Raw genomic sequence first — 272,753 nt, 5'->3', positions numbered from 1 at the left:
AATAATCTCCGTAAAGCATGTGGCCTTGTGACACAAAATGAGCTCCGTCCTCCCTGCGTCTGTTTTGTATGGCATTCTACGACAGCGAGATTCGGCGATGGATATTTAAACGCCCTTGCTGGTTACTGCTCGTCTACCCAACGATACCCCCCCCCCCTCCACTTGCTCGTTCAAGGATTTTCAGAAATTAGAATAGTTTTCAAAAAGAAATGTCTCTCATTCTGTGCTGTCTTGGCCGAAAGCTCTTGATCAAAGACAGGCTTAATAAAGTTTAGCTGCTGTCACACTTCTTTAATAAGAGACTTGTAACAATAAAAAACAAAAAAACAAAAACAGCCTGTGTATTTCTGAAAATGGTGTAGCCTCTGCGGAATGACACTCTTACAAACAAACACTTAGAAACTACTGATTTTCGTTACTTTCCTTCTGTTCGTTGTATCCACTTTATTTTGTACCGAAAAGACCAAACGAATTTCTACTAACTGTACGTTACACATGGGTGGAATTACATGAGTCTATTTCTCAATACAGAACAGCCCCAATATCAGTGTGCTTGCGTACACCGAAGCCTTGTGAAAAAAGTCTTCGGACATCTGCGTGACCAGTCGTGCATCACATCTTGACTTCCTGTTTGACACCTGGGACGAAATGGGGAAATGTGAAGGTTCTACAACGGGAGAAATGAGGTGTCGGGGACATTTAATTTGGAGATCCTGAATAGTTGTGACCATCCTACGAGAGGAGCGAGGGCGTGCGTTGTCGTGCTGAAGCACAACGCCATCAGTGAGCAACCCTGTGCGTTTCTGGCAAATTGCAGTAATGGTGAATGCAGCTCTCATCCACAGCCGTTATACAAGTAGAAAATTCCTCTCCTTCGGTCTTATATAAAGCTATAGCAACCCCTGAAAAGTGTTTACTCGCAGTTCTGCTGTCAGTTGGCGGGGTGTCCCTCTTGAAGCACCACCTTCCGGAACTTAACTCCTCATGGGTGATGGTGGGAGGCAGAGCCATGCTAATGTGCTGCATGTTGGCCATTCTCCCACAGTGACGTGCCGGTTTGCACCAACAAGCACCTCAGCAGATGCACTGACCTGGACAGTGAGTGTCTTCTCTGCTACCTGCACCATTCTTGAGCTTGTTAGTCCACTTGAAGAGCTGATTTCTAAGATGAGCCAAGTCTTTTTTGCCGATGTTGAGACAGGTGCAACCATCCTGCTCAGAAGTGGCTCTTTATGCACCAAGAGGATGACTAAACGAACGAAGGGAGGCATGTGGTGGTCAGGAGAGGGGAGGAGTGTGATTCCTCTTGCTCTAGGATTCGGGTATAGTTTCGCAGGAGGAGGGGGACATCGGAAAGGTGCCTGCCTGCTCAGAAGTGGCGCTTCGGTGCACCAATGGGATGAGTGAAGGAACAAAGGTATGCATGTGGTGGTCAAGAAAGGGGAGGAGTATGATTACTTTTGTTCTGGGATTTGGGTATAGTCTTGCAGGAGGAGGGGGACATCGAAAGGGTACAGCCAGCCTGCTCAGAAGTGGCGCCTTGGTTCCCCCAAGGGGATTAGTGTAAGAAAGAAGGGAGGCATGTGGTGGTCAGGAGAGGGGAGTGTGATTCCTCTCTTTCTAGGATTTTTCGTATAGTCTCACAGAAGGAGGACATCGGGAAGGTGCAGCCAGGCTGGCCAGAAGTGGTGCTTCGGTGCACCAAAAGGATGAGTGAAATAACGACGGAAAATATGTGGTGGCACAGATGAGGGGAGGAGTGCGAACAGTCTTGGTCTGGGATTCAGATAGTCTCACAGAGGCTGGGCGGACATCGGGAAGGTGCATGCAGCAGCCTGCTGCTCAGAAGTGGCGCGTCAGTGCATCAAGTGGGCGAGTGAAAGAAGGAAGGGAGGCTTGCTGTGATACAAGAGAGGCGAGGAGTGCGATCCCTCTTGCTCTGGGATTTCTTTAGTCTCACAGTGGGAGGGGGCGTCAAAGATGGTCGTGCAGCCAACCTGCTCAGAAGGGGCACTTCGGTGCACCAAGATGACGAATGACAGAACGAATGAAGGTATGTGGTGGTAAGGAGAGGGGAGGAGTGCGATTCCTCTAGGATTCGGGTATAATCCCACAGGAAGAGGGGGGCATCGGGAAGGTGCAGCCAGCCCGCTCAGAAGTGGCGCTTCGGTACACCAAGAGGATGAGTGAAAGAAAGAAGGGAGGCATGTGGTGGCCAGGAGAGCAGAGGGGTATGATTCCTGCTGCTCTAGGATTGGGTAATAGTCTCACAGGAGGAGGTACACATCGGGAAGGTAGAGCCAGCCTGCTCAGAAGTGGCGCTTCGGTGCACCAAGAGGATGAGTGAAAGAAGGGAGGCATGTGGTGGCCAGGAGAGCAGAGGGGTATGATTCCTGCTGCTCTAGGATTCGGTAATAGCCTCACAGGAGGAGGTACACATCGGGAAGGTGGAGCCAGCCTGCTCAGAAGTGGCGCTTCGGTGCACCAAGAGGATGAGTGAAAGAAAGAAGGGAGGCACGTGGTGGCCAGGAGAGCAGAGGGGTATGATTCCTGCTGCTCTAGGATTCGGTAATAGCCTCACAGGAGGAGGTACACATCGGGAAGGTGGAGCGAGCCTGCTCAGAAGTGGCGCTTCGGTGCACCAAGAGGATGAGTGAAAGAAGGGAGGCATGTGGTGGCCAGGAGAGCAGAGGGGTATGATTCCTGCTGCTCTAGGATTCGGTAATAGCCTCACAGGAAGAGGTACACATCGGGAAGGTGGAGCCAGCCTGCTCAGAAGTGGCCCTTCAGTGCACCAAGAGGATGAGTGAAAGAAAGAAGGGAGGCATGTGGTGGCCAGGAGAGCAGAGGGGTATGATTCCTGCTGCTCTAGGATTCGGTAATAGCCTCACAGGAGGAGGTACACATCGGGAAGGTGGAGCCAGCCTGCTCAGAAGTGGCCCTTCAGTGCACCAAGAGGATGAGTGAAAGAAAGAAGGGAGGCACGTGGTGGCCAGGAGAGCAGAGGGGTATGATTCCTGCTGCTCTAGGATTCGGTAATAGCCTCACAGGAGGAGGTACACATCGGGAAGGTGGAGCCAGCCTGCTCAGAAGTGGCGCTTCGGTGCACCAAGAGGATGAGTGAAAGAAAGAAGGGAGGCATGTGGTGGCCAGGAGAGCAGAGGGGTATGATTCCTGCTGCTCTAGGATTCGGTAATAGTCTCACAGGAGGAGGTACACATCGGGAAGGTGGAGCCAGCCTGCTCAGAAGTGGCGCTTCGGTGCACCAAGAGGATGAGTGAAAGAAAGAAGGGAGGCATGTGGTGGCCAGGAGAGCAGAGGGGTATGATTCCTGCTGCTCTAGGATTCGGTAATAGTCTCACAGGAGGAGGTACACATCGGGAAGGTGGAGCCAGCCTGCTCAGAAGTGGCGCTTCGGTGCACCAAGAGGATGAGTGAAAGAAAGAAGGGAGGCATGTGGTGGTCAGGAGAGCAGAGGGGTATGATTCCTGCTGCTCCAGGATTCGGTAATAGTCTCACAGGAGGAGGTACACATCGGGAAGATGGAGCCAGCCTTCTCAGAAATGGCGCTTCGGTGCACCAAGAGGATGAGTGAAAGAAAGAAGGGAGGCATGTGGTGGCCAGGAGAGCAGAGGGGTATGATTCCTTCTGCTCTAGGATTCGGGAATAGTCTCACAGGAGGAGGTACACATCGGGAAGGTGGAGCCAGCCTGCTCAGAAGTGGCGCTTCGGTGCGCGTCGGTGCACCGAGTGGATGAGTGAAAGAGAGAGAGATATTTTAAATCTCAACGCTGTCTGCCGTTACAGGTTTGATAACGGAACCGCGAGGCAAGCCTGTGGTGCGGTCCCTTTCAAAGCAGGAGATACGGACTTAAGGTTACAATCCAAGCATACAAAAGAGAGACAAATAACGATGGCAAGAATAGATAATCACGACATATCAGAAACCATACTCTTGAATATGCGAAAACTGGGTGCACTTTTCACGTCTGATGGTAGCGCGTCCCAATGTTTTGCCGCATAGTACTGGAACAAGTGTAATTCAAAACTTGTTCGGGGTTGGGGGAGTTTAACGTTGAACTCTGTGTTCCTAAAACTGTATGGGCTAACAGAGTAAGGAACAGATATTTTACAGAGCTTACAATATTGTGAAGGCAATACGTGGCATTTATACAAAAGGACGAAGGGAGACATGTGGCGGTCACAAAGGGGAGGAGTGCGATTTCTTTTGCTCTACTATTCGGGTATAGACTAACAGGAGGAGGGGGCATCGGGAAGGTGCAGCCAGCCTGCTCAGGGGTGGCTCGTCGGTGCACCAAGAGGATGTTTGAAAGAACGAAGGGAGGCTGTGGTGGTCAGGAGAGGGGAGGAGCGTGATTCCTCTCGCTCTAGGGTTCGGGTATAATCTCACAGGAGAAGGGACACAACAGGAAGGTACAGCCAGCCAGCTCAGAAGTGGCTCGTCGGTGCGCCAAGAGAATGAGTGGAAGAACGAGGGGAGGAGTGTGATTCATCTTGCTCTAGGATTGGGGTATAGTGTCACAGGAGGAGGTAGACATCGGGAAGGTGCAGCCAGCCTGCTCAGAAGTGGCGTGTCGGTGCACCAAGGGGATGAGTGAAAGAAAGGAGGGAGATATGTGGTGGCCAGGAGAAGGGAGGAGTGCGATTCGTTTTGGTCTGGGATTCCGGTAGTCTCACGGAGGGAGGGGGCAAGGTCATGCAGCCTGCTCAGAAGTGGCTCTTCAGTGCACCAAGTGCATGAGTGAAAGAACGAAAGGAGGCATGTGGTGGTCAGGGGAGGGGAGGAGTGTGATTCATCTTGCTCTAGGATTGGGGTATAGTGTCACAGGAGGAGGTACACATCGGGAACGTGCAGCCAGCCTGCTCAGAAGTGGCGCGTCGGTGCACCAAGTTCATGAATGAAAGAACGAAGGAAGGCATGTGGTGGTCAGGAGAGTGGAAGAGTGTGATTTTTCTTGCTGTAGTATTCGGGTAGAGTCTCACAGCAGGAGGGCGACATCGGGAAGGTGCAGCAAGCCTGCTCAGAAGTGGCGCGTTGGTGCACCAATTGGATGAGTGAAAAATGAAGGGAGGCATGTGCTGGTCAGGAGAGGGGAGGATTGTGTTTCCTATCGCTCAAGCTTCGGGTATAGTCTCGCAGCAGGAGGGGAACATTGGGAAGGTACATGCAGCAGCCTCCTCAGAAGTGGCACTTAGGTGCACCAGGAGATGAGTGAAAGAATGAAGGGAGGCATGTGGCGGTTAGGAGCGGGGTGGAGTGTGATTTCTCTTGCTCCAGGATTCCGGTATAATCTCACAGGAAGAGGGGTACACCGGGAAGATGCAGGCGGCCTGCTCAGAAGTGGCTCGTCGGTGCACCAAGCGGATGAGTGGAAGAACGAACGGAGGAGTGTGATTCCTCTTGCGCTAAGATTCGGGTATAATCTCACAGAAGGAGGGGTACATCAGAGAGGGGCAGCCAGCCTGATCAGAAGTGGCGCTTCGGTGCACCAAGGGGATGGGTGAAAGAATGAAAATAGGCATGTGGCGGTCAGGGGAAGGGAGGAGCATGATTCCTCTTGCTCTAGGATTCGGGTATAGTGTCACAAGAGGAGGTACACATCAGGAAGGTGCAGCCAGCCTGCTCAGAAGTGGCGCGTCGGTCCACCAAGTTCATGAGGGGAAGAACGAAGGGAGGCATGTGGTGGTCAGGAAAGTGGAGGAGTGTGATTCCCCTTGCTCAAGGGTGAGGGTATAGTCTCTCAGAAGGAGGTGGGCATCGGGAAGGTGCAGCCAGCCTGCTCAGAAGTGGCGCTTCTGGGCACCAATTGGGTGGGTGAAAAATGAAGGGAGGCATGTGGTGGTCAGGAGAGGGGAGGAGTGTGATTCGTCTTGCTCTAGGAGTCGGGCATAGTCTCACAGGAGCAGGGACACATAGGGAAGGTGCAGTCAGCCTGCTCACAAGTGGCGCGTGTGTGCACCAAGGGGATGAGTGGAAGAACGAAGGGAGGCATGTGGTGGTGAGGAGAGTGGAGGAGTGTGATTCCACTTGCTCAAGGGTACGGGTATAGTATTACGGAGGTGGCATCGGGAAGGTGCAGCGAGCCTACTGAGAAGTGGCGCTTCGGTGCACCCAGGGGATAAATGAAAGAAAGAAGGGAGGCATGTGGTGGTGAGGAGAGGGGAGGAGTGTGACTCTCCTTGCTCTAGGATTCGGGTATACGCTCATAGGAGCAGGGAGCATCAAGGAGGTGCAGCCAGGCTGCTCAGAAGTGGCACTTGAGTGCAACAAGGCGATGAGTGAAAGAACGAAGGGAGGCATATGGTGGTACAGGAGAGGGGAGGGGTGCGATCTCTCTTGCTCTGGGATTCCGGTAATCTCACAGGGGGAGGGTAGCCTCGAGCAAGGTGTGCAGCCTGCTCAGAAGTGGCACTTCGGTGCCATAAGGGGATGAGTGAAAGAAAGAAGGGAGGCACGTGGTGGTCAGGAGAGGGGACGAGTGTGATTCCTCTTGCTCTAGGATTCGGGTATAGGCTCACACGACGAGGGGGACATCGGGAAGCTGCAGCCACCCTGCTCGGAAGTGTCGCTTCGGTCCATCAAGGAGATGAGTGAAAGAACGAAGGGAGGCGTGTGGTGGTCAGGAAAGGGGAGGACTGTGATTCCTGTTGCTTTCGTGTATAGACTCAGAGGAGAATGGGGACCTCGGGAAGATGGAGCCACCCTGGTCAGAAGTGGCGCGTCGGTGCACCAAGTGGACGAGTGAAAGAACGAAGGGAGGCATGTAGTTTTGCAGGAGAGGGTAGGAGTGCGATCCCTCTTGCTCTGGGATTTCGGTAGTCTCAAGGGGAGAGGGAGTCATCAAGCAAGGTCGTGCAGTCAGCCTGCTTAGAAGTGGCACTTCAGGGCACCAAGGGGGTGGGTGACAGAATGAAGGGAGGCATGTGGTGGTCAGGTGAGGGGAGGAGTGTTATTCCTCTTGCTCTAGGATTCAGGTATAGTCTGACAGGAGGAGGGGGACATCGGGAAGGTGCAGTTAGTCTGGTCAGAAGTGGCGTTTTGGTGCACCCAGGGGCTAAATGAAAGAAAGAAGGGAGGCATCCCTATTGGAAAAATGTCTAATGGTCCATCAGAAATTTTTGATGGTACCTGATGGCCACTTGATGGCCATTAGGGCTTGATGGTCCCATCAAGACACCTTGGTGGGTCCTGATGGAACGATATTTCTCCTTCAGGGCGTCCCGATTGAGTCTTGATGGGCACCACACCGGCCGTGAAGCGCCATCAGGAAAGTCCTGATGGAAGTCGAAGGCGGACGGGAGAATCTGATGGGAGCACGCCGTGTATGTTTTTGCATGCTCTATCGTTCATTAAGAGACGTAAGTTGTACAAGCTTTCATTATGTACAGTCCACAGCCCCATATGGCACACGTACATATATGCAGGACAGGGATGGGCAGTATTTAAATACATTGTATTTAAAATGGTATTTAAAATATAAATACATGTATTTAAAATACATATTTAAATACAGACAAGAAAAATTTATTTATATTTGTATTTAAATACCATTTTAGGCATATTTATATTTAAAATACACATCTCTCATCCCCCCGTATTTGTGGGCTTCTCTGGAGTTCCACATTGTTAGCCTCCAGCGATGAAGAATATCTTGGTTAGAGGCTACAGGTCACTGATCCCGTGTGTTCGGGGAATTCCGTCCTTCTAGAAAACAGCACAATGTGCGAATGATGGCATCGCCACCCTCGTTGCGCCCCTAATGCGCAACTATATTATTTCGTGAATATTTTGAGATTTGGGGTTTTCAACTTGTGCACCAACCTCGTAATTTAGAACATCACCTAATTTATTCTCTTACGACAGCAGCTCTGTCCGTTACTTGTGAACATATCAAATCATAAAACAGCGCAATTTGACAGACTCTCACGAAAACAAACAAACAAAAACATTCCGGGGATACGCCACGAAATATCTATTACGGAGTGGCTGATTAGTTAGGACACGACGTATCCTGAAGCCGCTTATCCAACGAGCAGTTACGTCCAAAACGCCACCAAGTCCACCGTCCAGTTACATCCAACGTGTCGGTAAGTAGTAATCATTGAACCCAAGTTTTACACAGAAAATCCACGGCAAATATTGCACTTTTTACTTTAAATTATTTGAAAACTACTTTAATTTTTTTTAAATTAAAATTTTTAAATTGGGCAAAATCTAACTCAGTGCAATACTTGTCGTGGATTTTCTATGTAAAACTCAGGTTGCAGAAAAAAAAAAACAGATAGAAAGGAAGCAGAGAGTGGGAAACAATTTATTTGAAAATCAACGACGCCATCTTGAAGAAATCACGCCGGTGCAGGCGACTGGGGGGGCACGACGATTGCAGGCCATTCTCATTGGTCGTGACGTCATCCTAGTGTCTCAGGGCTACACTTTTTTTTCCACTAATGCTCCTCTAGACCAGGTCAACCTGAAACAATAGTATCGCGGTATGACGTCATCATGCAGGTGCGTGGCTCAAGGACGCTTACGCTCTAGACAGGGGACCCGTTACTTATTGAATCACTATCCCAAGATTATTTCCTTTATTCTACTATAATGATTGCATAGGGAACTATTGCAGAAGAGCACCATACATGAGAGGAGATTGTAGGAATTAAGCATTTCATTCCCAAAGTCTTATTAAATTAGACTTTCAAAAGAACAAAATATCTTAACACCTTCAATGCCTACATGCAACGAGCTAATCGAGACATGTCCCTTTCGACACACATCCCTTCCGAGAGCCAGGCAGCTAACTGAATAACGTAGGGAGGATCCCCCGTTCTGCACACAGTGTGGCGTATACAGTTCCGTCCTCCACTTTCTCATCGCATGTCCATTGTATGAAACCCACCGACACCGTCATTTCCATGAGTTTTACACATACCATTTACCTCTCCATCCTTCCCTTTTACTAGGGGATGAAGCTTTCGTACCGTTTGAACGGGTTTTTAACTTCTTCCAAAACATTGGTCTTTTAAATGCACTCTAGCTTTACAGCTTTCTTTTATGCCTTTCGATTGGTAATGCGTTAGTTTTAATGAAATCCTTATACTCTTTAATGAATCACTGGATCATTTTCTCTTAAATTGTTAATGCTTTTATCATGGTCTTGGCGCATTATGGTCGTAGTTACTGCTGCGCCATTAAAACACGAATCATCATCATCATCAGCTAACTGAATAATGTCGCTTTGTTCCTCGACTGGATAAAGCCATGCACCTGTCCCCCTTGCGGTTACTCTCTGAACTAAATGAATCGCAAAATTATTAAGAATAGCACTACTCCCCTTCAAGGCAGCACTATCGTCAAGAATGTTCCTTGTCAAATGAAAAAAAAAACTACATGTAGAAGGAAAACATGACAGAACAGGCCAGGGCATGTCAGCGCATGTTTGTCAGACAACAAGGGGGAAAAAAGCAAAGAGAAACACTTGAACAAAGCAAAAAACCAACATCAAACTATTTCTAAGCACACGCACTCCTCTTATTCAAAAACAGTGCTCATCATAAATCTGTCCAGGACAATACATACAATTTTTCTATTGCTACACTTTTTTCCAGTAATGGTCAATGCATTGCTACAGACTGCGTGACGTCATCACATCCTGCCTGAAGAAGACAGCGGCAAAGACAAAGACTCCTATTATTTATTGAATCGCAAGATTATTTCCTTTGTCCTACTCTTAATGATATTCATTCTTACATTAAAATTCAACAAAAAAGCACACCAGTAAACTACCACTGCTCTTTTAAAATAATAAGTGAGTCCACTCAACATCATCACCAGGCTTATGTAATACACGACCCTTTCTATCCTCGTATACTCATTGTTGTTGTTGTTTATTCAAATTCAAATTCAAAATACAAAGAGGTCAAATTGTCTGAGGCTACACCTGCGAGCAAAAAGCCGCGAAAGCCGGGGGGCAAAGTTCCATTCGCGCTCGACAGAGGACTAGACAGAACGCCTTTACGGGAACATGATGGCATTCCCACCATATTAATGATTATTGCATTGCAGTTTAGAAAAACTACTACAAAACTATAATTTTAGGAGCCTATTAAAATTCTACTTTCTATGGAAACTATAATTGCCCTATTACTTGGATCGCTATTAATGAAGCGCTCCAATATTTTCTCTTTTCCCATTTCAGCCTTGTCATGCAGTGAAGCAGACTCACATCCAAAATAATTAATTTACACTGAGGGTGCCGTGCTTCAGGAATTCCTATCCTGCGCTCAGATGCAAGCATTTCTGCACGAATACCTATAACAGCTTACTTCTTCAACATACCGAGCTCCTAACAACATCTAACAAACAAGCAGAGAAACCACTTCTCAGCTTTACCGTGCAACTTTCTTCTGCACAAAAGTAGAGAAAATCAGAAAGGAGCAGCGAAAAATTACACGCACTTGTGCTTGACTTTAACTGAAGCATATGCTAATAAACTAAGAAAAAGACACTCATGTCTGGTATCAGATAATGCTACATACACAGCCGCATTGTCCCTTCGTAAAGAAAGCACAGGACGAGGGCACACAAATTCCTTTAAGCGAGCAGGGATAAGGCTTAAGACATCAGGAATAATAGCACAGTCACCGGACATCGCCACGCGGCTAACACAAGATAACAACAAGGTACTAGCGGTAGGTAAAATTGCAACACTGCTAAACAAGTTCAGACATGCCATGATGACGTCACAAATCAAGAAAACAAGCACGCACACTCAGACAGCAGCTCAGGAATGCAGCTCAGGAATTTATCGTTAGGGTACTACAATGTCAGCTCTGTTGCTGTTTAAGTGATAAAACAGTGCGCCCGAACCGCGCCCCACGCGAGACGCGTGACGCGTGACGTTTGGACGCGTGACGCGTCCAAACCGCGATTTAGTGAAGGCCTATGAACACACGTTAAGTGGTTTGGTTTAAAAATGATGAGAGCTACAGTGTGTAGCTAATGATGTTCACATTTACCCATTCTGCTCTATAATATTCTTGCAAAATATATGGGTGCAAGGACATAAAAAGAAAACGAAGTTAATTCACTCCTGTATAATGATCGCTGCGCAGAGGCACGGCACCGTTTTCTTGGTGGATGTATAGCGAACATGCATTCCTGCGATGCTGTGTTTCTTTTTTGCTTTGCGACGGTCGACTGGTGATATTCTATTACATCCGGAACGAAGACCTATTGTTTTGTGTAGGCATATGTGCGTTCTCCCGGTTTTGACGCTGGTTGGATAATTATTGACCTGGGGAATAATATGGATTTATGTGGTTGTGAAAATAGACTTTGTGTTTGTGAGTGTGAAAATATGAGTGTGTGTCTGTGTGTGTGCGCGCGCGCGCGCTTTTCTGAACCAGGGACCCCACTTGACAAGTAAGTGTTTGCCTTTTCGTGTGACACCAGTGATACATTTATGTACTGTTGCGTGAAATAGTGGTTTAAAAAATAAGGTTATTAGTCGCGTTTGCATTGCTATCTGTAGGATAGGACGAGCGTTTTTAATGGAATTGCCTCGCGAACCTGGTGAAGTCTTTGTTTTGGGCAGGGTATTTTATGAGCGCCCGACGCCGGCAACAAAATTTGTGCGTCGTTTTCCAAGCAGACCGCGTTTAGTTTACGCGAAATAGAAAAATGAAGTTGTGTATGCTCTATGATTTTCTGTTGCAGGCTTAGACCTTTTCCCCGATGAGCAGTATTTTGTATGCGATGTCGCATGTCTGGACTTGTTCAGTAGTGTCTTGCAAATTTTACCCTTCGCTAATATCTTGTTGCTGTCATGTTGTGCTAGCCGCGTACAGGGATAAGCGGTGATTCTCCGATTATTCCTGAGCGGTTCGACTTAAGCCTTTTCCCTGCTCGCTTAAGGAAATTTGTGTATCCCTGTCCTGTGCTTTCTTTACGCAAGGGCAATGCGACTGTGTATGTGGCATTATGCAAGAATTATCTGGTGGCAGAAATGGGTGTCTTTTTGTCAGTTTATTAGCGTGCGCTATACGGTTTCTTGCAGTTACAGCTATTGGAGCACAAATGCGTATAATTTTTCGCGGTTCTTTTTTCCTTTCACTGCTTTTACTCAGAATGTAGGTGAGGGGGAAAAGTCAGCATCCAGGTAGAGCAGAAGAATGCTGCTTGGCAAAGGAGAGTTCATAAGAATTGAATTTGTTTGTTTTTTGTTATATGATGTTGAGTGCCAGTATTCACTATGCTCGATATGTTGATGGAGTAAGCTGTTTGCATTTATAGGTATTTGTGCAGAAATGCTGGTATCTGAGTGTGGAGTAGAAATTCCTATAAAGCACGTCTCCTTGTGCATTCCTGAGCTGCTGTCTGAGTGTGCGTGCTTGTTTTCTTGATTTGTGACGTCATCATGGCATGTCTGAACTTGTTTAGCAGTGTTGCAATTTTACCTACCGCTAGTACCTTGTTGTTATCTTGTGTTAGCCGCGTGGCGATGTCCGGTGACTGTGCTATTATTCCTGAGGTCTTAAGCCTTTTCCCTGCTCGCTTAAAGGAATTTGTGTGCCCTCGTCCTGTGCTTTCGTTACGAAGGGACAATGCGGCTGTGTATGTAGCATTATCTGATACCAGACATGAGTGTCTTTTTCTTAGTTTATTAGCATATGCTACAGTTTTTTTAAGTCAAGCACAAGTGCGTGTAATTTTTCGCTGCTCTTTTCTTATTTTCTCTACGTTTGTGCAGAAGAAAGTCGCATGGTAAACCTGAGAAGTGGGTTTCTCTGCTTCTTTGTTAGATGTTGTTAGGAGCTCGGTATGTTGAAGAAGTAAGCTGTTATAGGTATTCGTGCAGAAATGCTTGCATCTGAGCGCAGGATAGGAATTCCTGAAGCACGACACCCTCAGTGTAAATTAATTATTTTGGATGTGAGTCTGCTTCACGGCATGACAAGGCTGAACTGGGAAGAGAGAAAAAATTGGAGCGCTTCATTAATAGCGATCCAAGTAATAGGGCAATTATAGTTTCCATAGAAAGTAGAATTTTAATAGGCTCCTAAAATTATAGTTTTGTAGTAGTTTTTCTAAACTGCAATGCAATAATCATTAATATGGTGGGAATGCCATCATGTTCCCGTAAAGGCGTTCTGTCTAGTCCTCTGTCGAGCGCGAATGGAACTTTGCCCCCCGGCTTTCGCGCCTTTTTGCTCGCAGGTGTAGCCTCAGACAATGAGTATACGAGCATAGAAAGGGTCGTGTATTACATAAGCCTGGTGATGATGTTGAGTGGACTCACTTATTATTTTAAAAGAGCAGTGGTAGTTTCCTGGTGTGCTTTATTGTTGAATTTTAATGTAAGAATGAATATCATTAAAGGGACCGAAAAGTGAAAACTAACCCCCATATTTTTTGCCCACTGTCGTGCACAACATCGTTGTTTGATAAGACACAGATAGCGTTACTTCTCAATTCGGCATATTTTTTACGTATAAATATTTTGAAGATTGCCGGAACATGGACGGTGCTGCCAGCGAACGGCGAGAAAGAGCAATTTGGGTTTCGGGTCAGGGCTCCCAGGGATTGGTCAACCCTTACCACGTGAGAGTTGATTTTGTAGAGAACAAAGTTCACGCACATTATCTTACAGCTAAACAACATTTTAAAAATGACGCTCACTTCCATAGCTTTTACGTTAAAGGTCAGCTCCGGAGATACCTTGACTTCTTGAAACTGTAACAATATTCTGGAAGCCCATATCGAACTGTGTCTGAAAGCACCCTTCATTTCCACAAAACAGCCCCACATTTTAAATAATCGTAAATTAACCATTTCGAAACAGACATGGGGGCCGCCATTTTTATGACGGCAGCTGTTCACGCGGTCTATATCGCCGACGTAAGTGATATCAGTGTTCTTCAAGACTTCCCTCCCTCTCTACGGAGCATACGGGAATGTAAACAGGCGATGGTGGCAGGGAGCGTCTGCTCGATCGACGTAGGTTTCTTGATCGCATCGCTTTCTTAATATTTGGGATGATCTGCCAATGCTAAAACACGCTGTTGATACCACTTGTGCAGTTAGGATTCGTGCAACTATGCTGTCGCGTTCCGGCCAGCGGCAGACTGGCTAAGAACGCAATGAACGTCACGTATATTGTCAACGGAACTGTGCTACGCCTACATACGAAAGATATTTTTATTCGCATTGTAGGTGTCTTTGATAAAGTAAGTCAATTCATCGCTTAATTGAAGACTTCACTCTCTTATAGTTACGGCTCACCACTGCTGCATCACTTGCGCATATCTTTCTCACTCTCGAATACGTTCCAGGCGTTTGACGTTACAGGAGCAGTAATCGCATTTCTTGGCATTATGACCGGGTGAACGAGTTGTGTTTGGCAACGCCATGTTATCGTATACACACTGCAGGTACTACGTACGTAAGAATTAGGCTTGAATGACAACCTTAGTGTAGATTCGCCATGAACGTATTTGCCGAAATTTTACACTGTCCAGAGAGCAAGCACCAGATACAAGAACAAGATACTTACATGAGGGCATACGTGGCTTATGAGAGCTGAACAGAAAAAGGAAGGAAGGAAAAAATAAACGAACACAAAAATACACTGCACAGTACAAGGACACCATGCAAGTGTAATTATCAGGGATATCTTGCACAATATTTCGGCTGGTTTACTAGTGCAGGGCAGCCATGAGTCATCACATTAATCAACCACAAAAAAGAAAAAAAGAAAAGAGAAAAGAAATGAAGATGAGTTGCTTCCATATGTGAAAGACACCAGTATTACATCTGGATCTGCATGCTGGTTTCAGGAGCCGATTTACTTCTTGAATCAATGCACACCTCCACACATTCCACAGATACTGTAATTTTACACGTAACACTGAATATACCATAATTTTATTGAATACACAGAGATCATAAAACTATCTGACTCCCCCCATAATCCCTCGCAACAGGTAAACAAGCACACTGCAAGATGGACAGAACACAGGTGTCAGTTCAGGTGTTCTGTGGTAAGTCTTAGGTGCAGAATCAGGTCATTCCCCACAAACCAGTGAAAGGGGTTGCAACACCACCATCCCACATGAACATAAAAGCTTCTTCGTACCAATGTGTGTTTTACAAACCAAGGTTGGAATAGAGTGTAGAAAATGGGCACCTTGAATAGCAAAGCTCAAGCAGCTCTGACGTCACAGACCTCAGGGCTATCAGTGGAATTGGCTGTATTTCTGAGGTCCTTGACATTCGTGCGTTAGTCAGGCATCTGTTCGAGAGCTTTTATCTCACGAAATATGACACATGAAAAAAAAAAAAAAACAGATTGATCAGCATTATGGAGCGCAATGCATGACGCACCCATGATGTAACAAACCACGTCTATGAAAGCGTCCCAACCCCTTTGATTTTTCCCTGGCACTTCATGTAGTAAAAATGGCTAAGGAACATGGAGTACCATTTACTGTGTGCTCCAAAATCTTGTGTTGGTTTCCCCATCCCCTACGCTTCTACAGAAGCCACCGATTAATGGCGAATGAAATGCCAAAAACTAAAAATCCTAGGTATGAGACTGTTTGTACATGTTCGCCGAAGCCCTTCTGCTGTCGACTTGCATTTAATGCCTTGCAGAGTTGTTAGCGTTTACTCATTCACTGTAACTCTTGCGGTGAGCCCCCCTTGTGTAGTCTCTTCCTTCTGTTCGGGGGCTCATGAACAGCTATCGTCCACAGAGATCGAGCAGAGCACCAGAAAGCCCCTGGACATAACCTGACATGAAAATTAGCATTATTAGAATTCCTAAAACAGACAGAACAGGCTTGTGCAGTAAAGAAGCGATGCAATTCTCTGTTTCAGTAGTTTTCTCACACACATTCCTTTTGTGTAGATACAATATGTGGCACACATATAAGGTGGAAGTGATACATGACCTACTTACCATGACATACTTTGATACATGACCGAGTAACAGCACTGAGACAAGGAAACTTTTAGTGCACACAATGGCGGGATGTCCTTCAGAAGGGGAAGTACACCCACTATCCCCTACAACACTTCGAATGTTCCAGTTCCTGTAAGTGAGGAATGCAGGACAGTTGCTTAGTAATCGCTGCTAGCTTGAAATACTGTAAATCACCTTCGTGGGGCCAAAGCAGCTTCCCAATGTCTTGATCTGCAAATCTTGCATGGTGACTTTGATGCTCATGAATATGTGAAGCAACGTTATGGTCCAAATATCCATGACATGCCAGAGTATCATGAGCCATTTTACCGGAAACAGGTTGCCATTATCATTGGTTGTCCATGTGTGCACACATGTACATGTTCACGATACTGTGGCACCATTATGGTAGCACCAGACGTTGCTTCACCAGTGCTGCTGTATGTACCTCTTTCCTGGGGCCTGAGAAAGGAGAAGCAGAAATTATAATGATACCTATTAAGGCTAATATTGTTAGGAAAAGTGCAAAAAAGCATCTACATATTTAAGAGCTACAAAATGTGATCAACAATGTTGACAGCATAGCTTGCCCCCAGCTATACCCCTTCTCATAGGAAATATGTTGTCAACCAATGGACAGCATACATATGTGTTATAACTGTGTGCTACAAAGCAAATGTGGCCCTCTTGCAATGTGCCATGTGTCAAAACGATGATTCACAGGTAGATGAGCCTTTCTCATGACTTCACCTATTTCTGCTAATCTGTGACGAGCATGCTGATCGTCATCCCTTACTGGTCAAGGTACTCAGTTGCTGGAGTCAACTTCATTAGTATAGAAGGACAGAATGGAATTTCTGGCACGTAATAACTTTACATTACAACTTGAATACACGGCACTCACAGACACAGCCCGGCTTTTAAAGAGGAACAACAATATGCTACCATGTATGCAGGATATGGTGTGGTTCCATGGTTGGGAAATGGCTGAATGTGATCACACAGAAGTCCAGACAGACACAGAGTGTCTCAAAACAGGAACTCCTAAGTTGTTGCTGATTTCAGCTGCTGTGACTGTTTTGTCTTCCCTGTGCCCAAGCTCAGACTTCTCCAAACTCATGTAATTTCTCAACCAGCTTCTCTGAGAAACTGCGTAGTTTTACATACAACCGCGGATTATAGGGTTTAGCAGTCCCATATTTGTCATTCACATGTTTACATTGTGTGCAAGCCATAGTGCAAGTTCGTGCGGACACTTACCCGCAACTTTGGTCCTTTGTTGCTATCCTCTCCTCTTTGTTGTCGTCGAACGAGGCAGGTGCCGCATCCCTTTCCAGCGACTTTTACAGTCCAAATCGGCCGTCAAGTGAACGACCTCGTAACATTCTGATGCAAAATGCTTCGTGCACACACGACAGTTGCCTTGATAAGTTCAGAGCACTCAACTACTGGTTTCGTACCACTCAATCACGCACAATATCAACTGGGAACCTGGCACGAAACATCTTTCTTAGTAGCGTACCTGCTCGTACTGCGAGAAGCACGGCATTCTCACAATTCACTCACGCTGCATCTCTCACAAAGTGACAACTTAGATGAGGTTGTGTGTACTGACTAGCCGGAGTAAAAAGATGATCAAATTAAGACGCGGAGAAAGGTGCCCACACGTGCACGACTCTCGATTTCGCTTTCAGCCTGACGAGTTGTGATTGCTGGCGATTGCGAAACTGCGAGCCAGCAAACAAGCCAAGAGGAGCCAAAGCGAAAGCTGAGCGTGACGTCAGCTGTTCAAGCGGACGATCGGACGGCAAACCAAAAAACAGATTTCGCAGTAAATACAGGGTATTCGCCGAAACTATTTTGGAAGTACATTCAGTAGGCATCAACCTTTGTGCCTGCGAGTTTTTGTTATAATCCGTGGCAGTAAGTTTCCTCCGGAGCTGACCTTTAATAAAGCATTCAGCTACTTCGCCGCTACGAGCTACGATCCGCCGCGCCATCTGCAAGGCCTTCTGTGTTATCGCGTTTATTGTTTACGTCGTGGGTGGTCATGTTGGTCGAGCGAGGCACAAAGTATAAGTGAATGACATGTTCGTGGCTGTTGTGTCAATTATTCGAGAGACCTACATATGCCTGGTGTAGTTTTGGTGTTGGGGGATGCAAAAATCATGTTCGTTCACCATCGGCGGCGGGCGTTTTCTACCACAAGATTCAACAGGAGAGTGCGCGAAAACGAATGTGGTTCGAAACACTCGGTTATTAGATGTAGCAGTCGTGTCGTGTGTGCTGAGCTCATTTTGCTGCGATGAGTACGAATATGCCGTAGAAGGCGAATTGCGAAGATGTAACGATTGCACTGATGCTCAGTACCCAGTGATTTTGGTTCACCAAGGTGGAGAGTTCAACACAACGTCTTAGGTACGTACAGGCGTCACAATTGAGACATGAGTATAACCTAGAAATACATCTACGCCCACAGGTTACTTAACCCTCCAGGAACAAACTAGTAATTATAATATGCTGTGACAGCAAAGAAAAAGGAATGAGAAAAACTTGCAGCAAACACGAAATGAAAATATGCTGACATCAACATTTCTACAAGTCTGCTAACTGATGGGAAAGCATCCCTATAATTGCATGCATGACGCAGATCGAGAACCAGTGGAGTACTTTCTATTGTATTTTCTCGGAGCACCCCATATCCTTCTTGTGAATGGAAGACCTCCTCCAACCAGGTGGTATAACGGAATTTCCTGCAGAAATAAGGGTTTTCCGTCCAGTTTGTTGTTCAAGTAGCGCGTAAAGACCACACGGCGCTGCCGTGTATATTGCCATGCTCTTCGGTTTCTCGGATGTATGTAAAAGACACTTGCAGTACTTCGGTGTCAAGGCACAGTATTTCGAAATATTCGTTAGTTCTGATACAATTGTCTGTCTGCCTTCCACACGCATTCTCTACCTCTCAGCAGCAAAAACCGTAGTATCCATCCGTAGTATCCGTCGGTTTGCATTTCACACATGAACACCTGCACGACGAAAAAACAGCGCTTGTTTCGGCTTACACAAGTGCTTCTCCCTGATACATGGAAATTTCACAAATCAGTCCATGTTCACGGCACGGTGAGCTACTAGGTGCATTCTTTTCGCTTGCACCTCCTGCACCAGATCTGAACTGGGTTATTTACGTGCTGCACTTTCCTGATGAAAAGAAAGGCATTACTAATAAAGTTCCATTCAGCTGGAAAGTGCAGCTCCCGAAAACCCGTCTTGCGTGGAGTCCAAGGTAGTGCAGTCCAGTGCAAGTGAAAAGAATGCGCTTACTGCTGAGGACGAGTGTGACTCCGACTAATCTCTGGACGAGGAATCTTCTGCTGCGAATAACACACTTTCCACCACCCTAACGCATGAACAACAGTTCTGTGTGAGCGACAGTTCTCGAATGCGGAATTCCAGCGCACTCATGTTCAAGAGGCTCGACATTCTCGACGTAGAAAGTGGTCACAAATGCCCACTGCCATTTTCGTTTTCGCCGGATTAGCGCCCGGAAGTGCGCGTGTTACATGCGTCCTCGACAGATGGCGCGGGGTCATGCAATTGTTGACAGACTGCTCGGTTTCCTACTAGGTCCCTGGACATGCAATTATGGAAAATTCGATTACAGAAAAACTACAGCCATTTCAGCGGAGTTCTTTGATATTTGAACTTTTCAAAGTTCAAGCTTTTCGCTGAACATAAAGTTTCGATAGGTTTATATTCACTTTTCGGTCCCTTTAAGAGTAGGACAAAGGAAATAATCTTGCGATTCAATAAATAATAGGAGTCTTTGTCTTTGCAGCTGTCTTCTTCATGCAGGATGTGATGACGTCACGCAGTCTGTAGCAATACATTGACTGTTACTAGAAAAAAGTGTAGCAATAGAAAAATGGTATGTATTGTCCTGGACGGATTTATGATGAGCACTGTTTTTGAATAAGAGGAGTGCGTGTGCTTAGAAATAGTTGATTTGGTTTTTTGCCTTGTTCAAGTGTTTCTCTTTGCTTTTTTCCCCCTTGTTGTCTGACAAACATGCGCTGACATGCTCTGGCCTGTTCTGTTATGTTTTCCTTCTACATGTAGTTTTTTTTTCTTTTTGACAAGGAATATTCTTGATGATAGTGCTGCCTTGAAGGGGAGTAGTGCTATTCTTAATATTTTTTGCGATTCATTTAGTTCAGAGAGTAATTGCAAGGGGGACAGGTGCATGGCTTTATCCAGTCGAGGAACAAAGCGACATTATTCAGTTAGCTGCCTGGCTCTCGGAAGGGATGGACATGTCTCGATTAGCTCGTTGCATGTAGGCATTGAAGGTGTTAGGATATTTTGTTCTTTTGAAAGTCTAATTTAGTAAGGCTTTGGGAATGAAATGCTTAATTCCTACAATCTCCTCTCATGTATGGTGCTCTTCTGCAATAGTTCCCTATGCAATCATTATAGTAGAATAAAGGAAATAATCTTGGGATAGTGATTCAATAAGTAACAGGTCCCCTGTCTAGAGCGTAAGCGTCCTTGAGCCACGCACCTGCATGATGACGTCATACCGCGATACTATTGTTTCAGGTTGACCTGGTCTAGAGGAGCATTAGTGGAAAAAAACAGTGTAGCCCTGAGACAATAGGATGACGTCACGACCAATGAGAATGGCCTGCAGGAGGAGCAAGGATTCACTTCTCTCTTGGACACTGGCGGGTGTAGACACGATAATTCTGCTCCTAGCAATTGCGTTGATCGTCAGTGGAAGAGCGTAGCTTAGGTGGGGTTCTGTCTGCCTCTGATGGGTGCGGATGTGTGGTTCGTCACTGGTGAATGGTGTTCGACGATGCAGGTGGATTTTGTGACGAGCGGATTTACAATGAGGGAATGTAGTGTACGTGTCCGATGATAGTGAGTGTCTTTTCACTCTGTTCAAGTGTTTGTTTTCCTCTGTTGCCCAACAGTCGTGCGATTTGTCCTGACGTGTCCTGACATGCCCCGATATGCATGCTTTCCTTTGTTGACGCTTTGTATTTTTTCTTTTTTGACAAGGAACATTCTTGTCTTGACGATGTCGATAGTGCTGCCCTGAATGGGAATAGTGCTATTCTTAATAATTTCGCGATTAAATTAGTTCAGAAATCAACCGCAAGAGGGACAGATGCATGACTTTATAGAGGAGAAAAAGCATTACGACTCAGTTCTGTGCCTGGCTGTCGGATGGAGTAGACGCATCGTTCTGCGCTCCTTGTTACCCGTACTCTGTGTTGATTTGTTGAGTGCCTAGTCCTCTTATTAGCCGTTGATGGGGTTACGTGTTAGGATATTTTGTTCTTTTGCAAGTCTCATTTAGTAAGACTTCGGAATTCCTATGATCAGCTTTCATACATGGTGCTCTCCTGCAATAGCTTCCTATGCAATCGTTATAGAAGAATAAAGGAAATACTCTTGGGATAGTGATTCAATAAATAATAGGTCCCCTGTCTAGAGCGCAAGCGTCCTTGAGCCACGCAGGTACATGATGACGTCATACCGTGGCACTATTGTTTCAGGTGGACCTTGTCCAAAGGAGCATTAGTGGAAAAAAAACAGGGTAGCCCTGAGACAATAGGGTGAGGTCTCGACCAATGAGAACGGCCTGCAGGGGGCGCAGGAATGCTCTTCTCGCTTAGCCTCTCGCAGGTGGTCGCCATAGAGGGCGCTAAGAGCGCGCGCGCATGCGTAGCGGGCGCGGAGCGGCGTCCCAGTCAGTTGCTCGCTGGCTGTCGCGGAGAGCAGATGTGCGCTCGGTTGCTCCGCAGTCCCCGCGCTCGCTCAGTTTCTGGCTGGCTGTCGCGGAGAGCAGACGTGCGCTCGGTTGCTCCGCAGTCCCCGCGCCCGCTCAGTTTCTGCCTGGCTGATGAGCAGTCGCAGGGGAAAAAGGTGAGTGATTTACCGGTGTTTGCGCGTTGTTTTACCATGCTCGTGTTAAGCCTTTTCTCGCCGTACGCGCATGTATAGACTTGTTTAGCAGTGTCCCATACCAAGCCTGTTGACGCACGTTTACCGTCGTGTGGCTAGTGGTTCCAGCCTTGTGTTAGCCGCGTAGTGTTGTGACGCTGTGGTTAGGCCTTTAATCTCGCATGCCTAGACTTGAGCAGTGCTGCCATTTTTACGTGCCGCTAGTACTTTGTTGTTCTCTGTCTTTCTCGCATAGAGCTACGATGCTGGCGCCATCTGGCGTGATGCCTTGGAACTAGGTGACCACCTGCCTCTGCAACCGTCGTGCCTCCCCAGTCGCCTACACCGGCGTGATTTCTTCAAGATGGCGTCGTTAATTTTCAAATAAATTGTTTCCCACTCTCTGCTTCCTTTCTATCTAGTTTTTTTTTCTGCAACCTGAGTTTTACATAGAAAATCCACTACAAGTATTGCACTTTGCCGTTAGATTTTACCGAATTAAAAATTTTAAAAATTTAAATTTAAAAAATTTTAAAGTAATTTTAAAATAATTTAAAGTAAAAAGTGCAATACTTGCCGTGGATTTTCTGTGTAAAACTTGGGTTGAATGATTACTACTTCGGTACATCCAATGCGCCGATACGTCCACCGATGGATGTAACGGCGCGTTGGATGTAACGTCTCGTTGGACGTAGCGACCCCAGACCGTCTTGGAAGCGGGGAGAGAAATGAGAACACCAATTTGGGAAATATGTGATTCGTAACCCTCTTACGTCACTTGACAAAGCCTGGTGTCTAAAGGGAACCCTTAAAATGCAACCCTTAGCGGCAATTCTACTCAGTCATTCACTGGGAACTCAGGACAATGACTGCAGCGCACCAGACAGTTTTTACGGGGAGTGTTTCACTGTCGTCGCTGAAGATGGAAAGTCGATGAACATAAGTAGAGGAGGCAAGCAAGCTCCTGTATACGACTGAACGGTAACATCTCCTAGAGTCCGAGGAGCGGGGGGGGGGGGCGGACTGCACAGGACAGAGAGGGGACAAGAAGCGACAACGACGACTCAAAACCAGCAAATGAACAAATGAACACTTTATTCAACATAGAGAAAGTGGAAGAAGCGATAACGAGTCTATTAGCTGGTTTTGAGTCGTCGTCGGTTCTTGTCCCGTGTCCGTCCTGTCTACTACCCACCTCGCTGCTTCTGAGACTCAAGGAGACGTTCCCGTTCAATGGAAGGTCGGTCCACGCAAGATGCTGAAATCATCACACTGCATCACGGGAAAATAAAGAAATATGCGGGCATTGTGTGCAGTAGACATGCATCCACAGGTGGCTCCATTTATACACTAATTTAAAAGAATAATGTGCCTGGACGGCTCAAAGTATTTACGGAAGTAGTTACAGTATTTAAATACTGTCTAAATGTATTTATATTTTGTATTTAATTACTTTCCTAATAAAGTATTTATAGGCTGTACTTAGATATATGAAAACATGTGGTATCTTGTATTTATATTTAAATACCCGAAAAGTGTATTTATGCCCATCCCTGATGCAGGATGATTCACGAATGGCTGACCGGAGCGCGCTTCATAATGAGAGCATTAAACGGAAACCGGAGGGCTCCTCTGTGGTACTTCATTAATAAACGGGTGCTACATCAAAAGCAGCACCTGTTTGTTACTCAACTAACACAAAGCTTGCCCCCAGTTGTGCTACAGAGAGGTTAGACCTGGTCTGTTTTTAGCATCACAAAATATTCACAAACGCTTGACTTCGCTGACATTCTGGAGCAGTTTGCTTGGACCAGAGCTTAACAAAAAGAGCGTCAAAAGAAAACACAGCGTGCTGAGCGAGAAGCTGTGTGAAGCTTTGCAGTTAATTCGTGTATGTGCAGATTCAAGGTATAACCAATAACGTTTCGGACATTCCTTCCTATCTAATATTGTGTTAATTCAAGCTATTGTCTATAGTGTGATTACCTGCTGAGTGGAGCTGTAAACGTGACCGAATTCTGTTGCTCGACTAGTGTCACGCACAGACAAATACGCTGCGTGGCCAGCAGCACGCGAACGATAGAGATATATAACGGTTTTACTTGTTCCCCCATATCTAGTTAAGATTCACAGAAGTTTTTGCTTGCTCTCAACGCAAGAAAAATGTTGCTGTCCAAATAACATGTCGAACATCACATTTATCCACATATCTCCAGACGACGTCCTGGCGACATCCCACTGATGTCCAATGGTTCAATCAGTGCCCAAAATCTGGTATATACTAGATCTTGCATGGATACCTCGGGGATGCAGGCTGCTTCTTTTCAAACATCCAAAGAGCGGTATCCTACAGACGTCCCTGGGACATCAGTTATTTACTATAGGTGAAACAAACGCGAATGTTGTTCTGCGATATCCCACAGATATCGCTTGGATATCCAGATATTCAGGACGTTCACGACCTTGTAGGGATATCTTAGGGATATTAGTGGTTTACTGGGCTGTGCTACTGAAAGGTGACATCGCCAGGAATGGAAGTCTTTCAAACAACGCTTCAAACCACAGGGGTGGCATCCAATATATTGCTCCGTAGACGAAAGCGTGCTGGGCGAACGCAATGCATCCTGGACAGGTCCTGGTCGCACGTCACAGCAAACGTCCCCTGCTGGAAATAGGTCCAATTCAAAATAGACCAGAATTCTCATTCGATTTAAGTGGATATCACATTCACAATTCTCATTGAAAGTGACCAAAATTTCTCATTCCGAATCGACAATTTTGGACAAATACCATATTGAAAACAACAGGAATTTAGTGGGTACCAATGAGAAATCATTGTAAATGTCCATGTGAACGAAGTGGAACCGCGCTCAGTCGTACCCATTGGAGGTCAGCCTAGCTTCCCATTGGCCAAATGTACTCCCCCAGGATGGCTAACATTCCCTACCCCTTAATCAAGAAGAACAGCACCAAGGACTTTCCCATTGAAGTCACATTGAAAGTCTCGTTGCTGATGCACTTTTTGAATGTGCAGTGACTATTCTGTTGCATCAGAAAGCAAGTAGTGGGCTGAAAAATTGATTTACAGAAAATACCGTTCATGCTTGAACATTTATCCTTACATATATAAAAATACAGTACATGTGAAAATATTGCAAGTGGCTGATACAAAGGTAAAAGTTATTTGTGATGTTTTTTTACCACAGCGAATATTCACCAAGCGGTTGAAAATCGCTAGAAAGACACAGTAAGCACCAATAATGGAAACCTAAATGGGCACTTACATGTTGTGAAAGCATTATGTCCATCATCAACACACGACATAAATCTACAATGAGTAAGTTCATGGAGATGTATCCATATGTCCAAACAGTGCCGACACACAAAAACGATGACATAATGCTCTTCTGCGCTTCGTAGGAGGTTTCTAATTCTGTTCAGCTTGACATTCTTGCGTGAAAATTAAGGCCATCCAGCTTCGTTGAGATTCCCTTTTGACAACCTGCTGACAAATGCCAACGCCCCTATGCCAGCCGCGTCGTACGAGGGTAACCTTCGAGTAATAATATTTCGAAAGATAAAGCAAAAAGTGCTGTAACAGCAGCATGTCAACGTAAGTGATCATCAAAATATATTACATACCGATGCACACAGCGCGGGTGGCAACACATTGACTGCATTATCCTCCTATCAACGGCCGTAGTGCCTGCGAGCAGGGGTAAAAACGTGCAAAGCGGCGTTGAAAAAAACGGCAATGCTTGACAAATCGACTACTGACCTTAGACACGGATAAGATCCTCGAAATCAAGCACGAATGACGCCGAATGCTTGTGAGCGAACGCACGCATCCTAAAGGTTGGTCCTCACTGGTGCGTTTTGACGCACAGGCATCCGTTCCGTTGGCACGCATCCTCAGTCCTCAACGCAGCGCAATGCGTTGACATGTTCTCACTGCCACGGACCTACGTCCGTCGGTTGACGGTGGTTGACACATGTGGTCGACGAAGCGCACCAACGTGGGTTCAGTGCATGCCCATACAGCACGGACGAAGGCACTACGATTGAACATCGTATTTTAAAAGCATTTTGTTTGCGTGCTGTTGTGTCTCGATATGAAAGATACCGAAACGATGACGCTCAGCGATGCTTTCGCGGGATTTCTTGTGGCCCACTATTCCTCGGCGGCGCTACTCTTTCAGCAGTAATTGAAGGAGACAAGAACACACGTTCTCACGCTACACTGCCTTTTTATAATCTTGCCTCGTCTTGTTACCTCCATTTCGCTGCATTTATTGCACTGCAATGCCAGCATGGCAGCACCACATACACAAAACCACACAGCGTTGCTCCGTTGGCCGCCATTGCGGTTTACCGGTTTACCTACCAAGTGCAAACTGCGCATGAGTCAGGTTCGCCACTCTGATTGGTCTCCTTGCTGCGTCGAACGCACTGCTGTGCGGAAAAGTTGAGCCGTTGCGAACTCTTCTACGTCCGTGCGTGGGAGCTCTCCGTTAGCTCGTTGTCATGGTAACTGACGGATACAGGCCAACGGAACGGATGCCTGTGCGTCAAAACGCTTCAGTGAGGACCAACCTACGCTCCAACATTTTGTGAGAGACTGATTAATGCGTGACCGTTGACGGAGAACGCGACCACATACATCCACTGAATCTTGTACGGAATGCATTAAAAATAGCTTACAGTAAAGCCCGAATCCCATAACAAGCGACACGCGGCAGATACACGCGAGAAGCGACAAAATAGACGTCACTGCCGCCACACGAGCGTCCAAAAAGCTTTGTCGCGGCTGAATATTTCTGCATCTACTCCCAGTAGATATTTGTAAATGTCGCTGCTCAGTTCGTTGCCTGTTGTTTGACAAAACCAGCTAGATTTGGCGGCGTGAAACAAGAACTGAACGCGTGGGCAAGGGAAAGGGTGGAGAGGGCAACCAACAAAAGTAGCAGACGAAGAAGTGGGCGGGGCGTTGGGAACTTCAACCGCAGCGCCACTACGTTACGGCGAATATTACATAGCACCTTCGTTACAAGTTCTCCTCGTTTTGACGAATGAAATACTTTTTTTGGTATATTTATGGCAATTTACAACTTAGCTCGAATAAAATAAGCATTGCTTCCCCAAAAACATCATTTCTCGGCGACGAAATGTCGCTGCTCAAATGGGCCGGGGGAAGTCGCGCGGCGCGACAGCGACAAATTCTGCAGCGCGTCGCGTGTCGCTTGTTAAGCGCGGACCCCATAACAAGCGACACGCGACGCGCTGCAGAATTTGTCGCTGTCGCGTCTGGTCGTGGCGCGACTTCCTGGTCCATTTGAGCAGCGACATTTCGTCACCGAGAAATGATGTTTTTGGAGAAGCAATGCTTATTTTATTCGAGCTAAGTTGTAAATTGCCATAAATACACCAAAAATAGTATTTCATTCGTCAAAACGAGGACAAATTGTAATGAAGGTGCTATGTAATATTCGTCGTAACGCAGTGGCGCTGCGGTTGAAGTACCCAACGCCCCGCCCACTTCTTCGTCTGCTAGTTTCGTTGGTTGCCCTCTCCACCCTCTCCCTTTCCCACGCGTTCAGTTCTTGTTTCACGCCGCCAAATTTAGCTGGTTTTGTCAAACAATAGGCAACGAACTCAGCGACATGCTACAAATATCTACTGGGAGTAGATGCAGAAATATTGAGCCGCGGCAAAGCTTTTTTGACGCTCGTGTGGCGGCAGTGACGTCGATTTTGTCGCTTCTCGCGTGTATCTGCCGCGTGTCGCTTGTTATGGGATTCGGGCTTTATGGGGTCCGCGCTTTAGAGGTGTAATACCAAGGTACCACGGCACATGTACTTCTGAGCATAATATGTTCACAAACATTTGAAATAACGCGAACTATTTCCAGCTCGCACGAGCCACTATGTGGTGCGGCAGGGAAATGTATTACGACGCGCCCTCATGGCGACATCGCGGCCGACGGTTCGTTCGCCTCCTCAGTCGATTTGTTCAGAATAGATTTTAATTTCAAATTTTTATTCAAATTTCACTTGTAATATTTTTGATGCGGTTCGTGTCCTGGAATTTCATTTGAATTTGTTCGAATTAGTTCATCCTCAACCGGAATGTACAGCGTTCTTCCCAATCAAATCTTATTACTTAATTTGAGAATGATGATGTACCGTTGGTCACCTTTACGCTCGTTCCATTAGCAACTGACTTCATTATTATAGTGGCGGTAACACAACATTTTGGATCCCATTAATTTAATTGGGAGGCATTTTCTCATTGATACACACTAGGCCAGTTCCTCATTCCTTCTATTGGCGCAGTCTGTAATACACAACACGTCGGATCTCATTAAATCAATTGGAAATCGATATTTCTCATTGACGCCCACTAAACCAATTCGTTGTATTGGTTCCTTGCTTCGTTGATGTGGTCTTCGCCAAACAACACGGTGGAGCCGGGTTCCGCGAAGGCAGCTTCCCTGCTGAACTTCCAATTCAGTCAATGAGAAAGAGTCGGCTTCCACACGTTGAACGAATTGTCAGTCTGATTTCTCATTGAATCTCATTAAAATTTCGTGAAGAAATGAATGAGATCGGGCCTACTATTTCCAGCAGAGGTCAAGGCACACGTGACTTTAAAGATGGCGGCACCCGTGATCGGCGGGCGGCGGCCAAACCGTTTGGGCATTGTTTTGGTAAGCGTCACCATTCCCCAAGTCGGCTTCACCTAGCGCACGGGTGCATTAGGTGAAGCCCACCTTACAAAACTACCATTGTGGCAAGACTGTACACAAGTTTCTGCCATGAATGGCGAAATGTAGTAATTTGGTGTCAGGTGAAGCTCACTTTACGGAGCCGCTTGTGTTGCTTCGTGCCGTTTCCTCCCCTTCTTATTCCCCTTTGTAACATTATGTGCATTTTTATTTCGCACGATTTCTTTCTCTTTTTTTGTCTTTGTTTTGGACCCTCCTTTTTTGTCTTTTTTCTCTTGCCTTTTTTTTGTACTACCACAAAGAATTCCCTGGAGGGTGGAGGAACTTACAACTAATAGGCAAAAGACTAGCATGAGGGCAACCGAAAGCTCGGACATGCAGACGGTCCGCTGATGAGGTTTAAATCTTGATGATAACTGGGGGGTGGGGGATATATTTATTAAGGAAAAAAAAAGACTGAAAGGTTAGCTTAACCGGGAAAAAGAAGGAAAGGTTAACCGGGTATAGTTCTTGACTACCTCGCTGCGAGTGAAGAGCCGGAACTCCCCCCGCCTGGCCCCGTTCCCCCGTACTCCCATGGTCTGTACTACCTCTCCTTTGCTTTTCCTTGTTTGTGTTGTTGGGTCGTGTACCCCATAACGGAGTGGCACGTTCAACTTGACAGTATTTAATTTATATCGTGTAATGTGGTGGAACTTGCGCATATTGTGTGGGTTATCAAACAAAGTATTTATTTACCTCGTGAACGCGACCTCGTCTCCGTGGGGTCAACGTCCACCAGCTATAGCCCACCGGTGTCATCACGCTGTGAAGGTCGTCAAGGGAAGGAGCATGTTAGCGCTGGGTTCGGCTCCATGAAAGGTCACAGCGATTAACAACAACAATAAAAAAGAAAAGAAAAAAGGAAAGCAAACAACAGTGGGATATGCGCCTGTACGTCATGATTGCCAGTCAGGTGCGATACTGGATCACGCGGGGCTGGTCGTTCTGTTTGTTCGTCTGTATGTTCCAGCCTCATGACACACCTTACGGAGCAGCTTGTGTTGCTTCGTATCGTTGCCTCCCCTTCGTATTCTTTGTAAAATTATGTGCATTTTGGCACGATTTCTCCGTCTGTACCATGGGCGTCCCTGTGACTTTTTTTTCAGCGTAGGGCAAAGAATTCCCGAAGGGAAGGGGGAGGGACAAAAACGTCCAACCAGTAGACCCAAGACAATAGCATGAGGACAATCGAATGCTCTGACATGCAGACGGTCCTCTGATAATGTCCAAATTATTAGACGATATCCGAGTATAATTCTTGACCACCTGCGAGTCTGTGATATAAGTCTGTTGTCACCAGCATCAAGGTCAACACGGTGCAAAGAAAGGTAAAACAAGAGGCCTGAACACTTCCTCCTCTCCCCGCAAATACCGGGCGCTTTTCTTTTCGACAATCATGTGAGCGGGGCTAAAGCCGAATTTTTACAAATTTTTTAGACTATTTCTGTTGCTATACAGTGCATAGTTTCGGTTGGGTGTGTGGTTATCAGTGGAGGACTTCACATTTCTGTGAAAACAAAGTGAGGTTCGCTTGGCAGTTTTCAAAGTTGAATTGAACAAATAAATTTCCCGCAATTAAAAATTATACAAAGCCTTCCTCAATCGTCGCAAAAGTTTCGAGAAGGTAATTGCCGAAAGTCCGACAATCCTCCGGCGAGTACATAGCCATTTAGAATATTTTATTACCTTCGGTGAAACACCCTGTATAGAGGTCTTGGATGGTACGTTTGATGACTCGTGAGGCATACCTAGCTGCTTTTCCCGAGTCATTGCTAGAACAATCGACAAAGCCTGTAAAGTGGAGTTGTAATGATAATTTGCATATCATTGTACTTTTGACAAATCACGAAATCATTGTACTTTCGACAAGAACAAAAATGAAGAAACACGCTACCGCTCACTTACTTCTATAAATTTCTGTTACTGCATTTATTGAAAGCATCAACAAGTATTTCAGTTTCAGTTCAAGTGTCAATTTCTTTTTCGCCTCAAGCTAATCAAGAACGCGAGATTGCCTTCCCTATCCGTGCTACAACCTCCACCGTTCATCGGAGTACTTGGACGACTCATTTTAATGAGCAACATCAATGGCTTCCATTTTTATATTTGTCGCACTGCTCACTCTAGAACTCCCCATACACGGCACTGCTCTCCTCTATTAGCTCTTTCTAGCTAATAAATAAGCTCTCCTCTCCTCTAGGCTAGGCTAGGCTAGGCTAGGCTAGGCTAGGTTAGGTCAGGTCAGGTCAGGTCAGGTCAGGTCAGGTCAGGTCAGGTCAGGTCAGGTCAGGGTAGGTTAGGGTAGGGTAGGGTAGGGTAGGGTAGGGTAGGGTAGGGTAGGGTAGGTTAGGTTAGGGTAGGGTAGGGTAGGGTAGGGTAGGTTAGGTTAGGTTAGGTTGGGTTGGGTTGGGTTGGGTTGGGTTGGGTTAGGTTGGGTTCGGTTAGGTTAGGTTAGGTTAGGTTAGACGTTGGGGTACGTTAGTTATACGCTGGGTGCTGGTGCCCGTCATGGGACACACAAACTTCATATTGTGGTTAACCGTTGCGTCCTGCATATTCATGTGTGTCCCGTTGACCTCGCGCAGGTAGCTTATGCACCTGTAGTCCTCTCATTCGTCTGTCTCTACTTTCGTGCCCGGTGCAACGCTCTGCCGAATGAGTGGGCCAGGTGTAAAGAAATCAAGAGCTATACAATGATATCGTCAAGATGGTTTGAACATTATCAGAGCATTCGATTGTCCTCATGCTTGTCTTGTGCATGCATGTCCTGTGTTTATCTGTTGTACGTTCTAACCCACCTCCCCGTGAATGAATTGCTTTGCTCTTCGCTGAAAAAAAGTCACACGATGCCCATGGTACAGACTGAAAAGAAGGAAAGTGGCGGTCACTGTCCCGTCATGTTCCTTTTTTTTTCTCGCGCGCTCTCACTTGCATAGTAGAAAAAATGCAAGATAAATATGCACAAGTAAAGTTACCAAGGAAAGAGCAAAATAAAAATAAAGAAGAAAAGAAAGCGTGCCAAAAAATGCAAATTTTTTACAAAGAATACCTGTGGGAGAAAATGACACGGAGCAACATTAACTGTTCCGTAAAGTGGGCTTCACCTGACATCAAAATGTTATATTTCGCCATTTCTGGCGGTAACGTACGTACAGTCTAGCCATACTGGTAGTTTTGTAAAGGGGGCTTTGCCTAATGCACCCGTGTGCTAGGTGAAGCCGACTTGAGGAATGGTGACGCCTACCAAAACAATGCCACCGTTGGCAAACAATGCGGTTGTTGTTTCTGGACGACGTTTGTCGTTCGATCACGGTAACTATTTTTATCCGATAATCTCGCAGTGAAACACGCAGTTTTACACATAAAGCCTCGTACTGTTGACAACTTCCAAAGATACGATGACGATCGCGCGTTGAGACTCACTGAGCCGATGCGATGCACTTAAACGAAGGAGAAATGGGCTACCATGTTGCGGAAGAAGCACCGCATAGTTTACGCTGCCAAAATACGTCCATCTCTTGGCGTTATGACGACGGATATACGTCGGTAAGCGGCAAAATGACATGTAAACAAAGTCACATGACCTCAAAATGACGTTTTCTATATGACGTGCGACCAGGACAAGATGGCAGTTTTGCCAAAAGCCAAAAATATGGGGTAAACAACTTTCTTCTGGACATTTAGTTTGTCACCAAATACAAATAGTTTCATCAATTTGCCATTGAAATACATTTTCGAAATTGAACTCATTAAATTGCTTAGTCAATGTAACGTTCTTTTGTTTTTTTTTTCTTCTTGCTGGAGGATTTGGCCTTGTCAATCACAGAAAACGCTTCGTGGAACGATTGTTATACCCATAAAAGTTGCGCGGAAATTGAGGTTCAGTTGCGGGTATGCGAATGGCGCGCAAAGTTGGGCGTCAGATCAGCGGCGAGAGAGGAGGGCAGTCCCCGCCCAGATGAGAGACAAAAGCTGCGGAAAGAAGGAAAGATATCCCGTGTACACGCGGGAAAAGTTTTCGTAAAGTGTGTTAATAAATTTTTACTCGCCTCACCTAAAAAAATTTTCCCATAGTTTTCCTCACCTCACCTAAAAAAATTGAAAATTTCCTCACCTCACCTCGTAATTTAAAAAAGTTTTTCCTCACCTCACCTCAAAACATTTTTTGAAGATTTTCCTCACCTCACCTCACCTAAATATTTTTTGAAATTTTTCCTCACCTCATCTTGCCTCAAACATCACCAGAAAAATTGGCCCTCACCTCACCTCACCTCAAATATTGTGAGGTGAGGGTGAAGAAAACCTCACCAGAGGGTGCCCACCTCGGCGGCTGAGACATATATGGGCAGTGTGTTCCACTGACACGCAGTTGACAAATTGTGATCACGGGAAGGGCTCGCAAGTTTATACATAACCTCATTGATGAAAACAGAACTGCATGCGATCGATCATCGCCCATTTACCATAGGCAAGGTGCTGGGCCCATGGTCCAGTCCAGCTCATACACGCCAAGGTCTGCGTCACCTTTGGGACTTCTTGTCATCAACAGGCCTCTCCACCCTGCTTTGATTACCGGACCCCTTATCATATCCATCATCATCTCTCATCACGTACAAGTGGCACTGGGGCAGCGCCCAGCCTGCTGGCCGGCATCAGCCCCATCTCATCATCGTACCTCTAGTTGTGTGTGTGTGTGTGTTAAAACAGAGACGTTTTTATTGATGGTGAACGACGAAAGAGCCATTGTAAGTGCGCCCTGCGGATGGAGAGCGGGAATTTGTAGCAAGTGCATGCTTGCGGTGGCAGTTGCCGTCTACATTCAGAAAGGCACTGCTGAAACAAAGACGAGTTACCAGGGAACGTGGGACACACCGGCAGAGCGCAAAACGTAACTCAAAGCTTGTGCTTGTCCTGTGTTCCAGCCAGGGGCGGATCCAGACCCTGGGTTTGGGGGGGGGCGGTTTCTTTGTCGGAGCGCGTTATGAGGGAGGGGGAGAGGGGAATCCAATGTATAAACTGACGTTTTTTAGGAAGGGGGCGCCCCCCCCCCCCCTAGGATCCGCCACTGGTTCCAGCGGTTCAGCTAATACAAATCAATTGTTCCAAGAGCAGAGAACAAAAAAGGCGTGGGATCTCCCATTTCAGTTTCAGGGTTACTCATGCACTGATGAAACTGGGCTGTATGTTGCAAGGACTTTCGTTTCTTTTTTTTTTTTTTCAGTACAGCAGTACTAAGGCCCAGGAGCTTTTATTTTGCACATCTCAGATGTCAGAAAGAGGAACAACATATGTTCTTGTACACCACTGTGTGTGGAATGCAACTATGAATAAAAAGAACAAGTACTTTGAGATTACACACGGAATGGAATTCATAACATCGGGTCTAGGAGAACTCGTCACAAGCCCGGTCGTCACAGGCCAACTAGTCATAGGTGAACTCGTCAAGGAAGCCAACTCGTCACAGGGCATCTCGTACCAAGAACTGTCGTCACGCCGGAATAATCGTCACAATGAACACTCGTGTCACGGCGTGGATTTTGACTGTAGAACTACAAATTTACTTTTGTTTATTCCTATGAATTATTCAATGCACCGTATGCCACGACACGGGTTAAAGATAACAAATGACAACTGCGGTTTTATTGAGCTTGCACGGGCCTATACAACATGAGACTTTATGTAGGTTGGTCTCAATTGGATCTCCAGCATGAGTGTGAGCCCCAGTTAGGGCCAGTAGAACACTAAGACTCGTCAATAGTTGTCTTTTCCACCACTGATCTCTATGTATAAAGGCTGGATCGCGTATGGGAGAGGGGCTCGTGGGAGAGAGGCACGCATTCGGGCCGCCATGTTGGTGGGCCCTAAAACGCTGCGTGTGCCCATTGGAAACAATGGGAGGCAACAGAGATCGTGAGTATTTATTGCGCTACAGGCGTTGATCATTGTTTGTCGTCACGCGATTTTGTAAGGTGCCAGTATACTGATGTATCCTAACAGTGTTTCGCAGGTGCCCTGCATTTCGATTCTTGATAACGTTATGTTTTGCATTCCGAAACTAGACCGTCACTGCAGTGTAGCGCTGGGAATTGTACTACAGCGCGTTTCCCAGCCAATATTTCAATAAGAAACGATGTGAGGTTAACAACAACCATGTATATAATATCCCGTGCTGCGTTCTGGACAAAAATTGTTCCACAAAGAACGGTCCCAGAAGGGATACCCGCATGGTAGAAAGAAATCGCCCCGTAGAATCACAGCCGTTGTTTCAAACAGGCGTATGCGTTTAATTTGATTGATATCAAGCAAGAAAGGGTCTTTTAGTGAACGACAGTGGTGTCTTCGATGTAATGCCTCGCAAATATGAACACACCGAAGCATCCCAAACAATTACTGCACGCAATTAGATTACGCTTAGGCCAGTTAATCTAGGTGTTGATGTAAACTTAATAAAGTTATTTAGTACGTGGTAACACCTCCTTGAGACACAAGACTTATCTCCTTTTGAAGTACAGCGCTTCTTTTTTCTTCTTCCTTCATTTGCTCTGGTTATTTGCAGGTGAAATTGAATGTCCTTCTCGCGTACTCACATGCTTTTGCTGAATAGAACTGCAGCGTGAACAAAGTTGCGTAAGGATGGGGGCCTGCCATCCACTGCTGACTTTGTCATGCTAGTTATGTGGAGCACGTTGCAAAAAATGCAGCTGCACATCTGAAACTCCAATCATTATCATCGTCATCTAAAAGGGAATGTGGTAGCACTGCTGTGAAACCAGGCACGATTTCTGAAAACCCTCTATGGCACTTTCCGCAGTTTGCACACTTTTTCAGCGTCTGTCTCTCTCATAGGAGTCACTTTGCATTAACAGTGACTCCCATCTTACATTTTCATGTGCGAGGGCTCTCTTGCACTACACATGTACGGTTTCCCAACTGCAACATGACGATTTGGAGCTTGAAACTGGAGCCCTGGTGTTCCCTGTGTATGAAATGATACCAACTGAATCTTGTCAAACGTGATGTTTAGTGGAAGATGGCTTTCTTGGTTGTGCATTCTGAGTGACAAAGATTAACACGATATGCTTTTATAAAGATAAGTGATGTTATGCTCTATGAATAAAGAAAATATACATTTTTCAAGTTCAACATTTATTCTGGCATATACGCATTTCAAGATACAATGAATGCGCAGGGAAGTGACAAAACAATACATTTATTGTTTTGTGACCTCCCTGCAATGACAATATATATCACAGAAATGACAACGTACAGGTACACTATGTAAATTTGTTGCACCCAATTTTCATACATGCTGAATTTTAATTTTTGTTTTGCTGCCTATGTGTTCAGTGTATTACAAATTGCGTAATGCAAACAACACTTTGTTAATTTCAAGCTTTTTGCTCCCATCCAAGATATTCCTGTCCTGAAGGAACCGCCCCTTCGACACCATAAATATTCAGTAGGTTTCACTCTGGCAGGCCCTGCCACTGCAAATTTCCTGAATTGAAACCCTTCAAACTGTGTCATAACCTTAAATACGTCAATATTTTTGCAAGTAGTTTACATGCTGGAGGACACTCGTCCTGCAGCTAAGGCAACTACAGAGAGTTCCAAGAGGCCGAAGGTAAACCTACAGCTGCATGAGTTTGATCAACAGTAGTGCATTCTCAAGAAATAATTTTCTTCTTATAGCATATATGTGCATGCCTAGTAACTGAAACAATGACCACAGTTCCGCAACGAGTTTTAATTCCTGAGGGTGTACACTGTAGAGGTGGGTTAGATCTACAACAGTTAATACAAGGTATTATATACTATGAATCAGTGATGGCCACTAAGTACTTCTACTATAACTACTAACTACTTTGCAATGGAGTAGTTTAACTAGTAGTTCAACTACTTTTCAGGCAGGGTACTTAAAACTACTTCTTTAACTACTGCAGTGTAGTTTAACTACATCTATAACTACTTAATGTTGTCCATCAACACCAATCCCATTCGATAGCGTTCTAAGACCCCTAAATATGAATCACAAGCAGTGATAAAAGTGAAAATTTAGTACACATGCACGGCACAATTGCTCTGCACCTCCGTTCTCATCAAACAAGTAGCTCAAGGTAAAAATCGGAAGCACAGCCATGCCGTAAAGCTTGCGGCAAAATCGGAAGTAGTTGGCGCCTGCAGTAACCTAACTACTGTAGCCAACTACTCGAAATAGTAGTTTAACTAGTAGTTGCACACTACATTTCTGCAAGTAGTTGATAACTACTTTTTAACTACAATCAGGTAGTTTAACTACATGTAGTTAACTACTGGCCATCACTGCTATGAATAACTTTAAAAATCTCATGTGACACATATGCTTTTACTTTTTGGAGGTGCTGCGGTGATCGAAGTTTGTGGGCACTGCTCAGGTTTTGCACCCATTTCTTGCGTATGTCGAGGCAGCTGTGAAGGAGAGAACATTTGTTAGGTTGCAACTAGTTAAAAATAAATATGTTGTTTAGTAAAAGCATCGCATAAATGTTTAAAACATCAGTTTAAAACAGGGTTTACAATCTTGATATCTTTTTAAAATTTCAACGTTTAAACGCTGTTGTAAAAGAAATTATAGCTTCATCACTAAGACACAATGCTGGGTGAAGGGGTCTAAGGTGTATAAAGCTCTTTGAAGTGATGTGTTCCATTATGTGAACATGTAAAGAGAATGTACAAAATTGAGAGAGGCTCACCACAGTGCGTGCACTGGGGTGGTTCCTCCTCGTACAGTAGGGACCCGTGAATGAGGAACATGATACTTATCTGTAAGCTCGATCGCATCAGACGATGACACAGGTGATGCTCGATGACACAGACGATCCTCTGGGTAGCCCCCGTGAGGAAACCTGTATTGAGGGACCACACTGCTGCAAATAACACGACAAGATACAAATTATTATTATCGCAACAAGCTGACAACATAGCGCAGACACAAAGGCGGTATCCAAGTCACACCACACCACCGTTACGTAGGATTCTTTGTCACAAATCAAACCAAGGCACAAAATAATACCAATACAAGAAAAAGGGTGACTATCTTGGTCTTGTTATGACGTTAATACTGAACTTATACGCGAAGGTGGTTCAAAGAAATGACTGTGCACTTGCTTCCATAGAGAACACTTGGTACAGTGCTAGCAATGCATGCAGAAAAGCGCTCGAGTGCTCGCACATATTGATGACACCACTATCAGTGTAGTGTAACATGTTCTCTCCAGCATGTTATGCACTCAAACTGTATTTGCCGGCGGGTAAAATGCAAGTGGGTTCGATTGAACCTCGGAAGAGCGATCAAACAACTTGCACCCAGTGCTGGTTTTGGACAAAAAAACACTTCATAATTGTCAAATAAATGTACAGAATGGACGCCTATTTATTCCTTGATAAAGAATGACTCACCTGTAGAAATTTCGGCCCGGTATCATTGCCGGTACGGTTGGTACGACCGTAATTGCAAGAAGTTGCCATGATCGCTGCGGCGACTGTTTTGGGTACAGTAAGATGGCGGCCGGTTGCCGCACGATCGCGCTCCCTATCCGCGATCCAGCCTTTTACAATCGAGATCAGTGTTTTCCACTATCCTTGACTTTGCTGACCAAGAGCGAGGGAGGCTCCACCCCCAAATGGCGCGCCAATAGGAGGACTCGGGAGGCGGAGCGCTGCGGCCTCTGCTCTTGCCTAATAGATGGCGCATCGGTAGCGCTCGGCTCGGGATATGTGAGCCGCTGTCGTCTGCTTCTTCCGGTACAGCTACGACCTTGAAGCCTCTCCTCTTGCGTAAGAGATGGCGCAACATTGGCGCTCGGTAAGGGCACGTGTGGTCACCATAACTTTGAGCCTCGACCTTGAGACTGGCCGGTAACCTAAATTCCGATGACGCGGCGATAGCAAACCATAGTGCGTAGTTTTGACGATTATGCTTCATGGATATGTCATTACATTACCAAATTTGTGGCCAGTTCGACGCTTCGCTCCGCTCTTTTGCGTAAACATTGTCTCAGCTCATGAAAAATGAAAGAAATATTTGTTCTACTCCTCGCACTGAAATAAATCATTTAAAATAATTGTACTGTGTGTTTCTTTTTTCTTTTTGTAAGTAGTTACGCAAGTATGCAAAAAGGACAGAAATATTGCTGCTTGTTCTACTCCTCGCACTGAAATAAATCATTTAAAATAATTGTACTGTGTGTTTCTTTTTTTCTTTTTGTAAGTAGTTACGCAAGTATGCAAAAAGGACAGAAATATTGCTGCTTGTTCTACTCCTCGTACTGAAATAAATAATTTAAAATAATTGAACCTCTGTACGCAATAAGGGGATAAGTCGAAAAATCCCAAAATGAGAAAAAGGGCCTGATATGATTGTCCGTCCCATTGACACACATGCATTTCCCGTTTTTTTACCATGCTGTAGCGGGCCAACAAATCGCAATAAGGTCCTAAGATTTCATTGGCAGGTGCATACTGGTATGTAGATGTCATTGCAACAAAAATAGTAAAAAGAGGATAAGGCGACTTATCCCCTTATTGCATGCAGAGGTTCAATTGTACTGTGCATTTCTTTTCACGTTTTTTTACTTTTTGTAAGTAGTTACGCAAGTATACTGCGTAGTTTTGACGATTATGCTTCATGAATGTGTCATTATTACATTACTAATTTTTTTGGCCAGTTCGACGTTTCGCTCCGCTCTTATGCGTGAACATTGCCTCAGCTCATGGAAAAGAAAAGAAATGTTGCTGCTTTTGTTCTACTCCTCGCACTGAAATAAATCATTTACAATTGTACTGTTTGTGTGTCTTTTTTTTTGTAAGTAGTTACGCAAGTATACTGCGTAGTTTTGACGATTATGCTTCATGGATATGTCATTACATTACCAAATTTTTTGGCCAGTTCGACGTTTCGCTCCGCTCTTATGCGTGAACATTGCCTCAGCTCATGAAAAAGGAAAGAAATGTTGCTGCTTTTGTTCTACTCCTCGCATTGAAATAAATCATTTAAAATAATTGTACTGTGTGTTTCTTTTTTTTTCTTCTTTTTGTAAGTAGTTACGCAAGTATGTAAAAAGGAAAGAAATGTCGCTGCTTGTTCTACTCCTCGCACTGAAATGAATCATTTACAATTGTACTGTTTGTGTGTCTTTTTCTTTCTTTTTGTAAGTAGTTACGGAACTATGTAAAAAGGAAAGAAATGTTGCTGCTTGTTCTACTCCTCACACTGAACTAAATCCTTTGAAATAATTATACTCTGTTTCTTTTTTCCCCTTTTTGTAAGTAGTTACGGAAGAAAATAATTGTACTGTGTGTGTGTGTGTTTCCTTTTTGTAAGGGTTCCGGGACATTTGATCGAACGTCGTTTGGTCGAAAGCTGTTTGATCGAACGCGGGACATTTGGTCGAAAGGCATTTGATCAAACACCGTTTGATCGAGACGGCAGCAGTCGTTCGGTCGATTCTTTTATTCGTTCGCTTGGAGCGTTGATGAAACAAAAAAGAAGAAAACAACAAAAGAAATCTTCAGTTCTAAATGCTGTTATCCCAAGGAATATTTCACTCTGTGTCATCCGCTCGCCCATAGACACATTCCTCATCCTAATCCACTTTTTCGCATCCAGAAGGCGATCCGATGATGTGCCTTTTTTTTTTTCGCTATTTATTTGCATTTGCTGAAACTGCGTTTGCAGGAGCTTTGAAAGTAAAATTAGACGTTTAGCTCCACTCTCATGTCCTCGTGGCTGATACTGTCTCAGCGTATTGCTAAAAGTACGCCCAAGCATTTCATTTGGTAAAATGCTCCGCAAACTGGGACAATTTTTACCTACGCCCGCGCTAACGTGAGACATGTGGTTCGCTGCGTTTTTTCAACATATCTGCAGGAAATATGCAGAAGGTATCAGGGCCTTGGGGAATTGCTTCTTAATCTGGTCACGTTGTCTGTGTGTTCTGTTTCATGGCCGCTGCCGTTTCGGTCAACCATTGTTCGATTAAATGGCTTTCGTCCAAATGTCCCGCGACAGCTTTCGACCAAACGACGTTCGATCCCGGAATCCCTTACAAAAACGAAACAGTTTCTTCCGTAACTACTTACAAAACGAAAAAGACACACACAGTACAATTATTTCAAATGATTTATTTCAGTGCAAAAAGTAGAGCAATCAGCAACATTTCTTTCCTTTTTACGTACTTCTGTACTTACATAAACGAAACACACACACACACAGTACAATTATTTTCTTCGGTAACTACTTACAAAAAGGGAAAAAAGAAACAGCGCATAATTATTTCAAAGGATTTAGTTCAGTGTGAGGAGTAGAACAAGCAGCAACATTTTTTTCCCTTTTACATACTTGCGTAACTACTTACAAAAAAAAAAGAGACACACAGTACAATTATTTTAAATGATTTATTTCAGTGCGAGGAGTAGAACAAAAGCAGCAACATTTCTTTCCTTTTCCATGAGCTGAGGCAATGTTCACGCATAAGAGCGGAGCGAAACGTCGAACTGGCCAAAAAATTTAGTAATGTAATAATGACACATTCATGAAGCATAATCGTCAAAACTACACAGTATACTTGCGTACCTACTTACAAAAAGAAAAAAAAAAACGTGAAAAGAAACACACAGTACAATTGAACCTCTGTATGCAGTAAGGGGATAAGTCGCCTTATCCTCTTTTTACTATTTTTGTTGCAATGACATCTACATACCAGGGGGCGCGGACAATTGCTCACCGGACAATTGCTCACCAAAAACTGCTGAGGCCGGACAATTGCTCACCGCCTCTTTCACCACACTTATATTGTGATTTTATTTCGCGTTTCTGGCGCTTGACTTTTTTATGTTAGGTGAACTTCTTTTTTAGCTGTGTAAGTTGCTTCAAATAGATCTAGGAATCCACAAGTGAAGAGGGTGAAGCGAGAGGTCGTCCACTTGAAGGCACACCTGAATCATCTTTGTCAGGACCTGCGTCCATGGTGCGTTCCTAGATGATTATTTCCCAAGGGGGGGGGGGGGGCAGCAAAGTGCTTCCAGGGGGTCAAAGCGTGCAACCACGTCACCTCCTTCCCTGGAGACGGACGCTGCGGACTGTGCGGGTGTTCACAGGTTCATATTATGATGACTCTGAGAAAATAATCATGACCTATGAATAAAGAGTGCGCAATTTTACAAAGGACCTTGCCCCCTCTCGGTACGCTCATGCCTGCGTCACCAAGATCTTCCAAGGCACGAGACGGGGAAGATTAAAATCACATCATCATTTAACCACTAAAATTAACGAATTTTCTATATCTGTCCAAGTCGGTTTAGCGAACGAAAGCCACATTTTAGCTCCCGTTAGGCTTAGTAGAGCGGAGAGGACTGAACAGTACGGTGGTCAGTTTATTATTAGGTTTGTCCAAGTTCAGTGTTTGCACCGCTATGTCCAGGTTAGTCTAAGTTCGCTGTTGGCAGTTTCCCGCGCGCAACTGTGCATTGTATAGCCAGATAACATTTATTTACAGTAGTTTGTTTTGAAATGAGGATTTCGATCACTTTATTTCGAGGTACACCCAAGTTCAACTAACAAATATAAAGTCAAGTCTATGAGCACCACAAACGATAAATAAAATCACATCACATAAAACCGCGAAATAAAGTTACATATAAGTGCGGTGAAAGAGGCGGTGAGCAATTGTCCGGCTTCAGCGGTTCTGTGGTGAGCAATTGTCCAGTGAGCAATTGTCCGGTGAGCAATTGTCCTGGATCCACATACGGATCAGTATGCACCTGCCAATGAAAACTTAGGACCTTATTGCGATTTGTTGGCCCGCTACAGCATGGTAAAAAAACGGGAAATGCATGTGTGTCAATGGGACGGACAATCATATCAGGCCCCTTTTCTCATTTTGGGATTTTTCGACTTATCCCCTTATTGCGTACAGAGGTTCAATTATTTTAAATTATTTATTTCAGTGCGAGGGGTAGAACAAGCAGCAACATTTCTGTCCTTTTTACATACTTGCGTAACTACTTACAAAAAGAAAAAAAGAAACACACAGTACAATTATTTTAAATGCTTTATTTCAGTGCGAGGAGTAGAACAAATATTTCTTTCATTTTTCATGAGCTGAGACAATGTTTACGCAAAAGAGCGGAGCGAAGCGTCGAACTGGCCACAAATTTGGTAATGTAATGACATATCCATAAAGCATAATCGTCAAAACTACGCACTATGGTTTGCTATCGCCGCGTCATCGGAATTTAGGTTACCGGCCAATCTCAAGGTCGAGGCTCAAAGTTATGGTGACCACACTGCCCTTACCGAGCGCCAATGTTGCGCCATCTCTTACGCAAGAGGAGAGGCTTCAAGGTCGTAGCTGTACCGGAAGAAGCAGACGACAGCGGCTCACATATCCCGAGCCGAGCGCTACCGATGCGCCATCTATTAGGCAAGAGCAGAGGCCGCAGCGCTCCGCCTCCCGAGTCCTCCTATTGGCGCGCCATTTGGGGGCGGAGCCTCCCTCGCTTTTGGTCAGCAAAGTCAAGGATAGTCCAGATATTCAACATTGGACACGCTCAGATCGAGCACTACGAACGAGGCTTAGACGGAAGTGCAGCTGGTGCTCCGACGGTCGTCTCGCCTGCCGCAAGGCTTCTGCCATGACGCACCAATCTAACCAACGGCTTCGCTGTCCGTTAGCCTAACCAACCTAACCTCACTTGGAAATTTACGAATAACAGCGTAACTCATTACTAGCGTACGCACGACTTCCGGTTTGCCTCATTCCCAGGGTCAAGATGGCGGCCTGTGACGACCGGGCTTGTGACGAGTTCTCCTAAACCCCCGGTCGTCACAGGCCAACTGGTCATAGGTAAACCCGTCAAGGAGGCCAACTCGTCACAGGGCATCTCTACGAGGAACTGCCGTCACGCCGGAATATTCGTCACAGTGAACCTGCCACCTGCTCACCGCACCGTACTCCCCAACGTGTGAAATACGTATAAGGCTCTCCTGACCTAACCTTGGTCAGTCTCGACGGGTGCATATTCTACATGAACTGACCCACTCCCCAACGTGTGAAATATGTAAAAGGGTCTTCTGACCTAACCTTCGTCAGTCTCGACGGGTGCATATTCTACATGAACTGACCCACTCCCCAACGTGTGAAATACGTAAAAGGCTCTCCTGACCTAACCTTGGTCAGTCTCTCAACTTTTGTCCGCGCCCCAGCAAGGGAGCCCCACGCTGAGTTTTCGTCACTTCCATGCTCTCCGTGCCCTTAGCAAAGACGTGAAATTTGTACAGTCAGCGGTCTTCGGAATCCGGGTTCGCGGAAGTGCGGGTCGGGCACTGGAATAATCCCTTTGGTAAAACACGGTGAAACGCATTCCCTTTGGAACGGGGTGAACCTTGCAACCAGTGTTCCGGTGACGAACCGCCCCCCTTGACAAGTGTTCCGATGACAAAAGGACCTCGTACCAGAGGGCCGGTGTGACCAATTATCCTGTGACGAGTCTTTCGGTGACGAGTGGGATTGTGACGAGTGGACCGGTTCTGTGATTTCCCCGTGCCCCTAGCAAAGACGTGGAATTTGTACTGGGTGTAGTCTTTTTAAATCCGCGTTCACCGGTCAGTCCTCCTAACTGGTTGAAATCTGGGTTCGCGGAAACGCTGGTCGGGCACTGGACTAATCCGTTTGTGTAAAACAAGCTCATGGGCATTCCCTCTGAAACGGGGTCAACCTTGCAACCAGTGTTCCGGTGACGCCGCCTTGACGCCGCCCCCCTTGACGAGTGTTCTGGGGACGAAAGGACCTTGTACGAGAGGGCCGCTGTGACCAGTTTAATTTCCTGTGACGAGTAGGATTGTGACGAGAGGGCTGGTTCCCGAAGACTAGGCGGTATGACTCTCTCGATGTGAATCCTCGATATGTTAAAACTAATGATGCAGCGGGTAACGGTAAAATATATCTCTGTTGCTGTGTAGGAAGCACACGACAAAAACGCCGACAAGGAACGTCCTGAAAGTGTTGTCTCTCGTGGCGACGCATGTTACACTCAGGGAATATCGTTGGGTTGTAGTTGGGGCTGTCGGTTCGTCAGAGTTTTTGTTGACGATGAAGTACTTACTGCATATCGTGGAATCGACAGAATTTCCATAGTTGCTGTTGCATTTCACGATGCAACATCCGTTCATCATCCCTTCATCCTCCCCCAACGCGAAATAAGGCAGTGTACCGCCTCAGCGGCGGTGAATCGCCCACCCCATCACCATCCAATGTATGTGTGTGTGTGTCACGATGCAACAATTTACTTTACTTCATTTAACGGACGTCATCTCGCATGCCGAGCGAATCATCCATTTGAACGCGGAACGCTGCGGCGCATGGCCACACAAGGGACGACGCCACCGCCGACGGGGCGGCGCTGGTGCCTCAAAGTCAGCTCCACTCGCGGCCAATACTTGCTAGCAACAGGAAATCCAAGAACGAAATTGAAAACGAAATCCAAGCACGGTACGCCTTTCGCTGCCGAGTACAAGGCACTGATGAGACTCTTGATACGTTCCTAACAGACTTGAACAACAACAACAATAACATAGATGAATGGATGATGATGTGGGATGTTTCTCTGCGTTGAGTGCAGGACCCTACCCCATTCCAAAAAGGTTCATATGAAAGGATGACGAGGGAAGGAAATTCCTACTTCCTACAGTTCGTGAAGGAGGCCGGTGGCCCTCAGAAAGGAAAGAAAAGCGCCAAGTGCACGGCACTGATGTCCAGGGTTACTCCATGGGCCGAGAACTTTGCAGATGTTGAATGGCCTCTGATCCAGCATTTCAAGTTGACATTTAAAGGCCCGTCGCTCGCGTACGTACTGGCTGCAGTCTTCGAGAATGTGTCGGATTGTTGCCGGGAAACCACAAGTTGTACACAGCGCCGTGTTGCTGTGGCCCAGCCTATATCGGAGTGCAGGGGTGAATGCGACGCTAAGTCGTAAACGACGCACGAGAGACTTAAAGAGGCGAGGGAAACCACCTGGCATTTCAAATAAAAGCGTTGGGTCAACAGCATACAGAAGCGACCACCAGGTGATGTCATGACACCATTCCTGATGGGCCCAAGGCGACGTCAACGCGGACAAGGAAGAGCACCTATCCCCATTCGAAAGTATGATGGGGACTGCTGAGCGGCGATGGTGAGCCGCAACCGAAATTGCAAAATTCCCATATCGGACCCCCCTCCTGGGAACAAGGCTAACCGGAAGTCGCGCGTCGCTAGTAATAAATTGCGCTGTAATGTGCATATTCTGTAGTGAGGTTAGGTTAGGTTAGGTCAGTACATTTTACACGCGCGGGGGGGGGGGGGGGTCCGGGGGGGGTCCCCCCCCCCGCAGTTGTTCGAGACTGTGCTCACTTCCGTCTAAGCCTCGTTCCCAGGGTTAGATCGGAGGGGGTCCCATGTGGGATTTCTGGCTCACTCGAGCCGCAACAGCTGCCCGATCCGCTACTTCCTATTGCCTCTTATTCCAATGTGGCTAGGGACCCATTGGAGGGTGAGCCGGTGGCCCCTGTCTTCTAAAACCTTGAGCGTCGTCAGGATGTTCACTACCACCGGAGCCAAGGAGCCACGGATGCCCATGTTGTCTATGCACTGCAGCGCTGCCCGCGAATCTGTGTAAACCACCCAGAGGCGGGGGTGGTGATCCAAAATAGACGAGGAGTAGCAGGATGGCATATACAACTCCGCAGAGGTGGCCGAGGTGCGGTGCGATAGGCGGAAAGTAGTACTGTGTCTGGCCGTAGGAGGCCGCATGAGAAACTCAGACATTGCCACCAGGGCAGCGACACCGTCGTTCGCGTATTTTTCCCCGCGCGCGACAGGCGGCGCTCGGGTGGGGGCTCTTACCGGTGTGCGGAGCGTGGCCGGAGGGCTGCGTGCGCGCTTTCCCGCTCACATTTTTCAGCCTGGGCCGACTTCTTTCATCATTTTTCAATCTGCGTCGGCATCAATCGCAATTTTTTTCCCGCTACAACAGGTGTACAGTAGGCAGTTTACATGCAAAGGATAGCCATACACAAAAGTACAAGTGAAAATATATTTATTAAAGTCATTAGTGTCAGGAATTACCAAGTAAACCACAAACATCTTTTCGACGTACCAGAAAAATCCAAATCTCCAAGTCCAAAAGTAATGTCCAGTCGATATCCATCATACGTACACTGAGTACGTTAGAACAGGTAGAGGTCCATAGAACGTGCAGTATACTAAAGTTGTAGATATCTAATGTACATCCATTCTTAAGTGCGATCAACGTCTAATATATCTGACAAAATTTGGAGTCTGCAAACTGAAAACAAAAGAAACGTAATTATTGGCCATGGGCACTTATGTAAACGGATTCGTAGTTTCATAGATTCTTCTGGCCCTTTACATATCTATCTCGCTTTCTTTTGCGTGATGTATCCGTACGATATCCTCCATATTACTTCCCAGTGGTTTCGGTTTCGTACTCATGCTATTTTGTGTCCCTCCACAGCAAATAACCGCCGGCTGAAGTATTTAGAGCCGCACGGGAATAAAAACGCGGATGCTTCAAACCATATGGTAAAGTCATAAACCTAAAGCTGGGCATATTGAATATCTTTACGTCTCGTAGTGTATTCATTTGCTTTGCATAAGCGTAGTCAAGTCACTAAGCATACACGCTTGCATCCACCACGAGGGAAATTCAGGGCTCAAATGAAGAAGTGGACTGCAATACGAAGGTGTACCTGCGTGACAGTGTTCCGTGCCAAATATTTTAATGCACTTAATGTATTAAGCAAGTACAAAGTCATGTACTACACATTTGTAGGTATCTGATATAACGAATGGTACCAGATATGTACTTACTAATATGTTCAATTTCTATGCAGTTCAAACCATATTCGAATTGTACAACTGCAAGTTTATGACAGAGTGTTCTCACAGTGTTGTCATCTTTATATAGACTGGTAATGCCTTCTAAGGGCATGCTAAATTGCCAACATTTCTACATCTGCAACAATAAATATACTATCTCTGCATTAAATATACTTAGCCAGGTGCATTCATTAATAAAAGGTACAATGTCATATACTACGCATTTCAATGATGTGCCAAGATACTTGGTTTCGCCCAGCTTTTGTGTAAATCCACCTCGATATAATCTTAATTAGAACCGAATGAAGCCATCAAAAATTTGTTTCAGCTATCTCTCAGTTCCTCCTCGAAGCATCATGCAAGAACTGACTAATAGGTTGGGCATTAGCTGTTTCATCGTTCGTATGCCAGTTTTTATACCTACACCATAGCATATGCCGATGAGCAACCCAACCGTGTTCTCTCTTCTTGGATTTTCACATTTATGTGTTATGTCGCAGCTCTCTGTTCCGCGGTGCATTAAATAAAATGCCTGCAGTTTTGATCTCATTCCCACTGTTTGGTGCTGGTTATAAGCGAAAAATCACCAGAAGTGCATGATACACGAAAAGGTACATCGGACATCCGATGGAGATTCCTTTGGTTCAGAGGTACATCCTTTAGATGGTACAAAATCCATCCTGGACATCCATACAACATACCAGCAACATGATTTGGTCAAGCATTCGATGATCTATAATACGTCCTTTCAACGCAGTTTGGATATATCTGGATATCTACTAGACATACCAAATATCCAGGCCTATGCATACTCTGGACGTCTAAAGGACATTTATGGTTTACTGGGTATGGTATGACTCTGCGTGAAGGGGAAAAACCCAGCCAAAAAACCTGAAGCAGAAGAAACACAACACACGTAATAAAGAATATACTTATTACAAGTATGATGCAATAGCATTGAACGGATATCACAATTTTTTATTAGTGATAATCACACAAGTTTTCAATTAAGCAGAAGGAGTAGCACATTTTAATCAAAGAAGATATTTTTAATCAATACGTTTACAATCAAAATTAAAAGTTTATTATAAAAAGTCTAACATTCCATTCCCCAAAGTCTCCCCATTTTTTTCTTTATTCACATCACATCACATCACATCACATTATAAAAAGTCTAACGTGACCACCTTAGCGGAGTTTTAATTACAAAGTTCTGACAGGTGTACGTAACTTCATGCACAACAGCTAATATTCCATTATGACACATTTAATCAAAGAAGATATTTTTAATCAATATGATTACAATCAAAATTAAAAGTTTTATTATAAAAAGTCTAACATTATTATACGTGACCACCACAGCGGAGCTTTAATTACAAGTGCCGATAGATGTAGTTAATTGTGGACAGCAGAGAACCTGGAAGACCATGGGACAAGAATGACACGAACACAAGACGAAATAAAATCTATAACACTACATTTAACCAAAGAAGATATTCTTAATCAAAACAACAGAGGAGGAGAATAATCTATCATTTTAACTATCATAAAATCACCCTCGTGACTTAATCTACTCGAACCCCATACAATTTTCATTCTAAGAGACACTACAAATCTTACTTTGTTTTATGAATCCAACACAGAACATATATTAAAAACTGAACTTCACCGCATAGCACGCTCCTAGCCAACAACCAGCTCTAATAATATCTGCCCCAATTTGTTGAAGACGGGAGGCGTACACCTGTTTTGTGACAGTTATGAACATTTTCGAGCACAATAGGGAAGATAAGTTGATTATTCGAACATTACACAATTAATCAATTTCTTATTAAGTAAACAGCATAGACATACGGAAATAATGAGAAACAAAACGATCAACAGCTAATAGAGAATCAAAAACCATCACGTAAACAAGAGGTACACAAAGGATTAATAATTGAAAAAGAATCTATCAAAATGAGAAACATGCACGGATGAATAGCAGAAAAACACTTTGATGCACATGATGAATTTAATACAGCACAGAGCTAACGCTGAATAGCAGAGAAGCACTCTAAACGGCGCATCTGCCAACGTGTAAACAACAGACAGGAAAATGTTATTGAAACAAGATCAACAGCTAATAGAGAGCCAAAATCCAACACGTAAACAAGAGGTACACAAAGGATAAATAGTTGAAAAACAATCTATCAAAACGAGAAACATGCACGCACTTAACACTGAATAGCAGAGAAACACTTTAAACGGCGCATCTGCCAACGTGTAAACAACAGACACATGCAGGAAAATAATTGAAAAACAATCTATCAAAACGAGAAACATGCACGGATGAATAGCAGAGAAACACTCTAAACGGCGCATCTAGCCAACGTGTAAACAACAGACACATGCAGGAAAATAATTGAAAAAAGAATCTAACAAAATGAGAAACATGCACGAATGAATAGCAGAGAAACACTTTGAACGGCACACCATCCACACGTAAACAATAGGTACATGCAATGAAATAATGAGAAATACAATCAACAGCTAATAGAGAACCAAACAAATGCACCAAAGCAAACAAGAGGTGCACAAAAGAAAATAATTGAAAAAAAAAAACAATCTATCAAAACGATAAACATGCACGGATGAATAGCAGAGAAACGCTTTGAACGATGCATCTGCCAACATGTAAACAACACACAGGAAAATAATAGCGAAAGAAACTATCAAACATTACAAATTGAAATGGAAATATTACATCGTTTGAACTATCATAAAATCAATCTGGCGACCTAACAATATAGAATTTTCATCCTACTCAGGCACTATAAACATTACCTTGACAGAGGTATCCAAACACGCAGCACATTGCACAGCTGTGCTTTACACAATACAACCAGACTAGAGCCCGGTGGGGTCACTCTCTCCCTCTATACACCTCAATAGCAAAGAAACTGCACATCCTTTGTCAATCTATGGGGTGGGGAAACCCTCTCTCTCTTTCGCATTCTTTCCTCCAAAAGGAAATATTCTTAGGACTGGTGTACAGAGACGAAATTTTTTATTGATCGCAAATAGACATTGCAATTATTCGATTCTCAAGAACACAATAAGAATTCTATCAACAAACAATAGCACGCAAAAAATATAGGAATAGACTTTATGTCAGTGCAAACTGGTTTTAGAGAAACATTATCTAAGCAAATGAGAAATATTATCGGCGCAAACAATACTCAACCAAAACGAGAAACGATGCATTTAATGTATTTCAGATCTGACACATCTATTATGCATACAGTATTCTCAACTCACAAAATATAAATCGAGTGAATATCTGCAGCAAAAAGAGAAAGTCAAATTTATTCAATGATAGAAACAATACTCATTCGAAAACCAGAATCAAATTTAATTACATCGTTTTATGATAACTTTGCAATAGTAATTTCTACACGCAGAAGCCGCAAACAACTCGTCTGAAATGCAAATTAATGTAAAAGTTTGCTACAGCGAAAATCAACGCACACAACTTAAAAATACTTTCCCCACTAGTAGAATATTTTTATTAATATCAATCGAGCGATCATCTGAAGCAAACTCAAAGCAGTAATTAATTTAGGGAAACACTTTCTGACCAAGCAGGGCGATACATCACAGGAACACATCTTTTTCATTCAGAGCCCACTAAAAAAGAAAAAAAAGAGAACGCGTGAGAGAGGGAAGCTGAGCTGGATTCCGTGTCACCTCATCCACCGTGCCAGGTCATCCACCATGCCAACTCATCCACTGGTGGATGAGATGGCACGTTGGATGAAACAACTCGGTGGATGAGATGGCACGGCATGGATGTTCCAGCTCCGTGGATGTCTCAGCCTGATGGATGACCCAGCTCGGTGGATGAGATGGCACAGTGGATGAGGATACTATCGCGACCCACTTTAGCTCCCGAACTGGTAGGCGACCGCTCCCAAGGCATTCTGTCGAGTATGATGCACGCACGTCTCCCCACTTTCCACAGTTCGGAGCCAGAACCGGGGCTCCGTTATCGGTGGCCGTTATCGATAGAGCCCGATAAGTAGAGATTTGAAATGTTTTTTTTTTTTTCAATTTACAATATATTCCTGTGTCTCGACCACATCACTGTCTCGTCTGTGAAAGGAACTTGATTTACATATAGATGGGTAGAAATCCAGCGAACCGGTAGAATGTAGGAAGGGAGTTGCCTCAGGACAGAAGCCGCCGATATTTCGAACAGAGACTGTTCTTCTTCTGGCGCCCAGAAGAAGAACAGTCTCTGTTCGAAATATCGGCGGCTTCTGTCCTGAGGCAACTCCCTTCCTTGATTTACATATGTTTTCGTGTGGGATGGTGTGGGACAAAGCACTAAAAGCATAACCACCGCGCTTATCTACAACGCGTTCTAGCTCTTCAAGAACAAAGGGCTGTGACACGAACTACGAGACTTTCGTTAAGTACTCAAATGCGCATGTGTTGTGAGTTAGTGTTGTCCGTGCCTGTTCAACACTACACTGAATTTGTCCAACCAGGCTCTTTTTACAATTATGTTAGGGAGCTTTTTTTACCAGAGCGAAAATATGTGGCAAATTTTCTTAACTAACAGAACAAACTCAACACTGGAACTGCGATGTTTGCGATAGAAATGTTTCAACATGTGGCCGCTGATTGAACAATTGAACATAAAAGCTGCTCTGCCGCGGTAGGGTCAGGTAAATTTGAACGGAAGCCAGCAAAAGTTGTATTGTAGCTGAAATGGGTAAATTGAAATTGGGTGAAAAGTAAAATTGTCATCAGTGTTTGGATAGCTAAGGATGATAGGGCGCACAGTGTTGAACCAGACATTTATGGGGACGTAGATCAAACACCCTGCTCCACCTTCGCCAACACCACTTCAACTGCTTCCGTTCGTTGGCACTGGGTCCTCAGGACGTCATCACCAGACCGCGGATTTATATGCAGTAATTGTTTATATATATATATATATATATATATATGTTTGTAACTCAAACGTCGCCATGCCAGTACTGGACAGCTGTTTCGGCCTTGTTGGGCCTCATCAACAGTACGCAGGCAGGCAACGTTTGAGTGGATGGCGTCAGAAAGTCACGTAACACGTGATTCCTCCCGTCAGGGTGAGAGAACTCACTCACTGAAAGCCCAGTGCAAAGCCAGTGAAGTATAAAATGAAAAAAAATAGCCTGAGCTCTTTGGCTGCACGTATAACATATGTTTGTAACTCAAACGTCGCCATGCCAGTACTGGACAGCTGTTTCGGCCTTGTTGGGCCTCATCAACAGTACGCAGGCAGGCAACGTTTGAGTGGATGGCGTCAGAAAGTCACGTAATTTTATACTTCACTGACTTTGCACTGGGCTTTCAGTGAGTGAGTTCTCTCACCCTGACGGGAGGAATCACGTGTTACGTGACTTTCTGACGCCATCCACTCAAACGTTGCCTGCCTGCGTACTGTTGATGAGGCCCAACAAGGCCGAAACAGCTGTCCAGTACTGGCATGGCGACGTTTGAGTTACAAACATATGTTATACGTGCAGCCAAAGAGCTCAGGCTATTTTTTTTTCATTTTATACTTCACTGGCTTTGCACTGGGCTTTCAGTGAGTGAGTTCTCTCATCCTGACGGGAGGAATCACGTGTTACGTGACTTTCTGACGCCATCCACTCAAACGTTGCCTGCCTGCGTACTGTTGATGAGGCCCAACAAGGCCGAAACAGCTGTCCAGTACTGGCATGGCGACGTTTGAGTTACAAACATATGTTATACGTGCAGCCAAAGAGCTCAGGCTATTTTTTTTTCATTTTATACTTCACTGGCTTTGCACTGGGCTTTCAGTGAGTGAGTTCTCTCACCCTGACGGGAGGAATCACGTGTTACGTGACTTTCTGACGCCATCCACTCAAACGTTGCCTGCCTGCGTACTGTTGATGAGGCCCAACAAGGCCGAAACAGCTGTCCAGTACTGGCATGGCGACGTTTGAGTTACAAACATATGTTATACGTGCAGCCAAAGAGCTCAGGCTATTTTTTTTTCATTTTATACTTCACTGGCTTTGCATTGGGCTTTCAGTGAGTGAGTTCTCTCACCCTGACGGGAGGAATCACGTGTTACGTGACTTTCTGACGCCATCCACTCAAACGTTGCCTGCCTGGGTACTGTTGATGAGGCCCAACAAGGCCGAAACAGCTGTCCAGTACTGGCATGGCGACGTTTGAGTTACAAACATATGTTATACGTGCAGCCAAAGAGCTCAGGCTATTTTTTTTTTCATTTTATATATATATATATATTTGCAGTTTTTATGTTAATGTCCAGATCGCGGATTTCCATGTTTTGCATACTTCGATCCTGGATACGCAACGGTCATCCACTAACACTAACATACGAAATATGCATTTTCACACACTATAAAGTTCAGGTTCAGGCATATTGGTTCGGTTCGGGTTCAGCTCAGCAGCAGCGCAAAATATCGGTTCGAACCGGTTCAGGAAAGTTAATCTTGAGCAGATTACCATGGGTTAAATGTAAGCACACCCTTACGATTCTCAAATAACAAATGTAATTTTGTTGGTGTTGTTGTTGCCGACACAGCAGTGGTTCGCAGCAACACTGGGTGGTACAGATCTGCATTCCCCGTACAACGTTGCATAGTTGCTACGTTGCAACGCCATGTGCATGCTGTACTCGTTCACTCATCGTATACACTCTTTAATATCCTGGTCAGGGACTGGCCGTTATTTTCGCAGCCCAAAATATTATTTACAGAATAAGAGAATTATGACAATGTTTTAGCGCTGTCCTTCACGGCAAGGGTTCGTCAGCGGAGCTAACGGAGCTAAAGGTCACTGACCTCACAAGAACAAGAAACAAAAGCAACTTCGTAATCGCAACTGTGCCACCTAACATCACCTAGCGTGCACGCTCAGTGTTGGCTCAGGCCCGTTGAACCAAACGGCGCCTTCCCGAACGCGCAGTCAAACGCTATTTTTTCTCCTTTGGGAGCAAGGAATTTGACTCGCCATAGCACGATCCCCAACACAATTGTGTTTATGATGTCATTTAGGATGTCATATCTCGCGCACTTGGGTTGCAGTTTTGTTTTGTTCAATTTCGATTTCGAATATGTTTGGCAACGCGGCTCAGTCCGCTGTGTAAATTGTAGTTCCGATCTCTCACAACGCACATTACGTCTGAACCGTTTCGCGAACCGGTAATCGAGGTAATTTTTTTTTGTTCAGTTCCTGTTCGGTTCAACACGAGAAAAAATATTTTGGTTCGGTTCAGTTCCGGCTCAGCGAAAAATATGGGTTTTTAGGGGTTTTCGGTTCGGGTTCTGTTTCGGCTCCGATCCCTGTTTGAGGCCGTGCATATCCAGGAACGAAATATGCAAAAGATGCAAATCCGCGATCTGGTCATCGCCTTTTGGAAATACACAGGAAGAGGCACACGTCCCCCAAGCAGTAACATACACAGAAATTCGGCGTCTATTGTTGACAACAAAAATCATTTATTGCTCAGTGGAACGCGAAAATCATGAGCTGCCACATATGTGCATGAATACGCAAACAGCGAACCAATTTAAGATGAAGGCAGGGCTCCGACCATTTGAACCCTATCGATATCATTTGTGATGTCTTGAAAATTAACAACATTGCACGTATAATGGGCCCTTAACAGCTCCATTTTACGTCCGAGCTCAAAGTTCCGTCGTACCACCTGCTGGTTGGAAGGTCTTGCAACAGCCATGGGGTCGCGTTGGAGTGAGGTTCTATGAGTACCCCGAGCTGTGGATGCCTGTTGGGGAGTTGTTCCCGAAGTCCATTATGCCATCCTTAAACGACATTTGTCGTTGGAGGACCAACTTCCACGAACTGACTCCACAATCCATTGATGCTCTCATTAGCTATACAGAAGTTGTGGAAGTATGCAGAGAAGCATTGGAGCTGACCATCAGCCACGGCCTTCCAGTTCTGTGATGTGCACTGATTAGGTCACGAGCGTAGTGCGGCCTGAATTCATCTGGCACGAACAAAAGGTTCCGTACCCGTGAGAACCACAACAATCATGTCTCCTCTATGCGGTGGTTTATTAGATAAAATTTCAGATGGATTAAAAAAAATGATGAAGCGCCGTGTTCAATTTCGATGTGGTGCTAAGCGCTATGCTGTTTGTAATGCAAAGTGCTTGTTTATTAGATAAGACGATTTATTGCTCTTTTTTTCCTTACAAACAAACAAACAAACGATTTATTGCCTATACATATGTCTTATATCCTCTCACTACAAGCGCGAGCCCGGATATTTAAAATTTCGGATGGATTAAAAAATGATGAAGACAGCATAGTGAATAAACACCGGTTTGTGGATGATGGTGAATGACCAAGCCGGATGGATGACACGGCACGGTGGATGATGCATCCCGATGGGTGGATGCCCTTGCAGCCGCATGGATGACCTTGCACGGTGGATGAGGTGGCACGGTGGATGACCTGGCATGTCGTCTAATCAGCTCAGAATGGATGAGGCACCTCGATGGACAAAACGACACGATGGATGATATGGCACGGTGGATGAGGTGGCATGAAATTGGATGAGGCGGCACGGTGGATGAGATGGCACGTTGGATGAGGCGGCCACAAGCGAGCTGAGCTCCCATGCACCTTCGCCTTCGCACCTTCGAGGCTGGAACAACATAGAAGGGACAAATACATACAAAGCCTCAATTTGCCTAAGAAATTAACGATGAAAGATGAAAGTCACTGAAAAGGTTAGCCAGCTGTAGGACTCGAACCCACAGTGAGTGAGAGAGAGTGGCTGGTTTGTCCCTTCAGATGACGCACCCTGGAAGTCGCTGAGAAGGCGTGTTAGTTTAGCTCAATTGGTAGACCCCTGGACCGGCAATCCAGAAGATGTGGGTTCGAGTCCTACAGCTGGCTAACCTTTTCAGTGACTTTCATCTTTCATCGTTAATTGCTATACATTGAACAGATGGACGGATTTTGTACTCGTTACCATAGTTCATGGGAGGACCTGATAAAAAGCTGCTTCGAAAAGGAGGAGCCTCGAAACGATTCAATTATCCCTGCATTTCAATACGTTCTAGACATGGTCGTATTCGGAGATATGGTGCAAATTATGGAATTCAAGATGTGAGAACTTGTATGCCGAATCTACAATAGTTATACAAATATTTGCACGTCAACATCGGAAGGACCCCTGGGATTGATGGTGGAGTTTTTGAGGTTTGTTAACGAAGAATTGAAATACACTAGACCAAACGTAATTGTAATCATGGCAATGGGCATTGCATTAATCAAGAAAGCAATCAGATCAAATTATCATATACAAGCAGTCTATATCGCACGATTCATTACGGATTTGTTGAAATTACACCTAACGGTTGAAATGGAAAGTACATAAAAATCTTATCACGTGATATATTCCACCCTAGAGCCTCTACACATTTATTTTATTCTACCAGTCAATGATGTCGAATGAACAGAAGTTCAATATTGTCGTACAAAGTCTGATGTATCATCACTTATTGAAACTCAACAAACATATCAATTGCGGTGGACCACCGGACGATTTTCATCTAATACTCTCTTGTACGCCATTCAAGAATCTTCATACAAAGAAAGGAAACATCAATAACAGACTGTGCAAGTTCATCGCAACAAAGTGCAAGTTGTTGAAGCAATACAAACACGGCGACAACATATCACCTGTGTTAATCAACGCTGGATTCAAGCGCCCAATAATCAGAATAAACTACTTGATGTCTTCGGAATTCGTCAATCAAGACAACAAACGGAAACTTCAGAGTTTGGAATAGAATTGTAATTTATCGAAATAAACAAGTGTATAACTGAAATAATAAATGCATTCTTTGTCATCAATGTAACGTATTCTACACATCGCAACGAAAACAGCTTATGATTAGATTGAAGATTGCTAAGGAGACGTTTATTCCACACTATGTACAAGGATCTTCGCATGGAATCAGCGCTAGCAATCAAAGAGATTTTACACGACCACACTATATACAACACCAACACCCGAAGGGAAGAATTGTAGAAGAATCGCTAATTGAAATTTAGAGGTATGTTACATCAATCTTTGTTTACAAAGAGGATCACTAATATTTTGCGAAAGCTTATTTTATGAATTAAATTGCGCAGTGTATATATTTTCTCAGACGATTGGACAGTTGACAATACTATATTGAAAGAAATCTATTATCAAATGACGCTCAGACGGAGTCTACAATTCTAATCACCATAACATGCGGCACACAGTTCCAATAAGATTTTGGGAGAATCGAATCACACAACTGTCATCAGAAATGTTTAACCAATGAAGATGAGCACTATGCATAAGATATGTAATTAGAATAAGTAAATATTCCTTTTGCAAACTTAACCAAAGCAGCACACATAAACGTAGCTCCAATTCACAGAATGTACCCGAGGTTTTTCATTAGCCATACTGAAAAACTGTGAGTCTATTCATTATCTCACGGCATATGAGGCACTACAAATGGGAAGGGCATACTTTAATTTTAGAAGATTTTAGCTCCATAATGAAACAAAACGCAAACTCCAACACCAAAGGTTCTTGTTTACATTTTCAAAGTCAAAACTGTACACTCTTTCTTACAATTTTGTAATATATAGATTAAAAAGCTGTCTATATAGTCACACATTGTATATAAGATATTTGTTGGTACATTAATTGCTAAAATTTATCAGATCACATTCCGGAGCAGTGGTGACCATCACACATCAGTAAGTGTTTAATTAAAATTTGAACTGCTGCCGCAATTTACGAACTGAGTTGTAGAAAGTGTAATTTCACAGCTTTAGCTGGCTCACTTTGATACGCGAAGGTTTTAAGAACTCTTTCACGATGACAAAGAATTTAATCGAGTGTATTGATATTTTCTATATACTCTATAACGTAATGTGAATTCTCCATGACGCGGTTAGTAAAAGTTACGAATATTTTTCTAATTAAATTTACTTAAAACTCGAAGAAATGATCATCCGCTTCGTCGAACCCGTTTCCGGAAGAAAGCAACACGTTCGGTTTCGGAAGGGTGTCCGGAAAACGCTGCCCGGCGTGTTGCCGAAACGCATTCGACGACGCGGATGACCATTTCTTCGAACCCTCAATTCCCGGCTTGAGTTGTTGGAGTTAGTTTATGACTTTGACCACGACCATCGTGGGACTCCCCTCTCCCTGCGGGGCGTAACCTTGGCGAAGGTGCATGGGAGCTCAGCTTCCCTCTCTCACTCGTTCTTTTTTTTTTTTTTTTGTTAGTGGGCTCTGAATGAAAAAGATGTGTTCCTGTGATGTATCGCCCTGCTTGGTCAGAAAGTGTTTCCCTAAATTAATTACTGCTTTGAGTTTGCTTCAGATGATCGCTCGATTGATATTAATAAAAATATTCTACTAGTGGGGAAAGTATTTTTAAGTTGTGTGCGTTGATTTTCGCTGTAGCAAACTTTTACATTAATTTGCATTTCAGACGAGTTGTTTGCGGCTTCTGCGTGTAGAAATTACTATTGCAAAGTTATCATAAAACGATGTAATTAAATTTGATTCTGGTTTTCGAATGAGTATTGTTTCTATCATTGAATAAATTTGACTTTCTCTATTTGCTTCAGATATTCACTCGATTTATATTTTGTGAGTTGAGAATACTGTATGCATAATAGTTGTGTCAGATCTGAAATACATTAAAATGCATCGTTTCTCGTTTTGGTTGAGTATTGTTTGCGCCGATAATATTTCTCATTTGCTTAGATAATTGTAAAGTGGAAACTTCCTTTGCGACCGAATGGCTCATTATTTTTGTGTTTACTTCCCCCGCTCTTCGCGGAAAACGACCGGCCACCGTGAGGTTTTACCGTTGTTCCTCCCACACACGTGGTCTGGAAGCAGTCACAAGATTCTGACTCCAAGACACGCAGGATCGGGTTTGTGTGAGCCGCGCCTCGCACACGTCCGTAGCCGACGAGAAGAGGTAATAAATTTTGAGTTCGAAGACGTTGGGTCAGTCGAGCTAACGGTTGTGTGAGGGGTGTTGTCTTGTTATATTTTTGCTGAGTGTTTCGTTTGAATAGCGCGAAAGGAGGACATCTGGGGGACGAAAAACAACCCAGAGAGCGGGGGAGTTTGGGAAGTTAGAGAAACTTAGCCTGCGGACTCCGTAGCAAACGGACCTGCTCGGAGGCTCGGAGTGACTTGCCATATCATGTAAATTTTGTCCACTTAAAATCTATTGCTGTAAATAAACCTGTTACCAACTACTGAAGATCGTCTGATGTCGAGTACCTGCTACTCAACCGTCATTTTCACCGACAACTGGCCAGCCTCGGGGATTACTTATAGAGAGGAAGGAAAGAACCACCTTTACTGGCGCAGTCGACAGGATCCCCATCTTGGCCAGAGGAGCAGCAGCGATTATCAACATGAAACGGACAGGCAAGTCACTCATAGCCGCATCCAGGGACAGCAGTATTGGCTGCTGGTGACGACGAGCCGTGACAGCTGAGTCGGAAGAAGCACCGCGACGGACAGCGGAATCGGAAGCACATCTGTGACGGACTGCAGTAAGTGCGATTCACCCGACAACGTTCAGCAGAACGGCGACGTCCCAAATCACCGCGACGGACAGCGGAATCGGAAGCACATCTGCGACGGACTGCAGTACTGCCATTCATCCGATAACGTTCAGCAATATGGCGAGGTCCCGAACCTCCGCGACGGACAGCGGAATCAGAAGCACAGCTGCGACGGACTGCAGTAAGTGAGATTTCTCCGCGACAACCAGCGTAGACAACGACGCACGGGACCGCCGCAACGGTCAGCGGCATCCAAAACAACTGCGACGGACTGCAGTGAGCAAGACGCTACCGGCAACGGCCGAAGACGAGGTACGGCATCATCGCGACGGACACAGCGAGACGCCACAGCTGCGCGTCTGCACAAGGCACAGCTGCGACGGACTGCAGCGAGAGTCGCCGTACAAGCAACGGGCAGCAACAGGAACTTCGGACAGCCAACTGGAAGTGGACAGCGTTGGAGCGCAGCTAACAGGTAGGAGATTACTTGCACTCCTCAGGGCCCAGTCTAGTCAGTGACAAGAATTGAGTTGGCTGGCGCATGCCCACGCGCAGTGGTACGGTTTACACTGTTAACGACGGGGGGTTGGTAGCGGCCTACATGGCATCGGGTCAGGGTGACACACCAACAGAGAGTCAGGATGGTATCACGCCGGCGGGGAGTGATCTTTCGGACGTATCACTCGAGCGGCTGAGACTTGAAATTGAACTTGAAAAGCAACGGGCGCGGCGCATTGAGTTAGAAATATCACGTGCGAACAGCGAAATGTCGTCGAGAAGCTCGTCACCCCCACCAGTATCGCAAGAGGATACACTTGAGCGCTACGCTAAAAAACTAAAAAGCGTGCTTCTGCCGTTGCCATCCGACCTAGAAGTGCCGGTGTGGTTTGATGGGATAGACGGGATTTTTCGATCCTATAAAGTACCGGACGAAATCTAGAGCCATCTAGTGCTTCCTTTGGTCACTAAGCAAGTAAAGCACATCTATTCCAAGCTTTCTACGGGCGAGCTAGACAGCTACAAGGCGGTAAAGGACGCCGTACTAAAAGAACTGAGGTTAGCACCGGCAGAGTACCGGAAACAGTTTCTGACGTCGACGAAATTGAGGGATGAGGGGTGGACACACTTCGCGTCTAGGCTCAAGAGTTATTTCATGTACTACGCTAAGTCGCGTGACGTCGACAGCTACGATGACCTAATCGAGCTGGTATAGTAGCCGATCAGTTGAAAACCGTGATCTCTCCAGCGGCGTACGAATACGTCAAGATTCAGGAGGGGAGCGAATGGGTCAACGCGGCAGAAATTGCAGAAATGGTGGACGCCTTCGAAGAGGCGAGGGGTTTTGGAACGGCGAGTAGGGACCGTATGTTACAGGATGCGGGACGACCACCGCAACGCGCACAGAAAACGGATGGCAATCGAGGCCAAAATGCCGTACGATGCTTTATTTGTGGAGGGCCACATTTTGCGCGAGACTGCCCTCAGAGACAGTCAGAGGACAGGCACGTACAGGCTGCCGTGAATGTGGCTACCGTGTCGGCCGCGCCGGATCACGCTGGGGTTAACGTAGCTGGCGATACGTTGAACCATGGAATGAATGAATACAGGGCTAACTACTCAACCGCGAAAGGGGCGGCACAGATATCTGCATTGCAGACTGTCGAACTGCGTAGTGGGAGCACAATAGTACAAGCTGTGGTGGATACAGGTACCGAGCTAACAGTAATGAGGTCCAGTTTGTTTCCAAATGAAAGCGCGGAAGCCACGGAAACTGTAACGCTTGTGTCGGCATTCGGTCAAAAGGTCAAAGCGAAATCAGGAACATTGTCGCTTAGCATACCAAGAAAGGAAAACAGCCACCGCGGCGCCGAGGGATCGGGGTCCATACTCTGCGCTTTTACAGATGAACTAGCCGCAGGTATGGACTGCCTTCTTTCGGGAGGAGCATGGGAACTCCTGATCTCGGATACGATGACTAACGCAGGAAGCAGGGCGACAATAGACGGTAAAACCGCTAACGTCCAAGGGGACAAAACATGCTTCCAAGGTGGGCTAAGGGTCACAGAGTCGGATGTGGCCACCCAGGAGATGACAGAAGCAAAACCGCGCACAACCGAAAATGGGTTGTTCGGTCAAACAAAGGGAAACGACTCAAAAACCACAGCTATGAGGGGGCACGCGAGACACGAAAGTCACAACTCGGAAGTGACAGACAACGCGTTGTGCAGGGAGAATAGGCGTGGGCTCGTACTGCTGTAGGCAGTCATAAAAGGGCGGGAGGAGAAACAAAGCACCGATGCCTGGGCAGCGGGTGCCCTACTCGGACAGTCCAAGATGGGAATGTCGAGAGTGCAGCGAAGCCCACACTGTAGTACCGAAGTACTGTTGAGGTCCCAACACCGCCGTAGGAAACGGTGGAAAACAAAAAGTGACAACCCTACCGTTATGAACCAGAGGGGAGACAAACACGCGAGTGCAGATGCGCTCTCTGGGTCAGTGTGAGGCGGTCTTTTGTATTGTGCATATTTGTGGAACCCTGAGTTTATGCAAGTGGTCTTCTCTGCATAGGCTGATTCTCTTCGCGCGTTTCGTGTATTATGTATGTCGTCATTGTCACTAGAGAGGGTCGCACAGGAAGTAGTTTTGATTGTGTCAGAACAAAAATGCCCTGTCACACTCTTGTGGTGGGAGGTGTAAAGTGGAAACTTCCTCTGCGACCGAATGGCTCGTTATTTTTGTGTTTACTTCCCCCGCACTTCGCGGAAAACGACCGGCCACCGTGAGGTTTTACCGTTGTTCCTCCCACACACGTGGTCTGGAAGCAGTCACCAGATTCTGAATCCAAGACACGCAGGATCGGGTTTCTGTGAGCCGCGCCTCGCACACGTCCGTAGCCGACGAGAAGAGGTAATAAATTCTGAGTTCGAAGACGTTGGGTCAGTCGAGCTAACGGTTGTGTGAGGGGTGTTGTCTTGTTATATTTTTGCTGAGTGTTTCGTTTGAATAGCGCGAAAGGAGGACATCTGGGGGACGAAAAACAACCCAGAGAGCGGGGGAGTCTGGGAAGTTAGAGGAACTTGGCCTGCGGACTCCGTAGCAAACGGACCTGCTCGGAGGCTCGGAGTGACTTTGCCATATCATGTAAATTTTGTCCACTTAAAATCTATTGCTGTAAATAAACCTGTTACCAACTATTGAAGATCGTCTGATGTCGAGTACCTGCAACTCAACCGTCATTTTCACCGACAACTGGCCAGCCTCGGGGATTACTTATAGAGAGGAAGGAAAGAACCACCTTTACTATAATGTTTCTCTAAAACCAGTTTGCACTGACATAAAAGTCTATTCTTAGATTTTTTGCGTGCTATTGTTTGTTGATAGACAACAACAACAACAATAAATCAAGAGGTGATGATGACATGGGATGTTTCCCCATGGTAGCCACAGGACACTACCCCACTTCACAGTGGTTAATATGAGAGGATGAATTATGGTGAGATTGAAGTGACGACAGGTCGGAGTTCTGTTTAGAGCTCTTCGAGGAGCCCAGTGGCCTGCAGGAAAGCAAAAAGGGAGCGAAGAGCCCGGCACTGATGCACAGGAGAGCTCCATGGGCCAAGTACTTTGGACAGGCTGAATGGTCTATGGTCGAGGGGTTCAAGTTGGCGTCGAAGTACCCGGCGTTCACACGTGTACCGCTCACAGTAGAAATCTTATTGTGTTCTTGAGAATCGAATAATTCCAATGTCTATTTGCGATCAATAAAAAATTTCGTCTCTGTACACCAGTCCTAAGAATATTCACTTTTGGAGGAAAAAATGTGAAAAAGAGAGAGGGTTTCTCCACCCCATAGATTGACAAAGGATGTGCGGTTTCTTTGCTTTTGAGGTGTATAGAGGGAGAGAGTGACCCCACCGGGCTCTAGTCTGGTTGTATTGTGTAAAGCATAGCTGTGCAATGTGCTGCGTGTTTGGATACCTCTGTCAAGGTAATGTTTATAGTACCTGAGTAGGATGAAACTTCTATATTGTTAGGTCGAAAGGATGATTTTATGATAGTTCAAAAGATATATTATTTCCATTTCAATTTGTAATGTTTGATAGTTTGTTTCGCTATTATTTTCCTGTGTGTTGTTTACATGTTGGCAGATGCATCGTTCAAAGCGTTTCTCTGCTATTCATCCGTGCATGTTTATCGTTTTGATAGATTGTTTTTTTTATAGTTATTTTCTTTTGTGTACCTCTTGTTTGCTTTGGTGCATTTGTTTGGTTCTCTATTAGCTATTGATTGTATTTCTCATTATTTCATTGCATGTACCCATTGTTTACGTGTGGATGGTGTGCCGTTCAAAGTGTTTCTCTGCTATTCATTCGTGCATGTTTCTCGTTTTGTTAGATTCTTTTTTCAATTATTTTCCTGCACGTGTCTGTCGTTTACACGTTGGCTAGATGCGCCGTTTAGAGTGTTTCTCTGCTATTCATCCGTGCATGTTTCTGATTTTGATAGATTCTTTTTCAATTATTAATCCTTTGTGTACCTCTTGTTTACGTGATGGTTTTTGGTTCTCTATTAGCTGTTGATCGTTTTGTTTCTCATTATTTCCGTATGTCTATGCTGTTTACTTAATAAGAAATTGATTAATTGTGTAATGTTCGAATAATCAACTTATCTTCCCTATTGTGCTCGAAAATGTTCATAACTGTCACAAAACAGGTGTACGCCTCCCGTCTTCAACAAATTACAGACATCTGCAACAAAGGGCAGATATTATTAGAGCTGGTTGTTGGCTAGGAGCGTGCTATGCGGTGAAGTTAAATTTTTAATATATATTCTGTGTTGGATTCATAAAACAAAGTAAGATTTGTAGTGTCTCTTAGAATGAAAATTGTATTAGGTTCGAGTAGATTAAGTCACGAGGGTGATTTTATGATAGTTAAAATGATAGATTATTCTCCTCCTCTGTTGTTTTGATTAAGAATATCTTCTTTGGTTAAATGTAGTGTTATAGATTTTATTTCGTCTTGTGTTCGTGTCATTCTTGTCCCATGGTCTTCCAGGTTCTCTGCTGTCCACAATTAACTACATCTATCGGCACTTGTAATTAAAGCTCCACGCTGGTGGTCACGTATAATAATGTTAGACTTTTTATAATAAAACTTTTGATTTTGATTGTAATCATATTGATTAAAAATATCTTCTTTGATTGAATGTGTCATAATGGAATATTAGCTGTTGTGCATGAAGTTACGTACATCTGTCAGAACTTTGTAATTAAAACTCCGCTAAGGTGGTCATGTTAGACATTTTATTATAAAACTTTTAATTTTGATTGTAAACATATTGATTAAAAATATCTTATTTGATTAAATGTGCTACTCCTTCTGCTTAGTTGAAAACTTGTGTGATTATCACTAATAAAAAATTGCGATATCCCTTCAATGCTATTGCATCATACCTGTAATAAGTATATTTTTATTACGTGTATTGTGTTTCTTCTGCTTCATGTTTTTTGGCTGGGTTTTTCCCCTTCACGCAGAGTCATAACATAATTCCTGACCTAATGACTTCAATAAATATATTTTCACTTGTACTTTTGTGTATGGCTATCCTTTGCATGTAAACTGCCTACTGTACACCTGTTGTAGCGGGAAAAAAATTGCGGTTGAAGTCGACACAGATTGGAAAATGATGAAAGAAGTCGGCCCAGGCTGAAAAATGTGAGCGGGTAAGCGCGCGCCGGCAGCCCTCCGGCCACGCTCCGCCCACTGGTAAGAGCCCCCACCCGAGCGCCGCCTGCCGCGCGCGGGGAAAAATACGCGAACGACGGTGTCGCTGCCCTGGTGGCAATGTCTGAGTTTCTCATGCGGCCTCCTACGGCCAGACACAGTACTACTGCGGAACCCACGTGAAATTGACTCCTCTGGAATTAGAAATGCCGCAGATGAGCCGCCAGTAGTGGAGGAATCGTCCGTATACGGCGGTTTGGTTTCCGTATGTAGCGTCCATCCACTCCAGAGTAGCCTGCTTGAGGACTGGAGCAGGGGTTTGGCTCTTCGGCCCCTTGGTCCCCGGGATGTGAGACGAGATGGATGGTTTCGGCAGTGTCCATGGTGCTACTGAAGAAGCGGTTGGGGCAACAGTGAAGGCAGGTATATGGTCCGTTAGTTCTTGCGCACACTGCGCGATTTTGCAGACAGACAGACTTGAAGCTGCCTGCCAAAGCGTGTAATTTTCAAGCGCAAACTGACAAAATGATACCGAGACCAAGTTGTCTTCGGGGTCGAAAGTAAGAGTTTAGGAGAACTCGTCACAAGCCCGGTCGACACAGGCCAACTGGTCATAGGTGAACTCGTCAAGGAGGCCAACTCGTCACAGGGCATCTCGTACGAGGAACTGCCGTCACGCCGGAATAATCGTCACAGTGAACCTGCTCACCGCACTGTACTCCCCAACGTGTCAAACACGTAAAAGGCTCTTCTGACCTAACCTTGGTCAGTCTCGACGGGTGCATATTCTACATGAACTGACCCACTCCCCAACGTGTGAAATAGTAAAAGGCTCTTTTGACCTAACCTTGGTCAGTCTCGACGGGTGCATATTCTACATGAACTGACCCACTCCCCAACGTGTGAAATACGTAAAAGGCTCTCCTGACCTAACCTTGGCCAGTCTCTCAACTTTTGTCCACGCCCCAGCAACGGAGCCCCACGCTGAGTTTTCGTCACTTCCATGCTCTCCGTGCCCTTAGCAAAGACGTGAAATTTGTACGGTCAGCGGTCTTCGGAATCCGGTTCGCGGAAGTGCGGGTCGGGCACTGGAATAATCCCTTTGGTAAAACACGGTGAAACGCATTCCCTTTGGAACGGGGTAAACCTTGCAACCAGTGTTCCGGTGACGAACCGCCCCCCTTGACAAGTGTTCCGGTGACAAAAGGACCTCGTACCAGAAGGCCGGTGTGACCAATTATCCTGTGACGAGTCTTCCGGTGACGAGTGGGATTGTGACGTGTGGACCGGTTCCCGAAAGTAACGCTCTACGAACAGACATTTTGAAGCACGTGGATCCATCCCTTGACAACAATGCTAAAATATGTCTAATGTCAATGATGTCTAATGTAGCTAAAATATGTATTGCACATGAGTCAGCGGCAACGCAATTGAAGGCGTTTTGAACAGCGTTCCACAATGAAGCCGATTGCCGAAATAAATTCGCTGAAATTCCGTGGAAATGAGCCCTTGGGTCCGCCTCTTTTTTGACGGCTCGTAGTTTGAGCGCAAAGCTGCCAAGAAAGGACACGCCACACGAGGGCGGAAAGGGTTACAAGCCTTACCCACGGAACAAACGCGCGCGGTGAGGGGGGGAATCAGAGCTATGTTATCAAAAATGAGGTCACCCGACGGCTTGTAACCCTTTCCCCCCTCGTGTGGCGTGTCAATGCAACCTCCTTTCTCCGCAGCTTTGCCCTCAAACTACGAGCCGTCAAAAAAGAGGCGGAGCCAAGGGCTCATGTCACGTTGTGATGTATTTTATTTTATTTTATGTGATATTCGAGACATTCATACGACTTGATATGCATTTAATTACTTCGTTTTCATAGGTCCTTTTGAACGTGTTGCGTAATTGCCATTCCCACAAAATGTTCGAACCACTAGAGGGCGCTACCAGCGACGCTTCACCACTGGGGGCCGCTTCTGTCGCATTCCGCGGATGACGTCATTGCTCCTTCGGGGAGCATGGTGAGAGATAGCGGGAGGCATGGAATGGCGATGCGAAATAGAGCGCCCTTGTGCAAGGCTGTGGGGGCGCTGCGAGCGATAGGACAGCTAGGGAGCCTCCATGTGCGTCCCCCATGCGGAGAAGCCTGCGGAGAAGCCGCAGCAACCCATGGAGGCTCCCTATAGGACAGCCACTCTCGGTGGCGGCTCTCCACAGCGTTGTTATGGCCTCGTGACCGCGATACACGGCGTCGGCGGCAAAGGGTTTTGGGTCCAGCGTTGTGTACCAGTCTTTGAGCGAGTTTATATTATAGCGTCCTCGATGAACTTGCTCCGGAATTGCCCCGAAACCACCGTGGTGCGTGGCGCTCTACGCTGGCGGTGCCCTGGGCGGAGGCATTATCGAACATGAAACTGCACCGCACTGGTGGATACTAGCGTGCGCCACCTAGAGATCTGTGCTCGCTGTGGCTCGTAGGCTGCGCGACCAGTAGCGAGCGGCACCGATCGAATGCCATGCTGACGATGGCTGTCTGCTGCTACTTGCCCGGCTACACCTGGCTACTTGCCGCTTCCGCCTTCCTCCGTGCTTCCGGCAATCACGATGCTTCTTGGGATTGCACTCTGGCGCTCGGCCGATTTTCTCATAGCGTCCTCGATAAACTGCACCGGTGCGCCCCAGTGCGACCTGGTGCGGCTTGCCATACTCGATAAACTGCACTGGTGCGCACTGAACATCCTCGATTAAAGGAGTGCACCCGTTCAGTGCAGCACTGAGTTGCCCCGAAAGCACACCAAGAAAATCGGCCGAGCGCCAGAGTGCAATCCCAAGAAGCATCGCGATTGCCGGAAGCACGGAGGAAGGCGGAAGCGGCAAATAGCCAGGTGTAGCCGGGCAAGTAGCAGCAGACAGTCATCGTCAGCATGGCATTCGATCGGTGCCGCTCGCCAGGTGCCTCTCGCTACGGGTCGCGCAGCCTACGAGCCACAACGAGCACAGATCTCTAGGTGGCGCATGCTAGTATCCGTTAGATCCACCAATGCAGTGCAGTTTCATGTTCGATAATGCCTCCGCCCAGGGCACCGCCAGTGTAGAGCGCCACGCACCACTGTGGTTTCGGGACAATTCCGGAGCAAGTTTATCGAGGACGCTATCAGTGTGGGTTCGGGGCAACTCAGTGCTGCACTGAACGGGTGCATTCCTTTAATCGAGGACGTTCAGTGCGCGCCAGTGCAGTTTATCGAGGATGGCAAGCCGCACCAGGTTGCACCGGGGTGCACCGGTGCGTTTTGTCGAGGACGCTATTAAAGGGACGGTCTCGTATCCCCTGCCCCTTTCATAAAGTGTACCGCTCTATTGCCCTTTGTTGAAAATGGAATACTGCTAATTTACACGACAAAACACGCACCAGTTATTAAATAACCGAATTAAATTGATAAAGATTGAAGAGCATGCCGCGATCTGTGTTGGCAACAATAAGAACAGCCACGTCGCCATGCGGGTAAGTCCGTGATAGGATACAGAAATCGTCTGCTTTTGCGCGCGCTAGTGCATCGGCGTGAGCAGACGACTTTGAGAAGTTACTGGGCACCGCGGCAACTCTCGTACATTTTCTTTCAGTTCTCAAGTGAAAAACGCACATTCTAAGAAGTGGCAAGCATGGTGGTTTAGAACAACTATGTTAATCCTCAGAGACAAATTAAAGGTCGCAGGACAACCCCATCTACAATCACAAATCTCTGCTGCGTTCGAATACCTCGCGCCCGCGAAGCCGCCTGACTAGGCAGCTGAGTAGACCCCTTTGCTTGTCACTATTGGAACAGGCTTGCCTAGCCGAGGCGCCTGTGGCGCCATCTCGTTGCTCACGCAAGAAATGCGTGCTGCGCAAGCGCTGCAGGACTCTAATGCGCTAAGTTTGTAGGACATCGTGCATAAACTGTCACCTTCACAACTAAACATGTGTTGCAACTCTCTACGCAGTTTTAAAAAACATACCACTACGTGCAACTTTACATTTAAAGCCAGCAGAAACAGCGGGCACGCTGGTACCGTGAACGCGTCTCCATCCCGGCTGTCAGATGGCCAGGCGTATAACTAGACTGCATTGATGCGCACTAGGCGGTGGCCGACTGAATAGCGGACTTGGCGAGATTTGGAACGAGACTTAACATGGCGGCACTTCCGGTTAGACCGCTAGGCAGTCGACTAACCGCCCCAAGAACACATGCGGTCCTCAGGATGTCCTCAAAGTGTCATCACGTCCTCGTCCGTGATGGGATAAACGGAGGAGGTCCACAGGCTGTCATCATAGGAGCTTCCAGTGATTGTCATTTGCGTACATCCTGCGGTCGTCAACCGGAGGACAAGCACAGGAGAAGTAAATTATTTTAATACTGCGTTGTGCATTTTAATACCTGCTAGCCAGTAATCAACTTCCTGATTTATTTCTCATTACCCAATACAATCAAAGGAGGAGTGCTCATGCAAAAATAAAAAAAACCGAACAAAAATATAAAATAAAAAGAGATATAGGGGCGCAAATACTGATCGTCGGATTTTAAAGGAATCTGTCTATGTGCAGCGTCTGACGTGCACTAAAATACAGTTTGTTAGACCTTTCACTGCGGTCTTGTTGCATGAGTGTCCGCAAAGGGTCACTGGCAGGTGGTTGCGTGGAGCATTTTATTTCCGAAGAGACAAAAAATAATAGCGTTTCACTCCTCAAGCTTCACTTACGATGCACGCATCAAACCAAAGCAGTAAGAAACACGGACACTACCTTGATAGCGATTTAATACTCCAAGGAATTTCTCACTTCATTGTTGGTTATGTGCGAAATCAAGTTAAACTTAGATACCTCACCCTTTGTTTTGACTGAGATGCGAAGAGGACTCCCGAATCTGCTGAAGTTCGGAAGACAAGCAATAACTTGTATCTGTTCTGTCTTGGAAAGGAAATGCTGCTGCATCGTATACCTTTCTAAGTGGTTTCGCAGGTTTTAGTGACCTAGGGGCCTTTTATATATATGTTTTTTTTTTGCCTTTTGAACTGTGACACTCATTGTTTGTGATAAGAAATACGCTGAACGAAATACAAATGAGAAACCACGAATGGTAGCTGGTGACCGAGGTTGAAAATATATAAAAAACACACACACGCTGACTGGGTGCTGCAAATGTGCCCTCACTTCCCAAAATAAATAATTCACTAAGGTATCTGCTTGCTCCCAGAACTGTACTAGCCGCGTCATTTGGTAGCTCCCATAGGAGGTCCTGAGGATATGACGGGGAGTCTCACTTTGTCACATTTCTAACAAATTGAGGACCTGGTAGGGAAGTCCTGGGGATGTTATCCCTGTCCGCTGATGACTTTCCTCGGACGTACCCAGGAGGTCATTGTGTTCTTGGGGCGGGGTATTGGAACGCACCCATAGGGTGCGTTCCACAACTAACCCTCGAGTAGGAGTTGGTCACGTGACAGAGTTGTACCACGTGACCCTGGGGGTAGGGTAACCCTCGGGTAGGTTGTGGAACGGGCGCGAGTACGATTCTCGACATGGCGACAGCAGACGACATTGACATTTGGGCCCCGCGACATAAGAACCGCTGTCCGCTGCTTCGCTTTAGTGTGACGCTGGGTGCGTTCCACAACTAACCCTCGAGTAGGAGTTGGTCACGCGACAGAGTTGTACCACGTGACCATGGGGGTAGGGTAACCCTCGGGTAGGTTGTGGAACGGGCGCGAGTACGATTCTCAACATGGCGACAGCTGACGACATTGACATTTGGGCCCCGCGACATAAGAACCGCTGTCCGCAGCTTCGCTTTAGTGTGACGCTGGGTGCGTTCCACAACTAACCCTCGAGTAGGAGTTGGTCACGCGACAGAGTTGTACCACGTGACCATGGGGGTAGGGTAACCCTCGGGTAGGTTGTGGAACGGGCGCGAGTACGATTCTCAACATGGCGACAGCAGACGACATTGACATTTGGGCCCCGCGACATAAGAACCGCTGTCCGCAGCTTCGCTTTAGTGTGACGCTGGGTGCGTTCCACAACTAACCCTCGAGTAGGAGTTGGTCACGCGACAGAGTTGTACCACGTGACCATGGGGGTAGGGTAACCCTCGGGTAGGTTGTGGAACGGGCGCGAGTACGATTCTCAACATGGCGACAGCAGACGACATTGACATTTGGGCCCCGCGACATAAGAACCGCTGTCCGCTGCTTCGCTTTAGTGTGACGCTGGGTGCGTTCCACAACTAACCCTCGAGTAGGAGTTGGTCACGCGACAGAGTTGTACCACGTGACCATGGGGGTAGGGTAACCCTCGGGTAGGTTGTGGAACGGGCGCGAGTACGATTCTCAACATGGCGACAGCAGACGACATTGACATTTGGGCCCCGCGACATAAGAACCGCTGTCCGCTGCCTCGCTTTAGTGTGACGCTGGGTGCGTTCCACAACTAGCCCTCGAGTAGGAGTTGGTCACGTCACCATGGGAGTAGGGTAACCGTCGGGTAGGTTGTGGAACGGGCGTGAGTACGATTCTCAACATGGCGACAGCAGACGACATTGACATTTGGGCCCCGCGACATAAGAACCGCTGTCCGCTGCTTCGCTTTAGTGTGACGCTGGGTGCGTTCCACAACTAACCCTCGAGTAGGAGTTGGTCACGTGACAGAGTTGTACCACGTGACCATCGGAGTAGGGTAACCGTCGGGTAGGTTGTGGAACGGGCGCGAGTACGATTCTCAACATGGCGACAGCAGACGACATTGACATTTGGGCCCCGCGACATAAGAACCGCTGTCCGCTGCTTCGCTTTAGTGTGACGCTGGGTGCGTTCCACAACTAACCCTCGAGTAGGAGTTGGTCACGTGACAGAGTTGTACCACGTGACCATCGGAGTAGGGTAACCGTCGGGTAGGTTGTGGAACGGGCGCGAGTACGATTCTCAACATGGCGACAGCAGACGACATTGACATTTGGGCCCCGCGACATAAGAACCGCTGTCCGCTGCTTCGCTTTAGTGTGACGCTGGGTGCGTTCCACAACTAACCCTCGAGTAGGAGTTGGTCACGTGACCATGGGAGTAGGGTAACCCTCGGGTAGGTTGTGGAACGGGCGTGAGTACGACTCTCAACATGGCGACAGCAGACGACATTGACATTTGGGCCCCGCGACATAAGAACCGCTGTCCGCTGCTTCGCTTTAGTGTGACGCTGGGTGCGTTCCACAACTAACCCTCGAGTAGGAGTTGGTCACGTGACAGAGTTGTACCACGTGACCATGGGGGTAGGGTAACCCTCGGGTAGGTTGTGGAACGGGCGTTAGTACGATTCTCAACATGGCGACAGCAGACGACATTGACATTTGGGCCCCGCGACATAAGAACCGCTGTCCGCTGCTTCGCTTTAGTGTGACGCTGGGTGCGTTCCACAACTAACCCTCGAGTAGGAGTTGGTCACGTGACAGAGTTGTACCACGTGACCATCGGAGTAGGGTAACCGTCGGGTAGGTTGTGGAACGGGCGCGAGTACGATTCTCAACATGGCGACAGCAGACGACATTGACATTTGGGCCCCGCGACATAAGAACCGCTGTCCGCTGCTTCGCTTTAGTGTGACGCTGGGTGCGTTCCACAACTAACCCTCGAGTAGGAGTTGGTCACGTGACCATGGGAGTAGGGTAACCCTCGGGTAGGTTGTGGAACGGGCGTGAGTACGACTCTCAACATGGCGACAGCAGACGACATTGACATTTGGGCCCCGCGACATAAGAACCGCTGTCCGCTGCTTCGCTTTAGTGTGACGCTGGGTGCGTTCCACAACTAACCCTCGAGTAGGAGTTGGTCACGTGACAGAGTTGTACCACGTGACCATGGGGGTAGGGTAACCCTCGGGTAGGTTGTGGAACGGGCGTTAGTACGATTCTCAACATGGCGACAGCAGACGACATTGACATTTGGGCCCCGCGACATAAGAACCGCTGTCCGCTGCTTCGCTTTAGTGTGACGCTGGGTGCGTTCCACAACTAACCCTCGAGTAGGAGGTGGTCACGTCACCATGGGAGTAGGGTAACCCTCGGGTAGGTTGTGGAACGGGCGCGAGTACGATTCTCGACATGGCGACAGCAGACGACATTGACATTTGGGCCCCGCGACATAAGAACCGCTGTCCGCTGCTTCGCTTTAGTGTGACGCTGGGTGCGTTCCACAACTAACCCTCGAGTAGGAGTTGGTCACGCGACAGAGTTGTACCACGTGACCATGGGGGTAGGGTAACCCTCGGGTAGGTTGTGGAACGGGCGCGAGTACGATTCTCAACATGGCGACAGCTGACGACATTGACATTTGGGCCCCGCGACATAAGAACCGCTGTCCGCAGCTTCGCTTTAGTGTGACGCTGGGTGCGTTCCACAACTAACCCTCGAGTAGGAGTTGGTCACGCGACAGAGTTGTACCACGTGACCATGGGGGTAGGGTAACCCTCGGGTAGGTTGTGGAACGGGCGCGAGTACGATTCTCAACATGGCGACAGCAGACGACATTGACATTTGGGCCCCGCGACATAAGAACCGCTGTCCGCAGCTTCGCTTTAGTGTGACGCTGGGTGCGTTCCACAACTAACCCTCGAGTAGGAGTTGGTCACGCGACAGAGTTGTACCACGTGACCATGGGGGTAGGGTAACCCTCGGGTAGGTTGTGGAACGGGCGCGAGTACGATTCTCAACATGGCGACAGCAGACGACATTGACATTTGGGCCCCGCGACATAAGAACCGCTGTCCGCTGCTTCGCTTTAGTGTGACGCTGGGTGCGTTCCACAACTAACCCTCGAGTAGGAGTTGGTCACGCGACAGAGTTGTACCACGTGACCATGGGGGTAGGGTAACCCTCGGGTAGGTTGTGGAACGGGCGCGAGTACGATTCTCAACATGGCGACAGCAGACGACATTGACATTTGGGCCCCGCGACATAAGAACCGCTGTCCGCTGCCTCGCTTTAGTGTGACGCTGGGTGCGTTCCACAACTAGCCCTCGAGTAGGAGTTGGTCACGTCACCATGGGAGTAGGGTAACCGTCGGGTAGGTTGTGGAACGGGCGTGAGTACGATTCTCAACATGGCGACAGCAGACGACATTGACATTTGGGCCCCGCGACATAAGAACCGCTGTCCGCTGCTTCGCTTTAGTGTGACGCTGGGTGCGTTCCACAACTAACCCTCGAGTAGGAGTTGGTCACGTGACAGAGTTGTACCACGTGACCATCGGAGTAGGGTAACCGTCGGGTAGGTTGTGGAACGGGCGCGAGTACGATTCTCAACATGGCGACAGCAGACGACATTGACATTTGGGCCCCGCGACATAAGAACCGCTGTCCGCTGCTTCGCTTTAGTGTGACGCTGGGTGCGTTCCACAACTAACCCTCGAGTAGGAGTTGGTCACGTGACAGAGTTGTACCACGTGACCATCGGAGTAGGGTAACCGTCGGGTAGGTTGTGGAACGGGCGCGAGTACGATTCTCAACATGGCGACAGCAGACGACATTGACATTTGGGCCCCGCGACATAAGAACCGCTGTCCGCTGCTTCGCTTTAGTGTGACGCTGGGTGCGTTCCACAACTAACCCTCGAGTAGGAGTTGGTCACGTGACCATGGGAGTAGGGTAACCCTCGGGTAGGTTGTGGAACGGGCGTGAGTACGACTCTCAACATGGCGACAGCAGACGACATTGACATTTGGGCCCCGCGACATAAGAACCGCTGTCCGCTGCTTCGCTTTAGTGTGACGCTGGGTGCGTTCCACAACTAACCCTCGAGTAGGAGTTGGTCACGTGACAGAGTTGTACCACGTGACCATGGGGGTAGGGTAACCCTCGGGTAGGTTGTGGAACGGGCGTTAGTACGATTCTCAACATGGCGACAGCAGACGACATTGACATTTGGGCCCCGCGACATAAGAACCGCTGTCCGCTGCTTCGCTTTAGTGTGACGCTGGGTGCGTTCCACAACTAACCCTCGAGTAGGAGTTGGTCACGTGACAGAGTTGTACCACGTGACCATCGGAGTAGGGTAACCGTCGGGTAGGTTGTGGAACGGGCGCGAGTACGATTCTCAACATGGCGACAGCAGACGACATTGACATTTGGGCCCCGCGACATAAGAACCGCTGTCCGCTGCTTCGCTTTAGTGTGACGCTGGGTGCGTTCCACAACTAACCCTCGAGTAGGAGTTGGTCACGTGACCATGGGAGTAGGGTAACCCTCGGGTAGGTTGTGGAACGGGCGTGAGTACGACTCTCAACATGGCGACAGCAGACGACATTGACATTTGGGCCCCGCGACATAAGAACCGCTGTCCGCTGCTTCGCTTTAGTGTGACGCTGGGTGCGTTCCACAACTAACCCTCGAGTAGGAGTTGGTCACGTGACAGAGTTGTACCACGTGACCATGGGGGTAGGGTAACCCTCGGGTAGGTTGTGGAACGGGCGTTAGTACGATTCTCAACATGGCGACAGCAGACGACATTGACATTTGGGCCCCGCGACATAAGAACCGCTGTCCGCTGCTTCGCTTTAGTGTGACGCTGGGTGCGTTCCACAACTAACCCTCGAGTAGGAGGTGGTCACGTCACCATGGGAGTAGGGTAACCCTCGGGTAGGTTGTCTGCTTTTGCTGCTATTTGTCTCGGTAACATCATAAAGGATGCAGGAAAGTTCCAGTGCCGATTTTGCGACCTGATGTTTTCTTCAGTGCAACATGCACGGAATCGTACTCGCGCCCGTTCCACAACCTACCCGAGGGTTACCCTGCCCCCATGGTCACGTGGTACAACTCTGTCACGTGACCAACTCCTACTCGATGGTTAGTTGTGGAACGCACCCAGCGTCACACTAAAGCGAAGCAATGGACAGCGGTTCTTATGTCGCGGGGCCCAAATGTCAATGTCGTCTGCTGTCGCCATGTTGAGAATCGTACTCGCGCCCGTTCCACAACCTACCCGAGGGTTACCCTACCCCCATGGTCACGTGGTACAACTCTGTCACGTGACCAACTCCTACTCGAGGGTTAGTTGTGGAACGCACCCAGCGTCACACCAAAGCGAAGCAGCGGACAGCGGTTCTTATGTCGCGGGGCCCAAATGTCAATGTCGTCTGCTGTCGCAATGTTGAGAATCGTACTCGCGCCCGTTCCACAACCTACCCGACGGTTACCCTACTCCCATGGTCACGTGGTACAACTCTGTCACGTGACCAACTCCTACTCGAGGGTTAGTTGTGGAACGCACCCAGCGTCACACTAAAGCGAAGCAGCGGACAGCGGTTCTTATGTCGCGGGGCCCAAATGTCAATCTCGTCTGGTGTCACCATGTTGAAATCGTACTCACGCCCGTTCCACATCCTACCCGAGGGTTACCCTACTCCCATGGTGACGTGACCAACTCCTACTCGAGGGTTAGTTGTGGAACGCACCCAGCGTCACACTAAAGCGAAGCAGCGGACAGCGGTTCTTATGTCGCGGGGCCCAAATGTCAATGGCGTCTGCTGTCGCCATGTTGAGAGTCGTACTCACGCCCGTTCCACAACCTACCCGAGGGTTACCCTACTCCCATGGTGACGTGACCAACTCCTACTCGAGGGTTAGTTGTGGAACGCACCCAGCGTCACACTAAAGCGAAACAGCGGACAGCGGTTCTTATGTCGCGGGGCCCAAATGTCAATGTCGTCGGTCTGTCGCCATGTTGAGAATCGTACTCACGCCCGTTCCACAACCTACCCGAGGGTTACGCTACCCCCATCGTCACGTGGTACAACTCTGTCACGTGACCAACTCCTACTCGAGGGTTAGTTGTGGAACGCACCCAGCGTCACACTAAAGCGAAGCAGCGGACAGCGGTTCTTATATGTCGCGGGGCCCAAATGTCAATGTCGTCTGCTGTCGCCATGTTGAGAATCGTACTCACGCCCGTTCCACAACCTACCCGAGGGTTACCCTACTCCCATGGTGACGTGACCACCTCCTACTCGAGGGTTAGTTGTGGAACGCACCCAGCGTCACACTAAAGCGAAGCAGCGGACAGCGGTTCTTATGTCGCGGGGCCCAAATGTCAATGTCGTCTGCTGTCGCCATGTTGAGAGTCGTACTCACGCCCGTTCCACAACCTACCCGAGGGTTACCCTACTCCCATGGTGACGTGACCAACTCCTACTCGAGGGTTAGTTGTGGAACGCACCCAGCGTCACACTAAAGCGAAGCAGCGGACAGCGGTTCTTATGTCGCGGGGCCCAAATGTCAATGTCGTCTGCTGTCGCCATGTTGAGAGTCGTACTCACGCCCGTTCCACAACCTACCCGAGGGTTACCCTACTCCCATGGTGACGTGACCAACTCCTACTCGAGGGTTAGTTGTGGAACGCACCCAGCGTCACACTAAAGCGAAGCAGCGGACAGCGGTTCTTATGTCGCGGGGCCCAAATGTCAATGTCGTCTGCTGTCGCCATGTTGAGAGTCGTACTCACGCCCGTTCCACAACCTACCCGAGGGTTACCCTACTCCCATGGTGACGTGCCCAACTCCTACTCGAGGGTTAGTTGTGGAACGCACCCAGCGTCACACTAAAGCGAAGCAGCGGACAGCGGTTCTTATGTCGCGGGGCCCAAATGTCAATGTCGTCTGCTGTCGCCATGTTGAGAGTCGTACTCACGCCCGTTCCACAACCTACCCGAGGGTTACCCTACTCCCATTGTGACGTGACCAACTCCTACTCGAGGGTTAGTTGTGGAACGCACCCAGGGTCACACAAAAGCGAAGCAGCTGACAGCGGTTCTTATGTCGCGGGGCCCAAATGTCAATGTCGTCTGCTGTCGCCATGTTGAGAGTCGTACTCACGCCCGTTCCACAACCTACCCGAGGGTTACCCTGCTCCCATGGTGACGTGACCAACTCCTACTCGAGGGATAGTTGTGGAATGCACCCAGCGTCACACTAAAGCGAAGCAGCGGACAGCGGTTCTTATGTCGCGGGGTCCAAATGTCAATGTCGTCTGCTGTCGCCATGTTGAGAATCGTACTCACGCCCGTTCCACAACCTACCCGAGGGTTACCCTACTCCCATGGTGACGTGACCAACTCCTACTCGAGGGTTAGTTGTGGAACGCACCCAGGGTCACACAAAAGCGAAGCAGCGGACAGCGGTTCTTATGTCGCGGGGGCCAAATGTCAATGTCGTCTGCTGTCGCCATGTTGAGAATCGTACTCACGCCCGTTCCACAACCTACCCGAGGGTTACCCTACTCCCATGGTGACGTGACCAACTCCTACTCGAGGGTTAGTTGTGGAACGCACATAGGGTCACACAAAAGCGAAGCAGCGGACAGCGGTTCTTATGTCGCGGGGCCCAAATGTCAATGTCGTCTGCTGTCGCCATGTTGAGAATCGTACTCACGCCCGTTCCACAACCTACCCGAGGGTTACCCTACCCCCATGGTCACGTGGTACAACTCTGTCACGTGGCCAACTCCTACTCGAGGGTTAGTTGTGGAACGCACCCAGCGTCACACTAAAGCGAAGCAGCGGACAGCGGTTCTTATGTCGCGGGGCCCAAATGTCAATGTCGTCTGCTGTCGCCATGTTGAGAATCGTACTCAGGCCCGTTCCACAACCTACCCGAGGGTTACCCTACTCCCATGGTGACGTGACCAACTCCTACTCGAGGGTTAGTTGTGGAACGCACCCAGCGTCACACTAAAGCGAAGCAGCGGACAGCGGTTCTTATGTCGCGGGGCCCAAATGTCAATGTCGTCTGCACGGTCGTCTGCTGTCGCCATGTTGGGAATCGTACTAACGCCCGTTCCACAACCTACCCGAGGGTTACCCTACCCCCATGGTCACGTGGTACAACTCTGTCACGTGACCAACTCCTACTCGAGGGTTAGTTGTGGAACGCACCCAGCGTCACACTAAAGCGAAGCAGCGGACAGCGGTTCTTATGTCGCGGGGCCCAAATGTCAATGTCGTCTGCTGTCGCCATGTTGAGAATCGTACTCACGCCCGTTCCACAACCTACCCGAGGGTTACCCTACTCCCATGGTGACGTGACCAACTCCTACTCGAGGGTTAATTGTGGAACGCACCCAGCGTCACACTAAAGCGAAGCAGCGGACAGCGGTTCTTATGTCGCGGGGCCCAAATGTGAATGTCGTCTGCTGTCGCCATGTTGAGAATCGTACTAACGCCCGTTCCACAACCTACCCGAGGGTTACCCTACCCCCATGGTCACGTGGTACAACTCTGTCACGTGACCAACTCCTACTCGAGGGTTAGTTGTGGAACGCACCCAGCGTCACACTAAAGCGAAGCAGCGGACAGCGGTTCTTATGTCGCGGGGCCCAAATGTCAATGTCGTCTGCTGTCGCCATGTTGAAATCGTACTCACGCCCGTTCCACATCCTACCCGAGGGTTACCCTACTCCCATGGTGACGTGACCAACTCCTACTCAAGGGTTAGTTGTGGAACGCTTCCAGCGTCACACTAAAGCGAAGCAGCGGACAGCGGTTCTTATATCGCGGGGCCCAAATGTCAATGTCGTCTGCTGTCGCCATGTTGAGAGTCGTACTCACGCCCGTTCCACAACCTACCCGAGGGTTACCCTACTCCCATGGTGACGTGACCAACTCCTACTCGAGGGTTAGTTGTGGAACGCAGCTAGCGTCACACTAAAGCGAAGCAGCGGACAGCGGTTCTTATGTCGCGGGGCCCAAATGTCAATGTTGTCTGCTGGCGCCATGTTGAGAGTCGTACTCACGCCCGTTCCACAACCTACCCGAGGGTTACCCTACTCCCATGGTGACGTGACCAACTCCTACTCGAGGGTTAGTTGTGGAATGCACCCAGCGTCACACTAAAGCGAAGCAGCGGACAGCGGTTCTGATGTCGCGGGGCCCAAATGTCAATGTCGTCTGCTGTCGCCATGTTGAGAGTCGTACTCACGCCCGTTCCACAACCTACCCGAGGGTTACCCTACTCCCATGGTGACGTGACGAACTCCTACTCGAAGGTTAGTTGTGGAACGCACCCAGCGTCACACTAAAGCGAAGCAGCGGACAGCGGTTCTTATGTCGCGGGGCCCAAATGTCAATGTCGTCTGCTGTCGCCATGTTGAGAGTCGTACTCACGCCCGTTCCACAACCTAGCCGAGGGTTACCCTACTCCCATGGTGACGTGACCAACTCCTACTCGAGGGTTAGTTGTGGAACGCACCCAGCGTCACACTAAAGCGAAGCAGCGAACAGCGGTTCTTATGTCGCGGGGCCCAAATGTTAATGTCGTCTGCTGTCGCCATGTTGAGTATCGTACTCACGCCCGTTCCACAACCTACCCGAGGGTTACCCTACTCCCATGGTGACGTGACCAACTCCTACTCGAGGGTTAGTTGTGGAACGCACCCAGCGTCACACTAAAGCGAAGCAGCGGACAGCGGTTCTTATGTCGCGGGGCCCAAATGTCAAGTGTAGAGGACGGTGGTCTTCCTCTACATGAGCCCCGACCGGCGATGATGGTATGCCACGGAGAGGCGATGACGGTGGCCTATCTCCATGGCCGCGCCGGTGGAACTGAAGCCGGTGCTCCACGCGCGTGGCCATCGTTGTCGTCGTCGTCGTCGCCCGCTACAGGGGTCCCCCGGCCGTCAGATGCGTTGCGGACGCATCGCAAGAACAGGGAACAGCGGGAACAGCGGGAACAGGGCACGGCACACGTTGGCGGCGTTTCAGAGGGGATGAAGACGGGAACAGCATCCGTGTGTAGGTGTGGACGGGAACAGCGATCCGTCGCAGAGAGAGTGAGGCGCTCGGTGTCGTGGTCCTGGGGTGCCGCGACCGGCACGGGAGCCGAAGCTCTATAGTCCCAGGTGGAGAGAGTGAGGTGCCGAGACGGGCTTACGTGTGCCGAGGCGTCGGCTGCCGCGACTGCCGCAACCGGCAGGTGAGCGCAAGGCTCGAGTGTCGCGGCCGGCAGTGAGAAGCGTGAGAAGACTTGAGCGAAGAGAGAAGCGTAGGTGAGAGAGCGAAGAGTGCGGTAGGAGTGAAGGTGGGCCGTGTGTGCCGGAGGTAGTGCTGCTCGATGGCGTGGTCAGAAATTTGGGATGGTGAAGGGCCGAATTGCTCCGGACGTGATGTTCTTTGTCCGGGTCACCAAATGTAGAGGACGGTGGTCTTCCTCTACATGAGCCCCGACCGGCGATGATGGTATGCCACGGAGAGGCGATGACGGTGGCCTATCTCCATGGCCGCGCCGGTGGAACTGAAGCCGGTGCTCCACGCGCGTGGCCATCGTTGTCGTCGTCGTCGTCGCCCGCTACATCAAGGTCGTCTGCTGTCGCCATGTTGAGAATCGTACTCGCGCCCGTTCCACAACCTACCCGAGGGTTACCCTACTCCCATGGTCACGTGGTACAACTCTGTCACGTGACCAACTCCTACTCGAGGGTTAGTTGTGGAACGCACCCTTCAATGCAGACGACAGCTCTGACGTCACTACCCTTACCTACTCCCGTCTGACAAGGGGTAGAGCGAGTCGACCTCGAGTAGCTACTCTCGAGTAAGCACCCCGCCTTTGGAACGGAGGTCGCGACGTCATCGAGTAGGTTTTGGAACGTGGAGCGCGGAGAGTAGCTGCTCCCTACTCTCGGGTCGATCCGGGTGAGTTTTGGAACGCAGCCTATATGTATAAAGGCTGGATAGCGGATGGGTGAGGGTATCGCGGGAAAGGGTACGCCAACCGGCCGCCATATTGCGGTGCTCAAAAGAGCCATTACAGCCCATTGGAATGCATGTAAGCTGTGACAAGTTTTGCTGTTTGTGAGCGCTTCCCTTGCTGCTTCGCTAAAATTTTGCCACGGATCACTGCAGAAATCCCTCGTGATTGGGTTCCTTAGGTTTTTTGTGTGAAATCCCGTCACATACATGTTATTTCCCGTCTATTTCGTACTCGTGTGAGGTCGTGTCGTTCCAATTTTGTACTTTGAACTTCGATTATGTGATTTCTGGTTTTGTGTGGTGTTGTATTTGTTGTGTTACGTTTCCTTTGTCGTCTATCAGCGTGTTTCTTCTTGTGTTTCTCCCATTTCCTTTCTGCTCGGGGGTATGGAGTGCCAGGGAGCAGTATTCTCAGCATTCAGCAATGTTTGGCACATTTGTTTATGTAACCACCTTAATATGCCTGGGTATAAACATTATGCTTTGCACAGGAAGTTTCGATATGACTTGTTATGATACGAAATGCTGAACGGCACTAAAGCCCTTCCAAAGGACTAGAATGATATTAAGTATGTGATATAAAGGCTATATGACGGTAAAAACATATCGACTAGAAATATGTGCACTGGGGAGGTAAATGGCGGTAAAGACAGTTCAAAATGACTATAGAGGTAGAGTGAATAAGTCATAAAAAGGCTAAGTAGCAAGGTCTTGTGGTGAAAGCTCCAACATCAAAGTACGTATCACAAGTCCAGTTGCAACAGCAAGTTTGAAGCAGTCAACTAGGTAAGTGGGCAGAGTGCATTACTGGTTGTTGAATATGATCAACCTTGACAATTTCTTTTGCAGATGAGGCCTGGCTGTCACCTTCTCTGTATATTCCTTGGCAAGGTGGTACAGTCCGATACTGCTGTAGCACTGGGAAACTTCATTGATCAGACGGATCACGTTGTTTTCATTTGGGCTGCATTCAAACATATATTGTCGCAAACTTAAGCAGGGAGAATAAAGAGTAGACATTCGAGGTTGAAAAATTATTTATTGTCTCTAAGTAAAGTAAACATGCTGGAACGCACCAAAGAGACATGTGGCTGGTGTGTTTGTATGCCCCACTAATACGAGTTTGTACGTTAGGCAAAATTTTCATGCAATACTTTTTTCTTTATATGCTTTTGCCCATCTTGGTACTGTCCTACCCAATATGGAGTGGCTTTTAAATGCATATGAATGCATAATTCAGGAGTGTTTTCATATATTGGACTAGCTGCAGCTTTAAGGTGCCCTTCATGCAGTACTGATTCCAATCAGCAACCATGCATCGCTTGAAACTCTTAATTAGAGAACATGATTGATAGAGGCGAGACTTTCATGCAAATGATGAGTGGGAAATTATGAGTGGGAACTGTGGCAGCAGCTGGAGTATGTTGTCTCACGGTTGTGTTGCTATCTTGCAGTTGCTGCTTTGTTCGCAAGCCAGCGTTATCAACGATGTTCCTTGGATCTACAGGTCTTCACAATCTTGCTCCGATTCCACGTGCGAGTGCCCTGTCTCTTTCGGAGACAGTCCCGGTTTCTCGCCCTATGTTCCCGACGAGTCAGCCATCAATCTTCTAGCGTCTGCATATCATGTCACATGTGACGTCTCACCGACATCAGCGACACCCCCTTTTAAAAGCCTTCTCCAGAACTTTTTCGCCAGTGGGAACTGTGGCAGCAGCTGGAGTATGTTGTCTCACGGTTGTGTTGCTATCTTGCAGTTGCTGCTTTGTTCGCAAGCCAGCGTTATCAACGATGTTCCTTGGATCTACAGGTCTTCACAATCTTGCTCCGATTCCACGTGCGAGTGCCCTGTCTCTTTCGGAGACAGTCCCGGTTTCTCGCCCTATGTTCCCGACGAGTCAGCCATCAATCTTCTAGCGTCTGCATATCATGTCACATGTGACGTCTCACCGACATCAGCGACACCCCCTTTTAAAAGCCTTCTCCAGAACTTTTTCGCCAGTGGGAACTGTGGCAGCAGCTGGAGTATGTTGTCTCACGGTTGTGTTGCTATCTTGCAGGTAAGCACCAATCTCGGCCCGTATTGTTACCGTAGCAATGATGTTTGTCTGCTGCTGCTGCCCTTCCCACACAGTGTCTTTGATAACGGATGTGTTCAGTGTATTCTCCATCTCTTTGACCTACTATTTCTAAGCGGTGACGTAGAGCTAAACCCCGGGCCCATGACGAAAGCGCAAGAGGATCAGCTGGCGCGAGTCTTAGACATAGTAACTTCGCTTGACACCAAGGTCACCACGCTCGTATTGGACGTTAAGGCACTCCAAGCCAACCAACTCAAAACTGATGCTGCCGTGGCCTCGTTATCGAACAAAATGAGTATTGTAGAAAACGATCTGACCTCCATCAAAGGTGCCCAGTCTAGCTTACAGGAGAGTATCCAGTCGGAAATCTCTAATGTTCAATCCCTTTGCCATGCCTCCTCCGACCAAATCACTTCTTTCAATCATCGCCTAAACGACCTTGAGAACAGATCGCGGAGATCTAACCTTGTTATACATGGTATTATAGATTCTCCTACCGAGACATGGAGTGAGAGCGAGTCCAAAGTCATTGACCTCTGTCTCAACAAACTAGGTATACAATGTTCGCCTGCTGATTTTGAAAGAGTGCATAGAATAGGCAAATACATGAGTGGAAAAACCAGGCCGATTGTTGCTAAGTTTTGTTCATACAAGTTAAAGGAGAGCGTCCTATCGTCAGGTTTCAAGCTTAAAGGTTGTGACCAAAGCATATCAGGGGACTTTTGCGCTGCCACCCGTTTAGCCCGCCGCCGCCTTGTCGAATTTGGGAAATCACTAAACGAAGCCTTTAAGTTACGCCATGATAAACTGATAGTGGGACGCAAATCCTTCTACTTCGACACTGCAACGAATTCCGTAAAGGAATCTATACCATAGCTAATGCCTGTACGTAACAGCAAACCCGTCACAACTGTATCATCTGCCTCATGTCTATCTGTAATGTTCACTAACATTCGCAGCTTACTACCCAAGCTGGATCAGGTTGAATCCATTATTCGTTCCAGCTCTTCCGATATTCTTGCCCTTACCGAAACTTGGCTATCTGACTCAGTCTCCAATGAAGAACTATCAAAGTTTCTTCCTGGCTTCACCATTTTTAGGAAAGATCGTCGGGATAGAAGGGGTGGAGGCGTTCTTCTTGCCACCAAATGTTATTTGTATCCTTCACTTCTACCCACACCTAACAATTTCGAAATCATTTGGGTTAAATTGTTACACGTCTTTCCCCCTTGCGTTCTCGGCGTTTGTTATCGACCACCTGACATGAATGACCCATCATTTCTTTCAAATCTCCGCGACGACTTATCTCTCATAACGCAGGAGCATACTTCATGTCGTATCTTCCTCGTGGGGGACTTCAACTATCCTACGATTAAATGGGATCTTCAGCAGTGTATTCCTTCCGGGCGTTCTCAAGAGGCTCAATTTGTCGATTTATGCTCCACATTTAACTTGTCCCAGGTTGTCACAAACCCTACCAGGGTATGTTCTGTCTCCCAGGCAACACTCGACTTGGTCTTGACTTCCCATCCCGAGCACGTTGCTTCCTTGCATGTCACCAATGGTCTCAGTGACCACAAGAACATATTCTTCGATATATCCTCAAGACGTTCGAATATCCGCAAATTCGTTGCTAAAACCATTTACGACTACAGTCGTGCAAACTTCCAAGCAATTAACGAGGGTCTCGTTACTCTGTATGATAATTTCTTCCACGACGCTTCACCACGCTCCGTCGAAGAAAACTGGTGCCTCTTTCGCGACAACATAAATCACCTTACTGAGCGTTACATTCCAAAAATAAAGATAAAATCCTACGACCACAATCCCTGGTTTACGAAAAATCTCAAAACACTGTTAAACAAGAAAAAGAGATTTTTCAGGATCGCAAAGCGCCGTGGCGATGATGTATCATGGGCCAAATTTCATGAATGTGCACGTGCGTACATGCGCGCGATAAAACAAGCGAAACATAAGTTCTTCAACCTTGACCTCCCTTCACTCCTGGTGAACAAACCTAAACAATTTTGGAAAGTTCTGTCCCCGCCTAAATTTCACTCCCTTAGCCTAACCTACCCCAACGGGGAGGTCATCCCAGACAATCTATGTGCCAACGAGTTTGCTTCATTTTTTTCGTCTGTCTTTAACACGGACGACGGTTGCTCACAAGTTTTATTACCAGTGATCCCTTCTTCCATGAACCTTTCTTGTCCCATGATGCCCATCGATATCAGCCCCCACGGAATTTGTAAGATCATTGAGTCACTCAAGCTGTCCTCAAGTTCTGGTCCTGACTCAATTAACTCTAAAGTACTATACAACACGAAAGTGATTTCAAGTGAACTGCTATGTTGCATATTTAGACAGTCACTTCAAGAATCCGTGTTGCCGCGGGACTGGAAGACAGCGATTGTCGTCCCCATTCTCAAATCCGGTAACAGTCAGTACGTTAATAACTACCGCCCCATTTCTCTAACTTGTATCGCATGCAAAATTCTTGAACACATAATCTTCTCAAACTTAGTCAAATTCCTTGAGGAAAAAGTGTTTTTCTACCCGCTGCAGCATGGTTTCCGTAAATACTATTCTTGTGAAACTCAACTAGCTTGTTTCGTTCATGACATATTTTTAAACGCTGACAACAACCATCAGACCGACGCCGTCTTCTTAGATTTCCGCAAAGCCTTTGATATGGTGCCTCACCCGAAGCTTATGTACAAAATCTCTCTCCTGAATCTCGACCCGCTTGTCGTCCGTTGGCTAACTCAATTTCTTTATAAGCGCTCGTTCGCAGTCTCATGTAATAACCGCATATCTCCATCTGTCCCTGTCCTTTCGGGAGTTCCTCAGGGTTCAGTTCTTGGTCCCCTCCTATTCCTCATATATATTAATGACCTTCCTTCAGGCATATCTTCCACTATCAGACTATTCGCCGATGATTGCGTTGTATACAGGCAGATCAACTCTCCTACTGACCAACAATCCTTACAAACCGACCTTGCCCTAATTCAGTGCTGGTGTGATGAGTGGCAAATGCCCCTGAATATATCTAAGTGCTGCATCGTGACATTTTCTCGCCGACGTGTTTCTTATCTCCCTCCCTTCTGCTACACAATTAGCGATTTAGTATTAACCAGAGCAGATTCCTACAAATATCTTGGCGTTCATCTCTCTTCCAACTTAACTTGGAATGAACACATTAATCACATCGTGGCCAATGCTTCTCGCTCCTTGGGCTTTGTCAGACGCACCCTAAGATCGGCACCTGTCCATCTCAAGCTTCTAACTTTCACCACTCTGGTACGAAGCAAGCTTGAATACGCATCCGCAATATGGGACCCTCCTCAAAACTATCTCTGTGATGCAATCGAAGCCATTCAAAATCGAGCTGCCCGCTTCATTGTCAACGATTACTCTTTCACTACCTCTGTTTCCGCGTTAAAACTAAGTCTCAACCTCGAGCCGCTCGAACATCGTCGTCGCTTCGCCAAGTTAACCCTCTACCATAGATTTTTTTTCACCTTGCCTGCCCGACAATCACCCATCACACGCTCGAGTGTAATTTTTCCTCGCTTTGATCACACTAACAAGGTTACTCGGTTCCTCTGTATTACTAACGCGTTCTCCAAATCGTTTTTTTGCACAACTACCATTGAGTGGAACAACCTCCCATCATCAATCGCTACCATTGACGACCATACAGTTTTCCGTAGCTCCCTCTCTCACTTTCTTCATCTTCAATACTAGTGTTCGTTCTGTTGTATTGCTGACTTTATCGCTTTGTATACTTACTTGTATTGTTCTTATCCTGTTATTCCAAGATGTTGTTGTTATTTTGTTTCCTTATTTCTGTTTTCTGTTTATTTCTGTTATTACTGTTTCCATTCTCAATGTTCCATGATGTGTTCCAATATAATGTTCCCACCCCCCATGTAATGTCCTCCGGACCCTTGGGGTTTTTTGAAATAAATAAATAAATAAATAAATACACACTTTCAACCAGAGTTCGAGGCAACTCGTTACTGTAACTAAGTTCCTTTTTTTTTGTAACTTATAACTTAATCCGTTTCTTTTGCGCCGTGGTAACTTTCAGAGGACCTCGTTTCTTTTTCAGGTAGCTTTGCCAAAATAACTTAAGCGAAGTTCCAAGTTATTTTTAATTTGCTTTTCACTCACGTCCACTTGTTTTCTTGCTTTCTCTCCGGTTCTTCCATGGCATTTTATGTCATAAAACGTGATGTTCAGTCAATGGCAGTATTCTGTTCAGGAAGTAAGAACCGCTGCTATTGAAATGAAGCTGAACCATTTTGTGCCCACAGGGAATAAGATGCAAAGCGTTCGAATTATTGGACATAAACAAAACTCAACGCAGGCAACTCAGGGTCGAGCTCAACTGCTCACACGCGCTGCACCTGTGTAGTGCTATTTTGTGTTCGAAGTAACTCGGGAGTAATTCGTTCTTTTTTTTAAGTAACTCTGTAACTGCGAGTTACGTTTCAGCCTGAATCACTTTGTTATTAACTTAGTTACATTTTCCACACGGTAACTTCGTATAAGGAGTTCGTTTTGCCGGGTAGCTTCTCGATCTATGCTTTCAACTCTGCATGCTTTTTGTACACTGCATAAAGTAAGATACTTTTGCCCCAGTGAATTTGTTGCGTGTTTTAAATGCATGCAAGTGAATTTCTAGAGGTGCATATTTTGAGCAAGATTAATGAATTTTTCATGCATGTGCGTTCAACCAGCTTTTAGTGCATATAAATCCGGCCTCTACATATGACGTATGCATTATTACTTTCTGGAGGTATTCTGGGAAGACGAACTTGTTGGGCACAGCGTCAGGCCTCAGTCGAACGGTTTCCCCCTTCTGTCGAAGCACCTGTCTTTAAAAGGTTTGCTGCAGACCAGTGATGTCCTCGACGGCGTCCAGTCCTTTCGCCTGACCTGACATTCACCACACACCTTTTTAAATGTTGTGGGCGGCTGTGAGGGAACCTGCACTGAACAATTCATGCCATCAATTACGGCAGGGATGCCAAGGCTGATCCAAGCAAGCAATCGTCGATACCGTGACCAACAAACTGAGCCGTAGATACCACACCTGACAAGCGCACTTCAACGCCTGCTGCGTGCCAAGACCATACCCGTCAACACCATTTCAAAATGATATGTTCCGTGTTTGCACTAGAAACAATAGAAGTGTGGTATTGCATCAATATACGCTATTTCGTCCAAGTAATGTATACGGAACGAGATTAATTGCGTCCTTTGGTCCTAGGATTTGGAACCAACTGCCAACTGAGCTCAAAAATAGTAGATTTTTTGTTAAAGGCTTGAGACGTTATATTGTTTCCACATCGTTGTATCTCGGTTGATATCAGGGCACCTGAATCCTCTATGTTTCGTTATTTAATTGCCGTTTCCTAGTACACCACATATAATGGGTGTTCTTAACTAGCTATGCTATGGTACCCCTATTGTGGTGTCTGTTTTTTACTTGCATTTGTATTTTGAATTTGAATAAAGAATCTACGATCTAAAAAAAAACTGCAGGAAGTCGGGACTATCACAATGACTCTATCCAGATAACGTACTGCTTAAAGTGTAACGTTTAGGTCTTGAGATACGAGTCACAAAGTGCCGCGCACATGCTTCAACAGCAACGTTTTGTCGCCCTGCTCGTGGACTAATAAATCACATTTATTTGTAAAACTAAGTCATATACTTGTGAAATGTCGTCCCCGGTGCCTTGCCACTACGGGCAGGACACTCATAAACACAGCAGGCGGGCATGACACCCAACAAATGCTACGCAAAGGCGCATGCAGAATATGCAGCTGAGTCGCGGACGGCAATGTTTTGAGCTTCGCAAGATGGCGGCCGGTGACCGTACGGTTACAGTGCCCTAGAAGAGAATCTTCTAGGGCACTGTAGTACGGTTGCACCCTCAATCCGCTATCCAGCCTATTACTATAGAGATCAGTGGGCTGTCCTATCGCGGGCAGCGCCCCCACAGCCTTACTTGCACCAGCTCCGGTGGCGCAGCGGTAACGCGTGCGCTTGGAAACTGGGAGGTCCGCGGTTCGAATCCGCGGGCCGGCTGTGCCGTCTGGGGTTTTTCCTGGGTTTCCCTCAGATGTGTAATAGGCGTATGCCGGCACAGTTCCCCTGAAGTCGGCCCATGGACGCAGCTATCCTCCGAGCTATCCTCCGAGCTATCCTCAGCTATCCACCAAGCGGAATCCGCTCGGTCTTCCACTTCACCCTTTCCTCTCCTCCTCTCCACCACCTTTCCCTTCCCGAGAAACATGCCGCCTAATCAGGCAGGCAGACCTCTCGGGTTCCCTCCCAACGACACTCCTCCTCCTCCTCCTCCCTCAGCCTTACTTGCACAAGGGTGCTCTATTTCGCATCGCCATCCCATGCCTCCCGCTATCTCTCACCATGCTCCCCGAAGGAGCAATGACGTCATCCGCGGCATGCGACAGCAGCGGCCCCCAGTGGTGAAGCGTCGCTGGTAGCGCCCTCTAGTGGTGTACCCTACACAATGGCTAATCCTTCTATTCATCGGAGATAATCCGTCGATTGGGGGAAGTCGGGTCTCTACGAGACGCCATGTAGATACTGTAAATAAACTGCTGTCTTCATCGATCATCGGCTGACTCTTCGTTGACCGCGTCCACCACCGAATCATCATTGGATGAGCACCACTGATCCACACCTTTCACTGCTCATTTCCGCGGATTTTCGGCGAATTTATTTCGGCAGTTGCCATTGCATTATGAGTGGGATTATGGTTGTACTGAGTAAGATGACCACGGGGAACCCATTTCCGCAAAGAAAACGTTAGGTTGCCTTGAAAAATTTCGGAGTTCAATTCAAGCAATTAACTTTCCGTCAATTGAAGTCAAATAAAAAGGTTACCAATATGTGGCAAAAGTTATTGGCAGAAAAAAATCCCTTGACCGCATGTCTCTCCAGGGCCTACGTTTTTTACTATCAATTTCTATCATGGTTGGCGGACCATCCTGTATAGTGTGCACGCAAGTGTACCTCTCTCTCTCTGTGTACGCAGCCATGTCATCAACCAGTTATACAGTTCAATAAACGTCCCTAAGGACACGAAACAGGGGGGGGCAGAGTGCTTCAAGAGGGGGCAAGCGTGCAACCCCCCGCTTTTTTTGTGGAGGCGGACGTTGCGGATGGTGCGGTGTTTCCTATTATGATATCTGAGAATAATCATGGCGACCTATAACTAAAGAGCGCACTTTTTCACAAGCGACCTTAGGCTCCAGGGGAGGCATGGCCCCCCTTGCCCCCGTCTGGGTACGCAATTGCTACCCAGCCCCCGATCACGGCCGGTCATCCGGCCCCAGCGTGGCTGTCGGCGTTTGGTGAGGTCATCCGTCATTTTGTCCTCAATTCCCTATTCCCCTCTTTCTGTCTTCCCTCGCACCGTCTACATGTTCATGAAGTTCGTTGTTATCAATTAAACGTCTTGCTGGTTTTGAGCCTTCGTGTTTGTGTTTGTTTACGTGTTCTTGCCCATCGCTCAGGCTTGCCTATCATAGAATTTATCCACCAGCTAGCCTGCTTACGCCATTCAGTCATCCGGCTCTTGCCCGGAAACAGTAACGATATCCATGAAATCAGGAAGAATCGTGATTTTACTGTCACATTTCGGTGGACGACAAGCTCTTGCGAAGAATAATCGCCCCACCTTTCGCCTGCCGTAACTGCTCAGGGCCAATCACCTCTCAGAGAGAGCACCAGCGTGCTCCCTGCAGCGTGCAGTTCGTTGCTGCTCTTCGCAGCCCTAGTTTCTTGGGGCTGTTTCCAGTTTGCCCCTTTTCTTGCGCACCGCGTAGACTAGACGCAAACGCTTTCCAAAATGCCTCCTAAGATCAGCATAAGTACTGCAAGAGCTGGGTGATGCTGCTAGTACTCAAGGGATCTATTGCAAGTGTTGGATATATGCGACGTTGTCACTCAGACACATAGAAGCATTTTAAGTCGCAAAAACACGAGAAGGCATCGGAACCATGCAGGGCCGGCGATAGGGGGGGGGGGGGGGCGAGTAAGGCGACCGCCTCAGGTCCCGCGCATGAAGCCCTCAACCAGGGATTACTTTTTTTTAAAATATCAAGTATGCACTTAATCGTGTGAAACAGGCCCCGCGATGTGCCTTTGCCTCAGGCCCCGCAGCGTAATTCCAAAACACTACCCAGTGCACCAGATCGTGCTTTCTCTATTGTTAGCGGATGATAGGTGATGCGGCAACCTACGTTGGCATGGCGGCGCCGAGACGCCACTGCCTTACGACTGGTTTCAAATATCGTTGGAGGGAAGAATGCAGGGATCTTTCGTCAGCGTACCCTTCTACTTCTGCGGCCGAACTTTCTGTAAGCTGTGTTAGACTGCAGATGTTGGCTGCGTGATGCTTTCCAAGTGGACTGATTGTGTTAAACCAGGACCTGTGATTCACGAAGAAAAGAGCCAGCTAATGGCTTGGTACTCCTAAGGTAGGATACACGCCATGCATAGGCCGTCGACGAAGGCAACCTTTTCATGTTCATCATTATTTGAATTGAACTGTGAGAAAAATGTGTCGTACGTTTGGCACGCAAACAGAGCCAGCAGAGCTGCGAAGACTCGTGGTGCTTGTAGTATGATGATTTCCATCGAACTGAGATGATAGTAACATTTCGGGAATCGTGAATGCCTTTCTCTCAATGTTATAGGCGTGAAGTGCATACAAGACTGTGATATCATTCGGGCACACTGCTAGCGTAAATGGGAGGTACGTGCATGGGCAGAAAAACAGAATCAGAACGCAAAGTGGATGCTTTCTTTAGTTATGAAAATAATTTCATATCATACAAAGGGCACATATATGTGGCAGTTTTAATTTCCAGTTGAGAGTGGCGCACCATATAAAGGTGTCACCTCTGGTCTGTCCGTGAAAAGCGCCGACGTATGTTTCAGTATTGCTCTATATAGCAACTAATTGCTGAGTATGTCTCAGGTATAATTATGTCTACGACGCGCCCATTGCTCTCACACTGCTCGTCGCATATTTATAAGTATATCGCAAGCTGGAATTCAGTCAGCGAACACGTTCAGTTTCCTACACATAGCACCCAATCTATTTGTATTTAAATGGAACAGAAAAAAAAAAAAAAAACAATCAGCTAAGCTTTCTTGTTTTCGGTGTTTATATTTTCCGAGGTATTACGAGATAGAGCGAAGATAAGTGACAAACAGAAGTTATCTTGTTATTTTATTATGTTGTAAGTAAAATTCATTCTTGTGCTACCGTAATTTGGTTTGGTGTTCATTTTTACCGTGCTTCGAGAGATCTCAAAAATAGTAAACACCGGAAGCCGGCTGTTCGTGCTGACGTAACAGCAAAAATATAGTAAATAGAAAGACCATAACAGTTCCCAAGCTCTGAGCCAGAAGTTGTGGACCATTGTTCGTCATTATGTCACGCTACCACTACGTCTCTTGATACGATGTCTCAGCTGATATTTTGCATGGTTCACAGTTGAACATATCGTACGGACAGGAAATCGAGCCATGAAATTACAAATTACTACATGAAATTTTTCCCACTGGGTGCTCCGCTTTATGTTTCTGACGTTGTTGTCGTTGAGCTGGATCCTGTTTGTACTGGGGTATCCTCATTGCTGCGCTCCTGTTTCTGTCGTTCCTCTCTGTTCAGTGTCATCCACCGTTTCAAACGGCGTTTCGTTGCCATGGGCGTGGCCATGGTAACGCAGGTTGCCAGACGAGCAGGTATCGCAGCTAAAGCTAGCACACCCCTCCCTGGTGGAAATGGTCTGCAATCCCAAGTGGTTTATGAAACCTTTTCCACTTTAAACCACTTACGTACAAAGTGGTTTCAAGTGGAAAAGGTTTCATAAACCACTTGGCATTGCAGACCATTCCCACCTGGGCTTGCACCGGCCCTGATCGGAACCTTTTGCAAGCAATAAACAAACCACGTTCGGTGCATCCAATGAGAAAACGATATAAAGTTCCGCAGCAGACGTTCAAGGTTCCGAATTTCATTTACTTTCTCTCATTTTTATCAACCTCTCATTTTACCATGTACTCTCTTGGCCGTCTAGCACGCACATTCACTGAAACATCCTGGTAGGTCTGTCATCACATTGTTTCATAATGTGTAATGACCAAAAAGGGCACAGTAGCGGCAGCGACTTTTTTAGCGACTTTCAGTTTCAATTTTAGCGACTTTTCGCGGGACACCACTAGGAGATTCCTGTAAAACGACGATAAAACCTGAGACACGGAACAAAAAAGACAAAAAAAAAAAAAAGACAACACGACACGTTCTCAAAACTGGTTTGAGAATTTGAGAACGTGTCGTGTTGTCTTTTTTGTTCCGTGTCTCAGGTTTTATCGTCGTTTTACAATGTACCAGCCACTGATCTCTATAGTATATGGCTGGATCGCGCATAGGGTGCTCCACAGCGTGGAACCGGCCGCCATATTGGTGGGCCCAACACGTACTGTCGTCTGCATTTTGTTAAGCGCGGCTGCCCGCAATTTTTTTGCTTCCTTTAAATTAGAGGGCATGCCATGCAAGCTTGTTGCAGTTTTCAGTGCACTTCACGCACGAGCAGACGAAAGGGGTTAACTTTTCACAGGTAAGCTATTTATTTTGAGGAAAAACAGTGTTTATTCGTATCGCATGTATGTGACACTCGCGCTTGTTCGCACTGCTACTCCGCTGGTGCCGTTAGGTACTAAGAAATTATGTTTGGCTGCTCTATTTATGTATTTTCTACACAATGTGCTTGTGCTATACAGGTTCCCTCACAGTCGCCCAGCCGTGCTGAAGAAGTGGGTGCAGAAGATGCATCGCAAAAATTGTGCCCCATCTAAATCTTCGGTGCTCTGCAGCAGACACTTTGAGGAGGCCTGTTTCGATCGTACAGGGCAAACTGCGCGACTCAAGAGTGATGCTGTGCCTACAAAGTTTGACTTTTCACAGCACCTCCTGAAAGTAAACACAATAGCAAGTAGTAAAGGGGCTGGTCCAGGCTACATGGGTGAGAAACTACGGCACCCCTACCCCTGAGCCCTGCGCGTATTTTACCCTGCGCGGCGCGTGTGCGGAGGGTTGTCCACGTGATTATCGGCGGGAGGAGGGCTGCGTGCACGCTTACCCTCTCACATTTTTCAGCCTGGGACGACTTCTTTCGACATTTTTGAGCCTTGGCCAATTTGGTTCGCGTATTTTTTCCCGCACCCGGCGCTCGGGTGGAGGCGCTTATAGAGTCACTGTACCGAGGGAACTGTAGAGTCACGGTTCCCCCGGTACAGTGACTCTAGGCGCTTACCGGTGGGCGGCGCGTGGCCGGAGGGCTGCGTGCGCGTTTACCCTCTCACATTTTTGAACTTGGGCCGCCGACTTTCGTCATTTTTCAGCCTGAGCCGACTTGAATCGTATTTTTTTTTTCAGCTACAACAGGTGTGCAGTAGGCTGTTTACATGCAAAGGATAGCCATACACAAAAGTACAAGTGAAAATATATTTAATAAAATCAATAGTGCAAGGAATTATGCTGTGACTCTGTGTGAATGGGAAAAACCCAGCCAAAAAACCTGAAGCAGAAGGAACACAATATATGTAACAAAGAATATACATATTAAAGGTATGATACAATAGCACTGAATAGGTATCACAGATCAAACACAATATGTTTTATTAACTGTAATCACTTAAGTTTTCAATGAATCAGAAGGGATAGCACAGTTAATCAAAGAAGATATTCTTGATCAATACAATTACAATCAAAATTACAAGTTTTATTATAAAAAGTCTGAGATGTGAGAACCTGATAGATGTAAGTAATTTGGAGCACGATATGGAAGCTAACTTTAATATTCCAACGTGACACAAATTTAATTAATCAGTTTCTTACGAAGTGAATAGCGCAGACATAAGGAAATAATTCGAATCAACACATAGCATTAATATAGAACCTTTTATTAACAGTAATCACAAGTTTTCAATGAATCAGAAGTGATAACACATTTGATCAAAGAAGATATTATTAATCAATACGATTACAATCAAAATTACAAATTTTATTATAAAAGCCTGAGACGTGAGGACCTGATAGATGTCAGTAATTTCGACCACAATATGCTAAGTTTAATATTCCAACATGACACAAATTTAATTTCTTATGAAGTGAATAGCGCAGACATAAGGCAATAATTCGAATCAACACATAGCATTAATATAGAACCAATCATCCAACATGTACGGAAATAATAGCTACACCATATCAAAACGAGAAACAGTCACAACATTTAATCAAAGAAGATATTCTTAATCAATATGATTATAAACAAAATTACAAATTGTATAATAAAAAGTCTAATATTCCTATACGTGAGAACCATCAGTGCAATAGCCAGAAGTTTTGATAGTTGTATGTAATTAAATGTGAACAGCACAGACACTGGAAGACTATGGGACACGAACACGAGATTAAATAAAATCTATACCACTACATTGATTAATCAAAACAACGTAGTAATCTATCATTCAGAAAATCAGAAGAAAAAATCAAACTCATCAGAAAATAGACATGTTAAAAATGAACTTCACCACATAGCACGCTCCTAGCCAACAAAGAGAACAAAGAACGACACGAACACAAGAGGAAATAAAATCTATACCACTACAAAGAAGATATTCTTGATCAATATGATGACAATCAAATTACAAGTTGCATTATAAAAAGTCCTACACGTGAGAACCATCATTGCAATAGCGTGAATATCTGTCATAACATTTCGAGCGCAATAGTGAATCTCAGTTTCATATTCCAACATTACTCAACTTTTAATTTCTTATTAAGTGAACAGCATAGACGTAAGGAAATAACGAGAAACAACACAATCAACAGCTACAATTAATAGAGAGCCAAACCTGCGCACCATCCAACACATAGAGAAATAATAGCTAATCAATCTATCAAAGGCGAAATAGCACAGACTTAACGCTGAAGAACAGAGGAACACGCGGCGACACGTAAACAACAACAGAGGAAAATAATCTATTATTGAACCATCATAAAATCGACCAATATACAATTTTCATTCTAACAAACACTACGAACCTTGATGGAGGTATCCAAGACGTAGAAAATGTGCACTGTTTTCACTCTTTTCCTCAAAGCCAGGAGTCTTTATGTCTCTATCTATGTGACCATAGCACCACGCATGCTTTATCACTCAAAGGGTTAGGGGCTATATTACATATTACTTCGTCCAGCAAACGGGGCGCTCTAGAGGTCAGATAAAAGCGTTCAAAGGCAATATATTTTATTGTGCAGCGCAAATAGATGTCGATATAACTCGCGGGGATTACTATCTTTTCGCATCTTTTCCTTGAGACGGAAATCTTTCGTCAAAGTGGTTGACAAGTCGGCTAAGTTTGTAGAGATGCGATATTGTTATTGAAGATGTAGAGAAAGTCCAAATTATTAATTGGTAGCAACGATACTCAATCAAAAACGAGAAACAAATTTAATTACATCAATTTTGGTAATATCTTGCAACAGAAATTTCTAATGAACCACACAGAAATATCAAATGTGAAATGCAACTCAGAGTTATGAGGCATTCCCATCTTAGAGATACTTACTTATGTCAGTCGAGTGAACAATTGAAACAAATGCAAGACAATAATTATTTCAGGCAGTAAGTTCACAACTCATAGAATATCAGACGAGTGAATACTTGAAACAAAGTCAAAACAATAATTCTCACGAGGTGGAGATTATAGCATTCTAAACCATATAATAAAATTTTAATCAATAAAATAAACATAGATATGCTTTTAATTAAGTGTAGATCTGCACTTGAAAACAGAAGAGACAATTGCTCTACATTGAAAAGATAGACAGATTTTGTACTCGATACCACAAGTCATGGGAAGATGTGATAAAAAACTGCTTCGAAAAGGAGGAGCCGCGAAACGATTTCATTATCGCTGCATTTCAATACGCCCTAGACATGGTCGTATTCGGAGAAATGGTACAAACTACAGAACTGAAGGTGCAAGAATTTATATGCCGAATCTACAATACTTATAAAAATATCTGCACATCAACGTCGGAAGGGCCACTGGGATTGATGGCGGAGTTTTTGAGGTTTGCCAACGAATAATTGAAATACACTAGACCAGATGTAATTGTAATCATTGCAATGGGCATTGCGTTCATCAAGAAAGCAGTCGGATCAAATTATCATATACAAGCGGTCTATATCGCACGATTCATTACGGATTTGTTGAAATTACACATATCTGAGATGGAAAGTACATAAAATCTTATCACGTGATATATTCCACTACCACGGCAACGCAATTATTTTCTTCTACCAATCTCTGCAACGATGTCGAATCAACAGAAGTTCAATATTGTCGTGCAAGGTCTGATGTATTATCACCTGTTGAAACTCAACAAACATATCAATTGCGGTGGACCACCGGACGATTTTCATCTAATACTCTCTTGTACGCCATTCAAGAATCTTCATACAAAGAAAGGAAACATCAATAAGAGACTGTGCAAGTTCATCGCGACAAAGTGCAAGTTGTTGAAGCAATACAAACATGGCGACAACATAGCGCCTGCGTTAATCAACGCTGGATTCAAGCGCCCAATAATCAGAATAAACTATTTAATGTCTTCGGAATGCATCAATGAAGACAACAAACGAAAACTGAAATAGAACTGTAATTTATCGAATTAAACAAGTGTATAACTGAAACAATAAATCTTTTTCATCATTATAATGAATTCTTCGCATCACAATGAAAAACACCTTACATTTAGCATGGCTAGACTGAGAACAGTGATCGCTAAGGAAACGAATATTCCACAATTTCTGTAAGAATTCTCATATGGAATGAGACCTGACCACCAAATAGGTTTTACTCGACTACACTCTGTACAAGTTCAACACCCGAAGGATAGAATTGCCGGAGAAGGATCGGTCAATGAAATTTAGAGACATGATACATCAGTCTATGATTACAAAAAGGATCACTAATCTCATGTGAAAACTTATCATATTTCATGAATTAAATTCCACAGTGCATGTATATTTCTCAATCAGTTGCACTAGCAACCCAGACATAGTAAAAGAAGAAGAAAAGGCGTCTTTGACAAGCAACCGATTGGAGTGCGGAACAAATAAATAAATATTTTTGTCAACACAGTTGTCCATTTGTATGACTGGATAGGAAAAATGAGCCGTCCAAGATAGGGCAAAACGGGAAATAGAGCAAGATAACTGATTGCGGCGGGATAAGTCAAAGCGTTCGCGACACAGTGTCATCGGCTTTTACAATCGCATTGGGGTTCACTGCCTGGGAGATAATACGAAGCCCTCGCGAAAAGCGAATCTATTATCAGATGCCACAATGCAAACGAAAGATTTTACGAGCACGACGTGCAGGCCAAGTCTACATTTCTAATCACATAGTCTTCGTAACACACGGCACACAAACGTATACGAAATAATTTCCAAGTGGCAATCAGATTTTGGGAGAAGCGGATCACACAATCGCCATCAGAAGTGCTCAACCAATATACAATGAAGATCAGCGTTATGCATAAACACAATGGAAGATATGTTATATTAATTATAATAACCAGATCAGCGCAGGTCACACATAAACGTAGATCAAATTCTCAAAATATACTCGAGATTTCCCGTAACCATACAGAAAAACTATCACTTTATTTTAGTGTCATAGCATCCGGGCACTACAAATGGAAAGGCCACACTTTAATTTTATAAGTCTTTAGCTCATAACGTTGTAAAACGCAAATTCCACACTAAAGATAATTTTCTTCTTTAAATTTTCAAAGTCAAAACTGCACGCTATTTCTTGCATTTTTCTAAAGATATAGATTAAAAAGTTGTGCACATACTCACACATACTATACAATATATTTGATTGTTGATTAATTGCTAAAATTTATCGATTCACATTCAGGAGAAGTGGTGACTACCACACATCAGCATAGGTGGGCATTTTGGTGAAACCTCACTCGCCCTCACCCTCACGGCCCTCAGGGGCACATGCCCTCACTCGCCCTCACCCTCACCGCCCTCACGAGCACATGCCCTCACTCGCCCTCGCCCTCACGGCCCTCACAGACACATGCCCTCAATCGCCCTCACCCTCACTGCCCTCACGAGCACAGGCCCTCACTCGCCCTCACCCTCACGGCCCTCACAGACACATGCCCTCAATCGCCCTCACCCTCACTGCCCTCACGAGCACAGGCCCTCACTCGCCCTCACGGCACTCACAAACGCAAGCCCTGAGGGTCTTACCCTCATAATGTCTCCTGTGAGTGCACTCATGAGGTTGTGTCCCTCATGAGACCTCCTGTGAGTGCACTCATGAGGTCTGAGGGGCGCCAGGTCTCTGTGAGTGAAGTCACTGGTGAGGCCTGAGGCATGTGAGGTCAGTATGAGGGCATTCAGAAATGAGGTCAAATGACGCATGATGTGGTTCCAGCGACACAACCACTAACTGTGTACACTTTAAAGGGCTGGTGTGCACGTATTTAGCAATTTCGTCTACGTCGCGCTGGGAACACAGCAAAGCGTCCTGAGCTGACTGATTACGTTGCGATATGGTTCCAGCGACCTAACTACAGGCAGGGTGCACTTTAAAGAGCTAGTGTGCACGTTTTTAGAAATTTAGTCTATGTCGCGCTGGGAACACAGCAAAGCGTCCTGAGCTGATTACTTGGCGATATGGTTCCAGCGACCCGACTACAGGCAGGGTGCACTTTAAAGGGCTGGTGTGCACGTTTTTACAAATGTAGTCTATGTCGCGCTGGGAACACAGCAAAACGTCCTGAGCTGACTGATTACTTTGCGATATGGTTCCAGCGACCTAACTACAGGCAGGGTGCACTTTAAAGGGCTAGTGTGCACGTTTTTAGAAATTTAGTCTATGTCGCGCTGGGAACACAGCAAAGCGTCCTGAGCTGACTGATTACTTAGCGATATGGCTCCAGCGACCCGACTACAGGCAGGGTGCACTTTAAAGGGCTGGTGTGCACGTTTTTACAAATGTAGTCTATGTCGCGCTGGGAACACAGCAAAACGTCCTGAGCTGACTGATTACTTTGCGATATGGTTCCAGCGACCTAACTACAGGCAGGGTGCACTTTAAAGGACTGGTGTGCACGTTTTTAGAAATTTAGTCTATGTCGCGCTGGGAACACAGCAAAGCGTCCTGAGCTGACTGATTACTTGGCGATATGGTTCCAGTGACCGAACTACCGGCAGGGTGCACTTTAAAGGGCTGGTGTGCCCGTTTTTAGCAATTTCGTCTACGTCGCGCTAGGAACACAGCAAATCGTCCTGAGCTGACTGATTAGTTGGCAATATGGTTCCATCGACCCATATACAGGCAGGGTGCACTTTAAAGGGCTGGTGTGCCCGTTTTGAGCAATTTCGTCTACGTCGCGCTGGGAACACAGCAAAGCCTCCTGAGCTGACTGATTACTTCGTGATATGGTTCCAGCGACCCAACTACCGAGAGCGTGCGCTTTAAAGGGCAGGTGCTCCGGTTTTTAGCAATTTCGTCTATGTCGCGCTGGGAACACAACAAAGCCCAGTACACTTGGCTGTGTTCCCAGCGCGACGTAGACGAAATTGCTAAAAACGTGTACATCAGCCCTTTAAAGTGCACCCTCCAGGTAGGTGGATCTCTGGAACCATGTCACCAAGTAATCAGTCAGCCAAGACGCTTTGCTGTTTCCCAGCGCGACATATAAGAAACTGTTAAAAACGGGCACACCAGCCCTTTAAAGTGCACACTGCGTGTAGGTGGGTCGATGGAACCATATCACCAAGTAATCAATCAGATCAGGAGGCTTTGCTGTGTTCCCAGCGTGACATCGCCGAAATTGGTAAAAACGTGCACACCCTTTTAAAGTGCACCCTGCCTGTAGTCGAGTCGCTGGAACCATATCACCAAGTAATTAGTCAGCTCAGGACGCGAGGCTGTGTTCCCAGAGCGACGTAGACGAAATTGCTAAAAACGCGCACACCAGCCCTTGAAAGTGCACCCTGCCGGTAGGTGGGTCGCTGGAACCATATCATGAAGTAATCAGTCAGCTCAGGAGGCTTTGTTGTGTTCCGAGCGCGACGTAGACGAAATTGCTAAAAACGTGCACTCGTGCCCTTTAAAGTGCACCATGCCTGTAGTTGGGTCGCTGGAACCATATCACCAAGTAATCAGTCAACTCAGGACACGTGGGTGTGTTCCCAGCGCGACGTAGACGAAATTGCTAAAAACGGGCACACCAGCCCTTTAAAGTGCACCCTGCCTGTAGTTGGGTCGCTGGAACCATATCGCCAAGTAATCAGTCAGCTCAGGACGCTTTGCTGTGTTCCCAGCGCGACATAGACTAAATTTCTAAAAACGTGCACACCAGCCCTTTAAAGTGCACCCTGCCTGTAGTTAGGTCGCTGGAACCATATCGCAAAGTAATCAGTCAGCTCAGGACGTTTTGCTGTGTTCCCAGCGCGACATAGACTACATTTGTAAAAACGTGCACACCAGCCCTTTAAAGTGCACCCTGCCTGTAGTCGGGTCGCTGGAACCATATCGCCAAGTAATCAGTCAGCTCAGGACGCTTTGCTGTGTTCTCAGCGCGACTTATACGAAACTGCTAAAAACGGGCACACCAGCCCTTTAAAGTGCACATTGCGTGTAGGTGGGTCGATGGAACCATATCACCAACTAATCCGTCAGCCCAGGACGCTTTGCTGTGTTGCCAGCGCGACGTAGACGAAATTGCTAAAAGCGTGCACATCAGCCCTTTAAAGTGCACACTGCGTGTAGTTAGGTCGCTGGAACCATATCACCAATTAATCCGTTAGTTCAGGGCGCTTGGCTGTGTTCCCAGCGCGACGTAGACGAAATTGCTAAAAACGGGAACACCAGCCCTTTAAAGTGCACTCTGCCGGTAGCTGGATCGCTGGAACCATATCACTAGTGCCTTCATAATTTGCCCACGTCTCGTAAGCGTCATTTAACCTCATTTCTGAATGCACTCATACTGACCTCACACCCCTCAGGCCTCACCAGTGACTTCACTCACACAGACCTGGCGCCCCTCAGACCTCATGAGTGCACACACAGGAGGTCTCATGAGGGGCAAAACCTCATGAGTGCACTCACAGGAGACCTCATGAGTGTAAGAACCTCATGAGTGCACTCACGGATGGCCCGATCGCGGGCTTGCCCTCACTCACCCTCACCTCAAAGGCGTGAGGTGAGGGGCACTCATGAGGGCCCTCATGAGTGAGTTCGCCCAGCTATGCACATCAGTAAGAGTTTAATTACAATTTGAACAGGTATTACGATTTATGTTGTAGAATGTGTAATATCACAATACGCAAGCTTTAGGTCGCTCACTTTGACGAGCACTCTTTCACGATGTCAGAGAAGTTATTCGAATGGATTGATATTTTCTGTATACACTATAACATAATGCGAATTCTTTAAGTCGTGGATATTAAAAGTTACGAATATTTTTCGAACGAAAATTTACTTAAAAGCTCGTTAGGTATTTCTCATGCAATGCAAAAATAAATAAATAAATAATAATGAAGGGAAAATAATAATTTCTAGGTTTTCACTGCAGTGCCCACTGACCTCCATCATGACCTCAGTTCCTGGCATGTGCAAGAAATGTGGAAATAAATGTTGAATTTAACAAATGTTGTCATTTACCCCACATGAACAACAGCTTCTAAAAATAATTAACTAATCTTTCCATCACAGCGGGTACAGCCAAGAAAACCACCTCCAACAAGACATAACATAGAGGTAGAGCAGGACGTCAACCATGAGATTTCACAGCCAGGACCATCGTGGGCTGCAGGTCCAGGGGTCTTGTCACCTCAGCCAGTCCGATCCTCACATAACCTTGCTGCTGACCACACATACCCAGTGCAAGGGAGTCCACGGAACTTAAAAAGGAAGATAGACATCACAGTTGAAGCACTGGACAACGTGAAGAAACTGAAACGCTCTGAAGAAAATGCCCGAAGACGGAAGAAAAAGGTACTCACTGCGGAGAGTGTTATAGAAGATCTCGAGAAGAAATCTCTCGTATCAAGTCAATGCACTGACATGCTTCGTGGCACCTTGTCTGATGTGCAGCTAGAGTACTGCACACCCTACAGAACAAAGCTGGAAAAGTAAGCAGAGAGCAGTATCCCCAGTCACTGCGTAGCTTTGCGCTCACTCTCCAGTTTTATTCAGCAAAGGCATACGAGTACGTCAGGAAGACATTTAACCTTTCGCTTCCACACCAGGCGACACTTAGGTCGTGGTACAGCTCTATACACGGCGAACCAGGTTTCACACAGGAAGCCTTTGATGCACTCAAGGTTCTAGGTCCACATCTCTGAGACACAACGTTTTCCCTACCCTCTACGAGCACATGTTCGAGTGCTCTCCAGAAGAAAACCACGTCATTCGCCTCATAAAGCTTATAGCTAACTGCTATGGCAAGATTCGACTTCACCATCTTGCAAAGGAGCACACAGAAAATGTGAATGACAGACCACGACTACGAAAGAAGCTCTCAAGAATCATAGTATTCAACAATCAATGACAATGACTAATGGCCGTAGAAGTCGAGTGTTGCAATATTAATTTATAAATTCTACATGTCATGTTCGCAGTGATGTTACTGTGCAATTTTATCCAATTTTACTGGGTATCACTTTAAACAAGCCGTTTGTGAGCTAGGGTGGAAGTAAACTGTGGCGTTAACCTCGCAAGTGCAATCACTCTTGCAGCACTTGTTACGTCATGCGCTCTTCGTGCACAGCGCTTCGAATTTCTGTAACGAACTGCGCCGACAGCTGAACAACTGCAACACACTCGTAGAACACAATACGAATGCCAATGGATTATGGAAAAGGCCAAACGAGAACCATATAGGTGGGGTGCATTTGCGTAAGCTGGATCACCAGAAAGAGTGAGCCGGTTCACCAGAAAGAGGGAAAAAGCACGGGTAAAGCTATGGTGTGACGTCATATATGCACGCCACCTATACAGCGGCTAACGAACCACACAATAACAAACGAAAACCACACACAAACGAAACTACCTTACAATAACAAACAGTGCAAACCCTTTCTAAGCAAAAGGAATTAAATTTATAAGCTGTCATTCACCAAATTCCTCTATTTTTATGCTTCCCGTGCACGTAACTAACGACACCATATTCGGAGTACAGGAAGCGGAGAAGAAAAAGAACGTAATTACCATGAAAACTACAGACACACCGCCGAAGCACGGTAGGAATACACCAGCACACTGATTCCTAAGAAAGATGCGTGCTAATCAACAATGAGGAGCGTTTAAAGAGTAACAAATGCTCCAAATCGAATCGCTTCGCATTGTTTCCTATGGGAGCAGCCGGCGCCATTGGGCCCTCCAACATGGCGGCCGGTTGCCGCACCTCTCTCCCACGATCCCTCTCCTATGCGCGATCCAGCCATTATACATAGAGATCAGTGGTACCAGCCAACGCCTCCTCTATCTCTGCTCGAGCTCGACAAAATCTTGTCTTTGACTCCTGCAGGAGGGGATCATAAACTGAGGACAAATAGATAGGTCCCAATGTTATGATTCATTTTTCCAACGGTTCACCGAGAAGGACAAGTTGAAGGACCGCAAGGGTAGATATCAGGTTTTACCCGAATTCTTGAAAATTTGTTCGCGGGGGGGGGGGGGGGGACTATAGTTAAAAACCCGTGACGAGAACAGCAGGCACCCGATTTTTGCGTATCGGTGTTTTCCAACATAGTGTCCCCCTCCATTCCTTTCTATACAGCATGACAATTTTAGTCTCACACCTATCGTTCCCCGGTTTCGTTTCACAGTTATTGCTTACAGTAAATGCTTACTGTATTGACATTCGACACTTACCGCTACAATGATTTATGAACAGGAGTAAATGCTGACAGGTGCGACTGTTCACGACTTTTGCGCTTTTGACTCACGACTTTTGATATCTGATATCATCGCTGACGAAATAAGTTCAACGTGCACGACACTAATTATGAGATTGAACATGTTTATAACCTCTGAAACAGCTCCAGCACGACCATAGAAATTACCAACAAACAACACTCACGTAGCGGCAGCGACTCTCTCTTCCTCACCATAGGCCATTCCCTGGATTCAGCATGTTCACTTTTTTTAACTGCCAAAGTGGAGCAAAAAAGAATTCTTGTGAAGGTGATCATCACGAAGATCGCAATTCAAACTGCGGCGGATTCGCGCGTTCTAAGGACACGGCAGTCAGCGCCAAGCGCGGCGAGCGCATGTGGAAGCGAGAGGGCAACGGGGGAGGGCCTGCAGCGGCGAAAGAGGCTCGTCTGACAGGCATTCATTTATAGAGGAGGCATTGTACCAGCTCGCCTGCACCCTTGCACTACTTGCACTTCGCACTTCTACTTCTACCATTGAGCTTCCTGTGAATGAGATTTGGCGACACTGCCGCTGACTGTGCATCATCATCATCATCAACAAAAGATGGCGGATAACGTGGTCGTCGGTGTTGGTGACTCAAATGTAGGCGACCAGCAAAAGGCACGCATTCTTTAAAAGTTTTACGCTTTGCGGTTACTGTAAGCATGTTTTCTGGAAAAATACGAATTCGCTATTTAAACCGGTTTGGATACACTGTGCTGAAACGAGCTGCGCACAGGGTGCGTACGGTTACGTCATTAACCCATTCAATCCGATTTACACATAACTCCATTCTTGTCCAATGTTAAGGTAATCAGTGCCTTGCGTAGATCTTAGAACTAATGGCTATGTTCTGTAGCAGGGTGCTGGATTGGCAAACAAAACGCGCATGTTGAGGGATGACGTAACATTACTTACGTGAGCATTTTTGTCTCAGGCTGCAGCGAAGGCAAAGCCGGAACCAAAAACAGCGGCGTCTGAGGTACGTTGCAACTAGATAAGTCCATTTCCGAGAAGTCTTCGATTAGCAAAGAAAATGAATGTACCATATACTTTCCATTCACGCAAACATGTACGAATATGGATATTTTACGTGTGTATGTACGTGTTTGTTGTACTAGTACCTTTCTTTCCTTTGACAGGTAGTGTATACTGCTATAAATGATCTTTCTATGGAAATTTACTTGCCAGTACGCTTACGAAGTTTTGTTATGTTGTAGCTAAAACCGTGGCCAGCATTTATCGAAGAGAGGATAAGAATCTGGGACAAACTAAAGGCTGAATATGACCAAGCAGTGGCATCCAAAACACCAGAAGCAATTAAGGTCACACTACCCGATGGAAAAGTGGTTGATGGACAGTCTTGGAGAACCACACCATACGATGTTGCTGCTGGAATAAGGTAACTGCCATGTTGAAATTGAAGTTTTTTTTGGCCAGTGTCACATGTATTGCAGCGATTTATTTTTGCATTTTTGTTGACCTGCATTAGATCTCAAGTTGTCTACTGTTCAAAGGATCAGGGTTCTTAATTTATAGGAGTTCATATACGTAAATACAGGGTATAGGGTTTATTCAATGATATCACCTCACCACCATACTGTAGGTCCCTTGAAGTTATGTTCCCGCATTCGTTCACTGCCATATGGTTTTGGATGACTATTAACTTCGAATACGTGGAAATTACTTGGATATGCTACAAATTACACAGCACAATAACTTATGAAAAACAAAATATACAGTGAGTGCGATATAGGTTATGGCTTGGATGGGACCTACATTATGGCGGCCGATGGCAACACATCTGCCTGCTAGCAACAGTGGCAGTCTCCTACGGATCTGAACATACAAACGTCTGACGTCATCTGAATAAACCCTATTGCAGAGTTCACAAGTCCTGAACATACAAAACTTGCTTGTACAACCTCCAGTCTGCAAACTCTGTTCATATATTTATTGTTGCACCCCAAGGACCATGCGGCATTACATGGGAAGCATACAATAAAGCATAGCAACAAAAGCACAAAGAGCGATGTTACAATAATAGGAAAGACACCAACAAAAGACTACAGATACTACAATGAGTGAAAATAAGAATTCAGACTTTCTGAATGAATGATGTTCAAGAACTGACGTCACAGATGAGGAAATGGAAATTTCCTGATTTGATGGCGTGTGGAAAGAAAGAAAAAGGGAATTAATCAGTGTGATATGAGAATCTTTTGCATTTGTGAGGATTATTAAATTAAATATGCACCAATGATGAAATATGCTAAATATATGCTATTGATTATATGTCCATGCCGAGACTGGGAGGTGACACGGGTTCGAATGTTGTCACTGGCTGTGCTGTCTGAGGTTTTCCAAAGACTTTCCAGACGAATGTCGGCACAGTTCCCCCTGAAGTCTGCCCAGGACGCGTACTAACCCCCCTTTTCCCCACTCCTTCCTGCTGTCCTCTCTCCATCTGTCCACGTCTGTATACATAGCAACAGTTGCTTCGCGGCGCTAACACGGAATAAAAAAAGAGACTATATGGATATTTATTTTTTAAATTTCGTGTTAGCGCCGCGAAGCAACTGTGGCTATGAGCGGCATACAGACGTGGACAGATGCAGAGAGGACAGCAGGAAGGAGTGGGGAAAAGGGGGGTTAGTATGCGTCCTGGGGCGACTTCAGGGGTAACTGTGCCGACGTTCGTCTGGAAAGGCTGCCGGAAAACCGAGGGAAAACCCCAGACAGCACAGCCAGTGCGGTGATTCGGACCCCTCCCAGTCTCGGTGTGGAGAGGGGTCATCCTAACCACTGTGCCGCAGGAGCTGGTGTATATGGATATAATGATTAAATATGCACCAATGCAAACAAAAATTGTAGCGTATAACGCTATGGTCAGAGCAAAACTTGATTATGTAGCAGTGGTACATGATCTGCATCTAAAAAAGGATATTGCACAACTGAACGTATACAAAGGAAAGCGGTTCGGTTTAGTTCCGGGAAGAACAGAAGAAATGATTCACCAACTTTGATAATGCGAGAGAATAACATCCAGACATTAGAAACATGCCAGAAACTATCTAGATTATTATTCCTTCGCAATATTATTTCAGGAAAAGTCGCATTGGGGTTACTGGATTATGTAAGATCTGTAGGAGAAGAATGCAGCGCAGTAAGCAAGATTAATTGTTAGACCCCATTTTTGCGAGAACCAATATATTTAAGCATAGCTTTCCCCCCCCCCCCCCCCCCCCCCCACAAAGTAGAAGACTGGAATTCATTACCCAATAGTGTTTTTCAATCAGGTAACTTTGTAACGAGTTTGGGGAGTCATTTGTCGTAGTCCTCTGTTTTATTTTATTTTATTTTATTTATTTACTTACTTGTTCATTTTTGTTTATTTATTCATTTGTTTTTCCAGCGTCTTCTGATAACTATGGATGTGGTGCCTTCGTGCTTATTATTAAGGCCACGGGTTTTCCCCGATTCTGCGAAATTTCACAGAATCTGGAATCTGTCCTTTATCTATCCTTTATTTTGATCAAAATTTCGCGGCGTTTTGCACGGAATTCCGCGGAAATCCGATTGGAGGGGGGGTCGAAGAACGCGATTGGTGCAATGTGGACAGTTACTACGACGAGCAGCGTTGCAGGAGAAGTATTGCACGCTCACGCGAAATAGCGTCAGGAGTGCGTGCTGGGCATGCTGCCAACTGCTCCAAGGTACACGGACTCTTCAACATAATTTACTCGCGTATTTTGCGTCATCGGATATCTGGCACGCACATCTCAGCGACCGTGGCAATTACCTTTCGCAATGCCGTCAGTGTTACCGAAGTTATATTGTGGTGATTTTGTTTGATTTGCACACACTTTCGAGTAATGGTCCGCTGACGATACTGCCACTACCAGGGCCGGTGCTAGGGGTGTGCGGGGCCTGCTTCACACGATTAAGTGCATACCTGATATTTAAAAAAAAAGTAATCCCTGGTTAGGGGCTTCGCGTGCAGGGCCTATGTAAGCGCGGGGCCTAAGGCGGTCGCCCCCCCCCCCCCCCCCCCCTTTATCGCCAGCCCTGGTCACTACAAATACAAAATGCGGAAAGAAATGCTGAACAAACATTACAGCACAACATGCCAAAGCCTGTGAACATAGCGTGCTTTCAGTTGCCAAGTGCGGACTAGTAGCTTCTTCCAGCAGCGTCTTGACGTATTTCACCGATATATGACCGGGAGTGAGCCGCCGTTTTGCCTTCCGCCGTCAGCGCTTGCGTGGTATTTGGATACTTCTTTCGCGCTGGCCAAATGCAGTGATAACGTTAGTATCGGCCCTACCAAGAGCCTATATGACCCACATACTAAAATTTTGAAATTTTGCATCGTTTTGATATTGTAAGAAATATTCCCATGCTATCCACGTAACCCTAAATTTTCCGATTTTTTTAGAGAGAAAAAGCGCGCAAATTATGCGAGTGGTTTTTAAACGGAATTAGGGTGCTTTTTCCGAATCTAGCGTCTATTTCGATCAAATATTTGTCAATTCCGTACAATTCAATGCTGAAATATCTATCTCAAGCATGCAATGTTCAGCAAGTGTAAAATGATTGTAGCTGACAACAGCATTCACTCTGAGAGGAGATCATAAGGTATCATGTCATGCTGAAGTTTATAAAATATTTTTTGTACCCACGTCATAAAAAAAAAATAGTGTTTCCCGCTTCAAGCAGCCATTGACTCCTTGCCACGGAAAATCGCGGAATTTTCAAGTCAGTGCCGAGGAATGTTGAATTTGCCGCAGCAGAAAACATGGGGCCTTACGTATTATGAACATTGTAGTTATGCAGCCTTATGAGCTATCTAAGCTCCTCCTACTTGGGCCAAAGCATTGGCTTGTGGTATATACAGGCATACATGTTAACATACAGACAGTACAGGTGACATGCATAATATGTTAACGTAATATTGTAAGCCCGCACGCACCTCCTATGTGCAATGTTGGTGTTGATCTGGACCACACATCATCTTGGTACAATCATTATTTATGTTAACAACACACTTAAGATCTGCACGTTTCACCACTTTTTTCTGAAGTTTGCCAAAAAGGTCAACGGTGTACTTTACAACAATGGTTGTTTTGTTTGTGATGCACGTGTATGTATTTGTGACACTGTCCAGAGTATGGGTGCAGAGGGACCAACACGAAGATACACGAAGTGAACCAAACCATTAGAAGGAGTATGATAGATAGGACTGGAGATGAAGTTAAGTGCTGTTAATCAGGATAGCAAGGGAGGGGTCATAGACAGCTGAGGGCTTGCTCACATGATGCATGGTATGAGTAATAGTGGCAGATTCCCATAAGGTTTGTGACAATCTTATCTTTGCAAACGAAGCCAGGCGTGGTCCTGTCAAACAGTGGTTCATATCATACCCAAGACAATTAGAGACATATTTGTACAGTTCAGGGGCCGCAGATGTGTTTTTTACATTGTTGGCATACTTGTTAAGATGGATATTAAGACATGTCGCTTGGCCCACATATAAACTGCCACACTGTAAGGGAACAAGTTAAGTAACATTACTGCAACATAGATGGGTAGAAATCCAGCGAACCGGTAGAGATGTAGGAAGGGAGTTGCCTCAGGACAGAAGCCGCCGATATTTCGAACAGAGACTGTTCTTCTTCTGGGCACCGTCCTCATCATTGGCATGGTATTTAAAGGGTTAGGTGTGACATGTTTAAAGGTTCATGCGAATTGTGGGCCAAAAGACCGGAGGGAAGAAAGGTTCCGTACGGGCTTCTACGGCCGGAGTGAATGGTTGCTTTGTTAGAGTGTGGAGGGGATTATGTGAACGTTGTGATCTAGGCTACAGACCGGTTACAGAAAAATGGAAGGTTCACGAACACGTGGACGAAACGGGACAACAGGCAAGAATTGGCAAGCATAGCGAAAGATAAGGAGGTTAGTGGTTACGTGGGGAAAATTCCAGAACGAGCAAAGGTTTTTTTTCTTTTTTTTAAATATTTGTAATGCAAAGTTGTGGCATGCAATAAAGAAAGTAGAAAGCAGTGGCCATGCAGAACATAACAGATGATAATGGAGATAGAAGGGAAAAGCATATTTTATTTGTGAAGTGTTTCTAGGGTGCCTTGTGATTTGTTGATACTGGACGGGTGAAGAGCATTGAACTTGTATATGAGATAAGACTCCCTATCACGTCTGTCACGTGTGGGTCTAAACCCGGTTTCTAGAATGTACAGTTTAATGTTGTCAAAATTGTAACCAGGAGCGTTAAAGTGTTCGGCGACTGCTTTGGGGAGTTTGTTGGACGTGTCGGCTCTGTGTCCGGTAAGGCGGTTGTTCATTTGTTGGCCGGTTTCACCAATGTATATTGCATAGAGCAGTCGCCGCATTCAATGCAGTATATGACATAGGAGCTTGTGCATGTGAATGCGTGGTTAACGGGGTGGGTGTAATTGCTCGCAGTGCTTTTGATGGAGTTAGCATGTTGAACGTGCTTGCATGTTTTGCAGCGCGGGAGGTTGCAGGGTCGTGTTCCCGTGTACGGGGTGCTCGTTTTGCTGATTTTGGCATTGACCAAGGAGTCTGCCAGGTTTTTTGCGCGTTGGTTTGGTCACCTGTATGGGATTTGTGAATATATTGCTAAGTCGGTCACTGCTTTGGAGGAGGGGCTCGTGCTTCTGTAGAATGGCTTTGATGTTTGGAAGTGCATTGGAATATCTTGTGATGAAGCTTATTTGGCACGCGTCAGGATTTTTTCGGTTTTCCAGAACCTTGTCTCGATCGAGTCTGAGTGCCTTGCGACAGAATTCGGTTAGGAGGGAGTCTGGATAGTCCCTTTGGGCAAGTGTACTGCAGAGTTCGTCAAGCTTCTCAGCGTAATCTGTGTCGTTTGAACCAATTCTGCGCAGTCTTACACTCTGCCCATTAGGAATTCCAACCTTACAGTGACGCGGGTGGTGACTCTTGAAGTGAAGGTATTGTTGTTTGTCAGTTGGCTTTTTGTACAGGGTTGTGATGAGGTTGCCGTTGTCTAGTGATATTGTGGTGTCGAGGAAGTTAATTAAGTGAGTTGACTGTTGTGATGTGAACTTTATGTTGCTATGTGCGGTGTTCAGTAGATCTATGAACTTTGAAATTCATGTTCCCCGTGTTCCCATATTATCAGTATATCATCGATGTATCGAAAGTACACTGTGGGTTTTAATGAGAGGGCGCTGAGAAGTTTGTTTTCTAAGAACCCCATGAAGATATTTGCGTATGTGGGTGCAACAGGTGTGCCCATACTTGTACCGTGTACTTCTAGGTAGTATTCACCATTGAATTCGAAGTAGTTCAGTTTAAGGACCAAGTCCATTACAGCGAGTATGGTTTCCGTGTCTTTTCTTTTCAAATCCCATACAGGTGACATACTGACGCACAAAAAAACCTGGGAGACTAATTGGTCAATGCCAAAATCAGCAAAACGAGCACCCCGTACACGGGAACACGACCTTGCAACCTCCCGCGCTGCAAAACATGCAAGCACGTTCAACACGCTAACTCCATCAAAAGCACTGCGAGCAATTACACTCACCCCGTTAACTGCGCATTCACATGCACAAGCTCCAATGTCATATACTGCATTGAATGCGGCGACTGCTCTATGCAATACATTGGTGAAACCGGCCAACAAATGAACAACCGCCTTACCGGACACAGAGCCGACACGTCCAACAAACTCCCCAAAGCAGTCGCCGAACACTTTAACGTTCCTGGTCACAATTTTGACAACATTAAACTGTATATTCTAGAAACCGGGTTTAGATCCACACGTGACAGACGTGATAGGGAGTCTTATCTCATATACAAGTTCAACGCTCCTCACCCGTCCGGTATCAACAAATCACAAGGCACCCTAGAAACACACTTCACAAATAAAATATGCTTTTCCCTTCTACCTCCATTATCATCTGTTATGTTCTGCATGGCCACTGCTTTCTACTTTCTTTATTGCATGCCACAACTTTGTATTACAAATATTAAAAAAAAGAAAAAAAAAACCTTTTCTCGTTCTGGAATTTTCCCCACGTAACCACTAACCTCCTTATCTTTCGCTATGCTTGCCAATTCTTGACTGTTGTCCCGTTTCGTCCACGTGTTCGTGAACCTTCCATTTTTCTGTAACCGGTCTGTAGCCTATGTCACAACGTTCACATAATCCCCTCCACGCTCTAACAAAGCAGCCATTCACTCCGGCCGTAGAAGCCCGTACGGAACCTTTCTTCCCTCCGGGCTGTTGACCCACAATTCGCATGAACCTTTAAACACGTCCCACCTAACCCTTTAAATACCATGCCAATGATGAGGACGGTGCCCAGAAGAAGAACAGTCTCTGTTCGAAATATCAGCGGCTTCTGTCCTGAGGCAACTCCCTTCCTATTACTGCAACATGTAACACATGGTTGGTGGTGTGCTGCAGCATAGCTGTTGACAGAATTGGGGGGGAAATAAAGGGGGTGAGGGTTGATAGCTCGTTGGAAATGGAAAAAGCCACTTTGATGCTATGGGAAGATGCTAATTTAGCCAGGGAATGGGAGATGCTGCGAAATATTGGAATTATAACTGTCCAGTTATTTGGTGGGTCACAGGCAGGTGAAGCTCTAACATTATTAATAACATCAGTGACTAATGTCAGGGATTAAGATGTTCCACATGCACATGTGGATGTGTTGAGTCTGAGCATTTGCCATGTCCATTTTCTATAAACCCATTCCCTCTGCACCTCAGACTCACGGTAATGTCGCACTCTCCTAACATACACCAGCTCTTTTGCATTTGATCCTTATGTTGTACATGTGTTACGTTCGCAGCAAGGGGCTTGCTGACAATGTTGTAATTGCCAAGGTGGATAACGTGCTTTGGGACCTCGACAGACCTTTGGAAAAGGATTGTGACCTGAAATTGCTCAAGTTTGAAGAAGAAGAAGGTGAATCACTTATTTTACAAATATCTCTAGTCTCCTGCTTGGGACAGGAGTGACATGCAGCACATACAACTGGTTACATAATGCTTTAGATTATGATGTCTAGGCAGAATTCCTCCATGATTGCATCTGAAAAAAATGTGTATCGTGCACACAGTGATTAGTGTTTTTATGTTATTTAATATTGTGATTAACTTATTATATATTACATTATGATTAAAGCCTGAAGTTTTAGGGTTTAACTCGATTCTTCCCCAAATTTGCAATCTGAATTGAAGGTTTCCTCTTTAGGGTGAAACCCGATTTTTACTCGGCAAATTGCCCTGACTGAGACGTCTGTAGGGTTGTACGCTAACTTGTTTGGCAGCAAATGCAGGTACATCACCGTTTGTACGAAACCTGTACAGTTGGTTTGAGTAACTGAGCCAGATCTGTCCCCGAATTTAGCATACTGGGAGTTTTTCTACCGGAATTCACATAAATTTAGAGAACATGTTGGTTGTCCAATTTTTACCCCCCCCTTGAATTTATTGAAAAATATTTTCCAAAAACTTCAGGCTCTAATTATGATATATTGCATGCAACAAACCAATATGGCTATCATGAAATCATACCTGCTCCTATAAAACGTGTTAGGTATTAGAAATTTACTGCGTTTCCAACATAGTTCCAGTGTGCCCACAAGCACGCTGCAGTGGGGGCTGTGTACGAACAGTTTATAGAAAGGGTGTTTTAGTAACCACTTAAAATTAATGAGTAAAGCATAGTGTCAAAAAAAATATTCAATTCAGCCAGTGAAAAACATCCTAGAAACATTGCTATGAGGTCATGCACTGTGGCCTCGCTGAATTGAGCAGTGTGTACCAGCTCAGTCACAAGCGCAGCCCAGAACATGACAAAATGTCCTTAGTGTGCGCATGTGTTTGCATTACATACAGTGAAACCTGCGTATGACGATATTGTCGGTTATCACTAACTTAATCGTTATGGGAGGGATATCGCTCCAGGAGGGCTGACTTAGGTCAGCGCCATCTTACGAAAGTTGCACGCACCACGTTATCCTATGCGAACAACGTTAACGAGGGACGCTACGAAAGAGAGTGGAAAGACCAGTATTTTATTGAAAATGGCTCATTAGGTTTGATTGTTTTTCGTTGCTGTTGCAGATGCCCATAACGTCACGTTCAATTGCGTCGAGGTGGGCGACGTAATCTGCAGGCAGTTCGCACTCCATGATAAAATTCATGAGGACGTCAATAGCATGAAGCGCGCTTGTGCATGTTGTCGATGCCAAAATGCCGTCTTCTTCATCTGATGTGTTATTGTCGTCAGTGTGTCTCACTCGAACCTCCTGGATAATTGTCTTCTGTCACCGGCTCTGTCACCAGGACACCGTTGTCGATGCTCATATAGTCGTCCAGCGTTGTGTGTTGATTGACCAAGTTCGAATCTAGACGTTGAGCTTTGTGGTCAATGGACTCTCTGTCATCTTCGTCACCAGCTGTGTTGAACTCAGGCACACTGCTTTCGGGAGTCGGCTGAATGAAGCCTCCTTTCAAAAAGCAGTTCGATATCGTGGTCCGGCACATCTCATTCCACGCCACATTTAGCCATCAGCGACGTTACCTTCAAGTCAGGGAGTGTTATCTTCCCACTTTGTCCTATACTTGTCAATATTGAAAATCGTTCTGTGTATGTCACGCTGTCTGTATAAAACCTTCACATTGACAATCAAGCCCATGTCCATAGACTTGCGTCGACATGGCTCATTTGTCAAGCAGCAACAGAACGTTTGTTGTCTTCTTTGCATCTTGGCATCAAACTCCTCGAGCCACTCCTTGAAGAGCGAGCGTGTCATCCATGCTTCCTGGTTGTTGCAATATCTCACATGGATGGCTGCAGGCTTTGTAAAGCCACGTGGCTTCTTCGATTTTATGATGACAAAAGGTTTTCTGTAGTCAGTACCATCATGTTCGCACAAAGGAACACTATCAGTCGCACCTTACTGTGTTTACCACACACACAATCTTCCCCGTTAAAGGCATGCATTCCCGTAGGTAACATTTGATAAAACAGTTGAGTTTAATCGCCATTATAAATGTTGTGTTTTTCATACCTGTTAAAGATGTCTCTCAGGTGCTTTTTTAACCACGCTGCCTTCCTAGAGCTGTCCATAGAGGCACTTTCACCAACAACCTTTCTATATAATATTTTGTATCGGTCCTTAGAGGAACATGGAAAGGACATGGGGCATGTTGCTAATGCAACGGACATATCATGATCATCATGAGTACTACACGACCGAGCGCATGTCTCGCACATCACATCTTGACTATCATCTGTTGCGAGCGTTATTCATTCTGGAAATAAACATAGTCGTAACTAGTCACGTCTCTTCTCGATTTGGTATCAACAAGGCATATATTTTTTTACTGCATCGTGTGAGCATACTACCTTCAAGAGCCATCACGCAAAGTGTTTCCTTTTGGAAGTGCGAATTTACTGATAAAATTGCTTTGCAAGAAAGAGCGCAGCGGTGGCGACCTCGCTGAGCGGCTCCTCTCATCTCGTGACGTCAGGTGGCAGAGGACTCTTCATTGGCCACCAGGAATCATTGTTAGTGAGAGCGACCAGTCAAGATGGGAGTGGGGCAGCGCACAACGCGACTGCAAAAATGAATAAAGAAAAAAGAAGTTGCTCGCCTCAGTATTGGGAAGGCACATGACGTTGGAGACTGGCAGCTGAGGAGAGCAGGTTTTCTGACCCGCGAGATTGGAAGCTCTCTTGCACTCCAAGATTACGCACTGCACTCGTAGTTTTTGTGCGAATGTGTGTCACAGGGTCTGTAATCCTAATTTCTAGTTCTCCCGACATATTTGTTCTGGAGTCTTTCCACACTCCTTTAAAATGCTGAAGTGAACCTCTGCATGGCTTGAGGCCCTCTTCCTCAAGAAGAAAGGCAACATTCTTGGCTTTTGCGATGAGCACGGGGCTGCTGATTGGAATGTTGCGGCTTCGTGCGTCAGCAAACCACTTCTAAAGCGCGTCTTTGACTTTTTTGTACGTCTGCTCTTTGATACTTTTGTGCTTCGTATTCACACTGTCATCAGCTGCTTCTTTTCGCAGTTTCTCCTCAGTCTTCAGTATCGTTGACTCTGCCGACAGTGATAGGCCATACTTTTGCACAATGGACGCCACCCTTGTTCTGCGGTGATGATCCTTGATGATCGCTAACTTGACTTCAAGTCTATCGCTTTCCATTACTTTGGCTGGGACGCTATCATTGACGGATGTAGCGATGATGCGTCAACGCAGGAAGCGGGAGCAGAAATGTTGTGAACCGCCAGAGTACTAATGGCCGTATCTGAAGGGAATTCCTGTGCAGGACCTCATTCCCAAAAGGGTGAGATGGGTACATCCTCCTGGTGTCCCGTTCCTGCAGTGAGATGACTAAGGGTACATCCTCCTGGTTTTCCGTTGCCGCAGTGACTTACAATTTACGAAAGGGTGCAACGCGCGACAGTGCGCTGCTAAAAGTTGGTCCATGAGTGTGCGGGCGTCAGGTATAGCAGTACGTGTAATCAAAATTGCGAACTTTATCGTTATACACGGCTCCATTCTTCATAGAGAAAGGGTTTATATTTTGACGGTAAAAGTAAAAGGTTTGTCGTTGCCCGAGGGATCATTCTGCTTTGTGACAACTACATGGGCTGAATATCATCACACCGCTAATGCAGCTTTTCCATCTCAAAGGTCAGCAAGTATTTTGGCACTCTAGTGCACACATCTTGGGTGAAGCCTTGGAGCGCATCTATGGTGGATGTCTGTGTTATGGGCCACCCATCGAAAATGGCTTCTACTATGATATGCATCTGGAAGAGAATGGAGTGTCTGCTGCTGACTACACTTCCATTGAGGGTCTTATGAAATCCATAGTGAAGGATAAGCAGCCTTTTGAGCGTCTAGAGATGCGTAAGGAGGACCTGCTTGAGATGTTTAAGGTAAGTAGACAAAATGATTTGAATGACAATGTGGCCAGACATGTACTTACCTCCACTATGACTACGAATGCACTTGCAGTACAACCCCTTCAAACTGCGCATCTTGAATGAAAGAATAAGCACACCTACTACCACAGTGTACCGGTGCGGTCCGCTCATTGATTTGTGCAGAGGTCCACATGTGAGACACACGGGAAAGGTGAAAGCCCTTCAGGTTACCAAGGTTGGTTCGCCTTCTCTATCCTTTTGGACAGGAAGATATTTTGAGGCACGAAAAGTACCTTGCTATTTCAGTGTCTGACATCTTGCATAAATTGCAGAAATCTTAATGCAAGTTGTTGTTCTGATGTGTCACAAGAAGCTTTATTGGGAATTGATGTAACAGGGATACAGTCAAACCTTGGTATCACACACTTATGGGAATTGTAATTTCTTTTGTTGTATCGAATATTTCATTGTACCAAAATTGGTGAAATATAGAAAGGTTTATGACGCGAATTAAGGAGAGCCAAGCAACGTAAATGTGTATATGTAGAATCATGATTATATGATCACAGAATTTTTTAAAAGTCAACGTCCTCGCAGACTTTTAAAAGCGCGAAGTTCCAGGTGCATAGCACAAACACTTTTGTGGACCGCTATGAATGATACACATGGGAATCACTGGTACTCGTATGCGATTTATAAGCAGTCCATATCATCGTAGACAAAAGTCTTGATAGCTGCTGTTCCTCCAATATTTTTTACAGAGCGGAACACATACTGTACATAAAAAAAGTGTATATTGAAGAATGTGCACTCTGCAAGGTAAAAATGGAGTTGAGGGATCAAAATAGGGTATACCTAATAAAAAATCTGGATGAGTAGTAATTGGGATTACATACCCTGGGCTACGTACTATTTGCACCAAAAGAATGAGTGCAGCACGCAATCCTGGTGCGCAAGGGAGCTTTCAGTCCAGTGGATCAGGAAGGCTGCTTCTCTCATCTGCCAAGTATGGGACATCATATCTTCTGGCAAATAGTGAGGCATGTGCCTTCTTTTTAATGGTAATTTTCTTAGGAAATGTGTGCTTCCCAACGGAATTATTTCGTGTGACATTTCCTGAAGGCAGTACAGTCGAAACCCTTTAAACAAGCACAGAAAGCGCTTCAATCACTGCCATATTTTTATACCAAGCAAGCCGTTTACCTGACTACTGCAATGCACCATGTAAAGTGAATCAGTGATTGACAGGTGCATAAATATTGCAGAATTCGGTTTCAAAAATCGTGACCGTGCGCAACGGTGGCAGTGCTCTCAACCAGCTGCCTGAGTCGCTTTGACGGCAGTATGGTACAGCCTGCTAACAGGCTTGGAGAGACGTCGTTTGCTACACAAGAAGAGAACTAGTGGAGGAAGAAGAAGAAAAAAGAAAGTGCGGAAAGTGCGATCTCTCTCGTAACCGTAATGACATCACTGGTGATGTTTTTCTTCCACCTCTTTGTTTAACCCTGCAGAGTGTGTTGAGTGGGGAACGTGCGTGTCGATGTTCTGGGGCATGTTTTTTCAATGAAAGATGTTTCATATAGATATATTTGGTGTGTTGGTTGTCAAGTCAAGTCACATCCTTTCATAATGCCTCAGAAACAGATAATCTCTTGAATGGCTTTCTGTGCTCCTATAGTTTGACCAAGGTAGTTTCCGCATATTTTGGTCAGAACACAAATTGTCATATTAACGAAAACGATGTGTTTCAGGTAGGGGTGTGCGAATCCAAATATTTTCAGTGGAATCGAATGGGGAGAAAAAATTCCGAATACCGAATCGAATATAGAATATTCGTGCAAAATTTACAATATGTGACTTTCGCACTAAAAGTTTTCATTTCGTAGCCCATGCCTTTAGTGTAATTTTTCTAGCATAAACTGTCACAAGAGAGACATGAAATTCTTCTGTTTAAGGCCCCTACTCTTTAATGTTACATGAGAGTGCTTCCTGCTTTTCAGGTGAGCCTACACTTACTGGAGTGGTTACCTTCATTTCAAAATTTTATGCCAGGCATATTATACGGACGAGGCTGTAATTGTTTCAGACAACCACAGGCCATTTGTGAAACAAACGAATTGGCATCCTGCCTCAGCTTTGCCATGAACACCTTTTAGTTTCTTTGCACTCGCCCTAGGAAGTTGCACTACTGAAATTTTAGATGCAAAGGACATCTTTAATACACCCTTCTTATTCGTGGGCTGTAGTCATTATTCAAGAGTCCTAACTTTTTAAAGGCAACCTCACAGACATCAAATCAAACTCCCTCGTCGGCACCGCTAAACTGCATGTGGGAGAGGCACCGCCCCTTCCACAGACGATGTCTACAAAACTAACTTTGGATAACGTTATCTCAAACTAAACACCGTCCCGCCTGTGTTGGTCCTGCAGCAAGGGCAATTTTGTAAAGCAGGCTTCACCTCGTGCACGGAAGCATCAAGTGAAGCCCACTTTCGGGTTGTGTCGTTCATATTCGCGGAATAGTCCAATATTCGAAAAATCGAATACTGGATAATCGATTCGCGAATCGAATAGTTCGAGCGTTTGATATTATATTTGAATTCGAGAATTGGAATATTCGCACACCCTTAGTTTCAGGTCATACCATAGTCTTTACATAACATAAGGCTCAGGCAGTATATATGAAACACAAATAAAGGCATTTCGAAAAAGCACCTTGCACTTCATCTTTGGAAAAGGCCTGACAAATGTGTTTGCTTATATCTGGTCCTATGGAAGCACAAATATATTTTGATGGCCTTATGACTTACCGAGGAGTATTCTATAGACCAGTGTTTCTCAGCTGGGGTTCTGTGAACCTTGTCGCGACGTCCTGCAAACGGGATACAGTTGAGCACCCACAAGTGAACCTTGAGTTCTTAGCGTGAACACTAATGGACCTTTTTAACAATGCTTCTGCGCATGAGGGTGCCAGAGAGGGTTCCCTACATATTTGAAAGATGGCGCCGGCTGTGTTTTGGTCCGTGCCGAATGTGTTTTGCTGGACAGCCGCTAAGATATGACATGAGTGTGAAAAAAGTCCATTAAGCGCTGTCAGGAGTGTCAATATGGGGAGGGGGCAATGTGGGGGCTGAGTATGAGACCTTCTAACTAGCAAGTGCTGGGACATAAACCTCATTTTCATGCACAAGGATATAGGAGGTTGTGAGAACTACCTGTTGCAGGGCAAACTTTTACAGGATATGCATCCTGATGCATCCGCTTCTTGATCAGATATCGATCCATCAGTGTGCAGCTTCTAGCAACTGCAAAGCGTACGATATGACACAAGTTTCTGCAGTTTTCAACTTTCGCTTTTCCTTCGTTTTTCACAGGCTCGTAATAAATTTTTTGCAACTTTCAGCTTAACTCATTACTTTTGGGATCCAGTTACTTCATGAGGACTCGAGCCCCCAAACGCTGCTGCAGTCGGCACCTATGTTTGGGGTCGTACTGGCAGAATGATAGGTTCCCTCGAATGACATAAGTTGAGAGCCTCAGCCATAGACCCTCGCTTTCTCTGTGAGCATAGTATCATTGTCATTGACAACTGGCTCTGATTTCATTCAGCCATATTACCGTGCCTTCTCCAAGGACACATACTTCAGCTGACGCTCATGAAAAGTGCCTAACTCATCACAGTCCTGCCACTTCTTCATGCGTTTCAGAACTGTGCACACCGTAGACCGTCAAATAACTAAAAATAGCTCTCGCTTGCCCCAGTCGGCGAGTTCATGGTGGGCAGTAATTGGTCTTTCCTTAAATCTGACACATATTTGTTTCTTCATTCCAGCTGTCAGGTATGTCCATTCACATTTCTTGTCAGGCATGACTGTTGAATCTGTCCCGTATGGCTGCAGCACATCAGTGTGATCATATTGTCACGGTTGAAAACATACGAGCGAGATGGCGAATAATCGGCGAATGCTTTATTCTAGCTGCTTAGCTGGCTAACACAAGAGCGGTAGCTCTTAGACAGAACTATGGTAAAGAATGCTCCGGCTGGGAGCTCACAAGCTTTTATACACAGCGGCGAACATTGTAGAAAGCGCGCATTGGTGAAGAAGAGGAAGTAGAGAAGCTTCTCCAAGGTTTGCGATTCGTCCATGAGATTGATGCGAGCGAAGAAACAGATGCGTCTGGAAACATCGCTCGCTAATCAGCGCGGCGTGTCCTGTATCTCAGCCCGTCGCTCGATGCCTCCCCGTCCGTTGCTGCTGTTCCGTGTGGTCGCTTCAAAGATATGTGGCAATATGACCAAGGGCAGCGCTCTTCCTGAAAGTGGGCCCATGGCCCACTTTCTTGATGGCATTTGAAGTGCCAGTTCATGACCACTGGTTCAATAACTGGCAGTCGTAGTATTGAGGGTACAATATACATGTTCGCCCCTATTTGTACGGAAAATCCCAGTCATTGTCGGATAAGTGTATTGCCACATTAATGTACATATATACAAATTAACGTACACGGGGTGGTAATGATTCCCGACGAAAACGGTTATAAAGGTAGTATAATGAGTCTCATATTTATCAGGTTGGACTGTGTTTGTATCACATGGTAAAAGTTTATGTTTGAGGTGCCTTTTATGCTCCTTTAAGATATGTATGTGTATTTTGGATGGTTTATTGGAGTGGCATTGTATTCCCTGCTTCAGAACTCCTCTGCGTATTGGGAGGGTAAAGCTGATGCAGAAGCTCTGCAACGTGTTTATGGGATATCCTTCCCGGATTCTAAGCAACTCAAGGAGTGGCAGAAATTCCAAGAAGAGGCTGCCAAGAGGGACCACCGCAAGATTGGAAAGGTTGGTACGCTTTCCTAACTGAAACCCTAAGGCAGATGTCCGTTCTAATAGATATTAATGCGAGCAAGATATTGTTGGCTCTCATTGGAGTTAATGTAACAGCGCAGCACTGGTGTTTGGTGTACTTGGTGAACCAAAGTTGAGCTATCTGGACACACCTGCGTTAGAGATTGACACGGGCCATCATTTTTCGGTGTGGCCATCCTTAAAAATGATCCCAAGCCTGACCTGGCCAGCGAACTTAAGAAAGGACCCATACCCGTCCTGGGCCGGTTACTGAAGCTCCAGACCCGCACGTTACGCGGATCAGACTTGTTCAAGTCTGTGTTCACTTAAAGTGCGAACAGCAAAACATCATACCTCCCAGATATCACAATCTCCCAGGAGTTTATTCAGTTATACATTTCTGGCGTTGACATATCCATACATTGCATTCTATGCTCTGCTAAAGGTTATTGTGGAGGAAGATTCTGTTAGCGGACAGTGGAGAGAGCCTGTGTCCACAGAAACGGCCCACCTCTCTTCTTTATTGAACATTCAGAGCTAGCAGAGGCTAGGTGACCTAGGGAGCGATTGATATCTTTTTGTCATTATTCATTTTCTGTTCTTGAGGATCAAGATAATTTGGGGCTTTATGTCGTGAGAAAACTATAAATCATGAGCGATGCCACAGTGGTTTGTCTGTGATTAGTTTTGCTCACCTGAGGCTCAGCAAACGACACACCTTATTTAAAGGGGCACTAAACAGGTATACAAGGTGCACTTTTTGCTAATGCATTGTGCTACGTTGTTGGAGGTGAACGTTTTCCAAAAGTTACTGGCACAAAAAGGTAAATAATGTCTCTAAACCGACACAATATTCACTGCACTCTTTCCTGCTCATGCCCCGCCCTGCGATGCCCTGCCGACAATAGCCATACGCCATTTTGACGTCATGCTCCATCAACCAGTCGAAATACGAGATGCTTATACATTCCTTTATTGTAACATCGGGAAGTTAAGTAAATTCTAAGCATCTGTCCACTCTAAACACACAAGATAGCAAGTCCGAACTGTACCACATGTCTACAATGTTTCATTTCATGTGCGCATTGCATCTTCATCTCGGTACTGGTCCGCGAGGTCACCGGAATGCTCCCACAACCGGTTCTCCCCGCGAACCGCAGCTTGTCTCAATGGGACCCATCATTGGCTAGGTCTGAAATCTTCCCGACCTCGAGTGACTGGAGTGCAGCTTTGCTACACGTGTGAGACGTGTGACTTAGTTGCTTTCCGAGAAGGAAAGAGAGATTATGCTCTTTGAATGCCATTGTTCCTTGGTAAATACGTTTGCAACAAGTAAAGGAATTACATATTTGGATAAATTGAGCCACGTTCTTTCATCGGGCGTCATAATTGGAGAATGTTCGGTGAGCTGTTTAGTGCCCCTTTAACGCCTTACTTACGATGCACTAAAACTCACTAATGTCAATATCCAGCAAATGGTAGCACATACAATTTTAAAAGCCTTAGTTTTAACTGTTTCACGACGAGGTTGTCAGTCGGTAGCGTCAACAGCTATGACAAGAACACAACGACGTAAATGACTTTCGAGGAGATATCGGGTTAAAGCTGAAAATGACTGATTTGGATCGGGGGTGGGTAAATATCGGGCGTTTTCGGGTATTATCTGAAAAAGTTATGCCCTATTTATTTGTTGCTGTAAGGAATCATGGTTCTTGAGATGATTTTGCTCCCTAATGGTTATTATGTAGTTGCTTTAGAATCAAACACATGCGCATGCATGCACAAGAGCACATCACTCTTTGAATTTTACAAATTATTTTGCCAAAAATAATCTGCTCAAGCATTGGAACATCTCCCTTCCAACATGATATCAAAAGATATTGTTAATGAATCATCCATAGGAAAAGATGGTTTTGTATACATTATGTTGTTAATTTACCTAATATGTCTCCTTTGCCATTTGCAGGAACAGGAATTATTTTTCTTCCACGAATTGAGTCCTGGGAGCTGTTTCTTCCAGCCAAATGGGGCCCATATTTATAATACGTTGGTTGACCTCATAAAGGTAACGTTGAGCCTTCAAATTACTGTAAAAGTGAAAATTTATGTGTTTTACCTGACTGCTTAGGGCGAGTACAAGAAACGAGGCTTTCAGGAAGTTGTCTCCCCCAACATGTATAACAGCAAATTATGGCAGGTTTCTGGCCATTGGCAACATTACCAGGTGAGTCAAAATATTTTCCATGTGTCGATCTTGTTTTGCATTGATTGTTTGCATTGATTGATTGTGCAGGACAACATGTTTTCCTTCGATGTGGAAAAGGAGACGTTTGCCTTGAAACCCATGAACTGTCCTGGTCACTGGTAAGCTGTACGAACATGTGGGGAATGTTCACGCTAGTATGTGAATCTGAGTGCCTTTCACACGCATTCATGCTGTAGTAATATGATATGCATCGTATGTAGGGCCTGCCTTTTCAGGGCAACAGTAGCCGACTGATCTTTCGGACGCCGATTATTTGGACTCGTTCTATAGTTTGGACTCCCACGGGGAACCATGACCTTCACCATCGAACTAATACGTTTTTAGCACCATTTTTCCGGTCAGATTGAAGTCTGAAGGCACGAATTTCTGAACTAAAACGCTTGTGCACAAGCACCAATACGGCCATTTTCGGCACTACGGTGGCAAACCGCCATTTTGTATTATGCACTTGGATTGGATTGGTAATTGGAGTCCTAGGCGATACTGCTCCAAAACTTCCCAACCCTACTGCTAGGTGGCATCACCGTGGCGTCACCTAGCGCCTCTCCGGTTCCCATTTTAAGGGGCACCTGCGAAACATTTTGTTTTGGACGTATAAAAAATGGACATAAATAAAAATGCTCCTACATTTGTATATTCGTTTCAACACCTTCAATCAAATCAGTATATCCGCCATTTCTTTAGATAGGGTTGAAATTCTTGGTGTTAGCTTCCACAGAATGCCACATAATACGAGGAAAAACAGTATCAGTTTCATGTGGTATGCTAAGGATAGAACAACCTACAGTACTCACAGTCACTCATAAGGAAGCCAAACCCCTTCCCTGTCTGGCAACAGACATCTGCCAGGTTTGTTTACATAAGGCCCCGCGGACGCTGCACCACGCCATGTAGTTCTGGTTTGGAAATGGTGGCGTGTTTCACATGCAAATGATTGACACAAGCAGGTTGCACACCGTGACCGCACTTGATTGTCTGCCGGATTTATTTGCTGTGTGACAAAAATTCTCCTAGTGCACTGGACTCTCTGCCAGATTTATAACTGTTTGACGAAAAACTCTGCTTCTTCTGGACTAGTGTACCCATAGCACTTTTCACACAATGCGCCTTGTGGTTTTCCAAATGCCTGAAGTGTTCCTCGGAGACATCAGAACATGATGAAAGGAAGGCTTGCTCCTTGTCCAACATTTGTAATGACTCTGCTGCCGTTATTTTATTGGTGTGCATTTCGTCATCTTCGTAACTTCAGTTTACTCATTCTTGAGTCTAACCCCTTCATAAATGTCCATGTTGGAATCGAAGTATGACCTCGCCGTGACACGATCATCAGCGGCGATGTAATCTGCTGGAGCAATTTTTTTGGGAACGTTGCCCATCTTTGCGTAGCCGCCCCACGCCTCGAGGAAGCATGTGTCATCGTCAGCAGACATCATCTGGATCTGTGTTTTTGTCTTGCATGAATCCGGTCTTTCTCTAGCAGTTCTGAATGACCTTGCTCTTTACTCTCCACGAGGCTCCAGACATCATTTCTACGGTCTGACGAATGTTGATGTCCGTTGGTCTTGGAACCTTATTCCTAATGTCCAGCAGAACACGATCGGGCATGCGTGTCTGCTATTGAACCGTGGTAGAGCGGATTGTGGCCTGATCAACTGGCTGTGGCAGGGATGTGCAGTTCGGAGAAAGCATAGCATGGTGGGCACTAAATAAATAAATAAATAACATCCTTCACATTGATAATCTTCAGTAACTTTGAGTGCGCTGAGCAGTTATCCAAGATGAGCACGATGTTCCTGCTCTCGTTCTTCGTTTTTCGGTCCAGTCGGATCAGCCAGTCCGTAAATATGCTTGTGGTCATCCACGCCTTCTTGTTAAAGTTGTAGTCAACTGGAAGGCAACGTACGAACCCGAACACTTCCACGACTTGTCATTCACTATCGGTTTCACTTTCACTGATCTACTCATGTTACAGCACAGCAATACAGTGATTCTTTCCTTAGATCTTTTGCCTTCGTTACAGGAGTCAGGGTGTCTGCAAACCTGGAAAACCTGGAAAATAGGGAATTGTCCGGGAATTTTGATGTGGCTGGAAAAGTCAGGGGATTGTCAGGGAATTTGGCCAAAAAGCAGCTAAAGTGAGAGAAAATCGCACACAAGTGCCGTGATGGTTCGCAGTGAACCGCAAGTGCCCACCAGATAGCTGACCGGTGGTTGAGCGGTGATGCCGCAGAAATGTTGGCGTGAGTAGCAGTTAGCCAATACGAGAAGCTATAAGGCAGAAAAGTAGGGTAGCCTCACTAATACTTAATAAATGATCTGTTTTATGAAGGATCTGTATAAAAACATAGGAGCATGCACCAGGTTCCCTCTTGTTTTGGTCAGGGAATTTGCTCGAAATAGTCAGTGAAAACCTGAAAAAGCCAAGTAATTTGAAGGCTGCAATTTGGTAGACACCCTGAGGAATTTTCTTTAACCACCATCGTCCACTCGAGCAGCAATTTGAAAAATAACGCAGTCTCATCCGCGTTGAATATATCGTCGAGCTTGTACTCTGAAAACACCTACTTCAGTTCGTTTTCTCTCCACCCCATCGCGACATCTTGTGGGCACGGACTTTTCTCCTCCGGCTAGTCCTTCGAAACAATGTCATGCCGGGTGCGAAAAGCTCTGAGCCAGCCTTGCTTCCTTTGAACTTGTCGTCGACGCCGAAAATAACGCCGAAGTCTCTCCCAGGAATGTTTTGGGAACGTACCTCAATAAACCACTTTAGAACTGCTTTGTCAACGTCCTCGAAGTTGGTAGCGTGAATTCGCTTGCAAGATGGCGGTCCTCCAGTGCTCATGGCATGCTCTCTCTCGATTTTTTCGCAATCCTTCAGAAAGGTAGAAAGTGTGGAAGCGCTAATCCCAAATTATTTCGCCAAGTTTGCATTTCTTCCTTCCAGCAACAACCACGGGAAGAACAGCTAACTTCCTTGCGCTTCGGGGCTTTTGAAGGCATAGTCGACAGTCGGATAACAGTAACCCCGTAGTGACTAGAGTCTAGCGCAGACAAATGTCTTCTATATGTACAGCACAGACACTGGTGGCAACCAAGGTCATCCTGTAGGCTGGGAGGTGATGGGTTTGAATCCTACTGCCGGCTGTGCTGTCTGAGTTTTCCCCGGGTTTTCCAAAGACTTTCCAGACGAATGTCGGCACAGGACGCATACTAATCCTTCTGTCCCCCACTCCTTTCTGCTGTCCTCTCTCCGTCTGTCCACATCTGTAGCCACAGTTGCTACGTGCCACTAACACGCAATAAAAAAAAAACAGCACGGACACTTGTGAGTGGGATTTACTTCCTCTGTTTCAGGAATGACAATGACCTCCTCACACGCTCTGTACAGCCTGCCCACAAGAAGAGAGTCACACACTGTGCCTCAACCACGTGAACAGGTCACCCAGTCGGACAAATGTCAGGAGGATGACACACTTGTTCTCTCTCCCTGACTTTTATGACCCAGGTGTAACCGTCGTCACGTGCACACTGTGTCTGAATGAGAAACGCTCTCAAAGAGTTTGCAATTCGACATTTGCTTGCGAAACTTCATTGTAAAGCTCTCAAATTTTGCCCTGCAGACTGCAAAACCACTTCGTTATTTCGGTACATTCGTTATAAAGGAATTTGGTATAAATATCCAAAATATAAACTGAATCCCACGGGCACCTGACCCGACCACGAAAAATGTTCGTCATAACGGTCTTTTCATTATAAAAGCGTTTGTTGTAATGGAGTTTGACTTATTGCAAATATTTGACTTCGAATATCAAATCGAATAATAACTTCAAGTAGCCCTCTTTACTGCAGTGTGCACATACAGCATATACAACTACATTTTGATAATCACGGAAATAGTATCTAGGGAGGCATCAACTATGGCAGGATGAGGAATAAAGGATGGCACTCCCACAAGACATTTGACACTGCTACAGTTTCAGGTGTACCCCGCCAGTGGGGTACACCTGAAACTTCAGTGTAAATGAGGTCAGTGTAAAGTTCCTCAAGGGCAGCTAGTGTATTTGATGTGTGTGACTGTCTCAAAGTCAGGCTTTTAACATTATGGACTGGCTCAGTCATGTTCCACATGTTCAACAGCAACATCTTGAGCTGAATGGTGGGTGTGAGAGCAGCAGGTCAGACTAAAAAAACGTCAGCTACGCACACTGAGCATACTATCATTCCAGCTATCTTTCGCATCAAAGTTGCTCCTCTTTCACTAGACAGCAGTTCCTTTCGGTCTATGACAAATATGATGGCTGGGACACTTCCCGCCATAAATACCGCTTTCAAGAAACTTGCTCGAGAGACTGGGTGTAGCTCAACATGGTCGTGCAACGTAGATGCGGTACTTTGCTAGCGTATAGATGGCAAGCATCGCCGTCGTCACAGGCACTTTGCACATCGAGTGATCCCTTAATGTGGCGCGTTCGCCAGCTGGTATTCTGGATGTTTACATGCTGTGTAATGTACACGTGCACATAATGCACATACACAATGCACACATTCTGCGTACATGGCATTGGACTGTCCTGACACTGATTCTTTGTTCAGGTGCAGCATTCGAATATCTCAATCAGACGAGGAGAGGCGACTTATGTGAGCACAACACGAACCCACACACAAGAAGGGCGAAACGGAACCAACTCCCGATAGCACGTGCCTGCAACAACTCGCGCGTTCGGCCTCTGTTGCGCAGTTGTGCATCGTAGAATGTGTTCTATATGGATTTCTCACGTAAAATTTCAGTGATCTATTGCGTATATTTTGCTAGTGGAGGCTCGTTAACAAGAGCGGATCCGGACAACGTGCATCCTGCGGTACTGGCGAGAGGCCGCTGAAAAATCGTTTGTGGATGCGCTTGATGATTTTCCGTGATGCTGACGTCACGAGCACGTAAAGCTCGAATATTCGAAGATATTCAATTTGTTCGAAAGCCACGAATATAAAATCGTTGAATCGAATCTACTATGAGAAATGGAAATATCCTATTCGTATTCAAAATGTCAAATATTCCCATGGCTCTAATTATTCCATTTCATCACATTACTGCCAGCAATGGGGCAGAGTATCGCCCCTGGCGATGAAACTCCCCACTCATCATCCTTCAAATAAAGTTGTTGATTCTTCAGGGCGTAATTTGAGTACCAATCATTGAGTAGTGCTCATGTAAGATTCTGACTAAGAAAATTTTGTGATATCTGTTGTTTCCATGTCGAAGACTGCGTAGCTTCCATTCCTGTTCCTGGAAATTACATACAGTGAAACCCCCGTATAACGATATTGACGGTAATCGCGAATTCCATCGTTATACGGGATACATCGTTAAACGAGGTATGACGTAAATAGCGCGTCCCCGAAAAGTCGCGCGTCATCCCGCGTGTAGCAAAAGAAAAGGAAACAGATGCTAAAAAGAACGCGAAGCTGTGTGACATCGCACTGGCTTGGGAAAGCAGCGATCAGAACTCGTGGGCACCAGGGAACATAGCAGGACAACTTCTGGCAACACTGCACGTCACCATTCCGCAAGTCGGCTTCACGTAACGCCTGTGTGCTTTAGGTGAAGCTCGCTTTAGAACGCTGTCGCGCAACTCGCGGGTGGAAAGCATGTGCTAGGCCTTTTGAATCATCTCGCAAATTTGAGCAGCATTGGCCAAATACGGAGACAAAAAAGCGTTACCACCTACCTCTTTCACTGACAGTATTGGAAAATGAACAGTCGCTATCTATTTTCTTGCCTCAATTTTTATTTTGGTTTGGTTTGATGTGAATTTCGGATTATACGAATTTTTTTCTGCTACCCCGTGATATTCATATCATCGAGATTCTAGTGCTGTCCGGTGCACGTAACCTCGCGGCGATTTTCGCCGCGAGGTTACGTGCACGGGACAGCGCCCAACATCGTTATACAAGTACTCGGAACCGCGGTCTCCATCGCTATACACGGGTCGTTTCCCCATAGAAACAATGTATATTTTGACGGTAAAATCATGGACAATCGTTTTACGATAGATATCGCTATCCGCGGGTTTTACTGTAGTATTGGATCAGCCATAAAATATATGCCTAAAACGAAATAAGTTGGCAGTGTTGGATGCTTATGCAGTAGTTTAGGATTTGAAAGCCCTCATATTTCTGTTACTAACAGTTTGAATTTCTCCTGTCCCAGTCTGATATTTGACGTTCGACCTCGGTCATGGCGAGAACTTCCTCTTCGCATGGCAGATTTTGGAGTGCTTCATCGGAATGAACTTTCAGGGGCCCTCTCAGGTCTCACACGGGTGCGGAGATTCCAGCAAGATGATGCTCACATCTTTTGCACTGTTGATCAGGTGGGCAAAGTGCTTCATCGCATGTAACACACTGAGATGTTCTTCTCTAAGCAGATCGCTTCAGAAATGAGTGGTGCGCTGGACTTTCTCAAGCACATCTATACAATATTTGGCTTTACCTTCCAACTAAAACTGTCCACTCGACCAGACAACTTTCTAGGTGAGGTCCAAGTATGGGATGATGCCGAAAAGGTGCGTTATATTTTTGTTGGTCTCGAAGTGTTGTTGAGAAAATGTTTCTGTGTTGCAGCAACTGGAGCAAAGTTTGAACAAGTTTGGCTTCCCCTGGAGTCTTAATCCTGGTGATGGTGCATTTTATGGACCCAAGGTATGACATCCAGGAAAGGTGCATGTCAAAGTGTTACATCCATGAGCAAAGTAGGCCAACCACTGGCATATATTTTTTTTTTGCCTGCTTATTCTTCCAGGTGTCTTGCATGAATGGAACCAATTTGGGGATTAGTGAGGGGTATTGTGAGGTAGACGAGGGTTCAAACAACGAAAAGCTGATGCCTTCACCAGCTTGACTGCATTTATGCCATTTTACCAGAACAGTGTCAGTGCCGGTGTCAACAAACCAGAAGGCTGATTTGTTGTTTTTCTAAGTTTCCTGCCAACAGGATTGTGTCTGGGACACCTATATACCGTATTTTCACGTCACTGATTTCGCCGATCCTCACCGATTTCACCAATTCAAGATGACCCTGATTCCAAGATGACCCCTAATCTGAAAACCCCCAAAAAAGGAGAAAAAAAAACTTTCGCACCAGTTTTTGCTGGTAAGGCTTCTTTGCCGGTGTTCGCTTCTTGAATGCACGGATGACTGTGCTTTCCGGAATTGCATTCTTTGCATCCAGAATCCACGTCACCAGCCGACTGAGGGAGGCTCTCTTCAAACGGTTAGTCGGGAGTCAGTTGCTGGTCGCCTTTTTCCATCCACTCGGCATACAACTTGTGGAGCTCGTCCTTGCATGGCTTAATGACGACAATGTCTAGTGGATATACCTTCAACGTCATGCTGCCTGGCATTATGACTAGGTTGAAACCACACCAGCTTCAACCACTCATTGTAGAGCTCAATTGTCATCCCCCCTTTCTCATTGCACCTTAGGATAGCACCATGTGGGAACTGTTAATTTTTTTTGGCAAATCCTTTTCTTGTAGAACAGCATTACTGTAATTAATTGTTTGGAAAACAACCTATGCTTTCCTTCCCTTCTACTCTTTCCTCTATCGCTCCTTTTCATTCTTATGCCCCCTCACCCCACACTCTCTCCTTGCTCATGGCGACACATGTATCGCTCATCGCTTGGTTGCATGGTTTCGATTCCAAGATGACTCAGCTTTTTAGCACTCTATATTTTGGAAAAAGACTCATCTTGGAATTGTGCAAATACGGTGCATAACTTATGGAGTCCTTTGATACTCCAATAGTAATTTACAGGCGCAATGAAACCTCCTTCCTAGTCAATAAAGAAATCTGGGATGGTCGAGCGCAATGTCTGGGACATGGACTGATCCAAATTTGAGAAGTGCTCTTTTTTATTCCCCCCCCCTCACCCCCACCCAGATTTTCAAAAACCTTAAAACCTGAAAATGCAAGGCCCTATTAATCTGAACATTTAGTAAGTAGAGGTGTGTGAATATTCGAAATTTCGAATACGAATCGAATACTTGCGATATTCGATTCGTATTCGAAAATTTGATATTAGAAGTTTTCGAATATTCGTAAAAGTTTGAATATTCGATTTTTTTTCGAATATCATAGCAGCTTATTACAAAGCTGGTGGGGGCTGCGCATTGGAATTTGTACATTGCGGCGATGAACATGCATAGTAGAACAGCTGCAAAGCAACGCGTGGAGCTTCCGGGGTACGCTCATCTGCGAATGTGTCACTATACGCTCTGTAACAAAAACCGAAACTAGTACGCAGTTGTGTGCAGCCACCATTTTAAAGTCCGCCCCAGCGAAACGCGAGACCGCGGTAAGTTTCATACATCGTCAGCACAGTCGCGGCTTGAGTGGATTGCTAACGAACTCTGAACATTCGTACGTGGCCTACAGTTCGGTGAAATTACGGTTAAATATTGAAATTTTGTTGACGTTGAGCTGAACACCGCTGTTCACCGTCCCATTGCATGCACAGCCAAAACCTGCGTCTCGAATGCGTTTTTTCGGTTTCGATTTGTGGTTGGCAGCAATATATGATAGAATCATGGTCGCGTGCGATGATGGCGATAATCGAGGAGTGTGACGTGTTGATATTTCGACACAGTTTCTCCAACTCCGACACTCTGCGACCGTATGAAAGTGCCAACTAAGACGACAATAACGCTGCAGTCATTTGAAACTGCACTAACTGTTGTTACAGATGATAGCAAGACGCATATATAGCCTTAAGCCCGTCCTGCATGGAGTGATTTTGCTCGCGACTCACGTGCGTCGCTGTCGGCGCGACGAAGTTTGAGGCCCGTGCGCAGATTTTCGCCGTGAAATGAAAGGAGCGCTGAACACTAATGTCACGGAAACAATCACTCGTGATACAGCCGTACAACATCGTCGAGGATCGCAGTTTTACTGCGCTATAATGCATGAGGCTGTTCCAAACTATGCATTACCGTCAGTAATGATGGTCTCACGTGTGAGAGCAGTGAAACCATGCAGTTTCTCGCCTCCACGACAAATGCGGAAGGCATTGTCAATGCAAGAAGAGTCCACTTGCCACCTTCATTTTCCTTCCAAGATGCTCATCACTAAACCGTCCCACATTCTGAACATGTCATTGCTCTTTACTTCCATTCTGTCTGTTTCACAAGCACTTGAAATTAAAGTTTTTTTTTATGGTTTTCAGCTTTCCTCATGGGAACAGCACACTGTTTCATTGTAAAAATACTTTTACTGTACATGTGCATATAAGGATGTATGTCCTATGCTAAGCCAATACATTAATACATATTCCTCATTAGCACTTGGGACATTTTTCTAAAGATCAGCAGAACACAACTGTGATGATGCTTGTTTTCGGGGCTTAATTAACCTAATTGACTGTTAGAAGCCGTTATCCTACGACGTGATATTCGATTTGATATTCGAAGGACAATTTTGTAGATATTCGTATTCGATTTGTATTCGAAAATTTCAGTATTCGCACACCTCTATTAGTAAGTAAATGAGTCCCTGACACACCAGCAGTGCGCCTCCCGGGCGCTTCTGGGCCGATGCCTCTCGTTCAAATAAACCGTTGCCATACCATATGTTCGAGTTATGAGGCGTTTCCCCCATTGAAATACACGAGTTACACGGACCTGAGCGTAAGTTCGAATTAAGAGATTTTGGAGTACATAACGAGACTGTGCCGTATTTTCTTTTTTATAAATAGAGCCGGACGTTTTCGGGTTAAACCCGATTTGCCTCGAATGTACCCCCGAACGACCCGCCAAAGAACCGGGTTTAACCCGATTTCTACTGGTCGTTACGAAGCTCGATGTAGCTCCCGTCCCGAAAGTTCGCTTTTCTGCGCCAAAAAAAGAAAAAAAAGAAAAACTATTCGCACATGCGCGAAATCTGCGTACTCACGCATGCGCGTTGTGCACTCCGTGACGGAGGAATCGCAACTCGCAACTTTTTTGCTTTCGACGGCTGACGGCTCTTTGTAGTTAGTAGTTTCGTCTGATAAACTGTGCTGGCGTTTACGGATTAACGTCGTGACAATCATCATTGGACATCATGGCGGGTCGGAAAAGGAAAAGACTCGAAGCATTTAGACAAATGTTGGGACCAGCAGCAAGGCTCTAATGCTCCTGGCAATGCTGCCAAAAGATATCAAGATTACTGTGAAAGCAACCTGTCACACCTTCTGTAATCAGATATTAAACAAGTGGAGAGATACTGTTAATAGGAACCTGTCTGGCACTACAGACATGCCTTCACAAATGGTGATCTGGGAAAAAGCTGCTGTACTGGATAAGTCATCCACAGATTTCACGTCACATGAGTTTGATGACTACAAAGAGCTTTTCTCTCTTGTTACGGAATGCAGTGATCAGCATGAGGACTTTGCGCTGCTTGACTATTGGAAGTCCGCATCTGTAGAGGAGGTGGTGTTCCTCTATACGAGTCCTGACCGGCGATGGTGGAATGTCCCAGCGGGCAGAATATCGTGGCCTCGCGCTAGGACGGTGCCGGTAGAACTGGCTGGCAAGCGCAGTGGCGGACGCCAGCAGAAGCACGTCTTCATCGTCTTCCATGGGCCGCCACATCACTCCCCCCCTCAGACGCGGAGCAGTGTAGAGCTAGCGGTTGACGTCCGTGGTGACAAGTGGAATAGGGATGACTTGTTCAGTAAGCGCAGTAGCAGCAGAATGGTTGGTGCGGGCAAGCGCTGACCGGGCGGGTTCCAGGGGCGGTGTGAGGGCAGGTATGCCGAAGTAATTCAGAGAGGGGTGACAGAACCGCGACCGGTTCGTGAGCGCTGGGCTCATAGTGTTGTCGCCAAGGAGACTGCGGGGAGGACCATCGTGAAGCACGGGGAGACCGGGAGTAAAACTCACTGTGGCCTCCGTGCGTGTCCCTGGTGGAACGTTGGTCCCGGAGCCTCTTGACTGCATCTGGACGAGCTGCCAGTATCTTGTATGGAAGCCTGGTGGGAAGGCGAGGCGGGCAGAGTTCTCAGACCACTAGCGTAGCAGATGCGGTGATGTGGTCGACAGCGGCGTATCGCGACCGGTGCAGGAGCCTGATGCTCGGGAAGGTGCCGCTGGTGGAAGCCCGAGGAGTGCCATCACGAAGCGTGTGGCGACGTGAGCGGGGTAGATGGGTAAAAGTGGGTAGAACCATGGCTGGGCGTTGCGATGAGTGGAGCCACGGTGGATTGACGTCGTCGCCTAGCGATTCCTCGGTAGAACGATGCACCGCACCTTCGGAGATGGGCTTGCAGAAATTTGAGATGGTATTAGGCCGAATTACGCCGAACATGGTGTTCATAGTTCGGGTCACCAAATCTAGAGGAGATGGTATCCCTCTACATGAGTCCTGACCGGCGATGATGGAATGTCCCAGCGGGCAGATGGTCGTGGCCTCACCTCAGATGGGCGGGTCACCAAACTGTAGGGTACAGAAGGACCAGCAGACAAGGCTGAGTGCGACGTGTTTAATGTGGCAGCCAGGCCACAACTGAAAGAATCCATGACACGCGCGCTCGATAGAAAATATGCGAGATACGCGTAGTGACGAAACGTCCATGGCGGCGCTCGTCGTCTATTTCCGTCGGCTGCTACACATCAGTCAGATACCCAACTCTGGCCCCTGCAGCATTGTCACTGATGTGTCTCCCACTTTGGTAGTTGCGATGTCCAAAGAAGTTTCAGCAAGATGAGATACATGCAGCGTCCACAGAGAAGCTCGATGGACGACGAACATTTCAAAGCACAGATGATCCTATCTGTGAATAACAAATATTAATGGACTACCTCCCACATTTTTGATGGCTTGAAGGTCTTGCCATGTAAGTGCTTCTGAGTTTCTACATTATTCTAAGCGAGAACAATGACGTTTATTTCACCCGCAAAACATGCAAATAAAGAAATTTCACCAGATTCCACCATGTTTTCCTGCTCACAAGATAACACCCGATTTTTACCCCCCGAATTCTGAACACAATAAAACCCGAAAACATCCGGCTCTATTTATAAACTATGTTTTCTGCAACGTGCACAAGAGTTGTTCACAGCTTGTGCTCTTCAGGAAACGAAAACCAAGACAACATTTAGTATCCTACACCACATTTTCTCTATAAATGGAACTCCCAATAAATGCAACACATTTTTGTGGTCCCCTTCAGGTTCAGTTTACAGAGATTCCACTGTGTAGTCTTATATGTGGCAAACAAGGGAGTACATCACGTGTAAATATAACATACTCTTATGTCCTGTTCAGAGATTGTGGTGTTGGACCTCAAGCAGAGTCATGGTTGCTCAATTCCTGTTCATGTTGGTTCAACTTTTGTCATGCTTCTTGTGTTCTGATTGTTTATTTCCAAAACCTTTTCCAGATTGACATCACCATAATGGACGCCTTGCGAAGGCAGCACCAGTGTGCAACAATTCAACTTGACTTTCAGCTTCCAATTCGGTTTAACCTAAATTATACCAGGTGAGCCTTAGGTTGGGGGCACGTGGGTTTCAACTCGCGAAAAATGACAAAATGTGTTTTTTCTGAAAGTCATTCTTTTCGCTTGTATAGTTCATTTTCTTTCTAATCCTGAAGTTTCATTGCTGAAAACTGTCACGAAGTGCCCCAGAAAATCAGTTATATGAGCAAAGGTAGCCAAAATGTTCTGCCAAAGTCCCGCAAAATCCTCATTTTTCAAATGCCTGTATCTCCGTAACGGCACCACAGAGCGCCGTCATCTTGGTACCACTCGAACCAACAACCCTTATTTATCACTTCTTGCTTATTTGAAAGCAGGGCGGTGGGGGCACTAACACAATCTTGACCTTGTTCTGCAATTAGTTGTGTTTCCACAATCTGCCGACATACACATCCTTTGACTTGTACTTGGGTGCCGTCTGTCTATGTTGTTCTTCACCTTCACCTTCTGTAAAGTTGAAGTTCGATTCTGTTGCTTTCAGAGGCTGCGTAGATTAATTTGCTGTGTGATTGAGGTCGACATCTTAGAATTGTCATAAATTGGTTTAGGAACTCTAGTTGATGTTAGTTGCATGTCTATGCGAAGTTCTTTGAAACAGGATAAGGGTTCCTGCTTCTGTAGGTCCCGGAATAATCCATGTACGACGAGGGAAATCACTGAGCTTTCATTAAGGCTACTATGTACCAAATGGAGCAACCTACATTTTTCATAAGTTTTCCAGAGCACTGCCAGATTGATACTTGTAGAAGGTAGCCCTATCCCAACTGTCAACTGAATTTTCTTGAAAGGAAGATTTCTTTTTTTTTATGGGGTGTTAGCACCGCGAAGCAACTGTGGCTATGAGCGGCTTACCGATGTGGACAGACGGAGAGAGGACAGCAGGAAGGAGTGGGGGACAGGGGGATTAGTATGCGTCTTGTGCTGACATTCGTCTGGAAAGTCTTGGGAAAACCCAGGGAAAACCTCAGACAGCACAGTTGGCGGTAGGATTCGAATCCACCACCTCCCAGTGTTCAGCACGACCTTGGTTACCACCAGCGAGCGGACGCCTTAGCCCACTTGGCCATGCCGCTGGTTTGAAAGGAAGAGAGAAAGCTTCATCTCCACTGTTCCCATGTGTCTTGCATGTTCTCAATAATTCGGAGTTCTTACCAGCTTTTGGTGAGGAATAGCCTAAGATTTTTTACCTTATCGATATCGGCTGTCCAGTTGTTCTTACTGCAGGCGTATTGATAAAACTCCATCCACACTTGAGGGCTCATTGAACACTCATCAAGTGTGTCTGGTCTGACATGCTCGAACCTAGGTTGCCTCCTCAGATGGAGGTGGCCTCGTTGGTCCTCGTACGACTTCCAATATCTGGGCGTCGAATTTGTTCATTTTTCTTATTTATCTTGACACTCCCTCTGCTAGTGCTCCCCAGTGCTCCTTATATTTTTTGAAATGACATTCGCGATTCTGTCTGGCGTGTTGATGACCTCCGGCAAGGTCACCGGTTTGTCTCGGTCTAGCAGGTACCGATACAGCGTAAAACTATCACCAGACGGTTTTACGGGGAACACAACCCACATGCTTGCCTTCTATCCTGTCAACTGCGCCAAATGTAATGTTCCTTTTCTACTTCACCCTCTTCCTCACACCACATTCATCGTGTTAATTTCATTTCCAATGTGAAGCAGCACTTCTCACACTGGATTGCCTTTTTGAAAAAATATTGTGAAGATGAAAATACATACATAGTTTGTTTCATAGTGTAACTGTCTGCTGTTGTAACATAGAAAATGTTGACATGCATGCTTTTTGTGTTTACGCAGTGAGAATGGAGAAAAGAAGCGACCAGTAATCATCCATCGTGCCATTCTAGGTTCTGTGGAGCGCATGATTGCTATCTTGACAGAGAATTATGGAGGCAAATGGTATCATCTTTGCACAACTGACTGTCATAAAATTATAACACATGACATATTTGCTTCAGGCCTTTTTGGTTGTCCCCAAGACAGTGCATCGTTGTACCAGTAGCATCGCCATTCGACGAATATGCAACTGAGGTACAACAAACACTCGAAATTAGTCATCATTTGCGTTACATGTACATCAATATAACATTGGTTGATTGTTCTTACATTTGTCAATCCTATGTGTCCTCTTTTGAGTCTTGGTTTGGGTGTGTGAACACACTGCTGAAGACTACAAGTCTCTTAGATGCATTGTTAAATACAGAATGCAGTGTGGGCAGACATAATCCATAGGCCAGTTAACAGTTTGGTTTCACAACTTGTCAGAGATCGTGTGTACCTTGTGTGTACAGCTTGGGACAAAAGTTCACAGAACACCGGCCTGGCGCATTTCTCCATTGCAGAGACATCCTAGCAGCAAACAGGAGCGGACACACATACCGAGAGTTGGCTAGAATAGCTGGTCACCCGTTTCCTATTCGATACCTTCCTGGTAGTTAGCAGGAGGCCGCTGCGACAAAGAAATACTCCAGTGCCGTGTTCTGTAAATTTTTGCCCCAAGCTGTACATGTCTCTTCTGTTTGTCCAGTTTCTGCACTGTTTTTTTCCCCTTACAGCTGGCCTTCTCTGCATTCTAAATATACATGAGCTTGTTTCTGCACTTTGTAAGATCAATAATTTAACTCCGCAAATTCATTTGAACACAGGTGAAGCAGGAGATCTTTGACGCTGGCTTTCGTTGTGAAACAGACCTTGATACAGGAGCAACTATGAACAGAAAGATTCGGAATGCGCAGTTGGATCAGTACAACTTCATTCTCGGTGAGCAGTTTTGGGCTTCATGTTGTCTCATCACTTCACATAGTTGTTTATGCTTATTAGGGTAAAACTTGGTAATACTTGTGACTAACTATACTACACTAAGACTATAAAACTTAATACTTGTGCCTGGTACCCAAGTGCTGTTTTCCCCTTGATTTTCCCTCGTTTTACGGCTCCTGACATAGAAAATGAATTTCACCCTAATTTTCAAAAACACAAAGCACTATTTATGCTGTTATACTTATCAGGTGCGTTTGATTAGTCTGATATGTGCCACCGCATACCGTACACTGCAAATGCAGCCATAATGGTGCGTCATCGTAATCCTCCACAGGCGCGCTTGCTCCGATTTTGGGAGGAGGGTGCCTCATTGCAAATTTAGCACACGACAGTTTTGTCGACAGACTAGTCTTGCAAGTCATCCGTGAACTCTTATAGTCTGCTTTTATGACCAATTCCACTCGTGCACCTCATCGTATGCGCCTTCTGGAGTCTCTCTATTAAAGATACGTTGCAGTAGATGGCAAATGACGGCATGTGTGACGCAGCACTATTCGAACGCACCCCTCGTGACAATTTCGTCTCATACGAGGGTTTATTTTTATTTGCAGTTGTGGGAGAGAAAGAAAGGAACTCCCGTACTGTGAATGTACGCACAAGAGACAACAAAGTGCATGGCGAATTCTCCATTCCTGATGTTGTTGAACGCTTCTCTAGGCTCAAACGAGAGTTTGTTGCAAATTCTGAAGAGAGCTTCTAAGCCTATTTAATTATTTTCTCTTATGGAGCATTGAAGTGTTGTCTGCTTCCTCAGCGTCGAGTGTCTTTATTTGCTGATGATCCTTTAGCAAAAGTCATTCATGGTAGATGACATCAATTGTGTTTTGAACGCCGTCCTCCCCAAGCGTTGGTGATGTCGTCTCCTGGCAGAAGAAACGAGTCAAACTTGTATGAGCATTTGCTTCAACTCAGTGTGTGAATGATTACCTCAAGTCGTCTACTTGCAACTGTTATGCTGCCATTGACCGTGGTGTTTGCCATGGTGGATGGCATGTTTGCCGCTGGAAGTCACAACTAGTTAGTCAGTTACCGTAGTGGTCCTAAACCTACCACAGCATAGTTGTAGTTGTGCAAGATGCTACGTATTGAGTAAATTGAACCATTGTAAATGTTACCATAACGAGGCCTTTTGGAACAGATTCGATTACAAATGTAATCAGGGTAAAGGAGTAGGTTATTACAAAGGGTAGGATGATAGAATAGTAGTGGAAGTTAAAATATGGCAATCGTCAAAAAAGCCAGATGGCTTTAGGAATTGAACTATGCACCTTTTGCAGTAGGCACAACCTAGAGATGCTACATCCATTACACACCGCAAGAGGATGTTGAAGCCAGTTTGGAAGCTGAACCCACTAATATAATGTGAAACACACAGATCTATTCTGAATGGCTTTGACAGAAGTGATTATATAGCGCTGGTGAGGGCCGGAATTTGACAGATGCGTACCCTGCCTTTGGCCTCACAAAGGTTATAAATGCTTACTGACAAAAGCGAGGAGGGGAAAATTGAAGGTTATGTTATAGGTGATCCGTTGGGTTTGCTTCTGTGATTACGTATGCCACTACTTAGGTAGCCAAGCGTAACGCCAACTCTTTGTATCTATCATTACAATCACCAATTGTATCGTTGTAGCGTAGGACATTGTGCTCCCCCCCCCCCAAAAAAAAACTACATTTCGAGCTGTTGAGTTGCATCTGCCATCAAGAACAGCAGTTCTAGATACATTTAGAAGATCCTCTTAGCAGTGCGACTTGATCTTGTATACATGATAATCTCCTGCAGACAACGTAATTGTCTGAAACAGGTGTCACATGAATGTACTATACAACACAGAAAGATATAAAGCAGGAAAAGACGAGGGCCATATACCGTTCCCTGTGGTACACCAGAAGTAACATTGCTTGAAGAGGAGCAAGAATTATTAACACAAGCACAAGCCTGGCAAATACACGGTACACTGCTGAAGCCCTTAGAAAAATCGGTGGGGGTTGCGTCAGTTTGTCGGTTCGAATCCATAACTGTGTGAAACTCTACAACCCTTTTCAGAGCTCATGATGTCTGGGGGTAAAGGTTGTTGGTAAGGAGGGATGTAAAGTTAGTGAATATTTTATGTTCCAGTGGTTTCCAATTTTAGGTTGTACTGGCGTTTGATTTCATTTTATTTTCTTCTCCGTCAATTCAATTACATACAATAGCAGGCCCGTCTAAGTCCGATGACTTGTGATATTGGACATCATCTATAACCAAAACCCGAGACTAGGGGAAATCATGGGCAAGTAGAGCCCGTTTATAACGACATTGAAGGGAAATCCGATCAGAGTATGGTTAAAAATGAGCTTTCGCGAAATAACCGGACGGGATCACATCAGTAAAGTAGTACGGCACAAGTAGAGCGCTGCTGAACATGCGCGAGTTTGTTAGCGCGAAGGACACAACTTTCTGTCGAGGAATTTTCAAAGGACAACATACGTGCCGATACCACGTGAGGCACCGCACCATTTGATATCGACGACTTCGTCCATTGCTTGTCATGCAGTGCCATAGTCATTATGATTCTCACTATTGGAACTGCATTTGTCCATCACAACGCGCCTCGTCCACGGGTATTGGTCGACCTATGTTTGCGTAGCGACACGCAGTTATCTGCCAACTCACATTTGGAAGCCACGGTGCCTTGCAACCAGGGCTCGGAACCAGTGATTTCCCTAGAAATTCACTGCTGGGGGGGGGGGGGGGGGATGCTTGGTGAAGATTCCACTGACGGAAGTTTTCTTAGACACAGAAGGAATTGTGGCACAATGGTGACATCTGCACAACTTTCCCGTTTTATGTGTACATGTTATTACATTAGAACACAGTACATTATAATACAGGTTCATTATGAAGGGCATTTTAACATAATGCATAATCGCATGACCGACAAAGGAAACAGACTAGCACCCTGTCTCACGAAGCTCAATGAGTACCCAGCAACCAACGGAGGAAACCTTAGACGAAAAAAGCAGAACAGCTCGCTTGACTGAGTTGGGCGCAAATGGTTCTTGATGATCCACATTGAGTGTGCGTGCCCGCACACATTTTTGCTCGTATATACGCGCAATATATGCATTCAACAGTTACTTTCCAATAATTTTGGACAAATGCATGGTACGATCATCTGCATGACTGTGGTCATACAGCCCAAGCTTGACAGTACAGGATGTAATTCGCTGCGCTGGACTCACTACATGGTCGAGCTGGGTGGGGTCACCTGACCAATTTCAAGGGGGGTGTTGCAAAAATCCAGGGAGGGTGTACACCCCCCCCTGGGGGGGGGGGTGTAGGGAAATCCCTGCGACTCGGAACCATTATTTTTGGGGGGTTCGGTTCAAGTTCCGGTTCAAGGTTACCGGTTCGCGTTCAGCGCAACCGAAATAAAGGTTTGAACCGATATTTATTGGTTCGAACCGGTTTACGTGTGCTGTGCTAATCGGTGTACCACATGTGAGACGTAATAAGTTCCGGCGATGGCTTGCCATGCAGCTCACAGGAGATCATCCTTTACTGTACCGAAAAGTGCTGGGAAATGCGTACAGCATACCAATGCAAAAGGCTATCGCCAATTTCTAAAGAAAAAAATAGAAGCGATCACGTGGTAAATTTGAGTATCCCAGAGTCCCATATACGCAGGCCGACATGCTGCTCCCCGTTGAAAACAGCGCGAGAGGCCGCTCCTGTGTTTCCGTCTTCCATGCTCTGGACCCATGGAGGAAGGAAACACAAGGAGCGGCTCTTCGCTCCAGACCAGAGCCGTATATTAAAAGGGAGTCTGGCCATTAAGGCTATGGTCTCACTCCCCTCTTAAAAAGAGGCAGCTTTGTACCAGACCTGTAGCTCTCATTTTCCTCTGTTGGTGGTGAAACGGGTGCCATTCGGAAGCTATGATTCTTGACTCGGGGGGACCGTCTTCCTATTTTCGGCCAGGCATGCGGTTGTGGCGCCATAAGGCCTGGAACATGCCAATATCTCCGATTATGGGTGGTCTTTGTACGAAACTGGCGCAAAAGGGAGAGCAGATAGCGGCGCACAATTTGTTGCGTTGTGTTGTTCTGTGATACGTGGAGGGTGGACCGTCTCGCTCTTATTGATATATGACGCCGATAATCCGGAAGCGCCTTCAGAAGAACATGAAAAAATGCCTTTCTTTGGCTTCCTGTTTCGAGGTGTTCTGATGTCACCACACCAGCCTAGAAGTGGCAGTGGATGGGCAATTATGCGCAAAACAATTGCTGAAAATTTCAGCATGATTGGAAGAGCATAGCGCAGGTTATTACGTTCCCAAACCATTCCCAAAAATTCCGACCAAACCGAAACTATACAGGATTTTCGGTGGCCACATCGTGGCGGAGCATGTAACTACCGTGTGATCAACTCCAGTATTCTGCGAAAGGTGGCGCTTGTGTCACTTGTGTTCGGTACGTCACGTTGGTTGCGCACACTGATCTCTATGTATAAAGGCTGGATAGCGGATGGGTGAGGGTATCGCGGGAAAGGGTACGCCAACCGGCCGCCATATTGCGGTGCTCAAAAGAGCCATTACGGCCCATTGGAATGCATGTAAGCTGTGACACGTTTTGCTGTTTGTGAGCGCTTCCCTTGCTGCTTCGCTAACATTTTGCCACGGATCGCTGCAGAAATCCCTCGTGATTGGATTCCTTACGGTTTTTGTGTGAAATCCCGTCACATACATGTTATTTCCTGTCTATTTTGTACTCGTGTGAGGTTGTGTCGTTCCAATTTTGTACTTTGAACTTCGATTATGTGATTTGCTGGTTTTGTGTGGTGGTGTATTTGTTGTGTTACGTTTCCTTCGTCGTCTGTCAGCGTGTTGCTTCTCGTGTTTCTCCCATTTCCTTTCTGCTCGGGGGTGTGGAATGCCAGGGGATGTTTTGCACGTTTGTTTATGTAACCACATTAATATGCTTGGGTATAAACATTATGCTTTGCACAGGAAGTTTAGATATGACTAGTTACGACACGAAATGCCGAACGGCACTAAAGCACTTCCAAAGGACTAGAATGATATGTGATATAAAGGCTATATGACGGTAAAAACATATCGACTAGAAATATGTGCACTGGGGAAATGAATGGCGGTAAAGACAGTTCAGAATGACTAGAGGTAGAGTGAATAAGTCATAAAAAGGCTAAGTAGCAAGGTCTTGTGGTGAAAGCTCCAACATCAAAGTATCACAAGTCCAGTTGCAACACAAAGTTTGAAGCAGTCAACCAGGTAAGTGGGCAGAGTGCATTACTGGTTGTTGAATATAATCAACCTTGACAATTTCTTTTGCAGATGAGGCCTGGCTGTCACCTTCTCTGTATATTCCTTGGCAAGGTGGTACAGTCCAATACTGCTGTAGCACTGGGAAACTTCATTGATCAGACAGATCACGTTGTTTTCATTTGGGCTGCATTCAAACATATATTGTCGCAAACTTAAGCAGGGAGAATAAGGAGTAGACATTCGAGGTTGAAAAATTATTTATTGTCTCTAAGTAAAGTAAACATGCTGGAACGCATCAAAGAGACATGTGGCTGGTGTGTTTGTATGTCCCACTAATACGAGTTTGTATGTTAGGCAAAATTTTCATGCAATACTTTTTTCTTTATATGCTTTTGCCCATCTTAGTATTGTCCTATTCAATATGGAGTGGCTTTTACTGCATGAGAATGCATAATTCAGGAGTGTTTTCATATATTGGACTAGCTGCAGCTTTAAGGTGCCCTTTGTGCAGTACTGATTCCAATCATCAATCATCGCTTTAAACTCTTAACTAGAGAACATGATTCTAGAGGCTAGATTTTCATGCAAATACACACTTTCAACCCGAGTTCGAGGTAACTCGTTACTGTAACTAAGTTCCTTTTCTTGGTAACTATATAACTTAACTCGCTACTTTTGCGCCGTGGTAACTTTCAGAGGAACTCCTTTTTCAGGTAACTTTGCCAAAGTAACTTAAGCTAAGTTCCAAGTTACTAATTCGCTTTTCACTCACGTCGACTTATTTCCTTGCTTTCTTTACGGTTCTTCCACTGCATTTTATATCGTAAAACGTGATGTCCAGTCAATGACAGTATTCTGTTCAGGAAGTAAGAACTGCTGCTATTGAAATGAAGCTGAACCATCGTGTGCCCACAGGGAATAAGATGTAAAGCGTTCGAATTGTTGGACATAAACGAAAACTCAGGCAACGCAGGCAACTCAGGGTCGAACTCAACCGCACCTGTGTAGTGCTATTTTGTGTCCAAAGTAACTTGGGAGTAACTCGTTCTTTTTTTTAAGTAAATGTGTAAGGTTTCGAGCTACGTGTCGGGCTGAGTAACTTAGTTATTAACTTAGTTGCATTTTTCACACGGTAACTTTGTAACGAGTTCCTTTTGACGGGCAACTTCTCGATCTATGCTTTCAACTCTGCGTGCTTTTTGTACACTACATAAAGTAAGATACTTTTGCCCCAGTGAATTTGTTGTGTGTTTTAAATACATGCAAGTGAATCCCTAGAGGTGCATATTTTGAGCAAGATTAACGAATTTTTCATGCATGTGTGTTCAACCAGCTTTTAGTGCATATAACTACGGCCTCTACATATGACGCATGCATTATTACTTTCTGGAGTAGTTCTGGGAAGTCGAACTTGTTGGGCACAGCGTCAGGCCTCAGTCGAACGGTTTGGCCCGTTCTGTCGAAGCATTTGTTTTTAAAATGTTTGCTGCAGACCGGTGATGTCGTCGACGGCGTCCAGTCCTTTCGCCTGACATCTACCGCACACTTTGTTTAAATGTTCTGGGCGGCCGTGAGGGAACCTGCATTGAACAATTTATGCCATCAATTACGGAAGGGATGACAAGGCTAATCCAAGCAAGCAATCGTCGATACCGTGACCAACAAACTGAGCCGTAGATACCACAGCTGACAAGCGCACTTCAACGCCTGCTGCGTGCCGAGACCATACCCGTGAACTGCAGAAAGGCTAGACTATCACAATGACTCTATCCAGACATCGTACTGCTTAAAGTTCAACGTTTAGATCTTGAGATACGATTCACAAAGTGCCGCGCACACGCTTTAACAGCAACGTCTTGTCACCCCGCTCGTGGACTAATAAATCACATTTATTTGTAAAACCAAGTCACTTACTTGTGAAATGTCGTCCCCGGTGCCTTGCCAGTACGGTCAGCACACCCATAACCACAGCAGGCGGGTATGACACCACAAAAATGCTACGCAAAGGCGCACGCACATAATGCAGCTGAGTCGCGGGCGGCAATGTTTTGAGCTTCCCAAGATGGCGGCCGGTGACCGTACGGTTGCACCATAGCCTCCTATGGTCTCAAATATAGGAGGCTATGGTTGCACTAGCCCACCATAGTTGCACCCTCAATCCGCTATCCAGTGGTTGCGCACTGCTCTGGCTGTGCCGCCGCTGTGCTGCGGGACGCATTCATTCGCGCCGTGCTGACTGTCGTGTTCTGATTTGAACTGTTGATACTGCGGTAGGCTGCACGTTCATAGTATCGTTGCTGCTGCCGCTTCGCACAAACTGGAAACGCGCGGCAATGACAGGCCGTGCAATAATCCTCGGAAACCGCGGAGTTGCGGTCGGAAATCAGTCCGCAAGCTGCGTCGGCGGCTGGCGAGAGAGAAGCGGTAAGTTGTTACCAAGTGATTGTAACTTTGTACTGGTGCAGTGCGCTTGCTCTTATTTATTTGTTATTCCCCGTAGGCAATCCAAGCTGTGACCTTTGCCCCCCTTGTATGGTGTTAGGCATCAGTGGTCTTAGTCTAGTGTCATTGCCTTGACTCTGGGGGCAGGACTGAGAAGCACCTGTATTACGACTCTCCCCCGATGATTTTTTTTTTTTTTATAGTCTGAGGTACAGCACAGGAGTAAAAGGGTGAGGATGGACAGCGTTCTCTAGGTTTGGAACTGTCTTCTGCTGTGTATCTCACTTCGATATTTCATTTCTGCCCATGACAGCATTGCGAAGTTTTTTTGCATTTTGACTTTTTCAGATTACCACAGTGGTGCCAACTTTCCCTTGCGGCTATCCAAGAGCTGCTGCTGATGCTGTTCAGCTCGACCCGGATGTTATCATAAACAATATATGCATTTACCAATTTCTAATGGCTGTGTTCCATCTCTTTTCTATGTTTGCTACAGTTGCCTTACTGCCTCATCCCGTTGTTTTACCCTCGCCAAGCGAATGGCCGCTTCCACAGTACGATGAACTCAGCATGGGCATGTTCATAGCAATATCACAATGCCCGTACTAACATACCTGAAATTTGACCCGTACATTCCTTTAGTCTCACCATGTGTTCTCGTCTTCTTCTTCTTCTTCTTTTTTTTTTTTTTTTTTTACCTTCTCCAACGTCCCTAGGTCTCGTGAAAAGTTACCGTATAGATTATTCTCCCACAAAAGTCTTCTAACACTTTGAATACGTTATGCAAGAGCAGGAAATTGACCAACTTGCGCGAGATTTCCGACCACTAACCTGCTGCAATCTGGTTAGCATGGCACACGGCCAGAGGAGGACAGATGACCGAGACAAATAATGGGAAAGCGCGCCCGTTCACATTCCTTCGGTTGTTGTACCACCTGTCTAATTGTAAAAGAAAATCGTGGGGGAACGCATTAGACTGTTATTCGAAATGTGTCTCTTGTGTGCTTCCTTGTTTGTCTTTCTCGCAACGTGTCCTCGGCCTAACATATTGGCCTTGGCTCATAATCGTTGTTGTGAACGAACTAAAAATCCTAGAACCCTATGTTTGCGCCTAGAGAGCAATACGTGCGTGTAGTGTGCCTGTGGACCAAATCTAGCGGTACAATTAACGACTGTAGCATTTCGTGCAGCACTATCTTCGGTGCGCAAGCAGGCATGGTCTCAAGGGAATATAAAACTGTAATCGGTATCATCAACATAATTATCGTAATGAACCTAATTATCGCAATACGTTTGAACAGTTGCACACCTCGCCGCGCATGCTGAATCATATTCGGTTACTGCAAGTGTCACTGACATCCTGCGTGTTAGATAAAGCTGTTCGGGGCAACAAGCAGGCTCCTACAAAATAATTGTCACTGCTAGGCAATGAATGTGAACACAGAAAAGGCTACAAGCTAGTTCTCTTCCGTCCCTCAAACACACGCTTCTTCGTGTTGTTCCTTTATTTATTTATGTTGGGTTTTATTTTTTGCTTCATTGTTTCTAGTCGAACGGAAGGAATCTGGTTATGCACCAGCTTGCCTGCGTCCTGTCCCTTCGGTCGGCAGCTAGGTAGCGGAGTACCGCTATTCGCTAATCCTCTGAAACGCCGCTACTCATTCCGAAACGTAGCGCGGTACCGCTACCGGAAGGAAATATGTACTGGCGCTACTGCAAAGCTGCCTCGTAAGCTATTTTTTTTATGACGAACTTGTAACCATGATGAGTATAGCCCACACAACACTTAGGCAATAAAATATTGTTTTATGCAGGAACAATAAGCACGAAAAATGGCGATACCAGCTCTGAACTTTATTCTATAGGCAGAATAAGAGCGTACAGAAATTAGAAAATATCACTTTGGTCGTGCCGGATTGTGACACGGATACTGCCCTGTCGAAGTGAAATGGCGTGGAATACGAGTTACTTCTTTTGTCTTGCCCACTAAAGTAGCCGGAAAGTAGCGGTAGCAGCATCGGACACGTTACCGAAATTTGTAGCGGGAATTATTTTTCCGCTATTGGTTAGAAATTTAGCGCGAGCGCTCCTCCGCTACTGAAAACGTAGCGAAAAGAGCGGCTCTGTTCGTAGCGCCGCTACGCACAGCACTGTCTGTCGACAAGGAAACGTGTCCAGCCACACACGCAAACACACAAAAGAAAAAACCGTCCCCGAATCACGCACGTGTGTGCCGTAATGTAACGCGTATGGCTGAATTCAGGTACCGATGCTTTGGAGAATTGTCTTTGCGTGACAGTAAAATTCCGAGACGAGGGACGACGAAAGGCAAGGGATGATAAATCGGCGTTGGGTAAAATGTCCCAGTCGAAATGACGAAATGAAAACCCCAATGAAAAAATGGCTAGGAAGCAAGCGAGCTGGTGAAGATGATGCATAATGTAAAATCCCCGAGACTAGGGAGCACGAAGGGACAGACACAACACGACACTTCGTGTACAACACAACACTTCGTGTTGTGTCTGTCCCTTCGTGTTCCCTAGTCTCGGGGTTTTTACATTATGCATGAAAACCCCCTTACATTTCCCTGTGCCGTTTCCCTAATGTATCAATTTCGCGTGTGACGTTGTCCCGGTCTACGTTCCTCAGTACGCTGTATTCCAAAGAGAAAAATAATATAACTACTAAAATGCTACTGTATTCTCGTACTGTAGTGTCGACTGTATTTGCTTGGCTGGTTGGTTATGTGTATCAAGCGTAAAACAACATAATAGAAACAAAGCACAACGAACCATTGCGCATCATTTGCCGCCAAGCTTTTCACGGAGTCTGAGTTCCCGATTTTTCTATTAGCGAAAAAAAAAAAGCAAAAAGACAGGAAATGGGGGAAATCTATTTTTCCCTTTTTTACACGCGCCTTTCTACATTCACAACTGCAGATTCGCGGAAACCCACCCAGGAACGTTTCCTAAGCGTTTTGACGAGCGGTCGTTGCTCAAAACAAATGAGAGCAGCATGAAAAGTCTACTCAGCAGCGATAATACCGAAATCAGTTGAACCCTGGGGATATCGTCTGCGCCATAGTGTGCGAACGAAGTGAGGACAGCGCTCTGCGGGCGTTTTCAGCTGAATTCGTGCTTTCTCGGCGACGCATCGTGGTGGACGAACACAAACACGACAGACACGGACGGCGTTCAACTAGCAACCCAGGTTTACTTGACACAAATCCTCCCTACCGCTACCCGGGGGCGTGTTTCTCGACAAAGGTGACGTCTTCTTTTGACGAGTTCCAACCAACATGCTCTTTACCTTCTACGTAGTGCTCCACGGCGCAGCGGATAGATCTGAAATGACCAGTGTGTAACCAGTGTAACAGTCCGTTACGCGAGACCTGGAAATAGACCACCTCACGGGAGATTGGCATCGACTGTGCTGCTGCAACCGGGTCAACGTGACACATGGCCATAGGACGAACGACCGAGGAAAAACAACGAGAATGCACACGCGTTGACATTACTTCGGTTGTTGTATCTCATTTCTCATTGTAAGAGAGAATCACAGGGGAACGCAACAAAGCTGTTGTTTAGAGCTTGGCTCTTGAGTGTCTCTTCGCTTGTATTTCTGACATTCTTGCAAGGTTTCCACAGAGTAACATATTGGCTTTGGATCGACACAACTGTTGTGTACAGAACTAAAAATCGTAGCATCCTATTTTTGCCCCTAGTAAGCAATGCGTGCGTGTACAATGAACGCTTGAGGCATTTCGTACAACAGCTGTCTCGTTGCAATCTTTCCGCTACGCGACGGACAAGCAGCCCTGCTGTCAGATGTCATAGAACTGTATTCGTTATTATTATAATACTTATCACACTGAAACTGCAATTATCACAATAGGCTCGAATCATAACAATTGCGCCTTTCGCTGCGCATGACGAATCAACTTCGGTCTCCCAGTGCCACTGACAACTTCTATGACAGCGAAGCCTGTTAGGGGCGGAAAGCAGGCTATTACAAAACAATTGTCAGTGCTAGGCGTGAATACTATTGCTCAGAGAGAAAAGAATATAAGCCAATCCCCTTCCCCAGAGCACGGGTCCAGGAAGAAATGTCCCCGGAAAAAATTGTCTCCGGAAGAAATGTTCTCTGGAAGAAACGTCCCGGGAAAAAATGTCCCCTGAGGAAAATTCACTTCTGGTACGCGTCGACTGGTTGACTTCGGACGTTGACTTTTTACTATATAGGACGGTGTGAATGTTTGGATTTTTGAGCACCGAAGCGAGTAATCGTATATCCTATTCCATTTCCTAATCAAATATGGAATTCAATGTTCGAATTCCAAATCGAATTGATGCTTCTACTAAATTGCGCTACTAAGCGCTATACTTACGCGTACATATACGTACCGTACATGTTTGTATTCCAATATATGTTGTATATGTATCCAATTACGGTTATTCAACGAGTAGCTTAATTTATTCGTATTCAATTCCATTTTAAAATGACTATTCACACATAGCATTTCTCTGCCTAGGTAGTCGCTGTGGGTCAGTTTTGGTGAATTTACTTCCTTGTGTCTTGCAACAATGCGGCCTGTACAGTCATGGGGCTCCCGAGATGTGATACCGCTAGACATATTGAAATATATTTTTGTCTGTCAATTTTGTTGCTTTCCCCCCGCATTTTATTTCCCTCTTTACACATCACCGTGCACGTCGATCTGCGCACTTCTAAAAAAGAACTTGACATGCTCCTGGTAATTCCGAATGACGTCTTCTCTCCTGATTTGTTGAAACTGGACGTCGTACTACTTTCTGTGATACTTCACGTTTGTGCTAATTAGCAGAGAAAATGTTTTTCCGTGTTAGCGCTGCGAAGCAACTATTGCTGTACGTTGTGTACAGGCGTGGACAGAGGACAGCAGGAAGGAGGGTGACAGGGGGCTAGTATGCGTCCTGGGTTGACTTCAGGGCTAAGTGAGCCGACATTCGTCAGGAAAGTCCGACGGAAAACCTCAGAGAGCACACCTGGTGACAGGATTCGAACCCGTGTCACGTTGTATCAACGAACGTGAAATCGATTGCAGTATATTCCCTACGAGAAATCGCAAGTGAAAGTAGGTCGAGCTTTCAAAGTAAAAACCCTTAGTAAGTGGTTAGGAATTTTAGTATTTATTTTTAGCCGGAGGACTTGAAGACCTGCAATATCGCAACCGGGGATTTCGCAAAAATTCCACGCGTACCAAAAGTGGATGTTCTCGAGGGCACATTTTTTCCGGGCGACATATTTTCCAGGGGACATTTCTTCCGGGGACATTTTTTCCGGTTCCCCCAGAGCACGCGCGTCTTTATCTCGTTCCTTTTTCTTTCCAACTAGTTTCTTTGTTTTCTACATGTGGGGGAACTGAACGAAGAACCGGAGCATGGAAGGAGGGGGCACCACGGTAAATGTTTATTATGTAGGCAAGGTGAAGGAGTGCTGTCGCATCCATTTTGCTAGGAGGAATTTTTGTCGCACGATAACTATTTTGCTATGCAAATGCAATTTCTTGGATTGAACTCTGAAATCTGTAGACGGATCCTCCGTTTACTCGCAAATACAACGATCGTCTCACGACAAACTGTGGGCAATCAGCGCCACGTAATGCGATGGAGACGACTGAAATAGACTAGTGAAATGACCACATTTCGTGGCGAAAGATCACACCTCTCGTCATCTCATAAAGCGATAACACGAATCGCAGCCAAATAAAAAAAAAAGTTATCTTCACCTACTAGTCACGGCCGCTACTATGCGGAATACGGACAGGTTATATAGCATATAATTGTCGACTTCCCTATTTTACTTCGGTTATGCCATTCCTTTGATTCTTATCATTTTGTGTGCGTACTGTGAGTTGAACTTCAAGTTTCAACAGAAGTGGTAATTTCATAGTTCATTTCAAGAAATCCTGTTTCCTGTAAGCTGTATTGAGATAAAACTGCTACCGAGCGACACGTGAACAGATTCTTCACAGCTGACTGCAATTATTTAGTAATCGCGTCCATTTTTTATAACGGTTGTTTGACCATTTTGCATTTGAGATATATATTTTTATATATGCACAATCTTCGTCGCACGCTACGCGCGCGGCAGCTACCCCCGTGCTACTCAAACCACGAAAGCACGAAAATCAACTCGCCGTCTTGCGCGACAGTTTCAGAAGGCTTTTACGAGACAATCCTCCCTTCTACACACGTATAAACACCGGGTACAATGGCATACAGAAGGGACTCAAGGTCAAAGGGTCCAGTCGGGAGAATCGCGCGTGGGACAGCTGTCCCACGCTCGATTCTCCCTAATGGGGTCATCCACGGAAACCGCGACGGTGGCGCCCCGCCGTAGCAAGTCCGTAAGTAAATTCAAGATGGCTACCGTGAGACCGTAGCCTTAATGGGTCATGCCTATACCTGAAGCTCCACCCACTTTTTCAGCTTTCTGACCAATGAAGTCTTGAAATATGGGGCGCTATCAATCAACCTAACCTCACTATTTGTCCCCCTATCCAACATGGGCAGCGCCATTTTGGGTGGCAAGTGGATTGGATGGGATTGAAATGGATACTTCTCGCAACCCGCAGAACTAGTGGATTTTTGGTGCAAATTTGATGGGCGCCACCTAGGGAGCGTAAGGCACGTCGGGAGTTGTCGTCTGCTTCCGTCGTTGCACCGCTGCCGGCAGAACCACCTGCTGGGACACATTCTGTCGTCGGTATGATTTTTAAACAAATCTACATGAACAGTTGGAATATAAAAGGCAAGAATGTTTATATCCATGAAATCCAGCAATTAAATATAAGATTGTACAGCACAGTGCCGTTTTTGTTATGATTTCGTTGTGATCGCCGCGATCGCCGTGTTCACTAGGCCTAACATCGGCGACAAAACGTATTATTTTCGATTAGATATCGACGGATGAGCGTAAGTTGAAACTGATTTCCGAGAAACGTATATGACAATGTGCATTTGCAGTGTAAAATCAGAGTAGTCTGTGAAAAAAAATTGTCACGAAATCCCCGCTTCACTATGTTTGCTTTCGACGCCATTTTGGGTGGCAGTATGGTGTCATGGCGACCCCCTTGGTAAAAAGCAAACCAATCAGAGGAGCGAGACTGTGATTGACAGGTCGAGCCTCTTTTTGTGACTCCTCCCAATGGCCAGACTCCCTTTTAATATACGGCTCTGCTCCAGACTAGCGTAGCCACCCTCTAGCGGTCGCTCGAGTCAAAATCGCCATTGCTTTCTGTCCACCACGTGATCCCCCTTAAAGTTTCGGTTTTGCAAGGCTTTGTTTCTCGCGCTGCTATCCGTATGATTTGCATTTTGAAAGTAATTTATTGTGAAAACGTGAGCACCATCGTAGAAACGACGTATGGTAATGTGTTCCTGTCCCGGCTGCGGCTCTCGTTGAACTGAAAGCAGCTCTGTCACGGGAACGCGTTTTGTTCGTATAAGTCATGGAGGAAGGAAACACAAGGAGCGGCTCTTCCCTCCAGACTAGCGTAGCCACCCTCTAGCGGTCGCTCGAGTCAAAATCGCCATTGCTTCCTGTCCACCACGTGATGCCCTCTAAAGTTTCGGTTTTGCAGAGCTTTGTTTCTCGCGCTGCTCTCCGTACGATTTTGCTTTTTGGAAGTAATCTATTGTGAAAATGTGAGCACCATCATAGAACCGACGTATGGTAATGTGTTCCTGTCCCGGCTGCGGCTCTCGTTGAACTAAACGCAGCTCTGTCACGGGAACGCGTTTTGTTCGTAAGCACACGGTAAGTTGTTTTAGTCTTCCGTGTGTGTTCGAGTCATCTTGCATTGTTCATTTGGGACCTCAAACTCTGCCGCAGATTCATTTCATATCTTCTGTTGTTGTGCAAATCTGATTAATGGAGCGGCATTCTCTACCACTTAGTCAAGAAAAGTACATACGTTGGAAGTAACCGTTGCCACACGTGATGTTTCCGGTGCCCGCGTACTCCTTTTGCGTTCTGCACACTGTGACTGCTCTTGTAATAGAACAGTAAACATTCGAACACACAGAAATAAAGTGCAAGCACGCGTTCAACGTAATACTGCCATCTGAACTGTGACACAACTACAGCTCGCGTCGTCTGCTCTGCTGGCGTCATGCTGTCTGGAGGGTCACGTGAGCGGTCACGTGGTAGACAGGAGCATCCCAGAATGCAATGCGAAGCCGGCTGCGCTCGTCCCGATAGAAAACTGTCGGAGGGTGCCGCTCCTTGTGTTTCCTTTCTCCATGTCTGGACCACACGCCAAACTCTTTCCCATGGTTGCTAGAGGTCTGCGTTGCTTGTGGATGTCACTGTGAACTATTAAAATTTACGTCGCCTTCACACTGCGACGCTGAATGAAAGGAAGCAGCCGAGGCAACAATGCAAAGTATACCTGTCGTGTAGCACTCTTTTTTTTTTTTTTTTTTTTTACACCTCGAGCCACAATAATGTACAGGGATGTCGTGAACCTTTTGGAGGTGAGGCTGCAGGAGGTGCATGGACTCACCACTTCTTGGTTTGTCAATTTGTCCGCTCTGTGAATTCGGCAACATTCCTACATCCGACCGATGTAGTGAGCTGGTACGCGGCAGTCGAGTGGGAAGGTATAGGCGTTTTTACCGTCTGGCGAACCGGTTACCGAATCATACTTTTTCGGTTCAGTTCCGGTTCGTTCAAGGGGAGAGAAAAAATGTTTACGGTTCGGGTTCGGGTTCGGCAAAAAAACGTTTTTTTTTGCGGTTTCCGGTTACGGTTCAGTTCCGGTTTCGACCCCTGCTTGCAACAACGTTTTGCACCAGCACAAAATCCGTCGAAGACGTGCAACTACAGGTCGAGCCACGCAGTGGTTTATCCAGAATCCCAAGCATGGAGAGGTGTGGGAAAAAATTGGGGGTCACTATTATAGTTATGTCATTACCGATATATGTCTAAAGCTCATATCCCAAGGGCACCCCCTGTAGGGGGTACACAGGTGAGAAAGTTAGGGGGGTGTAGGGGGGTCTGGATAAATCACTGGAGGCACGTGCCTTTCCTCGCCAAAATGCATCTCGTAATCGCAGCAACGTGGAGAGGAAACCTCCTCCTCTACGTATCGCGAGCATCTTCGAAGTGGCGCACTTGTATCCCCGGCAGTCATGCGCGGATAAAGGACTGCGTTCTCACTTGAATGCTCACGGAGGCTAAAGCTCTTGAAAGTGCGACCGTAATTTGTTTTCAATGAAAAGGTGGAACTTTCTTTTCAATTTTCATGCGGCCGCCGAGAGAATTCTGATCGCTATACTCGATCAAACGCTTTTGCGGCGATCGTTATATCGATGTCTCGTGTACATGTGCTTCAGTGGGTGAGCTGACTCGATCAAACAGTTTGATTGTAATATCGGAGTTATCGTTATATCGAAGACCGTAATAAACGGGTTCTACTGTATCTCAATACTAGAGAAAGATTCTGACTGAAGCTATCGACTATTCTTGCGTTTGCTGACCAGGAGCGAGGGAGGCTCCGCCTCCTGGATGCTGGCCAATAAGAGGACGTGGAGGGCAGGCACTTCTCAAGCCTCTGCTTTCGCCTAAGAGATGGCGCAACGTTACCGTTGTTTCGCGTGTCGCAAGGCTTCTGCCATGTCGCACCAATCTAATAGCGTCCTCGATAAACTGCACTGGTGCGCACTAAACGCCCTCGATTAAAGGAGTGCACCCGTTCAGTGCAGCACAGAGTTGCCCCGAACCCACACAGAAAATAGACCGAGCGCCAGAGTGCAATCCCAAGAAGCAAGGCGATTGCCGGAAGCACAGCGGAAAGCGGAAGCGACATGTAGCCATGTGTTGCCGTGCAAGCAGCAGCGGACAGCCATCTCAGCATGGCATTCGATCAGTGCCGCTCACTACGAGTCGCGCAGCCAACGAGCACAGATCACTAGGCGGCGCACGCTAGTATCCACCAGATCCACCAGTGCGGGCAGTTTCATATTCGATAATGCCTCTGCCGAGGGCACCGCCAGTGTAGAGCGTCACGCACCTACGTGGTTTCGGGGCAATTCCGGTGCAAGTTTATGGAGGACGCTATAGTCAACTGCTGAACGAGGCTTAGACAGGAGGTGTAGTTACCATTATTTCGCCTGCCTTGCGGAAGGCAATACAGCGGTAGCTGCTGGTTAGCGGACGGCGAGGCAGTTGGTTAGATTGGTGTGCCATGGCAGAAGCCTTGCGGCAGGCAATACAGCGGTAGCTGCTGGTTAGCGGACGGCGAAGCAGTTGGTTAGATTGGTGTGCCATGGCAGAAGCCTTGCGGCAGGCAATACAGCGGTAGCTGCTGGTTAGCGGACGGCGAAGCAGTTGGCTAGATTGGTGTGCCATGGCAGAAGCCTTGCGGAAGGCAATACAGCGGTAGCTGCTGGTTAGCGGACGGCGAAGCAGTTGGTTAGATTGGTGTGCCATGGCAGAAGCCTTGCGGCAGGCAATCCAGCGGTAGCTGCTGGTTAATGGACGGCGAAGCAGTTGGCTAGGTCATTGGTATACGTTTGCGTAACTTATTGATGATGCCAATAAAGTTTAGCAGAAAACCGTACCCAATTAAAGTTGTGTCATGCGTAGGGAACCAGCCAATAAATTGCATTCACAAAACGAGAGTTCCTTTCGAAAATTGTTCAACCCCATGTACGCGCGGCTTTCCTTACGTAGTTAACGCACCCCATTTGTGACGCTACGTTTCTGGGTTAAAATGCGCGTTAATTACGCGAGTAAACATAGCAGGTCACACGCGATGTCTAATGAGAGGTTTCTGATGTAATGTGGCTTCACCAGGCAAAAATAAGTCTTAGTTGTGTGCTTTGCACTGTGTATAGAGTGCTACAGTAACACAACTTTGGTGTACTGCATTGACAGCCTCCACCTACTCAGCAGCCGTAAGCACGTATAGTTTTGAGACGAATCTGTATGTCCTGACCATGTCCTGTCGTCTGCTGTCTAAGGATGTCCCTCTCGTTGCAGGGTAGTTTCATTTTAAATCGAACAACGTGTGAAAGTCGTATTTTTTAATTCGACCAGAAAAAAATATATGTTAGAGGACAGCTCAAACGACGCAAATCGCGCCACGTGCGACGCTCGTGCGTGGAGTAGTTTCCGCGTGGGAGAGGAGGAAATTCTGAGGCTGCTTGAGTGCACCTTGTTCTGGGCCGACTTTGACGGGATCTAGCACCGCTGATTTTATGTCTAGGAACTGGAGGTTTCTTGTGATTATAGGAATAGAAATAGAAACCGCCGACAGCCACCCACAGAACTCTGAGAGCCACAGATTTTCTGTTAAAAAATGCCAAACTTGGCGTAAACGTTTCAAAAGGCCAAACTTTGTTACCAATTTGCTTCATGACGGAACGTCTGAGAACATCGAGCTTAGTACCATTCGATAGGACGTTGAAAGAGCTTTCGCGCTGTGTAGAGTTCATTTTTCTCAGCCCAGTAGTTTCTGTGTTATTAGCTTGAGAATCGCACATGGTAGACGATAATTGCCAATGTTGCATCTGAATTTTCTCAAAAATGCCATCTTCGATTTCCTTGATTATTTTTGAAAAGGTGGTGTCATGTCTCTAGTTTGGACGCCAAGTGAGACAATCTTTCATTTTTGCCTGAGAGACGCGCAGTGATTTTTTTTTGTCAGCCACGGTGCACGAGGTTGCGGCCTTAAGCGCCCCAATCACGAGCACGCGACCTTCAACCTCTTCTTTGCTGCAGGTGTCCCGCTGACGGAAAAATCAATGACCACACTGCGTGAGCTTGCTGTAGTGTCCCCAGAGCATCACTTTACGTTTACCCAATGGTCTCCCAGTTCCACCAGGCTCATTGAAACCGTGGGAGAGTACATGAGTTGCCTGTACGCCCTTGACGAGAAGCCCCAGTTCGACGAACATATCGACAAAGCAGTGAGAAGAAACGAAGCGCTTCGTAAAGATCTTTATCCACTGGTAACATCGTAGCTTTTGTTTCAGGTTGCCGCCAGTCCCCCAGGCAGTGTGATAGTCACATCACAAAATCACAAAAAACCTCCAGTTCCTAAACATAAAATAAGCGGTGCTAGATCCCGTCAAAGTCGGCCCAGAATAAAGTGCGCTCAAGCAGCCTCAGAATTTCCTCCTCTCCCACGCGGAAACTACTCCACGCACGAGCGTCGCACGTGGCGCGCGATATGCGTCGTTTGAGCAGTCCTCTAACATATATTTTTTCTGGGCGAATTAAAGAATACGACTTTCACACGTTGTTCGATTTAAAATGAAACTACCCTGCAGGCATTACATCGTTGGTGTCTATCAAGGAGACTTGTCTTGGTGCGTGCAAAGTATGGCAATACTAGTGAATAAACCTCTACCCGAGAAAAGTCATCATGACGTTGGTAGACAGACTGAAACCGAAACAGATCGGAAGGGCAGAGCTGGGTTCCACGAATGGGCATTCGTTCGCTGCCTCCTATTCAAAGAAAACTAGGACCACAGGTCGCGTCCTTTTCGGAGACCACCGTAATCCCCTCAAGACCGTGGCTTTCGGGAGCGACCTTGTTCGCCACTAGCTTTGAACGTAGTTCAACCCTACCAAATTCGTGGCGCTGTCGAACATCATTACGTCATTTGTTTACAAGCAGGTAGAGGCAGAGGCGTATCTAGGGTGGGGCAGGTGGGGACACTTGCCCTGGGCGCCGTTTCATGGGGGGCGCTGGTAGCGCTAACTAAGGTGGTAAAAGCACTAGAAAAAAAAAAGTGCAGACGCTACTTTCTTCGGAGGCTCAGAATGAGAGCTACGTCACCTTTATTTTCCTTCTTTTTTATTTTGTCATTCCGCAACGTGTTGTGGCCACGGCTACCTCTGCAAGCAAAGCAGGGGGACGACAAGGCTACACACCTAGCCTCGGACCTCGGATACTGGAGAAAGCCTATAGAGTGTGAGGAGGCGGCGCCTCGTGCCGTGAGGGCGACAGCCCGTACGGCGGTTTCGTTTTTGTCTTTTCCGGTTCCCGTTGGTTCGCAGAGCAGCATGAAAATGGTGGTTTACTGTGGGTATTCATCTTTGGAATGCTGTTGCCTTCGGAAATACATGCCTACATTCGTTAAGATGGGTAACGATTTATTGATTTCGCTCGCAAAGCATACAAACGCCACTTCATCACGTCATAGGCGGTAAACATCTTCATCTGTCTCGGTGGAAAGCAAAGGGTTGGCGGTGTCACAAGTAATCTCATTGATAAGATATGATTCACGTTTGATGTGACAACGTTTACCTTGTGATTCCGATAGCACTACTCAATTTTGAACATATCCCGAAGATTCGTACGTACTCGGTGGACGTCGTTCCCTCCATCGGCTCGTTCCCACGTTCGTCATCCCACGTGACTGCACAGGGTTGGCAACAAACGGAGCAGCTCGGCTGTAGTTGGGGGGCTGAAATTCGTCCACTAACACTGTCTATGACCAACGGATGGCTGCGCCCAGGCGGTCACGCTCGGGGATAGGAGAATCCCATTGACGGCGCGCCATGTACGTTCTCTAGAGTCTTGCTATATTAACTCTATCGCTACATCCACTGGGTCGTTCCATCCACCACGGCCCTGATTTGGCCCGTGTTCCAGAGATGGCGCTGCTCGATCTGTGAACCTAGGGACGCGCGTTCCTTGGGACCGCGAAAATGGTCGGCGATAAGTATGAGTCATGATCCCATTTCTGTCTCTTTTTTTTTTCTTTTTCTGTTTTCGTGGAATGAATAGACGGATTTTGACGGCTCCTGTGTTCGCTTGTTTTTGCTTTGAATAACGTTTTATGATCGGCGTCCTTGAGCGATGCCCGCGTTTCTTTGTTTTTGCTTTTAACGAACGTTTTATGATGGCTCAATTCATTGCCTGTTGTTAGGCGCGGACTTTGAATGGCACGTTTGCGGCGTCCTTGAGCGATGCCCCCGTTTGTTTGTTTGTTTTTGCTTTTAATGAACGTTTTATGATGGCTTCATTCATTGCCTGTTGCGCGTGGACTATGAACATATCCGTGGCGCGTTTGCGGCGTCCTTGAGCGATGACCGCGTTTGTTTGTTTTTGCTTTTAATGAACGTTTTATGATGGCTTGATTCATTGCCTGTTGTTAGGCGCGGATTTGAATAGCGCGTTTGCGGCGTCCTTGAGCGATGCCCGCGTTTGTTTGTTTGGTTTTGCTTTAATGAACGTTTTATGATGGCTTGATTCATTGCCTGTTGTTGCGCGTGGACTATGAACATATCCGTGGCGCGTTTGCGGCGTCCTTGAGCGATGACCGCGTTTGTTTGTTTTTGCTTTTAATGAACGTTTTATGATGCTTGATTCATTGCCTGTTGTTAGGCGCGGACTTTGAATGGCGCGTTTGCGGCGTCCTTGAGCGATGCCCCCGTTTGTTTGTTTTTGCTTTTAATGAACGTTTTATGATGGCTTGATTCATTGCCTGTTGTTGCGCGTGGACTATGAACATATCCGTGGCGCGTTTGCGGCGTCCTTGAGCGATGACCGCGTTTGTTTGTTTGTTTTTGCTTTTAATGAACGTTTTATGATGGCTTGATTCATTGCCTGTTGTTAGGCGCGGACTTTGAATGGCGCGTTTGCGGCGCCCTTGAGCGATGCCCCCGTTTGTTTGTTTTTGCTTTTAATGAACGTTTTATGATGGCTTGATTCATTGCCTGTTGTTGCGCGTGGACTATGAACATATCCGTGGCGCGTTTGCGGCGTCCTTGAGCGATGACCGCGTTTGTTTGTTTTTGCTTTTAATGAACGTTTTATGATGGCTTGATTCATTGCCTGTTGTTAGGCGCGGATTTGAATAGCGCGTTTGCGGCGTCCTTGAGCGATGCCCGCGTTTGTTTGTTTGGTTTTGCTTTAATGAACGTTTTATGATGGCTTGATTCATTGCCTGTTGTTGCGCGTGGACTATGAACATATCCGTGGCGCGTTTGCGGCGTCCTTGAGCGATGACCGCGTTTGTTTGTTTTTGCTTTTAATGAACGTTTTATGATGCTTGATTCATTGCCTGTTGTTAGGCGCGGACTTTGAATGGCGCGTTTGCGGCGTCCTTGAGCGATGCCCCCGTTTGTTTGTTTTTGCTTTTAATGAACGTTTTATGATGGCTTGATTCATTGCCTGTTGTTGCGCGTGGACTATGAACATATCCGTGGCGCGTTTGCGGCGTCCTTGAGCGATGACCGCGTTTCTTTGTTTTTGCTTTTAACGAACGTTTTATGATGGCTCAATTCATTGCCTGTTGTTAGGCGCGGACTTTGAATGGCACGTTTGCGGCGTCCTTGAGCGATGCCCCCGTTTGTTTGTTTGTTTTTGCTTTTAATGAACGTTTTATGATGGCTTCATTCATTGCCTGTTGCGCGTGGACTATGAACATATCCGTGGCGCGTTTGCGGCGTCCTTGAGCGATGACCGCGTTTGTTTGTTTTTGCTTTTAATGAACGTTTTATGATGGCTTGATTCATTGCCTGTTGTTAGGCGCGGATTTGAATAGCGCGTTTGCGGCGTCCTTGAGCGATGCCCGCGTTTGTTTGTTTGGTTTTGCTTTAATGAACGTTTTATGATGGCTTGATTCATTGCCTGTTGTTGCGCGTGGACTATGAACATATCCGTGGCGCGTTTGCGGCGTCCTTGAGCGATGACCGCGTTTGTTTGTTTTTGCTTTTAATGAACGTTTTATGATGCTTGATTCATTGCCTGTTGTTAGGCGCGGACTTTGAATGGCGCGTTTGCGGCGTCCTTGAGCGATGCCCCCGTTTGTTTGTTTTTGCTTTTAATGAACGTTTTATGATGGCTTGATTCATTGCCTGTTGTTGCGCGTGGACTATGAACATATCCGTGGCGCGTTTGCGGCGTCCTTGAGCGATGACCGCGTTTGTTTGTTTGTTTTTGCTTTTAATGAACGTTTTATGATGGCTTGATTCATTGCCTGTTGTTAGGCGCGGACTTTGAATGGCGCGTTTGCGGCGCCCTTGAGCGATGCCCCCGTTTGTTTGTTTTTGCTTTTAATGAACGTTTTATGATGGCTTGATTCATTGCCTGTTGTTGCGCGTGGACTATGAACATATCCGTGGCGCGTTTGCGGCGTCCTTGAGCGATGACCGCGTTTGTTTGTTTGTTTTTGCTTTTAATGAACGTTTTATGATGGCTTGATTCATTGCCTGTTGTTAGGCGCGGACTTTGAATGGCGCGTTTGCGGCGCCCTTGAGCGATGCCCCCGTTTGTTTGTTTTTGCTTTTAATGAACGTTTTATGATGGCTTGATTCATTGCCTGTTGTTGCGCGTGGACTATGAACATATCCGTGACGCGTTTACGGCGTCCTTGAGCGATGACCGCGTTTGTTTGTTTGTTTTTGCTTTTAATGAACGTTTTATGATGACTTGATTCATTGCCTGTTGTTAGGCGCGGACTTTGAATGGCGCGTTTGCGGCGTCCTTGTTTACTTTAATGAACGTTTTATGATGGCTTGATTCATTGCCTGTTGTTGCGCGTGGACTATGAACATATCCGTGGCGCGTTTGCGGCGTCCTTGAGCGATGACCGCGTTTGTTTGTTTGTTTTTGCTTTTAATGAACGTTTTATGATGGCTTGATTCATTGCCTGTTGTTAGGCGCGGACTTTGAATGGCGCGTTTGCGGCAACCTTGAGCGATGCCCGTTTGTTTGTTTGTTTTTGCTTTTAATGAACGTTTTATGATGGCTTGATTCATTGCCTGTTGTTGCGCGTGGACTATGAACATATCCGTGGCGCGTTTGCGGCGTCCGGTCCTTGAGCGATGCCCGCGTTTGTTTGTTTTATTAAACATATGGAACACGCGTTGTTCGAGTGATCTTGATAAGACGTCCGCGTAATCGTTGCGCCCGTGTTTGGGCGATAGTAGGGCGTTCTTTGGCGTGTGTGTATGTGTGTCTTCCCTTTTATTGAGCATGTCATGCGATTCGTGTGCGATGCGCTGTGGACCGGGACACGGGCGGTGAGAGGTATACCCCGTTTTTGTTTCTTTGTCGTTTCGTGGGACAATGCGTCATTATGGACTGTTTCCCTCTGCGTTTTTTTCTCTCTGTTTTATACCCCCTTTTTGTCTTCACTGCTTCGTGCGACATGTGTTGTTACGAAAACGCGCCATTCAAAGTCCGCGCTTAACAACAGACAATGAATCAAGCAATCATAAAACGTTCATTAAAAGCAAAAACAAACAAACATCGCTCAAGGACGCCGCAAACGCCCCACGGATATGTTCGTAGTCCACGCGCAACAACAGGCAATGAATCAAGCCATCATAAAACGTTCATTAAAAGCAAAAACAAACGCGGTTATCGCTCAAGGACGCCGCAAACGCGCCATTCAAAGTCAATCATAAATCAATCAATCAATAAAGTCAATCAAGCCATCATAAAACATTCATTAAAAGCGAAAACAAGCCATCATTCATTAAAAGCAAAAACAAACTAACAAACAAACGCGGTTATCGCTCAAGGACGCCGAAAACGTGCCACGGATATGTTCATAGCCCGCGCGCAACAGGCAATGAATCAAGCCATCATAAAACGTTCATTAAAAGCGAAAACAAGCCATCATAAAACGTTCATTAAAAGCAAAAACAAACAAACAAATGCGGGCATCGCTCAAGGACGCCGATCATAAAACGTTTATTAAAAGCAAAAACAAGCGAACACAGCAGCCGTCAAAATCCGTCAATTCATTCCACGAAAACAGACAAAAAGAAAGAAAAATGGAGACAGAAATGGGATCATGACTCAGTATTTATCACCGACTATTTTCGCGGTCCCAAGGTTCACACATAGAGTCACTGTACCCGGGTACAGTGACTCTAGGTTCACACAGATCGAGCAGCGCCATCTCTGGAACACGGGCCAACTCAGGGCCGTGGTGGATGGATCGGGGAACGATGCAGTGGATGGAGCATCGCCAAAAGCACGTCTCCGTCTACGTTCGAACCTCTGCCCCCAGATGGCACTTAGCCGACACCGCCCACGCGTCCTCCCATTGGCGCGCTCCGGGTGGGCGGAGCGCGCGAGGGAGAGGGAAAATCTGAGGCCAGCCCATTTATTTGGAAGAAGCACTGGAATTCTTGTGATTAAATGCAGTTCTTCAGCTTTTCTGCATGCAGATAGCTCTCTAGAGCATAGCCCACAAAGCGGCGTGCGCTGTTGCGTCGTACGGGCTGTCGCCCTCACGGCACGAGGACCTCCTCGCACTCTAGGCTTTCTTTAGTGTCCGAGGTCGGAGGCGAGGTGTGTAGCCAGCTTGCGGACATCGCGGACATCATAGACAGCTATACGCAGCAGCGAAGGCTTGGAAGATAGTGTTGTAATTGTCCAATTTGACAGTAGTTTTTCTTTTTTGTGACGGTTTTACGTGTATTCTTGGTTAAAGGGGCGGTAAACAGGTATAAAAGGTGCACATTTCTTTGTGTTATATTATTGGAATTTAGTCAGTGAAAACTCCTTGCAATTACTAACGCTTAAAAACAAAAGGCGCTTGCATACGGATGAAATATTCACTGCAGCCTTTCGCATTTTAGCTCCGCCCCGCGCTCTAACTTTACGTCATTTTGACGTAGCGCTTTCCCCACCAATTACGATTGAGTGTTCCACGTACGACTTTATTTCAAATGCGAAATTGCTCTAGATGAACGTGAATCCTCTTCTATTCAAAATCTAAACAGTTAGAGCCTCAAACTGAGAAAGAAATGCGTTTAATTTAGGCATCATACGCGCACTACGTTTTCTGGGTAGTAGCACGCAGCACACCACCTGCGCGAATGAATATCCGGGACTACAGTTATGGTGAGCTAGAAGGACTGGTGTGTTGAACGGCGGTTGCAAACGGGTCGCGCCGACGGGCCTGCCGACAGGTGGCTACGAAGGGCTCCGCTCGCTGTCGCGGCGCACGCCCTCGTGGTCACGTGGCCCCATGTGCAAACAGCACCGCGGAGAACCCGGGAGTATCTGCGATAGGCGAAATTGAAGCAGTACGCTGCAAATTCGAGGAAAAGAAAGATGTGCGCGTGCTGGTGCATCACGCTGCGCACACATCGTAAACTTGATAAACTGATAAACTTGATAAACCCTCAACATAGCTTTATCAGAATGTCACTGGAAAGACGTGTGATTTGTCGCTTTTGTGTCCGAATGCCAGAAGCGTAAAAAATAAACTTGATGATTTCTGTGCGCTTTGTATACGATAACTCCTGATATAATTATGGGATGTGAATCATGGCTTGATGATTACGTGATTGATTCCAAAGTGTTTTCCCCGAACTATACGGCATTTCGAAAGGATAGAAATAGCCATGGTGGCGGAGTATTCATTTGTGTACGCAGTTCTATGCACGCTGAGGAAATTCAGATTAATTTTGACAACTGTGAGTCTGTATGGTGTCGTCTCTTGTCGAAAGGGAAATCTATTGCATTCTGTTCTTTTTACCGTCCGCCAAGCGCAGGCGAAGAATGTTTGAGAAATTTGTGCGATCAAACATCTTTTATCTCTGATGATATCAGATAAAAACGTTATCTAAATGTATTCGTAACGCAATTCGCAAAGAAAAACGGTCATATTTTACAAGACTTAAGTTGAATTTGGTGGGCAGTTCAAAGCTATTGTGGAGGTACATAAAATTTATGAACAAGGCGCCCATGGGCATTCCTTCAATTAAAACGCCTCACGGTCTTATTGATAACGGTCTCGCTAAAGCTTGCACCTCAAGTAACTATTTTCAGTCTGTGTTTCGCTCTCCTGGTGTAGCTTCACACCCTGAGTAGAACGTACACATTGCGGAGCCCATACTACCCGTAACCCTGCAAAAACGCAATTTCATATTCACCTTACGTACGATCTGCGCATTTAAAATCCATACTGGGATGGGTGTCTTTGGAGTCTCGGAGAACGCAAGCTCGGTTGAAATTTCTCCGTGATATTTATTTCCATCTTTCTGGTATTCCTTCTCGTAACTACTTGTTCCCTTCTAATTTTTTTTTGTAGACGCCTAGATCACGTACACAAGATTGAACCTTACCGTTATAAATCAACAATTTTTCAAAACTTTTTTTTTTTTGTTAGAACGATCCCTGATTGGAACAGCCTCCCTCGTGACTTAATTCATTCTGCCTCCAGGGACATTTTCTTGAAAAGAGTGCACGAATTTCTGTTGCGTAAAACGTTATTGTAGTCTTGTAACTTGAAATGATGTTCATTTGTATGCACTGTTATGTTCTCCTCTCCCCTACATAGTGCCACTCACGTGGAATTGCAGGATACTTGAAATAAATAAATAAACTGCTGACAACGAAGCGAGCTTGAAACAAATGACTCCTCCAAGTACCCGTACCATACAATAAGGATCGAGCCCCCCCTTTACAGCCGCCAAATGTTTTGTGACACTCGCACCCTTTGTTTCCTACCCACCTCTAGAGGGGTTATTATTGCAAGTGTAGTCTTGACGTGTGGCAGCAGCGCTGCCTGCACCACTACTCTGAGTCACGCAATGAAACGCATCCATACACCAACAACTTTAATTTTAAGATTAGGAATGGAGAGTTTCACTAGGCATTGGAAGCTGTCATGATGCCTTTGTATTCATAATGTTACGTTACGAACATCATGCAAAAAGCATGAAACAGCGAAAGCAAACGAAAACAAAGTTAAACTGCGCGAGAGCTCGCGGCTCCTAATGCCGCGATAGGCCATCCACCAACGCTGTTTGGTTTCTAAGTCGGCACGATGCAAGGTTCGGCGTTTCACGGGAAGGCACGTGAATCGAAGCAGAAGAGCTTCTCGAAGCCCCACAAAAATCGTTCCGCAAGGTGCGCAGCGAGCGTCAGCGCATCCATGTAAACAATCTTACGTCACCGGGTGCCATTTCCGCGACCAAGCGTTCCCATGCATTGGATAGGCCGGTAAGCACACCACTCCTTCTAGCTCACCATACTACAGTTCCGGAATCTTAGGTAGGTGCGCGATGGAACATCTTCGTCATCTTCGCATGGTTCCGACAACTGGGCTGCCGTACATTGGTTTGATCCACGCGGCATCGCGTCACCAGCTCGCGCGGTACAGTGGATAGCGTGCTGGCCATGTCACGTCTTGACTGGGAGGAATCCGGGTTCGAATCGCGTCATGTGATAGCAGCCCAGCTGTTGACGTTTGCGCCAGCCGGAGACGTTGAAGATGTCATGACGTTGAATTTCGCAACCACGGAGCGCAAAACGTCGTTTCATACAAACAAACTGAGCGCTCCGACTCACAGCTGATAACGAAGTATGTTTATTAGCTGGTAATTTGAAACGTCATGAGCGCAGCTGGGCCGCCCGATTGGACGGCAAAACGCTACGTAGCCATGTGACGTATGCGTGGTGGAGAGAGGCTCGCTGGTTACTCATCTTTGAAAGCAGTTATACGGGTCAATGAGCTGGCACGAGCCGAACGAAATGTATGTTTGGGTATTATGAGCTGCGTTCTTTCATGGGGTATCATTATTTCAGAAATGTTTGGTGGCCTGTTTACGGCCCCTTTAACAAAAACATAAGCGACAAGCCAGCAGTGCTCCATGTTTATCGTGAACAACATCATGGGGATACGCTGCGACTGGGGCGCAACTGCACAGCTTACCATGGGCTCTCTAGATACGCCACTGGGTAGAGGTCTATCAGATACCTGCTTGGTTGCCTAATACATATATCAACGCCCTAAACAATCACAATACCCTGAGTACGAATATTGTGATTATTTGATTAATATTAAACATTTTGATTGTATCTTTATTGCTAGCCTATAGCATCCACATGGTTTGAAATATCCGTGCAACATGAGTGTAGCCTTTGTTTCCCTTTCCTGAATGCTCTACTAAAGGTACGAACCCCCCTCGCTACGCCACTGACGAGGGCGTTCCCTTGGGTCAGGCTTCAGTTCTCCGCTTGCTCGTCTCCTGTTGAATTCCAATGGCAGAGTCGGAGCAAGTGGCAGACTCGACAATGGAGCGGCTTGATCTGGCCTAGAGCAAGTAGGGTTGCCACCTTTCGTAGCGAAAAATACCGGCTGAGGGAGAGGAGGTGGAATAGAGGGAAAGGAGGAAATGTTCGCGGGAAAGGGAAGGTGGGCGAGGGGTGGAGAGTATACAGAGAGGATAGAAAGAAAGGACGAGCGTACTCACTCAAGACAACAATTATAATAATAATGAATAACCAAGAAAACGACTGGTGACTACGGAGTTGGGTCTGTGCTCCAGATTTATTCAAGCTGTAGTGGAATGTTGAAAGGAAAACCCCGTAAAAGCCCCTATGAAAGGTCTTGAGCCACAAATACCGGCAAAAGGCTGCCGGTATCACCTTTCTACCGGCAACCGGCAGAACGAGCAAATAACCGGCCGTGCCGGTATAATACCGGCCTGGTGGCAACCCTAAGAGCAAGTGATCCGAATCCGCGACTGGAACACTTGTGCCCAACTTGGAGTTTAGCCGTGGCCAATCTCCCTCGGTGGACGGCGGCCAGAGACGAAGGAAGAAGAAGAAGGAGGTACTCATGTTCCATTATAACGCCATGTTTTGCAACATCAAGGTCCTTTTAATCTCCTAACGTTGCCATTGTAATGTCTGACTTATCTCTTCTTTCATGAAACATAATAGCCAACGTACGCCGCGAAAGACTAGTCACGGCGAAGACGCGTTGCGAAGCGGCCATGTTGGCGAGGCAGAGACAGGAAATAGGAAGCACAAGCGACAAGTGACACGTCACATATGGCGAATTCGGGTGGTCATTTCGGAGCAACTTTTTTTGCCAGATCTCGAGCAGTCATGTTCGCTTGGTCAAAACGAAGCAAATCTCGCATGTTCGCGTGGCGCTTTCCGAGCGCTCGGAATTTGTTAGCTAGCACTTTTTTTGCCCGGTCTCAAAACGATCGAGCAGCAGATTGCTCAACTGTATCCGGTGTCGTCACATCCGCACTGCAACGGTGGCGAGTGCCCTCATTGGCCCGCATGTTGAAATCACGTGGTTTAGCAGACGACAAAACTCGAAGATTTGCGACCGCGACGCCCCTAGCGTGATCCAAGTACCTAAAACCGCTAGATTCCTAGCAATCATGTTCGGGTGGCAACGGTCACGTGATCCAGCTCGGTCGCCCACCTAGCAATTTCCGAGCGCTCGGCCGTTTTGCTACGAAATGACCACCCGAATTCGCTAATAGAGTTCCGGTTGAATCTGCCTATTTTGGCGGAGCAGTCTGGGTTGCTCCCACGACCTACTACTATACTACAGACCTGGACATGCGCAATGCTCCCAGCACCGGGGTAGTAGTTCTGGCAATCGCCGCTTGGCTATGGGATTTGGTGCTAGCTCGCACTATTCGGTACCACGTGACTTGTCGAAACCGCAGCGATGTATGGTAGGCTGTGTTGACAACGACGAAGCAGTATAAAAGAGATAATAGCGCGTGCTCAGCAACAGCCTGTGTATCCTTGCGTAGCAGTAGCAGACTAAAGGCGGTGGCAAGGGAGATTCCCTCTCCCCAATAATGCTATGTGGCGCTTGCAGCGGTCACTAACGTAACTAACCCGTGACCCGTCTCTCCCATAGGGGATCGCCAGCTGTCCAGGTCTCTAGTATAGAGTAGGTCGTGGTTGCTCCCTGGAGCGACCTTGGCTCGAATGCTGCTCCGAAGCTCCCATTTGAAACAAACAACAACTTTATTTTCGGCCTTGGAGAGTGGGGAGTTTCATCGCAACAGGCGATACTCTACCCCAGTGCTTGGTGGAATGGGGGGAATAAAATAACGTGCCCCTTTACAATAACGATCGAAGTCCGATGGTGTCCAGAAATGTCAGAAGACCTTTGAGCGCAGAGCGTTGCTGGGCTGGATTGGGCCAGGGACCAAGCAATTTTGGTAGGGAGAAAGGGCGAGAGTCCAGCTGACGAAGAGACTCGGAGAGTGTGGTTCGGGAAGGTTCGTAGTGAGGGCAATGAAGAAGAATGTGCTCCAGATCCTCAAGAGCACCACAGTGGCAGCAGGTGGGAGAATCAATTTGTCTCAAGCGGTAACGCCACTGAGCTGTAAAGGCCACATCGAGGCGCATGCGGTGAATTAATGCAGCATCCTGACGAGATGTGTTTCGTGGCATGCGGAAAGCGAGCGTGGGATCAACTCTGTTCAACATAGAGGGGGGAAGAATGTCGGTTGTCCGTTGGCGGGAAGCCAGGGGTGTCACTAGACGTCGCAGAATTGAACGGCGGTCTCCTCTGAGCAGAACAATACGGGTCCGGTTCCGAGACGAGAGTGCTGCTTCTGCGGCGCTGTCGGCCTGCTCGTTCCCCACGACACCACAATGGGCTGGAACCCACTGGAGAACTAGCCTGTGGCCTGCGGCGTAGATAGTGTGGTAAGCCATTAACACGTCTGTGACTAGGGGTGCGGATGGGCCTCGTATGCCGGAAGTTTCAATTGCTTGAAGTGCAGATTTGGAGTCTGTAAAGACTGCCCATTCCCGGGGTTGAAGATCAGCGATGTGTTGTAGAAAGAAAAGGATGGCATAGAGTTCTGCAGCTGTGGAGGAGGTTGGAAGTGAAAGGCGTCTTCCGTGCACGACGCCTTCGGATGGAATGACGAAGGCTGAGGCGGACTTGTTGTTTCGGGGTGCGCCATCAGTATATGCTGCCGTAAACGTAGAAAGCTTCTCGTCTACCAGAGCATGAAAATGGGCTCGGAGGACTTGAGGGGGGACCTGATCTCTTCTTTGCAGAAGGTTTGGGAGGCGTACAAAAGTGGGCGGTACCGGTAGAGACCAGGGGGCTTCCGGCGGTATAGTGTCCTTAGTTATGAAGCCAGTGAGAGTCTGGCGTGTCCTCTGCGCTACTCGATAGAAGTCGCTTCCAGGGCGGTATCGAATTTTCCTGAGTAGCGGGTGGCGGGGAATGTGAGCACGCAAACGGAGGTAGTGCCGAGCCGTTTCCCGTTCACGGAGAACTTCAATCGGGAGCTCACCAGCTTCAGCCAGCTATCTTCCATTTGAAGATTCCAGAACGGTTCCCAATCTTCCAATCGAACAGACTTGCCCTCGGCGGAGCAACAAAACTTGCTGCGGAGGCGCCCCGAATCTACCATTGGAATTCAACATCCGTGAGTTCAGATTCGCTGCCGGCTCTCACGACAGAATGCGGATATATCTGGAACTCTTTGCAGGTGGGTTGTTTAGAGTCAAATGCTCCTGCCAGACATATTTCTTTCAATAGACCTGTACCCGAGAAGGACGTTGGTAGACAGACTGACACCGAAACAAATTGGAAGGGGAGGGCTGGGTTCCACGAATGGGCACTTGTTGAAAGTAGGACCGAATGTCAATTCCCTTTCAGGGACTATCGTAATTCCCTCAGGACAGTGGCTTTCAAAAGCGACCTTGTTCGCCTCTAGCTTCGAGCGTAGTTCAACTCTACCAAATTGGTGGCGCTGTCGAACACTATGACGTCATTTGTTTACAACCAGGGAGGTGTCTATTCCATCGCATAACAGTCAAACTGCGCCGCTATTTCGCGTGGGGTTTTTGGTGCCGTGGTGAGTGATCCAGGAGGAATAAAATTACACTATATCTTTGAAATCGACTGAAACATATGCGACCGTCCCTTTAATACATACAGAGGTAATGAAAATCAAGCTGTATAGTCTTAGTCGAAAATAGTCTGCAAGTGGGACACCAAGAGAGTCCAGCATTTGTAATAGGTTATGTGGTTTTGTAACAGTCTGTGTTACTTGCTGTTATTAGAAATAAGAAAGACTTACGTGGCTTCTCCATGAAGTATGCAATGAACAGTACGGTCACGGTAAGGGAGAACATGGTACAAGACAGACAGACAAACCAGCCAAACGAGGGCGGGTTCGCACCCATCTCCTCAGCACGAACGTCGAAGTGACTGCAAAACATTCTGTAGTTAGTCTCTGATTATCTTACATGGCGAAGGTCCGAGACACCATACCATGGGGTTCATCCTTTGACAAAAATAAAATAAAATAAAAGCGGACATTTTTGTTTCCCTTAGCTAGATTTTTATGTGACCCCTCACAGGCATATGAAAAAGCAGAGTAGGGCACTAACAAGTGTATGCATGGTTTTTGAATAGGTTGTCCGTTGTTGTCCATTGTTGAGAATTTTCTGTGTGTTGTCTCTCTCCTTGTCTCGGGTATCGTCCTGGTATAAAAGGCTCAAGAACTTCGGGGTTGGTAATTGTGAATGAAACATGTTCTTTGAAGACAGCTTCTGGGGCTGTTCTCATGCAAACATGTTTTTGTTAGCATGAGTTGTCACGAAGAAAAACCACACATGCCATAATGTCCGACTACATTGTTATTAGTTTCTGCTGTGTATCAGATCACAGCATAGAGAGCGTTTGTGTTATTCGTTGCACAGTTTTTATTAAAAGCAATGAGAGCAGCATATACCGTTTTTGCAGGCGGGTTACACGGCTACGCCGATACTCTCTCGGAGATGATCTGTAGATGACTACTTACCTAAACTTAATCAATTAACTCTTTAATTAGGATTTTTTGGCAAAAATAGCATAGCGCAATGGAAGACAATCCTTTTTAAAGCCATTCTGTTTTTGAAAAATAGTGAAACGAGCAAATAGAAAGCTAATCTCCAAGTTGCATAAGAACCACATCGTGGATTGGGGCATACCTCTCGGAGAGGATGTGTGTGTCAAAGAAAGTTTATCAGGGGTGTCGGAAGGGTCGCTACTCGGACCAATACTCTTCGGTGTTCCACGAGAGGATGTCATTAAAGTGACAGTCCGGTCGAAAACACAGGTCTGGGAAATACCACCTTATGATTTCTAATACTCCTCACAACAACTGTGCAAAATATTTCAGAAGAAATCGTATCGCACGATTGATAATCGATTTTTTTCTATGCCGCAGTTGCTCCTGAGTAAAGGCCGCAGCGAGCTCTCGCATAACGTGCATAAGAGCTATGCCGCATGTGACTTGCGGATGCCTGTTTGCGCGATAGTTGATTGTTGCGTGCTAGCATTTGTCCATTATGATGTTTTTGAGTAGTAATCACGCGTTATGTAGACTAAAATGCAGAGTAGCGTCAATGTAAAGACATGTATCACGACGCAGCCTTCTGTTCAGTACACTCAGACAAAAACACCTCTCTGCATTCCCAGCAACGGCGCAGTCCTCCGCTCCACTTTGTCCATTGGGGACGTCATGCTCACGTGACGGCTGACGTACATAGAGGATCCTTGGGGCAAGGAGTATGCGAGGGAGAAAAACGAAACCGGATGTCTTCAGAGGAGTATTTTTTATTCGATATCTCGAAAACCACGCCATTTTGTGAGCTGAAACTTTCCACACAGCGTGTAAGCCTCCGTGGCAGTTGGAAAAAATCAACTTCCGGTTAGCCCGGACTGTCCCTTTAAATTCCTAAAAATAGGTTTTACTTCAGAAAATTATGAAACTACTTGGGATACACTCACATGGGCTTTTGCCACAGATTGTTGCCGTTTGTATTCGTGTCATGTATTAATTAATCTACTTTGCATAATTAAACCCGAAAAATTGCCAAGCAAAGACAGCATTTTTCTTCCTGAATTCGGAAGCCTATTACCGCAACACACAATTCCAGTCGAAATCAGTTTTTTTCGCAAGATTTCTACAAAAATTTGACAGCCGAAAATCGGTCACAAGAAAACATGAATTGTAGGAAGCACATCGAGGTACTATGCGCAGCTGCCTTACGGAAACTATAGGTTATTTCAAACGAAACCTGAGACACGCGACAAGGAAAAAAATCGGTCAATAAATAAAAAGAACTAAGTACGTGCGTCACCCTAATTCGGCCATCACTGGAGTACGCTTCCGCAGTGTGGGATCCGCAAAAGATCACATATACCGACTAGAGAAGTTCAGAACTGTGCACTGAGATTCATTTTCCCACGATATGGTAGTGATATGAGAACCTGTGCTAACTTGCAAAGCCTATCCGAAAGACGAATCAATTTGAATTGTTTCTTCTACTCTACATTGCCTAAAACTTGAGAAAGAGAAATATTGTAAACCGAGTAGGTCACGCTATGGCAGGGTAAGTCACAGAAAAGCTGATGCACCATCCTCCTGTTCAGTCGACTCCTTTAAAGGAGTTACCACAGGTCATCCCAGGTTATCCTAGATAAACATAAAAGACGGCTCTTCGCACTCATCTGGACCTGCATTGAATGTAATAGAAGAAGAGAAAATGGGCACCGCGAATACCGAAACTCACGCGGCACTGACATCACAGGCTCCGCCGCCGCAGTCACGTGCTTAGGGCTGTCAATGGCAACTCTGAGGCCTCTGACGTCTGCGCTTGCTCGGAAGTGTGTTCGAGGGCTTGTATCCCGCCGAGTACGGCACGTAGAACAATCATTCTTTTTTTCCTCAGTATTCTGGCGCTCAATACCATGCGTCCATTGTATAATGAACCACATGTATAAAAGTGTCTCAAACCCTGGAAGTATTCATCCGCCACTACACAGGAGTGGAACAGACTACCCAACTCAGTTGTGTCTTTGGGGTGCGTCAAGGAATTTGTAAGAGCCGTGGAACGATTGGCCCATCTTAAACCTCGTTAAAGCTCATGTTATTGCTCTGAAAATACTTCTATAGGTCCGCAGTATTGCAAAATAAATAATAAATACCGCAAAACATGAATCGAAACATTTCGCTATGCAAATGAGCTGAAACCGAAACCACGCCCACCAGGAGAGCTAGGAGTTTGCAGGGGAGTATGGTGAGCTCACCATGCTAGGAGGACAACGTCGGAGGGTCACGTGCCTTGGAGCTATGGAGATTAGGCGCCAATCTAGCCAGACCGACAGCCCAGATAAGTCGCAGACGGTGAAGGCGATGTGCTCCGGATGGAGGAGGAGGAGGAGGAGGAGGAGTGTCGTTAGGAGGAACCCGAGAGGTCTGCCTGCCTGATTAGGCGGCATGTTTCTCGGGAAGGGAAAGGTGGTGGAGAGGAGGAGAGGGAAAGGGTGAAGTGGAAGACCGAGCGGAATCCGCTCGGGGGGAGGATAGCTGCGTCCATGGGCCGACTTCAGGGGAACTGTGCCGGCATACGCCTATTACACATCTGAGGGAAACCCAGGAAAAACCCCAGACGGCACAGCCGGCCCGCGGATTCGAACCGCGGACCTCCCACTCTCCAAGCGCACGCGTTACCGCAGCGCCACCGGAGCTGGTATGTGCTCCGGATGCGCGCGGTTTTGCGCGCATTTGCGCAGCAAAATTCTGTGATGGACATTTCAACGTACGTTCTCGTTTCAAAGAGAATATCTTTCAATGAGGATTGTCTTCCATACTGGCAGTGACGGGCAAAGTACACATTTCCTTTCAAAGCTGTGAATCTAAGGGACCCGTCTGTGGTGTATTATCGCTGTATCCTGCTACGACTTGAGCACGAAAGCAAAAGCAGCTGACGAGAAAACATCAGTACCAGTGGGGCACATAACGCTGAAGAACAACATCCTTCTTGTGGACTCAGACCAACCGACGACTGCTCATTCATGCGATCCCATAGCGGATAAATCCCAGGAATCCAATGAACTCGCTGAAAGGTACTTGTACGAAAAGCGAACCGAAATTAGGCAGGTGCGTAAGCAACCTCGTGAAGCCGTCAACGATGCCATCGCCCGCGTGGACGAACGTTTGAACGAGTGTTCCGTGGAATGACGTGAAGCGATCGAGACAGAGCTGAACTCTGGCTACGGGTTTGCGTTGGAACGTCGAGCACCCTCATATAATCGGCACCTATATTCGGTCAAGGATGTGACATCGAGACTTGACCGCAGACAGCTAGATGATGGTGTTTTTCGGTGACACTGATGTTGAAGCGCTTTCGTATCTGTTGACTATGTACATGTTCGGAGACGGCAACTTTAAAGGAGTACAGAGGGCCATCCAAAAAAAATTCAGATTAAGACATCTGATGAAAGTGTGTGTGTCATTATACCGAATAGCGCGAAAGGTTTTGATGTGTGCAATTTGTTTCCCAGAAAAAAACTCACATAAACATAGCTCCGCGCCTTCACCCTTAACTCGCCACTCCAGCTATAACGAGGATGAGGAGGCATGATGGCACGTCACCGATGACGGCATAAGGAGACTCCTTCTGGTTTGCCGATCAGTGGGGGTCAGCGCATTGTTCCTTTGCCGCCGTAAACCTGTTTTGCCAGTTTTCCCGGAGAATTGGGGATACGAGGAGCGCCCGAAGCATTACCGAGCAAGGAGAAAGGCTTTATCAGAACCCCGAACAGCCGAGTAGCAGACGACAGCGGAGTAGCAGACAACATTTTTCTAGGCCAATCAGCGAGCGTTCTCCTTATAGCGTCAGCGCGAGGTTCCAGGCAGATCACAGGCTGGTACTGCTCTTCTCCACCGTTGCGCACGGTCGCTTTTTGCGGCATATTTTAAATTCAGTTTCTGCGATAATTATGACTCTGTGGTGTAAATTACTTCGCATGGTGCATCTTACTGGCAAACTTAATAGTTTTATAAGAAGAAAACTGGGTGTTAAAAATGACTTCTGTGCTACTTTAAGTACAATCCTCCGGAATTTTCGAGTCCTGGACAGCCGTACACTCTTCACGTCTTAATCAAAAGAGAGTTCTCCCCAGTGTTCTACGCCCTAATGCGTCGACAGGACACTGCATCATACAAGAAGCTGTTTGAAATCGTAAATGATTAAAAAAATTGACCATCTTGGAACGTTGCAGAGCGTCGCCCAATGGTTATTTGACTACGGAAGTCGCAACCATAAACGCAGCGGTCACTGTTTTCAGTGCAGAGGTGGTAAACCAACCAATCAAAGTAAGCGGTCGCGCTTTCCATTACGCGAAAGCTGTAAATCAGGAGAGAGACGAGCTTGGACTCAAGGTCCTTTGCCTAGATAATGCAGAAGTCAACAACTGGTTCTGCGTGGTAAGGCACCTATTCTTTGTGCCTGAGCACCTCCGCATTCCCTTTGCTGAGGACCTGATTGCACTGCCTCCCGAGGAGCTGGGCCCTATTCATGGCGCGCAACTACAAAACTTTGAGGATTTCGGTTGACGTCCATTCCAGTTCGTAACATCTGGGGACATTTCGGCAATACCGGCCCTCGCACTACAAACTATGTTGAGGTCTGGCATAATGGTCTCCGTGACCAGCTCCCGAACCTGCTCCCAAGTCTCGTAGAGCTCCTGGCTTCCCTTCGGAGGCTACAGCATTCGGAGCCTCCAAGCTCTCCTGCATTGGTCACACAGCTTTGTCAAAACCGCAGGATGCCCGGATCCGCCAGAGGAACGCGAGCCTTGCTCTTCCGACGACATTTTGCCTACAACTCAGTGTACTACGAAGATATCATCACGTTCCTGCGGCGCATTATCAATGTCGGTCATTTGCCAAATGTGTGATGTGTGTATTTTCATGTGGTAGCATAAAAATAAACAGCTTAATGTAACAAAACGCTGTTGCAAAATATTTTATCAAATAGTGTTGGTGCTAAAGAACGGTGTTAAGCACCTCATCGCGATTTTAGATTCCCGTGAAACATTTCAAGTTTTTCCACGCAAAAAAGAGGAGAGGGCACCTTTTTGCCGCTGTTTATCCTGCGTTATGGTTGCAACTTTTTCAGAGGAAAAGTAGGAAATTCAAGAAAAAAAGAGTGAACAGGGAGGCTAAATTGCAAATTCGCCGCCATTGCATAAAGCGCCCACTTTCCCGTTTTTAAGCCTCCGCCTTGGGGTCCCAACAAAAGGGGAGCGCTTACATCCAATGTTAAAATTACATCCAATTACATCCATCGTCCTGTTACGCCCATCCTGCTGATACATCCAACCCATTACACGGCGCCATTACATCCAACGAGTCCTTATGTCCATCGATGAATGTAAAGGCTCGTTGGATGTAACAGCACGTTGGATGTAGTGGCGCCCGATACCCCTCAAGATTGAATTTAAAGCAAAGTACAAAGTACCATGCGTCAGTGGTACTGGAAGAACAGTACAAAGTACCACATTTTAAATATACTTAAATGTGCAAAGTACTAGGAATTGTACTTTAAAGTACTTGTCAAGTACATTGCATCTGAGTTAGGACCGTAATATAGGCAAGCTGGACAATGGCAATGTATGCGCAGTGCTTGATCAACTGCTCATGTTCTGATTGGGTAAATGCCATTGTAAGCATTTTTTGCACATGCCCAGCTAGTTCGTGCTTAGGGGAACGTGAGGCACAGTGAGGCATGGGGCAGAGTGTCACATTGCCGATGTCTGCCTCATTCGGGAACGTTAGAAAAGCGAAACTGTAACTGTGTCCGTCAAACAGTGCGACATCGTCCACAAATCGTGCTACAAATGGTGGAGCCTTGTCAGGTAGGCAAATCGTATTAGCGGACGTATTTCGACGACGAAAAAAATATTTTGGTGACATTTCTGTGTGGTATACAACATTAGTGACTTGAATCGCACGCGTTTTGACTGTGGTAGATGGAAGCTGGTCGTTTTCGTGCAGAAAAAGTTGCACTGGCTCGAGCGTGCATGTTCCGTTGGTCGTTCAGGGCAACACGCAACATGTTCAGCTGGTCGTTCACGTGCAGCGTGCGCTCGCGAGCACTGAATCCGTGCAGGTTAGACCACACCGAGAATATCGGGGAGACTCTTTTCGGCTGTAGTTCGAGTCACACAGGATCCGCCTCATGGCGTGCGTCATATGTCACGTGAGGAGGGACAGAGAGAGCAAGGGAGAGGCGGGAATGGCGGGAAGAGCAAAGGCGGAGAGGTAAGATTGGTAAGATCTGCACGGCGGCAGAACTGTTTGCAAATAGGGCAATTGATGCGATTTTTTGGGAGTTCTAACTTCAAAAAAGGTATTAAGAGCGGTTATATGTACGCAGCCCGTCAGACTGAGAACACGATAAACTTTCCGGTAAATGTTCCGCTGGAACAGTCAGCACTTCAGCACGTCATGAAATATTATTTACGCTGTTGCCTGTGTACTGCTGTCCGAGGCGTGTTACCCCATTACGGCTTCTCGGATTCAGCATTATGTATTCGATGCACGGCGATTTTCACATTTATCTTACTTCACAAAATAGTATAGATTATCATGGCTATGTGTAACTTTTGTACGTGTAACGTGTTTACTCTCATATTAGCCTCTGTGAAGTAGGGTCCTGAGGCTACCAGGGGTAAACATCGCACATCATCATAACTTCACTATCATTTAGTATTGTTGTTGTACGTGCTTCCGAATTTCGAGATATAGATATTAACAAGAACAGATACAGAGTCACAGATACAATAATCACATGTATATTGCTCTCAGTCTATTATTTTGCTCTTTTATTGTATGTTTCCAGCGATTTGAGCACACATTTGAATCCCACATCACAGACACAACTGCTTGCTCATACCTGTCGCACTTAGTCTAAATTGTGTTATACTGCAGTTGTCCGGGTGTTAAGGAGACGTGACAGAATAATATAATACGAATAAGACGAAAGTTCAGGGAGTTCAGAACAGTCCTCTTTCGATTTGTAGTTGTTGATCACAAAATTTTCCGAAGTTCAGCAGCATGCACTTGTGTTGCCGTTCGGCAAACACTGATCCCCATCTTGCGTTTCCTCCCCTTTTTTATTTGGTCTAATAAATATATCCCCCACCCATCTTGCCCGCGAAGACTAGTGAAGACTAGTGAACTAGTTCTTGCAATCTGGAATGATATGCTTGGTTTAATAAACGAACAAAAGCTTTCCTTGCCGTATGAATTATTTTCAGTGACAAATACCCAGCGCTGTCACCGGTCGGCTTTCCTATTTTGCCCGGGGAAGCGGTGAAACTTCAGACACTTCCCCGTTTCGCTCGAGAGGAAGAAGCACCTGAATGCACTCAGTGTAGCGAACCTCTGTCGGTTTTACACAAACTCATCTCATGTCCATCCAGCAAGGCTATGCAGTAGTGCGCGTAAAAACGCATTTACCTTATAAAACTACGAGCACATGTCCACATTCCACATCTCTCCGCAGCTAGAAGAATCCCATCCCCAGCGCGCGGGCAGAAGCCAGAAGCGACCTTCTCACGTGACATATGACGTTCGCCGAGAGGAGGAGCCCGTGTGACTCGAACTACAGCCGAAAAGAGTCTCCCAGAATATCGGAGGTGTGGACCGGAAGACGCGGAAGACGAGCTCTCAAGCTCCGTTTTCCCAGAAGTCTCCCAGAATATCGGAGGTGTGGACCGGAAGACGCGGAAGACGAGCTCTCAAGCTCCGTTTTCCGCTCCTTCTCACCCTCCTTTCTATGATTTACACTTGCTAAACATGGCCGCCATGGAACTGGCAGACCCACTGCGAATGTTGGATATGTTTCGGATGAGTCAAGTTCGTCGAGTTCCGACAGCTCAAGCAGTAGCAGTAGTTACACCTCGCTTTATGCTGAGGCGTTCGACACATTGTTTATTTTTTCGTTTTTTGTCCACGTGCGAAGCGTCCGATGGTGGAGAACTACACGTCGCTGACACTGTTTCGCGCTACTCGGCCGATGATGGACTCGAACTCGGACGGTATGAATGTGGGTTGTGAATGTGGATTCTGGCATTGTCATAATTTTATGTTTAAAGTGGTTATTAAAGTGGTTATTAAAGTGCGCGGCCGCGACTCCATGTTGTACATCAGTTGCATGAGTTTTTGGTCAACACCGGCACTATCTAGCATGGTCTGCTGGGCGGATCAGTGTAAGCAGCACTGGCGCAGATTTCCTGCACGTGCCATACACCGGCGCACCATACTGGCCTGCACTCAAACGACCACAGCTGAACTCGCTATTCGAATCAAAGCATGACATGATGTTTGCTCGTGCTGATACGCGGATTTCAATAGCTGTGTGATTGGGGGGGGGGGGCATGGTGTTACGGGAGCACATGGGACAGACTGATGCAGTGTACTCCAGGGTGGTGAATAGTACGGCTTGTACACAAAGTTGGCTTTCTGACAGGACAGAATGCCGCATGGGAATACAAAGTTAGTTTTCTGAGGCAGAGCAAGAAAAGACGAAATTCATTTGTCGATTCCAACGTAAAGGGGAGCGATATTGTTGCCTACCTCACGGTGCGCTTCCTCCAGCAGACGCCTCGAGCCTTGCTACACGTTCCAAGTTCACTTTGCATTAATTAATTCGTTGTATGCATGCTCTTGGTATCATGCTCCCCCAATGGTTGTAACCAGTTTACAACCATTGATTGCTTACAACAATTGAGAGTGCTGGGAATGCTGTTTTGAGTCGTCATGAAGAACGTTTTTAAGTAATATGAACGACGTCACGAGTGGGAATATATGGGATGCGCTTTGGAATTTACGCATTTTCGGTAGACACCCGTCACGAAAAGACTGTTGGTGCGTTGCCCCAAACCACAATACGATGTACTTGCTATGAGAAGAAAGGGCATTTCGAGACGAACACAATGATGCAGATTACTTACGGTTATCACAATTGGGAGACGACTAGTCAGGTTCCCAAAACGTACCGTATTTTACAAATGAGGCAGCTTTGCGATTTTTTTATCTCCTCAAAGGCAAACCTCAGAATCTTCAGAACTTGGGATGCAATGATACCCACCCCTGACAATACGTGAAAACAAATTCAGCTGAATATGTTTAATAGTTCTGAAGATACGTGGCGTCAAACTGTGTAGGAAATGCAGTGGTCGAAATGCCCACGTCTGAATGATAATTAATTAAAAAATGACCGTCTATTATTTCCAACTACTTTCAGCGCCAATATGCCTCTTAGTGACGAGGCTTTAATATATGGCTTTAAGAAAAAAATTAAAGAGGTCGACCGGACAACCCTGCCTGATTCAGCGTGAAATCACCCTATAGTTATCGTGGGCATTCTGTATATAAATGCAAGTACGCGGACCAATCGATGAATATGTCGGCTACGCAACTTTCAGTCTTTCAAATTTTCTCTTCTTCGCTTGTTTATTGTTTTTCTTCGGTTCTTTTTTGTGCAGTGCATTTCGAAAGCAAACTGTATGAGCTCAGCTACAGCATGCATCCGTGTGTACGACGCTGCAGGACGAACTCCCAGCGTGTGTGTTTGAGCTTACATAAGCCTCTTGAAAGTAAAGGGTGAGCCACCCTCAAGCTGGTCAGAATGAAAGGACATACCAAGCTGGTTTTCTTTGTGATTTGAAGTAATAGAGGTAAAATCAACCATACCGACGTTTTATTTAAAATTCACCAATGTGCCGAAGTCTGTTTGCACTTGCTCTTGCCCGTGCTCTGTCTTCGCTCCACAGACACTCCACTCTAACGGCGACATGGTGTAGCATGGTGGCGATAACGCACCTTTTGCACAGAGACCCCGGGCTCAGAATCACACCATTCCAATCCACCATGAAGCGTCGTTTGCTGATTTTACGTGTATTCGCGTCTCCTGACTGGTAATCAATAATTTTAATGACTTATATGACTTAGGCCAAGGTAGCAGGCTTGGTTGACTGTTATATTCCTGCCGGGATTCTGCGAACAACCCGGTGGGTTAGTTAAACACCGCGACATGAGCTACGTGCGGAGACAGTCAACTTTACCGGTAATTCATGGTTATGCTCCTGTCGTAGCAACTACTAATCTTGTCTTTCACACCGCGCAAAATCTTTCAAAATCTTGAACGACAGTTGACGTCTTCCTGCCCACTTCAAGCTCTGTACTACACAAACGGAAGTATGCTTCAACCTGCCTGTTACACTTCATTCGCACCCGTGGCACCTGGACCGGTTCGTGAACCGAACCGTTTGAAAAGGACCGGTTCGAGCCATTATAGTGGCCTTCCGGAGGTGTGAACCGGAACTGAACCCTTATTGTCGAACCTAAACCCGAACCGAAGCGAAAAACGTTTCGGTTCGACTCTCTGGTCTCTTGCGGCTAATATGCGTGCGTTTTTTTTTTTCGTTCTTCACCATTTTAGCCTCAAGCCAACACGCTCTACATACGCTTGCACCCCGATACCCCGTGTGTCAGAAGACGGAATAGACCGTATGCAAATCCTAGCACCATCTCGTAGCGCCTACCGGCATCCCACCATGTCTGAGTCGTCCTACCCGGCCCGAGCAATGCAAACGACTGTCATACAACAGTTCTCTCGGGTGTCATGCTTCTCACACACGCTGTTTCACTATCTTATTTGTGTGATGAGACGCGGATTTCATTCTTTTTCATTTCAGCAGCTGCAGCTGTACAAACCATGAAAGAGGAATGTAAACCATTTAACAGAACCTCAAATGTATGTATTCCTTATTGGATTGAGAGCGTTGAGCGGGGTGACATAGGTTGGGCAAGAAAATTACGTCAACCTAGTTCCCTAGTCTCGGGGTTTTACATCATGCATGCTTTGTTATCCCATCCCAGGAAAAATTTATACAGTTTAGTACAGCTCATTTGAGAACTTGTTAGTGCACTTTATACAGCAGAAACATTTGGTACAAAATAAAAGCTTAGTACGATTGCAGTTGTTGCTATGAAACCCGCTGTGATATTCACCGTTACGCACTGGTATTCATATAAAATATGGTCTTTCTCAGCTCGATGGATCTGAGTTTTCGTTATTTGAGCATCTCCCACATAATTGCCACGTTTGGTTGCACTGCATTTCATGTGACTGTTTACCAGACAGGTAGTCCTCCTCAGATGTGCCCCTCAGACAGTGCACGAACTGACTGTTTAAATCTTTTAGTGCGAGGATACTTCATGCTGGCCTTACAGTCACCTTCAACAGCTTCCCTGAGACAGAAATTACTGCGAGCCATCAAGAGAAAAGGTAAATTCAATGCTGACACAGCAAAGGTGTGTTCACGGCACTTCAAATAGACTGATTTCGTCCCAAACGTGCCAAATGGAAGACGGGGCTTCTATGAATTTGCTGTGCCGGCAGTCTTCACATTCAAGAAGTCAGAGAGAAAATTACCAAGGGAACGCGTGTAGTAGTGATGCATAACTATCGATATGTCATCGGTAGTGTCCAGAAACATAGATAGTTTTAGGATAATCGATACACTTACCGTAATCGTACTAAAAATAAGCTTTTATTTTGTACCAAATGTTTATGCCGTATACAGTTCACTAAATAATTCTTAAACGTACTGTACTGAACTGTCTAAATATGTCATAGGATGGCATCAAAGAGCAGCCTTTGCACTAAATTAACGTAATTCTGTCTCCCAAAAACGAAATTACCGCGCTGCAATGCAACAAGGGTTCCAATAGCATTCTTACCTCGGTTGCATTGCCTTTTGAACCCCTCGTCTCACCATGTGAATGAGATTGTGAAACAGCACATGTGTGAGGCAAGACAGGCGATAGAACAGCTGGACGCGAGTCCAGCTCGGATTGCTCGGATCGAGGAGGGAGCCTCAGACATGGCGGAATTCCAGAGATTCCCGTGCGCGCTACAAGAGGGCGCTGGGTTTTGCATATCGTCATCGTCTATTTAGAGCTGTGGATAGCTGAGAGAAAGAACAAGAGCATTACTGCGCTACTCCGCGTAAGAATTATGTAAACTGAAACCAGTTAGTCGAATAAATTATGAAGTACCGACACGGTCTTTCTTTGTGGAGTGAAGTTCGGTGTATGTTCCGATTGCTACAGTACAGGTAAAACTTAAAGGAATGACCGCATTCGGAAACCAATCTATACCACTACCGATACCGCTATGTTCGGCATCGTCCGACAATCTAACAGACTACATTTTTCGTCCGAGAAGGGCTTAGATATTAAACGGATTTTAAAGAGCAGCGCTCCTTCCGCAGAAGCTCCGGCTGCGTGACGTCACTACCTAAGGGGAGGAGTGAGAGCGCGGCACTCAGAGGAGGATAGGCGCTTGTCTAGACCACAACCTATTTAATAAGAGAGTTCCTCCTATTAAGTTGGTCGTGGTCTAGACGCCCCGTAACTGGGACGCCCGCGGCATTCATTTTCACAAGGTCGCGCCCTGATTGGTTCTTAGGTAGTGACATTATCTCGTTTTTCCAGAGAGGGAATTCCGGCATACTCTCAACATTCGGCGTCTGCTCTTGCCACGTATTCCGTCGAATAATAGTCAAACTACTTGACTATTTCGGGTGGGATTTTCGATACCATGGTCAGTGGCTCAGGAGCAATAAAGTGACACTATTGCTTCGAAATCGACTGGAAAGGATGCGACCGTCGCCTGAATGAGTGTACAGGCAAATGGGCCACTCACTGACAGTCTGCTCTTGACCGATGTCCTTAGAATGTTTTTCAAGAAGAAAGTTCTTCCACAGGGTATAGGGTGAATTATTCAGCCGGGGGATTTTCGTAAAATACCAGTATTTGAACATGTATTTATCGTTCAGCGCTTTTAGGCCTATATAATAGTTAGGTCGTCTGCAAAGAGGGTGCCACCATAGGGCGAGAGGGATCAATTTTTAGACATAGTCCTACGTAGCCTGCGTGGGAGAATGGGAAGTCGAGGAGAGAATCATTCACTCTGACAAAAAATGTTGTTCAAACGTAATACAAATGGCGGTTGATGAATATGATGTTGCAGGATGCTTCGAGACGTAGTCGCCGGTGCTTTGTGTAAGCAGACGGCCAGACTGTCAGTACAGGATATTATCAAGAACCGTTACCTATAAATTATCCCAGTTCTTCGTTAATTCCCGTTAACTTCCGCTATTGAAAACGCCGTACTTTTTATCAGAGTCTTTATCATAACGTCAAAGCTCTTCCGGACACCACGATGTAAGGCGAATAATAGGATAATTTGTAGCATGTGAAAATGAAAGGTTAGATCAACATGAGAAATTTTCAGACTTAGCGGCGCAAAATTGCCAAAATTCTGTACCCTTTCGGGAAGAGGCACCCGTTTCAGATACCGCTTGCTCATCGAAGCACTGGCCATCAATTCCTCTCGACATTGCATGAAGGGTGTGCCATACTGATTTACAGTTCATGTTTTCTTGTAGATGCTGGCTACTGAGGTCGGTAGATACGTCATCCTTTTCGACATATCCGCCCTGTCTGGAGCCTTGTGCACCTGCGCCGCCTGTGTGGCAGCCTCTCTAATGCATTATCGAAACCAACTTTTCGTCAGTGAGTCGCTTCCAGTACGAAATGGCACAATTTTTATGGCCCTGAGCAGGAGAAAATTGCTGCCATTGTGATAGATTGCAGGAGATCGCTGTGCACATCCACGTGCTGCTTTGTATTCGCGTCTCAGTCCACACAGCAGAGAGATATTCCATCTTGAAGGAGAGTGAAAGCACCCTCCATCAATTCTTCGTTTCTTGCTGTGGCGGATTATGGAGCAAATAACATCCGCTCTCGATTTAGACCGAACATCGCAGCAGACGTGTAACGCGCGAGGTGTTTTGACATGCCCACCATCTGGACAGCTCTCCCCTACTCCAGAGAGCCTGAAAAGGAATCAGTGATGCTGACGTCACACGGTCACGTGGAGAAGCAGTCGCAAGCAGGGATCGGAACCAAAACTGAACCGAACCAATTTTTTTTTTTTGGAGCAAGGAAGTTCACATTCTTGCGTTGAACCGAACTGGAACTGAACCGAAATAAATTTAGGCGGTTACTGGTTCGCGAAACGGTGCAGACGTAATGTTCGTTGTGAGAGACCGGGGCTGCGATTTACACGGCGGATTGAGCCGCGTTGCCAAACAAATTCGAAACCGAAACTGAACAAAACAAAACTGCAACCCAAGTGCAGTGGTATTTCCACCTCGCAGCTATTGCGTTCATTAAGTTGTGTTAGTTTTGAGGTCGTCTTTTACACAGTTGTAGGCATTCTTGTACGCGATTTTTGTCGTAACCTCAAGCAACCCCAAGTTTTCATTTTGGGCTGTGAAAATGACGGCCAGTCCCTGAGCAGAATGTAACGGGTTGTATACGATGAGTGAACATAGAGAGTACAGGGTGTTACCCTATAAAAGTATACCCATGCCGCCATGCCGTACTCGCCAATTACTCAATGTAGGTGGCACATTGTGCGATCCTCATATAGAGCTCATAAGGACATTTGATCTTCGTAAATTTTGGAGTGATTGAGCGCCGCAGCACGAAGTTATAACTCAAAACGTGCAATTCCCGTAGTGAAAACAGCCAAGATGGCGCCGCTCAGTAAGCAGACGACATCCCTTTTGGGTGTCGTCTGCCGAGTACGTCGGCATTTTTCGTTGCTCACGTTGCTTGCTTCTGAGCAAAATATGACAGTTACACCAAAGCGAAATGAAAACTACAGTTCCATCGGGCTGGCAGGATATGCGACACGTCGTCGTCTGGGGAGCAGCATGTCAAATGCTCTTCTCAACGCCGCCATCTTGATTGTTTTCACTACGGGAATTGCACGTTTTGAGTTATAACTTCGTGCTGCGGCGCTCAATCACTTCAAAATTGGCGAGTACGGCATGGCGGCACGGGTAGACTTTTATAGGGTAACACCCTGTACATTATGCTACAGTAATGGTTCACCTGAAACGCAGATCTGTAGCTCCCAGTGTTGCTGTGAACCACCGCCGTGTCGGCAACAACAGCAAAAGTACATTTGTGTTTGAGAATCGTAAGTATGTGCTTGCTTTTGGCTCATGGCGATCGCTCAAAATTCACTTTCCTGAACTTATTCGAATCGATATTTTGCGCTACTGCGTAGCTGAACCTGAATCGAACTGATATGGCTGAACCTGAACCAAAAAAAAAAAAAAAAAGTTTCCCATCCCTGGTCGCAGGTGCGCCGCGCCGTGCCGGCGTAGCAGAGGAATTTTCAGCGGGAAGTGAAACGTTACGGCTGCTCGTTACGGCTGCTCGCTACGGTAACGCTACGCCACACATATTTGACTACGTCATGTCTGGGTCTCCAACATATCGCCGCACCGCTTTGAAGTTTTGCGAATGGCGGTTCCTGACAGATTGTTTGATGGTTTCGAGCCACATAAGGTGGGAATCCTATGCCCACCACAGTTTCTGAAATGTGATGCACAAGTTCTCGAGGATGACATGCTTCCTCTTTGTGATGTTTGCTCGCATTCTCAGATGTCCTCTCCTCCATTGACATGCGGCCGTTTTCCCAACAGTCAACACAGCTGTAAATATCGTGACAATATATGCTATCCACACGCTGCCGTGAACCTCGTGTAGACCTCTGCCATGGTAGCGCCCATTTCGAGGGAATAATGTCACTTGTTAATAGTCGTCCCGCTTTTCTCCACTGTGCCCCGGCAGCGTCCAGGGAAACACCGTCCACCCATGCTGCCATGCGGGCGAAAATGGAAGACCACCGGTGATGATAATGACCGCCTGTGAGTAGTAACTGTCCCAAAGATTAAATCAACATTATACATCCGATATATTAGCGAAGCATTCGGGGTACCCGCGCTTTTGGGTGTTTCCGATAGAAATGCTTCGTCGTTCGTTGAAAATAGATATTATGTACAGATTAGAGCGGAAAAAATAAATAGGGCTTGGAAGTACTTCATTAAAGACGCTACAATTGATTGAGAGTTGAGAGTCAAAATATAGAAAAACTTACACTCTTCTGTCTCTGTTTTCTTTTCTGGCCCCTAGAAGGCAGAGGACAATGTTGTTTTGTTTTTCTTTCATTTTTATATAAAGGGGAGTCGTAACACCTCACTGGACTATCTTACTGTCTCTGTTGCCGGCGTTGATGTCGTCGTCTCCGATGGCTTGGGGTGCGATGCTGACACGGACCGATTTGGGTCGATCCAGGACAGACTTGGGGGATGGCTTTTGGGATGGCTTTGGGGATAGCTTGGGGGATGGCTTCAGAGATGGCTTCGGAGATGGCTTTGGAGATTCGTTGCCTATTGGTTGCGCTGAGAGGTCAACGGTGGACGGAGCAAGAATGTAGAAATTACGTCGAAGAAATATTACGTCGAACGAAATTGGTTACACGCGTATCGGTGTTGAGTTGGAATAACACACCTGTACGGTTCCTGGATTACGTTTCCGGTGTATCGCAAAGCATTACGAACAAAGTGGCTAATAGCTAATAAACCGGCATAGAAAATGAACTACCATCAAGTACGGTGGTTGTAAGTGGCTCGATGGCCGGGCGCCCAACATAATTTAATCACTAAATAGTGTTGTGTGCTGCGAGAAATTGGGTACGAGGATTTCAAAACCCGTCTCATTCACAGCGCGGATTTCAATTTTCCATTACGCAAATAACTAATGCCGCAAATTCTTACTAACTGAAATACAATATTGCTGCTTACTGAAATTAGCTTATCAGTTATGAAAATACCGGAAGCACCAAGACATCCACGGATTTTCGTAAGCTTTTCTCTGCACAGACACAGGTGAGGTTGTGGACGATATAGTGACTGCATCTCACGTACAATTTGGACGACTCATTTCTACGAAGCGCGTTTGTCCAAAATGCGACAAGTCAAACGAGCTATGCATGACGCAGACTGCAGCGAGCTATGCAGCCCACCAGCACATCTGAACCCAAACTCCAGGAGGTTGTCCTCCCCTTCCGTCCTCCCCTTCTCCTCCATCCCACTGCCGTCCATCCCGAGCAACGTGCCCCCAGCCTAAGCAGGTAGATCGCCCGTCTGCCCAACTTTACCTCCCCAACTTCTTTTGCGGGCGAGAGTGTTCCATGAAAACGACAAACAGCACCAACTTCATCTACAATGCAAGAAGGCCGCACGCTAGACAAAAAAGAAAAGGAGAACGCTAACCTACTAGTCTCGAGATTTCCGAAAAGATGGTGCAGCGGGGCAAAGACAACGGCAAACATGAAGGCCCCCAACATGCAGAACCCCAATGCACATGTTATCGACATAGCGACTGACCCGGTACTGGCCAACTGCAGCGCCTTCACCCTCTTGGAGACCTGGACCAGCTTACCACGACATTCGAAGGCTTGTGATGCCTTTCCTTTACGAAGTGAGAACACAACCGAGGTGGTGATGGTGATGGTGAAAGAGCTCGCCGTTGTCGGCCTCACAGAGGTGGGCAACGTCACGACTGACGCCCTGGGGGGAATGTGTCATGGTCTGACTTCACGAAACCGAAATGCCGGTGCCGCCACCTACTCGACAAATGACGAAACTATCTTAGCAACCAAGACAGTCACGCCCAAAGTAGAAGCCAACAGAACCAACCAACCAACTTGTGATGAAATTATTATTTTCAAAGGCATCGATACACGTCGTTGACTTCCTAAAAAACGACATAATATACAAGTACGGGCAACCTGAAACAGCGACATCAGACGGTGACAGCGCCTACACTAGCAACACCACAAGAGAGTTTTGGAATCCCACGAAATAACGCACGCGTTGACAGTACAATACCTGGCTCGAACGGTCTCGTCGAGAGATACAACCGTTCTATTCTGCAAGTACTGACAAAAGCAGTCAACCATACAAGCAGGCAGTCCTCACAACAAGATTCGGAAGACTATATTACACCAATACTGTTTCAAATAATTGCAACTCCCCATTGGACAACGCAGCGCTCACTAGAGCCCTGAACGGATGAGATTTTTGGCATCCGCATCCGACCCGCATTCGCGCACACGCTATCCGCATCCGCTGCATACACAACCGTTTACATCCGCATCCGATCCGCAAAATCCGTAAGTTTCGAAGGACGCGTAAATACCGCCGGAATAATGTTGGTATAATTTCGGATGCCTCCATGCTGTCACGGAAGGACTCACGACGACAAGCAAAGGTAAACCTTTCAACAAACGCGATAAGGAGAGAATTCTGGAACACGTGGAAACTCTACCTCGCCGGTGCTCGCGTGGGCGCCAGAATGTCTCCTCTCCCGTCTTGGCCTAGCATGGTCAAAGGTGAACCCGAGCATGCGCTCGCTGTCGGCGCGAATACAAATAAATTGCTAGTGGAAAAATTACAGCACGCGGTATATCCGCATCCGATCCGCATCCGACCTCGAGCCATCCGAATGCGATCCGCGCACCGTAGAAAGTGATACATTTTCACAGAATCCGCAAGTATCTTGCGGATATCCGCGGTATCCGCTTCCATCCGCGGATGGTGCAGGGCTCTAGCGCTCACCATTCCACGTACTATATGGCTACGACCCTATAAGACCTCGGGAACTCACTATACTCTGGGCAAACTACCTGGCACTTGTAACGCAAGACGAAAGCGTCAAACACATTAGGCACGACATTAGGGAACAAGCCAGAGCACACTGCTACAAACATCACGAATGTGTCAGCAGCAGAAGGTCAACATCCACAGAAAGCCAGCGGACTACGCTATCGGAGGTCCAGTACTGCTTCGAACGCATGCACGAAAGGGCAAGCTCACGAGCCCATACAAAGGCCCGTATTACATCCGCAACAAGATTCAAGACATCTACATCGTTGGACATCACGCCAACACCTTCCTGGTTCTTCCTCCTTCGGTTGGTTCTGGATCTGTTGGTTCAGATCGCGCGGCGGTAGACGGATGGAACGAAGGGCCGCTGACGGCCTGTAGACATGTCGCAACAGAGTGGGAGGCCTGCGTCGGGAAGGGGAACGTCTTGAAGCTGGAGGGATGATGAATGCTTGTTACGCCATGATGGAACCTCTTGCTATAGGTATGCGGTCAGGAGCTCTCTTCCAAAGGTACTGTATTTCTCCTCGGCGGGTTTGATAGCCTTGCTGAAGAAAGATATTGGGTGCCAGGTGTTCGTGAACCTCTGCTGCAGTGCCGCGCCTCGGAAGACGCGTCTACCATGAGGGTAGTGGGAGCTCCGTGCGGAAAAGGAGCGTTTCTGCCGAAAGGGCAGTCTTGATGCACCTGAAAGCTGCTTGGGCCTCCGCAGTCCAAGGAACGAACTGGGAGCGAGGTTCCCGATGGCGGAGGAGAAGACGCTGAACTCGGCGCCTGTGTCCACCAGGAAACGCAGCCTGGTGACACGATAAATGACGTGGCACAGGCGACTGGTGGGGGAAAGAGAGGTGGAGCTTGTCGCCGTCAGTACTCTCCTTGAGGGTTTCCCGACCACCCACAGGGTCGGGTATAGCGCTCTGCCTTGTCCCCGAAGCGACCAGCACCACGAAGCAGGCGAGGATTCTCCAGGGGAAGGTGAACGGCGGCGGAGATGAGAATTGCGGCTTCCTGAACGGCGGCGATGGGAAGGTTGTCGGCGACGGCTTGAGCGGGAGTTGGATAGGGCGTCAATGCTTGCGCGCAAAGGGAAATGTCGGCAGAGAGAGAGTCGAGGCATGTATATACCTCGTCTTGCGGCGCAGGACTGGAGGGTTGCTGCGGTGCGGCCGAGCGATCCGAGGATGGCAGTGTGATCGTAGCGACACCAGGGACGACGACTTCCATAAGTTTGTCAGCTTGCTGGGCAAGGTCGTGAAGCGGAAGACTTGTCGCCGTGGCCAGAATTATTTGGCCTTGAGGAAGGCGGTGAAAGGAAAAGCTCGCAGAGCAGGTCTGTGTCGAAGGTAGGAGCTGGATCTCCGAGCAAAGCTTTCATAGAACGCAATAGTTCTTCGGCGTTGAGTAGTTGCTGTAGCCGTTTCCTTTCGGTTAAGGTGACGCGGTTCAGGATGGCAGACGTCAGGCTGGAGTACCAATCTTGTTACGGTTGGGTCTGAAGAACGTCCGCAACTTCCATCGCGATTTCTGGTGAAAGGGCAGCGACGACGTGCCGGTACATGGTAAGCTGCTGAGTAATGCCAACCAGCTGAAGCTGCATCTCCGTTTGGATGAACCTGTAGCGCCTCTCGGCGGACGACGAAGTGGTCGCGCCTCCGGCATTGAGCACGAAATTGTTTGATCATTCTGATCTCAGTTTGCGGGCCTGACGACCGACCAATGAACAGCATCCTGCTCCTGCCCTTTTGGGAATTCCTGACTCGTTGGCCTCATTCCCACACTGGTGACCCAGACGGGATTCGCAAGCTTGCAACAAGATGCAGCAAGCCGAAGGAGCAGCCAACACGCAACGTCCCGACGGAGGGAACGACGCAGCTCAAGTCCCTGACCAACCCTCTCCCTCGTTGCCTTCTGCAGCAGTAAGCCACGTAGCTGTTCGCCTTCCTCCTTTCTGGCACAGGAACCAGAGTATTGAGTTACGGGTGTTATAGGTGTAACATTGTTCTTCTACGCTTCGTAATTCTACTTCCTTACAAGTTCTTGTACATGCTTCCATAAGTACATGCTTACAAGTTCTTGTACAGCAGTGGACAGCAGTATGACATTGACTTCCAGGCCATGCAACTCTTGGAGTGAAGCTTTCTTTTCTTTCCGCGGTGGACTGGGAACGCGAATGAAGACACGGAAGCGACTAAAAACGCGACCTCATTTGTGTGTACCACTAATACAAAAGAACCACCCGTGACCTTCGTGAAGGAATACGGCTTTGTGAAACTGCGGTGTTCTCCCCTGGCACCGTTTCGGTTTTGATATGTCTACCAACGTCATCATTACGTCACGGTGACGTTTCTTTGGTAAAGGTCAATTGCAGCTACTACATCACAGAGTACTTTCGGTCCTCCATGCTGCACAATATGCATGTCGCACTTCGGTGTAGATTAGTTTGGGCAGAAAGTGTGATTGGTACTGTTCAGCTTTCGCATAGAAAGACGGTGAATGAGTGCTCGTCGCGTTTGGTCTTTCGAGCCTTACCGGAAGAGAAAACCAAGCTATTTGCAGCATGTGACTGCTACGCATTACGTTAGTCGCGTCACGTAGCAGCCCCCACCCCAGCGCCGCCGTCTGTGTCACGCTGGCTGAGAAACGGCGGGACATTGGCTGACAAGGCTGAACTATCTCAAGCTAAGGTCATGCTACCCATGTCTATGGTGAGTTTCTTTTACCTACCGTCTGCATCGTCTTTCTCCTTCTTGGTTGGCGGGTCCGCAAGAATGAGGCCTTTGGGATCCCATGCCATCCTGAAATGCACGGCCGCACTTAAAAACCTAGAGTCGACTTTAGAGCCCTTCTCATCGCTATCACAACCGTATGTTTGACCAGCCACTCACAGACTCCGCTTTGATATTACAACCACCACCAAAAACCAAAGACCGCGTTGTGTCTATATATAAATAACGGCCAAAGTATATAGCATACTTCTGTCCAAACTGTTAGGAGGGATTTCATTGCTTGCTAGATGAGCCCTTGCCTTTCGGGGGCAAAACAATGTCCATAAAGTACGTGAATGTGTGTGTGTGTGTTTTCTGTCTCCTATGCGCTTAAGTTCGTAGCAAGCTAAAAACAGCATCACAAAGTTTGTGCAGCTGAGTGTGTCTCGCTGTAATGCACGCCGAATTTGCGCACCCGCTAAATGGGAGGAAATAACCTGCAAACTGTATGGCAAGAATGACGTGACGTAATTTATAATGGCTTTCGTACTCCCATTCTATTTTACCACGAGTATCGCAGCAAGAACCATCTCAGATGTTAAAGGCGGTGTGCGCGAGGATTCCAAATTCTAAAGTTAATGTGATATCCACTTCGAGATGCCTTCCAAGAAGAAAACACCGAAAAGGTTTCGCAAAATTCGTTCGTGTTTCTTCATGAACATTGAATTCGAAACCAACTGCTGGCTTCCGGTTGAAACGGCCCTTCCCTGCTTCGCCTCTTCCGGTCACATCACTAGCATTCGCGGCGAGATTCCCAATCATTCACATGACGGCGTCGCAAGGCTGGTTGCAATCCGACACAACTGAAAGCGTGAACGTAGACGCTTCTAGTGACTGTTTGGCAGCAGATTGCGAGTCGTAAGACCGCATTTCGTGACGGACAACCTGCCTTCATAACCGACTTCAGTGACGTCGGTCCGCACACTGTTGCCTGAGTTCAGCTGGGAGTGCGCAGCCGGCTGCAAAATCCGATTAAATCCATGGCGACTGTTTCGAAACGAAATATTCCGGTTACATGTATGTCAGGCACCCACTATTCCGATCGCACCTTGAGTTCAACTGTATTTGTTGTCCGGATACCACCTTTAAAGGGTACATCTAGGGCCCTACATGGAAACAACAAACAAGCTCGCATGCTTCATTGTTGTGCATCCTTTGCGACAGTGGTCCTCAGTCGGAGTTCCGGATACCTTATCCTGGGGTTCCGCGAACATGGTACCGTCAGGCTTGCCCACGGCCATCCTTGGTGTCCAACCATGTTCGACATCTCATCGTTGGCATCGGGACTGGCACGATAGTTGCTGACTCTACTCCTATGGAGATTAGAGCCAGCAGCTATCATCATCGACATCTACGGACGGTCCCATCTCAAAATGCATAATCAACCAAGGCAGCACAGCGCGACGACCCAACGTCGGTGCGCCGGCGGCGACCGACCCGACCGGGTCGGCTCCCGACCATGGTCCGGCATACGGTTTGCAACACGGGGATGTTAATGGTCCGTTATCGGCAGCCTGTATCGTACCCCAACGATTTCCCGAGGTGCAGCCAATGCACACTTACGGGTACCTCCTACCCCCCAAAGAAGAGTTAATTTGCGCGATTTTTAAAAACAAAATCAATATGTCATTGTAGAAAACTCTTTATTGCATCATAGTCACAAGATACATGGGCTCTTTAATGCATCACTTCACCATTAATGAAAAAGAGATGAGTGTTACATTGAAAGTATATAACCACCTGTCCCGCATATGTACTATTTACTTCACAAATATTCACTTAACACAGGTTATATGGAACAAGGATAGAAGTTGGAACTCGTTGCCAGTTAAGTTAGACTGTTGAAAGATGGAAGTCACTGAAAAGGTTAGCCAGAACATAATTGTTGGCCGGTTCCACGTTAGCTCAGACAGGGAGGTCCCATGGACCTCCTGAATTTTCGTGATTTTTTATATATATTTAGACGCTCATCGCAGATAATGATCAACATTGGTAAAATTAATCATTCGAATACTTTCCGTGCAAAAAATCGAGAAATCCAGCCCTGAATTCGATTGTTGCAATTTTACCGTGTTTGCACGTGTATACATCCTGAGTTTTAAAAGATATCGTAGTGCAATTTTTTTGTGCTTTAGTATACCTACCTGCCAGCACTCCGAGCGCAAATTTAGGCGCACAGGTGCAACACTGTATCGTATAAAAAGCGGCGAACATGCTCTGTCGCGCAGTATTGTTCAAACTTCGACGCTTCTTGCTCTGGCTGTAGATATCTTCGACACGTTCGTACGCAGTGCGGCCGCGTTTTAACGCGCTAATCAGCAGTATACGCCTTTGGAGAAGAAGTTTTTGCGTTAGATGAAAGGCCTAACATCGGGCCATATCCTGGCAAAATATATACGAAATCAAGTGGGACCTTTTTGAGAAATACACGCGCAAAATCCATGTTTATTTCGAAATATGCCTAAACATTTGCCTATTTCAGCACATGCCGCTAGGAAGTATATGCAGGGTAGATATATCAGATGAAAGAGCATTAAAAGCTGAGTGAGCTGATATCAAGTATTGCGATCAGGGACATCTATAGCCAGAGATATCAGGCGTCGAAATTAGGACAGAAGTGCGCGAGAGGGCATGTCGTCATTTTTGATAGCACACAGCGTTGCACCTGCGCGCTAAAATTTGCTCTCTGACAGCTGGCCTGTAGGCATAATAAAGCAGCATAAAAAAAATTCACAACAATATCTCGTAAACTCGGGAGGTATACGCGTGCAAACACGGCAAAACTGAAACATCAGAATTCAGGGCCGGATTTTCTCGATTTTTTTGCACGAAAGCTATTCGGCAAAAATGTTGATCATAATATACGATTAACTTATAAATATAAAAAATACTGAAGACCCAGGAGGTCGATGGGACCTCCCTGCCTGAACTGACGACCCGTAACTAAATTTTAAACGCAGTTACACGTAATAAAACGTAATGGAAATTGACGTGAAGTTCCTAAGCTACTTTAGAAATGTAACAGGTTACCTTCAAGTTATTTTCTACTCATTATATATACTTTTCAGCTCTTGACCTGTCTATATGGTTAATTCAGACCTTGCTGCCACAATGGGCGATTCAAGACGTTTCAAAATAGTCTTGATATACAAAAAAAATTCAATATCTGCTACGACAAAAAAGCCTACATTTATAGGCTTCTTTAGGGAGGGATTTGATGATTTTTATCTCGTAATAAGGCACATGAAGAAGGAGCACAAAGCAAGTTTATGCTCTACGAGTTGTCCCCTACCCAAGCAGCACAATGTACCGAAAGTCGAGTGCAATAGGGGTGGACGGTATGTGTCTTATCAGTGTTCTTTAGTTTCACCAGTTCGTTCAAGGTCTTCCGCCTACCCGTCCACCCCTATTGCACTCGACTTTCAGTACATTGTGCTGCTTGGGTACATACATATCGTGGAACCGTGCCAAGTTTTAATCCTGCTACTCAATGCCCTCTATCATTATCAATACACTGCTTATCGTTAAGATGCGCGATACCTGAGCTTCCTAATGCTCGGCTAAAACATAATTTGTAACATTCACCGTGTAACAACGGGAGTTAGTCGCGCCATGCACGTGCCATCTTTCATCTCAAGTCATGGGGGGAGGACTCAGCCTGCGATGTTTGTAGACCAGAATCGAGCAAAAGGAACTTTGAACTTTCTTCAAGTTACTTTGACGAACTTAACCCCCCACCCCCGAAACAACAACAAAAAAAAACAAAAAAAAAACAAAGGAATGAGCTCCTCAAGAAGTTACTGGAGCTCAAAAGCAGAGCTATGCAAGACGTTACTGAAAATAGCTAAGCCGAGTAGCCTAGTTCCAGTATCGAGTTACTGGTAACGAGTTACGCCTAACAACATGGAACACGTGAACAACTTGAGAATCCGTACTACATGTGTCATGATCGTTCTATACCTTCTTTAAGAAAATATAAGAAATATTTACGCACCTTTGCTAAGACGAGGGCAACATACACACAATTTGGGAACCACAATCTAAGAAAACCGGTGTGAGAAGGTGGTAACTTCCTTAGTTACCTCCTAAGCCAACATAGCGTCTGATAAGGGGTGTAAAAAGGTGGTAAAAGAAATTATTATCCATCCAAATTACAACAAAAAGGTGTACGCCCCCCTCGCTCACCGAATCAGAAGCGGTAACACTATTATTCATGGCAGAGAGTGAGGTATAGGGGGTAGAACTTTGCAACCTTTTAGGCACAACATATGCGACAACTATTACCTCCTAAAAGGTCTAATTGCTCCACCATTTTTTCTGAGAGCGCAGTATGGCACATGTAGTGTGACTCGTACCCTTGTCTTTAGGAGAAATATTAATGTATCAAGAAGATGCCTTTTCTTATGGCTTTCTTGCTACGAAGGCGTCTTATTATGGATAGCTGAAGTCCTTTTAAAAGAAAAATAACACAGCATACCAGATTGTATTTTTTTTCAAGCAAGCATCACAGCGCGATAGGTTCATAGTGTTGTAACCGAAGTGCGGGGTGGATTCTGAAAGTGGAAGATAGCTTGAGGTCAGGGTTACACTGAGAAAAGTACACTACACCACAAGACGCACACGTTATTGAATACAGACCAAATAGCTAAACTTCAGCTAGTTTTCAGCATGACATGATAAGATCCGCTAGAAAAATATTGACCAACATCACTGGCTCTGAGGCAGAGATCTGGTGGTGGGCACTTCGGTGATACCTTCATCAAGGTATTGATTTCTTTAAGCACGCTCTGGTAGTGGTCCAGCATGACATTCTGAATGAAAGATCAGGATAGCCTTCATTCACTCACAGTTTCAAACAAATTGACATATCATGCGTCGATCACATTACGCAAACGGATTAAAGCGGAATAATTTATTCACTTCGGAGGTTCCTTTTTTTCTTTTCTTTTTATTTAGAATGACTATAAAAACACACCTTGAGATGAAATCCTCCAGCATTCCAGTTTTGTACGCACGCAGGAGATGGAAAGCACAGCTGCAGCATGCAGTCGTCCTGAGAAATGGTTATATTTCGTTTGATGTCAAATACACAATACATACGATTCCACACTTTACTGAACCATATTTTCACCAAAACGGAGTCCATTATCTTAAAAACAACACATACACCACAATGCATCACTGAAATCGAAACTATGCGCTGCTGCGCTGCTAAGTTTCGAGAGAAGCCTTCTAGAACGGTGTCACTCATGTTGAAAAGCATCTATGAGTAACGTTTATCAATGCGAGGAATACCACAAAAAGAAATAGCACTTACCACTCGATGAATCGCTTATAAATATTGGAATTCCTCGAAAGTTTCGGGAGCACGGCCGGATACATTCGTTTCTCGCAGCGAGAGCGACGGGGACTCCGACAGAGCAAACACAGCTGGATGATCGAGGAACATCATTGGCCAGATTCGAAACTGTCGGTTACGTGATTTCATCACTCGGCGTTTGACAGTCTGGGAAGAGAAATCCGTTGCTGCACCCCGGTCATGTGACTGATTATCGTGAAGTGATCAGATCAGCATCGGGGAGCGATCCTATATTTTGGTCACATGACCAAGGTCAGTCCAGACCGGGAAATGATCAGAGCAGCATCGGGGAGCGATCCTATATTATTGTTTACATGACCAAAAGGAGACCAGAGCGGGAAATGATCAGGGCACCGTCGGGGGACCACCTTATCTTCTCTTATGTTCTATACCTCCTCAGTTCCCACACCGCTGGGAACCAGTCGGGCACTATCGCCCGTTCAGGAGCCGAAGCCCCCATTGCGTTCCCATTCTTTTCCCGAGGGTATGTGTTGCCTGGGAAATAATCCAAATAAATAAGTTACAATTAGTGATTCTCTACTTGCACGACATCCAGCTCGCATGACACACTTCTACGCAGCTGCGTCTAGCATTGTGCAGTGGAAAGGCACGACCACGGATTCCTTCGAATAACCTACGTTGAAAACCAATGCTCTACGACATCACTGGTCATATCAAGCGTGTTTCGTTTGAGACATCGAAGAAGTGACGTCGATGTTATCAGTTATTATGAGCTATATGTGGCATACACACAGCGCTCAAGGAGTATGCGCTGATGTCTGTTGTTGTGTGGAGCACGTTCGCTCCTGCCCACTAAATAGGGGTACAGGGTATTGCATTCCTTTTCCGCGCCGGAGCCGCTGTTCGGTGTCCGCGATTGGGCCGATCCTGTTACGTGGTTTCTCCTTGCAAGAACGCGCCGTCCATGTTGAGTCCCCTCCATCCAAAACCGGTTTCCTTGGTTGCGAGCTGGCTCGACTGCGCGCTGTTCTCCGGCAGAGAAGGGGGAGATTGGCGGCCCATTGCTAAGCGACGCAGCCACGCCGGACCCAAGGGTGGTCTCGCTCGCCGGCGTGGCTCAGTGTCGCTACTGCTCCCTATTTAATTTCTCTAGTTCCTGCCACAGCAATCGCGCTGCAAGAGCACCTGTCTTCTGGTGCGAGATATACGTTCGTCACTGAGCCAAGAAATTTGTAGTCCCACGCACGGCACGCTGGGAATGCGTTTGTAGGAATTATCGCTGCTTCCGACAGGACCACGGAACAAATCGTCAGCGTACATCTTGGTAATCGCTTGTCGAGTTATGAATGGTCGGAAAGTAGCCACCGTAGAGGACATACCGCGCAGTTACCCGTGCTTGTACACACGACACCGATGATCCACTCAGGTGCTTTTCTACTCGCGCTTTCTCCTCCGGTGATCATCGACAGCGTTGTCCATTTGCATTGCACTTTCTGCAGCAGATATCGGCTGGCGTTTGTGTCACTACGAGATTGGCTTTAACTGGTTTAGTGCCAGGTTTTCCACAATTCTGCACAAGCAGGTGACAGTTGTACGCGGAATGGTGTCAGGAGGCTTCCTTAGATTCTGTCTTGGTTCTGCTCAGGATATTTCGTTACTTCCTTTTATACATTTGATATATCCCATAGCAAATTTGTCGGTTTGCAGCTTAGTTACGCTGTAGACTCGGCATGAAACTGCACTCCAGACGGTCACACGTATTTGGATTTTGGTGTAATTTTCCTCGCTTCTGCGTTGAGGCGGCATTATTTGGCTGTGACGTAATTGCTTTGATACGCTGAGAGCTCTGCAGACGGAATAATCGTAATTTCGAAAAGGAACTGCGGAACAATCGTTAGTGACATGTTGACTTATGCCATTTTCGTCAGGATTGTCTATTTTTTTTAACTCCCTGCATTTGCTGTATCACTCGTACTTGGCCAAGCATAGCGGCACTTACGCTTTTATAAAGCGTAATTATCTGAGTAGGAGTCCAGTGATACAAGGTTTCTTTGATACTCTTCCAGAAAGTGTACCATATTTTCGAGGGCAGCGTCTCGATAAATTGGGAAGCCAAGTGCTAGATGGCCGCAACGTGCAAGTAGTGCAGGTTAGATGAGACGTGTAGATATTAAAAACGTATTTTTTGTTTCAATATAACGAGATTATCCCACTTTGTAAGTTTGCCTCAAAGATTGCTGCTTGGGGAGAACCACAGATCATGACAAATGCGAGGGAACATGGTTTATCCTAAGAGTGCAATATCGGTTGCGCATCAGCTAACAAGCGATAGACTAGTCGACTCTGTTGTTCACTCGCTAATTTTCCGCTTCGCTTTCTTATACCATAGTAACTTGCAAACACTATATAAAAAACAGCATTACCTGCTTGAAGGAAATTTGGAACGTTGTGGTTCTTTGTCTTTTTCTTCTGTGCAGCGGGAACAATTACCACGTGTTCGTGGTGTTTATTGCGGTATGAAAGAAAAGGTTAGTCAGTCTACAGTAAAAACGTGTTAAGTGAATCCTTTAAAAACGAATGAATGGATCATGGTTGGTTTGTGGCGTGTGTGCCGAGCTGTTACCTACGTGAGGACGACAACGGCAAGCCCTTTCACTATCACCACCACCACCACCACCACCACCGCCACCTGCCGATTGGGAGGTACCCGGGTTCGAATCCCGGTGCCGGCTGTGCTATCTGGGTTTTTTTCCTGGGTTTTCCTCAGACGCTTTCAGACACATGTCGGCACTGTTCCGTTAGAAGTCGGCCCAGGACGCACATTCCCCCAGGGCGTCAGTCGTGACGTTGCTCACCTCTGTGAGGCCGACAACGAGCAGCGAGCCCTTTCACCAGCACCACCACGTGGTACATTGTGAGAGTGCGTATACTTTGCAAGCAGTTCCATCACCACCGCCCATGCTATGAACAGATAAGGCGTACGAAATAAATTTTTCACGAATCCATTTTTGGCCCCATCATGAAGGTGCCTGAGCAATGGGCAGAAGACAGAGAAAACACAAAACGAAGCAATATTCGTGTTGTGTTTTGTCTGGCTTCCGCCCATTGCTCAGGCGCCTTCAGGGACGGATCCAGGATTTTTCTGATAGGGGGTCCAGCCTTGGACAGCATAGTAGATACACGATCTAGGTCAATTAAACACTATGTGAAGACAAATTGAGGAGGGGGTCAGGACATCCTGACCCCCCTCCTCCTGGGCACCTTCATCCTTCATTATGGAGTTCGTCCGCCAGCTAGCCTGTAAATCGCCTTTTTGTCGTTCACTATTTTTCCCCCATTTCGCGAAATTTTTCTTGTGTATCCATTATATGAGTCGCGTCGATACCGTACTCTCGGGGTTGCGATATGTTACCTTTTCCATTAAAATTTAGTGTTCTGCCCTCCGGCCTAACAGAAAACATTGCGGAGCACAGAAAGAGAGCGGTCGAGTCTCTGTTTACTGTTTTTCATTACAGTTCACGGAGACAAGAATTAGCCACAAACACAAATTCTTCAAACGACTCAGAATATATCTCTTTCTGACCTCTCGTGTGTGCCAGGTATTTTTCGGCGACTGCACAGCAGCGGATTACATTAAAGGGGCACTAAAATGCAAAAACAACTTGCTCTCAAATGAATGTCCGTGTAAGTACAAATCAAACAAAATTAGTTGACACAACGCTACCGTTCAGAAGAAAAACGCAATGAAGACAGAGCAGTCTTTGGCGGCAACGAATGGGATCCCCAGGAGGCAAAGGTTGGCGGCATCCAATGAGACAGCAGGAGAAGCGCGCGCACACCTATAGGGCGCGTGTGGATTTGGAACGGGTCCGATCTTTGTGTTCCATATATGCGCGCCATGACGCACAATGCTGCATTTTTCACTACCGATTCATCGAATTGTAGCCCGCAACAGTTCTCGCACATGTTCCACTGAGAATATTTTTGCAACGCGCACTATGTTTTTAACCGGAAATGCTCCATGGCGTGGCACGCGCGTGCACGTGCATGTTCGACTAAAAACACTGATGCACGAGCTGAAGCGTCGTTCACTGCTTAGCGTCGAAGCAAGGACTATCCTTGACTTCGCTGACCAAGAGCGAGGGAAGCTCCGCCTCCAAATGGCGCGCCAATAGGAGGACTCGGGAGGCGGAGCGCTGCGCCCTCTGCTCTTGCCTAATAGATGGCATATCGGTAGCGCTGGGCTTAGAGTCACTGTACCTGGGGGAAGAGCATCGTATTCGCTTTCCCCGTGCCGCCGCCTCGCTCATTCGCCGAAACGCGTCACGTGGTGTGTTTTCCTCCTCTTTGCTTCCAACCTCCCGCTGGGTCTACGGGGAACGCAATAGCTGGGACGCATGTGCGTGTACGTTCGTGTGCTGCTCTTGTGTTTCTTGTACGTGAAATGTATCTCGGAGAGCTGAGGAACTACGAACAACCATGCCTGATTGTTGTGCAGCAACGGGACAGAGTCAGGCAAAGCCTTTTTCTGCATTCCGACGGGCAAAAATGACGAGACGCGTAGATCGGCACAGAATCGGCCGGAAGAACTTCGCGCCTATGAATAACACGCGCTTGAGCGAGGTAAATTTCGTGGTGTGTTTATTTTTCATTGTAGAACTTTTGCACACTGTATTGAATAACAGTTCAACTGTGCGAAGAACAGCCAGGCGTATCAAAGTAGTGGTTGTCGGATCTTCCCATTGCGTTCCCTGTTCTGCAGTACTAACAAAACGCCACTCTCAGGGCAATCCCACGCGATACCTCGAGGACAAGAAGAATCGAAAGGAAGAAGTTGAAGTGAACGGCAGTCCGAAGCATTTTCGCATACCGGACACCTACGAGGCTGAGGAAAGCTCCTATCCCCCGTTCTTCGCACGCAGAGTTCTCCGAGGAGTCACCAAAGGAGTTGCACACTGAAGTTGATGACACGTACCCTAGTGTAAGATCCAGGGGCAATGAAGGAAGGTAATGTGTCGAAATATATGTAGATATGCACCGTATCAGGTACCCTTATTAAAGTTGTTCCTAAATATTGAGCTGTAATTGTGAATGAATAAACTTTGCAGAGGAAGACAACACCGTCACAAATTTCTGTGACGAGAGCATCGAGGAGCATGCACAGGACACAACTGCAGACAAGCCATGTGATGGTCCCCTTGACGAGATCGCAGTGTTAAAAGAAATAAGCAAAGGCTGAGAGAGAATGTAGCGATCTCAGGCTCACGGTCTACTCGTCATGGAAGATCAACTGCTTGCATTGGAGCGGGGGATTGGAAGAACAATCCATAGCACTTTACATGCGCGCAAAAAGCGTTGGCATGCACATCGCCGTTGAACATGTGAAATATAAATTTAATCGCGAAGAGATGAGAATAAAACTGGTGGAGAACATTTATGTAAATCTGAAGCTGCACACCCGAGTACTATAGTTTTATGTCTACAAAATAAGTGAACTAAAAGGGGGAAAATTGCTCTATAGAGCGCAAACGAGACTCGACGATGCCTTTTAGCGGCGAACACGCTCCAACATAATTCCTCTGTTAGCTACAGAATACAACAAATGATACTGTAGTGACGCTTGTGCACTGTTTCATTAAGTATTAGCCATGTCCCACCACAGGAAGTCACAAAAGGCGTGGTGCACAGCCGCAAAATCAACGAGATGTAACACTGACTACAGCCATCTTAACACGCGCTCCGCGGCGGCTTGGAAGCAATATGGCTGCAGGAGCAGACGACGCGGAGTGATTGCGGTACTCTTCCCCCGGTACAGTGACCCGAAGTGAACTCGGAAATTTGCCAAGTAGAGGTCCCTTTTTTACCCCACCAACATAAAGAGCGTGCCGAATTTACTCAACAACAACAACAACAACATAGATGAATGGATGGTGATGATAATGTGGGATGTTTCCCTGCGTTGAGTGCAGGATCCTACCCCTCTCAAAAAAGGTTCAACTGAAAGGATGAAGAGGAAAGGAAAACAAAAGAAACCCCTACAGTTCTTGAAAGAGGCCGGCGGCCCTCACTCAGACAGGAAAGAAAAGCGCGAAGTGCACGGCACTGATGTGCAGGATTTCTGCAGGATTTCCATGGGCCCAGAACTTTGCAGATGTTGAATGGCCTCTGATCCAGCAGTTTATGTTGACATTTAAAGGCCCGTCGCTCGCATACGTACCGGCTACAGTCTTCTATAATGTGTCGGATTGTTGCCGGGAAACCACAAGTTGTACACAGCGCCGTGTCGCTGATTTTTTTTTATTTGATTCGGGTTGTCGCATTAGCTATATAGCTATAGCTTATATTGGCGCATCAGCTACAAAGACCATAATGCGCCAAATACCACTGAAGACTAGTTAGTTAAAAAGTACATGTTCAGGACAAAAATTTGAGTAACTGTTACATTAGTATTTAAAATCACAGATCTTTTAAAAACCCAGTATCTTTAAAAACCCTATACACGTTCTCAAAAGGAACAAAGATGTCATCACCCAGCAGAGGCATCAGGTGTAGGGGCAAAAAGGTTCTATAAAAGAGAGCAAAATGATGTTGACGAAGATGTTGGTACGCTGGACACGTGATAAGGATGTGAATGATCGAAAGCTGTTGCCCACAGTGGTTGCATTCCGGTGGGTCTTCTCCTCGTAGAAGATACCCATGCGTCAAGTATGTGTGTCCCAAACAAAGGACAGCACTTCATATAGTCGATTGGACATACCTGGTGAACGGGAGCCTACGTAGGGCTTGATATTATGTAATTTATTATTGGTTTGCCGGTCCCAAGATGTTTGCCAGTCGTTATTTATGCATATCTTTAGACATAACTAGTTTGAGGTCTTGATATGGAATTTCGAAAGGGGTTATGTCACTTGTTAGCGCAGCCGTAGCAGCATGTTCAGCTCGTTCATTGCCAGGTATCCCAACATGACTGGGTATCCAGCAGAAGAGTAACTGATAAGCCCTATTAGCTATAGTGCTTGCAAGGCTCCTTGCACGATCAACTGCCAGGTTTTTAGTGGGGTGTATGTTACAAATAGCCTGCAGAGAACTGAGAGAATCTGTGTATATTACTGAGGATCTTATGTGATTTTGTAGGATGTAATTGAGGGCTAAAATTATTCCATACACTTCAGCAGTAAAAATAGACATGGTGTTCTTTAGCCGGTGTGAACATGTGACTTTTCTAGTAACCATAGCACATGCAACATCTAGTATCTGTTTTTGATCCATCCGTGTAGAATTTGACATGACTGCCAAAGGTTTCCTTTAGGTGCTCAAATTCCTGTTTCAGTACAATGTTTGGGGTATCACGTTTGTCGTATCTTGTGAGTGATCTAGCACATTTTGGTTGAGGTTGCCATGGAGGGATTTTTTTACTGCACTCAAGGATCATGAAGTTACATTCCGAAAAGCCATCGTGCTCAATTTCGTGTGACATGCGCATACTAAATGGCAGTACCGCTGAAGGCATGTTCAAAAAGAGCAGTTTATATTGTGTGTCCCTTATAGCAGGGATCGCCGGGTTTTGTGGGTAGCCTCTAATCCTTAATGCGTATGACGTACTCAGGTAGAAACGACGCCTTTCGAGAGACCACTCATTGGCTTCCACATAAAGACTCTCGTCTGGCGAGGTCCGAAATGCTAAAAGGACCAGGCGCAGTCCCGGGTGATGTACAGGGTCCAACATTTTCAGAGTAGAAGGTCGTTCTGACCTATACATAGGGTTCCGCGTTTTCGATGTTTATTTTTTGGCGGATTCGGCGTATGTTTTTCGATGTTTATTAATATTCGCCAAATCGGAGTTTTTCGATGTTTTTCTTTGCGTGTGCATGGTTTACCCGACAGTTATCGGCGAATAGCAATTACAACGTAATTTCAGTGCTGTGCGCGTCTAACGCAGCCGTAACAACAACAACCAATGCGGATTACCAGTTTTGTGAAATCACAAAAGAAACTTTATTGCTCCACAGCGAGGTGATGGTGCATTCGTGAAACCAATGAAAGCACAACTCATTTAAGCTTACTGTAATACATGCAAGCATACTTGCCGAGGTTCTTGTCAGACATTGCTGCGCGCTCTTTAGTTCGCGAGTTCTGTAAGTGCTGCAAGAAATGACCGGAAGGCGTTTGCTCACCTTTGTTCGTTACGAGGATTCTTCAGATTCACGTGGCGCCGCGATTGCACGTGCTCTAATATGCGCGCCGCACCTATTCCACAGCCCACATTAATTGTCACGCGACAATACTTGCATACGACAACATCTGCCTGAGAGTTCAAAATCTTGATTTTCGCAAACTCAGTCCGAGGCCCTCTTCCTTTTTCTTCCCATCTCGGGTGCCGCGCGGAAAGACAGGACCGCCGTATGTGGAAAGCGGAGGTGTATGTACTGTCGTAACCCCTCCACTAAACAAGTAAAGACCGGTGACCGAGATTCTACTTGACGTGACGTCCCTAAACGGTTCACAAGCGCGGTGGGGCACCTACAATGGCAGAAGGATGAGATTGCGACCACGGCACCCGATCCGGGACAAAAGGATTGACCCTGGAACACTCAATGTGGTCCCAGGTCATCTAACCATAGCAGATACCAAGAAAAGAACAGTAATAAAGGAAAGCCTGCTTGGCATATTGGAATCTTAAGCTGGGCATGTGCAGCATTTTATCTGTCATGTTTCCTGGAATGTTCCTCTGTATTCGGTGTTTTTCGATTAAAACCGAAAACGCGGAACCCTACCTATACACCACACAACCGTAATCAAGTTTTGAAAGGACAGTGGAGACATAGATCTGGTGGAATGTATCGCGATCTGCGCCCCAGGATCGCTGTGAGAGTACTTTTAGAATGTTCAAAGACTTTATGCATTTTCTCTTGAGGGCTTTCGGGTGAGCTGAGAATGAGAGTTTTTCGTCGAAAATGAGACCGAGGAATTTGTGTTCAGATTTCGCGCTTATACTTTGGTTGCACATAGAAAGAGTGGGCTCTGGGAACATTCCCCGAACCTTCGAGAAACGAACACAAACTGTCTTGTCGTGAGAGAACTTGAAGACATTTTCCTGAGACCAACTGACCAGCTTATTTGTTGTTAGCTGTAGTTGACGTTCGCACACTGATAGGTTAGAGGAGCAATAAGATATCAGAACACCGTCAACGTACAACGAGTACTTGATTGATGAAGCGATAACACTTGCTAAAGAGTTCATTTTCACGATGAAAAGGGTCACGCTAAGTACGGACCCCTGCGGGACACCATTTTCCTGGATGAATGGACGTGATAGTGTTGTCCCAACTTGTACCCTGAAGGTTCTCGCCTGTAGGAAATTGGTAATGCATTGGAACATCCTACCACGAATACCAAGTGCATGCAAGTCTCGAAGGATACCATATCGCCATGCTGTATCGTATGCCTTCTCTAGCTCGAAGAATATAGCCATACAGTGCTGTTTCCTGACGAAGGCTTCTCTAATGGTAGTCTCCAAACGCAAAAGTTGGTCGACTGTTGAGCCACACTGATATTTATCTAAACAATTATCTTCTTCTAAAAAATACATAAGACGGTTGTTAAAGGTCAGATATGCCGATTTTGAAGTGCCGCAGAACTGAGCGATACTCGCGCTGTGTGTTCATTACCTAACACTGAATATGTGTGCGAAATATCTTGCTCCAACTGTTCGTAGTTTTTTAGAAAACAGTTTTTTTAGTTCCCACGCCCGGCCGTCAGACCGTCGGCAAACCCTGCGCACGGGCGCACCGACGTCACTGCTCTCGGTTTATCTGGTTTATCTGTCTTTGGCTTGGCATGCACTCTTGGCTTGGCCGCTTGGCTTCTTTCGTTTCGTCCTCTGTGCATCGTACATAAGCGAACAGCTGTTATGTTATTGCTAAGCCGGAAACAAAGCATGTGAATATTTTTTTTTGGCACGGCGTCATTTGGAAAGTACACTTCCTTGTTCTGACCTTGCCTTTTATGGGCTGGAGCGATATGCCACGGCGAAGTTGTCGAAGATGCGACGGTGCTACGTGCTACGCTGTTAGAACAATTCATCGGAGCATTCAAGTGTTACCTTTTATAAGCTGCTAAAAGACCAAGCAGTGCGAAGCTCTTGGCTGACAGTGGTGCCTGCTAATTTCCACTGCAAGGATTTCGTCAACGAATGTTATCATAGGTTACGCGCGACTCCAGAGGCAATTTGGAATATCGGCACGAAATCGTCGGATGAAAATCTGAGGTGCCCGACGCACAACATTTTGAACGTGCCACGGAGGATCAAGGCAAAAAACGAGAGCAAAAAAGGTAAGTCGAGGTTCAGATACAAAATATAGCAAGCCTAATGAATCGATTGTGCAGCTGTCCTACTGCGCTTACTCTGATATAACCACGATTAACAACACAATAGTATTGATAATCTAACTTCTGAATTGTCACAGGTGCACGCTGATGGCGGAAATGAAGCATGATCTGGCTTGCATCTGGTGCATGAAGAAATTGCTGGCACGTTAGTTGCAGTCTACCTCCACCAACAGGTACGATTCACCTATGTTCAACTTTTCATGTGCACTCGCATGCAGACATCTTGACACCACTTTTAAATCTGCCCTCAAAGTTACAACCTGTGCTTTCAGGGTGGAAAACAAAGGTCGCCATTCCGATTAGCTGCTATCTCCCAGTTCAAGCACTTTTGCTGTCTGGACACTGGTTCCTGTGGATGGGCTGTTACAAGCTTCACTGTCTGATATAGAAGGTACGTTACATTAGTTCAGTTAATTTGTCTTTTGCACATTTTCGTTACTGTTAGTTGGATTACTGTTGGACATTCAATCCTTTGACACACAGAAGCTGATGTCGCCTCTGATAACGTTTTAGAATTTTCAGTGTCATCAACGTCCATTGAGGAAGGTGCCTTTACTATCTGTGAACCTTTAATTGAAGAATAGCCCAGAATTCATGTTAACATTGTCTACTCTTATTAATTCACTGTCTGTGTTCTGAGAGCTTAGAAAAATCGAAACTATTTATTTTTCACAACTTCACACTGGATCTGGTACTGGCTTGTAAGCTAAAATACCTGGATTCTACAATAATTGTGTTGAACTTGGTGCATTACCGTGGGCAATGCCACATTCACTACATTTTTAGTGGGTCTGGTGCACAAATACTGTGTGCATACTGCATACATACATACTGTTTGATAGGCAAAAATACCTGAGGAGTGCTGTGTAGTCTTTTTACCTAAAGTCCATACTCTTACTGCAAAGTCACAGTACGTAGAACAGCAATGTGCAGGTATGCTGCGATAGAGATTCACAACAGAAAGAGGACTGTTGAGAGCATCTAAATTTTAATGAGACGAGACGTTCGTGCACAAGGCTGCTCTTGTTAATGTCTAACATGAAGTTACAAAATCCCGGAATATATAAAACATGTTGTAATGTAGAGAGCGAGGGTTGCTACAGACATAAAATAATTACACAATCATATATAATAAAATAAAAAGGGGGTACAACTCCCCCCTCAACTCAACTCGACAACTCTATAACTCTACTTATTCTCTACCTTACAACATGTCATATATTCTGGAATTTTGTAACTTGATGTTAGACCTCAAGAAGTACAGCCTTCTGTGCGAAAGTCTTCTTTCTGTTGTGCACAATCATTATACAGTAAATACGACTATCCATTTCTTGTCATTAAATGCTTTTTCTTTCTTTTTTTCTGCAGTGATGAGCATCCATAAGGACACATGGCAGAAAGGGAATCTCTTTGAGATGACAAACCCTCATCATCTCATGAGGATACAATGGTTGACGAATGGTTCTCAAGTACATCGAAACTTCAACAAATAATTCATGAAAAAGCCAGTCAGTGCTAGCACCAGGAATTGAACGTGGACCGTCCTGCTACCAGTCAGAAATGTTACATTTCAGGCACTCATTGACTTTTGGTGCATTACTTGTTGACTTTGTCCCAAGGTGGAGCTCGCCACAGCTCATTTGTCTATCTGTTAATGTTGTGGCGTGTGTTGCGTTTTTCTCTTTGTGTGTTCCAGACTCAGAACGGTTAATTTGGATCAGGTCAGGTACGTTTCATTTAGACATGGCAAACATAAAGTAGTGTTTCTCAACACAACTTAGCAGTGGCCTTCATGCATTACTGCCACGGCCATTAAGCGTGAATGGAAGGCTGCACATTATGCATGATGTAAAACCCCAAGACTAGGAACACGAAGGGACAAACACAAACACGTCCCTTTGTGTTCCCTAGTCACGGGGTTTTACATATGCGTCATCTTCACCAGCTCACTTGCTTCCTAGCCATTTTTTCTGCACATTATGTTCACTCTACTTCGATTGTGTGCTATGTAATCTTGTTCAAGTTCTGTCAAACGACGTGTAATGCTATAAAAAAATTCAGTACACTGTTTATGTGGGTTGAATGGTAGCGCATAAATGCAGAAAGGGAACTGTCATGTTATGGAAAGTGTTTACGTATTGTACATTTAACTACTAATTTTATTGGTTAGCTTTCGCCGGCATATGATGTCAAGCCATGTTATATTAATTTGGAACATGTTCTTCTTAGTAGCCAGAGCGGCTGACACACATTGAGAACATAGCCCGTGTGTGTTTGTCTTTTCCACCGCAGCCCTTGGGTTTCCTCCCTGATGGCTACACATGTCAGGGATAGGTTTCAGAACCGGTAGTTCCCGCCAAGTGTGAATTACTTTTCAGGGGATCATCACGCTGGCAGATGAAACATATCGTTTAAATTATTTGCAGGACAGGAATTGCGTAGCTTCACACAAATACTACTACTACGACGTAAGAGTGGTTTCAAATCTAGTTTTTTTGTATTCCTGACATTATCGCACGAGATGTAGTATCCACTATGATCCTTTATATGGGGGGTATGTACAGTGCAATCAACAGATGCTATTTACAAATCTGTGTTTTCTACTGTGTTGAAATGGGGTAGTTTGTATCTGAGAGATATAGTGAAACACAGGCAGCCAAGGACAGACTTTTGATGCCCTCGAGAAACACGGCAACACATTGCAGGGATTCTGGATGCTGCATAAATTTCCAGAACACACAGCTCAAGGCAGCGGTTAAATAACAAGTGGTTAGAGAAACACAAGACAGTTGCACGTGTAAGCAGTCTGCTGTTGGATTTGCTTCTGTCTGAGATACGTTATCTCAAAGGGAACGCACGGACACACTCCGAATGATACTAGGGCTGCCTGTGAAATAGAATGAGGAGAGGGGAAGATATATAACCCTTTTTTCTTGTCTGTTATTCTATTGGTTAACTTCTCATTTGCTTAGCAGCATATATGTGTATATTCCAGAGTCTGCTAATAAATATATCAGTTGAGAGATAGCAGTCGCATTGCAGATGTCTCATCCTGTCCTTGGCTACTTGTGTTTCACTATGGCCATGCTTGCTATTGCAAACACAGAAAACAAAAAAAGACAATAGAAAAACACGAAAAGAGCGACCTAAAAAGCTGCCTGTGCTAGTGCTCACATGGAGGAAAGGCAATGAGGTAGCATGTTCCATTCATGAACTGTGTATAGTAGTACATATCACAACGACAACCAATTATTCAGATTTTTTTTTGAAGTACTTTGTTTTTTTTAGCTTTGTTTGCACAGTCTATTATTGGAGCTTTATGTGACTCCCCTCTTGAGCTACTTTAAGATTGCTGATGCTGTGCAGTTTGTTAATTTTGAAACTGTACTGTGCTGAGGTACAAAAACAGAATTGTCATATCTGCATTTGAGCACATAGGAATAATTTGTAAGTACTTTCCTTGTTGACATTAATATTTGCACCAGGTCACAACATTGTTGATTGATGGAAAATGTAAATAAATATATTTATTTGCTTGCCAAACAATGCACAAATGTCTTCTTTTCTAGTGAGATATTCCCTGTTGACCGGAAATAAATGTGGAAAAGTTAAAGGGGCCAATGATGGTAGAGTCTAGCATTGCTTTTTGCCACTTCACATATATTCACTGTTGTTCGTGTGCACATGAAGGAATAGGAAGGTAGAGCATGCACATAAAAAATTTCGTATGCAGCCACACATATGGTTCAGAAGATTAATTAGATGATGTCCAAGCATATATAATTGTGCTTCATGTGCAATGGGTATGCTAATGGATTGCTTCCATGAAGCCTTTTCATTTATTTTTTTATAAATTCTTTTTATAAATGTTATTTTTATTTTATATAAATTTCATATTGTATACTTATATTTTTATAAATTAAAAACTCAAATTACACGGCCCCTGTAAGTGTGTCCTTTTTAAATGGTTTGGTAACGTGTCTGAAACTGTAAAGGTAAGAGGCCATCGAGAATGCTGCAGACAAGGTTGCAACTTACATATTGCTTATCATGTCCTACATACAAAGTGATTTGTACAATAATTCCTGAGTACGGAATTAATTCCGAGGATGGCCAGTGATGTCACCCGGGACGACAAGTCACATAATTGCCTCTAACACTTTTACACCCCATGTGCTGAGTTGTGAATTGAAAGAGCACTCTACAGAAGGATAAGGTGCACCTGATTTCTAGTATATATGTTATGCTCTAACTCTTCAGACACCACATTTCTAAAAACACAATTTCTAAGTGGCAATATGTGCTCTGGTACTTCTTTTGCGTCTGCATAGTGTGCAACCACATGGCTACTGGAGCTTTCGTGTGCATGTTTTTGTGCGACGGTGTTCATTACAAACAATATCCAGATGTTAGACATAAAAAGCAGTAGTTTGTAGCGTGCCACACAATGCAGCGTGGGGGTGCGATTCAAAGATTGCTTCTAGAAAATGCACAGAATCCCACAAAAAGTTTAAAATGTGATTTGTATTTCGTTTTACGTCTCTCGTCGTTACATACCATCGTCGACGCTGTTGCACATTGAAAAATCGTACGTAAAACTTGTCCCATAGTAGTATGCGGTTTCTCAAATACACAGCACAATTTTTTCCTGCAGGAATAAAACGCTGTCGGCATTTTCTTGCTAACACGGCTGTCGAAACGTCAGTCTCTACAATGGGCAAGTGCTGTAAAGGCGCTAACGCAGACGAGACTTGATACAAATTGTACATGCTCACAAAACACAAACGACGAATTCCAATCACAACATCGCACAGAGGTTGGTTCGCGAATGAGTTCGCAGCTGCTGCACTGTTTACTTATCGCGGAACGGTGGAACCCGGCTGTCCGCCATCTTCAAGCACAGATACGTGAAGCCGCGAGAAGCCGTAGCTGAAATCCACTGGCAAGTACGAAGGCGCGTACACGTCACAATGCCCGTTCGGGTGCATCTACGTCATAAAAATGGCTGCGCCCATGTGTGTTTCGGAATGAATTATCTATTTTTTTGACATGGTACTGTACCGAACTGAGAGAATGAAGGTGCATTTTGGGGAGAGCTGGATGTGGGCTTTCAGAATATCACAACCGTTTCGACTATTTGGGATATCGGCATAGCTGACCTTTAACCATGCGCTCAAAGGTCTTCCCCAGACAACTTGTCAGCGCTATGGGTCGGTAACTGCACGGGTGCGAGGGATCTTTTTCTGGCTTCAGCAGTGGAACTATGGTTGCCTCCTTCCAGCCAGAAGGGAGACAACCTTCTTGCAAAACAAAATTAAAGAAATCCAGGAGATACTTTTGTCATAGTAACAACAACAAGAACAAGACATGACAGGTAGTGCAACCTGAACTGCTAGTGCCGAGAACCAGAAGAAGAATGTCTTCCGTTCGGGGCCTTCTTTTATTGACTCAAAGGGGAAGCACTGCGCATGACGCAACAGCGCCCTTGACAATTATTATCGAGAACAACATGCGCGCCCAAACAAGATATGAGCAGGCATCAACCCTAGATACAATCATCAGATATGACAACCCTTCCCCCCCATAACAAACACAAGAAAACAAAACAGTCAAGGAGATCAACAAATTTCAAATTATGGCACTCAACTAACGATAAACGTGAAGCATACAATTCTATGCACTATATTTAACAACAGGACGTCGAACTCGACTTGATCTTCTAAGTGGCGGTGTAGCGGTTCTGTCCTCTGACGTACCCTCTGACGTAACAGAAGAGCCCGACTGGGACTGCTCCGGAATAGACCTTGACCCTTGATCCGGCGGTGGTGGCGATCCAACAGGAAGCCCCGTTGCGCTCGACGGTGACTGCTCCAACACAGGCGGTTCCAGTGTTGTATGTTCACTAGTAGATTCACTGGTACCTTCTGGTCCCCTCAAGTGTTCCGTGGATGCTTCCTGCGATACACGACGCAAGTGGTCTTGGTGACGGGTCCAAGTAAGACCACCAGGCCGTTGGACTACGGCTGACTGCGATCTTGAAGTCCGAGTGACCTCAGCAGGAACCCACGGCGGTCCAGGCCTAAAATTTCTTGTAAATACAACATCACCAGGCTCGTAATCACTTGGCATACGAGCGTTCCTGTCATGATGCAATTTGCTGTACAGCTGCTTACGTGACACTTTGTCGCGTAGATTAGGATGTAGTAGATCCATCGCAGTTTTCAGCTTCCTCCCATATAACAGTTCTCCCGGGGACAATCCGGTCAATTCGTGTGCCGTAGTTCGGTAGCTGAAAAGGGCTCTAGCTAGCTGTGTCTTGAAGTCGCCAGTGCTTGTCTTCTTCACTTATTCTTGAGGGTCTGAACAACTCGTTCTGTAGCCCCATTTGAGGCTGGGTGATACGGAGGAATTAAAAGTCGTCTTACTCCGTTGCGGTTGAGAAAGTCAGCATAGGCTCCGGACACGATAACGCTCCAGACACAAACGCTGGACCATTGTCAGACACGATAACATCCGGCAATCCATGCCTTGCGAAAATGGAACGCAGGCAGGAGACTGTCGCTTCCGCCGATGGCGAAGACACCACTTCAGCCTCTACCCACTTAGAAAAGGCATCTACTACAATAAAGAAATAATGACCTTTAAAGGGCCATGCGAAGTCAGCGTGTAATCGCGACCAGGGCTTTTATGGAAACGGCCAGGGCTTCAGGGAAACCGGTTTCGATTCGCGTTGCCATTCTTGGCATACGGTGCATCCTTGAACTTTAGCAACAATGTCTCGTTCAAGCGTCTCCCACCAGATGTGGCTGCGGGCCACTGTCTTCATCTTCGTGATCCCCGGATGGCCCTCATGCAGTACATCCAGGACTCGGGACCGCAATGCTTGAGGAACAACGACACGACTTCCTAAAAGAACGCAGTCCTCTTGTACGCTTAGCTCATCAAAATGCCTCCTATAAAGCTTGACGTCGTCGTCATCGGGTAACTCATCTCCCGATGTAAGAGTACGACGAATCCTGGACAGCAGCACATCCTTACTTGTTGCCTGGGCGACTGCAGACGCTGACAAAAGCCCTGGATACGTTTTCTCCAATAGGAACACCTCCGCTGGCCGCTCCACTTGGAATTGCTCACTAGATAACGGCAGACGGCTTAACCCGTCAGCGTGTGCGATCCGCTTCCCTTGACGGTACATCAGCCTATACGTGTACGATGAAAGCATTAACGCCCAGCGAATGAGTCTCGGTGAGCTCCTCTCAGGCACGAGCTTGTCGTGATCTAAGAGTCCCAGTAGAGGCTTATGATCAGTGACGATTTCGAAAGGATGGCCCCACAGGTACTGGTGGAACTTCAACACTCCAAAGACGACCGCCACCGCCTCCCTGTCTAGTTGGCTGTAATTGCGTTCGGCCGGAACCAAGCTTCTCGACGCAAACGCAATGGGCCGCTCTTCTCCACAGTCTTCACGATGACGCCGTACGGGGACGCATCGCAAACCAATACCAGTGGCTTGTTGTGGTCAAAATGAACTAGAACATCAGCTGATGTCAACGGTTCCTTGCTCCTGTCAAATGCGTACTGTTGCTCGGCACTCCATTTCCACTGGACCCCCATCCCTAGTAGTTTGTTGAGAGGGTGCAGCACTGTTGACAACCCCCGAAGGAACTTCCTGTAGTAATTAAGTAGTCCTAAGTACCTCTGTAACATTTTAACATCAGTCGGCACTGGTGCTTGGATAACAGCTTCAACCTTGCTCTTGTCAGGGTGCATGCCAGCTTCAGTGATTACGTGTCCCAAGTAATGCACTTTCGGCGCTATGAAGACACATTTGTCGAACTTCAGCCGTAACCGAGAGCACTGCGCATGACGCAACAGCGCCCTTCCCCGAGGGCATTGGCCTGCTCCTCCATACTTTGACACACTGTACCATTTATTTATGACAATGTTACACAGAAGCTTGTATAGTCGCCCTTTATTCTCTTTAGTCTGTCCCATATTATTTTTGATGGAGTTGTAGCATTTAAGGATGATACGAAGTTTCTCCAAGATTCTTTCTTTGCTTGCTTTCGCGTCCAACGTGCTTTCGCTCGAGCTCTCCTGAAAGCAATTAGGTTTGTTGTAGTGGGGTGTCTTCGAAAGACACCTCACGCTCGGTTTTGCTCTTTGCGTGTGCTTTCACAATTGCTCGTCCACCAAGGCTTGGAGCGCTTGGGGAGTCTGCCGGATGTTTGCGGAATGGACTGTTGAGCGGCATTTATAATGGTATGAGTGATCAACTTGTTTGCCTCCTCAACATTCAAATCCTGGAAAGCAGAAGATATAAAATTGGCTTCTCTTTCAAATATGTCCCAATTTGCCTCTTGTAATTTCCAATTATGGTAATTGGTTGGTAATCCAATGGTTGTAATTGGTGGACGTGTTCTTATGTTGTTGGTGCTACCACGAAATTTAATAATGAGTGGAAAATGGTCGCTACCTCTGGGATTCTGTTCGACTGTCCAGTCAAGAAACTGGAAAATGGATGGGCTAGCTGCACAGTGAAATGTCTATGTAAGAAAAATTTTGTGTTGAAGAGTTCACATAGGTAGGTAGCCCAGCATTCAGAAGACAGAGTGACCCCGAAAGGAGGACCCTATCCAACCTTTTCCCCCTGCATCTAGTTTTGCACTTCCCCACAAAGGATTGTGGGCATTGAGGTCGCCTAAAATCATAAACGGCTGGGGGAGTTGATTGCATAGATTTTCGAAATCTCTTTGCCCTATTACCACTGATGGGGGCAGGTAGAGTGAACACATCGTGAGAGTCCTGTCGAGGCACACTTCGACTGCTACTGCCTCCAAGTCTGTAACGAGTGGAAAGTATTTTGCAGGTATGCACTGCGGAAGGAGTACAGCCACACCACCAGATGCACGTGCGCTGTCTGTGCGGTCCTTCCTGAAAACATTATGGCGACGGAAAGGGTTTAAGTTTTCTTTGTGTAGGTATGATTCTTGCAGGCAGAAGCAGACAGCTCTATACTTTTCAAAAAGGTCGTGTATATCATGAATGTTACTGTAGAGGCCTCGACAGTTCCACTGAAGGAATACCTGTCTCATAATTAGAATTGAAATAAGGAAGAGCAAAGGGACTCTGCACATTGTGTGTTAAGGAGGTGTGACCCTTGGCGGGGGAAGCCTTTGTTTCTCCTTTGACTTGCCTCTACCGCGACATCCCTGTTTTTCTCTTTGTTCCTTCCCTTGGGAAGGAGCTCTCTGGTCCAGTGTACTTGGAAGACTTGACGATGATTTTTGCGACATGCAGTCATCATCGTCAAGCTCCATTGAGTGTGTGGCAGTCTGGGATGAGCTCCCAGTGAGCTCATCCCAAACTGAAAGCGCGCCATCAACCTCCCTAGAGATTGTGGCGTGAGCCGGCGGAGGCGAACTCTCCGCAGTCTTTTCTTGTGTTTGGGGAGTGTGAAGTGGAGGCCACAAGTTTGGGTCCCCATGGATACTCTGAGCGATGCCACTCCCCGGCGCACCGCTTCAGAGAAAGATCATTTTTTCTGAAACTCCGGTTGTGTTTTCGCTGCTTTGTATGTCAGCTGCTGTACGGTCTTAATTCTCATGATTTCTTTTTCGTCGCTAAAGCGTGGGCAGCTTCTTGAATAAGAGGGGTGGTTGCCTACGCAGTTGACATAACGGAAAGTGTTCTTATATGACCCTGGAGTATGGTCATTGCCGTCACCCGCGCACTTTGGGCATATCAGGTGTCCACGGCACGCTTGGGAATGGTGGCCAAATCTTTGTCACTTGAAACATCGACGCGGGTTGGATATGTAGGGTCGGACGTGACAGTTTACATACCCAGCCTTTATTTCTTTGGGGAGCGTGTGCAACTGGAAAGATAATATGACGTGCCTGGTTCCTTGTTGTCCTTGCGGATGGATATCCGTTTGGCACTGATCACCCCTTGGTCTTTTAAACCCTCCTCGATCTCTGTCTCGGAGCACTGCAGTAGCTCCTCACTAGAGATAACACCTCTGACTGTGTTGAGCGTGCGGTGCGCCGCTGAAACTGCAATATCACCAATTTGCTTTAGTGACAACTCTGCTGAGCTCTGCTGCCTGCTCTGTACCTCAATGTGGATGTCACCAGCTCTCAATTTTTCTGCATTGTATACTACCAATGACTTGTTCAAGAGTTTTAGCAACGAGGAAGGGAGATACACTATCTAGTGGTTTTGACTGATCTTCAGCCTGAACGATGAGGATCTTCGGGAACCGTGGTTCTGCAGTGGAGTTGGAGAACTGTAATGTTTGAACATCGGTGCGGTGCCTTTTGTAGCGCCGATCAGTTTTTTTTAGTATGTGTTATCCATAAAGTGCAGGAAGTGATTCGGTGCAGAAGTGTGTCACCCACCATGAAGCCCGACGAGGGAACGTGTCCCACACGTTAACACTGCCTCCGCACTATACCCGAGTGCAGTTTTCTAAGGAAGGAGTACTGCCCAAGGTTGGCCCTTGCCGCCAAAGAGGTGAAAAGAGGAAGAAGTGGGCAGGAGGAGATATAGAAAAAGGAAATCTCTCTTCGGGCTAATGGCCATTCCCCGTGGGACGAAGAAGAAGAAATGAAGGAGAGATGGCGACTAGCTGAATAGTCCTGGCCGGGGCTTCCAGGACCACCCGTCTATGGGAAGCAGGGGCCAAAGCGGTGTGTTGATTCAACAGAGGGGCCCATAAGGGTCCAAAACAACCTCCGGATCTGCTCAACCACCAGGATCCCCCTTTCCCCCAGACACGGGAAAGCCACGCACAGCTATACGTGGGGGCCAACTCTCCCGCGGTGACCCTTCCGTAATTGCGGGAGAGGGCTATTGCGGCAACACTGCCGGGCGATGGGGGCGCCACTTTCCCGACGCCGGGGCCGTGTTGCTGAGGCCCAGCCTATACCGGAGTGCAGGGGTGAATGCAACGCTAAGTCGTAAACAACTTTACTAGTTTGAACCGCACCGGCTTTCAACAAACATAACAAAATACAGTTAACGTTTCGGGTCCCATTCGGGTCCCATCATCAGAATGACGCTGTCCTGGTCGTCACCGGGTATTTACGTAGAAGAGGAGCGTAGCATTCTGGGAGGGGGCCTGGTTGTCGATTGATAGCTTCTTTTGTTTTCTTTATGTGCCATGACTCCAGCTGTCTCCTCACCCCCCATTTGTTCTCTTTCGCCAGAATGCATGGGTTGTCAAGGTCTAACACGTGTCCTGTTTTGCGCGCGTGTTCACACAGTTCTGTTGAGTTTGTTGCTGATTTCTCGATATCTTTCTTGTGTTCCTTCATTCTTGTTCGTGTCTTCCTTCCTGTTTCTCCGATGTACACGGCAGGGCAATCTTGACAAGATACCTTGTATACAACGCCTCGTTCTTCTTCCGGTGGTGTTCTGTCCTTGGGGTGGCTTAGTACGTTCCTCAGTGTTGTCGTGGGCTTAAATGCAGTTTTAATATTCACCTGAGAGAGCACCCGTCTAATTGGTTCTGACACACCCTTCAAGTAGGGGATGGTAACGTACATGGGTCTTTCTTGACTACTTTCCGCCTGTTCCGGGCGTGTATTCATCATTCGGTGGTATGTATCACAGATAAATTGCTCGGGGTATGCCCTTCTTCGTAAATCCGCTTTGGCCTTTGTTATTTCTTCATGTCTTGTCTGATGATCTGAAGGGATCTTCATGGCACGTGAAAGCAGGGAACGAACAACCGATCGCTTGTGTTCAAGAGGGTGCCCCGAACCATAATGCAGGACCTGACCTGTGTCGCACGGTTTTCTGTAAACCGAGGTCTTCAAGTTTCCGCACGGGTCTCTTTGCACGAGGACATCCAAAAGTGACCGTGCAAAGAGACCCGTGCGGAAACTTGAAGACCTCGGTTTACAGAAAACCGTGCGACACAGGTCAGGTCCTGCATTATGGTTCGGGGCACCCTCTTGAACACAAGCGATCGGTTGTTCGTTCCCTGCTTTCACGTGCCATGAAGATCCCTTCAGATCATCAGACAAGACATGAAGAAATAACAAAGGCCAAAGCGGATTTACGAAGAAGGGCATACCCCGAGCAATTTATCTGTGATACATACCACCGAATGATGAATACACGCCCGGAACAGGCGGAAAGTAGTCAAGAAAGACCCATGTACGTTACCATCCCCTACTTGAAGGGTGTGTCAGAACCAATTAGACGGGTGCTCTCTCAGGTGAATATTAAAACTGCATTTAAGCCCACGACAACACTGAGGAACGTACTAAGCCACCCCAAGGACAGAACACCACCGGAAGAAGAACGAGGCGTTGTATACAAGGTATCTTGTCAAGATTGCCCTGCCGTGTACATCGGAGAAACAGGAAGGAAGACACGAACAAGAATGAAGGAACACAAGAAAGATATCGAGAAATCAGCAACAAACCCAACAGAACTGTGTGAACACGCGCGCAAAACAGGACACGTGTTAGACCTTGACAACCCATGCATTCTGGCGAAAGAGAACAAATGGGGGGTGAGGAGACAGCTGGAGTCATGGCACATAAAGAAAACAAAAGAAGCTATCAATCGACAACCAGGCCCCCTCCCAGAATGCTACGCTCCTCTTCTACGTAAATACCCGGTGACGACCAGGACAGCGTCATTCTGATGATGGGACCCGAATGGGACCCGAAACGTTAACTGTATTTTGTTATGTTTGTTGAAAGCCGGTGCGGTTCAAACTAGTAAAGATGTCTACTCCCGGCAATTGGACTATATTCAGTCGTAAACAACGCACAAGAGAGGCGAAGGAAACCGCCTGGCATTTCAAATAATAAAGTTGGGTCAACAGCATACAGAAGCGACTACCGGGTGATGTTATGACACCATTGCTGATGGGCCCAGGGCGACGTCAACGCGGACAAGAGGAAGCCTCTATCCCCGTTCGAAAGTATGATGGAGACTGCTGAGCAGCTATGGTGGGCCGCAGCAGCTGCCCGATCCGCTACCTCATTGCCACTTATTCCAGTGTGACTAGGGACCCATTGGAGGGTCAGCCAGTGGCCCCAGTCTTCTAAAGCCTTGAGCGTCGTCAAGATGTTCACTACTACCGGAACCAAGGAGCCGCGGATGCCCATGTTGTCTATGCACTGCAGTGCTGCCCGCGAATCTCCAAGTGGTGATACAAAATAGACTTGAGGAATAACAGGATGATATGCAACTCCGCAGAGGTGGCCGATGAGCGATGTGATAGGCGGCACGTGAAATTGACTCCTCTGCAATTACAAAGCCAGCAGATGAGCCGCCAGGAGTGGTAGAACCGTCCGTATATTCGGCGGTTTGGTTTCCGTATGCGGCGGCGATCAACTCCAGAGTTCCTGCTTGAGGACTGGAGCAAGGATTTTGCTCTTCGGCCCCTTGACCCCTGGGATGTGAGTCGAGATGTATGGTTTCTGTATGGTTTTTTTCTATGTACTGAAGAAGCGGTTGGGGCAACAGTGAAGGCAGGTATGTGGCCCGTTACTTCTTGCGCACACAGCGCGATTTTGCTGTGTTTCCGCTTGCGAAGCTTCTCTACCAGTGGGTGACGGCGATGGTGACCGCGCAATCGCAAATAGTGGCGGAAAGTTTCTCTCTCACGGAGGACGCCAATCGTGAGTTCCCTGGCTTCGGCTGCCACAATCCTCGTCTCAGCGCGCGGAACGCCAAGACAGGTCCGCAAGCTGCGCGCCAAGACACAACGGAGTGTTCGGACGTACGTGATAGTCCGTGCAAAGTAGGAAGGCTGTATACTACTGAGCCACGAACAAGCGCTTTGTGGAATGCCTAAGAAGGTCCCGCTCAGTACATCTCCAGCGCAAGCCGGCAAAGTGACGTATCACATTTCCCCAACGTTGTGCCTTTGAAATGATATAGTCAATGTGTCTTGCCCACGACAGGTTGCGGTCTAATACAACACCGAGGAACCTGTGGTGCCTGACCTGCCTTAAGGGGGATCCCCCGATGTGTAATTGGAACCGGCTCATCTCTTTTTGGGTAAACGGAAGGGTAGCGCTTTTCTCTGTGGAGATGTCCATCCCTGCTTTCAGGAAGTAGGCATGTATGGCGTCAAGTGAATTCTGTAGCCGACGCTGAATTGTGGGGCGGGACTTGCCAACCGTCCAGACACAGATATCATCAGCATAGATGGACAGATGCACACTCCGAGGAAGGCACCCCATGAGGCCCATCAAGACAATGTTAAATAACAGAGGGCTAAGGACAGTTCCCTGAGGAACTCCCTAAGGCATAGTGATCTTTTCCGTGTCCCCCTCGCATGCAGTGAGGAAAATCTTCCGTTGACGGGGGGGGGGGGTTGTATCGCCGTTGTCGGCCACACAGAAGCAGAGATCGGAACCGGTATTTTTTTCGGTCCGGTTCGGGTTCGGGTTCAGGCATATTGGTTCGGTTCGGGTTTAGCTCCGCTGAACCGAAATTATCAGCTTGAACCGGTTCAGGTATATCGGTTCGGCTCGGGTTCGGCTCAGGGAGAACCCCCCCACCCCGTACATACACAGACAAAAAAAAATCTGTCAGCGGTCGGGGCATTTACAGGGATTGGAACAGTTACTTTTTTCGGCCTCGGTTTAACCGGTCCACGGGCAGTAATTTTGCTACATGCAAGCAAGCTTATGCTCACCGTACACGATTGTAAGAGAAAGGTGTGAGATAACCGTTTCAGGTGAGCAAAAAAAAAAAAGGTCGGTCAGTAGTACAATTAATTCACCTCTGAACCGATTCCCGAACAGGTAACCGTATCAATTCTTTTCGGTTCAGTTCCGGTTCGGCTCAGGACAAGCAAAAAAATTGTTCGGGTTCGGTTCGGTTTGGGTTCGTCAGAAAATAACGGTTTTTTCCAGTTTTCGGTTCGGGTACAGTTCCGGTTCCGATCCCTTCACAGAAATGGGCGTCGTCATGACTTTAGCCAAACAAAAAACAAAAAAAGAACGCAAAACAAACCACAAAGGAAGGACGGACGGATGGAGGATAGAGGAGGTTGAAGGATGGGCATGCGGTGAGGTGCACGAGTTCATCGGGGAGAGTACAGTATTAGATGGGTCGATCAGCAAGGCCTGTCTTCAGCAGGAAGAGAATGAGGTTTCTTGCTTTGGCGGAACGTTCGGCAGAAGAACCAACGGGGTAGAGGATGTCCGCTAGCGTGCCCGAGGTGGAGCGAGGGAGATGTGTTTCGCGCGCAGAATGGTATGCTCGGCAGTCTCGCAGGGTGTGTTCGATTGTTTCGGGTTGTTGACAGTGGCCACAGCAGGCGTCACCCCTAGAGCCTATCTTGAACAGCTGAGAATTGGTGAACGCACACCCAGTGCGGAGCCTATGGAGCATGGTCTGGATGCTTCGAGGAACATTTTTCATGGGAAGAGGGGGGGGGGGGCGATTATGATGCATGATGTCCCGTATTCCAGGGTGGCGCAGTTCAACAAGGAGCTGAACAGACATCTGCCTGTCGGCGTCGTCCGGAGTTGGCAAAACATTGCTGCAGCCCAGATGTGCCGAGGACGCCAGCTGGTCCGCCCTTTCGTTGCCGCCGACACCGACGGACGGAGGAAGTCGGAGAGCCACATCAGCGCCCTATGAGGCACCTGGGCCTGCAACAACTCATGAATGACACAGGGATGGCTTACGGAATCGTACGCCCGCTTGATGTCCAGGAAGACAGCCATCGCTATTTGCCTTCCCGCTTTCGCTTCTTCGACCGAAAAGGCTAAATCGAGCACCGAATCCATCGAGTTACGGTACCTGTGGAAACCCGCCATTTCCTGAGGAAAAACAGAGGGAAAAAATTACTCAAATTCATGATAACTGACCGTGATATTAAGGATTTATCCTATCGGGAAAAATAGCCGAACATCATGATTCTCGGGGCACTTGAGTATAACGTGCGAGGACTTTTTGAGCGCAATCGTTGTCAGTCCGACGAAAGGAGGTTGGAAACGCAGCCCACAAAGTGATAGCAGAAAAAGTGACAGTTCCTGAAAGGACGGTTCCTGGAGAGGGAAGGTATAGTCCCAGCCAAAGCTGGACGCGATAAGCTATGTCTGTATTATCTCTTTCCACCATGCCGGTGTGGGCTGGGTTTCCAACCTCCTTTCGTCGCACTGACAATGATTTCGCTGAAAAAATCGTCCCGCCCTATCCTCTTCGAGCTCTGTAGAGTACGAGTTTCGGCTATTTTTTCCGATACGATAGGTCCTCAATATTGACGTCAATTATCATTCATTTGAGTAAATTTAGCACGCTCTTCACATTGTAGGGTAAAAAAGCGACATTACTTCGCAAATTTCCGAGTTCAGTTCGCAAAAATTTACATAATTAAACTTAGGTTACATGACATGCACATCAGGAGGAGGCAAAAACCTAGTAAGAACAAATGTCGTTGACCGCATGATTCTATGTGGCGTATATTTTTTTTTTAATTCAATGACACGTTTTCTGGGACACCCTATACGACGGGCCGTACGTTTTAGGTGGCACACACGAATTTTGCGAAAACATCGTGGTAGCAGCATATCTTCAAATCATTAGCGCACTGAGGCTACGAAACAAGTGTTGTCACTTACCTCGTGCAATGGCATGCTGAGTAGTTGCCTTTGTGCAGGGAATATTGGCAGCACGGCGTCAACTCAAACGCTTTCTTTTTACTAGAGTTCCTAGCTAGAACGCGAAGAACAGAAGCGCAGGACGTTTAGTTTTTATCGTAGGTTAGGGGGGTAACACTGGAGAATGCTTCCTCCCACTCTGGTTTCGCCTCGCGGTCACTCGGCTCGCTCGTGAAACAATAATTCAAATTACATTGCTCCACTATACTTCTGCCAGAAATTAAATAAAATTCGTAAAAGCGTGTGCACCACCCCTTTACAGTGCGTAATGCCGGTGGCTCTACCACTGGCACCGAAGCGGTAAACAGTAATTCAAATTACATTGCTACGCTGTGCTTCTCGCAGAAGTTAAATAAAATTCTTAAATGAATTCTTAAATGCGTGTGCACCGCTCCTTTGAACTGCGAGCCGTGGGTTGTACCACGGGTATCAAACGGTAAACAGTAATTCAAATTCCATTTCTCTGCTGTGCTTTCAGCCAGAAGATAAATAGAATTCTGAAAAGCGTGTGCACCGCCCCTTTAAATTGCAACATGTCGGTGGTTGTACCACTGGCACTACAGCGGTAAGCTGTAATTCAAATTACATTGCTTCCTGTGTTTCTGGCAGAAGTTAAATAATATTCTTAAAACCGTGTGCACTTTCCGTTTAAACCTGAATATACCGTGGTTGTACAACTGGCACCAAAATGGTAGACAGTAATTCAAATTACATTGCTCCACTGTGCTTGGTCAGAAGGTACATAGAATTCCTAAAACATGCGCACCGCTCCTTCAAACTGCAATATGCCGGCGGTTATACCACTGGCACCAAAACAGTAAACAGCAATTCAAATTAAATTGCTCCGCTCTGCTTCTGCCAGAAGTTAAATAAAATTCCTAAAGGCTGTGTGCACAGCCCCTTTAAACTGCAATATGCCAGTGGTTGTAGCACTAGCACCAAAGCGTTATGGACCAAACGGTTACTCCGCTGTGCTCCAAGCAGAGGAACTATCTGTGTGCTTGATTGCCGCTAATAGGCCTCACACCCCTCAACTCAATTCAATATTTTATTTTCCTTTCAGCTGGAAGGTGCAGCAAAAAAGCCGAGGAGGCTTGACTAAGGCTCCCCTCTCTCAATGGCGATATTAGTAAATGTCCTCATTGCAGGCCTCATTGGTGGGTGGCCTCATAGCAGGCCTCACACACTTCAAAGGCCTAGTGGTAGGCCTCAGGAAGGGCAAGGACTTATGAGTGCACTAATGGTAGGCCTCAAGAGGGGCAAGGACTCATGAGTACACTCATGGTAGGCCTCACGAGCGGCAAGCCCTTGTGAGTGCACTCACGGTAGTCCTCACGATGGGAAAGGCCTCATGAGTGCACTCACGGTATGTCCCATGAGTGAGTAGTCCCGCGAGCTTCCCTGCCCTCATCCCATGAGCGTAAGCATAAGGTGAGGATGAAGGGCACTCATCAGGCCCTCATGAGTGTGAGAGAAGTTCTGAGGCTGGAACAACATAGAAGGGACAAATACATACAAAGCCTCAAATGGCCTAAGAAATTAACGATGAAAGATGAAAGTCACTGAAAAGGTTAGCCAGCTGTAGGACTCGAACCCCCCATCTTCTGGATTACCAGTCCAGGGCTCTACCAATTGAGCTAAGCTAACACGCCTCCACAGTGACTTCCAAGGGTGCGTCATCTGAAGGGACAAACCAGCCACTCTCTCACTCATCCTCCTTTCACTCTTACATTTTTGCTCACTCATACACACATTCATACGACGGGATCGACGCAAGCGGCAACTGTTGAACATGATGATCCCGTCGTATGAATGTGTGTATGAGTGAGCAAAAATGTAAGAGTGAAAGGAGGATGAGTGAGAGAGTGGCTGGTTTGTCCCTTCAGATGACGCACCCTTGGAAGTCACTGTGGAGGCGTGTTAGCTTAGCTCAATTCGTAGAGCCCTGGACCGGCAATCCAGAAGATGTGGGTTCGAGTCCTACAGCTGGCTAACCTTTTCAGTGACTTTCATCTTTCCTCATGAGTGTGTTCGCCCAGCTATGCCCTCATACGTGCTTCGCCGTGGTAGCAGGGAATGAAAAGAACATATTTTCAGTATGTCAAGCATAAGTGAGTAGTCATGTTCGGTTCGTGGCGTGTCCTACACTGTAGCCGATACCGAAAGATCGCGAAAACTGTTTCGATAAATAATTCATCTCACCTACTGCCCCTTTTCATTATTATTTCTTTCCTCCCCTCCCACACCTTTGCTCGTTCGTGCACACTCTTAGAGAAATAACGTTACGGAAAGCTTTAGGTTAACGTATCAGGGTATCTTCAAACGAGATTGATAAACAAAATCGTGAAAACGATGTGTCTCCCGCTTTTTTTTAATTTACCTTTCCGTCGACGCACCAATACAATGCCCGAGAGAGAAAGCGCGCACTGGACATATTTCGCGTATTCCACTGTCGGCAGTCAACCAACATTGGCACCTGAGGCGCTGTCGTCTGCTTCGTTGCTTCATTGCAGAAGGCGGTAGAAGCAGTTTTATATCGCTCCATTTGCGCTCTTTAATCTTCATTTAGCGCTGCACTGTGCAAGTAAGAGGCCCCGTTTACAACAAGAACCAACAAAAGTCAAACACCAGTCGCCTAAAAGTAAGAAGCAGCCTGCATTAGGACACTGCCGTCCAAAATGTCCGCCTATCAGAATGTCTGCAATCCACACATAAAGTATGTATGCATAATAGTGTAGGGAATATATCAAGTCTCTCGGGCGTGCTTACGAGGCGTCGCATTTGAACAGGGTTTCGAGAACGGTTAAGAGGAGCGATTCATTTAGCACTGGCGAGGCAGCTGATAACAGCCATCCCGCTCGGAACGCTAACACTCCGTGAGTTGAAACTCTATCCCGCGGAACAGCATGTGGATGATTAAAAAGCGATATCTCGGTGCTACTGATAATTAATGTGAGCTTATGTTGCAATTCTTTTCAGGTTGAACCAGAACTGTGGGTTTTCTGGCGCACGAAATCCAGAAATCGAAGCCTTGTTCGACCGCCTGCTTCAAAAAGTATTTTTACGCGTATCTACTGATTCTCCTTCCCAAAACGCGCATTCACCTGACAGGAATCATTTACGAATGAACTGAAAATGTGACTGAAAGGTTACGTCTCTGTGAATGCGAACGCTGCCCCCGCCACGCTAATATCAAATCAGATGAGAGGAAGTTGACGAGCTTCTACGCTTTGTCCTCGAGGACATTCTAATGTTTGGACGGCGTTGCCTCACCTTCCAGCCTCAGGGCTCTAATTGCATGAAAGAACAAAACTGCTATCCTCATCTGCTTGTTTTCAATTTTTGCAGTCGGCTAAGTTGGCATTTTTCTCGCTCACATTTTCAATTGTCTTGAAATTCGCGAGCGCTCTGAGATCGACTATGTCGAAGTCTGCGCGTATTATTTCATTTTTGTCCAATCTAGGCTAACGCTCGGCAATAGAACGCTGTCAACTAACCAGCTTGAGGTACCATAGTGTCGAAAGTCCCTCTGACACTCTGTACCGGCGGTGTTAAGGGTAGAGGTGCGTAAAAGCAGAAAAAGAATGTAATACTTTATGCCTCAATCAGTGTCATTCCAAAGGAATGGTTGTTATAAATAGAAGTTTTGTTTATTCCGCAGTACGCCGACGTGATCGTCCAAGAATTCGTGAGCGAAAACAAGGAACCAGAATTACACTTTTAAGCACAATTCACGAGCTTTATGCAGAAGTTCTCCACCGCATATTCTCCAGACAAATTTCAATATCTTTCTGGGATGCTCGACACGTTTCAGTCTTTGAGATGCGTTACGGGTGACCCTCGAAATTAAAATTGGTTAACAAAAAGGTGTGTTGTGAGCTATTGTATATCTCTTCTCCAGGCAGACTACGAAATATGGAACTGTTACAGAAGTGGGAAACCAATCGTTTCTCTTTTGAGAACACCACAGCGAAATAGGAACAAGTTTCCCAAGAGAGGCGTCGAAAGGTAACCCGCAGTGTTTGGTGATCACAGGATCAGACTATAACCCGATGGCCTAATTTAAGCCGATCTCGGAATACCTTGTCTGTGTCTACTTGTCTACTACGTGACACCTTAGAAAAACTTATTACATCCCTTGATAACTACAAACACCGATATGCATGCACAACCTTTGTGTGAAGGAGTGAGTAAACCGCGCAAGAAGGTCGAAAAAAAGATGACAAAGAAACGACAACTACGTGAAAGGCTTTTAAACAGAGCGCGCTGCGTCTACGAAGAAGTGTCTGAGAAAACCACACTAGGACAAAAAACACGGGTCATGTTTCGGCAAAATAAAACGAATAGCTTCGTATTTGGACGGCATGTATACTATAAGCGGATAGGACCGCAAGCTTCTAGACCGTGCAGCCCGACCGTCGCCATTTTATTTTATTTTATTTATTATCATCAATATACAGCGCGTTCCTAAATTGGACGCTCGAGCACTTTAGTCTCAACAGTACAGACGACTTTAAAGGAGCAATGAGGTGACATTTTACATGATTTGAGAAGCTGTCTATCAGGAGCCACCATCGAGAGCCTCATCGACCGAGGGTCGACCTTCCCGTCAGTTGATGAGTTCGCGCGGTGTCCCCACTGGTCCCTACCCCCTCCGTCGCAGCTATTGAAAACGGAGATAACCTTGTCCGACGCACGCAAGGTCATCTGTCTGACGATGTGAGCTTGGAGTTAAATATTAGTACGAAATGACTGGTTGTATTGGAGTTTGGCTCATTTTGTATGCTAGGGGTATATGACGTCATGTAAGCGGACATCTGATCCCAGTTTCATATATTATGCAACGATTCTTGAAGCAACAATATTGGTCCTCTATACTCATGATATCTGTATAAACAACGCAATCATCGGCCCATTCTTAACTGACACTCCCTCCACTGTGTCATTGATGAACAGCGAAAACAGCAAAGGTCTCAACCCTTATGGAATACCTGAAAATACGTCAGCTTCTCAAGACAAACAATTGTTACACGTCTCACAGTTCACACTGTGTTCAGTCAGTGAGGTAACTTACGATCCAGTTGGTGATATTATTGTACATGAGAAAACACTTTGTGAATCACTCGTGAAACCATTGAGAATTGTTTGTTTCATTCGCTCCGTCTTTTCTAAATGTTGGTGCGTGACACCGTGTATGGTTTTCTACAGAAACCGGAGATCAGTGCCAGCAGAGGAGGGAAGGAAACTCGATGATATACATTGTGCAAACTTTCATGCTTGGTGCAGAGATGGATGTCACTGAAATGACGGCGAAAAACATCTCAGTGAATCGGCAAAGAAAGTGCGTCCAGGAGAGTGGCGGGCTCTGTTCCAACGCAGGCTCACAGCGGCTGTACTGTGAACGTGTTACTTAACGTTGTAGTGGATCAGGCATAGAATGACAAACACAACTCGTTTTCTTCAACTGCCATCCACAGCCGTACAATGAAGTTTCTTTTCGGGGAGACTCTTTGATCGAAATACACGCATCTTTCCCAAAGGCGTGGGACCCCGTCCGGCGTCCATTGGCTGAGGACACCGCACATGGTGACTCTGAGAAATGGAGTGTGCAGTCCCGTGACAACATTCGACGATGCACCCCTGAGGTTGGCATACGAGACGGCACAGTGGAAGAAGCGAGCTGAACGATTCAACATTCTTCTGGTACGACGGTATTCTCATCGGAAAACCTTGCTACATCGCTGTTTTCTGTGTTTCAGGATACGCGAGACACTCAAGTTCAGCTGAAGGAGTTCATGCAGGACTTCCCCAAGCCAGGTGTTCACACGGAGAGTAATTGACTGTGGAATAGAGTTGAGAACGACCAAGTACTTCATGCTGAGTACGCACTACACAGTGTAGGAGACGACCCTTTCTCGAACGCCCGAACCTTGTGCTGAGGTTGCAATTTGCTGTGTATTCCTACGCTCGAGCTCAAAAGAGTTAATTCCTCCAAAATATTTTCCTTTATTCACGGGCACTTTTCTGCGAAAGCGCCGATCCAAACTAAAAATAAAAAAACGCATTCCTTTCTCTGTTGTGACTTCAGTTACACATTTCGCGATATATGGGAGCGGAACAATCATTTCAGTAACCATCATCAATCGTCCCAAGAAATATTCGTGTACAATGTCAGGTAAGTATGATAATGACGAAGGTGACAGACTTGCAACGTGGGGTGTTGGTGATGGAACACGAGCAGTTGCTTCCAGGAATGGCCGGAAACACCTATTGGTCAACTAAGTGACGTTATCAGTGATGTGTACTCTTTTCTGAGGCCGACAACGGCAAGCCCTTTCACCATCACCACCACCACCACCACCACCGTGTACTCTTTTCTTTTTCTTCTTGTTTCCTTCCAGTCACTTCAGCCGTCGGCCTTTCGACATTGGAGACGTTTTTGGGTGTGTGGGCGAGACTAGAGTCACTAAATAAGGCGAAATTATCCGTTTCTAATGGGTGGATGGATGCGGCGACGTTTGCTGTGACTGTCGAGTCATTTTGCGGGAAGGGAGGTGCAGCCCGCTTCTGTCCAAGAGCGAACACAAAGTGTCTATGTCTGTGTGAAAAGAGCTCTGTTTCCCCGATGAGCTCCTCCGTATGCGTCCGTAAACTGTACTGTCGGGGCATCACCGGACTTCCCTCTTGGTCGACTTTTACGCCTTTAGTTTTGCCGTGCGCGGAATTTCTAATTGCAGCGCAGGCAAAATTTTCTTGGATACGTTTTCTGGTACTTTTGTTACACGCTTTCAGTACACTCATTCCAAACTCGCAGTGATCTGTGTCTGATTGACATGGGCCAAAAAGGATAGATGTAGCTGTTGTAGGTGGGTTGTAGTAACTGTCCCTAGCAAGACTAGAGTCTGTTGTATGCGCGGCTCGCAATTTTTATTCGATTTCCACACTAAAATCACGAGTGAATCGAAATGAGATTGGAGATAATTTCTACGCCATGGTAAAAAATGTGTTCCTTCGCACTGTAGACCGTCCTATGAACTCGTCTACAATGGCATCAAGGCTTAATTTTTGTGCGAACTCTTTGTGGCCGTGCAGAAACGTGCTTGGGTTAGTCGGGCTTGGGACATTGTTGATTTCAAATGTGTTTTTGATGCGACCGAGGCAAGAGAACGATCTTTTTGACGTGCATGACGTCAGTGGAATGGTCAGTGCGACTTTAAAGAGTTCATTCATTTTCAGTAAAAGGTGTCTCGAGGTGTCGACTACCTTGTAGTAGCACTGTCGATACATGTCTTCCGCTGACTGGAACGCGCAAGCGTCCGATCCCTCATCATATCGCCGTGGCACCTTTCTTTGAACTTCTTCGCCTCCGTTTGCGTTTCGTTCCAGAACGGCGAGAGGCCGTGCTTAAGTTGAATAATCCCTTATGAAAATGGATTTTCCTTTCTAGAGACGTCTTCTGTACTCTTTATTTCCTACATTGAGAGTCTGTTGACTTTGACTTCTTGTTGATCAAGTGAACAGGAATTTCTGTTGACTTTATGCGCACTACCTGTGGGCCACATTATATGTGCTTTCTGTGACGCAACTTCCGTTGACAACGTGTACAAAACTTGTGGACTACAATTATATGTACTTTCTGTAGACGGATTATACAGCAGGTCTTGTTGAAGTTCTCTTGACTTGCTGTGGGATTATCCAGCAAACCTAGGGTTGGCCCATGGTGTTGTTTTTGTGTTCACAGTCAACAGAACTACTAGAGCCAACAGAAACAACTTTTTTAAATTTCTTTGTTATTTTAGACTTTCTTTAGACTTTTTGTTAACTTTGTACTGACATCATATGTTTATGTTCTGTTGAATTAGAGCCGGTAAGCTTCCGTAGACGACTCACAACAAAGAGGCAGTATGTTTTTCTATAGAATTTACACATACTTTTTGCATATCCCTTACAAAAATGGCTGTTGGTTTTTGTTTACAACCAACAGACCAGAGTCAACAGAAAGAGCAGATTTTTTAAGACTTTTCGTGAACTTTGTGCTGGCATCACACATTGACTTACGGCGTTTAACTTTCTGACTTTCTGTAGACCACTCACAACAGAAAGGTAACATCTTTTTCTTTTGAACTTAGCAAACTTTTTTCATAGGAACAACATGAAACTAATCAGGAAATTTAACCTGTTTGATTCATTGTTGTATAAGTATAGTTTATTCTCAAGCGAACAAAGACTCTTTGCAAGATATTGCTCATTTCAGAGAGCAAGATCATGCACACGTCCCTTATGGAAATGAATTTTGCCGGTTTATCGACATTTTTTGGATATCCTTTGGCCTCTTTTTCTTTTGTTCCCACTGTGATTCCATGTGGGCTATTGTAAAACAAAACGGCTATAGACGTACGTCACGTGTATATAAGCAGCAATTTTAAGCTCCAGCTGAAAAAAAAAGCGTTAAAATCAAAATGTCAAAAATTCGTTTTGGATGTTGTGGGTTTCATATTCTTCCATACATTCATATCTGGGAAAAGTAGGCGGCATTACCGTTGCTGTACCAATAGCTGGCATTGTAGTCCTGGAGGGAATAGTCAGACCTTCACAACAGCGCAACAGCCACCCATACTGCTTCAGAAGCGACTATAGGAAGCAATTTTAAACACGCAGCGATCACAAAGCGCACTGCCTATCGGAACCTGTGAGGCGCTTGACACGGAAGCAGGGGCGGATTTAACACTTCCGTATAGGGGGGGGGGCACTCAATGTTCGGCCTGACCATACAGGGTGTCCCACCGAAAAAGGGCCAGGGGCTAAAGAAAAAACGGAGTGCTCTACACAAATGGAATCAACTGTACGTGCTTGGCAGTTATGTGGTCTTTCCAAAATATTATTTTCATCTCCCCTTGTCAATTAATTAGCGGTAATTAATTTTTTAACTTTTCAATTATCGGTTAGCTCTCAGATGTCAATGTCTCAGAAGTTGTAGTACATGTCGAAAAACACGCAACTGAAGTGGATCGAGGTTGTTATGGCTTGTCCTTTCGTTTTTTCCCGGGTGACGATTGCAGTGCACTCTGATAGGTGTGCCGTGAAACAGGTGAAATATCTTCCTCTTGTGTGACGTGGCCGAAGGATGATCTCCAAGCGCTAATCTCAAGGTCAATGAACGCCGGAGGGCGCTGGAATCGTGGCGCGCGGGTGCCGGATTGTGGGCAGCGATCTGCGGTCCGCCCGGCATCTGAAACCAACTTTTAAACCCGGGAAAAAACGAAACCACAAGCTATAGCGACCTCGAACCACTTCATTTGTGTCTTTTTCGACATGTACTACAACTTCCTCATTGACATCTGAGAGCTGAAACCGACAATTAAAAAGTTAGAAAATTAATTACCGCTAATTAATTGACAAAGGGCGATGAAAGAAATATTTTTGGATAGACCACACAACTGCCAAGCACGTACAGTTGGTTCCATTTGTGTAGAGCACTCCGTTTTTTCTTTAGCCTCTGGCCCTTTTTCGGTGGAACACCCTGTATATCGCATAAATCATATCAGGCGGGACCAGCAGCCACAGGCAAAAGGGTATGCTATGCAACAAGACTGCTTGCAAACGCCTTTCAGCGCGAACGTTTTTATTAGCATTTCGTAACTCTTACCAGCCAAGATAAAATGTATAAATTACGTCTATGAGGTCTAGTGCGGATAGTTAGGTGCGTCGCCATTCACAATGGTACAAGAAATGTGTGAAACCCACAAAAACATAGGCCAGCAGAGATGCGATTTACGTGCATAAGCACAATCCGTTTTCACAACGTGAGGAAGCCTCCTCGACAGCACTCACTGTGTGCTCGCAACGTAAGGAGAAGTCTGTGTGAGTCGCCGAGCACATCGACTGGTAGAACGCTAAGTTCTCGAACATATTTCCAAATAGTCGCACTACAGTGTGTTCCACGCATCATGTCATTTGGACTTCATACAAAAACGACTTCATTACGAGCGATGTCAATGGTCAGTTTGACGAAGTTTGACATCGATTTTTCATTTCTGTCGAGAAGATGTGGGGTTGACTTGCCAAATTTCGAAGCTCAATTCAAAGAATTGAAGTTACTTCAAATAAAATTAAAGAAGAATTATTGCTGAAGATGACAAATTTCATTGTTGCACAAAAGCAATTGAACCTCTATTTTTTCGCTGAACCAAATGTGTACAAAGTCCAGACGACATGGGTCGTGAAAAACCTTGCATTTTGATGTGGCGAGGGCGGCCTTGGTTTCATGGGGCGGGGGGTTAATTCAGCTCGGCTTAATTCAGTTATGCATACATACAACACTGAAGTGGGGAATTCCTTGGAGTATCAACTCACCATCAAGATAACGTCTGTGTTTCTAACTGTAAACTTGCACAGCGCGTAATTTGCCATCCAGATTCACATTGATGCAAATGACAACCACAACAACAACTTTATTTGATAATGATGATTGTGTTACAAACACACATGTTATCTTGATGGTAAGTTAATACTCCAAGCAATTCCTAACCTCAGTGTTGGTTGTATGGGCAATCAAATTAGGCTGAGACACCTCACCCTTCATTCTGACTGAGAGGTAAGCAGGACTCTCGAATCTGGGGAAACACGCAAGACAAGGAGCAAGGTATGGCTAAACCGGAAGCGAAAACAAGCGAGAATACGCTTGTCCCATCCTACAGTTGACAATACGAGAATACCAAATAAGACCCATCGTCAAGGCTATCATCATGAGACGCAAGAGATACGCGTGCTGGTAGTACGATCGTATAAACAAGAAAACTTTCAGTCGAAAAATACACCATGCTGAGTCTGGTGTGTTTCCGTTCTGGTGTGTCCCGCTCTGATGTATTCCCGCCAGCATGTAGATCACATGAGGGACAGAGAAATGAAAGACAATGTGTAGGCCTGATATATATGTTTGGCGACTTAGCTGTTTATTCAGATCTCCTCTGTTAGAGCGCCTGGCAAGTCGAGCAGGAGTTCGCGTACTGTGCCGGTCGTGGTCTTCGATTCGTTGCGTCTCAGCTCATCGTTTACGGCAGCCAAAGTCTGATGTTTTCCTCTGATGTTTTTAAGACCTTCGCTATGTATTCTTCCAAGTATACCCACGGGCTTCGCCATAATGCTTGCAAAAAACTGCGAGAACAATTCTGTCATGAGTGTAAGCCAAGCGAATGGAAGTTGTTAACTGTTATATGTAATACTTTCTGACTGCCATTCTGTAACAATTATGTTCTCAAATAATTAGAAATGCAACCCGCTCCGTGTGGATGTAAGAAAGACATAGTTTACCTGTATTTTGGTGCCTGTTTGCTTGACGCCAGAAGTAGACGCATGCCCCAACAGGCAAATAGAGCTGCACGAACTTGACAGTTGGTTGAGGTCCTCACCTACCACCCATACACCAGCCTTTCAAAGTAAAAACAATGTCTTCTTGCACACCACGCCTAAGTCGAAATGTCCGTTAGTTGCCACCACACATACCACGACGTGAGTGCGTCTCCGGCTCTCGGTTGCAGACTGCAGCCGGCCCGCTGGCATCCGCCGGAAGCTCCCATAGACGCTATGGTCCAGGGAAAATGGCGGGCGCCCAAACCACGTGATCTCCAGGAGCCACTCACAGCGGCCCAGATCAGCAGCGCGGGAAAAAAGCTGGGGTCAAGTGCGCATGCGCAGACCGACCTCCTTTCTCAACCTCCTTTCCCCTCTCTCATCGGGTTTTTCGTCTGCCTCTTCTCGTCCCCCCTCCCCCCAGTCTCAGCTTCGTCTGTTTTTCTTCTGCTCTTGCTGAGAGTAACGTATGTGTTGTTCCAAAGCGGAGAAACAAAAAGCGATGGCGGTTGATAAAGCAAGTTTATTTGTTCTCGCGAACGGTTTAGAAACAGTTATAGAACATATCTTTTCACGTCTTGTAACAGGCTTCACTGGAGCTTTAGGTGCTTGGACACCAAAGAGCAGTTCAAAAGCCAACCGCAGTTCGCACACCCAATGTGTACAGTTTCCGAAAGCAGCTGGGCCATGTGTGTCATTGTTGCCGATGCCGAGACCTGAAAATGAAATAAAAACAATTTATTGGTGATGCGTAACTCTGAACGAAAATCACTGTTATGAATAGGCAATCGATGTTGATTTCAGTAGTATGGAGTGGACAAAGACTGCCGCCAACTTACAACCAGCCTTAAACACGATTTAATTAGTAATTAGAGTTAATGGGGACCCCCAACAGTAATCAGCATCATCCAGTGAGTCATCACACTAATTGGAGAGTGTCTAACTCGTGTTCAGGCCAGCTGTGCGTTGGCGGCAACCTGTGTCCATGAAAAAAGAAAAAAATAGAAAGAGATAGAGTGGAGAGAAGGAGTTTAGTTGAAGATCAACGACGCCATCTTGAAGAAAGCGGTTCAGAACGGCCCACTGCTGGGCGACGGAGCACAGAGGCAGGTTGCAAAGCATTGCAGCTATGACCACCAGTTCCGAACATCGTGTTAGGTCACCTGTGACGTCATCATGACATGTCTGGGCAGGTTAGGACAGATCTGGACATGCGAGGAGAAAAACAGTCATAATACAGAGGCTGGGAAAGCAAGACTAAATATGCTAACCATCAATAGCTAACCACAGAAAGAATTAGTTACACAACAAATGGGCCCACCACAACAGCAGTCACGGGGAGCGCAGAACGATGCGACTGCTCCATCCAACAGCCAGGCAAAGAAGTGACTCGTAATGGTTCTTTTCATGTATAAAGTCCCGCAGCTGCACCCCCAGCAGTTACTTTCTCAACTAATCTCATGACAAAATTATTAAGAATCACGCCAGCGCTACCCTCGTTTCCAAGGCAGAAGAAGATAGAAAATGGCGGGGATGCCTGGACAACAGCAATCAGCGCCTGGCATGCGCGAGCAAGAAAGCCACAAACAAAGTGGGGACAAAGTTATCACGAGCGAAAGCATTAGTTACACAACAAATCAGCCCAGCACAACGGCAGTCACAGGAGCGCAGAACGATACGTCCTTTCGATCCAAGAGCCAGGCACAGAACTGAATTGTAATGCTTTCTTCTCCTCTATAAAGTCATGCATCTGCCCCTCTTGCGGTTCCTTTCTGAACTAATTTGATCGCAAAATTATTAAGAATCGTTCTAGCACTATTCCCATTCGGGGCAGCACTAGCGTCATCGTCAAGACAAGAACGATCAACATGAATCTTTCTCATCCAAAAAAGAAAAAATACAAAGCGTCAACAAAGGAAAGCATGCAGGTCGGGGCATGTCAGGAGCGCTGTTACACGAGGAAAAATTGCACGAGCGCTGGGCAACAGAAGAAAGTAAACACTTGAACAGAGTGAAAAAGACACTCACCATCATCGGACACGTACACCGCATTCCCTCATTGTAAATCCGCTCGTCACAAAATCCACCACAATCGTCACACACCATTCACCAGTGGCGAACCACACATCCGGACCCCATCAGAGGCAAACGGAACCCCACCGAAGCTACGCTCTTCCATTACAGGCCAACGCAATTGCTAGGAACAGAATTAACGCGTCCACACCCACCAGTGTCCAAGAGAGAAGTGAATCCTTGCGCCCTCTGCAGGCTTTGCTCATTGGTCGTGACGTCATCCCATTGTCTCAGGGCTACACTGTTTTTTTCCACTGATGTCCAACCCATCTCCTCTGGACAAGGTCTACCTGAAACAATAGAGTCGCGGTATGACGTCATCACCCAAGCATGCAGCTGCGTGGCTCAAGGACGTGTACGCTCTAGACAGGGGACCTGTTATTTATTGAATCACTATCCCACAATTATTCCCTTTATTCTACTATGAGGGGTGTTCAAGTCAAACAGGGACTTTTCATTCGCAAAAGTAAAATGAATTTACAGGCGAGAAATTAGTTAAATTTTTCAACGTAATCTCCAGCAGCACTAATGCACTTGTCCCAGCGTTTCACGAGGGCTTGGATGCCAGCAGCGTAGAAATCCTTACCGGCGCATATCAGCCATGATCGGACCTCATTGTTGACCTCGTTGCTGCAGCTGAAGTTGCGGCCCCCAAGGAACGCCTTCAGTGACTCGAAGAGATGGAAATCGCTGGGGGCGAGGTCTGGACTGTAAGGGGGATGTGGCAGCAACTCCCAGCCAAGTTCCTGTAAGGTGCGTATCGTGAGATGCGTGGTATGCGGGCGTGCCAATTTTTTCTCTCTTTCCATTTCAGCCTTGTCATGCACTGAAGCAGACTCAGATCCAAAATAATTAATTTACACTGAGGGTGGCGTGCTAGGAATTTCTGTCCTGTGCTCAGATGCAAGCATTTCTGCACAAATACCTATAACAGCTGACTTCCTCAACACATCATGCTCCTAATGACCTCTAACAAACAAAAAACATACAAACCCTCTTCTCACGAAGTTAGCTTTACCATGCGACTTTCTTCTGCATAAAATCGGTGAAAAAAGGAAAGGGCAACAAAAAATTGTACGCAATTGTGCTTGAATTGCAATGACTTCAAAAGCCGAAGCATATGCTGATAAACTAAAAAAAAGACACCCACTTCTGCTATCAGGTAATTCTTGCATAATGCTACATACACAGCCGCATTGCCCTTGCATAAAGGAAGCACAGGACAAGGGCATGCAAATTCCTTTAAGCGAACAGGGAAAGTGCTTAAGACCTCAGATATAACCGCAGAGTCACCACACATCACTACGCAGCTAACAAAAGACGACAACAACAAGGTACTAGCGGCGGGTAAAATTGCAACACTCCTAAACAAGCCCCAACATACCATGATGACGTCACAAATCAAGAAAAAAAGCACACACACAGCAGCTCAGGAATGCACAAGGAGAGGTGCTTTATAGGAATTTCTACTGCACACTCAGATACTAGCATTTCTGCAAAAATACCTATAACTGCAAACAGCTTACTCCATCAACATATCGAGCAAAGTGAATACTGACACTCAACAACATATAACAAAAAACAAAGAAATTCAATTCTCACTAATTCTGAATGCGAAGCGGCTTTCTTCATCTCTACCTGGATGCTGACTGTTTCCCCTCATCTACATTCTGAGTAAAAGCAGTGAAAGAAGACAAGAACCGTGAAAAATAACACACACTTGCGCTCCAATAGCTGTAACTGCAAGAAACCGTAGCGCACGTTAATAAACTGAGAAAAAGGCGCTCACTTCTGTTATCAGAAAATTATTGCATAATGCGATACACACAGCTGCGTTGTCCCTACGTAAAGAAAGCACAAGACAAAAGTATACACAAAACAGGCAAACAGGGAAAATCGCTTCTACTGGGGCAGCATAATGCGGTATATGCCGAATTTGTACGGGTGAAAATTGCAAGGCACTGCTAAGCAATTACACACACACACGCACACATAGGACAGCGCATACAACACACGAGGGGGAAAAGGCTTAACACGGAGCACTCAGGAATAATCGCAGCGTTACTGCACATCGCTACGAAGCTCAACGGCTAACACAAGACGACAACAACAAGATATTAGCGAAGGGTAAAAATTGCAGCAAGAGAGACACTACTGAACAAGTCTAGACATGCGACATCGAATGCGAAAACACTGGTGATCGGGGAAAAGGCCTAAGCCTGCGGCGGAGCATCATAGAGCACACACAAGTTCATTTTTCTATTTCGCGTAAACTAAACGCGGTCTGCTAGGAAAACGACGCACAAATTTTCTTAGGGAGCAGAGAAATACAGGAATATCTAATCTGTGGTCAGGTACCAGCATTTCTGCTCAAAAACCCATAACTGCAAAATTAAGCACTGCTTACTTCATCAACATATCGAGCAACCAACGAAATCTAACAAACAACCCCACTTCCACTGACAGAACACTATTCAAGCGGCTTTCTTCTGCGTAAAAGTAGAGAAAATAAGAAAAGAGCAGCGAAAAATTACACGCACTTTTGTTCGCATAGGAAAAAAGAAAGGAGGCACACTCTAATAAACTGTGACAAAGACACCCATTTCTGCTATCAGATAATTATTGCATAATGCTAAATACACAATTGCATTGTCCCTGCGTGAAGAAAGCACAGAAAAAGGACACACAATTTATTTTAAGCGAGCAGGGAAAGTCACTACTTCTCGGACAGCTTAATACGATAAAGTCTGAATTTTTGCCGGCTATTTTGCCGGCTGAATTTTTGCACAGCTACGAGCGTGACAGACACATACTAACGAACAAACAAAACACTCCTGTTCACTTCTACTGATAGAATTAGAGATAAAGGCTTGAACCACACGATAAGAGCAATGCACACCGCTTCAGGGAAACATATCAAATTCAGCGCAACAGGACCGTCTTCGAGAAGTCATAAAATAGCCTGCCCAACACAAAGACTTCACCAGGGTCGCGTGGCCTTTCCATTAAAAACGCTCGTTCAATCCATCAGATTACAATGCAAACGCAATAACAATTATTTTTTAAACCACTCTTTCACGCCATAGTACATAAATGTATCACTCGTGTCACACGAAAAGGCAAACACATAGAACTTACTTGTCAGGTGGGGTCCCTGGTTCAGAAAAGCGCGCGCGCACACACACACACACACAGTCACATTTTCACACTCACAAGCACAAAGTCTATTTTCACAACCACATAAATCCATATTATTCCTCGGGTCAGTAATTATCCTACCATCGTCAAAAGACGGCACACACATGTATGCGAACATTATCGACCCGTGGGCGTCGGATAATGTGGTCGTGTCGTGGATGATTTTCGTTTTCCGAGAAAGTTTGTTAATAGAGTCATCGCAATGAGAGATTAGTACATCTATGAGCGCAGCAGGGGCGTTTTGAACGATGTTATTCTACTGACGGGAAAGTCTATCATCGAGGGGAAATGTCGTGTTCACTTTAATGGTCAATCCTCTAGGAGTTTTTTCTTGCTGTTTGTAAAGTTGGAGTGCGGCGCGGTGAGAATTGTAGCGCATTTTTTCTTATCGCATACTTGACGGAGCCTAAAGAACGCTTCAGTCTCGGGAGATATGTTGTCTGTATATGTCTATTTCGTTGGGAAAATTTACGCTCACCGGCGGTTAGTCGTCGTGCTTCGATGTCTTGGTGTTGCGGCCTCCTCGTCGCTGCCGTTGTTGAAGGAGGGAGTCTGCTTCCTGTGGTGTAGGCCACACCGGATCCGGCACTCCACGGTTGTCCTGTCGTCGTCGTGGTAGTCGTCGGAGGAGCCGTGGGACGAGGCCCTGAAGATGAGCGCTGATCTGTCGGACGCCCTCGAAGTTGGGGTGGAGGCCGTCCGCGGCCAGCACGTAGGGTGGGCGTTGGTGTTGGAAGCCGTGGTCGAGGTAACACAGGTGAGGGGAGCCCCTGCACAACCTTACCAGTCGTCGATTAAATTCGAACGCCCGGGGGTTGCACTGGAACTCCCTGCGCCTATCAATAAAAGGTCGCCGTCGGTTATAGGATCGAGGTAGAATCAGTGTACTTTTCGTCTTTTCTTTACAGCTGGACACAATCACGCTAAGAACACCCCGAAACAACATATGCCAGTATGTCTATTCATGCAGAAATGGTATAGTTTCAGTGTAGAATGAGCCTGCTATGCTGCTCTTTTTGTGAATGTCGGTATTTCCCATACTAGTGTTCCTCAAGTTTACAAGGGAGATCATTTTGTTACATCTTACAATAAAACAGCTTCTGTGAAATAATGTGCACTAATTTATTTTCAAAATCTGCCCCTTTCTCTATTCTTGTTTAGTTTCAGGGCAACGTATGTAACCTATAGAGTATCGCGGGTGTTATTACCAGCTTATGCTGCCAAGAGTACTCACGAGGCAGCCAAGGTAGCCATGCAGGGTAGTTGGTACATATTCATTTGTGGTAACTTCAGCAATGCGCCTCTTTCAGAAGAGGTGCTGCCACCGTGCGGCGGACGAGAGAAACAATACAGAGGGCAAGGCCGGAAAACGGGCAGTAGAGTTCTTGAAGTTGTTTCGTGTTGCCGGTACCGCTTTCTCTAGCACGTCGTGTTTGCTGTTCGTTATTTACGTCCCAATTTACTAATGATTGTACCCGGGGACAGGTTTGTTCCCGGTGGATTTGCAGCGCTTGTAAATGGGTGGACAAATGATCTTCGAAGCATTCGTCTCCCGAACGCGGAGCAAACCATGCGGTTCCTCAGTGAATCGGATGCACCGACGGCAAGACAACTGAGAAAAGGTCACCTGTTCAAAGATGACAAGCACATACGAAACGTTTACGTTCACACGGTGTCGCAGAACTCTTGTTATCATGTCGTAAAATGTGTTTGCCTGCCGTCCATGCGCGCTGGTCATTACGTCATTCACGTTGTCCTACAAAAGGAAAACAGCGACGTCCAGGGAGCCCAATGTTACTGTCCCGCCGGGTAAGTCAAGTTTTATATACTTAGCGTTGGTTTAAAAAATCAGAACACTTATATGAATGGATCAGTTATATTAGCCATCATGTGCATGCCGCCGCACACATTTCATGAGCTCCATGATGAGAGCTTGAGCTTGAGTTAAAAAATGCGATTTGAACACAGGAATGTCTGTTATTTTTGCTTAAGCTGAAGACTTTTAGCATGGATTTCTACCACCAGCAAACCCTGCATTTGCACCATTCTTTCAGCCCAATTTACGAGTCCTGTTATATGTTACAGATTGAGCGGGTCCTGTCAGCATGTAGCAGGCTTCCTATTAAGCCTTCAAGAACCAGCACAGATAACTGAGACATCCTGTACAGTTTTGCCATGCAAGTGGGTTGTGCCACCAGCTGGTAAGGTCATCTACCACTTTAATAATGCAATTACATATTGTCCACGTACATCATCTAAATACAGAACTGGAGAAATAATTAAGAATTTGTTAATGTACATGCAAGACACGTATACATGCCGGTAGTAACTGCTGATTATGTAACGTATCCGACATAACCATGTCTTCTTTTCAAACATTTCACACACACTTTGAGTGATGTAGAGCGTTTGGAAAGTTGGTAGAGTTTCACCAAAGGAGATGAGTAGACGACACATATTCACAAAGTTTGGAGGGGTGGGAGGTTGTCGCTGTGCTTGCTCACCTCTCTTTAGTATATCCTTGTAGTTGTAGTGGCATTCAGTATGTCAAACATTCCGTAATTTGGATAAGCAAGGCGAAGGGGCGGGGGTGCGCAGGCAGGGCTCGGAACCATTATTTTTTGGGGTTCGGTTCAAGTTCCGGTTGAATGTTATCGGTTCGGTTCGGGTTCGGGTTCAGAACAACCAAAATAACGGTTTGAACCGATATTAATTCGTTCGAACCGGTTTACGTGTGCTTGCGTTAATCAGTGTACCACATCAGCAGCTGAGGTGTAACATCAGGTTCCGGTGATGGCTTGCTCCTCCATCCTTCCTCTTGCACCCACGCCTCTACGCTTCATAGGTACAAAGAACCATACAGTTCACAGCTGATCATCTTCTACTGCACCGAAAAGTGCTGGGAAATGGGGTGCAGCTATGCTCTGAACCACACGCCAACCTCCTTCCCGTGGTTGTTAGTTGTGCGTGTTGCTTGTGGGGATGCTGTTCGCCCTGCGACGCTGAATGAGAGAAGGCAGCCGAGGCAGCAATGTAAAGTGTAGCTGTCGTGTAGCACATCTTATTTTTTTTTACACCTCGAGTCACAAAAATGTACAGGGATGTTGTGAACCTTTTGATGGTGAGGCTGTAGGAGGTCGATGGACTCACCACTTCTTGGTTTATCAATTTGTTATATCCGCTCTATCAATTCGGCATGATTCCGAGCGATGCAGGCAGCTGGTGCGCGGCAGTCGCGTGCCGTTTTCTACCGTCTGGCGTACCGGTTACCCCATCATATTTTTTCGGTTCAGTTCCGGTTCGTTCAAGGGGAGAGAAAAATGTTTACGGTTGGGTTCGGGTTCGGTTCGGCAAAAAATAACGTTTTTTTTGCGGTTTTCGGTTACGGTTCAGTTCCGGTTTCGACCCCTGGGCGCAGGCATGTGGCAAGCCGCAATAACTAATTTTCTATTCTTTTACCAATAACAGCGAAGCAGCCCGACCCTCCAACTACGATAAAGCGGATGAAGTTCAGAGCCGACAGTGTATCCAGGCGTGAATCTGCAAGAAGCAGGTTTTTTCCTGGTGACCACCTGCTACCTGGAGACCAAGAAGCGATGGAGATAGTTCATCCAGAGTCCCTTTGGCTGAGGTACAACAGGGCCCATGAAGAGGATGCAGTCTGTGTGCCACCAGCCGCGGCTCCGAAGGTCCTGTGGGAGCACATGAAAACTATGCTTTGCGACTGTGGGGCTTCTGCACTCAAAGCTATGCCGAGGGTCACGCTTGCGCATACACATCCGAGCCTGTGTGATAAAATGTGGGTGAACCTAGCCGTTCAGATCCGAAGCGACCTTAACAGCCTCACGCTGTGCAAGCCTCGCATCCCCCGAAGCAAGAGTTCGTCAAGCTCATGCTCACCATTACCGAACCGTTTCCTTTCGTACGCTTTGAGATGTACTGCGTGGGATACATTTCATTACCCAGTAGTTTGACAGCTCGCGTTGGTTTCGTCATCCACCAATATGCTCTACCAAAAACTGTGTTCGAAACAGGCAACAATATGCCTCATGATGACGACTTTTTATTTGGGATACGCACCTTTGCCTCAGCTGCAAATGCAAGACCGCCCATCACAGTACACATCCATACTAACTCGCTTAATTGATACGCCGTATAATTTTTTATGTGTAAAAAGCCGTGCGGCAGTCTAAAGTTTCTATTTGTGTGCTTCACCAGTCGTGCAAATGATGATCGCGCATTACCGTTTCTGTTTATGTTTGCCATATACATGTTGAAGGAAACACGATTTGTCTATGAGAGTGCATTTGTTGCAGCTGCCGAGACCGACAGCACGTGCGTGTAAGACAGCTATGAGCACGCGCACGCTTCGCTTTTATTTGTTTTGTATTTTCGGTAGATTCCATCTATTTTTCTCATGCGCTGCACTCCGGAGCGCGCTCAGATGCTGTTCACGTACCCTATCACGTGAGGGAGAGGGCGCCCGAAACGACAGCGCAAGCAGCCCGTGGTAGCCACCTGTCGGCAGGCCCGTCGTCCGGACCCGACTTCATCCTTCGCTCAGCACACCATTCATTCTAGTCCGCCATAGGATAAGCACACGTACGCGCACGAATGCCCTGGCGACATCTTGGCCATCAGAGAGTGGCACGTGGTACCTATGCGGTCCGGTATTAACCTGCACAGGAATGCTACTGGATCGCTGCGTACGTGCCTTCACTCGCTGGACGTGAGCGACAGCTACGAAAATATCCAGTGCACGTGGAAGTGTCAACTCACAGAGGACGAAATTTTTCTCAGCCGCTGTCCCGGAGATGTCTACATGATCCGTCACTTCCGCGGAACCACGCCCAGCATCAAAGGAATCAATCTCTCCAAGACCGCCATGCTTTTTCTCAAACATGTACTCAATAAACGTTGAAATGTATTTTTTCCCTGTCTGTCTGAGATAAAGCCGCAGCAGGGTCGCTGCCGAGCGCGCCATCTGGCGGGCGCTAACGAAGGCTATGTTCAGTGGGCTTAGTCAGCCAATCAGTGGGCTTAGAATGGGCCAATCGATAGGCTTAAATTGGGAACGGCCAATCAGAGGGCTTAGAAAGGCTGGAAAATGTGGAGAGTGATCAGTAGGCTTCGAATGGACCAATCAGCGGAGCCAGTTAATTAGCATAAAGGGGCGGAGCTGTGCTCAGCGATACGCATGCACCAGTCATCGTGAAGTGGCCAGAGCCGAATAATTAGCATAAAGGGGCGGAGCTACAGTCAACCAATCAATGATCAGTAGGCTTAGCACGGGTCATTCAGCGTGAACTGGGCGGAGCCAAGCCAACTAATTAGCATAAAGGAGCGGAGCTACAGTCAGCCAATCAAAGATCAGTAGGCTTAGCATGGGCCAATCAACGTGAAGTGGGCGGAGCTAATGGCGGCCAATCAGATGGCTTTGGCTTGTGTTGGATTAGAACTGGATTGTGTTGGATTAGAACTGGATTATGGCTTAGAATTGGATTCGAATTGGATTAGAGAAAACTCTTGGCTATAGGACATATAATTATGCTACTATCGTAATGCTTTTTTCTCCTGTATAAAGTCGCGCATCTGCAACCCCTAGCGGGTACTTGGTCAACTAATTTCATGACAAAATTATTAAGAATCACGCCAGCGCTACTCCCGTTCCCAAGGCAGAAGAAGATAGAAAATGGTGGGGATGCCCGGACAACAGCAACCAGCACCCGACGTGCACGGGCATGAAAATCGCAAACAAAGCGGGGACAAAGTTGGCGAAAGAATTAGTTACACAACAAGTCAACCCACCACAACAGGAGCGCAGACCGATGCGACTGCTCCATCCGACAGCCAGGCAGAAACTGAGCTAGCGAGCGAGGGGACTGCAGAGCAACTGAGCGCACGTCTGCTCTCCGCGACAGCCAGCAAGCAACTGACTGGGGCGCCGCTGCCGCTACGCATGCGCGCACTCTTAGCGCCCTCTGCGGCGACCACCAGTGAGAAGTAACACGACCGTACCTGCGAGAGGCTAAGAGAGAAGTGCATTCCTGCGCCCTCTTCGTTGCTCATTGGTCGTGACGTCATCCCATTGTCCCCAGGCTACACCACTTTTTTTTTTCACGCGGTCGACACAACTGGACGTCAATCTACAATGAAGGCATGGCATGACGTCATCATGCACTTGCGTGGCTCAAGGGCTTGTACGCTGTACACAGGGGACCTATTATTTATTGAATCACTGTCCCAAGATTATTTCCATAGGAAACTATTGCAGAAAAGCACCATGCATGAAAGCTGACCGTAGGAATTCCAAAGTCTTACTAAATGAGGCTTGCAAAAGAACAAAATATCCTAACACGTAAGTCCATCAATGGCTAATAAGAGGACTAGGTACTCAACGAATCAACCAGAGTACGGGTAACAAGGAGCGCAGAACGTTGCGTGTACTCAATCCGACAGCCAGGCACAGAACTGAATCGTAATGCTTTTTTCTCCGCTATAAAGTCATGCATCTGTCCCTCTTGCGGTTACTTTCTGAACTAATTTAATCGCAAAATTATTAAGATTCGTTCTGGCATTATTCCCATTTAAATCAAGGGTGCAGCAGCACTAGCGTCATCGTCAAGACAAGAACCTTTCGTGTCCATAAAAGTAAAAAATACAGAGCGTCAACAAAGGAAAGCATGCAGGTCAGGACATGTCAGAAGTGCTATTAAACGAGGAAAAATCGCACGACTGCCGGGCAACAGAGGAAAGCAAACATAGAAAAACACTTGAACAGAGTGAAAAAGACACTCACCATCATTTTTCACGTTCACTACATTCCCTCATTGTAAATCCGTTTGTCACAAAATCTACCACAATCGTCACGCACCATTCACCAGTGACGAACCACACATCCGCACCCCATCAGAGGCAGACGGAACCCCACCGAAGCTACGCCCACTAGCCCACTTAGCTTCCACTAACGGCCAACGCAATTGCTAGGAACAGAATTAATGCGTCCACACCCGTCAGTGTCCAAGAGAGAAGTGAATCCTTGCGCCCCCTGCAGGCCATGCTCATTGGTCGTGATGTCAGCCTATTGTCTCAGGGCTACACTGTTTTTTTTTCACTAATGCTCCTCTGGACAAGGTCCACCTGAAACAATAGTGTCGCAGTATGACGTCATCATGCAGCTGCGTGGCTCAAGGACGCGTATACTCTAGACAGGGGACCTGTTATTTATTGAATCACTATCCCAAAATTATTTCCTTTATGCTACTATAATGATTGCATAGGGAACTATTGCAGAAAAACACCATACATGAGAGGTGATTGTAGGAATTAAGCATTTCATTCCCAAAGTCTTACTAAATTAGACTTGCAAAAGAACAAAATATCCTAACACCTTAAATGGCCACATACAGCGAGCTAATCGAGATATAAATGGGGGGACACGACACAATATCAACAAGCGCTAACCACATGTTGTTCGTAATACAGGTTCTGCTGCTATCTTCGAACCTGCTCGAAGGGAACGTCGTGCTCAATGTTTCGCCCTCTACCTCAATCCAAGAAAGCGACTTGTGGGAACATCCGTCGCCCATGGGTTCTTCTGGTCAACCTTTGGAGGAGGCATCAGTAAATCCACGCCTTCACAACGTTTTCGGCAATCAACCCTGGGGAATCACGTCACCGTGCAACCTATTTAAACGGAGTTCAGCGGCTTATCGTCGGGGACACGACACAATGTCAACAAGCGCTAACCACATGTTGTTCGTAATACAGGTTGGTAACCCTACATATTGTAATTGCTTGTACTGCGCCTCACCTAGGTGTTGGTGCTTCGCGTCTGACAATCTTTGTCTCATTCGTGTGTCGTGTCCCCGAAAAATATTACTTGCTTGTTACGAGCTCCTACTAGATACTGCTACAAAATCACTTTGCTACGCTGTGCATCTTGGCTTTTTGTTGTTATGATGTGGGGATGTCGAGTGTAACCCTGGCCCGAACAATCATATGAAAACTCGAAGCACTTCCGCCACCAGTGATGAAACCCAGAGCATCTTGGACTCCTTAGAAAGGCTAAACAACGGTCAAACACAAATGTTAAATGAGATAAAGTCGGTCCAATCCAAACAACAAGCCGTAGAAAACAAAGTTGATACATTAGTATCAAGGTTGAGTGTTCTCGAAAACGAACTACCTAGGATGCTCCGGGAAAAAATTCACACAGTGGAGGAAGAGCTCAATGGCATGCGGTCCCAAATCCAAAATTTGGCAGTACAAAATGACCAACTGGAAAACCGAATGCGGAGAGGCAACATCCTGTTTCACGGTTTAGAAGACGCGGCTAATGAAACCTGGTCAGAGTCCGAAGCTAAGGTAGTCGCCTTCTGCAACGTACACCTCGGTGTGGACGTCACACCAACCCAAATTGAGAGGGCACACAGAGTGGGTCACACTGTCGCCGGGAAGACTCGTCCAGTGATAGTGAAGTTCTGCGACTACAAACTCAAAGAACGGCTACTATCTCTTTCTTACAAGCTCAAAGGAACAAATTTCGCGATACGACAGGATTACTCTCCGGGTATACGCAACGAACGGAAGAGGCTGGTTGAATTCGGTGTGGGTCACGGGGGTCAGTTTCAACTGCGTTTTAACAAGCTACACCTGGATGGCAATGTCTACCAGTACGATGCAGCTAGTAAGTCTGTTAAGCGAACGGCCACGCCGCGTGACCCAGGGGAAAATTCGTTTTCCAGCCGTGGATATCAAAACCAGTCTAGACCCGCTGAATGACGCAATATGCACCCTCCTAGATGTACGAACTTGACGTTTCTATTAGCAAATTTTCGAAGTCTGATGTGCAAACAAGAAGAACTGGGCGGTATCATTAATGATTGTTGTCCCAATGTTATCGTTGGAACAGAAACGTGGTTGAACTCTGACATAGGAAACAACGAGTTGCTGTTAAGTTGTTCATTCATTATCTACCGGAAAGATCGTTGTCTGTACAGAGGCGGGGGTGTCATTATAGGCGTTGACAAGAATATTGATTCACACGAGGTCAGCATTGTTTCTGAACTAGAGTTCCTTTGTGTTTGCATACATACGTCGCCTTATACAATTGTTTGTGTATGTTACAGACCACCGAATTTTGTTGACAATTTCGTTGTCAGACTACAGTGCTGCACTGACCAAATTTCTGAACTATTTCCTCGCAGTTATGTTATTCTTTGTGGTGATTTTAATCTCCCATCCATTAACTGGAAAATGCTTACTGTCTTACCTGGCTGTAGGCATTCGAGAATGTGTTCAGATTTTATTGATCTGTGCGCCCTTGCTGGTCTGTCTCAGGTAATTACAAAACCAACACGAGGCGATGCACATCTAGATTTGTTACTTGTTTCCCCAGGTATTGTTACATCATTCCCCACACATGTTACGAACTCGAGTGACCATGACATCGTCATCATACAAACCAACCTTAAAGTTTCAAAAAACACGACACACGAGTCCAGAATTTGGGACTATAAAAATGCAAAGATACGTGACAATGACGCATACCTCGCTAACTTCCTCGAGGACTTTCTTAGGACACGTGATACTCATACAGTCGATTCAAATTGGAATCGCATAAAAAACGCACTTTTAACTGCGCGACAGCGCTTTGTCCCCCGCGTCTCCATTAGATGCCAGTCATCCGCCCCGTGGTTCAATAGAGCTCTACGTCGTCTTTCAAACAGAAAGAAAAGATTGTACAGGAACGCAAGGAAGTCAAACAATGAAGGCTCGTGGGAAGCCTATAGACAGTGCAGAACCTTGTACAAGAAAGAGATCATGAACGCCAAAAATCACTTCTATCAGGTAGATCTCCCCAACATATTGATAAACAATCCAAAGAAGGCTTGGAAGCTGATAAATCCGCGAGGATCCAACAGCATCCTGGTACTTATGAATGGCGTTGGTACCCCTCTCTCGGTTTCGGAAACAGTAGAAACGTTTAACAATTTCTTTTCTAGCGTCTTTACTAACGAAAACATCGCTCCACCCACTGATTTCGGTATTCATAACAGATCTGAAGCAATGCCCCAAATTGTTATAGATGCAGCTGGCATTGCAACTATCATAGATAATCTTCCATCATCATGCTCACCAGGCCCCGATGGCATTGATAACAAGGTTCTCAAGATAACACTGAAGTACTCTAGCGTACTTCTGAGTCTCCTTTATCAAGATTCCCTAACGCAGGCTGTTCTGCCTGATTATTGGCTTCTAGCTTTCGTGATACCGATACACAAAGGCGGTAACACAAACACCGTGAACAACTATCGCCCCATCTCCCTAACTTCAATTCCTTGTAAAATATTTGAACACGTGCTCACATCTCATATTATGACTCATCTAGAAAAAAATAATTACCTGCATGCAAATCAACACGGTTTCAGAAAGTCCCACTCGTGCGAGCGACAGCTCTTCGAGCTAGTTACAGACCTGCACAACTCGGTTCATTCCTTCGGTCAAACCGACGCCTTGTTCATTGATTTTAAAAAAGCGTTTGATAAGGTCCCGCATCAACGACTTTTGCTAAAAGTTGCCGAGTACAACCTACCCACGCAAGTCACGAACTGGTTACGCGCATTTCTCAGCAATAGGAGCCAGACTGTTAGCATTAATGGAGTTTATTCTGAACGTTGTTCAGTCACTTCCGGGGTTCCTCAAGGCTCCGTCTTGGGACCGACGCTCTTCTTGTTGTACATAAACGATTTGCCCCTCCACTTGCAATCATCAGTCAGGCTCTACGCAGACGATTGTGTGATTTATCGTAATATCAAATCTTCGTCCGGCTGTGCTGTTCTTCAAGCAGACTTACTTAATCTTTTTTCTTGGTGCTCGAAATGGCTGATGGAAGTAAACTGTGATAAATCAAAATGCATGTCCTTTTCAACGCTGGCTTCTCCCCTAGTCCACCAGTACCATACTCCATCCTCACACCTGGAAAGGTTAAGTGAATACAAATACCTTGGAGTAACTTTGACTAGCAACCTGTCCTGGAATGCCCACATAAATAATGTGGTCCGCAAAGCAAATAAGTCGCTAGGCATTGTGAAGCGAAACCTGTACCTAACTTCCCCTGACGTCAAAGCTCTTGCATACAAAGCGCTAGTCCTACCTCAATTAGAATATGCCTCGCTTGTATGGAACCCGTCTCAGTCGTACTTAATTGACAAACTGGAAGCTGTCCAAAATAGGGCCGCTCGTTTCATTACTCACGATTATAGTACCTTCTCTAGCGTTACGGCGATAAAGCAACGTCTCCTTCTACATCTTTGCGGACCAGAAGGATGATATCCAGCCTTGCACTTCTTCATAGGTTATACTACGCCGCTGACCTCCCACATGCCATCTACTGCCCACGGGCTCACAGACGTTTTCCCAGGCTTGATCATTCTCATAAAATTTCTACCCCCTTCGGTGCGTACTAACAAGTTTCTGTTCTCCCCTCATCAATTCATGGTTGCCACCTGGAACAACCTACCATCTCACATCGCCTTGGAGAGAGACTTGCCTTCCTTTATAGCACTGTGTTTTGAACATTTTTCTTAGTGCTCATGCCGCGCTTGCACTGTGTTGTATGCTTACTCCCCCCTTTATGTAATACCCTTGAGGCAGGCAACGCGGAGGGAGAAGGACTACCGCAGCCTGCGAAGGTTTGGAAACAACTGAAGCTTTATTGTCGCTCCTCGCGCTCGCCTTAGCTGAGCGCTCGTCGTCATCTTTTGATGGCTGCGCTACAGGGCTCCCCCCCTAGACACTGGTGCGTGACCAGTGGAGAGCGCCAGGAGACAGTTTTGTCGAGGACGGTTAGGCGGACGGCCCTTGTGTCGTGTGGGCAGAACGGGAAGCTGCGCCGGATAGGTGATAGCTTCGACATATGCGGGTTTGAGCCGGTCCTGGGAAACCGTTGTACGATGGCCGTTGATGTCGACCGTGACCGTCTTATCGTCGCGGGAGAGGACTTGATACGGGCCTGTGTATACTGGAGTAAGCGGGGGCTTCACGTGGTCCGCACGGATGAACACGTGGGAAGACTTGTTCAGGTCGGGGTGCACGAATATCTTTCTGTACAAAGGTTGCCGAGGCGGAGCCGGTTGGATGGTGCGGAAGTGATCCCTAAGTAGTCTGGCGAAGTCGTCACCTGCGGGAGGGTGCCTGGAAGGGTGCTCCAAGGAATCGCCAGGTAACCGTAATGGGCAGCCGAAGACTAATTCAGCGGAGCTGCACTTAAGGTCCTGCTTGAGGGAGGACCTGAGGCCAAGGAGGACCCAAGGGAGGTGGTCGACCCAGTTGGTGGGGTCGGGGCGGGCGCAGATGGCGGCTTTCAGTTGCCTGTGGAGCCGCTCAACCATCCCATTTGCCGCAGGGTGGTAAGCAGTGGTCGTGATGTGCTGTGCACCAATAGCAGCAAGGAGGGATGAGAAGCTGCGTGAGGTGAATTGCCTGCCCTTGTCGGTAGTGACGATTGCAGGGCAGCCGAAACGAGCGACCCAGGCAAGAAGGAAGGCGCGACCGACTGTGTCAGCGGTTATGTCGGGGATGGGTACGACCTCTGGCCAGCGCGTGAATCGATCGACTGCCGTGAGAAGGTATCGGCAGCCATGAGAGATGGGCAGTGGGCCGACTAAATCGAGGTGAAGATGGTGGAAGCGACCGGCTGGGGTCGGGAACGGCCGAATAGGCGTCCTTGTGTGGCGCTGTACTTTCGACCGCTGACAAGCGATGCAGGACTGGGTCCACCTGCGGATGTCCCTGTTGATTCCCGGCCAGACGTAACGATCGGCGATGGCCTTATGCGTCGCGCGCACGCCGGGATGAGCAATGTCGTGGTATTCGGCGAATATCTTGCGTCGCAAAGGCTCGGGGACGAATGGTCGAGGTCGGGGCGTGGACACATCACACAAGAGGGGGTCTTCCAAGCCGGGTAGGTAGACGGGCTTGAGCTGCAGAGACGATGCGCCGGCTAGGTGGTCCTTTACTTCTGCGTCCTGTGCTTGGGCTTTCAAAAGCTGGGCGGCATTCACAGGAGAGGGCAGAAACGGGATGGCATGGATGCGCGAAAGGGCATCAGCTCCCGAATTGTCGACACCTGAAATGTGGCGAACGTCCGTAGAGTACTCAGATATGAACGCCAGCTGGCGGGTTTCGCGCTCGGAGTAGCCGGAATGGTTGCCGATGAATGCGAACGTCAGTGGCTTGTGATCAGTGAGTACATGGAATGCACATCCAGCCAGCAGATAACGGTAGTGCTTCACAGCAGCGTAGACGGCAAGAAGTTCGCGGCCGAACGTGCTGTAGCGTGCCTCAGCGGGCATGAGGCAGCGGGAGTAGGGCCGGGATCGCCTGCCGCCATCAGTGATCGGCCCGTTGGTTTTCCTGCCAAGCGCAGGGTGGGACGCAACGTTGAGCTCTGTGCCGAAAACGATGATGGTACCAGCAAAGCCGGTTAGCGGCCTGGGGTTCTTGAGAAGGAGTCGGTGATGAGCGGCGGCGGGATCGGGGAGCGGAACGGCTACGGCGCCGAGGACCGGCAGCCGTGAGAGACTGCAAGGCATCAGTGAGCTGTTGAAGCTGGAGCTCAATGCGGTCCAAGCGCGGGGACTGCTCCGAGGTGGCTGCGGCCATGATGGACGGCTTAGGGGGCTCTGAGTAATCTGCAATCCGGTCAGCCAACGTGGCCAGTCGGTCGAGGGATAAATCTTCCGACCCTGCCAAAACCACACGCATCGCTTGCGGAAGTCTCTGAAAGAACAGCTCTCTCAAGATGGGTTGCTGCGCTTCGGTAGCGGAATCTCCGAGGAGTTGTTTCATGCGATGGAGCATATGCGATGGCTTTCGGTCGCCCAAGTCTTCGTCAGACAGTAGCTGCTGGAGTTTAGCGCGTGCGGACACTTCCATTCTGTCCAAGATGGCGGTCTTCAGAACGTCGTATGCCTGATCGAGCTGAACTCCGGCGAGAACATCGTCCAGTTCTGCCGCAACTTCCGGAGGAAGACCAGCCAGAACGTGAAAATACTTTGACTGTTGGGACTGGATATGTCGAAGCTGAAATTGGGCCTCGACCTGTCTGAACCAAGACCGCGGGTTCTGGCGCCAAAAAGGGAGCAACCGCAGCGTAGTGGTCGTCGAAATAGGCGGATCATCGGCGCTGGAGGAATGGTTGTCTGAGGGTGATGCCATCGACTCAGGCAAAGGCTGCGTATGTTCGACGCGGGTCACCAAATGAGGCAGGCAACGCGGAGGGAGAAGAAGGACTACCGCAGCCTGCGAAGGTTTGGAAACAACTGAAGGTTTACTGTCGCTCCTCGCGCTCGCCTTAGCTGAGCGCTCGTCGTCATCTTTTGATGGCTGCGCTACACCCTCATCGAGGGTCCTTAAAGTAAATAAATGTATGTATGTATGTATGTCCATCCCTTCCGAGAGCCAGGCAGCTAACTGAATAATGTCGCTTTGTTCCTCGACTGGATAAAGCCATCCCAGATGAAAAAATTTCCAACTGGGACCAGTTCAAAACCAGTTTGCAGCTGGTCCCAGCTTGAACTGGTCCCAGTTCAATAACACAGTTTGAGCTGGTCCCAGTTTGAAGTGGGACCAGTTCAAAACCAGTTGGCAGCTGGTCCCAGTTCAATAAACGAGTTTGAACTGGTACCAGTTCAAAATACCAGCTTGCAGCTGGTCGCAGCCGAAGTAGCAACGTTTCTCCTCCAAGCGGAACTGAGCCACTCGGGATCTCATTTGGGTCGCCATGATGAAACCCACAGATGCATGATACTGAAATAAACATGAATTATTTTATTGCACGCTTCTGGACCAAACATTTTGTATTTCACGATGCAGTTTCTCACTGACTTCGCAGAAACGGTTGACGAAAACAGGAAGCATTCCGGGCAGCCGTGGAAGTCATGTCATCAGTTGGTTTTCTACGTATAGAGATGCAGAGGACTGTATCATTACTAATTCATTTAGTTCACTACACACATATGTCGCAGACACTCACCTTTCTTGTGTATCCCCCGTTACAGGAGGCGCTTGTTGAGTCTGACATATTGCTTCGCTGTCGTTCCGTGAAGCACAATATTATCACCAAAACATGAATTGAAAGGCACAACTACTCCACAACGGACTCACATGCTTTTCGGATCCACGCCACGAGTACTCTGGTGAGCTATGCGGGTTCTAGAGAACCTGTGTTTTCCGTGTGAAGGATCTGAAACACGAGAATGACGTGCATCAAAAGCAGCAACGCGCAGACTAACGGCACATGATGATTAAAAGAACGAGAAACCAAGAGACACTTTTCACAGCGTACAGGTGTGCAAAAAGTTGCTTTATTAATGTTAACATCGCATTTGCATAAACCGGGCGTCGGTCGTGAAAGGAAGGCGTCCGTATGTTCTCGTGGAACACACTGGGGAGACAAACCTTACGTGCAGCAGGACGGTACCATTATTGATATTTCTACTTTGTTCACAGGAAGGAAAAACACTTGAGCATAGTACTCACGATGAAGCGGTCTTCGCAGCTGCATCAGAGCCGCAATCGCATGACACCTGTCTGGTCGTACTGAAGCCGATGACGCTCACTGTAGTTTATAGTGTCGCATATCACGCTAATAACATTAAGAGCAAAAATGTCACTTGGGGCATGCTGGGACGAACAGCGAAAAGTCAAACACGGCAGACAAGTGCGAACGCTGTATCTGGAAGCAGCAAGCGACCGTTACACCGTTCGAACGCGTCATTCATCAGGGGAGCAGGAACGCGCAAAATATGCAAATATAATAATTCCAAGTTAGCTTTTGTTAACATTAGAGCACCTTCCAAAAAATAAATATGATTTTTTTACTATAAAGTTGCTTTCCGACCGCCCCCATACCTTTCTTTCGTAATCTTCATATATATTATTACGAACCTATCTCGGAACCCAAACCGAAACTTCCCACAAACATGTCAGCTGGTCGAGCTTGAACTGGCACCACTTCACTTTCCAGTTGCCACCCCCAACTTGAACTGGTACCAGGTCATGTCCAGTTGCCATCAGCCCAGTTTGAACTGGTACCAGTTCATGTCCAGTTGCCACCAGCCCAGTTTGAACTGGTATTAGTTCATGCCCAGTTGCCACCAGCCCAGCTTGAACTGGTACCACTTAACCTTCCAGTTGCCACCTGCCCAACTTGAACTGCTACCAGTTCATGTCTAGTTGCCACCAGCTCAGTTTGAACTGGTACCAGTTCATGTCCAGTTGCCACCAGCCCAGTTTGAACTGGTACCAGTTCATGTCCAGTTGCCACCAGGCCAGCTTGAACTGGTACCACTTCACTTTCCAGTTGCCACCTGCCCAGCTTGAACTGGTACCAGCTCATGTCCAGTTGCCACCAGCCCAGTTTGAACTGGTACCAGTTCATGTGCAGTTGCCACCAGCCCAGCTTGAACTGGTACCACTTCACTTTCCAGTTGCCACCAGACCAGCTTATACTGGTACCACTTTAGTTTCCAGTTGCCGCCAGTTTGATCCCACTTGGTTCCAGTTCATGACCAGTAGGAGGCAACTGGGAACAAACTGGTACCAGTTGACTTCCCAGTTCATTTTTTCGTCTGGGATGCACCTGTCCCCATTGCGGTTGTTCTCTGAACTAAATGAATCGAAAAATTATTAAGAATAGCACTACTCCCATTCAAGGCAGCACTATCGCCAAGAATATTTCTTGTACAAAAAGAAAGAAGCTACATGTAGAAGGAAAGCATGTCAGAACAGGCCCAGGCATGTCAGCGCATGTTTGTCAGACAACAAGGGGGAAAAGGCGAAAAGAAACAAAGAAGGAAACCAGCATCAAACTATTTCTAAGCACACGCGCTCCTCTTATTCAAAAACAGTGCTCATCATAAATCCGTCCAGGGCAATACACACCATCTTTCTATTGCTACACTTTTTTTCCAGTGACAGTCAATGCATTGCTACAGACTACGTGACGTCATCACATCCTGTCTGAAGAAGAAGACAGCGGCAAAGACTCCTATCATTCATTGAATCGCAAGATTATTTCCTTTGTCCTACTCTTAATGACATTGATTCTCTCATTAAAATTCAACAAAAAAGCACCCCGCATATTAACGATTTTCACCCCAAAGGCTCATCATGGTCATTAGAATTACAGTAAACTACCACTGGGAGATAACTGAATAATGACGCTTTGTTCCTCCTGGATAAAGCCATGCACCTGTCCCCCTTGCGGTTACTCTCTGAACTAAATGAATCGCAAAATTATTAAGAATTGTTCAAGGACTACTCCCATTCAAGGCAGAACTATCATCAAGACAAGAATGTTTCTTGTCAAAAAGAAAAAAAAACTACATGTAGAAGGAAAACATGACAGAACAGGTCAGGGCATGTCAGCGCACGTTTGTCAGACAACAAGGGGGAAAAAAGCAAAGAGAAACACTTGAACAAGGAAGAAAACCAGCATCAAACCCTTTCTAAGCACATGCACTCCTCTTATTCAAAAACAGTGCTCATCATAAATCCGTTCAGGACAATACATACTATTTTTCTATTGCTACACATTTTTCCAGTAACGGTCAATGCATTCCTACAGACTGCGTGACGTCATCACATCCTGTCTGAAGAAGACAGCGGCAAAGACAAACACTCCTATTATTTATTGAATCGCAAGGTTATTTCCTTTGTCCGACTCTTAATGACGTTCACTTTTACAATAAAATTCAATAAAAAAAGCACCGTGCATATTAGCGGTTTTCACCCCAAAGGCTCATTATGCAGTCTCACAAACAAAATAATTAATTTACACTGAGGGTGGCGTGTCCTGTGCTCAAATGCAAACATTTCTGCACAGATACCTATAACAGCTGATTTCCTCAACACACCATGCTCCTAATTACATGTAACAAACAAAAACATACAAACCCTCTTCTCACGAATTCAGCTGTACCATGCGACTTTCTTCTGCATAAAATTTGTGAAAAAGGGAAAGGGCAACAAAAAATTGTGCGCACTTGTGCTTGACTTCAAAAACCGAAGCACACGCTAATAAACTAAGAAAAAGACACCCATTTCTGCTATCAGATAATTCTTGCATAACGCAATACACAGTCGCATGGCCCTTGCATGAAGTAAGCACAGGACAAGGGCACACAAATTCCTTTAAGCGAGCAGGGAAAAGGCTTAAGACCTCAGGAATAATAGCAGAGTCACCGGACATCGCCACGCGGCTAACACAAGATAACAACAAGGTACTAGCGGCGGGTAAAATTGCAACACTGCTAAACAAGTTCAGACATGCCATGATGACGTCACAAATCAAGAAAAAAGCACGCACACTTTAGACAGCAGCTCAGGAATGCACAAGGAGACGTGCTTTATAGGAATTTCTACTCCACACTCAGATACCAGCATTTCTGCACAAATACCTATAAATGCAAACAGCTTACTCCATCAACATATCAAGAAAAGTGAATACTGACCCTTAACATCATATAACAAAAAAACAAACAAATTCAATTCTTATGAACTCTTCTTTGCCAAGCGGCATTCTTTTGCTCTACCTGGATGCTGACTGTTTCCCCTCACCTACATTCTGAGTAAAAGCAGTGAAAGGAGAAAAGAACCGCGAAAAATTACACGCATTTGTGCTCCAATAGATGTAACTGCAAGAAACCGTAGTGCACGCTAATAAACTGAGAAAAAGACACCCATTTCTGCCACCAGATAATTCTTTCATAATGCCACATACACAGCCGCATTGCCCTTGCGTAAAGAAAGCACAGAACAGGGATACACAAATTAGCGTAAGTGAGCAAGGAAAAGGCTTAAGTCGAACCGCTCAGGAATAATCGGTTGAATCACCGCTGTTGAATGACTGCTGAATGACACCGAATGACTGCTGTTGTGGTGGGCTCATTTGTTGTGTAACTGATTCTTTTTGTTGTTAGCTATTGATGGTTAGCATATTTACCCTTGCTTTCCCAGCCTCTGTATTACGAGTGTTTTTCTCCTCTCATGTCCAGAGCTGTCCTAACGTGCCCAGACATGTCATGATGACGTCACAGCTGACGTCACAGGATGTCCGGAACTTGTGGTCATAGCTGCGATCCTTTGCAACCTGCCTATGTGCTCCGTCGCACGGCGATGGTCAGCGGCCGTTCCGTACTGCTTTCTTCAAGATGGCGTCATTGATCTTCAACTAAACTCCTTTTCTCCACTCTATCTCTATCTATTTTTTTCTTTTCTATGGACTCTCGTAGTCCACAACGCTCAGCTGGTCTGGACACGAGTTAGATGCTCCCCAATTAGTGTGGTGACTCCCTATAGTGTGCTGATTAATAAGGGGGTCCCAATTAGTTCTAATTAATAAATTAATCGTGTTCAGGCCAGTTGAGCGTTGTGAACTACGAGAGTCCAGTCATTACTACTGACAGAAGCAGACGCTGGAACACTAGACGTACGTCGTCTGCTCCAGCACCATCTGAGGCATCTCAAACAACCAATCAGCTGAGACTCTGCAGGACGTAACTGGTAGTTGTTGTTGTCAGCTGACTTTCGTGTTGAGAATGCGGATATGATTATCTGAAAATTAATTTTCTCGGCGGCATGATTTGTAGGTTTACATTTCAAGCTACGGCTAATCGAACGGTGATATCTCCCGAAGCGAGTTGCTGCATGCTACCATCCCTTTAAAGATTGCATAATATGATAGTCACGGTTTCTGTTATTCTGCAGCATGTATTCTTTATTTATTTATTCTACAGTATTCTTTTTAAATTCCGTGTTAGTGTCGCGAAACAACTGTGTGTATGAGCGACGTACAGACATGGACAGATGGAGAGAGGACAGCAGGAAGGAGTGGGGGACAGAGGGGTTTGTATACGTTCTGGGCCGACTGCAGAATTCTGTAATCATCGTGCAGACTTACTTTCATTCAAATGGTGCTTCTTGTTTATATGATTACAGTGTCAATAAATTTGTATTTGTACATGTGCATTCCTTCGTCTTCTAGATTTTCATTTTCTGCTTTCTGTTAATATCAGCAGATGGCCCGGCAGAGCGCCAGGAACAGAGGGTGGGGGGTGCGAATGCGAAGGAGAGGGTATAAAAGAAAGCACGAAGCGCACATGCGCAGTTCCATCAAGTCAGCGCGCGCTTTTTCCGCCAGATTCCAGCTCTTCTTTCGCGATTCGCTACGGTTGATCACGTGGCCGAGGGGAGCGGTGGTTTTCGTGGCGAAACTCTGGAAGCTACAGCTGCACTCCAGACAGCATTGCGATGTTTGTAATAAAAAGGAAGGCCATTACCGCGTATGCCTTCATGCTTGGCTTTAAAATTATCACGTTCAAAATTCGGGCGTCCACGGAATATTACCATGAGGAGACACGTTTCCGCTTACTGACTTCTCGTCTAGCTGTAATGCATGCTCTCGGTCGCCGTTGTCGGCGGTTTCCACACACTTGATAGATTGCATGCGCAGAAAGCATCGCGATGTTTGTAATAAAAAGAAAGGCCATTACCGCGTATGCCTTCACGCTTGGCTTTAAAATTATCACGTTCGAAATTCGGGCGTCCACGGAATATTTCCACTAGGAGACACGTTTCCGCTTACTGACTTCTCCTCTAGCTATAATGCATGCTCTTGGTCGCCGTTGTCGTCGGCTTCCACTAACTTGATAGATTGCATGCGCAGAAAGCATTGCGATGTTTGTAATAAAAAGGAAGGCCATTATCGCGGATGCCTTCACGCTTGGCTTTAAAATTATCACGTTCAAAATTCAGGCGTCCACGGGATATTTCCATGAGGAGACAGGTTTCCGCTTACTGACTTCTCGTCTAGCTGTAATGCATGCTCTCGGTCGCCGTTGTCGGCTGCATCCAGAAACTTGATAGATTGCATGCGCAGAAAGCATTGCGATGTTTGTAACAAAAAGGAAGGGCATTACCGCGTATGCCTTCACGCTTGGCTTTAAACTTATCACGTTCAAAATTCAGGCGTCCACGGAATATTTCCATGAGGAGACACGTTTCCGCTTACTGACTTCTCGTATAGCTGTAATACACGCTCTCGGTCGCCGTTGTCGGCGGCATCCACAAACTTGATAGATTGCATGCGCAGAAAGCATTGCGATGTTTGTAATAAAAAGGAAGGCCATTATCGCGTATGCCTTCACGCTTGGCTTTAAAATTATCACGTTCAAAATTCAGGCGTCCACGGAATATTTCCATGAGGAGACACATTTCCGCTTACTGACTTCTCGTCTAGCTGTAATGCATGCTCTCGGTCGCCGTTGTCGGCAGCATCCACAAACTTGATAGATTGCATGCGCAGAAAGCATTGCGATGTTTGTAATAAAAAGGAAGGCCATTATCGCGTATGCCTTCACGCTTGGCTTTAAAATTATCACGTTCGAAATTCGGGCGTCCACGGAATATTTCCACGAGGAGACACGTTTCCGCTTACTGACTTCTCGTCTAGCTATAATGCATGCTCTTGGTCGCCGTTGTCGGCGGTTTCCACAAACTTGATAGATTGCATGCGCAGAAAGCATTGCGATGTTTGTAATAAAAAGGAAGGCCATTACCGCGTGTGCCTTCACAGTTGGCTTTAAAATTATCACGTTCGAAATTCGGGAGTCCACGGAATATTTCCACGAGGAGACAAGTTTCCGCTTAGTGACTTCTGCTCTAGCTGTAATGAATGCTCTCGGTCGCCGTTATCGGCGGTTTCCACAAACTTGATAGATTGCATGCGCAGAAAGCATCGCGATGTTTGTAATAAAAAGAAAGGCCATTACCGCGTATGCCTTCACGCTTGGCTTTAAAATTATCACGTTCGAAATTCGGGCGTCCACGGAATATTTCGACGAGGAGACACGCTTCCGCTTACTGACTTCTCATCTAGCTATAATGAATGCTCTCGGTCGCCGTTGGCGGCGGCTTCCCTAACTCGATAGATTGCATGCGCAGAAAGCATTGCGATGTTTGTAATAAAAAGGAAGGCCATTATCGCGTATGCCTTCACGCTTGGCTTTAAACTTATCACGTTCAAAATTCAGGCGTCCACGGAATATTTCCATGAGGAGACACGTTTCCGCTTACTGACTTCTCGTCTAGCTGTAATGTACGCTCTCGGTCGCCGTTGTCGGCAGCATCCACAAACTTGGTAGATTGCATGCGCAGAAAGCATTGCGATGCTTGTAATGAAAAGGAAGGCCATTACCGCGTATGCCTTCGCGCTTGGCTTTAAAATTATCACGTTCAAAATTCAGGCGTCCACGGGATATTTCCATGAGGAGACAGGTTTCCGCTTACTGACTTCTCGTCTAGCTGTAATGCATGCTCTCGGTCGCCATTGCCGGCGGCATCCAGAAACTTGGTAGATTGCATGCGCAGAAAGCATTGCGATGTTTGTAGTGAAAAGGAAGGCCATTACCGCGTATGCCTTCGCGCTTGGCTTTAAAATTATCACGTTCAAAATTCAGGCGTCCACGGGATATTTCCATGAGGAGACAGGTTTCCGCTTACTGACTTCTCGTCTAGCTGTAATGCATGCTCTCGGTCGCCATTGCCGGCGGCATCCAGAAACTTGGTAGATTGCATGCGCAGAAAGCATTGCGATGCTTGTAATGAAAAGGAAGGCCATTACCGCGTATGCCTTCGCGCTTGGCTTTAAAATTATCACGTTCAAAATTCAGGCGTCCACGGGATATTTCCATGAGGAGACAGGTTTCCGCTTACTGACTTCTCGTCTAGCTGTAATGCATGCTCTCGGTCGCCATTGCCGGCGGCATCCAGAAACTTGGTAGATTGCATGCGCAGAAAGCATTGCGATGTTTGTAATAAAAAGGAAGGCCATTACCGCGAATGCCTTCACGCTTGGCTTTAAAATTATCACCTTCAAAATTCAGGCGTCCACGGAATATTTCCATGAGGAGACACGTTTCCGCTTACTGACTTCTCGTCTAGCTGTAATGCATGCTCTCGGTCGCCGTTGTCGGCAGCATCCATAAACTTGATAGATTGCATGCGCAGAAAGCATTGCGATGTTTGTAATAAAAAGGAAGGCCATTACCGCGTATGCCTTCGCGCTTGGCTTTAAAATTATCACGTTCAAAATACAGGCGTCCACGGGATATTTCCATGAGGAGACACGTTTCCGCTTACCGACTTCTCGTCTAGCTATAATGCATGCTCTCGGTCGCCGTTGTCGGCGGCATCCACAAACTTGATAGATTGCTTGCGCAGAAAGTATTGCGATGTTTGTAACAAAAAGGAAGACCACTTCCGCGTACGCTTTCACGGTTGGCTTTAAAATGATCACGTTGGAAATTCGGGCGTCCACGGAATATTTCCACGAGGAGACACGTTTCCGCTTACTGACTTCTCGTCTAGCTATAATGCATGCTCTTGGTCGCCGTTGTCGGCGGTTTCCACAAACTTGATAGATTGCATGCGCAGAAAGCATTGCGATGTTTGTAATAAAAAGGAAGGCCATTACCGCGCATGCCTTCACAGTTGGCTTTAAAATTATCACGTTCAAAATTCGGGCGTCCACGGAATATTTCCACGAGGAGACACGTTTCCGCTTACTGACTTCTCGTCTAGCTGTAATGCATGCTCTCGGTCGCCGTTGTCGGCGGTTTCCACAAACTTGATAGATTGCATGCGCAGAAAGCATCGCGATGTTTGTAATAAAAAGAAAGGGCATTACCGCGTGTGCCTTCACGCTTGACTTTAAAATTATCACGTTCGAAATTCGGGCGTCCACGGAATATTTCCACGAGGAGACACGTTTCCGCTTACTGACTTCTCGTCTAGCTGTAATGCATGCTCTCGGTCGCCGTTGTCGGCGGTTTCCACTAACTTGATAGATTGCATGCGCAGAAAGCATTGCGATGTTTGTAATAAAAAGGAAGGCCATTACCGTTATGCCTTCACGCTTGGCTTTAAAATTATCACGTTGGAAAGTCGGGCGTCCACGGAATATTTCCACGAGGAGACACGTTTCCGCTTACTGACTTCTCATCTAGCTGTAATGTATGCTCTCGGTCGCCGTTGGCGGCGGGTTTCCTAACTCGATAGATTGCATGCGCAGAAAGCATTGCGATGTTTGTAATAAAAAGGAAGGCCATTATCGCGTATGCCTTCACGCTTGGCTTTAAAATTATCACGTTCAAAATTCAGGCGTCCACGGAATATTTCCATGAGGAGACACGTTTCCGCTTACTGACTTCTCGTCTAGCTGTAATGCATGCTCTCGGTCGCCGTTGTCGGCAGCATCCACAAACTTGATAGATTGCATGCGCAGAAAGCATTGCGATGTTTGTAATAAAAAGGAAGGCCATTACCGCGCATGCCTTCACAGTTGGCTTTAAAATTATCACGTTCAAAATTCGGGCGTCCACGGAATATTTCCACGAGGAGACACGTTTCCGCTTACTGACTTCTCGTCTAGCTGTAATGCATGCTCTCGGTCGCCGTTGTCGGCGGTTTCCACAAACTTGATATATTGCATGCGCAGAAAGCATCGCGATGTTTGTAATAAAAAGAAAGGCCATTACCGCGTATGCCTTCACAGTTGGCTTTAAAATTATCACGTTCGAAATTCGGGCGTCCATGGAATATTTCCACGAGGAGACACGTTTCCGCTTACTGACTTCTCCTCTAGCTGTAATGAATGCTCTCGGTCGCCGTTATCGGTGGTTTCCACAAACTTGATAGATTGCATGCGCAGAAAGCATCGCGATGTTTGTAATAAAAAGAAAGGCCATTACCGCGTATGCCTTCACGCTTGGCTTTAAAATTATCACGTTCGAAATTCGGGCGTCCACGGAATATTTCCACGAGGAGACACGTTTCCGCTTACTGACTTCTCCTCTAGCTGTAATGAATGCTCTCGGTCGCCGTTATCGGCGGTTTCCACAAACTTGATAGATTGCATGCGCAGAAAGCATCGTGATGTTTGTAATAAAAAGAAAGGCCATTACTGCGTATGCCTCCACGCTTGGCTTTAAAATTATCACGTTCGAAATTCGGGCGTCCACGGAATATTTCCACGAGGAGACAGGTTTCCGCTTACTGACTTCTCCTCTAGCTGTAATGAATGCTCTCGGTCACCGTTATCGGCGGTTTCCACAAACTTGATAGATTGCATGCGCAGAAAGCATCGCGATGTTTGTAATAAAAAGGAAGGCCATTACCGCTATGCCTTCACGCTTGGCTTTAAAATTATCACGTTCGAAATTCGGGCGTCCACGGAATATTTCCACGAGGAGACAGGTTTCCGCTTACTGACTTCTCCTCTAGCTGTAATGAATGCTCTCGGTCACCGTTATCGGCGGTTTCCACAAACTTGATAGATTTCATGCGCAGAAAGCATTGCGATGTTTGTAATAAAAAGGAAGGCAATTACCGCGTATGCCTTCACGGTTGGCTTTAAAATTCGAAATTCGGGCGTCCACGGAATATTTCGACGAGGAGACACGTTTCCGCTTACTGACTTCTCTAGCTGTAATGAATGCTCTCGGTCGCCATTGTCGGCGGTTTCCACAAACTTGATAGATTGCATGCGCAGAAAGCATCGCGATGTTTGTAATAAAAAGAAAGGCCATTACCGCGTATGCCTTCACGCTTGGCTTTAAAATTATCACGTTCGAATTTCGGGCGTCCACGCAATATTTCCGCGAGGAGACACGTTTCCGCTTACTGACTTCTCCTCTAGCTG

The 272,753-nt window shown here is 46.3% G+C and overlaps 4 protein-coding genes and 3 long non-coding RNA genes across 9 annotated transcripts; 4 read left to right on the top strand and 3 right to left on the bottom strand.

The window, feature by feature from the left end:
- Positions 1–14,827: 14,827 nt before the first annotated feature.
- LOC135387270 (uncharacterized) lies at positions 14,828–17,639 on the bottom strand. Its single transcript, XR_010420997.1, has 4 exons — positions 17,244–17,639; positions 16,179–16,445; positions 15,981–16,113; positions 14,828–15,811 (listed from the first exon to the last, which is right to left on the bottom strand). It is a non-coding gene; the product is annotated as an uncharacterized LOC135387270 (long non-coding RNA).
- Positions 17,640–107,277: 89,638 nt separating this feature from the next.
- On the top strand, positions 107,278–143,078 carry LOC135388578 (threonine--tRNA ligase 1, cytoplasmic-like). Of its 2 annotated transcripts, none has more exons than XM_064618198.1 (18): positions 107,278–107,632; positions 107,830–107,874; positions 108,113–108,294; positions 115,760–115,875; positions 119,626–119,873; positions 119,953–120,096; positions 124,555–124,701; positions 126,674–126,772; positions 126,836–126,931; positions 127,001–127,071; positions 133,182–133,344; positions 133,399–133,536; positions 133,595–133,672; positions 139,395–139,495; positions 141,308–141,409; positions 141,469–141,541; positions 142,156–142,270; positions 142,882–143,078. In XM_064618198.1, exons 1-18 carry the CDS (start codon positions 107,558–107,560, stop codon positions 143,028–143,030), a joined length of 2,142 nt encoding a protein of 713 aa, XP_064474268.1. In that variant the 5' UTR covers positions 107,278–107,557; the 3' UTR covers positions 143,031–143,078. The 2 variants fall into 2 exon arrangements, with proteins under 2 accessions (XP_064474268.1, XP_064474269.1); XM_064618199.1 differs by having other exon boundaries at positions 107,279–107,513.
- On the bottom strand, positions 143,018–205,824 carry LOC135388579 (uncharacterized). Its single transcript, XM_064618200.1, has 7 exons — positions 205,754–205,824; positions 197,970–198,040; positions 192,789–192,977; positions 192,674–192,704; positions 175,882–176,012; positions 143,258–143,331; positions 143,018–143,193 (listed from the first exon to the last, which is right to left on the bottom strand). Exons 2-7 carry the CDS (start codon positions 198,037–198,039, stop codon positions 143,125–143,127), a joined length of 564 nt encoding a protein of 187 aa, XP_064474270.1. The 5' UTR covers position 198,040; positions 205,754–205,824; the 3' UTR covers positions 143,018–143,124.
- A 7,510-nt stretch (positions 205,825–213,334) lies between these two features.
- Positions 213,335–217,293, top strand: LOC135388577 (uncharacterized). The gene is made up of 4 exons (XR_010421469.1): positions 213,335–213,662; positions 213,797–213,892; positions 213,992–214,110; positions 215,088–217,293. It is a non-coding gene; the product is annotated as an uncharacterized LOC135388577 (long non-coding RNA).
- A 15,562-nt stretch (positions 217,294–232,855) lies between these two features.
- On the top strand, positions 232,856–236,420 carry LOC135387269 (uncharacterized). The gene is made up of 6 exons (XM_064616552.1): positions 232,856–233,081; positions 233,155–233,241; positions 233,345–233,420; positions 234,267–234,373; positions 235,906–236,068; positions 236,125–236,420. The coding sequence occupies exons 1-6, from the start codon at positions 233,044–233,046 to the stop codon at positions 236,203–236,205; spliced, it is 552 nt and encodes a 183-aa protein (XP_064472622.1). The 5' UTR covers positions 232,856–233,043; the 3' UTR covers positions 236,206–236,420.
- Positions 236,421–255,178: 18,758 nt separating this feature from the next.
- LOC135389609 (uncharacterized) lies at positions 255,179–255,769 on the top strand. Its single transcript, XM_064619643.1, has one exon. The coding sequence runs from the start codon at positions 255,179–255,181 to the stop codon at positions 255,767–255,769; it is 591 nt and encodes a 196-aa protein (XP_064475713.1).
- Positions 255,770–261,799: 6,030 nt separating this feature from the next.
- On the bottom strand, positions 261,800–262,753 carry LOC135387268 (uncharacterized). 2 transcript variants are annotated; one of them, XR_010420996.1, is made up of 3 exons: positions 262,532–262,753; positions 262,026–262,235; positions 261,800–261,948 (listed from the first exon to the last, which is right to left on the bottom strand). It is a non-coding gene; the product is annotated as an uncharacterized LOC135387268 (long non-coding RNA). The 2 variants fall into 2 exon arrangements; XR_010420995.1 differs by having other exon boundaries at positions 261,800–262,235.
- Positions 262,754–272,753: the final 10,000 nt, after the last annotated feature.

The sequence above is a fragment of the Ornithodoros turicata genome, chromosome 3 (genome assembly GCF_037126465.1).
Source record: "Ornithodoros turicata isolate Travis chromosome 3, ASM3712646v1, whole genome shotgun sequence".
In the NCBI taxonomy this organism is placed as follows: Eukaryota; Metazoa; Arthropoda; class Arachnida; order Ixodida; family Argasidae; genus Ornithodoros; species Ornithodoros turicata.
The sequence above is the reverse complement of the archived record's forward strand: the minus strand, read 5'-3'. Positions and strand labels throughout refer to the sequence as shown.

Excerpts from the sequence above, each read along its gene's own strand:
- LOC135389609 (XM_064619643.1), top strand. The coding sequence starts at position 255,179 with ATGCTCCGGGAAAAAATTCACACAGTGGAGGAAGAGCTCAATGGCATG.
- LOC135388579 (XM_064618200.1), bottom strand. The coding sequence starts at position 198,039 with ATGGCATGGGATCCCAAAGGCCTCATTCTTGCGGACCCGCCAACCAAG. Across the intron at positions 192,978-197,969 it reads GGAGAAAGACGATGCAGACG|CGCAACCAATAGGCAACGAA; the intron begins GTAGGTAAAAGA and ends TTGACCTCTCAG. Across the intron at positions 192,705-192,788 it reads CAACGCCGGCAACAGAGACA|GGGCCAGAAAAGAAAACAGA; the intron begins GTAAGATAGTCC and ends TCTGCCTTCTAG.
- LOC135387269 (XM_064616552.1), top strand. The coding sequence starts at position 233,044 with ATGTCCGCCTATCAGAATGTCTGCAATCCACACATAAA. Across the intron at positions 234,374-235,905 it reads CCCAAGAGAGGCGTCGAAAG|GCGTGGGACCCCGTCCGGCG; the intron begins GTAACCCGCAGT and ends TCTTTCCCAAAG. Across the intron at positions 236,069-236,124 it reads AACGATTCAACATTCTTCTG|GATACGCGAGACACTCAAGT; the intron begins GTACGACGGTAT and ends TCTGTGTTTCAG.
- LOC135388578 (XM_064618198.1), top strand. The coding sequence starts at position 107,558 with ATGTTTTCTGGAAAAATACGAATTCGCTATTTAAACCGGTTTGGATAC. Across the intron at positions 107,875-108,112 it reads CAAAAACAGCGGCGTCTGAG|CTAAAACCGTGGCCAGCATT; the intron begins GTACGTTGCAAC and ends GTTATGTTGTAG. Across the intron at positions 115,876-119,625 it reads CAAGTTTGAAGAAGAAGAAG|GTCAGCAAGTATTTTGGCAC; the intron begins GTGAATCACTTA and ends TCCATCTCAAAG.